The sequence below is a fragment of the Podarcis erhardii genome, assembly GCF_964252035.2.
Source record: "Podarcis erhardii genome assembly, chromosome: 1".
NCBI lineage: Eukaryota > Metazoa > Chordata > Lepidosauria > Squamata > Lacertidae > Podarcis > Podarcis erhardii.
This window is the reverse complement of record NC_138497.1, coordinates 108,742,687-109,031,044: the sequence shown is the minus strand read 5'-3', so window position 1 is coordinate 109,031,044 and position 288,358 is coordinate 108,742,687. Positions and strand designations below refer to the sequence as shown.

General features: G+C 41.6%; 1 protein-coding gene and 3 long non-coding RNA genes across 7 annotated transcripts; 2 read left to right on the top strand and 2 right to left on the bottom strand.

Annotated features, from left to right (window-relative positions):
• Positions 1 to 19,796: 19,796 nt before the first annotated feature.
• LOC309348901 lies at positions 19,797 to 29,081 on the top strand. The gene is made up of 3 exons (XR_014159583.1): positions 19,797 to 19,964; positions 26,658 to 26,723; positions 29,026 to 29,081. It is a non-coding gene; the product is annotated as an uncharacterized lncRNA (long non-coding RNA).
• A 48,691-nt stretch (positions 29,082 to 77,772) lies between these two features.
• Positions 77,773 to 82,210, bottom strand: LOC309348941. The gene is made up of 3 exons (XR_014159592.1): positions 82,059 to 82,210; positions 79,267 to 79,329; positions 77,773 to 78,036 (listed from the first exon to the last, which is right to left on the bottom strand). It is a non-coding gene; the product is annotated as an uncharacterized lncRNA (long non-coding RNA).
• A 55-nt stretch (positions 82,211 to 82,265) lies between these two features.
• On the bottom strand, positions 82,266 to 94,373 carry LOC309348895. The gene is made up of 3 exons (XR_014159582.1): positions 94,270 to 94,373; positions 89,595 to 89,653; positions 82,266 to 82,599 (listed from the first exon to the last, which is right to left on the bottom strand). It is a non-coding gene; the product is annotated as an uncharacterized lncRNA (long non-coding RNA).
• A 66,044-nt stretch (positions 94,374 to 160,417) lies between these two features.
• On the top strand, positions 160,418 to 286,485 carry RBMS1 (RNA binding motif single stranded interacting protein 1). 4 transcript variants are annotated; one of them, XM_081872734.1, is made up of 14 exons: positions 160,418 to 160,893; positions 236,046 to 236,221; positions 251,038 to 251,096; positions 254,720 to 254,811; positions 263,773 to 263,930; positions 265,465 to 265,544; positions 272,967 to 273,073; positions 274,585 to 274,634; positions 274,715 to 274,808; positions 277,222 to 277,266; positions 280,333 to 280,443; positions 281,864 to 281,944; positions 282,249 to 282,333; positions 283,835 to 286,485. In XM_081872734.1, the coding sequence occupies exons 1-13, from the start codon at positions 160,819 to 160,821 to the stop codon at positions 282,324 to 282,326; spliced, it is 1,206 nt and encodes a 401-aa protein (XP_081728860.1). In that variant the 5' UTR covers positions 160,418 to 160,818; the 3' UTR covers positions 282,327 to 282,333; positions 283,835 to 286,485. The 4 variants fall into 4 exon arrangements, with proteins under 4 accessions (XP_081728860.1, XP_081728859.1, XP_081728858.1 ...); XM_081872733.1 differs by having other exon boundaries at positions 272,967 to 273,082; XM_081872732.1 differs by lacking the exon at positions 160,418 to 160,893 and adding an exon at positions 208,503 to 208,973.
• Positions 286,486 to 288,358: the final 1,873 nt, after the last annotated feature.

Genomic DNA, 288,358 nt, shown 5'->3' with positions numbered 1-288,358 from the left:
CAATCTAATTTATGAGGAGGGGAAGGGATCTGGGTGCAATCTGCACTGCGCCTGCAGATTCAAACAATAGCTTTGATCATGCATCCATCATTTGTACTTCTCTAGATAACGCGACGGAAGGCAAAATCCAGACTTCAGAGAAGATGTGTGAGGAATTCAGAAATTCTTATTTTTTAAAAAAATGTAATTTAAAAACATACAACATATGGTTTTCATTGCTTTCACTCATCTGGCATTTGCCATAGTCTGTTTATAATCTCTTCAGATTCATCATGCTAGGTTTTTCTGCAGCCCTAAAACTATCAGAGGCATGATCTACCATGAAGCTGTCCTTCACAAGTCCCACTGAAGGGAATAAGAGTGATACTCTCTGCTAATAAGCTGGTTGTCAGGAATCATGATTCCTCCAAATTGCGCAAAGCCTGCCTAACATCACCTGATTACTTTGGAAGGTTGTGACAGTCCCTAAGAAAACTAGAAATTTATCAGGCAACTTTTGAGCTCTACATATGTACAAATTCAATGGGGAGCCCTCTCCATGGGTTAGTATTCTTGGTTCGGGTCCTACCTTCCGGAGCAGGAGAAAACAAGCTTGCTTCATTTCCCATGTGACAACCCTTTAGATATTTGATAGCCACCTCTTTTCCTGGCTAAACCTAACTCCCTCAACCGTTCATCATAGGGCTTGGTTTTCAGATCCTTGATTGGTTTCTCCTCCACTGCACGCATTGCTGGACTCCAACTTCAGTTAAGCCCCTCTCCCCCACAAACACACTGTGATTTTTTTCATGGATTTCAACATGTAGAAAAATATTTTTAAAATGGAAAGGTTCTCCCCAATTCAGCCTGGTACAAAGACAAGGCCATCCATTATTCCCTTGCTACAAATCATGTGAACAAATGACAACAAGCCGCTAAGGTTCATTCTTGTAGCCTTCTGGCATCTCAGTCTCCTAATACTGAATCTGAAGTCTCCTTCTATAATAACCTCTTAAAGCTGCTTCATATTGGCTGCAGTTCATAAAAAGACAGGTGGTAACCCTCAAAAATAATAATAATAGAAGCAAATATTTGTTTACTTTTTTAAAAAAATGCCACTATTTCATACACAGTTTAAAGGGAGTTTCTTCTTAAGGATGAAAATGCATGTTTCTTAAGTTAGCTATATCTGTCTTGATCTTGATCTGTCTACCTACCTACTTGTTTAGCTGCCTATCCATCTATTTATCTATGAGAGAGAAGAAACAGCACCTGGTATCTCTTGGGAACAAATCAATAGCTTCTAATGCTTTCAGAGTAATTCTGTACAGGAGTATCTCCCAACTCCCTGGAAGAAAGGTGTTCTGTAAACAAGGACACTGCAGAATTATTTTCATCTCTGCCTTTTGAGGTGGTGGTAGCTCTCTTGGTGGTGGGGTATGGGTGGGAAGAGAGCCCGACTCTGGTAACATTTTGATCAGAAAAATAAGGCAGATGGACAGGATTTAAAGCACCATCAAGGTTTATAAAACCAAAGTAACTATCTGCATGACCATGGACTTAATTTCTTGTAGGGCATTCTCTTTCTCACCCTGTTTTTACTGATGGTTGCAGAAGTAATTTGGAAACGCATCTTTCTTTATACAAAGTATTGATTCCCCAGAGGAATAGTTTCATATATCCTTGTTCTTCTAAGGTCATTCGTTCTGGTTTTTTTTAATGGTTTTAGAATTTTATGGTTTTCTAGTTTTATGATTTTATAGAATGCGCTGCCTCAATATTTCTTATGAGCTGACGGTTTATAAATAGTCCCGTAAAATAAAATAAGATGTTAGAGATCTGGGTTGGAATTTTTGCTGCCCCCCACATGCACAAAGAATACTAATTTTGATATTAACTTTGGGGCATGAAGTCAAGTGTAAACAATGTGTGGGGTTTTTTTAAAGAAAAAGAAAAGCTGTATCAGAAGCAGAGAATTTAGAACAAAGAAGAGGCAGGGATGCTTTACCTATTCCTTGGCTGCTATTTCTGCACGCCAGATTGCCCCCTCCAGCTGCTTACCCCCACAAGCTTCCAAAAGGGCCGTAGCTCAGAAGTGGAGCATTATTATTATTATTATTATTATTATTATTATTATTATTATTTCGCATACAGAAGGTCTCAAGTTCAATCCCCAGCATCTCCAGGTAGGGCTGTGAGAGACCCTTGCTGGTAACCCTGGAGAGCTGCTGGCAGTCAGTGCAGATGATTCAGATCAGAGCTAGATAGACCAATGGTCTGATTCAGTAAACAGCAGTTTCCTACATTCCTACAAGTATGTTGCAGTCTCTGCTCCTCCAAAGCAGCTTTTCATTTTTAAAAAGTGAGATTAGGACCCAGCTACATGCATTTGCACATAACATGTCATTATTCCCCCTTAGTATATGTAGCATTGTGTTTTTAAAATCTTAGCAAATGACACTGTTTAGCTCCTTTACCTAAACTTTGGAAATGTGAACGGATTCCCTCTTCAGTTTCAGACACAATTATGTTCAGAAAAACAAATAAGATGTTCTTCCAGCATGCCCGTGAACATGGCAGCTTTAGATGTAGCAGGATCTGTTATGTGATTTTTCTCATCTATTTCTCTCCAGTCCATAAATGTACTTGACCTCTCTATTTTACTTACCAGATGGCAGCGGCAACTACTTTTTGCCTACTTTTTTCTAAATTCATGCATCTCAAACTGCTTTTTTGGTGATCTTGTGGCCCCAGCTAGTAATTTATCATCATTGAACAGATTTACAGAATTTACATGGAAAATGCTCTTTTCCACTCCCGCTCCAAAACAAATGGAAATATTTTCTTCTGCTAAAACTGACTCCCACACCTTATGGTGATGATTCTCCAGTCTCCATATAACAATTCTATAGCAGTGGAGTTTTAAGCGGAATCAATAATCTTATGCCACAACTTACTTTGACTGTCAAAAATTTGTCGAACTCTATACTATTTGCTTCCTGCCCGATGCTGACCTGGTCCTTAACAAACCTTGAATTTGGAATGCAGAGAGAGCTCTCTCTTTTGTTGACCAGGTTCTTCCTCCTATGCAGAAATGAGTCTTGGTCTGAGGGATGGTAATAAAGGACTGATGGATGGGATGGTTTTCCCCAATTTGGCAAGAGAGAGGGAGAAAGAGCACAGTTGGATTAAATGCCCCACCTCCCCAAAGCATTCAGTACCGTCAGTGCTGGTGGCAGAATCCATCAGTTAAGTGCTTAGGTATGCCTATATAGCCAAGTACCCCACAAAAAGATAAGTTAATGTTTATAGTCCAAGAGTCAATCAAAATCCTTGTTCAAATGTCTATGTCATTTCACATTATAGAATTTATGAAATGTCTGCTGTGCCTTAAGCTACACAGTTTTACCTTTGAATGAATGTGGACGTGCTTGGATTACCTTATTGATTTATGTTAGTTTCTTTTGAGTTTTTAAACCTTGATGAAGGAATGTGGAACTTAGTTGTACAGAAACTAAGCAATAGTAAATACAATTTTGTGGAAACACAGAAATATACCTGAAGGAGCTTCACCACCCCCATCGTTCTGCCAGGACACTGAGGTCCAGCTCCAAGGGCCTTCTGGCGGTTCCCTCGCTGTGAGAAGCCAAGTTACAGGGAACCAGGCAGAGGGCCTTCTCGGTAGTGGCACCCACCCTGTGGAACACCCTCCCACCAGATGTCAAAGAGAAAAACAACTACCAGACTTTTAGAAGACATCTGAAGGCAGCCCTGTTTAGGGAAGCTTTTAATGTTTGACAGACTATTGTATTTTAATATTTTGTTGGAAGCTGCCCAGAGTGGCTGGGGAAACCCAGCCAGATGGTTGAGGTATAAATAATAAATTTATTATTATTATTATTATTATTATTATTATTATTATTATTAACCAGAGATAAAGTTTTATTACGGTGTTTATATGAATTTTAAAATTTGTGGAGGTGTTTCTCCCCCCACTCTTCTTTTTTTTTTGTAAATCAAGTCCTCCTCCTAAAACAAGAGGAAAGCTTTTCATCAACTCAATTCAGGATTTGTTGGCTTGAATGTAGCATAATCAGCAGCAACATCTCTGAACATCCCCCCCCCCAGCAAACACAATTTTGAAATGGCCAGTGGAATAAATTTGTCTTAACCTATTTCTTTAAAGAGTCCAAGGGAGAAGGCAGCAGCCTTCCCTAACTTAGGACCTTTTAGTTCTGTTGTTTTGGACTTGTGGCCCAAAGCATTCAGAGGTCACAATATGATCTGTGGTTTCATGCTGTTCAAGCTGGCTGCAAGCGCAATTAGTGATTTTTAACTTGGTTGTGTTCAGATCCCAACTACCAAATTCAAGGCCCATTCTGCAACGATCTTTCAAAGACCGAACCAAGGCAGATGCAGAGTATGTGTGTATGTGTGTGTGTTGGGGTTTTGGCAGCTGAAGCTTCTTGGAAAAAGGACAGATTGTGGAACCCTTTGTTTTTGTGTCTGCCTTGTCAGACATACTGATCCCCTCCATCCTTGGTTTAGGTCAGCACACATTTAACACCAGCTGTGATGTGCTGGATGAAACGCTGCAGTAAGATGCAGCTCATGGAATAGATATATATCTCAAGATGTTCACCTGTGCTCTAAAAACAACAACGATAACAACAACAACAACTCGCCATCGAAATTTTAATTCCCAAGGTAGAAATTCATAGGGAGCAGGTCCATTCCTGTAAAGATCTAGAAAATCAGAACATACATTAAATCACAATTAAAGCACATTGCTTCCCCCAAGGAATCCTGGGAACTGTAGTTTACCCTTCACAGAGCTACACCCTTAACAGACTACAGTCCCCAGCATACTTTAGGGGTGGTGGTCTTAATTTGTGCTGTAATTGCATGGTGTGGATATGAAGCAGGGGCAGCTGCTGTAGGCAAAACACCCTGCCGCTGCCCCTCAACAGCAACACCCCACAGATCCGGGCCTGCTCCCTTCACCTGCCACCATGCCTTCGTCATTGTTGGTTCCAGCACTGCAACTGCACCCTCACGTGTGGCTGCACCTGTGCTGCCACCACGATGCAGTAAAGGTGTAGCACTAGCTGTGAGGATGTAGCGTTAGTGGCGAGGGCCGGGTGCTGTGGTGGCAGTGGCATGGGTGAAGCTGTGGTAAGGCTGGCAGAGGTTCAACAGTGAGTGGATCTGCTGCCTGAGGCAAGTTTCTTCACCCTGCTCCATGAAAGCACCAGACTTGAAGTTTGAAGAGTTAGGGCAGAATGAGGTAGCTGCCACATACAGCTGGTTTTGAGTGTCATGAAAGGGCATGCTAGTTATTTAAATTGTTATTATTGTATTTTTACTGCTGTGGTGGGTAGGGCGAGAAAGAGCTTGTGGGGTTTTCTGCTTCAGGCACTACAATAATTTGAGGACTTGGTGGCAGCAGCGATGGCGGTGGTGATTTGCTGCTGTGCTTTAGGCAGCAAACAACCTTAGATCAGCCCCGTTAGGAGATCAGATAACCAGGTCCCAGATAAATAAAGGTCTCATGTTGACTGGCCCTTTGATCAATCATGAATCGGGGGCAAATTCATTTTGCTGGTACTCACAAGCATCCTTAGCTGTATTTTCAAAAGGCACACCTCTGCATGTAAATTATGTCTTCACTTCCTGCCTAGGACAGGATGGAACCCAAAGAAAGAGCAAAAAGGAAATCTGAACGCTAACATTGAGTAGGCAGGCTTTTATACCACAGGTCAGCAGTCTAACATTTTCTGTTTTATAGCCCCCTGTCTTGACCATGCTATGCTCCAAACTGAGTTGCTATGTGCCTTTCCATGAAAAGAGCATCAACACATTTTCAGCTTTAATGATCTCTACTTTAGATTGTGAAAGTGATAGCATCAAACAGCTCTCATGCTTTCACACTTAAGTTGCAATATGGGTCAAACTGAGTTTGTGTGCCGCAAACTGATGCTGAAGTGCCACAGAGTGTTTGCCGCACGCTTCTTCCATGTGTTTTCTTCCATTCATTTTAATGAGTGGTGCTGACCTGGTTGTGGTCTCTCGCCAGGAGAAATAAGTCTATTGAATTTTGCCCTGACACTGAGCAAGACTGTGTCAACATCACACTGTTTGATTGAAGTACTTCAGTGCTTCTTTTAGCATGAACTCTTCATGGTCCATTTATGAAATACTTTCCCCTTGCTTCTCTGAGTTGATCAGATGACAGATTCTGCAGAACAAAGAACTGTCCACCTTATGTGAGGTGAATCAAACATCAGCACTGCCTGTGGAATTGCTGCATAATAATATGCAAATGATGCCTTGGCCCACTGTGTGTTAAATATTTTAAACAGCTGAAGATGTTCTAAGATCAAGAAAAGTCGTCTATTCCTTTAAGGCGACAATTTTTTTTTTGTTGAACAGGTCTGATAAAGTTCAGTAAAATGTGTGTGTGAGAGAGAAAGGTCCTTTCAGGGTGTTTTATAGCTGATATACACCATAGGAGATACAATCTGAAAGGGCAGGTCTCCATCTATAACTAGAAATGATAAAATTCAGCAGCTGGAAGCATTCACTCATGGTAAGGTCAAAGTCCATTTGTAGCCCCAATTCTTTGGAAATATAGATGTGATCACAAACCCTTGGATGACATTGGGATTGATTTTTTCAGAGCGGCATTTACTATTGGATGGAGGACCAGTACAAGACCTGCACACTTCATTTTACACAAGGGAAAGCCATACTTTGTTATTTCTACAACTTCTATCACACTTTATCTGACTGGCAGCCAGAACAAATGAAGGAGGGTGGAGGGGAAACAAACCAAATAGAGAGAGGTCAAAAATGTAAAATGTGCAGAAGGGAAAACGTGAAAATGCCAAACATTTTGGATAATGGAACAACTTAATATAGGAAGTTGTGAGGTCTGCTCTGGAGGAAATTTGATAAGCATCTGCCAGAGGATATTTAAGTGTTGCAAATCTTGCCAGTGTGCACAGACTTGGATGGGATTGTTTTTGAAGTTCTTTTGAATGCTGTGATTTTAGCAGATCAGAATATGTGAGCTGCGTTCTGTAAAGCAATTCTTCTTGCTTAAGATCGGCAGGAAGACACTTGTCCTGGATGCTGTCTCTGGATGATATCCAACGTTTGTCAGTAACTTAAGTTCATTGATTTTAACAGGTCTACTATGAGTATCATTTAGTTAGCTATTACCCTTGGACACAGATGGCGCTGTGGTCTAAACCACTGAGGGCTTGCTGATCGGAAAGTCGGCAGTTTGAATCCCCGCGATGGGGTGAGCTCCCGTTGCTTGGTCCCAGCTCCTGCCAACCTAGCAGTTTGAAAGCACGTCAAAGTGCAAGTAGATAAATAGGTACCACTCCGGCATGAAGGTAAACGGTGTTTCCGTTTACTGCTCTGGTTCACCAGAAGCGGCTTAGTCATGCTGGTCACATGACCCAGAAGCTGTCTGTGGACAAACGCCGGTTCCCTCGGCCAGTAAAGTGAGATGAGCGCTGTAACCCCAGAGTTGTCCGTGACATTCTTGCAGGACTCAGAGTACGGTAGAACCATGGTGATGAAATCCTTTCCCCACTGGGCAACTATGGTAGTGTCTGCCAAGTTGCACCTTTGCTTTGCTTTGGTAGGCAGGTAAACACTAATTTTTTTCTGGCTTTCCCATTAGTATATTTCTATTTTGTTTATTTATTTATTTAAAAACATTTATCATCTGTTTAATGTTTGAAAAATCTCTAAGTGGTGAGATAAGTTAGATCTAATATAATTTGGGGATTCCGCCCCTTACTTTCTAGACAACAATGGTAGAACATTGCTAGTAGCTAGCAGATAATCCTTATCATCAAAGAACTCCTGAATCGGAAGCACCATCACACGTTCAAACATCTCACCTAGAAGTGAATGGTTTGGAACTGTTCAGAAAATTTCCAGAGAATGTTTATTCAGCAAAGATCTTATAGCAGCCAGTTTAAGGCTACATGGATGGATATCTCCTTCTAAGGAGGAACTTAACCACTCCTCCTATCACCCAGGCTGTTTTATGCATGAAACAAATGTTATGCACAGACTTAAGTTTTCTTAAGTCAGTTTATTTTAATGATGTTGAGTATATGTAACCGTCCGGTTTGAGTGAAGGCCTCCGTTGTACAGGGATACTGTGTGGGCCACACAGAACCCCTTGCAAGCCATATACAGCCCACCATTAGCCACCCTTGCTGTAGCAAGTCTCTTCAACTGAGGATTCCTGGGCTGGGTCTATATTGATCTTCTAAATGCTATTAAATATAGCATTCTATAATGTTTAATGACAGTTTCCCTCTGCCAGCGGCTCACAGTTCTGACATGCCCTCTGGTGTCAAATTTTAATAACACATTTTAACGTTATAAACCACGAGTGTAGATCCACCACTGGTCTGCTGGTACGGTGGCAAGCACCCTGGAGAGCTCAGGTTTGATATTCACAGTTGTTTCAGCAGCAGCCAACCTCAAAAAAGGCTTAAATAGTAGCTGCACCTCAAGCTGAGTATCTAGCTCTTGTCTTCTGTGAGCCAAGCCCCTGTAGAGGGTGAGTCCAATTCCAGGGTCGTGACAATAACTCAGTGTTAGATCATGGCCATAAGGCTCAAAGGAGACTCATATGAAGCTTTTAAGATAATGCCTGGAGAATCTCCTTGTCTGCAAATTCAGTTGAAATCAATGGAACTTAAATTAAGGCTCACTGAGGGTGAAAAGCTCTTTCCCTTAATCATCTGCACATACTGTATATCTCATAGTCATATGTGCCCAATGAAACACCCATGTACAACTTTGAAAGACCAGGCAGCTGAGGAATGTTAAGGTTTCTTGCTTGTAGCAAATGCAAACTGATTTTGACAGATCGATAATAAATTATAAGGACCCTTTCATTAAGTCCTTTTACAATTATTACACGGCTAGTCCTTTGAGCACCTCAGCAAGAACATGACAAAATATTAGCTTTTTTTCTATCCAAACTAATAACGGTTTGTAAGCTGCGACCCAAATAGCTCACAAAAAAAGAGAGTGAACTGTGCTGCAAAGGAAGATAGTAATTCCCCTCCCCCGCTCAATAAGGCTAAAAAACTGCTACGTACTTAACTTAATGCTTAATTAAGCCAGCCTTCATTCTAACACTGATATAACATTTACAGTAAGAAACACTAATTTAAATATTTCTTCTCATTAACCACGATACCCAGAGAGTTTTTCAAGATGCTTGACAAATATTATTAGCTACATAACTCCTTCCTCTCTGTGTGTTTGTGAAAGAGAAGGAAAAGATCAACACCTGAGGCAATTTCTGGCCATCATGATCCTAGCGGCAGAAATATCTCCACTCCCTACAAGAAGTGCTCCTCTTCAGGGTACCTTGAGCATAGAACAGGAATTGTTGTTGTTGTTCACCACAGGCCCTTCACCCTAACGTTTCAGGGCAGATCACAACAGTTCAACATACAACTTAAAAGCAGTTTAAAACAAATGTCAGTCATAAGAATAGGCTGGGTCCTAAAAAAGATACATCTTAAGTATCAAAAGCCAGGGCAAAGAGGTGCAGCTTCAACATATACCGTTCAGTGATTTAGTGCTGTTCAGGATTCTCCTGAGGATGCAAAGTATATCTTCCAATATTTCTTTCTTTTTCTCTTCAATTTTTTTATTCATTTTATAACACAAATACCTTCCAATATTTTTCTGATGAAAATAGGGACATCCTATTCAACAACAACAACAACAACAACAACAACAACAACAACAATAATAATAATAATAATAATAATAAATATTTAAATAAATAATATTTTGCAGCCACTCTGGGCAGCTTCCAACATATATAAAAACATAATCAAACCTTAAACTGTAGAAAAACTTCACTATGCCGGGCTGCCTTCAGATAGCTCGGGGGCTGGATAACTCCATACCTCCAACATTTCTCCAGTGAAAATAGGGAAGTCCTACCATACCCTCCAACATTAAAAAAACTTCCCTATACAGGGCTGCCTTCAGATGTCTTCTAAAGGTCGTATAGTTCTCTCTTTGGCTCGGGGGTCACATAGCTCCATACTCTCCAGCATTTATCAGATGAAAATAGGGACATCCTAAGGACATTCCGGGATCAAATTTGAAACTGGTATGACATGTGTAAATCTTGGACTGTCCCTGGAAAAGAGAGACACTTGAAGAGTTTGGGAAAGTTACACTGCCAGCCCGGATTCTGAGATTTGACTGGAGGGGTCCTGTTTGCTGTCTCACAAGGCAAGTCTTGCTTGTCATCTTGGGAAGTGAGATTGTGCCCTTGCTCTGACTTCCCTCCCCTTAGACATCTGGATGCTGACATCACTGTTGGGCTTCCACTGTCTGTAAAGACTTTTCTTTTCTCACAGGCCCTTGGAGGAACTAACTTTCACCGTCTGTCAAACTATAAAGCAGAGTTTTATGCTAATATCCTAACATAAAATGCAATGTGTTGATGATATAAATTGCTGCATAGATTATAAATACATAATCTATGCAGTAATTTATATAATCAATGTCTTTCATTCTTCATCAGTCTAAAAGCCCTGGTCTACAATAGGAGTCTTTCCCAGTGTTACCTGGAGATGTCAGGGATTGAATCTAGAGCCTTCTATATCCAAAGCATGAGCTCATACCCTTCCCATGTGGGTATGCAAGCACAGATTCTTAAGTGTACAAACTGGCAAGTCCCTGGTTCAAATCTCACCACAGTCAGCATAAAGCATAGGCGGTGGCCATTTTGCACAAGGGTTCCGTTTCTGTCCCACCCCCCACATCGGCAGAATGTTCATAAGCCCACTGGGCCTCACTCAGCCTCGCTCAGCCTTGTTCCACTTCATTCCACCCCCACTTCTCCCTCTTCTGGGTCCAAAAGGACCTGCACATCGGCAGTCGCATACAAATTTGCCATGCCTAAAATGGTTGTCGCCTGTAACTGTTTCTGTCATTGGAAAAGTGTTATACAAAAAAAGTATGAAAAACAATGGTATTCACTTTGAGAGATATGGATAATTATGCACCACTAATTGATTCGGAAATCTGTTTATCAACAGAAATCCGTAGCTGTAGCATTTTGTCCCAGTGGCATTAACAAAGGCTTGTCACCTGCATTCTTGTCGAGATTTGTCTCCAAATCATATATGTGTGTGTGTGTCTAAATTCCCACAACTAACACTTCTTAGAACTTGCAAGAACTTTTAGTATCTGAAAACAATTAGCCGTTCTAGCTGAAATTTTAGACACTTCTGGGTGATGGTGAGATATGCTGAAAACATCAACATTTCCTGTTTTCAGTTGCATCTTATGACAGACATTTTATATTGCGAAGAAACTGTTTAATTATGACTTGCACACCTGAAGATGTGGGTGGTTTGTTCACTTGAACAAGTGCAACTTATTCCTACAGGCATCACTTTAGCATCCTGGGCCCTTTGGCACTCTCAAGCCAACCATTTCCAAGTCTCCTTTTCCACACACCTTCAGCCAGTGGCCTTTGTGAACCTTCCCTTTGCCCTCTTTCCCTCAGTTCTATGCCTCTTTTGCCATCCCTCTGTCTGTCTGTCAGTTCTCTCTCTCTCCTTTACCCTTCTTTTGCCACTGCACTGCTACTTCTATCATTTCAGGACATTTTCATTCAGAAATTTTCCTGAATTTTGGTTCATGCCGTGTGTCTTTGTTGTTGGTTTTATTGCTGTTCTTCCCTTTCTGCATTTTACAGCTCTGTCTTTCCTTCTCCTTTTAAACAATGATGCTTTTCAGTGTAACCCTGTTCATGCCAAGTGTAAGTCTTGTTGAGTTCAGTGGGACTTACCGTACTCCCAGGTAAGTGGGCACAGAGGTCCAGCCTGAGTATTTAATTACCGTACATCTTGATTGCATTTTCATTGTGGCTTTTTATATATATAAATACATCTTTATTGGTTTAAAATACAGTCTTACAATAAAGGTAAGTACAACAAAGTTAAGCACAGAAAAGAAGAAAAAGAAAAAAGAAAAGAGGGGAAAAAAACTTATCCACATCATTTTCATTATGGTTTTAATCTCACTATGCATATGGCATTTCTGTTTCTTTGTTAACCGCCTTGAACATTTGGAAAGGTGGCATATAAATGTTTTAAATAATGAACAAACATATTTCATAAATACACCTTAGCTCACTACCCTGAAGGCCAACATGGCTACTCCAGCTTCCTTCATAGTCATGGAAGAGGTTTTTTTCCCAACTGTGACACAGAATCTGATTTTAATCTGGGGCTGTTTGTAATGTGCTGTATCTTTGCTCAAACATTTTAAGGTATGTTATCTGAGCTTTGTATATGTTTATCGATGCTCTAACAAGCTTTGCGACTGTGGTTTAGACCATGTGTAAGGAACATTTTGCCTTCCAAATGTTTCTGAACTACAACTCCCAGTGGTTGGGGATGATGGGAGTTGTAGTTCAGAAGTATGTGGAGGGCCAAACACTTGGTTTTGACTGTAGGGGTATGTACTCTTCTCCTACCAGGGGCAGTCTGAGGTGTTTTGGCACCTGGGGAGGGCATGTGAGGCTCTGCAAGGGGTTCCCCTCAAGGAGAAGCCCTTGCAAAGCCTTGCCCCCTTATCAGGTGGTAGTGGATGGAGATTTGGCAAAGGCTTCTCCACTCTGCCGTGCTGCCTTTGCCATGCCACCTACCTCTTCTGGTACCCTGGTGCCGATTTCTGGTGGGATCTCTTGAGAACACTCTGAAATTTCATGAGATCACTTGTGCTCCGTGAGATCTCATGAGATTGTGGTGAAAATCAGTGCTGATTCCAGCAATGCTTCTCCAGTGGTGGCAGAGGCAATGTGGCAGGCCTTGGGGACTTCTGCCGCCTGAGGTGACTGCCTCCCCATGCCTCATTGTTGTGCTGGCCCTGGTTCATACTGTGTTTCTTTTGAATGCTCATGGCTGTTAATGGAATTAATCAGCCTAAGGCTGAAGTCTTATGCAGGCTTTCTTTGGGAGTAATCCCTAATCAGCATGGAGAAAGAGATGTATGAAGATTGGGCTGCACAACATAATCCCCATTTTGTTCCAATTAACTCAATGTTTGAAAATGGGAGTACCGTATTTTTCGCTCTATAACACGCACCTGACCATAACACGCACATCGTTTTTAGAGGAGGAAAACAAGGGGAAAAACATTCTGAATGAAACAGTGGATGTATCATTTTTGTGCTTCATGCTGTGGCCACAGACATGTGATCTGATGGTGAATTTGGGGTGACCCAATGCAAAAATCCTGAGAATCCCTGTGGATCCATGCTTTGTAACCACGTTTTTGCACCATTGCAGCCCCAGGCAACAGTGGGTGCGTGATTTTTGGGGGGCAGGCTGTAGCCATGGACATGCTATGTGCTCTGATGGTGAATTTGGGCTGACCCAATGCAAAGATCCTGAGGATCCATGTGGATCCATGCTTTTTAACCACATTTTAAGTGGGGAGGGAAGGAAAAACACAGAACGGACAAGGAGCACGAGAGGGGTGTGCAGAGAAGCAGCTGGCTAAGAATGCAGGAGAGGGGTATAACGGGAGGGAGGAAAGGAAGGCAAAAGTTTTCCCTCACCTACCCACCCAAGCCAGCCAGCTCGCTCTCTCTTTCTCTCTCTCCCTCCTGCATGTTTTCAGCAGCACGGAGCACAGAGACGACACTCTGCTTTCCCCTCTGCTTGCCTGGAGGGGAGGGGCTTTCCCTGCTCTTTGTTCCGTTTGAGCAAACACAGCAAGGAAACAGAGGTGGGTGGGCAGTAAGACCCTGAGGCAGAATGCAGGAAAGCAGCTGCTTCCTCTTTTCAGGTTTCCCTTCTCCGAGATGCGCAATTTGATTTTTGCCTGATTTTTTTTGCCTCCCCTCGCGCCATTTGGCTCCAGGGACCACACATTTGCTCAATAACACGCACAGACATTTCCCCTTCCTTTTTAGGAGAAAAAATCTGCGTGTTATAGAAGGAAAAATACGGTATATCTTAGGCGTAGTCTGTATAGATCTATATATCGGCATATGAATATATAGCCTGCACTATTTGAGAGCATCAAGCTTCTTTTTTACTTTACAAAGTTCCTATTGTACATCACCAGATCTTAACCTATTACAGCATTTGTAAGAATGGATTCCAAATATCACTGAATTTGTCCATGGCAAGTCTGTGTTTATATGCAAGTTGTTCATATGGCAAGTTGTTGTGAGTTGGTATAAGTCTTCAATCCAATTGTAGAAGGGAGCCGCATTTTTATTTTTCTAATTCATCAGTATCAGTCTTTTTGCTGTGGTTAGGGCATGGAGAGTTCATTCATATTGTCCTTTTGTAAGGTTCTATGTGCTGGGTATATAATTCAAAGGGATATTTTGCTCTGTAAATGTAAGGTTGTTCCATACAGTTCTGTTGATAGTTTCAGTTACCTTCTGCCAAAAATCTTTCAATGTAGGACAATGAAAAAAACATATGTTTTAGAGAAGCATTATCCCTGCAGCTTCTCCAACCATTAGATACCTTAGATAGCCCTTTTTAAAACAAACATAATGGGTTCCAGTATATTATAAATATTATTTTTTGTTGTATGAGCCTCAATTGTATGAGCACATCAAACTCAATCAATTACTGGAGTGCTGAAAAGTTGGCAACGTATGAAAACTTCAGTCTAAGAATTTATACTTTAGATAAAGCAAGCTGTACACGCTGCGTATATTAAATAGATCAGCTTATCAGTATCAAAACAGCATGGAGGGTTATTCTTACCGACGACTAAATGTAAAACAAATAGCACAAGCATGGATGTTTCAATGGAAATGTAACTACCTCCTGCACTATCCAATGTCTATGTTTCCTGCTCTCAGGGTGGGAACACAAATCAGGGAAGAAAGGTGCGATAAAAAGAAGCGATCACGGAAGGGTTAAATCCCCCAAGTTTTTCTGATTAATTTCTTATCGCCTTAAGAGATTGTTAAATGTCAAAAAGTGGGTCCCCCCCTCCCAGCTATCAGTCTAAAACCGAACATACTGCGAGACATAAGGTAGCAGGTGCCTTGGCTCCAAACTATCATGTCTGTGGGCATTCTGTTATAACAGGTGCTCCAAAAATTTGAACAGATTTTAACGAGAGCTGTATGGGCTTTTTAATTAGCCTGGTTACTCAGCATGTGTAAGAAAGCACTAGGTATACGCTTAAAACATCACAGTGTCTTACAGCAAAAAAAAAAGAAGAAGAAAGAAATAAAGAAAGAAAGAAAAAGAAAGGAGTTGGGGGGGAGAGAAGGAAGGAGAAACCTCACATGCCCGGAATGATTTTCTTTTGAGCTGTCGAGGCTTCTATTCTGTTTTCTTTACATGATTGTGAGGAACCAAATCACCTCTTTACAAAGTAACCTTAGTGAAAAGAAACATCTCGCTTAGAGATTAAAAATGTGTGTGTGTGTGTGTTTAATGGATGGACATAACTCCACCAGTGGATTTACACACCCAACAGAACAATGGCATGGCAAACAATAGCAAATTCTGTTTCTGCCGTATTTTTTGAGCATTTGGGTGCTACGTTCCATTTCCGCATATCCATTTCTGCCCAAGAAGAGATTGTCACAATGCAAGGCAAGGAAGGGCTGAGAAAGATTTTGAGCTAGAAAGAAAAGGAGATGGTGGCTTTTCCCCTTTGGAATTAATGGTCCAGCAAAGGGGAAGAGGGATGCTTTTGCAAACTGAGAGCAAATTCCCTGCGGCACAAATCAAAATTAATATCAGAAACCAGTGTCTTTGCAGAACAAAGCAAGCCAGCCCTTTTATTTCCCCCTGCCCGTCTGTCTTTCCTTTTCTTTTAAAAAAGGCAGTATGGTTAAAATGTGTGACTTTGTTTCTATGAGAAAGCTGTGATCTTCTGAACTGATTATATTCTAGAGACATGTTATTTCCCTCTCTCTAATTTTCAGATTTTGCCTTGGTGTGTTTACTAGTGTTCACAGATATGTTACAACCATGTCACATAGAGTCTAATGTCATTTAGCCTGTCACTGGGGTGATTTCCTCTTTCAACCCTATAGTACCAGTGATTAATGATTTTTCACTTTTTGACTTTCTTTTAGATATATATCTATATAATGTGCCTGTTCTCGTGTTGCTGCACACCATCCTGATATTTGGTGAGAAGGCAGTATATAAATACTTTTATAAGTAGACGTCTGTTAATTTGTCAGATCAGTGCTTATGGGTTCTATATAAATATTTGCATAGTAGCTCAGGCTGTTGAAAGTGACTTGCAACATGCACACACCATACCAAAATCAACGGGTAAAGCTCAACGTTGCGTTCTTCCAATCATTCCGTCTGCACAAGGATTCCAGCTTGCCAGATAGAATACTACCCTTCCCCTTCTCCGCTGTGCACTCTTCTGGGGGTCCTCCCAACTCCCCCAGAGCCAGTATTGGGGCACAGGGGGTCAAAGAGAAGGGAGGAAGCCCTGTTGTGCAAGTGGAAGTCCTTGTGTAAGACTTCTGCTGGTATGGTTGTTAAGTGAATCCTGCCCTATAGGGCATCCTTCCATGCAATTTCCATTTTCACTTTTGGGTGCTATGACACCTTTAAATGTACTAACAGCAAATACCAGAAACACACACTTCAGATATGCATTTTCATGTTACGAGGAGCATTGAGAAGCAAGGATTTTTTGGCACAATCCTGTACATGTTTACACAGTTGTGTTCAAACAGGATTTGCTTCCAGGTGACTATATACCAAATTACCTGGGTCCTAGCCCCACTGAACTCCACAGGACTTACATCTGGGCAGACGTTAAACGATTACAATATAAGAGTGCCTCTCAAGCTTTCCTAAGTCTTACTACTTGTGCCTAACGGCCAAATTATGTGTTCGGAAAAATAAAGTAGAATGGCATCTTGGAACCAAACTGTTTCATACAAATGCAAATGTGAGGATGCAAAGTTTCTTTGACAGGAATTCTTTGCAGGTAGAATATGAGCATTTCATGAAGAGACTAGGTTTAGATCCCTTCTTCTGGAGGCCAGGATTAGACATGGTGGACATAGAGCTTCTGCAAAAAAATAAAAAAATAACACACACCCCCATCTGCCTCCTCTTCCTGTAATATTTAGGCATTCTTAGGGCTCCTCTGTACAACTAGTCTATTGAGCATTTACTCTGAGTTGCTTGCTCAGAGCTTATGCAAAGGTTAGGCTACAACCAGTCTTTACTGAGCATTTGTTCTGATTTGTTTGTGACGCTGTTGTACGACAACAAGCAGGCATTCTGACATGCTCCTGCAGTAATTATATGCCTTCCCTTCAATCCTTTCTTCACCCCCACACTTTTCAGTGCAGTTCCATGACACGTTCCAGGCTGCAAAAAATCTGGTATGTCCCGCTCCCCCCACCCGCCCCAAAGTGGATTCATTGAGCTAGGGAAATGGACTGCTTTCATACACATTAACTGCACAAACCTACATTTCCAGTACACACTTGACTCTGTCCTACAAAATATTGACAGTTTGACCTTCCTTTGTTTCCCCTGTGCTACCCATCCCTGCCAATGGCAGCCAGCCAGCCAATAATGTGCAGCAGTGAAAGGCATTGTGTGAAGACAGTAATAAGAGACATATAGTCAGGGCTCTTCTTCTAGAAAAAGAGGTGCTGGAGCTCGCCATGAACTTCTCCCTTCTTCTCTTAGATTGACAATGGGGTCCACTTGAGAAGTGCTGGACCTGGGAGTTTTTTACCAGGGGAAGGATTCAGTCTTCAGATTCCCCTATCCGCATTATGAAATAACAAGACCTAGTGCAGGGGTCAGCCAACACTGGGGACTCTGCAGATGTTGCTGGATTGCAACTCTCATTAGTCTCAGCCAACATGGCCAGTGGTCAGGGATGCTAGGCATTGTAGTCCATCTGGGAGGGTAACATACTGGCCACCTCTGTTATTGTGTAACTACTTGATTCCTCCCTGAAATATTTTGATGGAGTAATTCTGCTCTCCATTAGAACTCAAGTGTCTTTTAAAAAGTGTAAAGGGAGAAAGCTTAGAGGTCTAACAAGGCCAGATGCCATTGTAACTGCAAGGGGTTAGTATTTTGGGTTGAGAATATTTTGAGAAGAATAACACAACGATCCCAACTGAGCTCAATTTGGCTTACTTTTCAGTAAACATGCCAAGGACTAGGCTCCGCAATAACTATCCAATTTACACGCAGAGATATATTTCTTTCCACATTTTAAAATCAACTCTACGTATACAAAAATTGTATATAAAACCTTATGTGCATATGTCGAGATTCCATATCTGACCAAAAAATCTTTCAAGATAATCAGAATCAGAATATGTAAAGTGATGCTATTTTATGCCTGCTCTTCTTTATGCTTTATGATCTTATACATTTTGTAAGTCACTTGGATATCTTTTTCTGTGTGGCAATATAATGTAATCACCACCACCACCAAACTGTTTCTTTTAGGATCTCCTCTCTTGGAATTGCCTGCCTAATATTTGTCATTATTTCATGTCTTAGATGATGATGATGTGTGGCTAGCTGCTCACTTTATAAAGTCAGAAAGGACTAATTTATAAGATCTGCCTGAAAAATAAACTTTTAAGCAAGATGTTGCAATTGCAAGGCACACTTGAGAAACACAAATTGGGGAGCTAGGAGTTAAGTCACTAATTACAGTTTATTTATCTTCCTTATATTGAGTTTGGCAGTTCTGACTATCTTTTCACTGTACAGTGTTGGAGGTCAATTAGGATTCAGCTGATCCTGGAGTCAGTTGACAATGATATTTATAATTAGATGGAGGGAAAGTGAAGGAGCCGATGTTTTCTCTTTCTCTCCCTCATTAGGGCTGGTTGGCTCAGCCAGTTTTATTGCTAGCTTAAAGTCAAGGAAAAAGGTCATGTGATTGTTTCCTAAATGAACTGTTTTGCAAAGTGCTGTTGTCTTTTTTATGGATGTCTCCATCCTTCATAAAAAGTAACAGTTCTTATTTAAAAGGGGGGGGGAGGAAAACCCCACCATTCCTCATAGTTGACAGTTGAGATGGGTCATCTACACAAGGCTTTTGGCCACCAAGACTTAGGTAGAGATACTTTTAGGGAGGAGCCACACTGTAAATTTAGAGTGCATTTAAAGCACATGATGTCTCCCAAAGAATTCTGGGAACTGTGCTTTGTTCAGGACACTGGAAATTGTAGCACTGCAAGGGGAAAATACAGTTCCCAGGATCCTTTAGGTGAAGCTATGTGCTTTAAATGTGCATTGGATGTGCTTTAAATATAGGGTGTGGATCTGTCCCCTTTTAAAAGTACTCCTGTGTTTGTTTTTGAAACAATAAGGGCTGGGTTCCCCCGACCCCAGTTTGCCTAAATAAACCAGAACTTGCCTTGTGCATGAAAGCAGAATTTGCTTCTGGAAGATTCTCCTCAGAATTCTCCTATGCAAATTCGGATGAGAAATGTTCCCCAGATAATCTCTGCATATTCAACATGTTGCCCATTTTGTGTGCTCAGTATCCAAGTTTCAATAACCGATAGACACCCGCCTTTTGAAGACAGCCTGCTTCTTTTTTGTACTGCCTTGTTGCTGTTTCCACTGAATTGCCTAAAAAGGGAAATCTTTTAACATCCTAAAATCAAAAACCAATGGGGGGAGGCTTGGTGGGGGGAGAGTGCCTGTCTCTGCAATGTTGAGAGAGCTTGCATGAAGAAAGATATCTGGTATTTGATCAGCAGCATCTCATGTTACTTTTGTACAGGCTTGAAAGTTAAGGTTCGACTGCATTTGAAAACTAGCGTGCAGCAGGATTTTGTTTGGCGTCCAAGGCTGCAATCCTCCGTGGGGCTCTCCTTCCTTTCTCCTGAGCCCCAAGATCTTCTTGCAGTGTTGCTGCACCAGGGAGAGAAGAGATGCTGTGGCAAGGTGAGTCAAGGGGGGACGGACCAATTTTTGGTAGGCTTGTGGGACCTTCACAGAATGATAGCAGTAATAATAATAATAATAATTTTTTATTTATGCCCTGCCCTTCCCGGTTCAGAAAACCGGGCTCAGGGCGGCTAACAACAAATTTAAAACATTTAATTGTAGAAGCAGCATAAAATACAGTATAAAAACATGAATAACAATTAAATTCAAAGTTGAGAAATCAGTTTGGGGGAAATCCATCTAATAAGCATTAGATAGTCGCCAGGGCTAACTGGCTGAATTAGTCCTACTTGGGCTAGCAGAGAATTAGCTGTGGAGTCTCACTGTGGCCTGGGACACCTCAGAAGAACAGCCTCCCCCCACTCAGTAAAATAATTATTTTTAAATAAAAAAAAATGTCAAATTCTTGGGGTTGGGTGTGCAAAAACCTTTGGGCAGGGAGCAGATCTGGTCCATGGGCTGTTTGTTAGCTGCCCCTCCTGTACATAGTTGCTTGGGAGTAGGGAAGGAGGAGAAAGTCAATTCAATTTGCATTTAAAGGCGAACCCACCTAATTTGCACTTCTGAAACAATACACACATGAAAGACAGCCTCCCTTCAAAATGTGCATGTCTCTGAATTTTACTGCGCAGTTCTCCAGACAAGTACAGCAATCTGCATAAAAATGTGTATACAGGGGCAAAGTGTGCATAAGATGCATATTAGTGACATGTATCATCATCACCATCTTTTAAATTTATATCCCGCCCTTCCTTCTGAAGGGGCCCAGGGGCAGCAAAAACACAGAAGACAGAACAATTAAGACATCTAAAAACACTTCCAATACAGATGCAGACCGGGAAATATCTTTGCAAAAAAGGGTGCATTTGGAAAAATTGCATGCAAAGGTGTGAATATTAGGAGAAATTAGCACTGAAATGCTGGTGAATTTTGACAAGGACTTAAAAATGAAAAAAAAAAAATCACAAACGGATGTTGAAATCTAGAGGATGGAAGTTAATACTGGAAAAATGAGAAACAAAATGGATATGGCTAGATGCATCTTTCCCTACCTGAGATTCAATCCCATTGAATTCATTCAGGTTTTCTTCTAAATAGACATATAAAAGATTGCAGTGTAACAGGTTTTTGATGGAGAGCATGCAGAGGATGCCTGAAGGACAGCTTGACCTGGAGGAACACTATTAGTAGGCCCCCTATGCTACAGAATTCTGGCTGCCTGGCCTCAAGAAGTCGAGCATTGAGTGTCACGCATTGGTCCATGCCACTCTTCCAGCAGAGATTTGGCAGGCACTTTCGTTTATTTAGTTGTTCTTGTTTTATTTTTATTATATATTTTGTGTTTTTATATTGTGATTTTATCTTGGGAACTGCCCTGAGAACTGCAGGTATAGGGTGGTATACAATATTATTATTATTATTATTATTATTATTATTATTATTGCTATTATTTACTTTCAGACATCTCTTAAAGACTTTTTGGTGCAAACCTATGTAGTTGTTTAATTTTTGATTTGTCAGTCACCTGCCTATCTATATTATTTATTTATTTTATTTTTAAATAACATTTTATAGTCTGTATACGGTGGTATAGAAACACTTTTATGAATTAAAAAGGTAAAAAGATAATAAGGACATTTAGTATTTGTAAGCCACTTTGAGCTTCTTCATTCTTACGATCAATGGCATATCCATTTTGTAGAATGGTAATAATGATAATAATGATGATGATGATAAAGAGCTGAGAGATTCTACACCTGTCACAATCAAAACATGTCTAAAGCGCATGATAATTTTTGAGCTAAACAGTTCATTCTCACCATGTGAATTCATATCCAGATATCTGCATTCCAATTTACAAATCAGAGAATGTTGGCCAATTATTATTATTTTTCCATTTTTGTGTGCAAATCTTAATGACCTTGGTTTGGTTAGTTCAGTTTGCAATGTTATGATTTTGTAAAGTTAAAATGCCAGAGAACACCCTGCCGAACCTTAAACGGTTGCTTAACTATCCATTAAAAGCCTTCACTCAATTCTCTCCAACCAGAAGCCTATGGAAAGCTGGCAGGTAGGACCTGAGCACAAGAGGATTTACACATACACCAACATCCATACAAGGAGTGGAATCAGAAAAATAAAACAACAATACTTTGAAAGAGCAGAAGACACCAGCAGTGAACAGGGAAAAGGGGAGAAAAGCAAGGCATTCTTTTCTCTGACTCCCTCCCCTAGCATAGTGTGGGGACTCACATAAAGGAAACAACACGGTCCCTATTTATGGGAACAGGTCTACTCCAGATCAGTGCTGGAAAGTTAGCTGTAACTTGGGATAATAATAATAATAATAATAATAATAATAATAATAATAATAATAATAATTTATTTATACCCCGCCCATCTGTCTGGGTTTCCCCAGCCACTCTGGGTGGCTTCCAACAAAACACTAAAATACAATAACCTATTAAATAGAGACTGCAGTGGACTTGCCAATATTAAGGTGAACAGTGGCTTCCCTAGAAATTGTCTCTGGGTGCCCAGGGACTTTCAGTTCAGAACGGTGCTCTATAATAAATAATAAATTTTTATTTATACCCCGCCCTTCCTGGTTTAAAAACTGGGTTCAGGCAGCTAACAGCAAATATAAAACATTGATTAAAATGCAATTTAAAAACAGCATAAAATACAACATAAAATACAGCATCAATATCAATAAAATTCAAAAATTCGGAGGTCATTTGGGGAGGGGGGGACACAAACAAATAAACAAAAAACCCAGTCAATAGACATCAAATGATCAACTGGCCAAGTTGGTTCTACCAGGGCCAGCAAGGAGACCAGGGATGAATTTAAATGTGGGGTCCCAGAAAGGGTTTCTTTATAGAAGAGGAAAGGGGAAAGGAAATAGAGGATCAGGCTAATTCAAATTCAAGGCCAAGCGGAATAGCTCTGTCTTACAGGCTCTGTGGAAGGAGATAAAGTCCTGCCTTCTGAGACATGCTTAGCAGCACAATCTGCCCTTCCCGCTTTCACCTGCACTGTGGGACATTTTAAAAATATATAGGTTTATAAATTATTGTGGCCCTGTCTTCTCTTCTGGTCTGTTCTCAAACATCATGAGTATACTACTTTACAATAGACCCATTGTAAATACAACATGCGCACAGCTGCAGCAACACAGAGACAAGAAAGAACACATCTTTATAATAGTGCATATGTAGTTCAGGGACTGCCAAACTTTTTGGGCCTGTGAACGCATTGGCAATCTCAAGAATCTGTCATGGGTACCACACACTTCAACCCTAATTTGAGCAGGGAGAGGGGCCAGTGGGTACCAGGGAAGGTCTCTCTAGGTTCATATGCACCTGCAGGTATCACATTGGCCATCATAGTTTAACTATGAAATTTGTTGCCATTAAGATGTGGTGGTGGCCACAAACCTTCATAGCTTTCAACCTGCTGTTCATCCCAAGCTTTTGTCTTGCGAGGTCGTTTGGACAAAGAACCATAGCTTATGGATGGGAGAGCATCTATCGTGCATACAAAAGATCTCAAGTTTAGTCTCTAGGTAGGGCCAGAAAAGATTTTTGCTGGTCAGGATAGATGATACTGAGATGGGAGGATGAATGGTCTCAAAATGCAAGGCAGCTTCCTAGGTCCCAGATACTGAAAAATCACATCTCCGAATGCATAACACTGGTTTAAAATACTGAGGGGTTTTTTTTATTATTAAAAAACCCACAATTTTGGAGATGCTTTAATTTGCCGGCTTGTTGCTGGGCCTTTGGGACACAAACTGTAGCCATGATGCCAAGATTTTCTTTACAGCCAGGAGAACAAGATTTTTATTATTATTATTTTTAAAAAACAACTTCTTTTTTTGAAATGCCAAAGGCTCCTTCCTCCCCCCCCCCCGCTTTTTTTTTTTTTTACACCACTGAAAATGCGGAATCTATTGTAAAGATAAATTTCATACGATGTGTCAAAATACTGAAGCCAGAGCCAGTTGGCTGCTTTGGCTAGCATGACCAAATGCCAGCACAATGAAACCTCCTTGTCTAGGAAGACCTCATGCTGAATTAGAAGCTGTTGCTGCATTACAGAGCGAATTCGTCTTTCTTTTGTGTTGGCTTTGCCAATAGACAACACATTTTAGGAGACAATGGAAATTTTCCATCTTTCCTTCGTTCCCACTTTCTGATGAAGAAGCTTCTCACCTGAAGTGGACGGAATGGTCAAGAAAGGTGCCATTGCGGAGACATTTTATACATGACGCTGGTACGAAATGAAGGCTACGAAGAACAAAAGGAACGTAGAATGATCCCTCGGCCTGATGGTGTTTTATGTCACTCGAAGGTACTTGCTCAGCAGAAAGTGGTGATGGGGTTGTCATCCGCATATTGTGATGGATGATGCTCCAGCAAGAGTTTCTAAGAAAGCATTTCTGAAAGTGAATGCAACCTTTCGGTGAGCGTGGGAGCTGCAGGCCAGCATTTCTCAACCTGCCACCTTCCAGATGTTTGGGACTACAGTTCCCATTTTTGCTGGCCATTGGCCAGGCTGGTTAGCAAATTAGATGTAGTCAAAAACATATGGAGGGCAACCAGTTTCAGGAAGGCTGCTGTAGGCAACCACTGGGCAACTCCATCAGTGACAGCAACAGAACAAATGAGGCTGAAGGACCCGCCGTAACATTACAGCTGCAATCTCAAGTGCACTTAGCAGCAAATTAATAGTACTGAATTCAGTGGGACTTCCCCCTGTTTAAACATGCTAAAGGCTGGGACAGGGGACTTTCAGCCCTCTAGATGTTGTGGGACTGCAATGCCCATCATCCCTGACGTGGCTGGGACTGATGGGAGTCCACGCAGGATGGGAGGGCCACACAGGCTGTCTCCTAAGGTATTTCCATTATAACGTTGTCATCTGGATCCAGTGATCCTTTTTATGTATGGAAACAGCATTGCACATCCAGAGCTATCCTTAAGCCGGATCCCATCAATGATGGGAGCCAATGTGCTCATGCATTTGTTCACAACATCCATGTTGACATGGATGTGGACATTCATTGCCACTTCTAGAAAACACTCTACTATGGTATTTGTCCAAATGAAGCTGTCCAGAAACCAGCCTTGGGTCAAGGTGTCATCTAAAGAGAAGTTGTATGGGTGAGACTTTTGGATGAAAAGTCTTAGTATGTACGCAAGGGAGTTGCATCAGGCTTGGTGACTAACTGCTACATAGCACAGTTGCTCAGGTGAACTCAGTGAGGAACACAGGAACCTACTTATTTGTTTCATGGCATATACAAGCCACCTTGAGCATTTAAAATGGAAAAATTATGTATTATTTAAATAAAACAATAAATGAACTATAACAGCCTTGGCTATCTCTTGATCTACTGTATGCATTTTTCATTGATTTCTTTACGTTTTCCACCCTCAGAATCATCACCGAAATAAAATATCATATTTAACAATTCCCAAAATGACAGCAAGTATGCATCCATTTAAATAGATCTGAATCTTTTCCAGATTTGTCTTCCAAGCATCACTTAAGAAACTGTTTGTTCAGTTTCGTATGAGGAGCTGCCAAAATATGTAGTGCCAGATCTGGTCTCTCATTGCAAAATAAAAGTGTGGTCACTTAACAGTATATGCAAAGAAAATTTCTGTTTTGCAAAAAGTTTAAAATGTTGTTTTAGGGGTGGTTTTCTCCCCCCCTTTTTTTCTTTCAAAAGTAAATTGCTGTGTTGAGCTGCTAAGAACCAACTGGGTTTTGTTCAGCTTTTCACGGCTTACTGCAAATGTATTTAACTATGGTCCGGGGATTTACAGTCTCTAAGCTGATGCGCTGAGCTGTAGCTTACGCTCATAATGATTTTTGTGGCATAATAGGCTGTCAAAACAAATCTGCTTCTATATTTGTGTGTGTATGTGTGTGCTTGCATTTTCGTCCATCCCTTTCGTCCAGATTTTTGTCCATCCCTTATTAAAACAAGGATTTTATTTTTACCTATAAGGGTGTGTCGGTTTTAATGTGGACAATAGTCACCGACATCAAAGAAAAAGATTGGGAATCAAGATTCAGAAGTAATGATTATATGTGATTATTAGCAGTTTTGCACATTGTGCTCTGCGCATAATGTGTGGTGTAAGGCACAAAGAAATATTTCCTTCTTGAAATGTTAGGCACAATATAATCATGTTAAGAAGGGAGAAGAGCTTTCCGACCTCCCTACAGAAGCACACACCATATTATGCTGAATTAAAAGAGGAGTAAGGTACAAACAATTAAAATATGTTAGCTTCTTGGCACCCTATGAAAAGAGCTCTCAAATAAAGAACTTTAAAAAGCAGCCCAATCCAATGCCGGTTTAAGTGTGCCTAACCCTTTGAAATCAATAGATTTTGCACGCCTAATTCTGCATAGGAATGATTTGAAGAGACTCTAATCCCAGATCAAGGAGAATATGTTACTGAGGAGTCTAGAGGGACTTGGCTATTATTTTATTTTATTTTAATTAATATTCTTTGTGTATGCTTTGCCTTTTTGATTCAAAGGTCTACCACGTTTAATTACTTAAATTTATTGTGTTCTGAACGGCAAAGCAATCACAATGGACAGCAGTATAATACCAAACGCTGAATCCTATTCTCTCTCTCTCTCTCTCTGTTGAAAATATTTTAGAACAAGCTCTGCAGGAATGTTCAGCTATCATAGGTCAGATATAATGAAGAGGCAATGTAATCACAGGTAGGTACAAAAGGTACACAGAGCAAAAGAGTTGGGGGGAGGAATAGTTGATATTTTAGCAAATTACTTTATATATTTTAGCAAACTATTTTAGCAAATAGTTGATCATTTAGCAAAGAAAGGATTCACCTTGTGTGTTCTGTTGCTCTGTGACTTGTACTGGGCTCTGTCTGGAATTTTCTTATGTTCTAGGTATCTGACTTGATTCAAAATTTTAAGGAGTATAGAAGCTGTATTTATGAAGGGGCAACGTCCAGTTGTGTTTCATACCGGTTTATCAACTGGGTTCAGCTGTTGTATGAAGCAAATGGAGCTCACATAGAGAGACTTTGGACACACAGTATGATGACAGAGTGATCCAAAAGCACAACCACCTCCCATTTTGCTCTTCCTCTGCCATATCCCCATAGGCATTATTTTCACTGCCTCCACACCTAATACCCCATACTTAACTTTCAACCTTTGCCAAACAGATGCACTCTGTATAGCAGGAGGGCTACTCCCATTGAAAATATAACGCCGCCATCATAACTGAGCTCTAGTCTTAATTTTGCATATGATCTGTTTCTCAATATTGTTATTTCCACGAAGGGTGTAATTTCCAGATAATAAAACACGGCTCTCATTTCCACCCAATTGCTGCATGATTATTTTAATGCTAAAAATACACTTAGTGGGTACAGAGTGATAGGGACCATTACCCTCCACCCCCACAAACGTTGTGCTTATCACCCCATCTGCCACCCCAAATGCTAAGCCTTAGCAACATCACTGCTTTCCAGTGTGGTTTATTATTCAGGGTTTTTTTTTTGTTGTTGTTTGAGGAAAGGGAGTTAGAGGAAATACAGACATTTCGGGATTAAAGGAAGAGAGTGGAAAACGTAGACTGAGAATAAATGGCGCTGCCGTTCTGCCGAGGGCTTTGTGGTGGCTACAGCAGTTTCTCACTGTGCATTTGTGTGGGTCTCATGTGTCACATATATATATAGGGTATAAAAAGGTAAAGGGACCCCTGACCATTAGATCCAGTCATGGCCTACTCTGGGGTTGCGGCGCTCATCTCGCTTTATTGCCCGAGGGAGCCGGCGTACAGCTTCCGGGTCATGTGGCCAGTATGACTAAGCCGCTTCTGGCGAACCAGAGCAGCACACAGAAATGCCGTTTACCTTCCCACCGGAGCGGTACCTATTTATCTACTTGCACTTTGACGTGCTTTCGAACTGCTAGGTTGGCAGGAGCAGGGATCGAGCAATGGCAGCTCACCCTGTCGCGGGGATTCGAACCGCCGACCTTCTGATCGGCAAGTCCTAGGCTCTGTGGTTTAACCCACAGTGCCACCTGCATATCTAATGTGTCCTAAGAATAGTGAGTGATAGCCCAACATTAGTCATGCTTCGATCCATTGAAATCCGTGGATTTCAGTTACTTCTCCATTCGTTTCAATGGGTCGACTCTGAATTCACAGCCACACCAAAGTATTTAAGCACACTTTCCTCAAAGAAGCTTGGGAACTGTAGTTTACTCCTCACAGAGATCCGATTCAAAGCACCCTTTAACAAACTGCAGTTCCCAGGACACTTTGGTGAAGCTGTGTGTTTTAAATGCATAGTGTGGCTGGGACCTAGGTACAGTGGTACCTCGGGTTGCTTCAGGATAAGAACAAAAATCATGTTCCGGCAGCGCAGTGGCAGCAGGAGGCCCCATTAGCTAAAGCGTTGCTTCAGGTTAAGAACAGTTTCAGGTTAAGAACAGACCTCCGGAACGAATTAAGTACTTAACCCGAGGTACCACTGTATGATTATAATCTGAGAGCACCCAGAGAAGGAAGATGTGAACGTCAGTTCAAAGACACTTAAGATAGCTTTGTAGGCTAGGGACATAATGGCATAATAAAGCATGCTCCGAGGGGGGCAGGAACCCTATATATTTCAAAACTAAGAAATGGAAAATGTAGACTTGTCCTGCATTAAATTGTCATGGAATTTGAGCACTAGGATCTGATCCCAGTTTCGGAATTCCTTCTTGCTGCAGGAGAAGCAAGGCTGCTGGAAAAAAAATTCAGCTGCCGATAAATGCTAATGGAAGGATTAGTGGACTTTAAGTTTGCTTTGAAACAGTTACTGGTGATGTCTGCATGTGAGTATCTTGTTAAAATATTTTCATTTCTGTTACCACTGTGAGATCCTCCAGGACTGGCTCCCAGAGTTTTACTCACTGTATTACAGACTCTATATGTTAAACAAATTTAGATTTTTTTTCCAAAGACTTCATTATGATACAAACATACATTTTTTTTTTAAAGGACTTGTTTAGGAGGTGATGCACCCAAACTGGTTTGCTTTGTAATTACATGAAAGGCAGGACAAATCGTTTTTGTGTGTGTCTTATTTGGGTGTCTTATGAATAGAATATTGTGCAGTGTGAAGGAGATGAAGGTCAAAAGCCTGCTCAGCCATGAAACTCCCTGGGTAGTATTTGGAAAGGTTCTATCCACCTCACCTACTTCATAGTTAAGTTGTAATTGACTGGATAGAAACTATAAAAGATAATGCACATTCAAGATTTTGTAATTTCCTCCGCTTAAGAATATTTTCCCATGTCTACTCCCTGAAGCATCTCTAAGATATTTTGCAGTTTTTGTGCAGTCTTCAGCATGATCATTGTTGGTTTTAGTATTTTTATATTTTGATTAAAAGGAAATAAACGTTAGGTAAAATAAATGGAGAATTCCCTGCATGCCTAGATCTAAATTTGGAGCAAATGCCCTCAGGTGGGCGAGCCACACCAATGTTTTAAAATCACAAAACATGCAGCAAAGTAGAGGGTGGAAATACAGGGCTTTTAAAATATCTGCTTCTAGGTTGCTTCCAAAGTTCCCCACTCCCCTCAGCATAGAAAGAGACCACATGTTTGGTAAGCTAAAAATAGTTTACTTACAACCTTTTCAAAGGTCAGATTCATATGTTTTTCCATACAGTGGCAAGAAAAGACAGGCAGTTTAACTGAGTTTCAAAGTGGTAATAGCTTCTAAATTATTTGTAGAGAAACACAAAGATGGCTTGCTTAAGCCACGCATTCTAAGCTTAAAGCATCCAGTTTACACCTCATTACTGGTAGAATTCACTAGGTAGAAAAAGAGAATGGAGAGTTTGGTAACCCTTCCTCCCAAGGTATGGGTGTGTGACCTAGCTAAGTCTGGCAGGACAGCTTACTCTATTGTTTTAACTCATCGTGCATTAATTAGAGTTAAGCATGTTGGTAATATGAGGCTAGATATATCCCACAATCACAATCACAAGATAACTTCCCCTGCATTCAGGTTACTGATCAGAGTATGATGCTTCATTCACTGCTGACATGCAGGAACCACACAAAGAATTATATTGAGTTGTTACTTTGCCATATTAACTATCTCAGAATTAAGCACTGTCAAGCTCCAAAATAGTTTTGCAAAATAGGTTTTGAGAAGACGAATAAACAAATATGAATCCAGTTTAAATAACTCTTTGTTTAGAGTACTGAGGCAGGTTGCACACTGAAAAGGGACAGAAGATAAATTTGTTCAGTTAGCACTGTAAGGTGAACCTATATATCCTGCATTTCCCAAACCAAGATGTGAAGCAAAATGCAGCTGTCCTTCAAAAACGGCACTTTTTGATGCAGTCATCCAACCAAAAATGCACATATTGGGGGAAGTCGGTGAAATATATTGTATGTTAGTGAACATAAAGTACAGAAATTCATTATATTAGGGGAAATTGCTTGCAAGTAGACATGCAAAGAAACATATATTGGAAGTTAGCACAAAAATATGCACATATTTTCATGCAGGCTTTTAAACAAAATTGTAAATTGTTGTTGAAGTGGGGTAAAATGAACTGATCTCAGATCAGGAGTAGAATGCAGCCTATTGTTTTCACCAGGATTGAGTGTGGAACAAAACAGTATAACCCATTGCTCTCTAGCCACTGTGATAAACAGTAACTAGCCTTTTCTAGGTTGGAGCCATAGCTGAGTGGTAGATGACAGGCATGTCATCTTCTTCTGATACTACTTAGTCTATTTTGCTCATACTTTGTTGTGCAGAAAACCTACTACTGGTGGCTGCTGTCCAGTGCCATTTCCCCAATTTCCGCTTTGCCCACCAACAATACTTGTTGTCAGATGTGCGGCACTGTTTTAGACCAATGAGAAACTGAGGCAATGCAATGGTACCTGACCTTCAGTCCTCACCAAAAGTGGGAACACTGATGTCTGGTTTTTCACTTGGCATTTTGATAAACCATCACATTCCCAATACAAAAGGCAGTGTGTAATTAAGACTCCAGTCCTTTACACACTGACCTGGGAGTAAGTCCCACTGACTACAATGGGTCTTACTTCAGAGTACGGATAGAAGGAATTGTCTATTTCAGTTTTCCCAGTTTCTCCCTTTTGGCACCATAAATCCAGTTCTCCACATTTTGCAGCAATTTACATTAAAAAAAAAATACACATGAAAATTCACCAGCATTTTATTGTGTGAATTTCTTCTAATAAACACATTTTATATGGGGTTTTAACTGATGTGCAGATATTTTTCAATCAATTTCCCCATATAGAATGCATTTTGTGTGCTGTTTTCAGCAATGTCTTTATTTTTACGTACACATCCCTATAATATATGCATGTTTTTAAACAGTGTTTGATTGGAAAACCACATTGCAAAATTCAGAGATGTGTGAATTTCAAAGGATAGCTTTCAAAGGAAAGCATGAATTGGACAGTTTCAGCTTTAAACGCATACTGACTCAAATTTCTCCTCCACCCCTACTTCTGAGTTGACATGCATAGGTTTGTGTTGTTGGTGTTATTTGAATAACTCATCTTGTCTTTCATGATCTCTGATCCCCTTTTGTGTCTCTTTCCAGACGGTGCACAGGGCAGGTCATCCCACTCTTGCTACATGACAGAGAATAAATCTCACTCCCATTTCAGATATGCTGAGATAAGTAGAATGCAGAACCTGAAATGCTTAGCTCCCCCTTCCCCCCAAAAGATAAACAAACCAATAAGAGCTCAGTCGGAGAACATGCTTGGCCAATGAGGAACAGCTTGGAGGGAACATGGGGAACGACTTGGGATCATGACATTAGCCATAGCTGCCTGATGCCAGTCTCCATGGGAAGGCAAGGACCCTTCAGATTGGTCTAGATTTGGGGTGTTACTGCCTCAACACCTATACCGTAACAGTTAAAATTAAGAATTATGTAGACAAAGTATATGCATGTTGTGAAAAGAACAGCATCTTGACAATTAAAGAAATCGGGGGAACAGTGAAGGATGCCATGAAGGAAGCGCATATTTTGGCCCAACTTAAAGTAGGAGGAGAAGAAGAGGGTGGGGGAAAGAAAAACAGGCCCTTCTCAGCAGTGAAGCAGAGAGAAGTATTATCACATTGTCAAAGAATCTTTTGATCTTGGAAGGATGCAGCCTCCAGAACGTAACCATATTTGACTGAACCCCCAAAGAAATCTTTTGTTTTAATTGCTAATTTGCGAGATGGGAGAGTTGCATCTGCTGAAAACGGAGAGGGACCACACACGGGCCCATTTGTTACCTGGAAGACTTCATAGTGGCATTCCCAACTCAGTGGGAAGGCACTGGGACTCACACACCGTCTGCTGTCTAATTGTCTTTTGGCTCAATTTGGTGCATGCAAATAGGACTGGGCTGCAAAAGATGGTTCAGGAAACCCTAACAGGATATCAAATACCAGGCAGTGCAGAGCAGATGGTAAAATAATTTTCTAAAGCAATATTCAGGAAGTTTACAGTAGACTAAGGAATGGGAAAATAGCAGGTGGGTAAAAACAGAACTGTAACAGGTTATGAATTGTCAATTATAGAGAGAGCGGGAGACAGAGAGGAGTTGGGGGGATTGACTTTGATGACGAATGGGTAGGAAAAATCAACAGGAAGAAAGATGACAAGAGACACATAGCCACAGTCCAAGGTGACAACATTTATCAGGACAGATAGTAGTGCAGGATAGTTTTCAGTTGGAGTTGGGTTTGGTTGATAAATGCATGCTCATCACTTGATGACTGTCACATCAAGTAATGACTTATATGCGCAAACATCTCCTTTCAGAAATAGCACCACAGAGGGCACTTTAGTAACTCCTCACATCTCCTCGAACACAATTCTTTCCAATGGAACTGGAACTTACTAATCATCTTCTTGGATAAATGCCTCTTCAATTGCTCTTTAGCGCTCTCTGTTGTTTGCTCATTACATCCACACAAGCTCTGCTGTTAGTTTTAGATTTTAGATAATCAGCTGTATAATCAAGGGTAGAGAAAACCTGCCTTTGACACCTAAGATATATGTTTGCAGGCCCCATCCTATTCCCATGACTGTTATTTGTTTTATTAAAAGCAGTTTAATATAGACTTTAAAATGCTTGTAACCTGCTCTCAGACCTTATGGTGAAGGACAGGAAAGAAAACGAATTCATCATCATGTGGCACAGGCCTTACAGTGTCACCAACCTCATATAATTCAGCGTAAGGGCTGTTTCAAGTTGTTTGCCTTCCTCATAGAAATTGTCACAACTTTGATGGAAAAAAAGCATTGGGTTGAATCCATAGTCTAAAGCTGGGGGTGGATAAAACTCAGGGTACCCTGGTAAAGGGGCCCAAGATAGAGTTCTGTCTGAAAGCCTAGAGGGGCATGATGGGCCATAGAACACCCCTGAAAAATGTCCTGGTGGGATTTCCCCATTAGTTCTGTGTCAATGGGGGCGAGTGTGCCCTTTCGCCAGAATTGACCCTGATGGAAATATTAGCCAGCAATTGGGTTGACTGATTCAGGATACATACCGAATGCCTATGCCAAATCTGGCTTACATCTGTAATCAATAAAATTGTGACCATTTCGTTCCCATGCTGGGTGTCATGTATTTCTTACTGAATGCACACTGTTGATCAGGACACTTTTAATGTGTTGTGTTGTGTGGTTGTTGTTGTTGTGTTTCTGTATATTATGTTGGAAGATGTCCAGAGTGGCAGCCCAGTCAGATAGACAGGGTACAAAAAATATTACTCCTCCTCCTCCTCCTCTACTTCCTTTTCTCTCTCCCCTTTGTCGGTAACCACTGGTTAGCTGTGCTGTGGCCTACAATGGCTGTAGTGTTTGTGGTGAAACAAGAACATTCTTAAAGTGAGTTTAAGAGGAATATTGGCAAACTGGAAAGTTATCCAGAGAAAGGTAACTGGGGTGGTGAGGGTGGAAACCAAGTCCTAGAAGGAACAGTTGAAAGGTATGGGTGTATATTTAACTTGGAAAAGAGAAGGTTAACAGGAGACATGGCAGCTGCCTTCAAATATCTGAAGAGCTGTAATGCAGAAGATAGAGAAGACTTGTTCTCTTTTGCTTTGGAGGCAGTGCCAGATTTACGCACAAGGTAAGTTTAGGGGCTCAGATTTTGAGGAGTCTCCACGTAAAAGAGCTTATTAAGTTTCCAGTGTTTACACAATTGGCAAATAAAGGAAATGGGGTGAAGCTTATTCGAAAACAGACATTATTATGATATGGCAAAAATGCACTTAATGGTTGCACAATTATTTATTGCATTGTGTTTATAAATCTGTGCAGGAAAATTGATAACATAACTTTCATATATGCTAAGTAAGAAGTCAGTATATTTTTATTTAAATGTTTCATGTGCAAATAAGCTTATTGCAAGGTATACATTTTAATAGTTTCCTGTTGCCTATGTACCAGTACACATGTAAATATAACACTTCAGTTTTTTTCTATTTTCATTGCCTGTTCTGTTGGAACAATACACTTTTGGCAAGGAGGGGGCGAGGTGGGGGTGCAATCCTATGGGACCTCATAAGCTTTGACATAGTTTAGGGCCTCAGCATGTCTTAATCTGATCCTGTTCAGAGGGCAGGACTAGAACTAATGAGTGGAAATTACAAGGAAGCAGATTTTGGATAACATTACAGGACACTTCCTAACAGTAGGAGTGTTGTTGACAGTGGAACAGGCTGTCGTGGGAGGCAGCGAGTGTGTTGTCTTCTGCTGCTTATTTAGAAACTCGTGAAAAGCTGAGTTAAGGGTATTTCTGAAGAGGCTTGGGAACTGCACGGAGTAATAATTCACTTCTTTAGCCAGGCCACTACTCTGAGACAGCTGTCTTGGAGCTGAACTCCTCCTGCATCATTGCCATTTCTCTGAAAGGTCACACGTGCCAGATATTTAATAGGTGATGCATACATTACAGTGAGCTGGTGATACTTGAGCAGAAGCTGCACATCATCTGTCATGAATACTGTAGTTGCACGCTGCATTGTGGATCATCACTCAGCAGGGAGGGCGGGTTGACTCCATGACACTCAAGGTCCCTGCCAGTTCTAAAACCTTATATTGTAAATGCCGTTCAAAGCATAGTATGGAGTTTGTGAGAGTAACTACACGCATCTGCTGAAATTGGGCTAGCTGGCCCTAGTTGGAAGATGTTGCTGGGACTGGCGTCTGGCCCCTGCTTCCCTCTCTAGCCCTCTGCCTCTGGACTCCTCCCAAGCAGATGTAAACTATGGTGAGGAGGAGGGACCCCATTCACTGCTCAGCAGTGTGCAAGGCTCCTCATCATTTGGGTGTCGGTGGAAGAGGAGAGCTCACTGTAGAAGGGCTGGCAGCTGCTGTGAAAGTAAGGCATCGTCTGGCTCTTCTCTGTCAGAGTCTGCGCCCAAACTGAGACCCTTGGCCCTTAGCTGAGTGCTTGAACAGCTTCCTTCTTCTACCTCCCCATGTTCACTCAAGCCTCCTGCTTCTTCCACCTCCCAGCTGGTCCCCTCCTCAGATCTATCCTCAGTGTTCCACCACCACTGTCCTGGGGCTAAGTCTTCTTCCTCTGTGTCATCCCTGGGGAGGTCTTGGACTGGCGTCTCCCGACACTCTTCGTCATCCAGCCAGTCCCTGATACCCTGGGAAGTAGGTTATCCTATTTATCTCTCTCATGGATCATGCCCAATGCATCCCACATCTGTAATGACAAGTTAGATCAAATATCAAATAAATGAAACATAAATGCATGAGAAGTCACTACGAGGAAAGAACACATGCACCACACAGAGCTACAGTTCCTTGTGTTGTGGAACTGATCGTTAAATCGCTCTGTAAACTGTAACTCTGAGGGGAATGTAGGGGTCTCCAAACAATTTTCAGCACACTTAGCAAACTACAGCTCCCAGAATTCCTTAGGGGAAACCACGATTGTTTAAAGTGCTTTGAATGTATGGTGTGAATGTGGTCATTGTCTCCAACAGCCAGTTCTGGCAACTTGGCATATCATTTTCAGAACCCCTGTGACCCACTTTGAAGAATATTTCAGTGGGGCTTCCAAGATATGTAAGGAATTATATAAGTATGAGATACACTCAGTGTGAGAGCCAAATCTTTGGGTGGTTCGCTCACTACACGCTCCAGAATCCTTGGAATAATATCTGAATGCTACTGATTCACACAGTATGTAGCGTAATGTAATCAATACAAGATGCTGCATATAAATAAACTGTTTAGATTCTCGCACGTTTTAAGATTAGAGAGGGCATCTTTCCCAGCAGTATTCCCCCTCCCTCAGAGTTCACACCTTTTAAGGGGAAATGGTTGCAAAGTATTAATTTAAGCCAATAGTGAAAGCTTATGTTATTCGTTTTTTCAGTGATATACATAGTGCTCTTTTTGTATACTATTAACTATGGGCATATGTTTTTCATTTGACTATGCTACTTACACACTAGATTCTTTTCTCTTTTCTGACAAAAAAATGTAAGATATAACAGCTGCCGCAAAAATATTTTTAGATCACTGAAACTATTAACAAGAGCTGCATGAATCTGGTGGACAATGACAAATCTGATCAGTTTTCCACAGCCACAGTTTGGGAGATAGAGGGAAATCCCAAGAATGTATTGTTGTATCTTTGCAGCCAGTTACTAGTTTTTTCAGCTTCAGTGTCAAAACTCTTGGAATCTGTTTCTTGAAGGTATTGACTTTTGACAACCCTGCATTAATAAATTCAGATGCATTTGTGCTGAGAGAGGTCAGATTCCCATTGATGCCCTAGACTCTCATATGAACCTGGAAGAAGACACTATGATCATCGATAAAAGAAAGAGTCACTTTGAAGAAATGGCCAACTTCAGAAAGACGGTTGTGAAAGTGAAGAACTCATTTCTGCAACAATGGACATACTTCGGATTATTTTTCATGGGTGATGTGACAACTGCAGAGTAAGTGGCTTAAGGGTGTCAAACTGTTTGCTGGATTTGATTTATTATTCCTGTCCATATTCTGTTCTTCCTTGGAGAAACACAGGGAAGTGTGCAGAGGAGGTCCACATTTTATCCACACAACAACTTTATGGGATATGTTAGGCTAAGACAGGGATATGGAGCCTGTGGCCCTCCAGATATTGTTGGGCTCCAATTCTCATGAGGCCCAGCCCCTCTGGACATCGTTTTTATGGTGCATTCATGATGATGTGTGCTTATGGTGCTATCATGGCCATCTTGCATTTGATTCTGCTTGTTGCAGCAAAAAGATTTAAAGCAATCACACTGCCTCATTTTCAGTCAGTGCATATCCCACACCTTCCTGCTGAAATCTGGTAACTCTCTGTACCACAAATGTTCTTGTTTATTTTTGCTCCACTTTTGTTGTGCTGTAGCCCCTCCCAAAGGCAATTATGTGGCAACACTGGGGTAGCATTGCGGAACAGGCTAAAGCAGACTCAGTCCACCCGTAATGCATTCTAATTGTGTCAATAACACGTTGTAGAATACACCCACAATAAACACCAGTCTGGAGGGGCCCATATCACTGGTCAGGGGTGGTGAAGTTGTCGTCCAGCAACATCTAGAAGGCCAGATGTTCCCCATCCCTGGGTGAAGAGATAGACATGGTCTCAAGGTCTCCTAGTATTTTGTGATTGAGTGGGGATTCAAATAAAATACTCTGTTTTGAGTCACATCTACATGTGTAGCTACCACTCTGCCTCTCATTTGTGGACTTCGGTTAGGCCTTGACAATGCAGGTTTCTGAAAGAGGGGAGAAAGCCATTTTATATTGAAAGTATTATGTCATCGTTAATTGTTTGCTTGTACTTATCCTCATCTATCCTTCTGTTTTTGTCGGGAATTCTTCTCTTTTCCAAGTCCTGTATGAGAGTTCCTGGAGAGGGAAGAAATCAGATTGTGAAGTAACCTTCATAATCCTTTGCAGAACCAGCTCCTCCCCTTGCCCCTCCTCTCTCCCATGTTGGGATGAACTAATCTAATAATGTTCCACGTGTGGCAGAGTGTTCCATGGTTTACCTTCAGTTTTAAAAAACAAACAAACACCACCACCACAGCAACCTGTTTTTAGCCTTCTCCTTTCTTCTCTCCCACTCCACCTCCATCTCATGTGGGCCCATAATTTTTGCATTTTAATTTTCCCATGAAATAGGTTCCCCATTCATGGCATATTGAGATTTATGCACCTCCCGCGGGGAAGAGTTCTTTTTTTTTTTTAATTAAATTTTTATTGTTAAAATAATTCAACATTAATACACATACAAACATACATTTCATACAACATACCTACATACACATACAAACATACATTTCATACAACATACCTACATACCTACAGCATACCTACACTCAATCCCACAGATAATTCCCATCACCATCCACCACCCCTCACCCTTTGTGTTAGACTTCCAATCTACTCAATTGCAATTTCTTTCTACTTCTATTACTTTCTTTCACACACTTTTAACCTAATTTCATATTTCTTTTTCTATTACACATTGTTACACAGGGAAGAGTTCTACAGAGGTAAATTTGCAATAGAGTTCAGACTGCAGACTCTTGTTTCCTGTCTAAGGCCACTCGTTTGGGTGCTGGGGGGATGCCTTATCGTGCGCAACCAATGGATTGGGACCATTAGTTTTGGATTTTTAATGTCTGTGACACTTGGCATTCACATTTCTTACAGTATCAGAAGAGCCGAATTCTATGTTGTTTAACTGAACTTTTTAAAAAAGGTCTACTGTTGCCTGTTTTTCATTTTCTAGGTTGCATGCACCGTTCTGTTTGTCCTCTCTGCCTACATTGCTGCATTTCAAATGGTGCGCCTGAAGCGTTTCCTAATGAGCTGATTCACACTGAGTCAAACGCGCAAGAGTATAGTTGCTGCCTGTTTGGTGCAAAGCAAAGAGCTTTTGTGAAACTCATTAAGTCTCAATCATGCGAATCATTATTGAAAGGAAATGTTGGGCTAGCTCTCAGAGGTCTTTCTGTAACAACAGATCTCATTGTATTAATTTCCACGAAAGGAGAAGAATATCGAGAAGGTGCCCTTAATAGGAATAAATTAGTCGAGGTCCCTCTCCCAAGATCATGGGTAGACATAACCTGCTCCTGTTATAAGGCAATAAATCTCACAATCTCAAAACGATGGCAATTTCAGTAACAAAGTGAAATGCTAATATGCTCATTAAAAAGACCCTATGTGGTTGGAGTTTACAGCTGAAATAGCAAATATATTAATTGGGATCATCCTGTTCTTGCATTTCACTTGTATGCATCACTTTCAGCATATATGTTTATTTTTATTTTTCAGATAACAACTAGGAGTCTGGTTCAGCTTTTGCTACCTTCGGTTTCACACAGGGTTGATTTTATACCGCAGCTGTATTATTTAAGGCAGGGGTGGGGAACTCTTTTTGGTCCAAACACCACAGTTCCTTAGGAGCAACCTGCAATACAATGATGGGTAAGGACAGAGGATGTTAGTGGATGTGACTAGAAGCAAAAGCAAGTGGAGAAACAGATGCAACTCTTACCTTTCTTCAGCAGTCTACATCTAAGCTAGGCAAATGTCAGAAGTTTCGACACCCCCAACAACTTCTCTCCATCCTCTATCCAGAAGAGTCATTATCAAATTCAACGACACATTCCACATGCACAAGCACTCAAGGAGACCACAACGTAGGCCTGGCCATGGGGAACAGCCTGAGAAGGGCATGTGGCTTATGGAGATTTCTGAGGTCATGAAACACAGTGGTACCTCGGGTTACAGACGCTTCAGGTTACAGACTCCGCTAACCCAGAAATAGTACCTTGGGTTAAGAACTTTGCTTCAGGATGAGAACAGAAACCCTTTGGTGGCAGTGGGAGGCCCCATTAGCTAAAGTGGTGCCTCAGGTTAAGAACAGTTTCAGCTTAAGAACGGACCTCCAGAACGAATTAAGTTCTTAACCCGAGGTACCACTGTATAGAGATGGCTGGAGGGCTACATCCAGCTCCTTGGCCTGAGATCCCTCACCCCTAATTTAATTTTGTACAGTCTAATATTTGGCTAGTGTTGGACTAGACCTGGGGAGACCCAGGTTCAAATCTCCACTCAGCCATGGAAGCTCACTGGGTGACTTTCAGTCAGTCATGCTTTCTCAGCATAACAGGGTTGTTGTGAGGATAGAACAGGGAAGCTGTAGAACTCTGTGTAAGGGTATAAATGACATGAGTTAAATGCAGAAGGGAGATGTAGTTTGCCCATCTTTCCACTCCTTCACAGGTTTTCTCAATGGTATACCTGAGCTGGACCAGGGCCAAAGTCTGGGACCTCACAGCCTACACTCTCCCTCGAATGACTACCTGGAGATGGTTAGATGATGGAGGCAGTGATAGACAGGCCCAGTGTAAATCAAGGGTGACAAACCCATACCCTCCAATATTTCTCCAATGAAAATAGGGATGTCCTATTCTATTATTATTATTATTATTATTATTATTATTATTATTATTATTCCCTGCCGATCTGACTGGGTTGCCCCAGCCACTCTGGGCGGCTTCCAACATATATAAAAGCATAATAAAACATTAAATATTTAAAAACCTCCCTATACATCACTGCCTTCAGATGTCTTGTTGTATAGTTACTTATTTCTGTGGCTCGGGGGTAGCATAACTCCATACTCTCCAGCATTTCTCCAATGAAAATAGGGACATCCTAAGGAAAAGTGGGACATGCTGGAATCAAATCAGAAACTGGGATGGCCTCTGTAAATTTTGGGCTGTCTGTAAATAGGGACACTTGAAGGATCTGCAAACCTGTGCAGCCAGCCTTCTAGATGTTAATGAACTACATATCACACATTTAAAGCATCTTCCATACAAAGAATCAAAAGAACTGTCATTTCTCCCTCATAGTCAACACCCTCAATAAAATTCATTAGGTAGCAGGACACAAGCCCACAGTCTCAGTCTGCAATCCACTCTCCCAAAAGCCTGATTAAAAAGGTGCTATCTGCAAAATGGAAATAAGATTGCAGAACAACACTAACACTCCACTCACTTAATGGTATCCCCCCCTTTAAAATACTTTGCAGTATAAATTGCAAAAGTGTGTGTGTGTGTGTGTGTGTGTGTGTGTGTGTGTGTGTGTAAAACAGGAAGAAATTTGTACTGAAAAGCTGAAGAGTACAATAAGTGTCTTCCAATCCTGACTTCTTTTAAAATACCTGAGGTAAATTCAAAACTAATAATAAGAAATCTAGTGGCCTGTTTTCGTAGGATAAGAATTGGCACTAGGGGGCAGCCTTTAACTGATCTGCTAATTAGTGTAAAGCCTGTATCATCTGATTTCAATTAAAAATTGGCCCAGAAGGCAATTATACTCCCTGCACAGTTTCTAGGGAAAAATTTCTGCTTGTAGAAACTGTTGAATCAGCACATTCTCACAGTTGTAAGTACAAGAAGGAAAAGGTCTTGCATAACATTAGAATCTTAGCATGTACACACACAAAGGAGAAAAGAATATATCACTCGCCATAGCATGCTTCTATGCTGTAAAAACATAACACAGACATTTCCAAGGAACAGAAAAAGGTTTCAGGTTTCCTTTCAACTGAACTGCAGGGGGAGCGGAAATGGTGAACATGGTTTTGGTGTTGCTAATGAGAGAGTAGGGGACTTCAATAACCTAAAATTGCTATATAAATCATTGATGAAAATTAGTAACTGCTGAGCTGTGCATGTAAAATGTGTCTCATCACGTGATACAAATTCAATGCACTCTCCCCTGCAAGGGTGAGCCTCTTAGCCCAGATCAACTGCTACTTCAATATCTGTTTTCTCCCAACACCAACAGTAACTAGTGATGTTATCCCATAGCCAATCAGATCTGACAATTGTCAGACTTGGAGGTGGGGGGGCACAGTTAATTCAGCATGAGGGTAAGAGCGCAAGGCTAATCTGCCTGATGTAGATGGCTATCGAGTTGGGGTGGGCAACCAACTTTGATGGCTAGGTGGGACAACCCACCTGTCAATCACAATGGCATCAGGTGATTGATAGGTGAGTTGGGCCACCCACTTCCCAAGCACCCAACAGCCAGATGGTTGTCAGGCATGGAAACCATTGTGCAAAAGGTTTTTGATCAGTGCTTAGGAAGTGTCAAACACAGGGCTGGCAATGCTGTTTTCTGCAAGAATCAGCGGCATGACTGAGTTCTCCATGGGGCACTTGGTCACACAGCCAATCCAGCTGCTGCTGCTATTATTATTATTATTATTATTATTATTATTATTCCCTGCCCATCTGACTGGGTGGGTCTAGCTGTCTCACACCTGACATAACATAGGATCAAGTACAGTGGTACCTCGGGTTAAGAACTTAATTCATTCTGGAGGTCCGTTCTTAACCTGAAGCACCACTTTAGCTAATGGGGCCTCCTGCTGCTGCTGCGCCACCAGAGCACAATTTCTGTTCCCATCCTGAAGCAAAGTTCTTAACCTGAAGTACTATTTCTGGGTTAGCGGAGTCTGTAACCTGAAGCATATGTAACCTGAAGCGTATGTAACCCGAGGTACCACTGTATTGGACAAGTGGATGTGGTGTGGGGGAAACAGTATTGTGGGCCAAATTTGGCTCACAGGACAGAGCTTCTCTACCTCTACTGCAGAGGTTTTCAGCCCCTGGGAGTCCACAGCTCCCTTGACCAAATGTGTTCTTTCTGCAACACCCCTGTGGGGCTCAGGAGCCCAGTTATGTCGCCCCTTGCCTGCAGAGCCAGCAGCCCCTCAGCCCTTTTCAGACACCCTCCCTTGTGAAGTGCTCCTCAGCCTCCTCTCCTCTTCCCTCTCCTTGGGAGTCCTCTGGGCAGCCACAGCCGCTGCCCATGGTCTCTGAGTCCCCCCCCCATCCCAAAGAGAGGTGCCTCTTCACACTGCCCCACAGGGGCCTGGGAAGCACCCCATGGCCAGCCCCAGAGGTACCATTCACCTGGGGAGCTTGTAATCAGGGCAGCTGCAACAAACAGTTGTGCTGGGAGGCAGAGACGTGAGAGGGCATCAGAGGAGGGAAGGAAAGAGGGACAGAGGCCAGTGTTGCCCATGGCACCACTGACCATCATTCAAGGCAACCCAGGGTGCCATGGCACACTGGTTGAAAGCCACTGCCCTGCTGTATAGGAGCACTGCTGCTGTTGGTGGTGGTGGTGACTCAGCCACAATGGAGGTTCCAACCGTGGCCAGTGAGTGTAAAGTTACTGCAAGTGGAGCTGGTGGAAAGCCCTGAAACTGGGTTTTCCAAGGACAGAGTAGAACATCAGGGGATTTGGATTTGCTGCATCCAAGCCTCTATAAAGAACCTTGCTCTCAGGTCCTTCAGCTGTGCCAGCCTGGAAGTGGCCCAGTACAAGTCAGGATAAAGAACAGGCCATGCACCCTTATTCCCTGGGCAGCATGAGCTGGCAAATCTTGGGATATGTGATGGATCTGCTGTTCCACTCCAGTCTTCTCTGCCCCAGGATTGCTCCATATATCTGCCTCTATGGCAATGCTTTAAAAGCAGCCGTCAACCGGAGCAGTAAACTAACCTCAAAGAAGCCTTCTCTTTCATGCCATAAATGCTTGCTCTCCCAAATCTGGTGCAGTGTTGGTGTCGTTGTCAACAGACATTTCCATGATTATATGAAGGCAGATTCCAATCCCTCCCCACCTGCTGCTCTCCCCCTGTCAAGGTGTGCGTGTTTCTGTGTGAATGCGGGGGAGAGATCAACAGGAAGACGTTCTCTGTCGAAAATCAAAATAGCACTACCAACGCACAGCTTTCGGCACAAAATGAGGCCTAGTTCAGATGCTAAACAATTTTCAGGGGGGGAAGACGCCCACCCACTAGTCATTCCATGTCTAAAAACAGATGTCAATGTTTTGTTGGAATAACAATGCAAATAAAGATGCAGGCAAAAATATATCAAACTGGTCCCAAGCCATGAACCATGAGGATTCACAACTGACTCCGCAGTATTGTCATGTGTACGGAATATTATTAGCAAGCAGGTCTGCTTCCAGGAGTGATTCTTCAGATAACTCCAGTGACAGAAGCATTGGTCAACCTGGTGCACTCCACCTATGCTGGCTGGAGCTGATGGGACTGCAGAACTGAAAGAGAAGCAAACTTTGGGCCCATTTTCAGCCCAAGGCCCCACTGGGAAGTTGTACCCCTTGCCTCCCAAGAAGAACATCACAGTAAGCGGGAAAACCAGCTTAATTCCATCCATCAGGTGGAGAAGGAGCAGTTGTATGGAGTTTCCTTCTCCCTCCTTCCCAGAAAGAGCACTCTGCTCCTCTGACTCTTAGCTCCCTTGAGACTTCAGAATGGAAGGGAAGCATGCATTCATTAGCAACTGGGCTGAGGGGCCCTAGGTGAAGGTTTCCTTTATTTATGGATGCTCGGGTTGCGAACGTGATCCATGCAGGATGCACGTTCATAACCTGCAGCGTTCGCAATCTGCTGCGGTGTGTCTGTGCATGCGCGGGTTGCGATTCGGCGCTTCTGCGCATGCACAAAGCACGATTTAGTGTTTCTCCACATGCATGACCTCCAAAACCTGGAAGTAACCTGTTCCGGTAGTTCTGGGTTTCAGAGCGTCTGTAACCTGAAAAAAATGCAACCTGAAGTGTCTGTAACACGAGGTATATGGTTTGTGTTGTTGCTAGCTGCCTCAAGGATCATTGAACCGAAAGGCTGGGACGAAATCTTTGAAAAAAGCTAACAAGCTCCTTGCTACAAGACTTCCATGCAAGAACTTCCCCTGCAATCAAATTGCACATATTGGGTCATAGTCTGTGCATATTAAAAGCGGTGGTTTTGCCATGATTGTTGCAAATATTTCCACTGGAGATATCTGTAGAGCCGTGATCTGTCTCATATCGTGCCAGGTGAAGCTGTGGATAAGGTAAAATGTACCCCTGTCGCGGGGATTCGAACCGCCAACCTTCTGATCAGCAAGTCCTAGGCTCTGTGGTTTAACCCACAGCACCACCCGCGTCCCTGAGCAGTAAGTACTCTGTAACAAATCAAAGGCCCATTCTAGAAGCCTCATAGACTGCAACTGTTGTGTGTACTGGTTTGGGAAGTATTTTACATATGATATTAGCCACAATCTATGTCTATCTTGCCATTTCTTGTGGAACATGGTGTTTTGAAATGGTTTCCCCAAAACCAGTTTCAAGAAAAAGAGCGACCTAGCTGCATTTTCAGCCGGTAATATGTGTACATCAGGAATGTTAGGCTCCGTACACAACTCTAGATCAGGTGACTCACGACTAGTTCACACAACCCATTTAGTGATAATCCAGCAGCCGCATTGGGCGTGTTGCAAATGATAAATTACTCCTAATTCAACTCACATTTCAGAAGTTTGCTCATGTTGCTGAGTAACATGATTAGATCTAGGCACCTGCACTTTCTTGGTACTTAACATGGACTTCGAATCTACATATTTCTGGCTCTTTCTACTCATTTATTTAGAGGCAATTTCATTGTCATCTTCTTACATTGATTGCCTTGGCTTCATACATTTTCCTTGGTGGTTTGTTAGCCCCCATGCCAAAACCCAGCAACCCTTGGAGGCTGCACCATGGTGTCAAAATGGCAATTGGAAGCTTTTCATAGGGAAACCAAATCAGAGGTTACAGTAATTATTGCTGATGTGAAACTGCAGGTATGAAGATACACCGAAATTCAAAACTTACTTGCCTCAGTGCCTCGGTCTTGGACTGCAGCCCATGTGTGGGCTACAGTTCTTCAAGTCTATGGCTCCCAGTTTAATTTAAAACTTCGGAAGAATTCCTCTGGAATTTGAAACTGAATCTTAGACTGTCCCATCAGTTGCTATGGTGGGAGAAATTACCTGGTGGCTAGAGCAATGTCTCACCATGTACAATGGGTGGCTGATTAGTTTAGGAAATGATAAATGAATCAGAACAACCCAGATCACACCAGGTTAAGATATTGCTTTTTCCCCCCTATCAGAAGCAAAGGTGAGAAAATAAATAGACTTCTAGTAGCTTTACCACAAATTCAGTGCTTTATTTTCTCCTATGCTCCTTTCATCAAGCACAGGGATGCCTCAAGAGAATTCAACATGTTCATTTTCTAGAGAACCAGGGATATGATGCCTGATGTAGCTGGGCTTCCAATCAATTCAGCCATCAAGAATAAAAGGAAAAGGAAGAGAATTTTAAGCAGGCATCTCATTTTTATTCATTTCTGTTGCTGGGTCTGTTTAGCAGCTAACCTTAAAAAAACCAACAACAAAAAAACCCCAATGAAGATAATTGCCCAGAATTCTTTGGGTCATCCGATAAACCACTATCCAGTTTATCGATTTGCTGCCACACTGCAAAAAGTAATAAATAAATATATAGTTTTGTTTAGAGATCTAGGATCAGGGCTGGGGAGTTAAAGAAGAATACCAGGTTGTGGAGGAGGGGGGAAAGAAGAATTAGAAGGAAAATTGGAGTACCAAGAGCAGAGGTCCACACACTGTTGGAGTCCAGCTTCCATCAGCACCAGCAGGGATTCCCCCCCCCCCCCGGTGGAACACACCAGAACTGATTTCTGGCACCTCTCAGGTGAGAGCCATTGCCATTTTAAGAGAACAAGGGAAGTGTTCACGGTGAGTTCTAGCACCTCTTTTTCTAGAAAAGTAGCAATGAGCACCAGCAAATATGGTAAGTGGTTAGGGATGATGTGGAAGTTTGCAAATTGTTTTCACCTATCCACAGCTTCGGGACATGGGTGGTGCTGTGGGTTAAACCACAGAGCCTAGGACAGGGGTCTGCAACCTTTAAGACAAAAAGAGCCACTTGGACCCGTTTCCGAAGGAAAAAAAAAACTGGGAGCCGCAAAACTCGTCATTATAAAAATAACTTTTTTGTCACTTTTTTATTATTTCTTTGTTTGACCCCTCAGAATTACTCCTCCTCATAGAAATAAATGTTAAATTAACAAGTTACCTTTTTGTGTGTGTGTGTTCTTCACTCCCCTTCAAAACAGTGACCAGCGTACATGCCCCCTTTCAATGCAGTGACCAGCATACATGCCCCTTACAATGTAGCGGGCGGGCGGGAAGGTGACGTCGGGACAGTACATGACTAATGCACGCACCGCCCCATGCGACATCACAGCCAGTACAGCGCCCGCCACAGTGGGGAGTGTCGGGGCGCACAATGCGCCTCCTCCCCTCGCTAGTATCCGCCCCGGAGCTGCGGCAAAGGTGTAAAAGAGCCACATGCGGCTCCGGAGCCACGGGTTGCAGACCCCTGGCCTAGGACTTGCTGATCAGAAGGTCGGCGGTTCAAATCCCTGCAACGGGGTGAGCTCCCATTGCTCGGTCCCTGCTCCTGCCCACCTAGCAGTTCGAAAGCACCTCAAAGTTCAAGTAGATAAATAGGTACCGCTCCGGCGGGAAGGTAAATGGCATTTCCGTGCGCTGCTCTGGTTCGCCAGAAGTGGCTTAGTCATGCTGGCCACATGACCCGGAAGCTGTACCCGGAAGCTCCCCCGGCCAATAAAGAAAGATGAGCACCACAATCCCAGAGTCGGTCACAACTGGACCTAATGGTCAGGGGTCCCTTTACCTTTACTTACTGCTCAGTCTCCGGAAAATTTTACACATCACTTAAGAAGACAGGTGAACTAATGCCAGTGTACTGGAAGAAGCAAAGGTCACCAGTCTCAAAGCAATGATTCTTCAACACCAACTTGTTGGATTGGTCATGTTGTTTGGATGCCTGATTATTGTCTTCCAAAGCAACTACTGTATTCCAAACTTAAAAATGGAAAGCGTAATGCTGGTGGTCAACAAAAGAGGTTTAAAGACTCTCTAAAGGCAAATCTTTAAAAATGTATAAACACCAACAAATGGGAAACACTGGCCTGCGAGTGCTCCAGTTGGAGAACAGCCTTTATTAAAGGTGTCATGGCTTTGAAGACGCTCGAACTCAGGCCGAAAGGGAGAAACATGCTAAGAGGAAGGCATGCTTGGCAAACCCTCACCATGATCCACTCCCGCCTGGAAACCTATGTCCCCACTGTGGAAGGACGTGTGGATCCAGATTTGGCCTCCACAGTCACTTACGGACTCCCTGTTAAAACCATGTTTATGGAAGACAATCTTACTCAGCTATGAGTGATCACCAAAGAAGAAGAAGAACTTACTGCTTAGCAAATACGCAGCGTAACACCATAAGAAGTATCAGGCCACTGGCCTCCCTATTCCAGCATCCTGTTCTCACAAGGACCAACCAGATGTCTGTGGGAAACCTGCAAGGAGGACCTGGGTAGAACAGGTCTTCCTGTGGTTTCTTTGCATACTCTAAGCAGGAGTTGACAGAATCCACTGGTAGATCTCTGGATCCAGCTCCCAATGATTTTAAACAGGCAAAGCATACCGTATTTTTTTCCTCCATAAGACGCACCTGACCATAAGACGCACCTAGTTTTTAGAGGGGGAATGCAAGAATTTTTTTTTATTTAAAGGGAGTGCTGAGCAGAGCCTGTATGCATCCCAGGCTCTGCTCAGCGCTCCCTTTCACGAGCTGCGTGGAGCTGTGTGGTGCTTGCAGGCTTTTCCCCGAGGAGGGAGAAGGGCAGCCCATCACCTTGGTGAAAAGCACCCAAAAACTCTGCATGGCTCTTTAAAGGGAGCGCGGCTCTTGTGGGCTTTTCTGGGAGGTGGGGGAAGGGACAGAGTGCGGCTAAGCCAGAAGCTAGAACAGCGAGAGGGAGCACAGCGATCCCTCTCGCTGTTCTGGCTTCTGGGATAGCTGTGCAGCCTGCATTTGCTCCATAAGACTTACACACATTTCCCCTTACTTTTTAGGAGGGGGGGGGGAAAGTGTGTCTTATAGAGCGAAAAATATGGTAATAATAATCTCCCCCTCCACAGACACACATGAATTAAGATGCTAAAATGAAGAAAGCAAACCAGGAGGGGACTTTTGTGTGTGAAAGGACTGCAAGCTCAGTTCAGTTCTGGAAGTGAAAACAAATCCGCCAGCTCAGAATGTGCTCAGAGAAACACTGTAACCGTAGATCTTTTGCACCTGTCTCTGGGGTTCCAGTAGAGCTGACAAACCTGAAGCCTATCTACCTGTGCTGTAGGACACTTCATCTAAGGGCATAGGTACCAGCTCCCTGGGGCCCTGGGTGCCTGAGCACAAAATTGTGGGCACTCACAAATCTCGGTGATAGGGCCATGCACACTGCATGGCACCCACAGCCCTAGGCACCCACAGTCACAGGGCCAAGTTGGCACTCCTGTCTAAGAGTGAGTGGTTTAACCTTCCTTTCATAGATATCTTTTGGGTGAAAAAGCATGCTATCTAGATGAAGGGACAAGGAAATCTTGGAAATAGCTAGCTGCAAAAGTAGGCAAGAGAGGGTGAAGAAATGAAGGCAGGCACTGCTGAGGTGAGGCAGGCCGCAGAAGAAAGAAATAACCAGGAAGAGAAATCAACCATGGAAGACTTTCTTGTGCTAGGCCTCCAAACTCTGCTAAGATCAGACAAGCTTTAGTGATTGCATATACATTTTTATATTTTCCTACCAAATTATAAATCATACCTTTTGGGGAATAAAGTGATATGTTTTTCTTGCATTTGTTTACTTTTCTGTAAGCTCCTGAGATGGCTAACATGCTAGTTGTTAACCACACCATCTGCTCTAGTGAGTCTCCGCTAAACGAATCACTTCATACTCCCCCCCTCTCCCTTTCTAAGCAGCTTTTTCTGAACAATATGTTTGTGTCTATTACCCCCATCATTTGGCAGTGTAATATGAGATATTTTAATTCTCCTATTTTTCAATCTCCAAATATTTTTTTAAAAATATGTGTACACCATGGAAAAGCTGTGTCTATTGATTTCTCTAGCACTGCAAACAGTGGGGAAAATCTGTTCCTTTCTGCTGTCAAATTTCAACCATCTGATTATGCCGAAATGAGTTGTTTTCAATATGTTTCCTCTAAATGACCCTCTGCAAAAGGATTTGCGTCTCGCACAGAAGATGGCAGTGGTGCTCAACGCAGGAGACGGATCTGCCGCCTGGGCGGGAGGGGGGCGGGACAGGGGAGCATTATCGGCGGTTTGGATACTAATTGCAAGCAGCTACACCGTAAAGTCCTAATTCTGTTTCCATTTACACTGTTGCAGTTCCAGCTCTTTTGGTGCACTTGCAAGGAAATAAACGAAAACAGAAAACTCCCTCTCTTCTCCCTTTTCCACCCCCACCCCCCTTTTTGGAACAGGTTGACGTTTAATACAAATTGCCTTTAAATCTTATCCTGGAATGCAAGCCAAGCACTCTCGCGAGTCCAAAAGGTTATACTGTTTGTTGTGTTTATTCTTTGCATTCCTCGGTGCTCCCTTGCTTCAGCTGAAACCAGCAACACAAATACCGCAAGGGAGGTTGCTTCACAACAGGAGAGGAGCTCTGCCAAAACCCAGGCATGTTTGAAGCGCCCAAGAATCCAAGTGGATTATTGTTGGCTGTACACTTAGATAAGCTTGGATAAATAGCCTCGGATTCTACAGAGGGTTTTTTGGACCCAAAACATACTTTGACCCATTACAAAAAGAAAAAACCCTGAAAGAAGAGAAGAATGTGGGCTGGATGTACTGTGAGGGGTGGGGTGTGTGAGAACCGAGGTCTGAGAGAATCCTTACTCAGGCTCCAATTTCTGACTACTGATAAACTCCCTGGGTGGTCCTGCACAAGCCACAGGCTGGGTCTGCTCCCTAGCTTAGCTTGCTCACTGCACGGTTATCTCAGGTTGTTGGTTGCTTCCAGTGATCATATATCAGAATGGTATCTTTACAGGAAGACACCTAGAGGGTTTGTATGGTCCCTTGTAAGTGGATAGGGGGCATCTCCCTTCTAGTCCAGCATAGGACTGTGGAATGGAGGCAGGGGCCCATCACCCACCATGGTTCCGATCTAGCTAACCCTCCCTGCACATAACTGCGACTTGCACTGAAAGGGACAGTCCTTTTTTCAATTTTTTACTGAAAGCTTTCAACAAAAAAATGCAATAACAAAGAATAACGGAATACCAAAATAAGAAGAAAGGAAATTCAAGAAACAGAGAGACAGAAATGATAAAGAAAATAATAAAGAAAAAGAATGTATACAAAGGCTGTTCATCACATTTATATCTAATAATAATAATAATAATGCGATAAAACATCAAACATTAAGAACTTCCCTAAACAGGGCTGCCTTCAGATGTCTTCTAAAAGTCAGATAGTTGTTTATTTCCTTGTCATATGATGGGAGGGCGTTCCACAGGGTGGGCGCCACTACTGAGAAGGCCCTCTGCCTAGTTCCCTATAGCTTCACTTCTCGCTGTGAGGGAACCGCCAGAAGGCCCTCGGAGTATGGATATCTTTTATCCATACAAAGAAAAGTAGACCCTCCCAGCTCCCACCTGGAAGCCTGTTTTTTCACCCAGCCTCCCACCCTAGGAAACCCACCTTCTACCACCTTCCAGCTGTTACCTTCCTGAAAGGGACATTCCTGCTTACACCTGCCCTGTTGTCATCTAGCCTGAGTGTCCTGTTCCAGATTGGAGGACACCATGCCTACCATTTATGCTTTAATAAAATAAATGTTATCATGCAATTATTCCATTCTTTCTTGATTCCATTTCACCCACCTTTCTCTCATCCAGCCTCCTTCTCAGTGTAGCCAAGGGCTGCTTCATCCATGACATTTGTCCTGCATGGATGTATGAAAAAAATGTCAATAACCATGTGTGAAAATGGTGCACTAGTGTGTATTTTCCTGTGCTGTGCTGTGCTGGACAAAGAAGAAGAAACAACTGGGTAGGATTAGCATTTTGATGCCCCCTCACTGTGAGACTTCTCTAAGCAGCAATGGGGAGCCAGTGGCTCTCCACATGGGCTTCAACTCCCATAAGCCCTAGCCAGCATCCACACCTGATGCTTTGGTACCAAGCAGAATCACCAAGAATATCTGTCATGTCCCACAGCTGTATTAATTTCTCATGAGGGGCGAGGGAGGTATGGCGGTGGGGGCAGATGTTATAGGCGAAGGGGATCGAGATACGGATATGCTCGTACCCCTTCCAATCTGCGCCCCATCCCGAGAGACGAGGGTAGGGTGAGCAAGGATTACTCACCTCCTTCACTGGTGTTGTGCAATGCCAGGTCTATAGGCAACAAAACCGCCACCCTGCGAGATTTCTTTACCTCGCAGGGGGTCGACCTGGCTTGTGTGACGGAGACCTGGGTGCGCGAAGGGGTAACTGTTACCTTACGAGAGATGGCGCCCCCGGGTTTCTCTGTCCTCCACCAGTCACGGACTGTGGGCCGGGGGGGAGGGGTGGCATTATTAATCCGGGAAGATTGTTCTTTCAGGGCTCTACCATCGCCATCGATCTCCGGCATTGAATGTGTTGGCCTAGTGTGGGGCTCCGAGGAGAGCTTGGCTGTCTGGCTGGTGTACCGGCCACCTAGCGCACCAGCAGCCACCCTGTCAGGCCTGCTGGAGGCGGTGGCTGGCTGGGCCTTGGAGTTCCCTAACCTATTGGTATTGGGAGACTTCAACTTCCATGCTGATGCCGCTCCCTCCTCACAGGCTCTGGACCTGGTGTCTTCCATGGCGACACTAGGGCTCTCCCAGTTTGTTTCGGGCCCCACACATCAAGCAGGCCACACGCTGGATTTGATCTTTGGTGCCGGTATAGATGTGATCATGTCTCCTTCGATGAAGGTGCCATGGTCTGATCACTATGCTCTGAAAGCCAGGATTGACTTTCCACCCCCACCCTGCTTAGGTGGCGAGCCGATTTGGGCTCGCCCGCAGAGGCTGATGGACCCTGATAGATTCCATCAAGCCTTGCGGGACCTTGCTCCCCCTGGCGACTCATTGACTGAGCTTGTTGAGGGCTGGAATACCCAGCTCCTGGCAGCCATCGATGAGATCGCACCTAAGCGCCCTCTGCGACCCCGCAGAAACCGGGCTCCCTGGTTTACCAAGGAGCTTCGGAAAATGAAGCGGGACCTCAGACGGCTAGAGCGAGTATGGCGGGGTGCCCGTGACGGAGCCTCAAGAACATCTTATAGGGTTTTTATGAAAACCTATGAGATGGCTGTGAAGGCCGCTAAGAAGTCTTACTTCTCGGCCTCCATTGCATCCGCTAGCTCTCGCCCGGCGCTATTATTTAGTATAATTCGGTCTTTAATGTCCCTTGAAGGACAGCCAAATTTAAATAACAATCTGACACACAGCTGTGAGGCATTTGCGAGCTTTTTTGCGGAGAAGGTCCTGTTGCTCCGCCATGACCTCCCTGCCAATTTGGATACAATAAAGGAACTGGAGGCCCCTCGACTGTCCTCGGGTCCAGTATTGGACCATTTTGACCGGATATCTCCAGCCGATGTGGACAGACTCCTCCGAGCTGGAAAGCCCACCACCTGTCCTCTTGACCCGTGCCCGTCATGGCTGATTAGAGCGTGTCCAGACGAGGTGCGGGCCCCCCTGGGGGATATCATCAATTTGTCCCTTGGCACCGGGATATTCCCAGGGGAACTGAAGGAGGCAGTGGTGCGTCCGCTCTTAAAGAAAACATCATTAGATCCCTTAGATCTATCCAATTACCGCCCGGTCTCGAATCTTCCATTCCTGGGTAAGGTGATTGAGAGAGCGGTTGCTGAACAGCTTGGTAGGTTTCTGGATGAAACATCTGCTCTGGATCCATTCCAGTCCGGCTTCCGTGCTGGTCATGGGACCGAGACGGCTCTGGTCGCCCTAACAGATGATCTCCGTAGGCAGCTGGATCGAGGCGGGTCGGGGCTGCTGATTCTTCTAGATCTGTCAGCAGCCTTCGACATGGTCGATCACGAACTCCTGGACCACCGCCTTGCCGACGTGGGGATCCAGGGCACAGTCCTTCAATGGCTGCGCTCGTTTCTCTCTGGTCGGGGACAGAGGGTGGCGCTCGGGGGGGAATTGTCATCGCGCCACTCCTTGGTGTGTGGAGTGCCTCAGGGTGCGATTCTCTCCCCGATGCTTTTTAACATCTTTATGCGCCCCCTCGCCCAGCTTGTCCGAAGTTTTGGGCTGGGTTGCCATCAGTATGCCGATGACACCCAACTCTATCTGTTGATGGATGGCCATCCTGACTCGGCCCCCGATACACTGGCGAGATGTCTGGAAGCTGTGGCTGGATGGTTACGTGGGAGCCGGTTGAAGTTAAATCCTTCGAAGACAGAGGTCCTCTGGCTGGGGCGGGACGATATGGGATTGAGGGGGCAACTCCCATCTCTTGCGGGGGTGCAATTAGTGCCAGCACCGTCCGTTAAGAGTTTGGGTGTGATCTTTGATACCTCCCTCTCTATGGAGGCGCAGATTACAGCTATAACAAAGGCGGCATTTTTTCATCTCCGCCAAGCTAAGCAGTTGGCCCCTTATCTCTCTCGCCCTGACCTAGCCACTGTGATCCATGCGACGGTCACCTCCAGACTGGATTATTGTAACTCGCTCTACGTGGGGCTGCCCTTAAGACTGACCCAGAAACTCCAGCGGGTGCAGAATGCCGCGGTGAGACTCCTTATGGGGTCTTCGCTGTGAGATCACATTCATCCGGTACTATACCAGCTGCACTGGCTCCCGGTGGAGTACAGGATCAGGTTTAAGGTGCTGGTTTTAACCTTTAAAGCCCTATACGGCCTAGGACCCTCGTACCTATGGGACCGCCTCTCCTGGTATGCCCCACAGAGAAACCTACGGTCTGCAAATAATAACATCCTCAAGGTCCCAGGCCTCAGAGAGGTTAGGCTGGCCTCAACTAGAGCCAGGGCCTTCTCGGGTGCGGCTCTAATCTGGTGGAACGCTCTGTCACAAGAGACTAGGGCCCTGCAGGACCTGACATCCTTCCGCAGGGCCTGCAAGACAGAGTTGTTCCACCAGGCCTTTGGTCAGGGCGCAGCCTGACTCCCTCCTCTGGCAACCTGCTTAGAATCTTGCTTAATTAGTTGCCATTAATTTGATTTAATTGATTTTTATAATGAAATATTTTTAGAATGTGTGAATATCTGATTGTTTGATTGTTGATTGTTGTTAGCCGCCCTGAGCCCGGCTTCGGCTGGGGAGGGCGGGATATAAATAAAATTTATTATTATTATTATTATTATGAATACCTCTGACAAAAGACACCAAAAGAACGCATGAGAGAATCAACAGAGAATAAATATTCTTACAGATCCAAGGATGAAGATCAAGAGCCAAGCAGAGTCCAGGAAAAAGCCAGATTGACAGGCATCTGGGAAACCAGTGGCACCCATGTACGTCAAGGACAGCCAACCTGGTGTCCTCCAGATCTTGCTGGACTACAGCTCCCACCATCCCTGACCAATTGACTAACTGGCTGGGTCTGATGGGAATTGGAGTCCCACAACATTTCTCCCCAAAAAAATGTTTTATTGGTTTTCACAATATTATAAACAAACAAACAAACAAACAAACAAACAAACACATAAGACAAACAAACATAAATCATAGTCTTATTAAAAATTACACTTATTAACTTTGTTAAGTGACTTCCTTGCTTCCCCTTGGTTGAATTTCATTGCATACCCTTTTAACGGTTTTCCAAACCACAATTCTTATAAAATTTAACTTAAACATTAACATCCTTAAATCTTCACATTATGAAATTAAACATGTTAATTCATCACTTAACATAAATAAAATCCTAAGCCAATTAAGTATCTGCAAGCTGTTTTCAGTTAATTTAACTTAACATATTTAACTAAATAATCATTAAATTTAATCCACTTTTCCTGATACTCCTCCTCCTTCTGGTTGCGGACTCTTCCAGTTAGGTAGGCTAGCTCCGAAAAATCCATCATCTTCATCTGCCATTCTTCTGTCGTTGGTAATTCTTGGGTTTTCCACTTTTTAGCTAACAATATATAAGCAGCAGTTGTGGCATACAAAAATAATTTAACATCTTTCTTGGGCAATTCCAAACCTGTTATTCCAAGAAGAAAGGCCTCTGGTTTCTTTATAAATGTATATTTCAACATTTTTTTCAATTCATTATAAATCTTTTCCCAGAAGTCTTTCACCTTGGGACAGGTCCACCACATATGATAAAAGGTTCCTTCCTTTTCTTTACATTTCCAACGTAGATTGTCACAGTTATGATATATCTTTGCTAATTTTACAGGAGTCAAATACCATCTGTACATCATCTTCATTATATTTTCCTTTAACACAGTACATGCAGTGAACTTGACCCCTTTCTTCCACAATCTTTCCCAATCCTCAAACATTATATTATGTCCTACATCTCTTGCCCAATCTATCATCACAGATTTATCTTGTTCTTCTTTTGCATGCCACTCCAACAAAAACTTATACATTTTAGATAAATTTTTACCTTTAGTATCCAACAACTCCGTCTCCAACTTAGTTTTTTTTTAAATGTTGTGGAGTCCCACAACATTGGTTACTTATAATGGACATTGGCACGGATCTCCACAATACTGAACACATGGGTCCTGGTGGATACAAATTGGGCATCCAAGTCATGGGAGACCACTAACAGTAGGGTAGGTCTCCCACCCACTGAAAGTGACCAGACCTGGATATTATTTATTTATTCCATAAAACTTATATACCACTTGATTGTAGAAAACCCTGAAGTGGTTTACAAAGGGGACTAGGAAGTCCCATGAGGTGGATGAGTGGAAAAGATCTACAAGCATGAAGGACAAGGAGAAGCCATGGTAGGGAGGGTTTGATTTGAACTTAAACTTGTGTTTGAGGTCCATCACATTAGATATCCAGGATGCTTGAGAGTAGGTGGAGGGATCACAATCTGAAAAGTGTGGTTCTCTGAGTAAAAATAGGTAGGCAGTCCTCTTTGCTACATTTTATATTTCACCTGTACCTGCCCTTGTGTCACTCAACCTGGGGTGTGACATAGACAGCTGGCCCACTTCCCCAATGCTCATGGCATTCTTTAAGGTGTGTCGTATACCACCAAGCCCTTCAGGTATGACAGCGCAACATGACTTTTCTATTTTTCTGTGACCGATGTGAAAAGCATACACACACACACACACACACCCATTAATGCCATTAAACAGAACTAAGTATCTTGGCAGGATAAGAACTTAAGAGCGCACGCACTCACCACTGTCAATCACAAGGCACTTGGAGGAGCGATGGAAGAATCAGACTCAACATGAAAGTCACCATTCCTGCAAAGATACTTGGCTGTACCTGAAGCATCCACACCCCAGAATCAGCCCACACCTGAATGACAAACCCAGAATAATTGAACGCTAGTGGGACAAGTCCAAATGTCTGCAAGTATGAAGTCACTTGATGGAAAACTCCAAGTGAATAAATATAACTTCAGCTTAGTAGGAACAGTACTTTTGATGTAACAGAGGAAAGGACTCCCAGCATATTAAGCTACTTTCACAAGCAAAAATCAAAATAAATCAACAATGTCATTTTATCAGTACCTGATGTATTCTACTTTTAAAAACAACAACAACACCCAAAATTGCCTTCCTTTCTTCTGCTGAAGTTTCTTTGGACAGAGTACAATTAATCTCTCTTTCACATGTTCTACATGACTTAACCTTGTTGCCTATTTTAGAAACACGGTATGCTTCCAACAGCTGTGGCTGCTCTGTTAATAACAATAATGATGATGATAAGACATGTAATAAAGGCACTGGGTTTGGGTTTTTTAAAAAATCATGTGTGTTCATATCAGGTGCAGAAGCTTTGGATCAGTTTCAGTCTGTGTCTGGATACAAGAATACTGAGCTCAAGCTGGAAATTAGCGATCTAGCTAAGGCTGTGTATGCAGATTTTATTGTGGAATCAATGGGTAGTGAGGACTGTTTGTTCTATGTAGTCCAAAGAGAACCTAGACCTATTGCATATTTTTTGCTCCTGAGAAGCACTTCCTGGGAAACATGTTTCATCCTGAAAATAAAAACTCATTGAAGTTTCATCCTACATGACCCCACAGTGTGTCCATTTGAAAACAAATGTAGGTGATCCTGGAAATGGTGTGTGTGTGTGTGTGTGTGTGTGTGGGTGTGGGTGTTAGTTATCCACACCAACTCAAAGTTGTTGCGGGTGGGCAGATACCAAGCTCTGACTCACTACTTCCTTCTTCCTTTCCCTGGGGCATGTGCAGGGAGGACAAAGGGTGAGTGACATAATCAAGGGGAGGCATTTCAAATGTGCATCAAGCAACCACATTGTGGACAACAGGATCTAGAATCAATCCACATTGAAAGTAGCATGTTCAGGTTGAGCGTGAATAATTCTGAACTGAGAAAAACTACATTTTCATACTACCAATGGGTTAGTATGTGCACAACCTAAGTCTAGTTCTCAGCCTTCAACAGTAAAGGAATAGTTCTTGTGATACTGGTAGTCATACATTGTTCATAGAATAATAGAACTGAAGAGTTGGAAGGGACCATGAGGGACATCTAGTCCAATGTCCTGCAATACATGAATTTGTTGCCCAGCCTGGATGAGCTCCTTATACAGGACTGTTTAAGGGGTGGGGCTCCTGATTTAACTTGATTACACACCAGTATCCAATTACATATGAAGATGTGGTGATGGGATGGAGCCAGTGGGGATGGCTTTCCTCTCCTTTTATCATGATGGTTAACTGTGTGAGGGCAATCAATCAAATAGGGCTTCGGTCTGCCTGAGAATCCAAATTACCGTATATGTCTGAAAATAACCACCAGGATGTTCTAAACATCCTATCACATGATTGTTAATCACATGACTTGGGAATCCTATTAGGCATGAAAATTTTAAAGCACATTTTGCATTTATCCTGAAAACACTTCATAAAAGTCATGGTACGGTATTGTATTTGATTCAAAAGAAGAGAATATTTACACAATCACTGTGTAATATGACTTCAAGAGTTGGATTTCTGTTTGGTGTGTTCTTTTCTACTATTTTTTCTTTCCTATTTCCTGCCCATTTTCGCTGATAAGTGAGCTCTTGGGTTTATGGAGGGTTGGCGCAAGAGTTTATCAAGCAAGACAGAATCATGACAGACTTTCTGCTCTGTTCTCATGGCTGTATGCAGTCAGTTTACTCCGAAACTGTCTTTCCTTCCTCTTTACCACATTTTCCCCTCTTGGACTATGTGAAAATGTGTCTAAGCTTAGAACATCAGTTGAGAAATGTACTTGTTATAGCTCTAATGGAGATGTTTTGTGGAGGAAAGATTAATGACACCCATCCAAGCACTTTCATACTGTTGTATGCCAAGCCCACACAACAGAGTTATGTAGCTTTTTGCTCTTGTTTTAAAAAGTAAACATTGTGTAAACTTTGTGCATGAACCAACACAAAACACCTTTACATCTTAATGCAGGGGTGTGTGACTTTTCCTCCCCTAGCGTGCGGGCCACATTCCCTTTTCGGCAACCTTCCAGAGTCCACCTGCCCATGGTGGGTGGGGCTAAAGGCAGAAGTGGGCGGAGCAACCAATGTCAATTTGACCTTGGAACAGTAGGCGAGTTTCTAGACATGCTCCCACACCACTCTCTATCCTTCATCCAGGCAAGCAGGAGGCATTGCCAGGGTTCAAGGGCACATGACAGTCAGGCAAAAGCAACCAAGGAGAGTTCAAAGCAGGGCCAGGAAGCTAGACCTAAGGCTACGGGTTTAAATCAGAAAAGTTAAAAATATGCTTAAATATCTCCCTTTGAAATCAAGGCTACTATGACTGGATCACACTTTTTGTTTTCAGGACATAGTACATACAGGGGCACCTCGGGTTAAGAACTTAATTCGTTCTGGAGGTCTGTTCTTAACCTGAAACTGTTCTTAACCTGAGGTACCACTTTAGCTAATGGGGCCTCCCACTGCCGCCATGCAATTTCTGTTCTCATCCTGAAGCAAAGTTCTTAACCCGAGGTACTATTTCTGGATTAGTGGAGTCTGTTACCTGAAGCATCTGTAACCTGAGGCGTCTGTAACCCGAGGTACCACTGTAAACTCTAAACTACACGAGGAAATCTGGTAAAAAGAGATATATGGGTAGCATGTTCTTTTTCGCTGCAACCTGTTTATATGATCCCACCAGCGGCACAGCATGTTTTGCTGGCGCTCACCCACCACGCCAGCCCAGCCCTTGCCACTGCTGCCGCCAGAGCAACGCCAAGCCCACACTGGATGGTCGCACCTCACGAATTGGCTCAGGGAGGAGAGCATGAGAAGGACACAACCGTTATGCGCCCTTTAATCCCAGCCTTGCAAAGTGAGGGTGAGGCTGGGATCAAAGGGTGCATAACTGTTGCCAGCCTCACAAAGAGGCATGGGCATAGCCAGTATTTATTTTGTGGTGTTACAGGCTTTATGTTGGGGGGGGGCAGAATCAAGTTATCTGCAATGCAGTTGGTCAGTTAGTTAAGTATTTTTATTTATTTACCACCCCCACCCCCTGGCTACACGCATGAAAAGAGGCATGGGCTGGCAGGGTGGCAAGAGCAGTGCCTCCTCCTGGAAAAAATGTGCCTGGAACCATCACCCTGGCAGCTCCACACACCCCAAGCTACGCCCCTGCTTCCCACCATAAGTCAGACTGCTGGGTCCTGGCAACAGTGTTGTTCAAGCTCCCTGTTCCCACCGAGTTATGTCCCCCCTCCCCACCAGAAGATGCCAGAGTGACATCAGTACTTGGTTGTGTTCTTGCCAGTACTATTTTTCTAGAAAAAGAGGTGCTGGAACTCACCATGAACGCCTCCCTGGTTCTCTTAGAATGACAATGGCACTCACCTGAGAGGTGCCAGAACTGAAAAGAAAGCCCTGTTTTCTTACTCTGCTTTGTCTTCATGACTTCCCAAGATAACAATGTCCTAAAGCCAAAGCAAAGCAAAGGCAGGAGCAGAAGACAATGCTTCCTGCTCTCACTGGGATGTCTTCTGGGTAGGAAGTTTATATTATTTATATAAAAAAAATATTTAGATGTCACTAAATATTTATTTTAAAAAAACCACACAGAGCAATTTACAACAAGTGCGCATAAAAACCAAACAATAAAAATCACATTAAAAAGTTAAAACCAGACACCAATTAACCATTGGGAAAAGATGTACTCTTAACTGCCTGCAATAGCCTGGTGGAATAGAAACGTTTTCAGCAGGTGTTTGGAAGTTGGCACAGAAGGTGCTTGCTGAATCTCTGTTGGCAGAGCATTCCCTGGGACTGGGTCAATGGCACTAAAGGCTCGGTTTCTTCTTTTGTCGATTGAGTCTCATCAACTCAGAGAACGACTAATGATGTTCCTACGTATGATCTCAAATGTAAGGCTTCAGGCAGTCCCTGAACTTCCCTTGAAGAAACATGGTGTTCATCAGCAGTGGGAAGCCTGATTGCCACCACCAGCAAGTTCAGGTGCCTGCTGAAGACATGTGTGTTTAAGAAGGCTTTCCCTGAAGGCCAATTCTATATCTGATAAAATGGTTTCATTGTTTTTAGAGTTTGTATGGGTGGTTTTATTGTTTTAAGATTCATTGCATTGACTTTATCGTTCTTAGGGTTTGTGCTTCTGTGCTTTACTGTTTTCACAGAATGAATGCACAATAATAAGGCTGTCCAGAGGGCTCAATGGGACGACATGTGCTTTCTGGCTGTAGAGTTTATATGAGCTCTTTCACACATAAGGCTGAAAGTGGTTCTTGCTTAAGCTGGTTTGGCAGCAATGCCCATTTGCATGACACATGCCTCTCTTCTCCTTCCATAGACATCAGGTGTTAACATCAATAGCAGGAGTCTCTCAAAGGCGGCTTGAGAATAATGATCTGCATAGTTTTTTGAAGCACAAAGGTCCATGTTTTTTTATTAGCACTCTGCACATCACGGTTGCTGCAGAATATTAGTGGCTTCAAACAACATCATTTATGTTTCCTCCCTTTCCTTCTTAATCTTCTGCTGTAGTAATGAGCATATTTAAGACCCACGATAAGCCCATTAATTTTCCCTAGCACTGATAGATGGTGGGGTTTGTGGTTGTTTTTATTTTTTGGTTAAACTTCCAGAGGTTTCAGCCCCAAATGAAAGGAATTCAGGGATTGTTTCAGTTGGATTCCTTCTGGTTATTATTGTGAATGATTTGCTCACCCTTTGCAGGCATCCAGCTGTTATCCAGCTGCTCTGCTCCATAAGTAAAATGTTCTGGCTAGACTATTATTTTTGCACAAACTGAGGGCCACTTTTCATGCTACTTCCTGTTGGATGCACTTGTAAGATGGAAGCTGGGCTGCTGCCCCTGGGGGTTGGGATTAGCTGTGGCTCTCCTGGTAACTGATGATGGCGAAATTTGCCTTTTCTTTTGCAATATGCGAAGCAAGCCTGGACTGTGGTTTCATAACCATACCCTTCTACGGTATAGGTCCGCAATTCACAAGCTCTGGCCCAAATCAGTCTTTGCCAGGGATGCCATCTGACCTACCCAGCCCTGTAATTTTCCAATCCCAAAGAGAAAAGAGTGTGTATGAGCAGAATCTGACAACTAGACTTGATTGCAGGCCAGCTGGGAAGCAAGGATGAAGCCATGGCTCACTCCACTCACTTGCCATGCCTATACCTACATCTGATCCAAGACAAAATAACTTATTTCATTTGTACCTCCTTCTCAGTCCAACGAATGCACCAGCAAATAAGTGCTTATGATGGGATATACTATTTGCCTGCTGTGCCAGGGAAACATCAAGGGCCATAATTCAGACAGGTATGTCAACAGGAATGCAGGGCAAATTTACTTGGTTCATGTTTTCATGCAGATCTACCTATTTGCACTTGCTGCAGAAGGACACAAAGCAGAACACAACTTTTTTTAAAAAAAACATGCACTACTCCAACTTTTCTGATGCACCTTTCCAGACCAAAAAACAAAAAATTCATCATTGAAGGGAATGAGAAATGCCTATATTCGTTGAAAAAATGTAATAAAATGCATTATATGAAGAAGAATCACTTTTGAAAAACTATATATGAGGCAAAGTTGCATACAAAACTATTTAGAGAAATGTGCACCCAAAATTGCACATTTTCAGTTTTTTGTTGTTTTTGCAAACTGCTGTGGAAATGGGATGAACTGAATTAAACTTGGGGAAATGAGAAATGGAGAAAGCCTGAAATTAATAAGTTCATCCAGTTCTAGATTTCAGCAAAAATATTTAGTAGAGGGATGCAAAACCTCTGTCCCTCCCAGATGTTATTGGATTCTAATTCCCTTCAGCCCTAGCCAGCATTGGCAACTGTTGAAGATTAAAGAATCCAACAACAAATGGAGGGTCATAGGTACCTCATCCCTGATTAAGAAGCAGAGTCACCAACAGTTTCTTTGAGAAAATGTAAGACATGCCATTATCTGGTCACATTATTGCATCTCTTCTGTTTAACTTGTTGTTTTTAGAAGTGAAAACCTGAAACTCATTAGATGTTGATGATAAATTTGGATAGTATGGCATGCTTTGTTAGGCTGCCGGAGACATTTGCCCTGGAAAAAGTTGTGCAATTCATCTTCATTGACCTGTGGAAAGAGGAACTGGGAGATCTCTTTGCGGCAGATCTGTTTGATGCAATCCTCTTAAGATTGCACAATAATGACCTTTATATGTTCCTACTCAATTCACCAAAACTAGGAGAGAACGAAACATGGCAATCATATGATTCATGTCTACTCAGAAGTGCATTCTATTCGAGTTCAGTGGGACTTGGCTCCCAGAGTACATAGGATTTTTGCAGCCTCAGACCTTAGCAAAAACCACACCATCACAATCCCCACTTACACCAACTGGCCTTCAGAGAAAACAGCATTAATGGGCCCCAGCCCTTGCCTCTGGAAGCTCAAGACATACACACTGTTAGCAAGCAAAAGCCAGGCACATGCTGATACTGGTCAGTGACGCTGAAAATGGAAAATACTGTTTTTGTGCTTCTCCCTGAGCACAGGAAGTTCCAAGCAGACTTTACAGATCATTTTGTTTTATAGAAAGACCACTGGGGAGTTACAGATGTTTTTATAATCATTAGTTCATTTGCAAGTGAACAGATTGTTGAGCAGGTATTACAAGCATGCATACTCAAGCAAGGCAGGCAATATGAAAATTGTAACTGCACAGCCTTGGAAATGTACGAATTGGCTTTCTCTAGGAACCGTCTTAAGAACTACGAAAGCCAACTCCAAACTACTTCTGTTCCACAGCCTCCCGCCCTCCTGCTTAGACTCAGACAAAACTGGTTTTAGACGCTTTTCAAGCAAGTCAATGTGACCCACATTCCTGATAGCTGGAATGGCCAACTGCCCAGTACATTAAGCATACACCTGTGGTTCACCACTGAATATTGAGTTGTACAAAAAATCCCACCCCCAAAAAACCTCTCACAGAAACAGCCCATTCTATAGAACAGAAGATAACAGCTTTGGAGTTCTGAAAATTGCCCCCTAATTTTCATTGTTTGGGTAAGATCAAGCCAAGAGACAGATATCTGTGATGATAATATTATGCTATTATCAATTATAATAATAAAATCCCCACACTTTGAAGTGCTTTCTGTTATGTGTCTCCCCTCTCTGCCTGACAACATTTCCATACCAGGAAATAGCCTGATAACCCTGTTAAATTAAGTGGTATTTTCTCTTGCAGAGCATAATTAAAGTTGACTTCCTAAGTGTACATGTGCACTTCAGTTCTATCATATCATAATGCAGAGGAAATGGATTGTTTGGGAAAGAGGGGAAGTGTTTTCTGGCGTCTGCATATTATCGAGTGGTGAGATGGATCAGTCCTTGTTCATGCTCGAGTCTTCTGGCAGTAACAAGCCATATATATATATATATATATATTCCCCCCTTTGGGGTGCAGGGATTGCTTGATTTTCTCCTGGAGAACTTCCTTATGTGGAACAAAATCTCTCCCTAGAAATAGATGCTAGTACAACAAAAAATGAGAAATTAGGAATTGAAAAGGGGGCAGTGGCATGGGCCCCCTCCAGATGGATGTTTTGAAGCTGGTCTATTCCACAACATGCCCTTAACCCAATAATAGCGCATTGTCGGTGGATTTATTCTGCTTTGTTTTGTGCTGTGATGCTTTCACAATGCTGCCACATTTTTGTTGTTTGGAGCAGCTATATAGAGCAGCACAAGTGGACCAAAAACAAACCAGGGCATTTGTGGTATAAAACGTTAGGTGATCTCAGCAGGAAGTTACACGTTATGCATGGAATGGAAATGAAGCAGTGTGATGACTCCCAAAACATTTGCGGGCACAAAGCTTGTTGAAAGCAGGAACGTGTGTGGCCATCCCATGGAATCATAAGCACAAATCCACATGAATGCATATTTAAAAGAACATCTGGAAGGGCCCGTAAAAAATGCTGGAAAGCACTGAGAAGAGGCACAGCAGAATTTCTCTAAAATATTGGGGAACATTTATCTCACCTTCCTGAAACAGAGGAAAGACATCAATATCAGTCACCCCAACAACATGTAAAGCACATAACCAAATCATCTTGGGAATTGCAGTGTATTAAGAGTATTAAGAGTGCTAAGAGCTATAGCTCTGAGAGGGGTGAACTACAGTTCCCAGGATTCTTTGGAGGGAGAAATTGTGCTTTAAATCTATGATGTATGCACCAAAATTGTAAATTTATTACCTTGGGGAGTTTTGTTTTGCTTTTACTCTTCTTTGCCTGCCCTCTGTTCTCCTTGCACTCATAAAATGTCTGAAGGAGAAAAAACTCAGGTTTTTCTTTGTGTGTGTGTGTTTTGTTTTGAGTGAAACCACATTTATGCCCCACAGTAACATTTCATCCTCCTGACTCACGGGGGCGGAGGGGGTGGGGGTGGGGGAGAAATTACACATTCAGTCCAATGCCCAGCAAACCTTATATTTAAAATTGTATTGCTACATAATTATCCTGTTTACAATGCCCTTTGCATCTTTTCTCACAGAGGGGGGGGGGGGAATTAGATTTGGATTCCAATCTTCACATCAACGCCAGAAAGCTTTGGCAAAGAGATGGCCTCTGCATACTTAGGGATATTTCACGGAGAAAAGAAATGTGGTTGTAATTAGGGATAGGCAGAAGTGCTCTGACTCCATCTGAGCAAAGGAAAGCCAATCACTCCTGGCTTCAAGAGGAATGACCGGGTGAGCTGAAGTGGATAAACATAATGTAGGTTAGAATCATTAAAAGGGATAAGTCAGGGCCTCTTGACTCCTCCTTCAGGCTCTCCAGGCTTTTGTAACCTAGTCTTGACTAAGAAAAGAATATCACTTGCGTCCCCTGACATTCAGTGCAGTACACATTAGTGGCTTCAAACACAGCAAAAATGTTTCCCGCCCCCTGTATTTCAAGTCACATTTTACGTTGCTATGCACACCTTTACCTGACTGCCCTATTCTAAAATGATAGAATGTCCCTAGTTTCACACAGAATGTTGGAAGGGATGCAATTTATTTCCGCGTGCATTATTATATTTGTTTTCCCCATGCCTGCAACCCAGCAACACCTATTCAGTAAAGCCATCACCTACACCCACTGTCTTCTGCACATGTGCAATGGATGTCTCAAATGTATACATCTTAGCTTCACCACAGCATAAGTGACTGTATAGGTTGGAGCAGGGGTGCCCAAACTTTTTTCAAAGAGGGCCAGATTTGATGACGTGAACATGCATGAGGGCTGACCAAGGTTGTTGACCTTTTTTAGGATTAAAGTTGTTGAGCTTTTTTAGGATTTTACCCCAGGAGATGGACTGCCACAGGGGCCAGTTTAAATTGACTAGCAGGCCAGATTAGGCCCCCGAAACGGACTTTGGACATGCCTGGGTTGGAGCCTTCACCACTTCCCTTTCATGTCTCCTCACACCCCCATCCATAACTCTTCTCTTCTGTCCCTGATCCACTCCTCATGTGTGCAAGCAGCTGAATTTTCAATATATTTGGGTCTGGTGTAGCATATACTCTCCTTCCTGAATCATCAGTTCAAATCCCTTTTCATGCTTTCCTGGAATTGACTCTCCTTCTCTTCTCTTCTCTTTGCTTTGGTTTCCTGCCATTTTCCATACCAGCTGCAGGTTACTTTTTTTACATTTCGGGTGTTCCATCTTTCTGCCCTTTATTATGAGAGAGAGGTAGCCTGCACATAGAGCTTTCCTCACCACCAACCACCAGCTGGTTGTTGGGCACTTGGGAAGCTTTTTTGCCCATGCAGTTTGACTTCAAACTGCACAGGCAAAAAAAGAGGTTTGCATGATGTCATTGTGACGTCAGTTGATTGACAGGTGGGCAGTCCAGCCAACCTGTAAAACGTAGCCCGTGAGTGTGTCTGGATCCAGTTCCTCACCCCTGGTATATATGATGCTGACACTGGAGTGCCTTCAACATTTATCTCCATTCCGGGATGCACCAGCAGACATTACTGATTTTATTACATTTCAAAGAGTGCAATGTTCAGGGTACCAACTAGAAGCACAGAAAGGTCCATCTTGCATGTATGTGACAATTATTTGAGAGCAGTTCTGTTGCCTAAAACAAGTAACCAAAGAAGATAATAGGTGCAAAAGGGCTGATTGACAAAATCAGCATGTTTTAAGCTAGAATGTGCTGATGGCAAGGGGTACATGCAGGCCAGCCTTTCACACAGGGAAACTAACTGGCCCCAGATGGGGAGTGTATTTTAGCTTGACACACACTGGCCAATAAACTATACAGTTTGTGCCTCTTATTTATTTTCTTTGGACCTTGATGAAAAAGCAACTGTAAAAATGCTCTTTAAATACTCTGCTTCCTACTCACGCACCCTTCCCCACCGAATCCAGTTTTGCATTTCGTTTGGACCTTGCTGTGATTTCTGCTTCTCCCATGCCGAAACTTGAAATCCTGTTTGTTTATTTGCTAGATTTTTCTACCAGCATTTAGCAAATGGCTTGTTTCCATCTTGGGGAAGGGCACCACCCCGTAATGTGTGTGGGAGGTCCAGCAGAAATAGAGATAGTTAAAATACTTTGTTTTAAAACCTAAAAAAGAATATAAGCCATTCAGCATGCATCCTGCTCACAAATGCTCAGTCCTGAAGCCTTCCAAATCTAGCCGAAATCCTTATACCCAAAAGTCCTAAAGAATTTTCACTAGCTCCCAGTATGTTTCTGAGCACAATTGAAAGTGTTGTGGCTGACTTTTAAAACCCTAAACGGCCTCAGCCCAGTATACCTGAAGGAGCACTTCTACCCTCATCGCTCAGGCTGGATACCGAGGTCCTTCTCTGAGGGTCTTCTGCTGTTTCCCTCACTGTGAGAAGCCAAGTTACAGGGAACCAGGCAGAGAGGGCCTTCTCGTTAGTGGCACCCGCCCTGTGGAACACCCTTCCTTCAGATGTCAAGGAGATAAAGAACTACACAAATTTTAGAAGACATCTGAAGGCAGCCCTGTATCAGGAAGTTTTTAATGCTTGATGTTTTACTATGTTATTTGATATTTAAATATGCTATAAGCTGCCCAGAGTGATTGGGGGAACTCAGCCAGATGGGCAGAGTATTATTATTATTATTATTATTATTATTATTATTATTATTATTATTATTCCTATTGACCTGTGAAAGGCTGCAAGCTCCACTGAAAACAGGAATACTAAGTAGACACACCTTGAATTGTTCTGTAAGAGCAGAATCAAATAATAATACACAACTATTTCTACTGGCCCCTTCATGGATCACTGCCTTCCATGGCGAAGGGGCTTGAATAACTCAGAGAAGCTATGAGCTATGCTGTGCAGGGCCACTCAAGACGGACAGGTCATAGTGGAGAGTTTTGACCAAATGTGATCCACCTGGAGCAGGAACCGGCAAGCTACTCCAGTATCCCTGCCAAGAAAACTCCATGGACAAAGACAGACATATAAAAGTTATGACGCTGGAAGATGAGCCCCTCAGGTCAGAAGGCATCCAACATGCTACTGAGGAAGAGCGGAGGACAAGTACAAGTAGAGCTGATGAAGCAGCTGAGCCAAAGCCGAAAGGTTGCTCAGTTGCGGATATGCCTGGAAGCGAAAGGAAATCCAATGCTGTAAATAAAATTTTTGCATAGGAACCTGGAATGTAAGAACCATGAACCTTGTTAAGTTGGATGTGGTCAAAAATGAGATGGCAAGGACAGTGTTCTCGAAGCTACCAGCATGAGTTTGACCAAACTGCAGGAGGCAGTGGAAGACAGGAGTGCCTGGCGTGCTCTGGTCCATGGGGTCATGAAGAGTCGGACACGACTAAATGACTAAACAACAACAACAACAAAATTTCTACTGGCATTTTACTTTTAGAACTAATTCTTTGAATCTGCTAATAACAGCTTTACTCTTCAGCTAAGGTCAGCAGATGCACACAACGAAAGGGCTTCTGCACCTTTAAGGAGCAGCGTAGTTAGCTGCTTGGGTGCCTGGTACGGGGGCATGTACTGCAGCCAGGGTGGGGCGATCCGTGCCCATGGGGTAGGGTGATTCACCCATGGGGGTGGGGCAAGCCTCTCCGAGACTCAGAGACTCTTCACCACCTCCCCCTCATCTGTAGGGAGGCTGAGCGAGAGGCAGTAGGCAGACGCAAGTCCCATGCTGCTGTCACTCCCATTCCTCCCCCCCCGAAAAACCTCATTTTGTCACACACCCCTCAGTGATGACACCCAGGGCGGACTGAACCCTCTACACCCCCCTTCCTTCGCCACTGCCTTTAAGAGTTGTAGAGACAAGTGAATTTCAGAAGGTGCAACTTGCCATGCCAAGACACACCTGCTTTATTATGAACAAAACGTAATTGAAACTAATAAGATTTTGGAATGCGGAACTAAAGAAAACAATCAAACCATCAAATCTAGCACATGGGGGCCACTTTATCTAAATTATATTATTCGGTATTTGAATGAATGCTATTAATAATTGTATTATAAATTGGTATTGTTATAGTGAGGCTATTATTAGACTGTAATTGAAAACTAATAAAAAATTATTATTAAAAAAAAAGACAAATAAGTATGGGGCTCCAAGACCAACTTTAGATATGTGTGTGTTTGTGTGCCTCTTCCTTGAGCATTTCATTTGTATTGTTTTAAAATCTATCTTAAAATTTATTGGGGGTTTTTTGTATTTTTTTTTCAACCTACGATTGTAAATCGCATCGAGACTTTCATGAAAGGAGATACGTAAATTAATAAAATAAATAAATAAACAATGTTAGAAACGGTAATAATGACAAAAAAAACTAGGGTGACAATTTAGAGGAATATTTCCAAAGGAACTGAACTTTTCTAAACAGAGAAGTTCTTGGTTCCAGGCGGGTATGTCTCTCAGTGGTAGGTTGCTGTCTTGTTTGTATTCAGATCTGGAGGGACTTCAGGCTTTTGCATGGCCAAGAGCTCCTTAGTCTAGGTATGTCTCCATGTCAACAGAAGGTGGTGACTACCGGTAGTCTTGCCAACAGACCCTGTCCTCAATTGCCTGCACTTGCTGGCTAACATTGCAGAGAAAAATGAAAAGGGGAACCTGAGTCTCCTGTTTTAATTGTTGTGCTGTTTTAATGGGAATATTTTATATTGTGGACTTTAATTATGGATGCTTATATTTTGATGCTGGTGTTTAACTGGTTTTATACTGCTTAGAAGCCTGTTTTGGCATTAAGTGGTATTTGAATGAATAATACTTAGATTAATTTTATAATGAAATTATTTTAGAATGTTGTAGTATTTTATTGTTGTTAGCCGCTCTGAGCCCGGCTTTGGCTGGGGAGGGCGGGATATAAATACAATTTATTTATTTATTTATTTATTTTTTATTATTATTATTATTATTATTATTATTATTATTATTATTATTATCATCTCAGTGTAATTCTGGGTGTTGCTAGTCTTTCCCTAAACCATGGGGATGTCTTTTGTGTTTTCTTATACCCTGTCTCATGAAGCTAGAAATCTATGTCTTGATTCATAAACAAGAGCAGCAGTTTGCTCACGGTCTCTTTATCATTCTTGGCTTAGAAGGAAGGAGAGAAAGACCTCCTTGCCTGGAAATTATGACTTGCTGAAAGGCTGGAGATGTGATTGGTTGGCTTTGATTGGTTGGATTGATTGGTTGTTTTAACTGGCATAAGTAAGGTGGTGTCGGAAGAAGAGGCTATTGCATTGCAGGTTGGTTGGGCTATTAATCTAAAAGTGAACGAGTTAAGGTGTCTCAGGAGGGGATTCAGAGGAAACCTGTGTGGTTGATGTTAAACATGTAGTTGTGCTTTAGCCGTCTATTATTATTATTTTACTAGTACTGTTGAAAAGAGTATTTTTGCTTTAAGATCTTTTTGTGCCAATGACCTTTACCACAATTCCTCTCCTCTCCCAAAACGAGTGAACTCTGTTGGAGAGGTAACAAAAAAATGGAATAGTTTGAACTGTGTGGTTAACCCCCATTGTAGAATGTGGTTTTGTCTTTGTTTTTTTTAAAGAGAGATACATGTGCGAAAGCATCTAGATTGACGGATTTACTGCATACAGATTTGTGGTCCAGATTGCTTCAAATGCGTCTTGTAACATTGAGAAGTTTCCCAGTCTTCTTGCACCCGAAGGCTACTTGTTCAACTAACAGGACAGCTCACATGACTGACTGTGACTAATAAGCATCCCATCCAGACTTGGGCCCCAATGCAGCTTTGAAGTGCACTCAGCCCGAACTGAGATTGCAGACAAGAAGCCCCATGTTATTTTGTCTGGGGAAGAAAGAGTTTGGGATTTTTGGAGCCAGAAGAGAAATGGGACCTTTCAGGACATAAAGTTTAATAGGCTGCCGCTGTCAATGTTCTCTGAAGCTTGCATCTCGGTTCCTACTGTGCATGCTAATTTATGTTCTTCATATAAAAACAAAAGCAGCTTCTCAGCATTAGAGACAAAGGTGGGGAGGAAAACGATGCTCAGTTGGTGTAAACTTCTGGGGCTGTCTTGAATTCCAGATAATTCAGAAAACCATTGGCCTTGGGGTAGCCATGTGTGATTCCTGTCAATGGGCAGCCATTTGTGTGCAGCCAGCATAGGCACCAACTCCTAGAGGCCCAGCTTTTTGGCTCCTTCAATCTTCTCTGTAAGTTGGTGCCTCTGGCAGCCAGCCACCTCCAGGATCAAGAGCAAACTGTGTACACCATCACATTATGGGTTTTTTAACCCTGCATATGGCAGCAGCTCCAAGTTGGCCATGCCCAGTGAGGAGCCTAACATGCCCAGCCATTTCCAGCAGGTGGATCTTGGCAAGACTGCTTTAAATGGGTTTTGCAATACAGTGGTACCTCAGGTTAAGTACTTAATTCGTTCCGGCGCTCCATTCTTAACCTGAAACTGTTCTTAACCTGAAGCACCACTTTAGCTAATGGGGCCTCCTGCTGCCGCCACACCGCCGGAGCCTGATTTCTGTTCTTATCCTGAAGCAAAGTTCTTAACCTGAAGCACTATTTCTGGGTTAGTGGAGTGTGTAACCTGAAGCATATGTAATCCGAGATACCACTGTACATCATGGATCTTGGCAAGACAAATCGCCTCATTTTTACACGTATATACATAATTAAAGTTCCTGGACATTCTGCAATGGATTGTTCCTTAAATCTGTAACTTGCGATGTTCTACTAGAAATGTTGGCTTTTCACTGACCATTTAACTAGCCATGACGGGCTATGTGCAATGAAATCAAATTTCTTCTTGTTGCACAGCCTGTGACAGTTCCAAAGAAAAGTGAGGCTGCAGCTCGCATGATTGGGAAAATATATAAAATTTAATCATATTACCCAAATAGAGTTCCTTTGACAAATCAGAAGCCCATCTCCTGGCTGGTCTAACTGAAAGGTACGTTCAGATGCCACATTTCTTGTGCATTAACTCATCTGTGAAAAAATCGCATTTCGATCCATTGACGCCTTGCGTTTATTCATGGTATGTCTTTAAATGTTCTTTTAATCTGTTGGTGATATTATGCTATAGTGGTTCACCACAAAGGATGTTACACCCACACAGAAATTCCTTCAGTGCAAGCCAGATTCCTGTGGGATCATATGGAAGAGAGAAGCAAGCCACATAATTCTGGCAAATCTGTTCACTTCCCTGTGATTCTCTGAAGGACTGGCTCATTTGCTTGAGCTGCCTGGTAGTTATGTACAAAACATAGCCCTTATCTAGCAGGTGATAAGGTGTGACAAACCTTGTTCACTCCTGTCCTTTTTAAACTATATTCTGGCATGATTTTGTTATCTGAACTTGCTGCTTGGAGTGGAAACTCTTGCTTTGTTATTGGTGGGTGGAAAAGATGGCTTTGTAGGCCCTGTTATTCTAACAGATAGAGGCCTTTTATCTACCTGTTGATATATTCTCTTCAGGGGCAGGGAAGAAATTCAATTCTGTTCACATTTAAAGGTGAAAACACCTAACTTGCACTTGCTAAAACAAACATGAGAACTGAAACACAACCTTCAAAATTTACACTTCTTTTAATGCTGAAAGACAGTTGTCAAGCCAAGCAATGTGTACAAAATTGCCTATGCTATTTTGAAATTTACGGCATGTAATGCCTTAAGAGAGAATATTATGAAAATGATCCATAGGTGGTACATGACCCCAGTCAAGCTAGCAAAAATCTATCACTTGCCTGATAATAAATGTTGGAAATGTAAAGAAACGGAAGGAACTTTCTTCCACCTTTGGTGGGCCTGCCCAAGGATTAAGGCTTTCTGGGAAATGATCTATAATGAACTGAAAAAGGTTTTCAAATACACTTTCCTAAAGAAACCAGAGGCATTTCTCCTGGGCATGGTCGGCCAATTGGTGCCAAAGAAGGATAGAACCTTTTTTATGTATGCTACTGCAGCAGCAAGAATACTCATCGCAAAACACTGGAAGACACAAGATCTACCCACTCTGGAAGAATGGCAGATGCAAGTAATAGACTATATGGAACTGGCAGAAATGACCGTCAGAATCCGAGATCAAGGAGAAGAGTTGGTGGAAGAAGATTGGAAGAAGTTTAAAGTTTATCTACAAAAACATTGTAAAATTTATGAGTGCTAAGGACATTGTAAATGAAATGATGGGGTTCTAGTGATTAAGATAAGTAAGAGTATAAAGGGAAGGATAAAGGATGAAAACGAATATGAATGAGCTTGCTGGAAAATTTTTTTAAAGTGGAATACAAGAAGGGAAGGCGGGAGGAAGTAAGGAAAATAAGGTTTTGAAAGCTATTAAAATGAAAAAGAGTTTTCTTTTTACTTCTTTATTACTATGTTGAATTTTTTTTTATATGTTTCTTCTTTTTTCTCTTTATGATCCTCTGTTTGTGTTTGTATTTCTGATGTTTGTCGTTTGTTGTTTCTGAGTTTTTTCTGTGGATTGTTAATCTTTTGTAAAACTTAATAAATATCTTTTAAAAAAAACAAAATTGCCTATGCTAGGGGAAAGTGTACAAAAGTATATATATTTGCAAAAGCAGCATAAAACTGCATATTTTAATGGAAAAATTGCTTAGGCAAAAAAAAAATGCATATAGAAATGTGGATATTAGCAGAAATTTACACTAAAATGCTGATTATTTTTATGAAGACATTTAAAAAACATACATTTCAAACTGATGTAGAAAATGTGGACTTAAGAGTAGAAAAATGAGAAACTAGAATAAATGGAAATTCACCCATCCCTTGATGTCTTCAAATAAAGTTTGACCAAAGTAATGGGTGAACACTCTCTACAACTGCATGAAATGAACAGGATATATCAAAGCACCATAAAAATGCATAAATAAAAACTATGTGAGGGATTATTTTTAACAAAATATTTTCTCTATAGCTGGTTCTATGATACTAACAGTTGTTAAACTGTAATCCTCAACAGTTTATGGGCAGTACCATCATTCCATTGACTTCAGAATTGCTCCTCTAGAGCATTAGCCGTAAAACAGCAGTTGAAAAATGAAACAACAACCTTATAAGGTCAGGCTAAATAGCACAGATCTGGTGTAGCAGCAGCTGGTATCTTACATACTGGCCATTTTCAATTCTTCTCTGTATTTAGAAAACATTCTCGGTGAGAGGTTAGATGTCCATTAATATTCCTATCTTCAGTATCCAGTTCTCCATGGATGCTGTTTAGCAGCTGAGTCATTGTTTTAGCTATGCTTAGTAGGGATCTGCCAGCTAAGGGAACAGACCTGAGTGGAATTTGCTGCCAAGGAGTGTGGTGGAGTCTCCTTCTTTGGAGGTCTTTAAGCAGAGGCTTGACAACCATATGTCAGGAGTGCTCTGATGGTGTTTCCTGCTTGGCAGGGGGTTGGACTCGATGGCCCTTGTGGTCTCTTCCAACTCTATGATTCTATGATTCTATGACCCCAAAGCATGAGAAGTGGACAAAAGGAGTGGTGGTCTTTGCTCAGGCAGGGGATATAATGTGATTTTGCCATCAATTGCCATCTAGCTTACAAACACACCTAATACTCCTTTTGATAGCAATGGGTCTTCCCACAAAAATAATCTTTTAACCAGAAAAAAAAAAAAAATCCTGAGTGGGACATATTGTGGCAACCTTTAACTTTGACGAGACAATATGTTTCCAACTAGAAGGTAATAAAGAACTGTTATAATCTTATGTAAAAAATAGTTGTGGTTAGTTTCAAGAAAGATTGAGAGACATTTATTTCTGGAAACAATTAAAGGCTAATCGAAGTTTATCTTTTATAGTAATGACTTGCCACCCGAGTGTCTCCTGGGAATTTTATTTCTTTCCCTGATGCTGTCCCCACCCCTCAGTATTGGTTATCTAATGGTGTGGGTCATGCCTTGCTATTTTCTGCCTCTCGCAAATGAAGCTTATATGATTCTTATTGGGGACTGAAATAATGTTCCTGAGACCATTCTTCTGTGTTTATTTAAACTCCTTCCTTGTTCTGTGCTCCCTTTTTCTTGTGTCATTTCCTCCAACATGAAAAAAAAAATGTTACCTATGGATGTAACAATGGTCACAGTCATAATATGTTATGAAACTATTCTGCCAATACTGGGCTCACCCTTCAGAGGTATCTCTCATAGTTGTGGTTCCTTATCCATTCTCCACCCATTTTGCTGCACCTAATCTCACTCCTGCCAATGTCACTGTCATAACCTTCCTCTAATGCAGGCATGGCTAAACTTGGCCCTCCAGATGTTTTGAGACTACAACTCCCATCATTCCTAGCTAACAGGACCAGTGGTCAGGGATGATGGGAATTGTAGTCCCAAAACATCTGGAGGGCCAGGTTTGGCCATGCATGCCCTAATGGAACCCATATTTGCACGTATACCACTAGTTTTTTCCTTGTTTTCTGTTTTCCTTGTTACTACTGACCAGAGTGCCAAGGCCTGTTGTTGTTGTTGTCCAGACTTTTGCAGGATGAGATTCCATTAAGAGGACTCCAACACTCCACTTAAAATTGCTTTGTTCCCTCACATCTCTTGCGCAGCATGAATACATCTCTAGTCATCAGTTATTAGTCATCTAAATGTCTTAGGACTCCACTCTGGATTTGTGTAGGCGATAGGGTTTACTCCTTAGCCTTTTCTTCTCCCAAAGATGTCCCAAAAGGCAGTGGATTAAGAAAATTAGTTTGAGGCAAATGTGTATCCATAAACTGATAAAAGGGACGTGGGTGGCACTGTGGTCTAAACAACTGAGCCTCTTGGGCTTGCCGATTGGAAGGTCGGCAGTTTGAATCCGCACGACAGGATGAGCTCCCGTTGCTCTGTCCCAGCTCTTGCCAACCAAGCAGTTTGAAAGCACACCAGTGTGAGTAGATAAATAGGTACCACTGCAGCGGGAAGGTAAACAATGTCTCCATGTGCTCTGGTTTCCATCACAGTGTTCCACTGCACCAGAAGCAGTTTAGTCATGCTGGCCACATGACCCGGAAAGCTGTCTGTGGACAAACGCCGGCTCCCTCAGCCTGAAGCGAGATGAGTGCCACAACCCCATAGTCACCTTTGACTGGACTTAACCATCCAGGGGTCCTTTACCTATACCTATTACCTATAAACTGATGAGAGCATCAAGCACCATTTCTTCCTGGTGACCACTGCATCACCTGACCTGCTCATCCTGTTTCTCACTTCCCAGTCACTTGGCTCCTTCCTGGATCCTACTGCTCATCATTCAGCCATGGCAGCTTGGAAGTGCAGCTTGCCCTGGCTCCAGAACTCTTGGCCTTCATTGTGGCAGGGTACATTCTTTCCCTGTATTATACACATGCCCCTAAGCGATGCAGAATGGATGCTCAAGTCAAAGGTTTATGAAAGGTTTGTAAGAGTTTAGAGCCAGCCTTTTTCTTTTCTTTTTTCTTTTTACATCCCACATCACGATATAATTTTGGCAAAAAGAGAGATTGGCTTGGGAAATGTGGTCATGGATATGGGCCCTGGCTTGTTGCTATAGCTCGTATTTCACCTCCTTGAAACCGTGTTTGGCTTGGTAGAGAAGATTGAAAAACACTGTCCTTTAGTATAGATGCTTCATTACACACTAGACGACCAGTTACAAAGTAAAACAAAACAAAACACATGCTACTCAGAGATGATTTCCTCACCTGCAGACCAGTATTTTATTGATGCAACGAGAATTCAAAATTGCACCAGTCTAAAGGACACTGGATTACAGTATTGTATTCCTCTTGGTTTCCTGACTGCTATTAAATCAATGTAGGCAATAAAATAAGAACCTCGCCTGTAAATTCTTTTCTCTGACAGTTCTGGGACTGATTAAATATTTGCATGGTTCAATTGCAGCCATGTACGATCAGATTCAAGGTCCAGGAATGCACTGAAATGCAACTCAACACTCTCGGATGCTGAATTTTCTTTATTCATTTGCATGTAAAAAAGAGAAGGAACATTAAATAAACACCTTGGAGATACCTGAGCAGATACACAATCAGCCCTGTATGACCAGATTCAAGCATAATTCTTTTCCTTTTCTTTTAAAAAGCCAAATGTATTCCAACAGAATCTTTCTCCATATCACCACACACATTATTTATACTAATTAAAACATTAAAATGAAAAGCATTTGTTGTTTGCGCAAGGGGGGTCATGTTAATTAATGCTGTAACATGCATGAATTATCATTCTTTTTCAAATAAAAAGGAATAAAACAGGGTCTTCAATGACAATAGCAGATATAGGTTAGCAGAATTATTAAGTAAAGTGTTCATTATTCAATCATACATGAAGCTGAGCCCTGGCACTGTAACTGAGCTCTTGTGAACCCCTCTTATAATAAACCTTGCATAAATTTGTTTAGAGTTTAAAGGCAGAACTTTGCTGCCATATTCATTGAGGAAAAATAGAATAATTCTTATTGAGCTAAACTGAGGGTTGATACAACCCTCTGTCCTGACAGTTATCTCTACATTTGTGGTCCATCTGCACTATACATTTAATGCAGCATCATACCACTTCAAACACCCATGGCTTCCCTCAAAGAATCCTGGCAACTGCAGTTTGTTAAGGGCACTGAGAGTTGTTTGGAGGACTCATTCCCTTCACAAAATCACAATTCCCATAATTCTCTGGTAAGAGGAATTTTCTCTGTGAGGGGAATAGGCGGTCTCCTAACAACCCTCAGCACACTTAACAGACTGCAGTTACCAGGATACTTTGAGGGAAGCCAAGGCTGTTTGAAGTGCTTCAAATACTGCTTCAAATGTACAGTGCTGAATGGGCATTTTTTGTGTGAAGATCGTATCAACACAAAACTTTAGACAATTTCCAGTCACCCATTCTAAGCCTCTAGTTTTAAGTTTTCCACTGGGGGAAATCTGATGATATCAGTCTACTAGCAGAACAGACGTAATTGGTGAAATGGATTTCCCCGTTCTGCTTGCCGCTATTATGTGTACCCCGGGTATGCTCCAGAGGGTTAGGGCATACAAGCAAAACACATTTTGGGGGAGATTGCAAGGGGGAGGAGATAATGGGTAAGTTCCTTTGGGACTTGCTTCCTAGTAAGCATGTTTAGGATTTCAGTCATAGAGACACTCATAGGCATGAGTATCTTTTATAAACTTTGTCATAACTGTAACAACTACCTTTTCCTGTGAATGATTTTACACTTCCTTTCAAAGGGCTACCCTTTAGTTCAGGACAAAAATCTGATGACAAAACAAGTTTGGTTGCATTGATGCATTAAGGTTCGGAAAATGTACACACCACAATGAAAGTCACAAAATTTGTTTTCATTCTGCCCTCAGTAACCAGCATGGTAGCTTGAATGGTATCATAGCTACTGCCCTGGAAAATCTGCTGAAGGGCAGCATAGAAATAAATCAATAAATAAGTGAACAAATTTTGTGAAAGATCAGGTGCTGAAAACACCACCAAGTAAAAAAGCTTCATAATCAAGCTTTGCTGTTTAGTGTATGTATGTAGGACGAGACACCCCATTTCCCTCAGTGACAAAGGGCACACACAAGATGAAAGGGAAGACAAGACAGGCATAAAAGAACTAATGAATTGTTTTATACCTTCCACTACATTGTTACAGACTTTTATTTCCCTTCAGCTTTAGCCATGCCTATGTTTTGACCACACTGGTCAGATGATAAGGATTAATTTGCTGTGACCTATTTGTTTTTAACCTTCATCTGACCTCTATGCTTTTCCATCCCCTTCTCTTACACTCTTGGTCATCCATGCAGTGAGGCCAAGAATAATTTCAAAGCAAAGCTCTCCCTTATACTTAATTTTATGACACAAGCCTTTAGATCCTATGAAACTTTGCCCCTCAAAAGAGAGCCAATATTATGCTTCAAAGGATGTGCAAAACATATTGCATAAGGTATGTGCAATACATTTGGTTATTCTGGCCAGGATCCTAGGATTCTCCAGGGCTCATGCTGTTATTACGTATACAGCATGTCAATAATAATAAAACCAGAGGTCCCTGCACAATGCTGCTCCTTTGAAGCAAAGGAGCAGCAACTCTCACACACAGGATCTGAGCCTGTGAGAAACAAATTCAGGGGGTAGGACAAGGAAGGAGGAGAGGCCTGGCACTGGTGGGAAGAAAGAGACTTGGCAAGAAAGGTGTCCCCTACCTTCTCATGCAAAGATGCTGCTGCCTGCCAGGTGTCTCATTTTCACAGTTATTCAGCCTTCTTGCCTCTCCTTCCTGCCTGATGCTTCACCTTCTGACAGCCCAGGATGGCTCTGGACTGTTCAACCTGACCTGTAGTAATCTGAGGCTGTCTCCACCGGACTGGAAGAAACCCAGATCCCTCCTAATAGGCTCATGTTGGCCTAGAATCTGGGCTTTGACTGATTCTGGGACACAACCCTAGTCTCCAGTTCACAAAACCCAAGAAGATAAGTCTGGATGTAAAGTATCTTAAGTTTTGCTTTTGGTTAATCAAGTCTTTGATATGTTCACATGTACATATACATAGATCTCTCTCGTTCTCACAGTACCTACTTTCAATGTATTTTCCATGTTCCTTTGGCCACCTCACCTGCCCCATGTTCATTATTCCATCTTATCTAAGCAAACAGATGCAGTGGTGCCCAAATAGCAGAGCACCTGATAAGAACTAGTCCCACACTGTAAAACTTCTCTGTGAAGGAACAGAACTTTCCTATTAACACACCTTTGCTTAAAAGGATATTCTGTCTGCGAAAGAGAGCCTGGTTTTGATTCCCTTTTGACTCTTGTTAAAATGGGTCTGTCTTATTAGTTTGGCATCACCTAATTCACACCCACTTAGTCACCCTTCATTCCTTTCTAATCCCGCCAAATTTGACTTCCTTCTTCAGTGCCACTCCTCAAGGAGCCCAACTATGCAGCAGGAAAGTAACAAACATAGAGAGATGTGTACAGTAATAATGCATTCTGGCAGTAGGACAGTAGGCTCAGCAACTTGCTTACAAGAGGCTAATAAACGTATGAAAACCCTAAACCCAGTTTATCAATGGTAAAAGGTAAAGGGACCCCTGACTGTTAGGTCCAGTCACGGACGACTCTGGGGTTGCGGTGCCCATCTCTCTTTACTGGCCGAGGGAGCCAACGTACAGCTTCCAGGTCATGTGGCCAGCATGACTAAGCCACTTCTGGCAAACCAGAGCAGCGCACGGAAACACTGTTTACCTTCCTGCTGGAGCGGTACCTATTTATCTACTTGCACTTTGATGTGCTTTCATAATAAATAAATAAATAAATAAGATGATAGATAGATAGATAGATGATAGATAGATAGATAGATGATAGATAGATAGATGATAGGTAGATAGATAGATAATTTGTATCCAACACTTCTGTTTCGCTCATGCAACAGACATCTGCCCATGCAATGAAATTTCTCCCTCGTCTTCTCTCTGCTACAGTCTCCTGTGTACCCACAAAATCTGCTCCAGAGGATTAGAGGACCCTCTGGAGTAGATTTGAGGGGTGCATGAGGAGAAGAGCGGAGAGGGAAGTTAGATTGTGCAAGCAGGACACTGCTCATGCAGCATTAGATACAATTTCTTCTTGTTGTTTCATATACTTATCTACTGCTTAAACCTAAAGCAGTATCTAACATGCAGTCCTGAGCAGGAAAGGCTAAAAGCTTCATCTTCTTCCACTGCTAGGGACAAGGCTTTGCTTTTAAATAAGGTCTGAGAAAGTGATCTGAGGCCCACCTCAGGCTTGCATTCTTTAAAGCTCAAGTAATTAATCTGGGACCATTCTCCCTGAGGTAACAAATTAGCACTTCTGGTTACACTCTAGTGCCATTTAGAATCAAACTTCACCCTCAGGCTTGGGGTGTGGATGTCTGTAATCTACTTGTGACATTGTTTAATCACCCCAATTAGAAGTTCAAAAGAGCGGCTAAAGGAATTGCCTTACCCTAAACAGTTTACTTAGAAGATCCAGTTCGCTGTGCTCAACTGGATCTCTTCACGGGTCAGTTTTGATTGCAGCCTCTGCATGTCAATAGTTTAATTACCAAGTGCTAATGAATGCTGGTTTGTCTCTTTTTAATAAATAAAACTCCAAACTGCCCTGCCAAGGCACTGAACAATATTACAAATGAGCCGGAAAAATAGGCACGGGTTTAAAAATAATTATCTAAATCACAGTAAGAATGATATAATAAAGCACTAGCCAAGGAGGTATCATGTGATATTTGCAAGCTAAAAGTTGTAAAATATTAAAAATTACACAGATAGATAGATTGTTTTAGTGCTGTAGGGTAGATATGCTGGAGAGCCTATCCAAGGAGAATGTGTCTTAATTACAGTGCTACCCCCTAAAAGTCAGATTATTTCTTCTTGAAGGTGCAGATTATTTCTTCTTGAAGGCGACTCCCTCCTGCAGACCTTAGGTACTGGACAGCTTTGCATGGGAGAAAACAGGCTCATCCACATCGAGCCCAAGCATCTAAAAGCTTGAAAAGTAACAATTAGCAACTTGTACTGAACCAAAAGCAAACTGCAAAATCGAGCAGGTGAGCAAGAGTTGGCTCAATATTCTGTTTGTGTCAGACTCCCATCAAAAGCTAGCTGAAGCTTCCTGTTTTCAAGGGCTGTCTTGCATTTCATATATTGCACTGGTCTATGCAAGGGGTTACATGAATAACTATGACCAGATCTCTCTTAGAGACAGAAAAGTGTATTCAGTTTCTCAGGTGTGACTGATTAAAAGCATTAAAAGCATTCCTGGGCAGAGCTGCAACTGGGCATCTGGGAAGAAAGCCAGAAGGCCATGAAGCCCTATGAAGAAGTTTTATTTTAATAATAATAACAACTTTCTTTTTTCCTGGGCAAGAGAGATGCCAGAAGTGCTAGCATGTTTTTAGATGCTTTTTATAAAACAAATGACTGCATGTTGTTAAAATTAAGTGGGCTTTAATTATAATTATAACACCCTACTCAAACTTTCAGACCAAAGATACACTATGGGTGAAGATGTGTGGTTCTTTCACCCAGTGTTTTGGGTTTTTTAAAATGCAAAGCAGCCACAGGTGGCTTAATGTTGAACAAAAAGCTGGTGAGAGAGAACAAATGTTTTACCTGGGCAGTCCAGAGGATGGCAAAATGAGAACAGTCCTTTTCAGTTGTGGCTACTTGGGGAATGCTCTCCCCAGGGAGACTTGCCTGGCCTCATCTTTAAGCACCAGGAAAAAACATTCTTTTTTAATCCAGCCTTTGGCTTTTCATTGTCTACCCTTTTTGCACAGGTGGGATGTTTTGATCTAGGTTTTTTGTCTTTTAGATTGTTTTTTAATGCCGGTTTTAATATATGTATGCATTTGTTTGCTTGCTTTAAATGTTGTAAGTCACTTTATTCAAGAATGTATAACTTGCTGCTAAAATGGAATACACAGGATGAAACGGTTAAAACAGCTATGATAAAATGGGCACAGGACATAGGGTACAACATTATGTTTGCTGACTGGGAAAAGCTATGGACAACAGGTCTGAGATTTACCGCATGTAATGCTTTGAAAGAAAATATTATGAAAATGATATACAGGTGGTACATGACCCCAGTCAAGCTTGCAAAGATATACCATTTGCCTGATAATAAATGTTGGAAGTGTAAAGAAGCTGAAGGAACATTCTTTCACCTCTGGTGGTCCTGTCCTAGAGTGAAGGCTTTCTGGGAAATGATATATAATGAGCTGAAAAAGGTATTTAAGTATACCTTCCCTAAGAAACCAGAGGCCTTCCTTTTGGGCATTGTTGACCAGAGTGTGCAAAAGAAGGACCGAACTTTTTTTATGTATGCCACAACAGCAGCAAGGATACTCATCGCTAAAGGCTGGAAAACTCAAGATTTGCCCACATTGGAAGAATGGCAGAGGCAACTGATGGACTATATGGAACTGGCAGAGATGACTGGCAGAATCCGAGACCTGGGAGAAGAATTGGTGGAGGAGGATTGGAAGAAATTTAAGGACTATTTACAAAAACACTGTAAATTGTACGAATGTTAAGAAAGATGTAAGATCTGTAATAATATGGCTCCAACAAATTAGTAACAAAGAATATAAATTTAAACGTGACTGAAAGAAAATACAAATTTTGGATAAATAATATGTTAGAATTAAGTTCTTAAAAAAAAGAGTGATTTAAATTCTAAGATTTGAGATTTAATACTGGATAATTACATGATATAAACTGAATTAAGTAAATAATTTGCTAGAAAAATTTATGTGCTCAGAATGCAGGAACAAGAGATGTGAGGAAGTCCAAAGATGAGAATGAAATGTGGTTATTGAAAAAGAAAAAAAATAAATAAATGTTGTAAGTCACTTTGAGCTGTCATGGCAAAAAAAATTGACTGATATATTTAATTAACAACAACAACAACAACAACAATAGCAACCACAGTCCTTTCTTTGGTGCTATTTGCTCATTCAAAATTACCTGAAGCTGCTTTTCTCTTTGAGAGAGTAAAGAGAGTGTAGGGATCCTTTGCCTTTTCTGCCAGAGGTGGAAACACAGCTGGGGGCAGGGGCGAGTGTACACATGGGTGGCAAGGGAAAAAAACCATCCTTTTCCTCCTGCTGATCCCCTGTTCAACCTGAAGTCATGTGTCATGAGTGATTTTTTTAAAAAGCAACAACCATGAAAACAACAACATAATATTGCGTAATACAGTCGTACCTTGGAAGTCAAATGGAATCAGTTTCGGAAGTCTGTTCAACTTCCAAAATGTTCAGAAACAAATCGCAGCTTCCGAATGGCTGCAGGAAGCTCCTGCAGCCAATTGGAAGCTGTGGAAGCCCCATTGGACGTTCAGCTTCCAAAAATAGTTCACAAACCAGAACAGTCACTTCTGAGTTTGCAGCATTCGAGAGCCAAAACTTTCAAGAACTAAACTGTTCAAAAAAAGATACGACTGTGCTGAATTTGGTCTATAGGTAGTCATTTTGGACCTCTTTTTTTTTTTTACTACAAACGTTTTTTACTACATTTTTTTTTTTTACTACAAACAAATGCAGTTGTATATGTTCTGAATTTTAGAGTCCATTGTGATTTTAAAAAGTGTCATCTGCAGTAATAATCTGTATAGATTAAGGCCACACTATTTACATATGCAAATAGTGACACATCTTTTTGTGTCTTTTGGAAAGTGTGTTAGGGAAGAAATGAAGGAACAACCCCTTGCTCTTAAAAACCGCATGCTCTCAGCACATCTTCAGATGTAAATCATGTGTTGCACTGAGCCAGGGAAAGTCCACTGAAAGGCATTGCATCCATAGTCACAACCTGTTTAATTGGAATTTGTGAGAACAAAATTATTCTGGAAATAATATACAGAAACACACACACACACAACCAGTCAAAGCTGTGGCCATGAATAATCTGAACAATCTGCAAGGGCTTCCGGTCTGTGGCTAATGGGATGTTTCACCAAGGCTTTGTCACCATGGCAAATACTTTATAATACATAAACATGTGCCGGGCTGAAAATCCACCCACTCTTGCTGAAAGATGGCCAGGTTTTGTAAATCTGCATTCCAGCTACCCTGCTGACTTTTGAGATAAGCCCTTTCAATCAACATTCCATGTGTTTAAGAAAAATGCGTGAAAAGTACAGTTTAGAAGAACATGCATGCTTTTTTTATTTTTACAGCTTAAGTTTTCATGTTTTCATGGGAGAACCTGGTTTTTAAACACACACACACACACACACACACACACACACACTTCTCCAATGGTTCTGTATTTTCTCCTTTGTTTTTTCCTAGGGACAAGCTGGCAACACTTTGCCAAGTTTCTAGTTTCTGATTTTTAGCTTTGGCAGGTGTTATATGAATACTCCAGTTTTAATGAGATTTTATTGAGGTTTCTGACTGTTCCTTTATGGATACGTTTAGAAGACCAGGTACTTCAATGAAACCCACCCCCTCCCTGCTATATTAGCAGGGCTGCAGAACTATTTTTAAAGTCCATTTTATGATGTATCGCTTTAAAAGGGATCAAATGCGTGCAAAATTTTAAATTACAAGTAAAAGAATTGACAGAACGAAAGTAGACTCCTGTCCCACCTAGCCATTTAAGGACTGGGTTGCATGAATGACATCTCTAGCTTTGAATGACATTTGGATGTTTGATGCTGGGGGTGGGGGACCCGGTGGTGGAATGAAAGAATTCTGTATAAGGGAAACATCACAGAGCTTTTGAAGACAAAAAGTGGCTCGCTGTCACCTCTAGGAATCAGTATCTTGCAGTCTTGTGGAATGTGAGAGGTTTTTATAGTCCATTAACAAGTGGAGTGTCACAGCTTCCCCACCCCTGATAAAGTTAGTATCCTAACTCAGACCTACAGCTGTGGGAGCACTCATAAACCAATGGCAAACCAACAACGCTCCCCAATGTTATTTCCCATAGACAAAGCCAGAAATGTGGGTTTCAGTTTCAAGTTCTGTTAGAAATTTGAGTCACTAGGATCTGTGGATGCTCGGTGCCTTTTAACAGTTTCCTGGGTTTTTACTGCCAGCAGACTGGTTAATCTTTATAAAAAGTGTGTCACGCTGCTGACTTTGCCAGCATGAGAGAGGAATGCGCTATGATGTTGTTGCCTGGGATATCTAATGATGCATCAAACTTGTCAGACATGCCATCAGCTGTAAACAAAAAAACAAAAACCCAGACTGGGAAGCACAAGAGAAATTCCTAGACCTACAAAGACACATGGGAGAGAAGGGGTGTCCAGAGGCACAAGCTCTGGAGAAAATCCCATTAACCCAGTTTCTCAGACCCATAACCCAATAGTGCCAGAACAAAAATGGCTGCCATGGGCAACAAAACAAGAGGTGCCAGTACTTCACCCCTTTCAACATTTCTCTGATGAAAATAGGGACATCCTATTCCATCCCCTCCAAAATTTCTCTGGTGAAAATAGGGAAAGCAGCACTATTGGGGAAAGCAGCACATTCTGGGATGAAATCAGAAGCCAGGACGTACTTTGTAATTTTGGGTCTGTCCCTGGAAAATCAGGACACTTGGAGGGTATGGTACTCCATACCAGTAAATTACTATCACTCACAAAAAGCCCTGCCCATAACTGTTTTCTGGAACATATTGAAATATTTCTGTTCATTAAAATGCACTAACTGTGAGAATAGCCATTCTACATTAAAAGCCTGACCAAGTCAAATGCTTAGCCTTTCAGGAAGTTTGCTGCCCTTTGTTCTTGGAATGCTTAGCTTTATATTTTCAAAGGCATGTCCAATATGCATTCATCTGTGTTCTTCTAATAACATGTTGGAAGAGCAGGCTGGCCCTACTATTAGGTAGAGTGAGGCATCAGATGGGGGGGGGGGTGAGCGAGTGGCAGGGAGATGTTGGATGACAACACTCTTTTGTGCTGCCTAGAATACCCTAAACACCCATAGCTCACCTGCTTCCCTCAGGTGTGATGGGGGATATTGACCCATTGCCAGTTGAAATATGATTCAGCAGCCAGTTCAGTCAGCTTTTATACATGGACTGAAGAGGACCACCATCTTGTCACTGGCCTCAGCCAGCTACATTTATTGAGCCTGTGAAAGAGAACGAGTCACCAAAAATAAAACCTATTACAGTGGTACCTCGGGTTAAGTACTTAATTCGTTCTGGAGGTCTGTACTTAACCTGAAACTGTTCTTAACCCGAAGCACCACTTTAGCTAATGGGGTCTCCTGCTGCTGCCGCACTGCCGGAGCAAGATTTCTGATCTCATCCTGAAGCAAAGTTCTTAACCTGAAGCACTATTTCTGGGTTAGCGGAGTCTGTAACCTGAAGCGTATGTAATCTGAAGCGTATGTAACCTGAGGTATCACTGTACATAATGTAGAAGAGTATGCAGTAGGGAGTGGGCCTGGACCTACATAACTACATCCACTTTGACCAGTTAGTCTATTTCTGCAATTCTACACACACTTGCAATGGAGTTCAGAGCTATTTACTTCCAACAGGCTTACAAGTGTATTGCACCAGGTCTTGCTGAACTGAAAAGGGTCTCTGGAGCATATTTCAGAAAGATACTGCCCACTTGCCTTGTTGTGGGGAGCAATCTTTTATTTCCAGTAACAGGAGGATGATAGCAATGGCACAGACAGTGCAAATAAGCCAGGAAGAAAAGTGTTTTGCTCAAATGTTTTAGGAGACAAAGCCTCTCATTTGGGGAAAGTCCTCAGTACATTGGTTTTGCTCACCCATGTGGTCAGATTGCTATACAGTGGTACCTCGGGTTAAGTACTTAATTCATTCTGGAGGTCCGTTCTTAACCTGAAACTGTTCTTAACCTGAAGCACCACTTTAGCTAATGGGGCCTCCTGCTGCCGCCGCACCGCCAGAGCACGATTTCTGTTCTCATCCTGAAGCAAAGTTCTTAACTCGAGGTACTATTTCTGGGTTAGCGGAGTCTGTAACCTGAAGCGTATGTAACCTGAAGCGTATGTAACCCGAGGTACCACTGTAACTGGGTTTGAAAGAATTTCCTCCCTCTCTTGAATCTTATAAGCTGTCAGCTAGGAACAAAGTTTCCTGCAATGCATCAAGGATCATGGAAATCAACTCTCTATTTTTCTTTTGTTTTAAAAATGGGCTCCACAGTCTTTAGAGGTCAATAGAATCTGAAACATATCACAAAATCGGTCCTTTCTGTTTAAGAAGATACATACACCAGATGGCACCCGCACAATTTACTGTTCTGCTTTGGCCAAAAAAATCCCTGCATTGAAATTCCTAATGATAAATGGCCTTTGGGAGCAAGAGAGACTCAAAACTAGGCCATTCTGAGTCATATTTTATAGACCTTTACTATGAATTTGAACTTAGGAAGCACAAATACCAGTGCAGTGTGTGTTGTCTGCCTGCAATTATAAATTGGATTGTTGGGTGATAGGGACAAATTTCCCCCACTAAAGAAAGCTTATGGGAAATTAACATTTCCTTTGCAGCACAGCGGTTTCTTCTAAGAACAAATTATTAGTGTACAACAGGAAGCAAGTTACTCTTGCCTAGAACATTTAGGCCATCTCGAATATTTAAATCAATTTGACCACTGCATTGAAATATTCATTTCCTAATGGTGTAGTGCATGAAATCTGAGGGCTACTCGTGTTTTCCAATAAATGGAAAGCATGCTAAAAGCTTTCATACAAAGAACATCTGGTGATATAAGTTACCCCCCTCTAATACTAATTTTAACAGCTCCCAAATGTGGGTAGAAATACTACTTTTTATACTTTGTTTAAAGTTCATTTCCTGTCCCTAGGATATTTATTGACCCTCTAATGCCGGCCATTTCCACTTTCCACTTTTCCTGTGAGTCTTATACTCGTTTTCATTGACTTCATTCCATTCTTGACCTCTTTTCCCCTCAAGAAAATTAAACACAGCCCAAGACATGTTGGACACCAATTAGTTTTACAGCTCTTCTTACCTCCCCTCCGACTGCATTCTTTAGTTCATTGAATCCACCCATAATGTTACGCTTCAAACCTGCAGAGACAGGGAGGGAAATATAACCACACTGCAAAACGCAGATAATTAAAAAGGCTTTTGGGTAGCAGAAACAAAATTCTGATTGAAAGGGAGGTGCGGAGGGAAGGCTGGAATCAAAGCCGTGAGGTAAAGTTGTTTACGTTTTCCTTTCTTTAAAAAATGCACACTAAAGGGGAAAAAAAGTAGTGTCTAACAAGAAGCAATATTAAACCCATCGATACAAAAACAAAGCAAAACAAACAAATGAACCTTGATCTCTCAACTTTTATATTTGTAGGGAAATAAATGTTTGTACTATTCACTTTTACAGTCATAAATTCTTATCATATGCTAGTCCAGGGGTAGCCAATGTGCTGCCCCACAGATGATGTTGGGCTCATAGAATCATAGAGTTGAAAGGGACACTAAGTGTCATCTAGTCCAACCCTCTGCAAGGCAGAAATCTCAACTAAAGCATCCATGACAGATGGGCATCCAACCTCTGCTTAAAAGCTTCCAGTGAATGAGAATCCACAGGTTCCCAAGGGAGACCATTCCACAGTCAAACAGCTCTTACTGTCAGAAAGTTCTTCCTGATGTTTAGTCAGAATTTCCTTTCTTGTAACTTGAAACCATTGCTTCGAGTCCTGCCATCCAGAGCAGGAAAAAAACAACTTGTTCCCTCTTCCACGTGACAGCCTTTAATATATTTGAAGATGGCTATCATATCCTCTCAGTCTCCTCTTTTCCAGGCTCAACATACCCAGCTCCTTCAACCATTCCTCATAAAACTTAGTTTCCAGACACTTGATCATCTTAGTTGCCCTCCTCTGCACACATTCCAGCTTGTCAACATCCTTCTTAAATTATAGTGCTCTGAACAGTATTCCAGGTGCGATCTGTTTTTTTTTTATATATATATATAATTTTTATTGATTTTCCAATTTTATCAACACAACACTAAACAATACATACAACAACAGACACACACACACACACACACACACACACACACACACACACACAAAACATAAATCCTACTTTCTTAACCTCCTTTTCGTAAGCCTCTTTTCTCGGACTTCCCCATACCTTCCCCTTTTTGCATCCTAGTTTCACAATTTTTCAGCAACTCTTTTAGCCAATTAAAATTTAAACTTATTCTCCTTTTCAATATTACATTAAGTCAAAAAGAATAAATATAGCTGTAATTATACATCTTCCTTTCCCTTCACACTTTAACAGTCCTCGATTTTATAGCGATTTTTAAGATATACTTTAAACTTCTTCCAATCTTCCTCCACAGTTTCTTTCTCCTGGTCGCGGATTCTGCCAGTCATTTCTGCCAGTCCCATATAGTCGATCACTTTCGCCTGCCATTCTTCCAGCGTGGGTAGCTCTTGTGTCTTCCAATACTTTGCTAGTAGAATCCTTGCTGCCGTTGTGGCATACATAAAAAAGATCTTGTCCCTCCTTGGCACCAGTTGGCCCACCATACCCAAAAGAAATGCCTCTGGTTTCTTATGAAAAGTACATTTAAGTACTTTCTTAATTTCATTATAAATCATTTCCCAGAAAGCTTTAATCTTCGGGCAGGTCCACCAAAGGTGAAAGAAGGTACCTTCAGTCTCATTACATTTCCAGCATTTATTATTGGGCAAATGATAAATCTTAGCAAGCTTGACTGGGGTCATGTACCACCTATAAATCATTTTCATAATGTTTTCTCTTAAGGCATTACAGGCCGTAAATTTTATATCTGTGGTCCACAACTGTTCCCAGTCAGCAAACATAATGTCATGTCCTAGGTCCTGTGCCCATCTGACCATTGCTGATTTAACAGTTTCATCAATTGTATTCCACTTCAACAGCAAGTTATACATCTTTGATAGATTCTTAGTATTGGATTCTAACAATTCAGTTTCTAATTTCGATTTTTCCACCTGGAACCCAATTTTCCTGTCTTGTTTATATTCCAGGTGCGATCTGACCAAGGCAAAAGAGTGTGGTATTATTACTTCCCTTGACCGTGACACTATACTTATGTTGATGCAGCATCTTTATGCTGCTGCATCACATGTTGACTCATGTTAAGCTTCTGTTCTACCAAGACCCCTAGAACTTTTCACATGTACTATTGGAAAGTCAGGTGTCCCCCAATTTATATTTGAGCAGCTGGTTCTTCCTGCCTAAGTGCAGAACCTTACATTTGTCCCTATTGAAATTCATTTTATTAGTTTGGGCCCAGTTCTCCAAGCTGTTAAGGTCATTTTGAATCCTGATTCTGTCTTCTGCAGCATTAGCTCCCCCTCCCAGTTTGCTGTCACCTGCAAATTTGACGAGCATCCCCTCAATTCCTTCATCCATTTCCTTCATCCACAACTCCCATCAGCCCCAACCAGCATGACTACAGTAATGGTCAGGGATAGGGATGAGAGAGAAATGTGATTCAATTTGCATTCACAGCTGAGCTTGCAAAATTTGTACTTTCCAGAACAATATACAAATCAAAACATAGCCATCCTTCAAAATTTGCACTGTGTACAAAAATGCAGATATCAAAATTATTATGATATAGATTGGGAGAGGGAGAATTTTTGCTATATTCTAGTGCAAACCTAAAGCAAAGCAGCGATAGTGTTCTTCCTGATTCACCCAACAGTATCAGCATACTCCTTCTGAATGCTGGAAGTACAAATGTTTACCAGTACGAATTAATGTTTACAGATTACTTAGCTACTGCAGTTAGAGCCAGAATTTCTAAAAACCAGCCATTAGACAACATGCAAAACTAGGCAGGTTTATTGTGACAGAGCTTCCATTTAAATCAATGGAGCTATCTTCCAAATAAATGTGCTTAGGATTGATTACTCAGTGCTTACTGATGACTCGGCATTCACATAGTTTCATTTGGAGGTGAACTGAAAGCAAAACAGCTTGAAAAATCTTAGTCTAATGCTAAGTGTTCCTTGAATTCTGGTCAGTGCTCTTTTCCATTAATCCAGGAACAGGGATTAACAGCTGTGGTCCTCCAGATGGTGTTAGATTTCCTATTGATTGCAGCCAGAATTGATATCCGAGATATTGATGTAGACTAAATGTCTTTGAGGACCATATTCTCTCCAAGCAATGCTGGTTAGAGAAACTAAGGACAGGAAGTTGAGCACAAAAGTGTCAAATTTAGATTTTATAATCTCCAAATGGAGAAATATTTATCCCTTAGTTCACATGAATTTAGAAACTGGATCTTCAACCATGACGTCAACCAAGACAGAGCATCCATTATCACTGCCAATTATTCTATTTGGTACCCTCAAATTAAGGACACCATTTAAGGCCTCACTACCTCGAGACACTGAATTTTCCACTATTACTGTATTTTTTGCTCTATAAGACTCACATTTTCCCTCCTAAAAAGTAAGGGGAAATGTGTGTGCATCTTATGGAGCGAATGCAGGCTGTGCAGCTACCCCAGAAGCCAGAACAGCAAGAGGGATTGCTGCTTTCACGGCGCAGTGATCCCTCTTGCTGTTCTGGCTTCTGAGATTCAGAATATTTTTTTTCTTGTTTTCCTCCTCCAAAAACTAGCTGCGTCTTGTGGTCTGGTGTGTCTTATGGAGCGAAAAATACAGCACATAGATGCCCTCAGCATACTTATATGAGAGATGCCTACTATAGGAGAGATGTTCATATGGCACAAAAATGCATTTATGGATGTCATCAGGTAGAGAACATCATGCAGTATTTGTTGATTTGCCCTTTATATACCATGTCCAGAAATATATATATATATCTCCTATCTTTTATTGGCCTTCTCAGATCAATTCCCCCCAGGAAGTGATAGTTGAACTGATACCCAATAAAATTAAACATCTGGTAGCCAAATTTGTTCTGGCAGCTAAGAAAGTTTGCTGCAGTTAGGTTAATGCATTGCAACTTTAAATTGTTATGCCGTAAATTTTTATGTTGTAGACTTTTATGCTGTAGAACTTTATAGACTAATGCTGTGTGATTTTAGAGGAATGCCTTAGTTTTCCCCTCTGCTGTTCATTGTTAAGTCCTTTGGCTATACAGTGGTGCCTCGCAAGACGAAATTAATCCGTTCCGTGAGGCTCTTCGTATAGCAGTTTTTTCGTCTTGCGAAGCAAGCCCATTGACAGCTTAGCGGATTAGCGCTATTAGCGGTTTAGCGGCTTTTAGCGGATCAGCTGATAAGTGGCTTAGCGGCTTAGGAAAAGGGGGAAAAAGGAAAAAAAACCCGCAGGAACTCACAAGACATCTTGTCTTGCGAAGCAAGCCCATAGGGAAATTCGTTTTGCGAAGCGCCTCCAAAACAGAAAACCCTTTCATCTAGCGGGTTTTCCGTCTTGCGAGGCGTTCGTCTTGCGGGGCACCACTGTATACAGTAAACTGAATTGAAATTGAAATTGGTGTTAAATTCCAATTCCCATCAGTTCTAGCCCACATGGTCAATGATCAGGGATGAAGGGAGCTGAGTCCAGCAACATCTGGAGTGCCACTGATTTCTCATTACTGCATCGATCCATCTCCTTCCTTTCCTTCAGGTCAAAACACGGATGTTCACAGTTAATCTTAAACAGATGAACTGTATTTTTAGTATGATAAATGGAACTTGCCAAAAGTTCTCAAATGGTGGTCCAGTGGGACGTGATCCAGGTGAATTATTCAGATAGCTATGATGGATGTCAGCATTCTAAATTAAGAGGCTTTCGTTAAATCCTGTATTGTGAATCAGAAGGAGAATGACAAAAAAATATTAGTGTGTGAGGAAGGATATTGTTGGGTGAAGACATTTCCCCCACTAAAGCTTTAAAAAAATGTTTGCCTATGGCAGTATTCAAAGAATATAAACACCTTTCATTCATGCTTAGTCCCCTAAGGGGGAGGTTATTGTTTTGCTGTTTTATTTTACTTATTTACTTGTTTTTATCCTGTATTTTATTCTGTGAACCGCCCTGAGTTCTTATGATGAAGTGTGGTATATAAATCTAATCTAATCTAATCTAATCTAATCTAAATAAATAAATAAGCAAGCCACTGTAACAATTTGGGGAAGAAGAAGACAGTCAGTGCAATTTGGAAAGAATGAGTTACAATTCAAGAAAAAGATTGGTCCAATGACACGAAGCAAGGTGGAATCATTTAATCATTACACTTTAATGGTCGAAATTTGTAAGGGAAAGGGACTGACAATTGTGCACAGAGGCTCACGAATATGCCATTTAAAAGGAGCAATTGTATTTATTATATGTAGAAATTGCTCACTTCAGGATATGCACACACTTCTAACCACACGAGTCTAATGAATTTATATGTGCAGGTTAATAAGAAGCCACCTGCTGTATGCAGTAGAGTGAATAACAGCAAATGAGGTTAGTGGGACACTCATTGAGCCTAAAATTCTGGTTCAGAATAGCATCTAAGGAGTTGAAGCATGCAAAAGTTTGTAGCGTGTCTTGTATGAGGGAGAGGTTTAGAGGAAATGGGGGTGGGGTGTGCCATAATCAGCAGGCTGTAGTGGTTCCCACTAGCAACACTTTGGATGTCCTATACTCTTCTATAACAAGGAATTTGGAGATCACCTTTGGAACACAAGGGTGAGCACCTTCTTAGATTTCCAAGCGAGTCTCTCCCCAGTGTCATGTTGAAGCCAACAGGATAGGCTGGACAGTCTTTAGAGATGTTAGCAGAGAAAGAGGGTCCCAGTTGCCTGATGAGCAGTTTGACCTTCCTTTAAATGAGCTAGAGACTGGAGTGCAACCCTTGCCTCTACCTCTCTATGCTTTTTACTCAGCAGGACCATCACTGACCATTGGTGATCTTGAGTGGTGACACCAGGACAGGGCTTGGGGGAAGAAGTCCAGGACCCCACTTAGCAGAATGAGCAGGACAGCTCCCAAAACACAGCAGGGCTAGCTTTGTATCTTGGAAGTAAGTGAGGCCATGCATATTGCCATCCACAAAACACCCCCATAAGACCATGAAGTCTAGTACTCTAGAATTCCCCCCACCCACCCATACACACTTCTTTTCTGAAAACCTTGGGGAGTAACATTCATTCATTCATTCATTCATTCTGCTACATTTCTCTTCTACTTTTTCCTCCAAGGAGCATAAGGTGATGGGTGTGGTTCTCCTTCTCCTCGTTTATCCACATAACAAACTTGACTGGCCCAAGGTGACAGCAGTGGAAATTAATGAACCTAAGTTAGTCAGGTCCACAATTTTCAGTGCATCTAACTGTGCTGGTCCCAGGGGGTTACCATGCGGCGTGGTCCGAGTCCAGTCCGAGGTAGAGGGTGTGGTATGGAGGCTGTCCATCAAGGCTGAAGCGGGGTCCAAGGCAAGGAGTCGGGTGTGGTCAGGAACTCTGGCAGAAGAGCAGGACAGGGTGCCAGCAGGAACAGGATACCAACAATGTTGCTCCCGCAACCTGGGACTGGGCTGGCTGGCTTTTTTCTGCCCCTAGGCATAGGGCGGTCCCGGTCTACAGGTGACTCACCTCTCCTGGCCTGGAGGCGAGCACTCCTCCTGCGAGAACTTAGTTCCCTCCGCCTCTCTGCCCTGAGCCTCTGCAGCTCAGGAGCGCCTGGAGGTGTGCTGGACCCGGGGGAAAGGTACCGTGAGCGTAGTCTGAGTCCACACGAAGAGGAGCGAGGTCCGAGGCAGAGAGCCGGGCGGGGAACAGGAACGCTGGAACAGGAGGCCGAGCAGGGAACAGGAACACCGGATGGTCAGGAACAGGAGGCAGAGCAGGGAACAGGAGCACCGGATGGTCAGGAACAGGAGGCCAAGCAGGGATCAGGAACACAGGAAGGTCCAAAGCCAACAACGACGTTGCTCCCGCAACCTGGGACCGGGCTGACTGGGCTTTTATCCTCTTCTAAGGCCAGGGGCGGTCCCGGCCCCCAGGAGCCCCGCCTCCTCTGGCCTTAAGGCGAGCACTCCTCCTGGGAGCAACCAGTTCCCTTCGCCTCTCTGCCCTAAGCCTCTGCAGATCAGGAGAGGCCGAAGGGTTACTGGGCCCTGGAGGAGGCTCACCTGTAGCCACTGAGTCCTCAAGCCCCTCTGGGGCCTGAAGGGTTTCACCTGGGGCCAGCTCCTGGTGCTCTGCCACAGGTGCAGGCTCTTCAGCATCTAGGCCTTGCCCCAGTTCAGCCGGCCCTGGAGGCGGGGACTCCTGTGCAGGCTGGGATTCCTCTGGTTCATCCTCTGAATCGGAACCCCAGGCCATCACAGGAGGGTTACTGGACCCAGAGGCAACCTCACCTTCCCCTGATGGGGCTGAGAGTGGAGCACCTGCAGGCAATGGGTCCTTGATCACCTCTGGAGCCAGAGCAGACTCAGCTGGTGTCTGCTCCTGAGGATCCGGCACAGGTGAGGGCCCTTCAGGTTCAAGCCCCAGCCCTGGCTCAGCTGGTCCTGGAGGCAGGGACTCCTGTGCAGGCTTGGATTCCTCAGGTTCAGCCTCTGAATCCGATTCCCAGGCCATCACACTAACGTTAGATACAGCTCTCTGAAGTGATCAGCCAGTGCCTTAGGGCCAAATTCCATATAGAACATAATAGTTTAACGGTAGGAGATTTGCCCAGCTAAGAAAATCAGATCCATACTCTACTACAGCCTTCACCAACCTGGTGCCCTCCAGATGTTTCAGACTATACCTCCTGTTGTGCTGGCTGATGGGAGTTGTAGTCCAAGACATCCAGAAGGCACCCAGTTTGTGAAGTCTGCCCTACTGGGCAGTTCTGCATAGGATATGATGGAGTTCGGATAGGATATGATGAATGTGCATGCCCCATTAAAATGTTAAGTCTGTGCCCATCTTTCTTTTAGCCTGTTTCCCAAATAGTCTCAGTGACCCCAGCGACCCCAGATTCTGTCATCACTTGTCATCTTGGCAGGATCTCATTCGAATGCCTCAAGAGCTTGTACTGCTGAGTGACCTTCTGTACTAGCAAGTCTATTTCTTCCCGCTCTTGGCTACTCTGGAACTTGCCAGTGTCTCAAGACTGTCACACAAATAACTGAGAAGAAAACTTTAGGGAAACGTTGGACGTAATCTCCTAGGACAGCGCACGCCTGTTCAAGAAGCAGGATTTGTGATGTGAGGGGATTCAGCGTATTGTGGATTTTTGTGTGTGTGCGTGTGAAAAGCATATTTTCCATTAAAGGACACAGGTTTACGCTCATGGTTTTAACACCCAGCTCTTCAAAGTGCATGTGGAAAAAATGGGGGTTTCTATAAAAGTAATTTACAGACTGAAGCATTTAGTAGCTAATTCGGCTAAAGTTTAATGTGGAGAACCAGAATGCTGGGCCTCCCAGGGTTGTCAAGGGCAACCATACATATTTTTGATATGAGGAAAGCCTGAGGAAAGTTGAGGGTGGTGATTGATTTGGAGGAGGAGGAGGGTGGGAAATCAGATGTCGCAAGAAAAGATAATATTGATGCTTTGGTTTTCTCTCAGAATTCAGAAATATTATATTCACCTCTGGAGTCATGATTCCAGTGTGGTTTACAAATGGTTGTGGGAAAACATGATAGAGCATTCCATATTTTTTTTAGCTGCATAATGCTTCTTAATTTCTTTTTTGTGAGAACATTTTTTTAAAAAAATTCTGGGTGGAATTAATCCTTTAATTTACTCTTCATAATCCATCTTCCTAGTCACTTACACAGAACACAGCGACAATTCCACTTGTACAGTGAATTCATGTTCAACATATCTCTGTATACAAATAATAATAATAATTTATTATTTATACCCCGCCCATCTGGCTGGCCTTCCCCAGCCACTCTGGGCGGCTTCCAACAAAATATTAAAATACAGTAATGCATCAAACATTAAAAGCTTCCCTAAACAGGGCTGCCTTCAGATGTCTTCTAAAAGTCTGGTAGTTGTTGTTCTCTTTGACATCTGTTGGGAGGGTGTTCCACAGGGCGGGTGCCACTACTGAGAAGGCCCTCTGCCTGGTTCCCTGTAACTTGGCTTCTTGCAGTATGGGAACTGCCAGAAGGCTCTTGGCGCTGGACCTCAGTGTCCGGGTAGAACGATGGGGGTGGAGACGCTCCTTCAGATACCAAACCATGGTTATACTTTGTATGTGTATGACTTCCTGCAAGGTCATACACTTTTGGCAGTGTCCTAATTGGAGATCCAGTTGAAATGCAATAATCTAAATATATTTTACACTGTAATCCCTCAGGGCAGAGGCCTGTTCTCTTATACTCTGCACGTGCCCCACACATACTGGTGATGTTAAAGATAACAACAAGCAGGACTTGCAACAGAGTGTTGCCATGTGGGGTGCTACTGCTGGGGGTTCCAACTACTCAGTTCCCCTCTTTGTTCTGTTCCCCATGTCAGGAAGCTGACCATCTTTCCAGCCCAATGGGCATACTTGGTCTTTCATTTGATTGTTTTGGGGTTTCCCCCCCAACTCAGTCTTCCATCTTTTCCTTTTTTGGGGAGGTGCTTCTACAGTGCTTGGGGCTCCTTCAACCTTGCTGATGCTTCCCTCTTGTGCATGCGTGGAGACATTTCAGCTACATTAGGACTGGTATTTAGAGAACTGATTTTCCAGTTAGAATTCATGATAAAATCGGTGTTATTGTAATATTGGCCTATCATGTGCTCTGCAAAACTCAAGACACTGAACAACTGGGCATGTGTATTTCAACCTCATTCACAGGACCAAGTTCCACATGAATCTTCATAGTGAGATAATTGGGGCAGGTCTGTACAAGAAACCAAATATCATGTGAAACCATTCTTTTTAAATAAAGAGATACCTCACAAACCTTTAGGGCTAATCCACACTTTCACTTGTCTTTCACCTAGAAAGTGGTTTTCTGCTTGACCCTCTGGGCATGGATCCGAGCGGTTTCCCCCTTGCCCTGCTCCTTTCCCAGGGAAAAATTACTTTTTAGTGCTAAATCAGAACAAATGTCAATCAGGAGAATACCTGAATTGCCCTTTGCTCAGATTGAGCACTAAAGAGCAGTTTCCCGGGGGGGGGGAGCAGCAGGACAAGAGGATATGTGGATAAGCTCTTGGTCTCAACACTAGGTGTGCGCGCACTGTAAACAATCAATCAAAATGAAAATAAGGAGTTACCTTTTGCAAGGCAAAGGGAGACATTTATGGAACGCACGTTTAGTGGTTTAGTTGTGCACACACAGAGAATTGTATTAAGTCCTATGCAATCAACCAAATCAAGGGATGATGTGAAAGGAAGGCTGTATGAAGGGCTGATTACAAATGTTCCAAATAAACAAAGCAAACAAAGTAAAGCTCAATGTATACCAGCAATTTCAAATGTGGGTGCATGTAAAATATATAAACATGCATTTCATCAACGCCTCCTTTCTCCGTCTAAAGAGCCCATCATAATGTTCAATACAGGTGCTTACAAAAGAGCAGGGAATAGTAAGAAGATGAGTGGGGTGAGGCACATAAAAACTCATCACTATTATGATAGAAAAATGATTCATAAACTAAGGCAAGCCTGCATAATTTGTGGTCTGCCAAACTGAATGCAGCTTGCTAGGCTTGTTCACCAGATGGGACATTTCCTGGTCTTGCTCTGGAAAACAATGCATGTGAGCTGGATCCCACTAAGTCAGAACTTCCCTCCCTCTCCTCCACTCCCTGCACCACCACCACCACCCCATGCTACCTCAAAATTTGCTCAAGGAGGTTGGGGAAAACCCAGAGCAGATTTGAAAGGTAGGTTCAAGGTGCAGACAGAAGTTGTCCCACTTGCTTGGTGACTTAGTTGGATACAACCCTGGGTGGATGTGTATTATACATCTGATAAACCACGGTTCATACCTGCTGGGCTTCATTGAGCTTGATGGGTCAATGTTGTGTGGGCCTGAGGTGTTGTGTGGGCCTGAGGTGGGGCCATAATCTAATGACATACATTATTTTGACAACTAACTTAGATGGCTTTAAAACAGGATTCATGACTGATGACCAGTGGTTGTGATAACTGAATGAAACCTTCATGTCCATAAACCATATACCTCAGTCAATGCTAGGTTGACTTCAGATAGATACAGTGGTACCTCAGTTTTCAAATGCCTCCATAGTCAAACTTTTCAGAACTCGAATGTTGAAAGCCCAGAAGTAAATGCCTCGGTTTTCAAACATGCCTCAGAAGCCAAACAGGAAACGCAGCTTCCATTTTGAGTTTTCCGTATTGAGGCTTCCGTTTTAAGGCTTCCGCTTTCAATTTTCGGTTTTGGAACGTTTTGAAACTCAAATGGACTTCTGGAACAGATTATGTTCGAAAACCAAGGTACCACTGTAGTAGAAACCATTATGGCATTAATGGCAAACGAAGTCCTCGAAAAACAAATGTGCTTTCAGCAAACAACAAAACTGCATTAACACCAACATTGCACTAGCATAGATGCTTGGCTTAGTTCAGTGGGGAAGTGGTAATACAGAAAGGGTGCCACTACTGAAAAGGCCCTAACCAAACCTCTGCAGGTTGAGACATGATCAGGAAGGTCTCATCCAATTACCTTAACTTATGACTGATCAGGTTTGTATGCAGAAAGACTATCCTCTCTGTAAGCCAATTCCATGCTGTTTAGAATTGCATGTGCCAAATCCCAAACCTTAAACCTAGCTCAATAGTATAGTGGCAGTTAGTGCTACTCATTTTGGGATGTGTATAATGAGCATGGCAGGATTCTTCACTCAGCACTTTAGCTGCTGCATATTGCTATAGCTGCACTATTGCCTCTGGGTTGGTCACTGTTGGTCACAGGAAGCTCCAATTCCCACCAGCCCCAGTGGCCAGGGATGATGCAAACTTCAGTCCAATTTGCTCTGTGTTATCAGCTTAAGGAAAGCAGTGAATAGCCATTAATAGTCATGAAAATAAGCATGAGAAATGTGGTGGCAGGTGGGTACAGTAATCACAGCATATTTGCTGCAAAAGCCAATAATTCAACGTAAATGAAAAGTCTTTAAATCCTCCAAACCTGAATTATCATACTGTGTAGAAAAATCACTCTATGGTGACTGAGCGCCATTAGCTAATAAAGATCAAAACACGCAGCACAGTGATACAATTTTTCAAGGAGGAAAAAGGGATGTATTTGTGACTGGAGTAATGAAACATTTATTTCTTGGATGCCCTATGACTCCTCTTTTATTTGGATGTGAACAGACAACCAGGCTGGCTTTATCTGTGTGTTTTTAAATCGAAAGAACTTGCAGTAAATGAATGGCAATTGGGTGGGTGGATGGAAAACCAGCCCATCATTTCCTATGCTGTTTCTTTCCCCTAAGATGTGGTTGCAGAAATCTCTTTTGAATTATATTTCACTCTCTAGATGACTCAGGGCCTTGGTTTGAAATGGTTGGTGCCAGATTTTGTGTACTTTGCATTCCACACTGGCATGTATTGAATATTCAGGAAGTCTTCCAACAGCCTGCAGCCTGGTGCATTCATTAACCACAAGTTCAGGAACCAGATGGCCACTCCCTGACTGCCCTGGAGTCTTGTAGAAATGAACATCTGGAGAGAGGAAAGGAAACTGCACTTGATAGCCCTACCCCTGGCCTCCAGTGCTGATCAGCCTACCTGTGTGCCCCAATGCATGCATACTCCAAATGCTGCAATCTTTTTCTTCCCCTCCAGGACACAGACCATACATTTATGGTCAATGCATCCTGGATTTCAATGCATGGGGCTAGGGCTGGAGACAGGTGACACAGCTGACTGCTTGAGATGCTGGGCTTGGCAGGAGACTGAGCATGGGTGACTCAACAATCCACTCAACAGCTAAAATACATCATACAAAACTGTTCAACTTGTAAAGCTGGAAATGCTGGCCTGTATGCAGTGCTGGATTTATGTATAGGCTAAGTAGGCTGTAGCCTTGAGCCTCTAAATCTAGGGGGCCTCACTAGCGTGCCCTCTCCCTAGTGCCACAGTCTCCCCTCTCCCAAAATTGCAAACCCAAGACTTCATGCAAGGGCAAGGCAACGCAGGCCCAGCAACTATGAGACTCAGGGCTAGCCTGAAAATGATGTATAGATGGTACATTACACCTGTGAAATTAGCTAAAATGTATGAGACAAATAATAAATGTTGGAAATGTAAAGAAAAAGAAGGAACATTTTACCATATGTGATGGGAATGTAAGAAAGTAAAAAACTTCTGGGAAATTATATATAATGAGATGAAAAAGATTTTGAAATATACATTTTTTAAAAAACCAGAAGCATTTTTACTTGGTATTATAGGTGAGGACATCAATAGACAAAATGTTAAATTGTTTTTATATGCAACAACAGCGGCAAGAGTATTGTTAGCTCAGAAATGGAAGCAAGAAGGAATTATGACGAAAGAAGAATGGCAGATAAAATTAATGGACTATTAATGGAAGTATTTGAAACCTGCGGAACCAGAGATTTATAGAAGATTGGAAGAAATATACGAACTATTTGAAGAGCAATTATAATCAACAAATTACGCTAGTAGGACTACAAGAAGTTTTGTAAGGAGAAATATATGAAATATTGCACAGTAGAGAAAGAATAGAGAAATTACTTATGAGTTTAAATGTAATAGTGAAAGTAAGAAATGTAAATTAAGTGAATAGATTGAATTTTTTTCAGATGTGATTGATGGAAGTCAAAAAATTGTATAAGACATAAAAGTATGTTTTGTTGAAAATGATACGTTAAAAAACTAATAAAAAATAATATATATATATATATATAAAAGAGAGACTTAGGGCTAGCCAGGGGGGCCCAATTTGAAGAAGTGGGGCCCAACTTGAATTTTTTTGGTAGGGTCTCCACAGTCACTTACGGACTCACTAAGACCATGTTTATGGAAGACAATCTTGGCTATGGAGTGATTGCCAAAGAAGAAGAAAAGAAGAGGCTGTTTAGCCGCACACAGCCTCCTAAGGAGAAAACATTGTGGGCAGTGCCTGGCAGCAGGCTGGTAAATTATGTGTCAAGGGGTGTGAACCGTGCAAGGCAACGTCATCATGGTTGTGGTCAGTGGCGTAGCGTGGGTTGTCAGCACCCGGGGCAAGGCAAGTAATTTGCGCCCCCTAACCCATGGATTTGCGCCCCCTAACCCGTGGATTTGCGCCCCCTAACCCTAACCCCCAGATGTTGCGCCCGGTGCGGCCGGCCCCCCTGCACCCCCCACGCTACGCCACTGGTTGTGGTAGTTGTCGATTCGCTTCCTCTGCCTGGCAAATGTGTCTCATCAATGTGCATCATCGTGGGTGGTAAGTAATGGCAGAACTTTGAAGGGTGCTATGGGAGTGGCTGTCAGTGCTGCTATGTCCTGACAGCTGTTGCTGTCTGCATTTGGAGTACAACTCTATTACACTGGTGTAAACCCTGGTGCAGCAGAAACCCAGAATAGCAGCAAATAAAATCTGCTCATACGTCAGCGACTGATAAGACTTGTCAACCAGTTCTTCCAAAGTTTTCCTAAATTATAAAGCTCCAAAATACAGGCCAAAAGAGAGCAGGTCTGGGAAGAGTGAGGCATACAGTGGGCACCACCAGTGAAAAGGCCCTGCTCCGTGTAACTCCTGCTCTGTCATTTGAAAGGGTGCCCACTTGCCCTCCTTCTTGACATGGAATGCTTTTTGTTGGAGGTCCAATATAAAGACCATAAGAAGGGAGAGCAGGGACCTTGAAGTTCCCAATAGCTGTTAATCAAGCAAGCAAGCAAGCAAGCAAAAATACATACACACAGGTCACCTTTGTCACAGTTAGGATGCCTATGACATGGCCAGGCCTGTGCCCAATCTTGTTTTTGTACTATCTTGTTTGTTCTCAGTAACCAAAATTATATTATCAACATATACAAGCAGAAACCTTTTCCTTTATTTGCAAGGAATCATACAAAACAAAGCGGCACTAATAAAGAAAAGTTCCAGGGTGGCAACAGAAAGCAAACTAAAAATGCTTTTGCAGCTAATTTCCTTCCCAAAGAGTTAAATGATAACTCATCAGTTGCAAATGGAAACAAAATATCTGTGAAAGGAAGAGGAGCAGGTTTGCTCAAGTGTGTTGCAGGTAGAAATACTGTTTTTAATGAAGTGAGAACAGTAGTTTACTTGCTTGAATTAACAAATAAGAAAGTTTTGAGAATTTACATACTAGATTAAAATTGATTAATTTATTGAGAAGCATAGCTGTCAACGTTTCCCTTTTTAAAAGGGAAATTCCCTTATTCTGAATAGGATTCGTCACAAAAAAAAGGAAAAAGTTGACAGCTATGTTGAGAAGGGTATAGTAAGAAAAACATTGGGGCCTAATTTTAATAGTAGAGTGCCTGGTATCTGGTGGGTAATCTCCTTTATTTCCACACTGTGGCTGCAGACCTGTCAGGAGAGCAATGAGATTCAGGTGAGGGTCAGATGCCTTGTAAATCCCAGCAGGTATATAACAGGCCTGCATCCTGGGAGCAGAAAATCCACCACTGGGAAAAGGCTTCAAATGCCACTCCCCTCCAATTCAGTCTTCCACTTTAGATGGCATCCTTCATCTCCACTTCTGAATTTTGTATATATTTTTAATGCCAGGGACAAATATAAAACATGCCTGGAAAATGGCAGAAAAGACTTCCATCTTGTTAGGTTTAGATGGTTACATGGTCTTTATTCTTATTCTGGATAAATTGTATAATCTGCACATATTTGAATCACTACAGTAGTTTTGTTAGTGGTTCTCTTTTTTTAGGTTTGAACACTATAATATTGTGCAACATGCTCAGCTAGGAGCTTTCTACTCCTTTGAAAGCTGGGCCCTGGAAGCTTATTTCCCATCAGCCTAGCCAGCATTTCCCTAATTTGCATCAATCAGTGATGGAAGTTGTAGCCCAAAACATCTGGAGGGCACCAGGCTGAGGAAAAGTTACACATTTGAAGATATCAAAAATCACAGCCTGGCTAATACCTTTATTATGACCAACCAAAATAACTTTTTGCCATTTTGGCTGGTTCTAATAAAGGTATTGCCCTTACTTACGTACTCAAGGATAATTCTTTTTGAAGCACACCTGTGAAGGGTAATAACATCCACAAAAATACAAATGAATATAGATGTTTTTAAACCTAAAATAGGGGACACTATTAAAGGCTTAGCTGAGCACATATTTCTCAGCCTTACTGTGATGAACCTGGATCCCATCTCCTTTTGTCATCTTATTTTTCCACAATGGAATGCCAGGATTTAGGCAAGTCACTACCTCCATTCCAATTAGTGCTAATAGGATTTACCTGTGCTGTGTAAATCCACCAATCTTCTATCAATAAAGCCTATTGTAATGACACACTCCAGTGATCCGCAACTATACTTCTAGGAGTGCTTGAGGCAATGCAGTGACATTTGATTTTAGGAACAGAGGATCCAAAGGATATTTTTGTGTGTGTGTGTCAGTTGCACCAATTAGAATCCTTTCTTTTAAAAAACACATATCTTATTCTCAAGTTACCAATACCTTTTTCAGTACACACAAACACACACACGGTTTCCCATATCATATCTTAACATTATCAATATATTTTCTCATTCTCTTCCAAGTACTTTTCCACTAAGAATTGCAGAAAGATGAAATAAAGGCACTGCTCTGGTTTCTAAGCAACCCAGTTGTCCAGGATCATGAAGAAGACTAAGACATGTCCTGGCGACTGATGAGCATTCAGACCCACCCACTCCCATATAAATAGCAATATATAAACTACATTTCTTATGTTTAGCCTCCACAAATGTATAGTATGATATCATCTCATAAAAAACAGTTCTTGAAATAGTTTCCCCCAGCATGAAAAGTTTTCTTTCACCTTCAAAAGGAACTTCTATTGTCTAGTTCTGTTTTGAAACCCACAGCAACAAAAGCCTTTTTGAGGGAGCTTTTCAGGCAGACATCAGTCAGAAAATATCATAAAGACAAATCTAGGCATTTTGGAACTTCCACTGGTCTAAAGATACCAGCTTTTGAAATATCTAAATCCAAGTCATTTCACCTAAGCGTAAAATGAAACTGCTAGGCAGAGTAAAAATTATCCTCTAAAACTGGAACTTCTGCATTCATAGCATGTGCTCTGCCACTGAGCATCTTTAAATGTGAGGAGGTGGAAATGACAGGTATTTATAAGTTATGGAAGATGTATAATATTCTCCCTTTATTGTAATATCAGAGCTTGCAGGGGGTTAGCGAGTGAAACTGACTGGCAGTAGAATTGGAAGCAAATTTATTTATTTTACTTAAATATTTATAGACTGCTTTTCTACATAAAATATCACAATCCTTTTTAAATAGTGCCAGGTTAACTTATGGGGTCCACTACCACAATATGTAGTGACTGGCTACTAACTTAAACTGTGTTGCTTTAAATTATAATTATTCTGTTTCTTCAAATTGTAAGCCTAACACTGCACTTATTTCAGTATACAGTCTTGATGTATTTCACAATGCTGTGCTTCTAAGTTATTTCACAAAGTTCTGAGTAGCTTTTAAGGTTAGGCCTCACCTTTGACCTTATGAGTTCAAAAACATAACACAAATAGACTAATAATAATAATAATAATAATAATAAAAGCTTTTATATCCCCGTTTGTCCTCTCAAATTCTGATAAGGTATGCAAGCCTTAATATAAACGCTTGAACTCAGGAATGGGGTGGTCATTTTGTTTCCATTTAGAATTAACCATGATCTACTTTCTTTCTTTCTTTTAGGTTCATGAAAGAGTAGAGGTCTATCCAAAAAAAATCCTGCATGATGGATCTACCAGTGGCCATTGGCCATGGCAAGATGGAACCTCTATGTTCAAAAGCCTTTTAACAGCAGGGTCTGTTGTCTTCATTGGAAACAGGATTCTGGACTAGACAGCTCTGTCAATCTAATGTGGCCCAATTCTTCCTTTGTTCTTATTAGCATTCAAAAGGGAAATTGGTCCTCTACCCAAGTCTTCACGTGATTATAAATAGCAGCTAATGATTTCATTTCATGGATTTGAGATGAAAGAGGTTCACTGCCCTAATTACACAAAGGATGTTGGGGGGAAAGTCATCCCTCATAAACTTTTCATCTAAAATGAAGACCCCCATTGGCTATACAAGTCATGCGACAACAAAAGGTAAGCAAAGCACAAGGTGATTGGTCTTCAGAATCCCCCACAAGAAGCAGAAACTTCAGCTCCAGTTACTATGGTTGCAGTCCACAAATCACTTTCTCGTTGGGATTATTCCTGAGTGAGTGGTTTGTGGACTAAAGCCTATGTAAAGTTTCTGTCTTTTAGAAACCATTTAAAGACTTAGGTCAAGTGACTTGTGGCTTAATCTTTTAATTCTATTGCTTGATAAGATTCTTTGTAGGTTCATTGAACAAGGAATGCAGACTTTTTCTTGTTCCCCTAAAAGGAGTTACCCACTGGAACAACTGGAAAATGAGCTGTACTTATAAGAAGGGGACTTGAACCAATGTGTTTCAATAGCAAGTTTTCTGGGTTTCCATGCTTCCATTCATGACCTTTTGAACAGAATGCAGACAATACATGTAGAATGGAAGCCTGCAGGAGGTCTAAAATGCTTCTTGTGATTTCAGCCCTGAATGATCATGGCTTTATTTTGATTTCCTCCACCCCAATATATTCATGTGTGCTCTCCTCTTGCAAAAGCTTCCTGTTTCCCTGTTTGAACAGTTAGCACTATCCTGTCTCTTCTTCTAGTCTCCCTGCCTTGTTTCTGCTGATTTCCATCTTTTCGTTTTGTCTTGAGGAAGATTATACCATTCTTTCCCATACAAAACCCCTTTGATCCCTTTGCTCCTCATTTTTGATGTTGTTGTTAATGCTCTTTTTTCTTTAATTCTTTCATCTCTTTTAGTTATCATCAACCTCTGTGTCATCTGGCGCATTGGCTTCCTAATTTAAGAATGCTGCTATCCCACTATCGTTGGGGGGGACGGGACTCTTCACTACTTCACTTGCTACAGTTGCTATCAACTATTGTCCTTCAAACATCAGGTGAAGTTGCAACTCTTTGCCCAGATCTTTGGGTAGGGTGAGGTGGTGTTATTTATTTATTTCTCTATCAACAACCTTTCACATGTGTCTCAAGGTAATTGACTAAGGTGAAACAACTAAAATTACTGTATTTTTTTGCTCTGTAAGACTCACTTTTTCCCTCCTAAAAAGTAAGGGGAAATGTGTGTGCGTCTTATGAAGCGAATGCAGGCTGTGCAGCTATCCCAGAAGCCAGAACAGCAAGAGGGATTGCTGCTTTCACTGCGCAGCGATCCCACTTGCTGTTCTGGCTTCTGAGATTCAGAATATTATTTTTCTTGTTTTCCTCCTCCAAAAACTAGGTGCGTCTTGTGGTCTGGTGCGTTTTATAGAGCAAAAAATACAGTAGTTTTAAAAACAGCGGGTGGTATCAAATGCACTTGTTCCTTTAGTTCTTGCACAGTGGAAGTTAAAAGGTGCAAAAGGAGACAAAGGATGATAGTTTTGTTGTGCAAGCATAAGAGTTTGTGTTAATGCAACATTAACATCCTTAGTGCCACATTGGGTGCAAGCCCTTGCAAGAACAACTGCTATTGGATGGGCAAAACTGGATGCCACAAGACCCTTTATTATTTTCATTGCAAGAGACTAATGTTTCTATCCTCCTGAAACTTCCCAGTGTACTTCACCTTGCCAACCATCAATATCATTATTCAGTTTTGAAACATGGTCCCACCATTTCTTTCATGTTTCTGTTGGAGGATCTGTCTTGTTCTTCTACCATAGGGAAGGAAAGGCTGTAGACCTGCAGATATTCTTCTGTTCTCACTAATGTTTCTTCCTGATTATCTGATATTTATTTTTCACCATATGAATCTCAATATGGCCAAGACAGAATTCTGGTAATTCTATCTGTCATTGTCCCAACTGCCTGTTTCTCTCTGTTGATGATGTCTCATTCACCTATCTTTTGTATTTCTCAATCTTAGAGTTTCTTTTCATACCACTCTTCTTTTTAAATCTTTTATCTTTTTTCTTGTACAACTAACTGTGCAATCCTATCTTTGTCTACTCAGAAGTAAGTCCTCTTGAGTTATATAGGACTTAAAAGGTAAAAAAAGATAAAGGGACCCCTGACCATTAGGTCCAGTTGTGACCGACTCTGGGGTTGCGGCGCTCATCTCGCTTTATTGGCTGAGGGAGCCGGCGTACAGCTTCCGGGTCATGTGGCCAGCATGACTAAGCCGCTTCTGGCGAACCAAAGCAGTGCACGGAAATGGCGTTTACCTTCCCAGCAGAGCGGTACCTATTTATCTACTTGCACTTTGACGTGCTTTCGAACTGCTAGGTTGGCAGGAGCAGGAGCAGGGACTGAGGAATGGGAGCTCACCCCGTTGCAGGGATTCAAACCGCCGACCTTCTGATCGGCAAGTCCTAGGCTCTGTGGTTTAACCCACAGCGCCACTGCCTGGCAAATGATTGGGAGTTTTGGGAGTAATATTTTAAACATGCATTCATCTGTTTTTGATGGTTCTGAATCCTAAATGGGAAAAAAATCATTTTGCCAAATGCCTTTCTGCACTGTGAGATGGACTGCCATCTTTTACTTGTTTTGTAAAACATGGTCTCTTTGCTATGGCTATGGCTATGGCTATGGCTATGGCTATGGCTATGGCTATGGCTATGGCTATGGCTATGGCTATTGCTATTGCTATGGTGTCAACACTTCAAATGTGCTGTGTAAGTGATGACACACTAATAGTAAAAGTAGTAATAGCTATAATCATCATCATCACCACCATCATCATTATTAATAAGACACACTTCCCATACAAAGCTACAATGAAATATTAGGTGTTATAAAATCCTAGGAACATTTCAGATCTCTCCAGTCTCTCCCTCACCCCATGCAGTTATTACACTGTCAGCTCCACCTTAACTCTTCACTACATTGAATTTTGGGGGGTCATAGTCTTAATGGAGAATTTCTCAGGCCAATCCAAAGCAATGCTTACTATAAAGAACAATGGCTAGGGAAACCCACAAACTGCATCAGCTTCTCTAATTGCATCTGACAGCTTACTGCCCTTGAGGCTGATGGAACTCTGCAGCTTAGAGGAACTGTGGATCACAGCCAAAGTGCTACGTTCTGGAGCTTCTTAAATACAAAAGCATGTAGAGGAAAATGTCAGGTCCCCCTCCCCCCAATGTTCTTCAGGCACATCTTGGTTAACAAAGCAGGTTTCTCACGTATTTCCAGTGAACAGCTGAAATACTGCCTGTAAAATAGCTATATGAGAAGGTCCAAGTGGCTAGGAATTTTCAGCCACAGAAGAAACTCAAGACACTTGTTTCATGCCTGAGCACTAAACACTGCCTCTGTGTAGTCATCAAACAGTGATTCCAGTTATAATGCATACTCCAGCATGCAAGAGAAAGTCATATTCCATCTTGCTGACACACTATGCTTCAGCCGATGGTGTTGCAAGTTGTTTCTTCACTGAAGCTGAACTAAGAAATGTCTGGATGTATTTGGAAGATTATCCTATTACTGTTCCTTGGCAGTGCCTACAAGGGCAATTGTTAGCAACAAATAACTAAGGACCATAATCTTCCATTAGCAAATAAATAACCAAAGCCCTTAAGCCCCCATCATAATGTATTGAAACAAGGTACAGATCAGCACATTGGTAAATAGCTTAAGGTTTACTATAACTCAGTTGCTCAAGGGAATCGGAGGAGATCTAGCAGTAGACTGGAAGCTAATTCTTTGGCAATGGGGGAGCAGATGTTTAAGACTAATTGGGTGACTGTCTTTCTGTGTAATAGGAGTAGGCAGTGTGTCACCCTTCAGATGTGTTGGACTCCATCACACTTGCCCATTGGCCATGCTGGCAGGGGCTGATGGGAGTTGTAGTCCAACATCTGCAGGGTGCCACAGTGGCTACTCCTGTAATAGGGTATCATTGTCGGATTCCAACTCCCATCAGGCCAAACCAGCATGGGGTGATAGAATTGGTACTCAAAACATCTAAAGGGGACTAGGTTGGAGACGGTTAGTCTACAGCACTGCACTTATAGGACATTCGTCTTCCGCTGCTTAAGTCTTGCTAGTTGCAATTGTTCTCCAAAATTCCTGACAACCCATGCAATCTTTAAAAGTAATGTGATACCAGGAACATACTCTCCTCCCCCCCTTTTAGTAATTTATATACATCAAATCACTTGGCCTAGTGACATTCATGAAACATGATCACAACATGACTCTAACTCTGTTACCCCTATTGTTTATAGTCACTTTCTTTGGAGAAACCCATTAGCTTAGAAAGGATTGCTTTAAAAAAACACACCAGTGGAAGCAATACAAGCCTTACTGATTATTACATTCAACAGTCAATCCATCCAAATTCATTCCATCCAACATGGGCTATTTACTGAACATTTATTCTCAATTGTTTGCAAGGACATTATATGTTATTGCATCAAGCAATTGTTATTTCAAACTTTTGAGTGCCTTTCCCTGCCACTTTCCTTATCACAAAAATGTCCTGTGTGCAGGGGGGTGGGATCAGTTTAATTGCACAACTTGAATTTGCCAGACTGTGATTGAATACCATCCAAAAAAAAGTGGCAGTCTGGAAGTGCCTAAGAAGGAATATCATGGCTGCAAAGGCTTGGATCCCTAATAAGAAATCAAGATAGGTTACGGTTGCCTGGTGCCAGAGCCATAAAATCATAGAGAATCAAGTAGTCCAAGCTCTGCAATGCAGCAATCTCAACTAGATTATACATGACAGATGACCATCCAACCTCTGCTTGAAAACCTCCAAGGAAGGAGAGTCCACAACCTCCCTAGGGAGTCCATTCCACTGTTGAACAGCTCTTACTGTCAGAAAGTTCTTCCTGTTGTTAAGTCAGAGTCTCCTTTCTTGTAATTGAATCCCTTGGTTCAGATCCTATCGTCCAGAGCAGGAGAAACAAACGTGCTCAATCCTCCATGTGACACCCTTTAGATATCTGAAGATGGTTATCACATCTCCTCTCAGTCTCATCTTTCCCAGGTTAAACATACCCAATTCCCTCAACCGTTCCTCATAAGGCTTAGTTTCCAGACCCTTGATCATCTTGCTGGCCCTCCTCTTCTAACGTTGCAACTTGATGCTTTTAACTTTATGCCTGGAAAATACTTTGTCAGTCCTGGAATAGAAAAAAAGGTGTTGGGTAAAGCATCAGCTAATATCAGGAAACCTTCTTACTGGGCAAGTCAGAATTATTTGTGTATTTATCATGATTGTTAAATATATTTCTATTTCCATCTGTTTTCCATCACAGAACTCAAGAGACTGTAGATGAAGCTCCTGGGTAGTTTCCCATCCAGGCAATAGCCAATCTCAGACCTGCTTAGCTTCCACAAGGTGGCTGCATCATGCACCCTCAGACCATGATTCTGAGTTGGCTCCTGGAAGGGTTGCATAGAAGATGCAATTTAACTTACTCAGCTTTTTATATCACACTGAAGAAATGTTGGGAAAGTGGTCAGACATCACCTTCCATACATCTTGTAAAGTATATGAAATCCCTCTCATTGTGTGGATCTTGCATCAGTATTTCAGTTCTAGTATACAATCTTTCAAACAAGAAGAAAATCACTAATATTTCAGGGGTTATTAAGGGGTGAGTTAGAGCAGTTCCAGGTAGTTGCTATTTGGGGGTAGGATTCAATCAAGTACAGGCAAATTCAGGTTGCGCAATTACGTTTGATTGGGAAATATTGTGCGACAAGCCTGCTTTTCCAAAAGTCTGGACTATTTGTGGTAAGTAAAATGATGAGGAAATGCACTGGAAAGTATGGGATAACTCCTGGTTTGATGCAATGTCATGTAGCCTTTCCAGAAACAAATCAGAATGAATGGTTATTAAACAGCCAATGTCATCTAATCTCCATGCAAACACATTGGGACGAATGTTCAATAAAGAGGTTGCCTGGAAGCTCCTTTAGAGTAGAATCAAAATGTTCCTTGCATATGTGAAGAAAACCCTGAAGAACAATGTGAATTCAGGAGTTTCTGGCTATCACTGTTCAAAGCTGAATTCTGCCTGATATTCTGCCTTTTAAAAAATCACTCAGATTCTCATTCTTGGTCACCAGGTGTTTCTAAAATAAGTATATAAATAAAGTTGGTTTTTTTTAGTTAGTTTTATTGCGGCAAAAGCCAGCAACACAGAACACCACAAGATCAAACAAAAGGAAATCAACAACAGCATCAAAAAATTACACAAGGGAACTTCGCAGTGTGCCATTCAACAAAAGAGATTTACGCTTCCTGATTGCTAAAGTGCAAAATTTGGCCACCTCATATGATATTGAGCTTGAGGAATCTTCCAGAAGGTATTTTCGTAGAATTTCGGGGGAGGATTCCAAATAATGTTGTAGGGGTATAAATTTTGATAAAAGCGGCAAAATAAATTGAACTCGTTCTTCACTATAGAATTCGCAAAATAGAAGGATGTGAGTGACAGATTCTACCTTATTAGACATACAGGGGCAGAGACGCGCATGCATTGGTACCCGCGTAAGTTTGCCGTACGGCACTGCTGAGGGCATTGTCTCAAAGCGGGCTCTGGAGAAAGCCCATCTATAAGCTTCGTTAGTGATGTTAGTTAAGTAAGGGGCAGCTGCAAAATTTGGCCAAGCTTTTAAACATCTATACGTCTCCGGCAGTATGGCGTCTTCTTGTTGTAATTCGACATCGTAAAGTCTCTGAATGATAATTATTTTTGCCTTGTTCAGAGTTCCAATAAGAAGATTTTCAGGGTTTAGGCCAATTTGTTTGATCTTGTTAGTTATTTGCATAAGCCAAGGGGGATAGGGAACTGCGGCCAGGAAGTAAGGTAACAGTCCCTTAGGATTGTAATGGATTTTCAGCCAGAGGGATATTGCTTGCTCCCAGACTTTTAATTCCACTCTGGATAGTCCTGCCTCTTGCCTTAAGACTGCATTAGGTGTACACTTTGGGGTAGCAAATAATGATCTTAAGAATTTAAGAATTATAAATAAAATGGAAGTAGCATGGAATTAACACAAATAAAAATGTTTAGGTGACAAAGCAGCCATGTCTACAACAGTGGTGAGTGAAGGGTTGTGTGAAAGGGTGTAGTAGTGCAGCAATCAGTGAGGCAAAGTACTACTACTTATTTCACAGCATTGATGCTTATGATGGTGATGGTGATGTCATCGTCATCTCCTGGGGCCACATTTGCCAGTCCTTGTCACACCCCATAAATAAGATTTTATCAGAAACTGCACCAAGTATGCTAAGCAGAGGAAGGCGTCGGTTACACGAAGATGCATGGCCAAGGATTAAACTGCCACTTCAATTTGGGGAAAATAACCTCTAAAACCTTTTAGTATAACCAACGAAAATGCCATAAAACAGTGAGCAAGCTTTGGGGTCCACAAGGTCAGATATTAAACAAAGCATGAAGTCAAGGGGTGGGGGTGGGGGTCTAAGAATTAAATAAATAAATAAATAAAATGTTGAGGGGTGGAGTGCATGAAAATAGCTGGCTTTGCTTTGAATCGATAAGTTTCATTTTACTATACACTCTTAGAAGGAGTATGGATTTGGAGCTGTGAGGAAGAGTGCCTGTGGTTCAGAATCTATTTCTATGTCATTGCTTGTGTGTAGAGATTTAGACAAGCACAGTCACACTGAGAGAGTTTGGCGTGAAACTTCATTGAAATTAGGTCCTGGCCCAACTCCATTCAGGAACTGGATTCTGTTTTTCATTTGTTCAAAGTTCTTTATCTTCTGGAAATTTGCACTCATATTAATGTCAGTAATTATGGTCCTCCTGCTATTTATTTTGTTGTAGTATCCAAGCTGTGATGAACTCTATCCAGTCAGCCATTAAATCAAAAAGCATGTCTCCTCATAATGGTCTGAAATTGGTGAAATATTGTCTGGCGACAAGGTCACATTACTTAATTTTGGGAGACAAGAATTCAGCATTTGGAAAAGGCAGTTAATGCTAAGTAGAGGCTAATGAGAAAACCGCTGGTGTATTATGTCTTTGTATTTTAGTTCTTTGAGAGGATTTCATGTCATAATTATGGGTCAGCAGAAAGGAAATTGCCATCTCTGTGACAGAACTTGCTTTTGAATTTTAATGCTGAGGTGATCTGTAGCTTTGTGAATTACCCCAAAGAGGAAAATATAGGATCTTGTAACCACTTCTAAACATAAACCTCGTTCGTGAGGTTTCACTGAAATAAGTCACAGGATTGCCTCATAATTGGTGCTCACCTCGCATGGAGTTTTCAGGGGTTTCTGTCAAATGCTCAAGGAAGGAATGTTTTATAGGAATGTTTGGGAAAGTCCAAATGGAAAAAGGGTGGCTCCCCTCTTACCCCTCCATCTACACCAGGGGTCAGCAAACTTTTTCAGCAAGGGGCCGGTCCACTGTCCCTCAGACCTTGTGGGGGGCCAGACTATCTTTTGAAAAAGAAAATATGAACGAATTCCTATGCCCCACAAATAACTCAGAGATGCATTTTAAATAAAAGCACACATTCTACTCATGTAAAAACACCAGGCAGGCCCACAAATAACCCAGAGATGCATTTTAAATAAAAGGACACATTCTACTCATGTAAAAACACACTGATTCCCAGACTGTCTGCGGGCCGGATTTGGAAGGCGATTGGACCGGATCCGGCCCCTGGACCTTAGTTTGCCTACCCATGATCTACACATTCTCCACTTTCCTCAAACAACCAAAAGTCTTAGCTTGGGGAAAAGGATAACAAGGATAACAGTAAGGAGAACTACACGAGAGAGACTTACCCCCTTACATCTCCCTGTTTTTTGCCTGAGGAAGGTGAATGGACTGGCAGAAGAGCACCCAAGCACTCTCTGGAAGGAACCCAAACCATGGTGTCGGGAGCCTTATAGGAAACTAATGAGGGAACAGAATCTGTTGGAGTGTGAACCGTCCATCTTGTGCTCAGCATGTCTACAACTGTAAACAAAACTATATAGCACAGGAACTGCACCACTCTCTGGTGACCTTCATTCCAGGGAAACTAAATCCAAGGTATGTGCTGGGACTCCTAAAATCTCTCGCTACTCTGAGGTTGGGGTGCGCATATCCATACAATTTATTCTTGAATAGAGCCAAGAACAGGCTGCAAAGCTTCTCTTGAAGCCCAACACCTCAATCTCTTCCCCCTCCCCTGCCAAACACCCAAATCTTTTGAATCAAATGTGTCCTTTTCCAAAACAAAAAACACTATCAAAATAAGTCAATGCCTCGTTTTGATAAAATTTTGAATAAAGGAAACATTGCCCATAGCCAATTTTTCCACAATTATGTTTTCTGTATGAAACATGTGATTTCTTTTAGACCCTTTAATATGTTGTGGTTCTTCCACCACAGATCTGTAATGGCAACCAGTCCCAGATAGAAGAGACACTGTGTGACTGTCAAGAGTCTAGCCTGATGCCAAAACATTTTACCTATTAGCATGCACAAAGCTTATTAAAGTCAAGGAGTACTTGGCATCCCTTGAGTATCTTCCCAGTGGCTGCTTTCTTGAAAGTGTCTTATCCTTACAGTACAGTAGCTGCATTTTAGGAAGCAACAATGCAGGTCTTTTTGTTTCTTTTTGAGAATTTTCCCAGGCGTCTTTCGACACCTTCCAAATTTTCTGGTGAAAACAATAAATTACGTTTGTCTTCCTTTTTCAATTAAAGGCACTGTAGCTTCTTCAGCTGGAACTTTTTTGTGTACATTTCCTACACACCTGTACTCGTTTTCTGAAAATGTTGATTTGAAGTTAAATGGTGGGTTCATAACCTACTTTTTGCGTGGCTTCTGTTTTGATTGTTGTCTCTTTGTAATATGACAGAGAGAGAAAGAGAAGAGGAAGAAGGTTTTGTAGATCTTTTTGACAGCACCTGCAAGGCTGGATCAGCTGCAGGCATGCCATTGATGCTTCGACTAAAACAAAGATGGGAGTTTATGACCTTCCAGATGTTGTTGGGATTCCCATCAATCCCAGACAGGGATGATGGGCGTTGGAGTCCAACAATATTGAGAAGCCCAGAGGTCCTGAGCTAAAGGGGAGAATTGACACAGATGTTTTTATATGCAGGGTCACACCTGGCTGAGAAGCCAGGCTCCTCCCTCCATCAACTGTCATGTGGCAGTAGCAGCCATTACACTGAGATATAGCAGTGCAAGGAACACAAAGGATGTGGGGCCACCCCATCAGCACAACTGTGAGACCTGCAATGGCTGGAATAGTGTGAGCTTGCTTTCTGTTACAAGTGTATGAGCATACACTTGTACTGAGCACACCCCCATGTATGAGCATTGTCAGGAGCTCATCCTACGCTCGAATGCCCCTCATTCCTGATCCAGGAAGGCTCCTGCTTCTGCAAACTTACCTCTTTATCAGGATCAGAGCTGTCAGGTGCACAGTAGGGCTGGCCCTATCATTAGGCAGAGTGAGATGACTGCCTCAGGTGGTAGAAGCTGTGGGGCAGCAGCCCAAGGGCTGACTCTTCTATTGGAGGACACAGTGTGTGAGCTATGCGGCCAGTCCTGCTTCCCCACAACTAGCCTGCTCCCCTCAGTAGGTGACCATATCCCATTGTGAGTATTAGATTATTATTCAGTGGCCAGCCCATCCTGGAATGGAATGGCAGGGGCAGCATGTTATCTTTCCTCCCAGGCAGCAAAATGTATTTGGCTAGCCCTAGTACAGTCATACCTTGGGTTGAAGTGGCTTCAGGTTGAGCGCTTTCGGGTTGTGCTCCGCAGCGGCCCGGAAGTAACGGAATGCATTACTTCCGGGTTTCGCTGCTTGTGCATGTGCAGAGGCTCAAAATGATGTCATGCGCATGCGTGGAAGCGGTAAATCATGACCCACGCAGACGCGGGTTGTGTTTACTTCAGGATGCGAACAGGCCTCCGGAACGGATCCCGTTCGTATCCAGAGGTACTACTGTACACTGAATTTCAATCTTGGAGATCATCCATTTCTTCCTATCTGTTCTCTGTCACCCAAAATCATCCAATGAATGTGTGGAGTCACTAGAATACTCTGTACCATATTTTTCTTCTTTCTTTCTTTCTTTCTTTCTTTCTTTCTTTCTTTCTTTCTTTTTATCGGAATAAGGTAACTTTAACTCTTTTTTTAATTGGTGGCCCAGTAAACCTTCCTCCTGGCCCCAAGTAGGCTTTCTGATAAGTAGAGGTTATCTCGCACTGATGTCATTTTTGTCTGGGACTGCAGATGTTTAAGGTATGCATGCATGTACATACACTAAAGTTATCCCAGCTTAGCTTCTCTCTTTTGGGAAAAAAAAATTTGGCAAAAGAGTGCTGCAGGCTTCTAGTGGCTGCGGCTGTGGAATTTCCTGCCAAATCAACACCATTTTAAGAAAGGCAAGCTTCAGAACAAAGCTGTTTGGTTTAACTTCGGGCTCTTATTTCAAAGAGTTGGTTTTGCATACGACATTTGCATCTGCAGGAACAATTATTTGGAATTTAAAAACAATGGTGGGCTGGTGGCTGTCAGTTCTCCCCCCCCCCCTTTCAGTGATTTAAACAAAATGATTTTTAATTCTGATTGTGTTGGAGGAAGTACAAAGCCTCGTTGCACATGCCAGCGAACCCTTGGCTTTCTCATGAGCCTTTGTTAGGCTCTGGGTGTTGGTAACGTAAACAGACTGCTGTAGGTCTTTTCTGATGAAGGAGCAGTCAGATGACACTCTTCTGAATGCTGAATGGGAACCCCCTTGGAAAGCGCTTCTAAAGCCCTCCGTATCATTTTACTGTGACCCGAGAAACAGGAATGAACTGGCTAAATAAACAAGTAGTAAATTTAGCCTATCTTTAGCTGCAGGCAAAATGTTATGCGGTCCTTTCTATCTTTTCACTACTCTAGTAATAATTAGGACTCTTCTACTTAAATATGTTTCCTTACTTTAAGGAAAGCTTGACCTTATATTTTAAAGACTAGCCAAGAAAGGGATTTTAAGACAAATGGAAATGCATCTTCAATAACTTCTGGAGTGTGTATGCTGAGTGCGGGAAGCTAACTAAATTGTATTGAGGAAAACCAGTGGGCTTGTGGTAATGGAAAATAAAGAAGTTTAGCAACACTGTTACTTTCACTCCAAATACTGTTCAGGAGACAACTCTGACATCCAAGACATAGTGTCATACATACAGAACCTTGTACCTTTTGTGTGCATGTCTGTCTGTTTGTTTTTTGTTTTAATGTTTTGTCTGTAAACTTCCAAGGTCAAACGTTTTGGCTAAAATTTATTAACTGCAGAAAGAAAAATGAAAACCCTGCAGTGCTCTGTAGTTATGCCTTAGCAACACACTATATTCTCATTGAGAGGTTCAGCAGGCAGCAGCGACATAAGTCACTAAGATGCTCATTTATTTATCATGCACAGAGAGAGAGAGAGAGAGAGATGAAATGCATCATCACAAAAAGGAGGGTGCAGATTTTCAAATCATTTGCGTATTCTGATTTGCATGTATATATGCCAGTTTAGAAATATTTACCATAATTCAAATAGAAATACAGCACATCATAGACTGTAACCCAGTTTCTCTGGAAAGTACTACTATACTGACCTGAAAACTGCTATTCTCCAACAAAGCAATCTCAAAGGGATGCTCCAACATAAACTATTAAACTAAGAAAGAATTATTTTTATTTATTTTAAGTATTTCTAGGCCACTTTTCCAGGCAATACTCAACCAAAGCATTATACAACTACATAAAACACAGCAAAAGCCAACTAAAAACCTGACTTTTTTGGGGGGGGGGAACACACACCAGTAAAAGATAATAAAAATTAGCCTCATTCCTTCCACAAACATTAGTCCCAGAAGATCAATTGGAAAAGAAAGGCCTTTAAGGCCCCCGCAGCAGGGTGGCACATCAAAGGTTCACTGGGAGTGGGTTCCAAAGCTGTGGAGCCACCATGGAAATGGCCCTCTCCCTTGTGGCCGCCAACCCCTTTGATCTAGTGGGTGGACACATCAAGAAAACCTCTGCTAAAGATCTCAGTGTGCAGGGGAGATGATCCAGGTGCAGGTGACTCAATAAATAGTTTGGGTCCAAACCACTGAGAGCAGGGGTGGCCCTCCAGGTGTTGCTGAACCTTGCAAAGATTGGGATAGCACATGAAAGAGGAAGACCTTTCTAAGAGCCTTGGGCAGCATCCAGTGCTCCCATTCTACAAGTGCAAGGGATATACGTTAGCAGAACTAAACTCCCTTCCTCTCCTCTTCCTTGTAGCCCTCACTGCCCTTAAAGACAGCTTGGAAACTTCAGCTGGTTTGGAATATGGCCACCAGAGTGCCCCAACCTCCTCCCCAAGACACTGGAGGCTGAGTATCACAGAATCCAGGAGATTGCAGGTGTCTAAGGTGCAGGCTGAATTGGCTTCTCCAGATAGGGCTGCACTCCTGCCTGCCAGGCTACCAGTCTTCCCCTGTCAGTGGCAAATTCGGGAGCATTGCCAGACTGTGTCTTTAAGGGGAAATGTTACCTCATCCAGTACCAGCTGTAAACCTCCTTCCAAAGCCAGGAATCTCCCAATGCATGGTGTGATGGCTTGTGAATGCTCTCCGCAAGAAATGCCTCTGCTCACTCAGAGATACATATATACAGTCTTTATTTTACATATGTACAAGCAGCACGTTACAATCATGCATCCGAATCCTCCGGCTCAGATTCTGGGAGTGCCTTATGCCCACCCCTTCTCCAACAGAAAAGGCGTGGAATTTTCATGTGATGTCTCTGTCCCCTCCTCTTTAACCCTCTCCTTTCCTTCTCCAGCAGATGGAACAGGCATTGTTTCACTGTCTGTGCCAGAACTTCCTGTGCGGTGTTGAGGCTCTGGTCCAACATCTGTGAGCTGTCCTTCCTCCTGGCTTTCCCTTCTTTCCTCCACCGCCACTTCCTGCCCCCCTTCCTCTGCCTGTCTCTGCTCCTCCCCTTCATTCTCTGGCAATACCATGACACATGGTACCTCCATCTTGGCTGAGTTTCAGTTCAGTTTGTCCACTTTCATTTGAATAGGGACAATGATTTCCTGTCCCACTAATGAGAATTGTCAGTTATGGCAGTGGCAAATGGTCAGTCACTTTGCTTATGACCTTTGTTCCTTCGTTCTTATATGTAGAATTTATACCCTACCCTTCATATTATACATTATAGAGACTTAATGGATAAGGCTTCATGCATCCAATGAAATTCAGTGAAGTCCACAAACAACTTATGCCACAATAAAGCTTTTAGTATTTTTAAGAAGTGTGAGGGAAGCATTGCAAACTATTCTGGAACAAAACCAAAAAGCCCTCCATTGTGATGAAAGCAGAGGCATAAGATTATTAGGTTATAAATACCACATGGAGAGGGACTATGAAATCAAGCAAATCTTGCTTAACTCTGAACTGCCGCATGAGGGAATAAAAAGAACAGAGGAAAAATATCTAGTGCTCTGATCTGAATAACAGCGACACATGCAGATGACTCAGCTACCATAAAATGAGTTCTCTTGCCCTGAGGTAGCTTGGTCATCCTTATGCTGCCAAGTTGCACTGAGAATCTTACCAAAATATCTGATACAGATAGTTGGCAAAATGTGTGGCAAAGTAGTTGGCTGCAACAGATGTTCTGGGTGTGCCCCTCACAACAGTGAGGTGCTTAGCATGTAGGATGAGCCTCATGCAGTGCCGGATTTATGTATAGGCTAAGTAAGCTGAAGCCTAGGGCCTCTAAATATAGGGGGCCTTGCTAGCCTGCCCATTCCCAGCAGGCAACCTCCCCTCTCCCAAAATTGCAAACCAAGACTTCATGCGAGGGCAGAGCAACTTCTAAAATCTAGGGGGCCTCGCCAGCTTGCCCACTCCCCAGTTCCGCAGTCTCCCCTCTCCCAAAATTGCAAACCCAAGACTTCATGCAAGGGCAGGGCAACTCAGGCCCAGCAACTATGAGACTCAGGGCTAGCCGGTGGGGCCCAATTTGAAGCAGTGGGGTGCAACTTGTTTTTTTTTTTGTTTTTTTTTTTGTTTTTTTTTTGTAGGGCCCCAGTTGACAGCCAAAGTCTGCAAAATCTTATAGATATAAATAAAATCCATGTAGATTTCCCTGGTGCAGGGGCCCCCTTAGGGGCCCACAGGGCCCAATTTGGCCCAATTGCTCCAATTGCCTTAAGGTCAGCCCTGATGAGACTGTGCAGGGATTGGCCTGACAAGCCCTGTACCTTCTAGGTCCCTGGTGTCACCATTTAGAGTACAGACTCAATGACTCGTTATGGAAATAAAGGAAATCAGTTTTCTCACCTCTTCCCCCCCCCCCCAAACCCTGAGACAATGAGCCCAGCCACCTTTTATTCACAGTTGCATAAGCACTACACTACAGGATGGCCATAATCTTGTATGTTCAACCGCTGACATACACACGCAATATGTAGCAATGGAGATTTATGTTACTGCTTTATGAATGAACACTGTATTTTATTAATGTACTCTGTATTTTGTGAATTACCTAAGAGCCACCAATAGGGAGCTCTAGAATCTGACAGCTAACCAATTGGGTACTACCAAACAGTGACCCCAATTGCTGAAAGCAGGTAACCAGCAGGAAAAGCTTCAGCTCAGCCTTTGCACTGTTGACTGAACACCCCCTGCTGTGCAGATAATGGAGAAAACTCTTAAATTGTATCCCTTCTGGCATCCTGGCCAACTCTATTATGCTGGTGTAAACCCTGGTGCATCAGGAGCCCAGAATAGCTGCAAATAAAATCTGGTCATACACCAGCGACTTGTCAACCAGTTCTTTCAAAATCTTCTTAAATTATAAAGCTCCAAAATGCAGGCCAAAAAAGAGCAGGTCTGGGAAGAGTGAGGCATACAATGGGCAGCACCAGTGAAAAGGCCCTGCTCCGTGTAGCTCCTGCCCTGTCATTTGATAGGGTGCTCACTTGCCCTGTTCAGGGAAGTTTTTAATCTGTGATATTTTAGTGTATTTCTGGTTTTTATGGAAGCCGCCCAGAAACCCAGCCAGATGGGCGGGGTACAAATAATAAATTATTATTATTATTATTATTATTATTATTATTATTGACATGGAATGCTCTCTACTGGAGTCTCCAGGTCTAATATAAAAACAATAAGAAGGGAGAGCAGGGACCTTGAAGCTCCCAACAGCTGTTAATCAAGGAAGCAAGCACACAGGTCACCTGGCCAGGCCTGGACCCAATCTTGTTTTTGTACAATCTTGTTTGTCCTCAGCAACCAAAATTATATTATCAACATATACAAGCAGAAAAGTTGTTTTCCTTCATTTGCAAGGAATCGTACAAAATAAAGTGGCACTAATAAATAAAAGTTCCAGGGTGCCAGCAGAAAGCAAACTAAAAATGCTTTTGCAGTTCATCAGAACTATCCAGCAATATCAAGTTATAGGAAAACTGGTGCTATTAACAGTAACCCTTCTAGTTCGTTAATTGATTTGGCAACTTCCATGCACATGACCTCTGATGCTAATTCCCCCCAAAGAGTTAAATGATAACTCATCAGAGGCAGCTAGAGTTGCAAATGGAAACAAAATATCTGTGAAAGGAAGAAGAGCAGGTTTGCTCAAGCATGTTGCAGGTAGAAATACTGTTTGTAATGAAGTGAGAGCAGTAGTTGCTTGAATTAACAAATAAGAAAGTTTTGAGAATTTGCATGCTAGATTAAAATCGATTAATTCATTGAGAAGGGGATTGTAAGAAAAACACTGGGGCCTAATTTGAATAATAGAGTGCCTGGTATCTGGTGGGCAATCTCCTCCTTTATTTCTACACTGTGGCTCCAGACCAAATCACCTGTCAGGAGAGCTATGAGATTCAGGTGGGATCAGATGCCTTGTCAATCCTAGCACGTATATAACAGGAAGACCTGGCCTGCCCAGGCCTTAAAATAATGTTATTTTAAGAAAAACATTACAACTTCATTTTCCTAAGAAATAATGCTTATTCCACAGAATGTTTACAAAGTTCAGCTATTGCAAAAGTTTTTCAGTGTTAATTTTATGCATTTTTTAAAAATCACCATGGTATTTAACAATAACATATTATGTTCTTTAGAGGAGAAATTGTGAATTGCAGAATTTTAAATATAACACTCTTCCATTTTCTTCTAGTCATGAGGGTGGGGGATGGGGAGGGGCCTCACAAGTGGAGTAGCCTAGGGCCTCTCTTCAACTAAATCTGGCCCTGGCCTCCTGCGCGCTCTCAACCATTTCCAGTGTGGCTAGGAGTGGGTTTCAGTCAACTATGTTTGGTTTCAAAGAATCATATGCAACCAAGAATCTTGGTATGAACCAATCAATGGTTAACTGCTAAACAAGTGCATTTTTAACCTTGGGTTATGATGAGACTGGTTTGTTTAACTACTGCTTGTTTAAAGCAGAATTTCTAGTTTACACCTAATGCTGAATTGAGATTTGCACATAATGCTAAACTAAGGCTCTTCAAAACTGTATGGAAAACCACAGTTTAGCATTACATGAGCTCCAGCCTGCTGATGTGTCAGCCCACTGGTGGTATGTCAGTCACTTGGTCTTCAAGAAAATTGAACTTGCTTCCATTTTTTTCTTTTTTTAATTAGGCAATATTTTCTAAAGGTTTGCAAACTGATTGTGTTGACAAGGAGTCCCATTCATGTTCCTCAGAGCAAATTAATCATGTCTCTTCCATCAGCCCCTTTCTCTCTTCTGCTAGTAGCTATTACACCAGCCTGCCTGTGTCTGCTTTCCCAGAGACATGGAGCAAAAAGTCAATGCTGTGGAGCCCAATTACCAGTCTAATTAAGCTTTTGCAGCACTTCACCGAAAGCAGTTATTTCTGTCCCAGGACATTTGGTCAGATTGCTCCATACTTGTCTTTTAAAAATTCAGTGTTGGGGTGGGAAGATGGAAGAGGACTCTTCACCAATGTACTCTTAGGTAAAACACCATCAATTAAAAGGTCCCAGGAAGAATAATTTCCAACTTTTCTCAGTAATGAGTTGTCTGGAACAAAGTGAAATTTGGTGTGTGTGCATACAATTAGTACATTTCAGAAAGGCAGCTTTAAGTATACATACTTTGCTGTGGCTCTGAAGTACTCTCTTATCTTCCTCATAGTTTCTTTTTAAGTATTTACTTCCTGGTTTTTCTTTCTTATTTCCATCTGAAAACAAAAAATGAGAAACTATTGTGGAACACAGTTCAGTCAGAAGGACATAGGACATGCCATGCATGATAAAAGTGACACATTCTTGAAACAACACCCAATATTTTCTTTCAAACTATTGTGTCTTATTCCTTAGTTCTTTGTTGTTGTTTTTAACTGAAGCTTTCCCACATCAAAACTATTTCAGCCATAGTAGCCTGAGATACAAAATGACCATTGGCCAAAAAGACTGCCCAATAGCTCATACTCATCTGTAGGTAATTACTAGTCTCTCCTTTAACTTTATTCTTGCTGCATGGAGTTAAATTAGAAAATGCTTTAAATAATCACTGGACCATATTATTACTGGGGTGGGGGGAAGGAAAGAAGAGTTTCCACCCCCCTCCTCTGAACTAGAAACTCCAACCTTCTGGAAAGACTCAGAAGATGACAGCCTTTTGAATTCAACACAGCTTCCTATAATTAAAGCAAAACTTCAAGTTATCACAGAGATAATCCAGAATGTGAAGAAAACAAACTAGCAGGTAGACTTTTTGAAGGCATATTTTAAAATAATCTTGGCCCAGAATAGTTTAAAGGAAAAAAACATCTCCTACCCTCAGAAATCTGTCACCCTTTAGTGATTGATCTTCACATGTAACATTCAGTGGGTGTACACAGTAACTGAGCTGCACAAATAAACAAGCATACCTGCTTTCACACAAGCACATGCACATGTGTAGAGACAGCTTGTACCTTTGTTCAGTGTGACATGTGAACAAGCCTTTGTGAATAGTATTTGGGGGCTTATTTCTCTAGTCAAGAAATAAAGTCAGCAGAGAACAGTGCACTGCTGCTTTTTCTCTCCACCTCCTCCTCTTCTCTGTAGGGTCTCCCAAACTTCCAGAGCTGATTTTGAGGGCATGCAGAGGAGAGAAAAGTTCTGCTCCACTAGAGCGTTGGAGACTGTCTTGTGCCCCTCGTGATGTGTAGATGCAGAGCTTTATTTCAGCCAGAATTTGTCGGAACTCAGTTCTGGCACCTTTCAGATGGGCACCATTCCCATTGTAAGAGAACAATGGAGATGTTCATGGTGAGTTCTGGCACCTCTTTTTTCCAGGAAAATAGCACTGTGTAGATGGACCCTTGGAAATGCCTTCCTGTTTTATGTTCTGTCACAGTCTTTATGACCAGCCACTTGCCCTTCCTTAAATATACTATCTATACACCAATTCCATGCCTTAAGGGTCTGTAGGCAAATAAATGTTCTTAGCAATCATGGAATGCCCTTCCCTCAAGACCTCTCCAAAAGTCTAAGCCTGCCTGGACATTTTTGAACCGCACCTTAAGGCTTTATTCTTTGAGATTGCTTTTCATGGTGAGGTTGCTCGGCATGTATAAGCTAATCTTAAATCAATACAATATTTTAGCATTCTAATGAGTGTTCTATATTTTGGTTTTATTGGATCAGAAAGTTACTGTTGCGTAGGCATAGCAAATCCTTCAGATAATCTTTCCCCGTGCTGTTCTTTTCAAAGTATATTGATTCCCTAAATGGATCCCTAAACCATCATTAACTTGTTCAGGCAAGCAATGTAACGTTTGTGGACATTTTTCTGGACTAAAACCCAACATAGAGCAGAGGAACACAAGTCCAGAAGAACTCTCAAAGGAGAAGAGAAACCTAAAGAAGCTTGTCTTTCACTAAGGGCAATGAATATGTTCTATGACCATTTCAAGGGGTTATGGAAATGTCAGAAGAGCTCTGCTGGATCAGACTAAAGACCTATCTAGTCCAGCATTCTGTTCTTACAGTGGCTATCCAGATATCTTTTGGAAGTCCACAAGGGAGCCTATGGAATAGCTCAGTCAGCAGAGCATGAGACTCTCAATCTCAAGGTGACCCCATATGACCCTCGTGGTCCCTTCCAGCTCTGCAATTCTATGGTTCTAAGAATATAAGGGCAATAACCCTTTCCCACTCTGGTTCCCCAGCCACTGGAATTCAGAGACAAGGTGTGTCTGATACTAGAGGTGATAGAGCCAGTCATGACTAGCAGCCATTGATAGCCTTATCCTTCATGAATTTGTCTAGTCTCTTTTTTAAGTTGCTCCAAATTGATCACTTTCACTACATCTTACTGTTGTGAATTCAGTAATTTAACTATGCACTACACGGAGAAGTACTTCACTCATTCCTGAATCTTCCAATATTCCGCTTCATTGGATGACCCCAAGTCCTAGTATTATGAGAGAAGTATCACTTTCTTTGGTTGTCCTTTTTAGCACCTTTTCCAGCTCTACAATACCCTTCTTGGAAGTGATTTGAGTTACAACCACTCCACCCACCACCCACCAGTCTTGAATTCGAAACTTGTCAGGCCAAAATACTGCTTTGGGGGGCATCTTTAATTCTTTCCTATTTTCTTTCCTGTCATTGTTTTCTTTCCTTCAAACTACCGCCTTCTGATCCCAACATTTATTCATTTGTTTTTGAATGAATGAATGAATGAATGCTTGTCATCAAGGCAGAAACAACAACCTTGCAATATCTCTAGTTAAATGGCATGCTGGACTTTCTATCACAAACCCAGAATATTTAAGGTAGGAAAGAGAGCCAATGTTTAAAGTTTAATTCTATGCTGATATTAAGAAAGAGATTTAAAAGGCCAAATATGTCTCGAAATATCAGTATGGCAGTACCCAGGGCATATGTGTGTGTGTGTGTGTCTGTGCGCACACGTTTTAAGTATCCAGAGAGAAATGTTTACTTTAGCTGAAGGTGAATTTACAGTCAGCATTTTTATGGATTAAATATCATTTGAAAAGAACAGTAGGGGAAAAGGTTATTTTAAGGATTTTCTATTTAAACTAAATAAAATATTTATGCAGGCAGTCTTCTGCATAGAACACAGAGGCGAGTATTCATGGAGGGCTCCTGTCTGTTTCTCTAAGCTGAGTAATATAGCAGGTATAGAGATGATGCATAGGCTGATGCATAAGAGCTCTCTCTCTCCCCATCTGTGTATTCAGGTCCAGTCCCACACTTTATGTGGAAGATAGGTTTGCCACTTGGCGCACTACATGTCCCCTCTGCTCCCAAAAGACCCTGCAATACCAGGTGGCAAACTTCCAGGACATAAACAGGACACATGGTGATATGTCCTGAGTAACTGACAGCAGGAGCAGGCAGCAAACTAATTTGCTGCATGAAGTGCTAATTGGTCTTCAGTTATATAATGGATGGGCAGCGTGGTGTGGGTGGTGAAATGACTAGAGTCTTGGACCAGGGTTCAAATCCCCACCCAGGAAAAAACGGGGAAGGAAGGAAAGAGAGAAGGAAAGAAACTAGAGGTGCTGCTAAACATTGTGAGCCCAACATGTTCTGGAAAAATTTCTTAGCAACAGTTCTGACACACCAGGGATACTGCTGTAACAACCACAACAGGATTTTGTGGTGGTGCTACCTTAGTTCTTTGTCTGGTTTTCATATCCCTAAGGACCTTGGGCTAGACACTTTCTCTCAGTCTAACCTACCTCACAGTGCTGTTGTCAGAGCAAAAGGAGGTGGAGAAATGCCTTGTGGATAATTTTGAGTGAAAGGTGGGATAGAAATGTTTCCATATTCCCAAAAGTGAAAATCTGGATAAAGTTGTTGACCTTTTCAGTTCAGAGGAGGGCGGAAGGTGAAGTTTTGAGCTTTTGGGGGGAGGGCGAAGTCTTTGGGTTTCGCTGATTTGGTGAAAATCTGCCCAGACACCATTTTGACATTCCGATTCCTGAACGGAAAACTCGGACGTATGGCAGCCCTAAGTGGCTCTACATGCAGACATGCAGAATTAGGTTGTTATTGGCCTGTAACAAATTTACTGTTATAAAGTTAGCATGGGGTGTCCAAAATACCAGGGAGAGAGAAGGGGGCAAGGAGTGGAAGCAAGGTTGGGAATCCCCAAAAACTTTCCTGTCTATCAGAAACTTAGTCTTAGCAAATGTCAGGAGAATAAAGAGCTTGGTGCTTAAGCTAGGAGTGCATAACCAGCACGTGTGCTCCCATTTCCACCCTATGAAACTCTAGGCATTCAGAATGGCAAGTGCTGATAAGGGGAGCAATTTCTGTTGAATAAATGACAACTGCACAGCCAGTTTCTTCATGTTCAGCTATCCATCCTCCTAGAATTTCTGCAGCCTGGGTGAAAAAAGTGGTTCTATATGGGCTCTGTTAATTCTAGAGAAGCCAAAGCTCAAAGTCTGTTGATTCTGTCTTGGAATTAGCACCATCCATGCAGGTTGAAGTCCACGCCCTCCCCCACTATTTCTTTTCAATTTCTTTCAGTGGAAGTTTTTTAAAATGATGTAGTAAGCATAGACACTCTAATGCTTTCTATTTACAATAGTCCCTATTGGTGGTCTCTCCCAGGTAAACTACTGTCCCTATTTTGCATTTGGTAGAGGGGTGTTGTTGTTGTTTGGGTTCCCTTTTAGAAATGTGTGTGGATGTAAACTAGAGTAAGGCTAGCCTGAGCTTCCTTCCAAAACATCTTATCCAGATAAATGTGGCTGAATGTGCTCATTGCAGCTATTCCAGATCCACTGCAAGATTAAACACTCTATTAAACATTCATAATGAATTGTTATGGTCAGGTTCCCAAGACACCAGCTTCAGAGGTCAGCCCCAGGCACACCGTCGCAAGGAAATGTGCATAACACATGTTGAAAACCTACCTACAGCAACAGCCCTATTCACTTAGTGGTTTGGATACAAATGAACACAAGGAGAGGGTGCTTAGGGTCATGCCCACTGGTCTGCATACCAATTCCAGCACATTCTTGAGATTTTTTTTAGCAAAAAAGGGGATGTTTTGAGCTATTTTTAAGGTAAATCGCCAGAAAAGACACTGCCAATATGGGTTACCATACGTCTGGGTTTCCCCAGACATTTTTAGCGATATCTTGCCCAGACACTTCCAACTGCAGTATTCTGGCTAAGTCCAGGAAATTCTGGATTTATGACAACCCTAGTTTTACATCTACATGTATACACCCAAATGTGGAGATATGTCATCTGAACCCCAGAAAATGGATAGTAAATGCTATGAAAATGCACTATTAAATATATTGCTTTGGAACTCGCTCACTATTATGGTTTAGTGGTTAAAGAGATGGACTAGGACCTTGGAGGCCAGGTTCAAACCCCAATCAGCCATGAATCCAGTGAATCTGCTGATGTTTTTCAGCCTAATCCACCTCACATGGTTTAAAGCAAATGTCTTTCCCCAAAGTATCATGGGAACTAGTTTGACCCTCAGAGAACTACAGTGCCCCGTACCCCTAACAAACTACAGCCCTCATGTGCTTTAAATGGATGGGGTGTGTGTGACCCTAGCCTTGAGTAAAGTGAAGAATGTGGAAGTAAGATTGAAGTACCAGTCTTCTTCACTGCTATTTTTCTAGAAAAAGAGGTGCCGGAAGTCACCATGAATGCCTCCCATGTTCTCTTACAATGGCACTGTCAGGTGGTGAGGTGGTTGCTCATGAGTAACCAGGCAGGACTCCGACCTGTCTTTAACAGGTTTTTATTTGTTCAAACTATTTACAGTGCAGAACCAGAAAGTTCATGTCCGTCTCAGTCACTTGCAGATTCCAGGAGTGGCCTCTTCTGGTTCTCCTCCCAGCGTAAGAACTTAGACACCCCAAATCTCCGCCTCCCCTCCTTACGTTTCACCCCTCTGCGTAAACTAGGCGACAGAAACGGCTTGCCTGTTTCCTGGCCGGCTGGGCTAGGTGAGGCACTTGGGCTCTCAGTAGCATCTTCAAGCCCTCCCCTCGCTCGGCTTTCCCCTTCCCCCTCTGCTCCACTGGAGGCGTGGCTTCCCCCACCATTGGACGAGGAGCTGCTCCTTAGAAGCATGGGAGGCTCTCTGTATTCCCCTGCCTCCCACCCCTGTTCCGATGGCAATCCCCTGACAAGCGCCCACCTGAGAGGTGCCGGAACTGAGTTCTAGCAAGTTCCAATTGGGAAAAAAAGTCCTGGTCTTGTTGGCTTTTGTACATGAAACAGAGGGAGTTGCAATCTTGTCCTTTGCTTTAGGCTGCAAAACCTTTTGGGTTGGGCCTGAAAGGAATATAAGGGGCAAGTGCTGAAATATAGGCTTCACTAGCAACTCTGGTTTTCATCTTGGAATACAATCTCTCTTGGTGCTTCATATTTACCCAGGGCCTTGGAGACATGTTCCCTCTCTCGAAAGGGAGGGGAAATTTTCAACCTATGACATAGCCCAGAGCAGGTCACATTTTCCTTGTGTGGGGGTTATTGTTTCTTTTTTGAAAAAAAATCTTTTGACAACTGAACTTTGCAAGGAACTCAAGACAGAAAAGAATACTATGCTTTCCTGGGCCGCAAGATAAAACAAGGTTCTGCTGTTTAACAAACTTAAAAATAAATAAAAATGGCTTTAATGATTAGGAAATGGTTGTTGTTGTTGTTGTTTTAAAAATGGAAGCAAATCTGCAGTTATGTATGACGTTGGTTTTTCCCCATTTTGGTAGCTTATACAAAAAACAAATGGTTAGAAAATAAAGAAAAGTCACAGAAGCAAGACATTCACAATCCATGCATTCTTGACCTTCTGGCTCGATTATTACAACTCATTTTATCTGACAAAAAGCCACATGCCATGAAAAGCTTCCAGCTAGTACAAAGTGCAGCCGCTCCTCTCGTTAGCAAAATATGTCATCAATTCTGCCTCTCCCCCCAACAAGCACATTCCCCACACAGCTACTTTGTGCTGGCTCTGTCTCAATTAGTTCTGATGATCTCTTGCTCTTGCTTGCTTGAGCAAATGCCTGAAGACCCTTAACAATTGTAGGGTGATACTTTTGCTGCTGTACTAGCAGGTCCAAGAGATTTGCCTGACCCCTAGATCCATATGCTTCTGGAGCTTGGGAATGGCAAGGAAGGAAGGCACTCCTGGGCCAGATGGAGACAACTGAGATGGTCCAGGAGACATGTTTCCTGCAGAGCCCAGGAAGCCTTAGTCCAAGTACAATGTAGATCTTTAGGGAGCAATAGAAAACACAGAGAAGCACAATATGGTTTTATGATCAATGATTTTTATCACTAACAGGTACTTATAATGAGTGCTACCAGAATCTTCCATATTTGGGCATGATTTAGTTGTCCACCCACCTTTTCCCCATTCAGATGAGACCAGAGTACAGAGATAGCTGCATATGCCCCTTGGTTAAAAATAAATAAATCCCACTCTAGAAAACAAAAGCATATGGTCTGGCAACTGGAAATTCTCAGCACACAATTTTTAATGTGGTTTGCTTGTGCGGATTTCTTGGTGCGGCTATAGGAATCCAAAATAAGCTTCATTAATGTGTGATCCAAAAATTCCAGATTCCCCCCCCCAAAAAAAAAACTGATGTAAAAGTTTTATGCTACATTTGTGCTGTTTCGTGCTGCAAACCCCACATTTTGCCCCCCCTCGCAAACTGAATAATTGATACTCAAACTGGGGTCACAAGTAAAAAGCCAAAAACCTTTGAACGTGATGTGCCCCATCTTAATGTTTAATGTTTTTATATGTGTTGGAAGCTGCCCAGAATGGCTGGGGGGGGGCAACCCAATCAGATGGGTAGCATAACATTATCATTATGGAATGGGAGGTCCCTATTTTCATCAGAGAAATGTTGGAGGGTATGTAAACTGATAATCTCAAAGCACATCTGGATGCTATGCAGCAATCCATCGTTATGAAGTAATTGTATTCTACGCAAGCGAGTAAACATCTCTTGTTAAAATGAGGGAGGTAAGCATATGGAGGACTGCTGTTTGCCAACCTGACCTGTTTGAAATGTGACATGTACATTTAACAGGGTGCAGGTTTGGGGTGGGGTTTTTTTTTGTTTTTTTAATCAAGCCGACAATCAGAAAATCCATGGTATCTTTGATGTCTGTGATATACAACAGAAGAAATGAGAACAAAATACATGCCAAAATGTTATCGGATTTAAAGCATAACTTACCGTCCCTTGTGAATAGCTAAAAAGAACGTGGTTCAATGTGAGGTCATTGTGGAACACAGACTGTAAGTGGAATACATAACAGCTCCAAAGGCAGCAGAAGGAGACTTTATTCTGGAATGGTGAACATTGTTGCCAGAGTAACAGAAACCTTGTGTGTTTTCACAAGGAAATGAATCACTTGTTTCTGTTGGCCAAAACTCTGTTTTCTTTTCATTTCATATTTGAGCTGCCTAATATATTCTGAAAGAGCCTCAGCTTTCCAGTCTCCTGACTAAGACAACTTGTTTAATTAAATGCTCAGCAGAAGGTTTGCATAGTAATAACAAAGAAGAACCAAATAAAAGCACGAGTAATTTTTTTTAAGCACCCTTAAATGTCTCTTAGTATACACTTACTTTAATCGCTAGAATGTTTTATAATGATGAGGCATGATTCCGCCAAAGTTAATCACTTTCAAATGGCACCATTTTCAAGGGTTGGGGAAAAGATTTAAGCTTATGCTTAATTTTTGCATTCACTTAAAAGCACTTTAATGATTCTCATATTTATGATTTTAGTATGCAATCTTAATTTCTGGTTTCTATCCTCCTTAAATTACAGTAAGTTAAATATGTTTTTGTCTGATTTTTGTATCATCTCCGTCATGAAAGTAAGATTATACTCCCTAGCAAATAGCTACTAAAGTAATCTGAGAGGTATCATTGGCTTCAAAAATACATTTCGCTTGTTACAAAAGCATTTTTTAATATTCCCTTCCCTGGTACATTTGTGAGTGAAAAAACTGTGGCCCATCACCACTTTTCATTTTTTTATCTGTTTAGTTTAATTTAGACAGTTTTTCCTCACTTTATATTCAAAAGAATCTCAAAGCGATGTGAAAATAGAAAAAAAATACAATAAGAAATATTAATAATCAAATAAAAATCTATTAAAAGTAACATTCTACTATTCAAAATAACATGGTACTATTCAATCAGTAGCACACAGAGCTATCAATAGCCTTCGATACAAAATCCCAGTTACTTTCTACAGGAAAGACAGCTTACCAGATAAAAACTGTACTCTTAAGATAAATTATTTGTATGCTGGCATGATAATAAGAACAGTTTGCTTATTTGTTTCTTCTCTATGAAATGCCAGAAGAGAGGGAAATAGAACACAGATTATTTTTATTTTTAAATAATAATAATAATAATAATAATAATAATAATAATAATAATAATTTATTTCTACCGATATTTAAAAGCAATAGAAACAAAGAACCCATTTAAAATCAAGCTCAACTCAGCCCTACAGAAGTACAATTTTTAAAAAGCTTCACAGAAGAAAAAAACTTTTTACTTACTTGTGTATAGCATATAAGCAGATCCTTCAAGTGTCCCTATTTCCCAGGGAGAGTCCCAGATTTAGAGAAGTCTTCCCAATTTCTGATTTGATCCTGGAATGTCCCACGTTTCCTTAGGACATCCCTATTTTCATCAGAGAAATGTTGGAAGGTAGGGAGTTGGAAAGTATCGAGCAACCCCTGAGCCAAGGAGATAAATAACTATACAACCTTTAGAAGACATCTGAAGGCAGTGTATAAGGATGGGTGTGTATAAGGATGGAGCTATTCGTCTTCAAGGGGCAGAGAGTTTCATAAGGAGGATGCCTCAATTGTACAATATTCCTCTAGTGTAGAGGCCACAGTAGCAGAGCCAGCACAAGACATCCTGTCACTTGAAGCAGAACAGCAAATGGTGCTGAATGACATCAAGGTGCACAGAGACCAAGATTGGCCACTGGTAGTAGCTCAGTGACAAAGCAGTAGCCTTGCATGCAGAAAGTATTGAGTTTATTCCCCAGACTCAACAGGTAGGGATGGAACTGCCGCTGTCTGAAACCCTCGGTAGGCACTGCATGCGCTGCATCATGTGATTGATTCTGCGGGGCGGGGCTTACCTGGGTCCCCACAACATTTTACTCGAGTTGGCACCCCTGCCCAGGGGGAAAGCAGTGGGTCAAATGGAGGTGTGGATGCGATATATTTTTATGTCTCTGTTCTGTGTTCCAAATTAGTTGGCACTTGAGGCAGGAAATCCCACAGCCGCTCCTCCTCCTCCTCCCTTGTAGCAAAGATACAGTCAGAATAAATAACTGAGCAATTTGTTGCCCTTTCACGACACCCAAAATCAGCTGAAGTGGCTGCCGCACTCTACCTAATGGCAGGACCGGCTCTGTGCAGGAGGCATGTAAACAAGGCATGAAATCAACAAGCCTTGCCTGCCGTGTGCCCCAGCATCTATTAATCAGAAGTTGCCTGCTTCTAAACATGAGGTTTGGGAGCTGCGGGGTATATTTATGACCTGTAGGCTTATATAAGCCTTCAGCGATAATTAATGATAACTTGGATTAAATGAAATCAAGGGCATATTAATTAAACTAATAGGGTCCTGTTCCCGAGGGTCAAACAGATTTATTGTAACACCCCTGGCCCCCATCCAACTCAAATTAGTCATGACCAAGGCTGGAATTCTATGCATAATTCCCTGAGACTTCCGCATGGAACACAGAGGGACTTGATCAGAAATACCTAACCTCACAATGCTTCAAGTTAGCTGAATCAGGGCCTCTCTTCTTGTTGAGCAGGGCACAGGACAGCCTAATAGCTGAGAGGTTTTATGGCTGGATGTTTAAAGAACAACACTCAAAGCAGGGAGGTGAATTTGTTTGCAGAGACCATCTTCCAGGCTGAAAGTCAGCTTAACTGACTGTACAGATAATCGTTTAGTGCAGCATTTGCCAACCTGGTGCCCCCCACCAGATGTTTTGGACTACAACATTGGGACAGAGGAGATATGATAGTGATCTTCCAAAATCTGAAGGACTGTCATATAGAAGAGGGGAAAAGCATCAGGAAGAACTTTCTGACAGTAAGAGCTGTTAGATCATGGGTAGGCAAGCTAAGGCCCCGGGGGCCGGATCCAGCCCAATCGCCTTCTAAATCCAGCCCACGGACGGTCCAGGAATCAGCATGTTTTTACATGAGTAGAATGTGTCCTTTTATTTAAGATGCATCTCTGGGTTATTTGTGGGGCATAGGAATTCGTTCATTCTCCCCCCCCCCCATATAGTCCGGGCCCCCCACAAGGTCTGAGGGACAGTGGACTGGCCCCCTGCTGAAAAAGTTTGCTGACCCCTGTGTTAGACAATGGAATGGTTTCCCTTGGGAGGTTGTGGACTTTCCTTTCTTGGAGGTTGTTAAACAGAGGTTAGATGGCCGTCTGTCACAGATGGCTCAGCTGTGATTACTGCCTTGCAGGGGACAGGTCTGGATGTCCCTTGGGGTCCCTTCCAACTCTATGATTCTATGACTCTATCATTCCCATCAGCTCAAGACAGCAGAGACTCTGTTTAGACATAATGAAGCGAAAGACTGGATTTCCTTCCAGCCTTATTCTCTCTGTGTGTGTGTGTCTCTTTGTCTCTCCTACTCATTTGATAGAACCTGATTTAGAGTTGAAGGCACAGCTCCATTAAAAGTTCTGGAGCAAGAAAGTTTTCTGCATTGTACTAAATCAGAAGTATGAATTCGTTGATTGCCAGGTGTTTCCTTCAGCTGGGAAACTTAGGCTAGCTGGTTCAGCAGGCAGGTGAAGGAGTTGTCTTTCTTTAGGCTAGAAAAAAGTGAGTGTCTTTCTTCCATTTATAATCTCACAGGGTTACTGTTGTAGGAGTGCAATGTCATGCAAGGCAATTTTAGTACAGTGGTACCTTGGTTTAAGAACAGTCCGTTTTAAGAACGATTTGGTTTACAAACTCTGCAAAACCAGAAATAGTGTCTTGGTTTGAGAACTTTACCTTGGTCTAAGAATGGAATCCAAATGGTGGAAGGGCACAGGCGGTGGGAGGCCTCATTAGGGAACATGTGCCTCGGTTTAAGAACAGTTTTGGTTTAAGAACAGACTTTTGGAACGGATTAAGTTCGTAAACCGAGGTACTAACACGTCTAAGTGGAGATGCTGACGGTAAATTACGATGGGCAGCAATTTAGAGCACGATCCTGTATGTCTCTACTCAGCATTAAGTCCCAACATGTTTCGACTCCCCCAGATAAATGTGGGTAGGACTGCAGCTTTCTGTGTCAAGAGCACTTCATCCTTGGACACTTATATTGCCATAAATGATAACAAAAATATCCTGCGGTCCATACTTAAAAGAAGGGTGTTGCTAGCTATTTCTCCACCATACTTCATACCATATTGGATGATGTATTAGGATATCCTTCTCCAACCTACTGTCCTCTAGATGTTTTAGACTCCAGATGATTTTGCACTGCAGCTGTGCCAGCTGGGGTATGGATGTAGTCCATAATGTCTGGAGGGCTTTGGGTTGGAGAAGACTATACCAGGAGTGCAAATGTGTCTCATTTGAAGATTAGTTTCACATATTGGCTGAATGTCTTATACCAGGGGCAGGGACCCACATGTGTGTGATTTGTTAACAAATCAGAGAACCCAAGGGCTGCATTCAGCAGTGGACAACTTATTGGGGGCCACATGTCAGTGGTGGGCAGGGCCAGAGTCAAACATGGGCAGAGCAACGGATGCGACACCAACTTTTGTACAGTAGACTACATTCTAGCCACACACACTAATAGGTTTCTGTACAGACAGCCCCACACTTAACACTCCATCCTCTGTCCAAGCAAGCAAGAGGCATTATTACAGCTCAAGCACACATTACAGCCAAGCAGAAGCATTCCAGGAGAGTGCGGAGCAGGAGCGGTGAGAGGTGTGTTCTGGAGAGACTTCCAAGAGACAGAGAGGCCTGATGTTGCCCACTTCCACCTTCCTTATACACCCACATAAGAAGAGCCCTGGTGGATCAGGCCAGTGGTCTATGTAGTGCAGTATCCTGTTCTCACAATAGCCAAGCAGATGCTTGTGGGAAGCACGCAAGCAGGACATGAATGCAACAGCACTCTGCCCACCTGCGATTCCCAGCGACTGGTATTCAGAGGCCTATGGCCTCTGACAGTGGAGTTAGAGCCTAGCCATCATGGCTACTAGCCCCTGACAGTCTTGTCCTCCATGCCTGTAGCTGAGGGATGTGTCAAGGAGGAGGACATTTCTAAAAATGACCCTGGCTCCCAATCCAACAACACACAGCCTCTGCACTGCTCACTACTGAACAAGGGAGAGGCTTTGCTCCAAATTGGCAGTGCAGGATCAGTCTCACCTCCTGACACAAGTCTGATGAGCTAAGACACCTGAATTTCCCTCGGGACCCAAAAAACTGAGAATTTTTTGCTCCTAGCCTACTAATGAGAACAATTATTGTAAATAAATTCCACGACATTGCTATAAATGAGGAACTGCCAGCATTTAATAGGTATGGGTGCATATTTTACTCTCTGAAATTGTACACTGCGGGAATTTAAAATGCAGTTCATTGCAGCAGCAACAAAAATACACACATATACAAAACTATTACAGGACTTTATAGATATCTGTTAATCAACTGTCAAAGGATATACTTCTAGGATATGATATACTCCCACATCCTTGTGGACAAATCTAGAGCCATCTGAAGTATTCTCAGGCAAACATTAATTCACTCAGGAGTAGTCTACTGTGCCTACACATTTCATCAAATCCTGTCACACAAAAAAGATAGATAGATGGTAAATAGATAGTTTGCCCCATCACAGTGAGTGCAGAGGCAATGTGAAGCTTCAGTTTTCCAGAATCAGGATTATTGTGGTTGTTTCACACCTCTATTGGAGGTTTTCCATGCTGGCTTACCATGAAACTCCTGCAAAGTCAGGAAGAAGTTGTCCATTGTCTCTGGCTATGTGGTTCAGCATTGTACTACTGTCCTGCTGTGACCAGTGAGAAATCTAATGAAACAGAGGAATGGTAGTGCTGGGATTAGTTGTGTACATGGCAGGAGGCTATATGATTGTTCCCCCATGTACTCTATACACTGTGTTTAACGTCACGTGCCCCAGAATTGTGAACAATGTATTAATACAACAAAATATACAATAAAAATGCAATAAATCTATCATTGTAACAATCTCAGTCAGCAGAATCACAAAATATCTGAATACAGGTAGGTAGCCGTGTTGGTCTGCCATAGTCGAAACAAAATAAGAAAAATTCCTTCCAGTAGCACCTTAGAGACCAACTAAGTTTGTTATTGGTATGAGCTTCCGTGTGTATCTGAAGAAGTGTGCATGCACATGAAAGCTCATACCAATAACAAACTTAGTTGGTCTCTAAGGTGCTACTGGAAGGAATTTTTTTTATTTTGTTTAAAATATCTGAAAGTAGCCTATTTACACTATGAACCAGCCAACATATAGCAGTAGAATACCCTAGGGCTGTCTTTCACTCAACACAAGCACTATGGGTTAAGCTTCTACACTGGTTACTGTATCATGGCATTCAGCAACTTGAGTTACCCACAGGAAGGACTTGGGCATAGCTAATTTAAAATGCCTTCAGATGGGGCATTCTGCTAGCGTAGCTGTCATACCATACCTTTAAAGCACCCTACCAAGAAGGAGCAGGTATATAGCCCGGGGGTACTTCTGGGTCCATCACTGTCGCTTGATGGTCAAGTGGCCTTTGGTAACGTTTGTTTTCAGGGACACATTCACTGTAACAGTGGAAGGTATCCATAGATAATAACTGCAGCTGGGATAGTTTCCAGCCCTGGTAACTGTTTAGCCCACCAATGCGTTCAGAAGTTGAACAGGGTGAGTTGCTTGCCACCATTCTTCCTTTTAAAAAAACAGACAGACAATTGTTTCATTATAGTCAAAGAATGACGGAGCATTAGAGTTGCCATTCAGCTTCAGCACTCCTAAGGTGGCCAATCAGATGCCCTGGAAGATCAAAAGCAAGGTAATGATTGTAATAGCTTTCCTCTGTTGTTTGTCTCCCGCACCTGTCAACCTGCCTGGGAACACAGAGGATCTGTTTTTCTCTGTGAGAGCTGATAGCCTCCTTGTTTCCTTGTTGCATTTTTGCACAACTCTATCCATGAGCAACTAGAACACATTTCGGCTTGCTTCTCAGGTAGCTAGTAGCTCTAGTCCTTCAGCTGACATGCATATAAGTTCGTTCACATGATCAGTCAGAAGACAGCTTTTCGGTTCATTGAATTCTGTTGGATGAGTGGGGACCCACTGAACTGAAACTATGTTTGAAGTAGCCACTCACCAGCTGGCTGCATGAAACGTTTCCATACCGCAGTTTGCATGCTGCACATTCCTTACAGTGGTTGGGGCAGGGATGCCCACTCTCCATGCGACCAGGACTTCAGGGGTGGGGAAGGCTTGTGAAGGCTTGTGTAGACGACATTCAGTCTTATGGGAATGTTGAGGATAGTAGGAGAGGATATATTGATTATATTATCCTTCCTCACTCACGCTAGTGAGCTAGTAGCAGAGCACATTCCCTGTACATAGCAGGAAGCTAGATGATAGATTCGTTAGAACCATTTGAGTTGAGCAATCCAGTCTGGCTTCTCCAGATTGGATTGTTCCTGCTAAATCCCCTTTTGTTCCCTCTTAAAAACAATAATGACACAACAGTCTTCTTTTAAAAGTAGTGATAAGGTTTACTTACATTCAGTTCACAGTATGATCCTGAAGGCAGGCTTTAGCTTTTAGTTACAGTTACAGAGAAAGGTGTGGGTTCATCCTCTTGTGAGGGATGAGCCCATGTGCGGCTGGCTGAGAGCCAGCACACAGCAAAAGTCATCAAGATGGAACAAGACGAAACAGCGAAAGGGAAAAGGTGAAGATGGCTGCATGACCAGCCCTTTCATAGGGTCTGTCAGGGTCACACCCATCTACCTGGTCACACGCAGGGGAAGGATTTTCCAGACCAGATTTGACAGGAAGTCCTCCTGGCTGGAGCAACATCCCCCTGTGTGTCCACTCTGGGCAAACAGGAAATGTTGTATTTGACTGCTTTTGTGATATTACATCCCACAAGTCTGACCCTCTTTATAAACCCTCTTTATTGTTTCCTAGCAGGCTCTGCCTCAACTTCTGGGCTTCCTTTGCTCCTGTGTAACCAGATTTACATGCCCACAGGCAGGGCCTTTTTTCAGAACTCAGTTCTGGCACCTTTCAGGTGGGCACCATTGCCACTCTAAGAGAAGGAGGGAGGTGTTCATGGTGAGTTTTGGCACCTCTTTTTCTAGAAAGACAGCACTGCACCAGGATACATTCCAATGGGGATAGAACTCTCTGCCATGTTTCTCTCTGTGTCCCTGTTTCATGGAACTATGAAACCTCTGTGTTCTCATCATGTTTTCATATTTTCTGCACCCAAGGCTGGTATGCCAAGTTGAGTGAATAGTAATGCAATCTAGAATATACATAACAACAGGAAAGCTGCAAAGATGTCAAAAAATGATAGAATGAGGTGGGGGGGTCTTTGAAGGGCTGTAGCTCAGTAGGTAGAGTGCTTGCTTTGCATATAAATGACTCCAGGTTCAATCCCTGGTGTCTCTTGGTAAAACTGGGAAATATCCTTTCTGAAACTCTACAGAGCTATTGCAACTCAGTGTCAACAGTACTGAATTAGGTGGACTGGTGGTGTGACCTGGTAGGGAAGCTTGCTAGGAGGCTAAAAACTGCATATAAAAAAGTATCTTGACACTTTTCCTGAGAAAAGTGAATATCATTTCTTTTTCCCTGGGAATAGTGATTAATATTTATTTTTCCCAAGGAAAAGTGTACTGTATATCTTGGAGAAAACATGCCCTTAAAAACACAATGTGCAATCATTCATGAAAAATTAACAGTATTCTTCTAATATGTAAATTTGGAAGGGGGGGAACCCCAAAAATTAGAGTGTCTGTTTTCTGATCCAGGTGTGGCATTTCCACAGTTGCAAATAAACATATTTTTGACAACCACTGTCCAGTCCCTAGTGATATCTGGAAACAAGCTGAACACTGCAAAGAAACTGTCACTTATTTAAAGTTGATTAAGATCTCTATTTAGGTTTGTTATTTTGCTCTAAGCAGGAAACATGGTCTAGTGGCATAGTATGGACCAAACCCCATCACCACCTTGAAATGGCTGAGCACTGCACTGATGTATTCGGCAGCCTGCACGTTCTGGAACTATGTGTAGTTTATTTGTTGCATGAAAATGCAGGAAGGAAAACATTTGGGGCAATTGCATCTGTTTCATGTAGTGACTCAGAGCTTCTTTCTTTCTCCCTGCCCCCTCACTCTAGCATATTTATCATCCACACTTCCATCTTTAACAGACAGATGCATCCCAATCTTAATAAAAAATAATGGAGAAATGTTGCAGTGCTCCGATATGACTTGGGTTTCATCACCTTGTGTTGGGAAACGAATGTGAGGACATCCCTGGGAGTTTGGATTAGGATCCCTGCAGAATATGGATGACTTCTATCTAGCTATGTGCTCTGTGACAAGAGAAACAAGCCAAGAACATAGGGACCACCTGACATTTCAGCTAGGAAATAAGAGAGTATAGACGAAAGGGAGGGTGATCATAGCAGTCTAGCTTGGGTTTTTGCTAGACATTTGATAGAATTCTACAAATGCTATCTTGATATTCTTCTCATATTCAGTGTGACATGATCTGTCTTACCAGCAGCAAGTGTCGTCTGTCTGTCATTCTTGACTGTGCTCTGCAAGGTTCCAGAATTACACCACCGATTTACATTCATAAGGTGTCATTCAAAGTGCATAGTCTGTTGGCAATATTTATGTTGCAACTCATTCAAAGTTGTTAATTAGCCTTCTAAAGAATAGATGTCCCGATTCCTTTCTAGCATTCAGCAGCTTCATCCTGGACTGCCATCCCTGTGTGAATTCAGGGCAGCTAATGTTTAGTTTGAAGCTAAAGGGGATATTCTGTTTAGCTGTTGTGTCTTATGGTGTCTGGTATTAATATGTCCTTTATTAAATATTCTGTTGTTTTAAATTCTGTTGTAAACCAGAGATTTGCTAAATATAAGTAGCATACAAATTGTCCACATAAATAAATGAAAAACTGCAGGTTGCTCAAGTCTTTCCTTAATACCTTTATCTATATAGATATAGATATATATATTTAAAAATCTGCCCTCCTAATGAGTTGCAGGTGCCACACACTTTTGCATTCCCTAAAGCACATTACTGTTTCGGAGATGTGTGGTAGAGCAGTTGGCACTCCATAAATTATAAAGTGTTAATTATATTCATGCCCTTGAAACAAGAAGAAAATCCTCTGTTAACAGCAGATTTCTTCCAAAATGTGGTAATGAGATGTGTTACACCTCTTGAGGAGAAACCTGCACGGTCGACTTTCTGCTTCAAGCTTAAAGATCTATTTTTGACTCAAATCTCCATGGTCAGAATTGACAGTGACTATTTTACTAGCCGAACAAACAAATGTTTATTATCTATCAAATAAAGCCACTTGGAGGAGGATCAGAGCCCAACAGCTAAAGTAGAAACAGGAAGAGAAACACTTATTTGCAGATGCTGGCTGGGTTCTTGTTTTTCAAACAAATTTCCAATTAGGATCAGAAAATGAGCCAATGTACACATGGCTGGGCAACGTATTCTTGTGTTTTTATCATCATATTGTTGCTGTTATTTATTATGTCAATCACTCACTTCAATAAAATGTATTAAAGCAACTTGACAATATGAAATACAACACATAAAAGCAATTTAAAGCCAGAAAAATGTAAAATAAAATAAAATGAACAATTGAGATAAAGCTGGGAAATGGTGAATGGTCCAAGGTTACCTACCAGTTTACACAGCTTAGTGGCAAGGATGGCACCAGGTTTGAATGGAGCCCACAGAATCATGCCCTTTGGTGGGCTTCATCCTGTAGCCAGGATTGTAGGTGGCTTCCAGGCCTAGTTGCCCAGTGCGTCCTGCCTCCCCACCCTTTGGAAGGCATCATTGCAATCCAGAATACCCTAATTGATATCTTACACTCAACACATTCCTACTGGAATCACTGTACACATTCCTACATTCGTACTGGAATCACTGTATGTAAATGACCATATGATAACATGCCTTTCTTGAATGGCTTTAAAAGGAGGTTGGACAAATTCATAGAGAAAAGAGCTATCAATGGGTAGTTGCCTGGTGGCTATGTACTTCCTCCAGTGACTGAAGCAGTATGACTCTGGGTTATTCTTATGCCTAGGTGGGTAATAGTATTCTCAATGACTTACGATGCTTCTTAATTTTGATGAGCTCTTTTAGGGCACTATTTAGATCAAATAACCTTCATCACACAGTGTCAGGGACTGGGCAGAGGAGGAATGGTGGAGGCCGCCTCCCCAGCCTGACCCTTCCAGAGAAGAAGACAGTTCAGAATTACAACAGGAGTTTGAGGGAGGTCACAGCTTAGAGGCAGATGAGGGGGAAAGCTGGGAAATAATGGGAGAGGAGGAAGAGGAAGCATCAGGAGGGCAACAGCTGATGGGCAGTGTCTTTAGAAAGCATTCCAGACCCACCCCCTCTCCCAGAACCCGGTGAGCCTTGAAAGTAGTAGAGCAAAGGTCTCAGAAGCAAAGGGCCCTCAGTGCCACCCGTAGGGGAGAAGGTGACGAATGAGGAAGTGGGAGAAAAGGGAGGGGAGAGTCTCTTGGGGCAACACCATTATTCCAAGAGGCTGCATTCCCAAGACCGTCTCTGTGAATATTGAATAAAAAGCAGGTGGTACAGACTTTTCCTTGTCTTATCTGTTCCTGGCAACCTGCCATGGGGGTTGGTTCCTCTGCTGCCTGACACACAGTTACAACTTCATAGTCAAACAAGGTTAATCGACAGCAGAAACTTAAGGAGATAACTCAACTTCCCTTTTGCTGTCAACCCACCATCTCAGAAGATTTCATGTGATGCATTTCTTGATGCAAGTGATTAATGAAGCACTCAGAGAGTATTCATAAATGGTTGTTCCACCAACCCAGGCAGAATTAGTGTGGAGGATGAGGGGATATGATCACACCCCTCATCCTTCAGACTGCACTAAGGAGAATAAGTCCCTCACTCAGTTTAACATTGTTCACTTTTAGGCAGACTGGAAAGAGTGCTAGGAGGTAAATGTAAAGCTGATCAGTGGTAGAAATAACATTAGCTATGGTGAGAACCAAAGATTGTGAGCAGAACTCTCCAGTAACCAGAATTCTTTCTGGCAGCTAACAATGGTTTTCAAGTGTGTGGAGTCCATTTAACAAAACCATTGTTATCATGTGCCAGCTGCAGTTATGCTGTTATTTATACACTGGAGTTGTGAAATCAGCTGTCCCTGAACAGCTACCATGGACAGAGCTTTATTATAATGTGAACTGAGTAGTTGCTATGGAAGTAAAATGGTCTGTGATCATTGCCACCTCAGCTGATGATGTGTGATGAACTGGTTCTGAAAGTATTGTAGAGCTGGCACAAATCCCCTTCCTTCTGGAGCAGATTGCCAAGGATGCCCTAGGACTTTTATACAATGAAATTGTATTCCAAATAGTCTCTTTAACTAAGCCTGCCCTTCACACCTGTCATAGTGGGCACCTTGGAATTAATTCTACCATGCATCATGGCATACCTGAGAATAATCTCTCCAATGTACCACCACACCTCCTGTTGCTGCTTTCTAGTACAGCCCATTACTGCATGATGAATGCATTTACATTTTATTCTCGAGTGTGCAAGCTAAATAGTAAAACAACAAAATGACACTGCATGCTTTGTTTTGCAAAATATATAAAAAACATGGTGATAATGGCACACGACAATGGCTTAGTGTGCTTCTCTTCCACCTACCTTCCTAGCATCCTTCACTGATCTTTTGTATGCTTCAATTTGTGCCACATAAAGCATGCATATCACATTCACAGAAGGGTAAATACTGTATTCAGAATAACTTTTAAGCAAGTTGAAAAATGAAACACACTTTTGCTGCAAGTAGCAGGTCAGTTCAACAGCAACCCAGATAGATGATGATAGATAGATAGATGATAGATAGATATAGATAGATAGATAGATAGATAGATAGATAGATATGGATAGATGATAGATGATAGAAGATAGATAGATAGAGATAGATAATCATCCTGCTTAATTTGGTAGCACCTGATCCATTCAGATTAATTTGTCTAACATTGATCCTAACTTTCACATTCCATTGGTTTCACCATGAAAGTTAAGCACATGTTTAAACCTTTCCCACTGAAATCAATGGGCCTTTGATTGGCTTGTGTCCAAAGTGTTTAAGCTGTACAGCTATTTATGGACAATGAAAGGGCTTTTCCTACAGCATTATGTTGCCACTCTTGGTGGTCCTCTTCAGGTGTTCTGGTCATGAAGGGACAGCATGGGAAGAAAAGTGCCATGGGGCCATCCATGCCTTTTAGATCATAGTCCTTAATCTTGTGGATTAAAAGGCTCCCCACTGCAGACATGGGGAAGCCAACAAGAGCAGCCCAATGAGAGGAGTGTGGCCCCAAAGTCCTTTCTACTTGTGTCGTCCATTCATGGTTGTAGTGCCTGAAGAGAGCTTGTGTATTTTATATAACCACGTACCCTGTATATATTTCACTGCCACGGTGATTAATTGTTTCAGATGCACACAGGTTGGGTGGGATCAAGGTATTCAGAAAGCACATATTGTCATGCAGAATGGTTGTGGGCAGAGCCCTGCAGATGCATGCAGGTGAACAGGAAGGAAACAGCAAATACAATTCTCTGGCATGCTTAATAGATAAAGACATTAGCATAGTGGAGCAATATTAACATACTGTGACTCACTATTTACTGAGCATCCATCAGTGCTGATTCCAAGCACTAGTAGTGTACACGGGATACGGGCAGAGGGTGGTGGAATGTGCTAATGAGGAGGCCTGTTAATAGTTTCTCAAGATAATATTAATAACTTCCCTTGGGATGCTCAGTAGCTTGGGTTATAGAAACAAGGAAAAAAATCACATATTGGCAGAAGCACCTATCAAATGTGGAAATGTTTTCATCAGTTGTTGCCGGTTGCCAAATAAACATGGCACCACTGAAAGATTGTCCATTTTTCAATTTTGCATTGTATGTATTCAGCTAAATCTGAACATATGCATGTGTAAGAATAATAAAAGGGTGGATTCAGTTGCAAAATATCCGAATGTATGCCTATGACCATTCACATTACAGCAATGACACATAGATTCACTTAAAAAGAACATATGCAATGCTAAAATAGTTGTGTATACATTAACTCTGTTACACTCTGTAAGATAGGAGGAGGTTCATACTTAGAACTTTAAATATCTGGCAGCAAAATCCCATACTCTTCTGTTTGATGGCACTCAAACCTCTGTTGAAGACCGCACTACGTACTGAATATAAATTATACAAGCCATAATCCAGAATGTGATGGAGGAGGACAACCATGTTTAGTACAGACACTGTAGGGTTTAAAGTGATTCATGAATGAAACAAGTAATAACAGTGGTGGTAATTATGATAGTAACAAAGACAATAACAATAGTTAATTGCATTCATACAGGAGCCATGCAAAGTACTACGTTGGTTCTAATAATGCTTTCACACCTTTTCAACTGAGTGCTCATGGAATTAGTTGCTCTAGTGGTGAAAATAAAGCTATGGTGTCCATGGGGATGTGAGGCGTGATGCTGGAATGTCTGTGGTCAGGCTAGAGCAGTACTTTAAGACACACAACTGAGGATGCAGACTCACATGTCTGTTATTTACTATTTGTGGACAAAAAGATTTGTGCTCCATTACAAAATGTGGCACCTCAAAAGCCATTTAAGAAAAGCTTGAAAGACTGGTGCACACTGGTACAACAACATATAAGCCAACAACTGGATAATTGCAGTGGCAACTATGCCTGTCATGTAATGTTAAGCATTTGGGGATGGGTTTTTTTTTAGTGTTGGTTAATAAATACTTAACTCATATAACTGACATAATTCACCTATCACTTTCAACTGTTCAAAGCACTTCACAACAGTAAAGAAAAGTGAATTAGTGTTATTATTATCACATTGCAGATGAGGATCTGAGGCTGAGAGAGAACAGTGGCTTTCTACTCAGCAGTAGGACTCCTGTTTCGCATACAGAAGGTCCCAGGTTCAAAGTCTGGCATCTCAAGGTAGGTATCCTGTCTGAAACCCTGGAGAGCAGCTACCAATCACTCTAGACAATCCTGAGGTAGATGGACCAATGGTTTTACTCGGTATAAGGCAGCTTCATATATTCCTAACTCTAGAATGAGAGGCTATATTCCTATAAGAGGATCCTCTTCTTCCTGGCTCTCACATAGTTCCTGATTCAGACAGGCACCTTCCCCCATATAGAGCTACCTGATCACAAAGATCTTCAGAGAAGGTCCTGTTAGATGTACCATGACCTTCAGAACTCCATCATGCAGCAACACAGAAAGCGGCCTTCTCTGTGGTGGTGCCTACTCTGGAATGATCTCACTTCTACAATATGGCTGGCACCCATATGCTTCAGTAACATATCTTTTTGTACCATCATTTCCCAACTGTTGATATTGTGATATTGTGTCTTAAAACTATGCTGATGTTGAACATAGGTAGCAATTGTTCAGAAAAGCAGCTCTTAAATATGTTAAATAAATAAATAAATAAATATCTAACTCCGGATAGTCAAAGTAACAAAACAAACAAAAAAACCTTGTTAGGAATTTAATATTTGATTCTCAGGTTTTTTTTGTCAACCATTATTTAAACTCTCTTGATAGCTTCCCTTAAGCAGTATGTGATAATTTCACCATGCATTTTTGTTTTGTTTTCCCTAAAAGCCTAGAAGTCAATCAGCAGCAATCTTACAGGTAGAAAAAGATTATTGTGCCTGGGAAACAGGTTTGCATCATTTCCTTGTAGAAATAACTCATTCAATAGCCTAGAGGATAACAATTGCATTATTGTGCATATGAAATATGTAGGTGAGACTATAAAATAGTGCATTGTTTGTTGTCTTAGTTGTGTTATCAGCTCCACTTTGTTTTAAATGTACTTACTGTTTTTACTTGCAACAGAATACAAGCTGGGTTAGGTATTCCACATTGCTGGTTTGCCTTCAAGATAGGCCTGTTATGGAAATATGCTTGAGAAACCCTTTGCTGACAAGCTAGAGACTGAGAGACAGTTTGCGCAAAATAATAATCTAAAACACACACACGCACTGCAAAACATCCATTTATATTTGAATCTTCTTGGAGGCCACTAAATTTTATTTGCTTACTTGACTTTTTGTACATGACATTTCCTAGGAATTAGAAGCACACTTAAAAAGATGAAAAACAAAACATTTTTGAGCCCTATGACAAAATCAGGAAGTGCTAAAAATATTTTCTGACAGGTTTGCAATGTTCCCAGCGTCAAAGCCAACCAATGGAGCAACCCTAAAAGTTAAATTAAAAACAGCATTGATGACGACAACAAATGTTGTTTCCAGTAAGGTATATTTGTGAAAAAATGATTATTGAGAACTTGAAACTTCTGGTCTTTCTAATTTTATATTCAAAATATTAACAATATAGGGCAGATTTTGTGGCATACTGTGTTCTGTGAAAAATGCATTCATTGAATCATTTAAGCAGCGATGGTGAACCTTTGAGGGCCCAAGTGCCATGTTTACTATTGGCAAGCCTCTGAAGGCTGCGTTCCAGCAGTGGGCATAACCAGACTGAAAGCCGCAACAGACAAAATTACATTCATTACTAGGATTGACAGAAAACTTGTAGTTAAAATCTGAACTATGGAGATTCAGGGGGGAAATCATAACATTGTTGTTGTTATTGTTTAGTCGTTTAGTTGTGTCTGACTCTTCGTGACCCCATGGACCAGAGCATGCCAGGCACTCCTGTCTTCCACTGCCTCCCGCAGTTTGGTCAAACTCATGCTGGTAGCTTCGAGAACACTGTCCAACCATCACGTCCTCTGTCATCCCCTTCTCCTTGTGCCCTCCGTCTTTCCCAACATCAGGGTCTTTTCCAGGGAGTCTTCTCTTTTCATGAGGTGGCCAAAGTATTGGAGCCTCAGCTTCACGATCTGTCCTTCCAGTGAGCACTCAGGGCTGATTTCCTTCAGAATGGAGAGGTTTGATCTTCTTGCAGTCCATGGGACTCTCAAGAGTCTCTTGAGAGACTCTTAAGCAGGAATCGGCAAGCCACTCCAGTATCCCTGCCAAGAAAACTCCATGGGCAAAGACAACAGGCATATAAAATCATAGCATAAGGATCCACAAGGGGGTGGGGAGTCAAAGGAGATATTTTGTTTGTATTTTGTATTTGTTTTTATGCCTCACAGAGCTACAGTTCCCAGCACTCTTAACAAGTTCAGTCACCACGATTCTTTCAGGATGTGGTATGTGGTCTCTCTGTTCTGTGTGTGACACTGCCTAGTGTGCGTATGTAAGAGTCTCTCTTTCTCTCTCTCTCTCTCTCTCTCTCTCTCACACACACACACACACATGCAGATATAGTCATTCACAACATGAAGATAAACATAATTTCCCCCACTGTCTGTCTCCAGCCCCCAAATCATCAGATCAGCCTCCATCCTTTTGTCACATTTTGTATCCCAAGGCCCACAATCCCTCATGGGCAGCCTTCCAGAGGGCCGCAAACCAGTGGTGGGCTTAGCCAGATGCAAAAGTGGGCAGAGTAATGGTTGTGAATCTTACCTTTGTACAATCAGGCACATTCCAGCCATGCAGAGGTTTCTTTGCACACACGCACACAGGCCAATTTGAATAAAATATGGGGGGGGGGGCAGGTAAGCCTCGCCTCGCATAATCCATCACATGACTCGGTGCATGCACACAATTTGAATGGCAATGCGCATTAACTTGGGGGCCCTTGTCCCCCTCAAATATTTTATTGGAAGGGCAGAAGCCCTCTCAGCCCCTAGGAGTTGACTTCTGTGCAGGCACACATATCACACCTCTCTCCCTACTCCTTCCAGGCAAGCAGGTGGCCTGATCACAGCTGAAGGGCTCATTCAAGCCAGACAAAAGCATACACTGCCTAAGGCAGCCGCCTCACTCTGCCTAATGACAGGGCCTGGCCTGGTAATAAGAACCATGAGAATAAACATTCATTGTTGTGAATAGGCCTGAGTGGTCTTCTAATGTGCTTCTTCGAAAAGGAAAGCTGAGATTCTTACAATGGAGCAAAAGCCGTCAGAACTCCTGCATTTGAGAAAAGCATGAGGCACTCTAAGTGCAGAACAGTGTGGTGTTCTTAGAGTAGTCTTTGCTCTCTTGCAAGTTCTGCTATGGGAAAGACTTTCCGGCTCTGGTCTGTACTCATTAGAGCAGCTGTGTAGTCTGGCTCTCCCCTGGGCACTCAGTTGGGAGGAGAAAACTCTACTTACATTTTCCCACTTGGATCTGAAGTGAGCATTGGTGGGTTTCCCCTCCCCCTGCGCTGACTCCACTTTACTGATTTGGGATTTGAACAAATACAGTGTTTGTTATTTTTGATTTGGTCGCAAGCATGGGTGAGGTAGGGTGGAACTATTCAGCATTTAATATGCTGGCTGTCTGATCAAATTTTAAAGAGTATTCAGTCGAAAATCTGTTAGCTAGGGCTCCTTATGACATGCTAGGAAAACTATTTCACAGCCTGGTTGACTTTTTAAGAATAAAAAATGCAGTCTTATATTTCTGAAATAGTATCTGAAATGCTTCTAATCTGTTAAGGGTGTGGTCCTTGCAACACAATGTGTGTGCTTGTAGGTTTGGAATAATGTGTACAATGTTTACATATTTGTGGACCTGCAAGAGGAAGATCTAGGTCCAACCTCCTGCCATCCAGATGTTCTGGAATACTCCAGCTGTCACACATCTCATTTTGGCTGCAATGCTGTACACAGGCAGCTGAAATCCTATGGACATCTGTGGAATTTAAATATGTGCTAACATTGCAAGCTCCGGCTTCTCTTATAGTATCTTCCTCCCCCCCCCCTTCCTGTTACTGTTTAATATAAATTTCATGTATTATCTCATTATCTCATTGGTTTAAAGAGACAAATGTAAGACCAACTCATTCAAGAAGATTTATTTTGGTCCGTGGGGGGGGGGGAATGGAATTATCTTAGGAGCAAATAGAAAAAGTAACAAAAGACACAAGACCAAACAATAACAGAAGATATGTTGTATGGGTGAATGTGGGAGGAAATTCATTGTTCAATACAGCGGTGAGGCATTGTTACTATTTTGTTATCGCAGAGAGATAAAAAAGGAAACAGATCAGCCTTTGCCACATTTAATTAGCACATGGGTATTGGTGTGATTCTAATCTGTTTTCCTTTTAATTAGTATAATTGTAAAGCATAAGAGAGGCTTTCCATATATGTAGAAACTGGCTACAATCTAGCTTTGTGTTCTAAGTACAAACTGAGCTTTGTGTTCTAAGTACTTCAGATACCAGGGATGGAATACATGCTCCTCCAAAACTGTTACTTTTATTTATGTGTACAACTGTTAATGGCATATCCAAAACAATGCATTTTGCTCACAGCTGCACACATTAAAAGCTAATGCATGTTTGCACTCTTGGTATTAACTTGAAAGGATTGGTCTTGAGCCTTCTGTGTTGTTGATGCCTATCAAGATCCCTTCCCTGGTCACTCACCTCCAACTCAGACCTGATCAGTATATATGTAAAGTTTGATTTTTTTATTTTGAAACCCATGTTCTCAACTTAGCATTTACTAACATTGAACCACTTCTGCCATTTTAATACCCATTTCTGAAGCCAAGGACAGCTGGACTGGAGCCCCAGACACTTCAACTCAACGCCATGTGGCTTAAGTTATTCCATTGCTTTCAAAGGACACCAGGTTAAGATCTTCTGCACTTACGCCCATTGAAATGAGTTGGCCCAAGTGCACTTAACTCTGCATTTGGATTGTGGCCCAAATATTTATGGCCAGGATCCAAAGAACTACTTTAGTCACACCCAAGAGTTTAGGTATGCACATTGGGATTATTTTACAACCTTTTTTGTTTGCACATTAGACACTCATGGTATATCATAAACTCCTTTTTCAAGCTCTCTTCAGTTCAAAAGCAAATTGCTGCATGGTATGGGCCAACTGCTGTTTGAGGAAAACAGTCACAAAGTTCCCTTTGGGTCATGGAACAAGATATTTAGTTCTTTGGATCCTCGTCCACATATTTCCAAATGATCAAATATAGAATCTAAGATAAGGGCTGGGGAAATATTTTGTGTATCTACATTCTGCCGCTGACTTGGTTCACATGTCACATCAGACCATAGTTTAAATTATGGTTTCATGTGAATGAGCAGTAGGCTGATCTGCACTGCTCAAAAGACTGAACTTCACTCCTCCCCTGCTCTGTTCTTCAGCACACTGAGGTTTCGGGGGTAACCAGAGGCTGTCTTACCATTGCTTGCTTACCTTCTGCCCAACCTGGTAAACTAAGGTTTGTCAAAGGCAAACAAACCATAAGCACTGGTTCACAAGTAATGGTAAGTAATGGTAAACTAAGTTTGCCCTCATTTGCCCAGCACCTGTACCTCCTCACTCCTCCTTGGACAATGGAAAGACCTGCAATCCTGGAGGAAAACAAGTTTTGCTATGTGCCAAAGAGGGTTACAACAGTCCCCTTTAAACCAACTTGTCATTTTTAACCATAGTCCTTGATTAACATTTGTAAATGGCTGTTGAAGTTACCAAGATTTATTTTAAACTGCACATTCACTGGGAAAAATAATTAACCATCTTTTCACTTGGCAGGTGTTTTGATTGTGTAATAGACAGGTGTTGATTATACTAATATGAATTGTAAGATCTGTTTCTTAGTGCAATTGTATGTCCCGCAAGAAAATGTTCTCTATTTTCATGACCCCTGTGTAAACTGAATGCTTGCCACGTCATATTGGGTTGGATTTTAATTTTTTTAAATAAAGATGAAAGGCACGATCCATCTAAAGTTGTGCTTTTATGTCCTGTTAACTTAAATTCAAGAGATTTACTTGGATGATAAACTATCCCATTGAAATCTGTAGGATTTAAAAGTGTTTAACTTTGGATGGATTGTGCCCTTTCTTATACAAAACAGACCCATGTTTCATGAAATTATACAAGTGACCTTGACAGCATGCAATCTCTTTAGGAGACAAAACTCCCATCCAATTTGACAGCATGGACCATTTGAGCTGCGAATGATTCTAACATTAGATTTGATGTTCTAGCTATCCAAGAGGTCTGTAGAGATCTGAATATCAAGCAGTTCAAGAAAGGAGGCACTATGGGCAGATGCCCATAGTTTCGATCTGATAGAAATGCCCTACACTCACATAATCTTGGAAGGTAACAAAACTGGTATCCATTGCAGTTCTCTAAACATGATTTTAATCAATTGGGACCTGCAACAAAATGTTATATTGCAAAATTATCCTGTTCAGGGTTCCCCCCCCCCAGCCAATCATTCATTCTTTCTCCTCCCCCACCCCTTTTCCCAGTTCCCCCCTCCTCAATACTCAGTCCTCATTGAGCTACTTTTTAATAAACATATATTCTCCCTTCTTAGCGTTTTATCCCCTAATGACTTTTTCTGCCTTTGCAAAACTGTGGCTTCCCACAGAGCCTGCTGATACCACCCTCTGGTGTGTGGATGGTGCTGTTAAGGCTACATGAGGATCCACACTTGGATGATGAGTTTGCTATTAAGATGTAAGATTAGTATTGCAGCAAAGGATGTTTTCATCCACAGAAACAATTCCCAGAATCCACAAATTCTCTTGGGACCAAAATCAGATCCATGTTCTGCCAGTCTACTGCCTTCAGTTTTGTTTTTAAGGCCATAAGTGATAGGAGAAATAAGTTTGAAACAAAGAAAGAAAGAAAAAACCCTAGCCTTCTCTTTTACACAGGGGACTACTTCCAGTGGAAGGGGAAATGGCAAGGAATGATGCTGTGCTATCAGTCAAATATTTATATAGGCAGGGGATAGACTGTCACCCTCATTTTCCCCCCAGCTGTCCTGCTTGGTAGGTTGAAAAACAAAGCAAGGAGTGGGGAGAGTCAAAGATGCCTGGGAAAGAAAGACAAACACTAGCACAACAGAAGAACAGACAACTGGCTGTGGCTTTGCTAAATAAGGAAAAGAAGCATGAATTTTCAAATGCCTGAATTGCAGAGCATAACAATCATTCCTTTCTGGGGGTAGGTGTGTTAGCTGTTGCAGCCTGGAAAAGAAAATATGAAGACTCTTGTAGCACCTTGAAGACTAACAAATTTATTACAGCATAATGTTCTGTGGATCTGAGTTTCCTTCAAATGAAATGGCAGGTACCGGTATATGTATTCATTGGTGTAGACTCCACCGCAGAGGAAAAATAATTGTAAAAGGTAGTGTTTGGTGGCAATGAAATGGGGGGAAAGCATAACTCTTCGTTTCTTGCTTAACTGTTTCTTGAGGAAGCAGTAGAGATCCCATCATTAACATGGATTACTTTATAAGGCCTTGTCAGGAAGAGGAAAACATCACTGTTAAGGGAAGGGAAGACAGTGTTCCGGTGACACTATAAAATGGATTGATAAGGACATTTTTGTCTGGCTTCAAGTTTACAATGACTACAACATTGCAGATTTAGACAGTGCACACATTACTGTTAACACTGGCTCCCACTGCTGGTGTTTGAAGCCGAGTACGCGTGATGTTAGCCACAACCCATTTGTATCTTGTAGATTCCTAAGAAATACTGCTGATTGATGTTTCCCCTCAAACCAGCTTCCATCCAATTTGAAAACAAAAGATGCAGTTAAGGTGGGGTGTGTACATTTAAAGCAGCTGTGTAAAAGATGCTTTCACTGAATAGGGGTTTGGGGATGCAAACTCTGGCCCTCCAGATGTTTGGGACTAACAGGACCAGTGGTCAGGGATGATGGGAATTGTAGTCCCAAACATCTGGAGCACTGGAGTTTGCCTATGCCTGCCCTATTGCAAGCATAGAGAAACAGGTGATGTGAATCAGGTGAAAACATCCCTGACTCTCCCTGGTGGATACAGCAGCATAAAAATGTGTCTTGAAATGCAATAAGACACTTCACCCTCTCTCACTCTCTCACACATATACATACACATGCACAAAGCACCTTACTATGTTTTAAGCCAGTGATGTGTACATAGCCTACAATTCAGCTGAAATTATATTAAGTGGTAAAAGGGATTGTGTTTGGTTTTGACTACCTAACATTGAATTTTGGCAGGTTTTACAGGAAGCATATCTGCTTTATTATATTCAATACTATAACATTTTCTTCTTCAGAAAGAGAGAAAGATATTCTGACCTTGCAAAGTCTAACCCTTTCTAATTCTAAACATGCTTCATGCCCTCCACATATTTCTCCATGAAGTTCCATGGAACCCGTTCAGACATAGCACTGTACATCTGCTGACCTTTGTAAATGCCAGCCATAGAGACATGCTGTTCTAATGCTGTGAGTGTGAAGATCATGGTGAGGATGTGGGGGATGGATCATTGTTGCTACTTAACAAGAATCCTTAATAAAGCACATCTGAATACATGAGTGAAAGCATTCTGCATACACTACTATACTACATTTCACCAGGAGAAAACTGGTTGGTATTATACATTGATTATAGCAGAAATCAAACAAAATTTACAGATGGCCCATAGAAGTAAAAGACCTGGAAATCAACCATTAAAACTGTACATACATACATTGCTGCACAAGCAAAGGAACCCATCTTTTCAATTACCGGTATATGCTTGCTTCTGCTTATCAACAAAAACAAAGTTGCTGTTTGTCTAATTAGTAATCAATAGCATAAACTAGCCATAAACTTATTTTCCTCATAAATATGAAAAATAAACAAGCAGTGAGCTAAATCAGGTATTCCACCCCCATATAATACAACCACAAAACTTCAAATTAAATACAATATTTAAGTGTCCTGCCAAAACTGCAGAGGGCAGCTGCTGAAGACATAAACCTGGCCAGTTATCCAAGCTCTGATATCATTGCATTTGAGCTACTGAAAAGTGTTGTACGTACATGGGGCTGCCTTGAGTGAGTGGACATTATATATAGTACAAAAGGCATCGGAGAACATATTGAGAATGTATCTCATCAGTCTTAAAACAGCTGATTTTGACATTCACATTACAGTCCTATAACATCCTTACTCAGCAGCAATCTCATTGAGTTCAGTATGTCTTTCTTCCATGAAAAGGGATATAGGACTGCAGCCTCAAAATTTATAAGACTTGGAGTGAGACCTAAATTTCTTATGGGAGCCTTTATTCAATATGAGCATCCCACATAAGATTTTCCTCAAACGTCTCTTTCTGAGTTTCACTATTCTCTGAGACCAGGCAGGTTGTGATCAGAGAGGGTCTTTCCAGTGGTGGCACCTCACTGTGAAATTTTCTTCTCGGGGAGTTTTGCCTAGTGTCAAGTCATGTTTTGTTTGCATAAGCATTTGCACTCACCTCTGAACACTGGAAACAGAAGCCCTCATTTTTCAGTTGCATTTATTACTATTGCTATTATTATTTGTTGTGTTTATATACTGCCCTCCATCTGAAGATTTCCTTCCTGCATTTTAATGCTTTGTTATGTATATGATGTATTTCATAGAATCACAGAGTTGGAAGGGAGCCTGAGGAGCATCCAGTCCAACCCCCTGCAATGCAGGAACATGCAGCTGTCCCTTACAGGGATCAAACCTGCAACCTTGGCTTTATCAGCACCATGTTCTAACTATGTTTCCATATATATCGTTGAACACCACCTCAAGGGTTGAAGTTGATCACAACTTAGAAATGTTGTTAATAGCAGTAATAAATATGAAGCACATTCTAAATCATCATATTTGTAATTTTTCTCCAAAGACTCCAGATTCTGTACATCGAAGTTAAGATGTAATGGGAGCTTGTTCTCATGTAAGTGTGCATAGGACTGCAGCCTAAATGTGCCTGCATTTCCCTGCCTCTTTAGTTGTGGTACCAAAAATGTTGATGATGTGTCAGTCCAGGCTTCTCTGTTGTTGAGAAGAAGAACGCTATTAAATCCTATGTTAATTTTTAAGACGACCCAGAAACATTTGTTTCTATGCTGTGTGACATACTTCATTATGAATTGCTCTTTCCTTTACTCTTTCCAAGTGACAACTGCTGTTACTATAAGAGGTGATTATTAGGTGAAGAGGGTCAACCCTGAAACAAGGAATTGCACAGAGAAGCTAACTCAGCATGAGTTCTGGAAGCCAGAAATGGGAAGAACTGGAAAACTGAATGGGAGAAACAAGCTGCCAAGAGTCAAGGACAGAATTATGAACAACCTCTGCTCCTATCATGCTTGTACTTCTTTTACTGCATTTTATATATATACAGTACTTAATGGTACAATGTCAGATGTAGTCTAGATAGACACAAATGTATCCAGGAGCAACTTAAATGAGGGTAGAAAGTCAACTATGTTACAGAATGGAGACTATGACACCCTTCAATTCCTCCAGAATTTCGCTTGGGAAATGAGCTGCAAGAATGAGCATTATATAACCCACCGAAACGGGCTTTTTTGGGGGGAGGGGGTTTCCCTCCTGCTCTGTGATGCCTTTTTTGATAATGTACAGTCGAGGCACCCCTGTGTGTGTGTTCCTGAAAAACCAAACAAAATAAACTTTCAAAAAAACAGTCAAGTGGCCCCTAGCAGCGCAGGGAACGTGCTCTGCAAGGAACAATGCGAGGCTCGTTCAATTCTCCAAAAATGGCCCGGGGAGGCAGCTGAGCATCTACAGCGAGCAGCCAGGAATCCCAGGAGGCAGGTGCTCCGTTCCTCTCCTCTCTCTCCTTTCTTTGAGTTCTCGCTTTCCAACGTCCAGCAGCCGGAGAGCACCGGGCGCCAACGCTGCCGTGCCCCTTTGAAGCAACCCTGAGTGGGTCGGCTCCCGCCGCTTGCTGGCCCGGCTGCCTCTCGGAGCTCCCCTCACGACGACCGTCTGGACGTTACTCCGGAGCGCTCGCCGCGCGCGCTTCCCCCAAGTCAGTAGCACTGGAAGCCCGTCCCACCCTCGGCGGGATTAAGCGCCGCCCACCTTGCCCTCCCCGCGCGCCTCTCTTCTCCTCGCCTCGCCTCTTCCACCCCCACCCTCGCTCTCTTTCACCCCGGCCCTTTCCTTTCCACCCCTTGGCATTGCCACACAGCGGGCACGACACCCTCGGCTTTCCAGTCAGCGACACACACACACACACACACACACACACACACACACACCCCACTTCCCGCGCCCGCGCGCAGGACTCTTCCCAACCGGCCGGGCGCTGGTGGTGGTAGCGCCGTCTGTTCCCTGGTCGTGCCTGGGCTGCTGAGGCGAGCGAGCGAGAGAGAGAGAGAGAGAGAGAGAGAGAGAGGCGACTCCCGGCCCTCGCGCGCGCGCGCGCCCTCCCCCTCGCGCATACACACGCGCGCGCGAGAGAGAGAGAGTGTGTGAGGGAGAAGAAGAGAGCGCTCTGGTGTCGTCCTCGGTGCCCTCTGCAGCCTCTTTCTTGCCGCCGCCGCCGCCGCTGACGCCTTTCAGGACAGCAGGAGGAGGAAGGTCTGGGCTCAGCCGAGGAAGGAGGAGCCCCGCAGCTACCGCCGCCAGGAAGAAAGAAGCCGAGCCGGGGACATTTGGAGGGAGAGCGGGAGAGCGCGCGCGCAAGGGAGAGCGAGAGAGCGAGCCTCTCCCCCCCCCCTCCCGCGCCTTCCTTTCTCCGTCTCCTTCTCTTTCCTCTCTCTCCCCCCCCCCTTCCCCTCCCCCTGTCAAGTGCCCTCCCTCATCCCTGCGCTGCGGGCTCCCTTATTCCAGCTTCATGGGCAAAGTGTGGAAACAGCAGATGTACCCCCAGTACACCACCTACTACTACCCCCAGTATCTGCAGGCTAAGGTACGGTACTGCCGCCGGGCTGCTCTCCCTCTCTCCTCCGCCGCCGCCTTCTTCTTCTTCTTCTTTTTTTTCCCTTGCCAGGGAAGGGCACAGGGGGGCGGCAGGGCAGGGCTGGGCTGCAGTTTTGCAGGCTTGCTAACTATAGCCGGGAGGGAGGGAGGGAGGGAGGGGTGCTCTGGGGGAAGGGGGAGGGGGAAGGCTCTTGGGGATGGCATCAGGTTACAGTCACACACACACATACACACACACATACAGGAAAGAGCCTGCAGCCCCTTTCCTGGCTCTGCCTCTCCTCTGCTCCCTCTCAGGATACTGTATATATATATATTTGCGTGTGTTTGGGAGAGAGAGAAAGAAATGAGTGTCAGGCTTTCCCCTCTGAAGCTGGCTGGGTCACTGAACTGCAAGAGCTGCCTCTCTGTGCCCATCTCTTGCCTTGCTGCCATCTCCCAGGCTTCCCTCCTTTCTCATGTCTATCAGCCACTCTTGACCCTTCTCCTCCTCTGTTTTCTCCTTGTCTTCAGCTGTCTTCTCTCTCCCCTCCTCTTCACCCCTCCCCTTTTCCTCACGCTGCCTTCCTTCATCCAGAGAACATTCCTTCTTCTTTTCTTTTTCTTTTTCTTTTCTTTTCTGCCTCCTTCTGAGATGTTTCCTCAGCTGACAACGCTCTTTTCTCCCCTTCCACAATGCTAAATAGAGATCAGTGCGGAGATGGGCATTTCGCTGCCCCTGGGCTTTGGGGCTTCCCTTGGGGATTTAAGTGAAGCCTTCCCCATTTCCGCTCCTTCCATCTCTGTTCTGTGCAGTAACAAAATGGGATCAAGTTTAGCCAGCCCTCATCCACATTCTGTTGCCTTTCCCCCTTGTTATAAGTGCATTGTAACTTGCAACTTACCTTAAAGATACTTTCAAGTCTGGAAACAGCTGGATTGCAACAGAAAACCCTTTTTAAAATGACGGTGATGGTGTGCATTTGAAAGTTTGCTTTCAGAAATTTAAAATGTTAGCCAGACTGTTAAAAATGAAATCAGTTGCCAGTAGCTGTGGTTTACATTTTAATGAAGCTCAGATTTAACTCTCATTTATCTCTCATCACTGGATGATGAGAGTCAGAGGAATCTCTTTCAGTGAAAGTACAGCACTCGAAGCTAGTTTGATTGCAGATGGATTTGTTGTTTGCTGTTTTGTTTTGTTTTTCTGTTCAAGTGCATTTGACATCTCTTGTTATGCTCATGTCTGTGACTATGGATGCCTGTGGAATCCCTAAGGCCAGTCGGTACATCATGCTGCAAACTGGCAAATTCAGGGCTGGTTGCATCAACTGTCTGGAATATTTGGCATCCCAAATGTTCTCCAGCTACTAGCATTGCACACAATACACAAATTGTATCATATGTGAACTTTGACAATCATTATACAGTAATGGTTTTCTAGCTAACGGACCATCCAAAATGCAACCGTCCAAAATGTGATGAATGTGAAAATTCAGTTGTGAACATTGACAGTCTCAGACAAATTGTCTTAAAACTTACATATAGGCAGGTGAATGTTGACAATCACTGAAATAGGACTGTTAGCACCTACTAATTGTGTGTGTGTGTCTATTTACATATGTTCTCAGACATTCATTAAATTAATCTGAGACTGCTAGTGTTCACATGGGTATCCCCAAAGTCCCCAAATCTTAGCATTTATACAAACTAGAAGAGTTCACATGCTAGTTATTGTAATAGTATCTTGCTTCTCTTAGAGGGAAGCCACATAAGCCTGTAAATTATAAAATGGAGCAGTGACCAGGCTGTGGCTAGTAGGCAGGAGTGCTGAGCCTATGATAAGAGGGAATGGGAAGGAACTCACACTTCTCCTAGCAGCTATATTGGGAACCCTTGGCCTCCTGCTTTGAGAAACATGGATCTCTGAACTCTCTCTGCCTTGGTGTCTTTGGCAGCAGCAGTTTGAGCTTGGCAAATTCTTATCTGTTAGCAATCACATTATTTCACATCAAGTTGCAACAGTTTAGCTGCATTTCATAAAAAGTAACCTCAAGTTGTTGTTGTTGTCTTACTAAATGTATCAGCACTTTTGGATATTTTGAATTGAAACCATAGTAGGCATTGGAATATGGTTGGTGCTTAGAAGCTCTGTGTCGACTCAGGTTTAAGCCAACACATGCATATGAGACAACAGAATCATTTATTACCAAGTGTTATGGTTTATGACTGAAGTGCACCCTTCATTATTTCAGTAATGCAAAGTAGAAGCCTAAAGGGTTTGGTGTGTTTTTCTTTTCTGTTTTACTTTTCTGCACATAACAATATGAATAATAAATGAATGAGCTCAGGTAGGGAAAGCACACTTTTGCACGGGAATATTTGCCTGAGCTATTTTTGTATGTTATTAATAATAGAGAAACAAAGCACACAATATTTTAATATAGCTAATGCAGTACCTCTTGCCTTTTTGCCCTGTAAATAATTGAAGGGAGAGATAAACTGTAATAAGCTTGCACTTGTAATTAGGATATCATCTAGAGAAAAGCCTCAAGGACCATCTTCTGAAAGTATGCTTCCTGTATAAAGCATTTAATATTGATTTATTCTATAGTCAGTGACTTCTTCAAAACATGTATTGCAGTTACTCCTATGAAATTATGGTCTGAAATCACATTAGTCTTTGTTTCATAAGGGAAGCTCACACGTCAATTTGACCTATATATATGAACTGCTAGATTTGATGATTATATCCAAATTTCCTGATTTAGTGACATCCTGCTCTTTGTTTTCTTTTTTCTTTTTTTCTTTTTTAAGGGGAGAGGGAGAAAATAAAAACAAATTATAGATGGTTCCAATTGAAAAAGGGCAGACAGCTACTTTGTATAATTCAGTGGAATAAGTAAGCAATTTCTTGTCTCTACATAAATCTTGCCTGGACATGTGGGCAAATTGTTTCCATACACAAAAGCTCATTTGCCCTGTAATTTAGCTTAAAAGCGCACACTCACCCAAATAGGTTTAAATACTCCAGTAGTTCAAGTGGCTTCAGGTTTTGTTACACGGCAGCAATAGAAGTGCTCCACAGGTTTTATATAGCACATTTAGAAATAATGTGATATAATAGGATTTTTCTTTAAAGCAGATTTAAATAAAAATTACACAGCCATCAAAAGAAGTGAATTGACAAGCTACTGGAATTAGTTTAAAGATCCCCGTCTTTAAGCTAGCAAAAATATTCATTATAAACCAAAACAAAAAACAAAAAAAAAACCCCAACCCAAATGGGGTTGTAAGGTCAAATATCCCTATATGATATTTTAATGACTGTAAATGAATTCATCAGATTCAAAATGCATGAAGCAATTTAAACGACCCAATCTTCATTTTTAATGTGTTCATTGCAGTTAGTCATGAAACATTCTCATTATTTCTGCAATATAGTCATACGATGAAAGCACAGAGTAGTGTAAGTAGCTGTGATTCCATCTCTTTTCCCTACACATTTAGATGGTAAATTTTGTGGATCAAGGACACAATGACTCTTCTCAAAATAGAAAGAGCTATCATGTATAGAATAGATTTTGAATAAGAATTCTCCTCTGTCTGTTGCTATAAATAGAGACAATTTATTTTGTAATAAGTTTTTGGGTAGATTTCATAGGTGATCATTCAGCCGAAGTTAAACTCTTTTAAGTACTACATATTTCCAGGGGAAAACACTTATATCTGTATCACTGTATTACTTAGCTTTGGCTGGACCCTGCCCATACTATTTATATTCCTGCAGAATAAATGGTCTGGTTTTACAATGGAGACATGATTAGCAGGTGATAACTGCAACATTAAGGCTGTGTCCACATTCATATAAAACAGACGCCATTTTAACATGCTTATTTGCACAGCTGACCTGCTCTACTAAGCAAAAGTTGTAATACAATGCAAGTGCAGAAATATTAATGATGAATACTATAGGTTCTCCTTGCATTTTGTTGAATTCAGAACTTCATGACAGTGGCTAAACCATCTGGAATGCAGGCAAATACAATAGCTTTTTACCTAGTCGTAATAAAGTATTGACCATGTTTCTTAATATAGCCTCTCCTGGGTGAAAGTATTACAAAATGTTGCCATGTGGTTTATGAAACTTTAATTTTGCCCTTATCTCCAGATCATGAATGGTACATAAACAAACTCTACTAGTTATGCTATAACATTTTGCTTTGAGAACACTTTAAATATAGTTGTTTATTCCTGTTAATACTGTGAAGTACCTGATACTTGGAATAAGGAGGCACATTCAAACACAGTAACTTAAATACCAACACTCTTCTTCTTTAGTGTGCTTGCTTGCTGGTATAATAAACTTCGGAACAGCAGGACTGAATTTTGTTCTGGAATTCCTATAAGAATGCTCTTGTATCATTTGTATGATATGTGGAAAATTTGTGAGTTTAAGTACTTAACCTGAGGTACCACTGTATACCAGAATGAATAACAGTGGTTGACCAACCTTTGTATATCGACAGCCTAAGCTGTACTCTATACAGTGGCCTGAAAAAAATAAGTGAATGAAACAAATAAATAAATAAACCAAATCCTCTTGTGGGACCATGCAATCTTGGTTGATGGTCTGTCCACCAAGAGAATGGTATTCAACCTGTTCTGGAAGGGGTTGCTGTCTTCCTAAAACACCAGGTTCACAGTTTTCAAGGACTTTCAAATCCCATTGAATAAGTGAATAAATCATATGCTCTACCTCCATTTAACGCATGTATATTTAGTTGTTTAACACTGATGAAACTAATAGGCCTGAAAACAGAAGTCTGCTTTCTTAAAATGTTCTCCAAAACACTTCCTAAAATCTGAGACGTTTTCAAAGTGTCAGCATATGCAACAAAATATCTACTAGGTTATCATCTATCATTTCCATAGCAAACTGGCTTTGCTTATCCACAGTTCCCATAGTAGCATGATATCCACTTTTCCATGATAAGAACTGCAAAAACCTAATTAGTGTCATGCAACAAGGGAATTCACAGACACACATTGATGGCAGTGTTCTCCAATGGCTCACTGTGTAAAGCACAGAGTTAGAAAGCAGCAGGTGGAAGGGAGGAATTGCCCCACTTTTCATTTGCATACCTGCATATCTTTCTATACTATGCTTCAATATTGGTTTCAAGGCAACTTTAGAAATACAACGATAAATGATGCAGGATAAAAAAAAAGTAGAGAGAGCAATTTCTAAGGTTAAGCAACATTTTGAACAAGGTGCTTCCTGTGAGTTAACAATGTTTAGGGAGCTGGTGTGTGCAAAAAGGTGTATATATTTCAACTTATGTGTAGAATCCCACTTCTACCTTATTCTTTAAAAGGGTAAGAAAACTGGCTTAGGATAAATGCCCTTTTTTTAAAAAAAAGGTTCCTTTTTGTTATTTTCTGTCTCTAAATTTATTTATTAATTCTGTTAAAGAGAATTTAAACTCTGGACTCCAATTGCAGCCACAACACTCAGGGTGATTTACAACACCATAAAAACATTCTGAAGATGTAGTTCTAGTGGTCCTCCCCACCCGCCCTTAGCTTAATAACAAAACAAAATTGTGAAACAAAGGTGTTGTGCGAATGCAGCTTTTTTTAAGTTGGCTGTTGCATACTGTAAAATGAATATAGGATATAAAATATACCCTGCCTTTGGCCAGCCGAAACATAAAACTTGAGCTTCCCACACAACTGTCAGATTTGAAGTAACTAGACTGCTAAGTTTTAGCCAAACTCTTTGGTTCTGGGAAGTGTTAGAATGATAGGATTTCACAACAATGATGCCTAGTTCAGCACAACTTATCTGCATGGTATCTGTTTTCTCCTGTAGGGTGAATCAAACTTTAAGGCTAATCATGGTTTATTGTGAACGAGCAGCTTGCTAGTGCACACTGCTAAATCGCTCCCACTTTGCTTATAACATTTGCGCTAGTGGAGGAGCAAAGCCAGAAGACTTAGCTTCCCATTATATCTAAACCAGGAAGAGTGATATGTTGCTCTCTAGCAAGCCATGATCAGTAGCTGACCTTAAGTCATGGTTTGTTGTTGGCTAGCTGGTCATATGTGAATATTATTTGGTGATTCCAAACAAATGTTGATTGTTATATCATATTAGTATGCAAAATCCATGTATCATTTTTTCTTAAGTCATTTTGGGGGGAAATTAAGAACTGCTAGGACATATTTATCTAATGATATATAAACAAAAAATGTCAATACAGGCCCAGATACAAGAGCCAGAAAACATATACATTGTAAGAGATTCAAGAAATTTATCATCCAGGACTGAATGGTTGAAAACAGCACTTCACCATTGTTTCTCCAGAAACTTGGAATAAATCGAAAAGATGCAGCTAAAGGAGCCAACAGCAACCTACACTACTGCAAACTCTTAAAACGGTCACATTTTTAACTTGACATAGGCCATATTCACACCATACATCTGATACTACTTTAAACAGTGAATGTTTCCCCGAAAGAACTTTAGTAATGACTGTTTTAACCATTGTCCTTCATAGACTTAATACTGTCCCCCCAAAGTAAATATTCTTCCTCATGGATAGAAATATTGTCTCCTCATTGAAAAAAATTAAAATGCTGTAAAAGGCAAACCCCACTGGTAATATTACTCTGTTGCCGTGCAGGGAAACTTACACATTTTCCTCACACATAGCATTTGTAGTGTGTAGGCATTTGAATTTGAAGAATGACATGAGGAATAGATTACTGACCCCTTCAGTACCACAGAACAAATCCTGATAGAAATGTCAGGAGAGCTGACCATGGATCTTGTGTGTCTTTTCTAGTTTGGTCCCCTAATATATCTTTTGTTATTCCTGTGATAAGTTTGAGAAAACAGGCATTGATTGTTCTTGGGTTATTCTTTTATTTTAAATGAGACATTCAGTTCTATGTGAGCTCTCTTGATTTCATGTTGTTTTGGAGCTGCTCTATCCTCTATCATACGTCTTATGGAGCTGTGAAGAGTGTTGTATCCATGATCTGAACCTGCATGTACAGCTTTTTTGCTCCCTCTGGATGAGTTTCCTCTCCATGGTATGATGACTACACACTGGGGACCTTACTGCAGCCTACCCCAAACTTGTTCCCCTCAATATGTTTTGGACTACAATTCCCATCAGTCCCAGCTAGTGATCATTTCAAAGCAACCACACAGAGATCAGGCTTGAGTACAACTAGCCTGCACACCAGTTCCATCCATCTTCTCACGCAGTTTCTATAATTCTGTCAATTATTATTATTATTATTATTATTATTATTATTATTGGGAGGGCGTTCCACAGGGACTAAATGATAGCCAGTGCAGTCAGACCAGGATAAGTGTAATATGTTCAAACCATCTTGCTCCAGTGAACAACCTGGCCATTGAATTCTGCACGAGGTAAAGTTTCTGAACCATCTTCAGAGGCCAAGAGGTTATGTATAACTTATTGCAGTAATCTAACCTTGAGGTTATCAGAGCATAGACAACAGTAGTTAGGCTATTCCTGTCCAGATAGGGTGCATAGCTAGGCCACCAGCTGAAGCTGATGGAAGGCACTCCAGGCCACTGAGGCCACGTGAACTTTGAGTGACAGCAAAGGATCCAGTAGTACTCCCAAGCTATGAACCTGCTCCTTCAGAGGAAGTGTAACTGCATCAAGAGCAAGTGAACTCCCACCCATCCAGTCTAGGGAACCATCCACTAATAGTGTCTCAGTCTTATCTGGATTGAGTTTCAGTTTGTTGGCTCTCATCCAATCCATCACTGAGGGAAGACACTGGTCCAGCACTTCCACTGCCTCACCTGCAAATGTAAAGGAGAAATAGAGCTGAGTGTCATCAGCATGCTGCTGACCACGTAATCCAGACCACTGGATAACCCCACCCAGCGGTTTCATGTAGATGTTAAACAACATAGGGGATAGGATTGAGCCCTGTGGAACCCCACATTGGAGGTTCCATGGAGCTGAAAAGCATTCCTGAAATATACTCAGAGTCGCAAAGTGATTTCATGCTCTTTATTCAGCTCATAGTGGTGAGGAGGAATGAATGAATGTCCCCTCAAAGTATCTGCTTTATATACATTATTTACACAATGGGCTGCACATGATTGGCTAATTCCAGGATTCTACTGTAGGCCAATCAGGTTGTGGATTCACTTCTATCTGGAGCATGATTGGGTGGTTCCTGCTAACCAATCATACTGCTGCATTGTTCTAGGACCAATCAGACTGCTGCATTCTGAATCCTATTGTTCTAGGACCAATCAGACTGCTGCCTTTTGGAGCCTATTGTTCTAGGACCAATCAGACTGCTGCAGTTTGGATCCTATTCAACTCAGTACATAACACCCCTCCCCTCTAAGTTCCAGTCCTGCCCGGAAGGTCGCATTCATAGTCCTCAAGGTACGCCGGTGGCCTACGTGTGCGTTGCGGCCTGGGGTGTTCCCTGGTCCGGGGTTCAGGTTCTGGCTCGTGTTCCAAGGATGGGGCTGTTTGGTCTGGCGCAACCGGCTCGCTCAGTCGTGGTTCTGGTTCCGGTGTCCTTTCGGCCTCGCGGGTCCTCTCTGTATTTACTGATTCTGCCTCTCCTGCTTGCCCCTGCTGCTCTATGGGCCTCACTGCCCCACTGTTCCCTTGGGACTCCTCTGACCTGTCCTCCTCCTCCTGGTTTTCTCCCGGGAATCGTCGCCGTATCTGGTCGCAGTGGCGGCGCCAGCATTGCCCCCCATCTGTTAGCACCTCGTACGACACGGGGCCCGTGACCCTGGTGACTGTGGCAGGTACCCATGCAGGGCCTGCCCCAAAATTCTTTGCGTACACTGGGTCCTGGGCCTCGAAGGTCCGGGGGTTCCTGCCTTCCCCCACCACTACCTCATCCTGAGCTCTATCGGGGTGAAGGCGGTCCAATCTGATTGCAAGGCGCCGACCCATTAGTAGTTCAGCGGGGCTCCGGCCAGTCGTTGAGCTGGGGGTGCTGTGCTGTGCTAGAAGGAATGTGGCAAGGCGGTACTCCCAATCCCCTTGCGTCATGCGGCGAAGGGTGTCCTTGGTGGTCCGCACCATGCGTTCTGCTTGGCCATTGGTGGCAGGGTGGAATGGCGCCGAACGGATGTGGCGGATGGCGTTCTGCACTGTGAAGGTTTGAAATTCTCCTGATGTAAATGCAGTCCCGTTGTCTGAGACGAGAGTGTCAGGGAGCCCGTGGGTTGCAAACAGCCTGCGTAGTACCCGGATGGCTGCGGACGTAGAAGTGGACGGTACCAGTGCGACTTCCAGCCATTTGGTGTAGGAGTCCACCACTATGAAGAATGTTTTCCCCTGAAAGGGGCCAGCGAAGTCCACATGCAGGCGTGACCATGGTGCTCGGGCGGACTCCCAGGACTGGACTGGGGCCCTTGGGGGATCTGGGCGGGATTCCTGGCAGGCCTGGCAGTGTTTGACCCAGGCCTCTATCTCTCCGTCGATCCCCGGCCACCACACATAACTCCTGGCAAGGGCCTTCATTCTTACTACCCCTGGGTGTGTCTCGTGTAGGGCTGTGAGGACCCTTTTGCGGAGGGGCTGGGGAACAACGACCCTGCTTCCCCATAACAGGCACCCCTTGTGGGCTGACAGTTCATGTTTGCGGGTTGTGTAGCCGGCGAATTCTGGCCCGGGGCTGCGGCTGGGCCATCCCCTCCACACCCAGTCCAGGACCCGGGAGATGACCCTATCTTTCTTGGAATGGTGTGCAACTTCTTGTGCCTGAATGGGGCGGTCAGGAAGCAGCTCCAGGCTCATAACCTCTTGTGCAGGTGCTGGGTCGGGGCCTGTTTCCGGTAGTGGTAGCCTGCTGAGGGCGTCTGCATGGCCCATCGCCTTTCCAGGGCGGTGAATCAGTGCATACTGGTAGCTGGCAAGGAAAATTGACCACCTGAGGACGCGAGGAGACAGCACTTGGGGGGTCTGCTTTTCGGGGGCAAACAAGCCAAGCAACGGCTTGTGGTCAGTCACCACGGTGAAGGGCCGCCCGTACAAGAAATCATGGAATTTTTTTACTCCCTTCACGATTGCCAGACCCTCCTTGTCGATTTGCGAGTAGTTCCGCTCGGTTTCGTTGAGTGTCTGGGAAAAGTATGCTACCGGTACCTCTCTTCCATCCGGGAGTTGGTGTCCCAGGACAGCGCCGATGCCATAGGGCGAGGCGTCGCATGCTAGCACCACCGGCAGCCTCTCGTCGAAGTGTGCCAAGACCGAGTTTGAGACAAGCAAGTCCTTGACTGCCTGGAATGCGGCCTCCTGGCGCTGGCCCCACACCCAAGGGGCCCGCTTGTCCAGGAGTCTGTGTAGGGGCTCCGCTACCGCCGCCTTGTGGGGAAGGAAGGAATGGTAAAAGTTCAATAATCCCAAGAAGGCCTGAAGTTCAGTCTTGTTCTTGGGCGCTGGGGCATCACAAATGGCCCGTACCTTGTCCCCAGTCGGGTGAACCCCTTCTGCATCCACCATAAATCCCAGAAAGTCCACTTGAGGCACTCCTAGTAGACATTTTTTCCCGCTTCACCTTGAGACCCGCCATCTGGAAACGGTGCAGAACAGTGCGGAGGCGGTCCTCAAACTCCTCTGGTGTGGGCCCGGCAATCAACACATCATCAAAGAAGGGGGTGACACCAGGAATCCCTTTAAGGAGAGAGTCCATTAGATTCTGGAATATGCCTGGTGCCACGCTGACCCCGAATTGCAGCCGCTTTACCCTGAACGCTCCTCTGTGCGTCACAATCGTCTGTGCCTCTGCTGTGGCCTCATCTACTGGCAGCTGTTGATATGCTTGGGCCAAGTCCAGCTTGCCAAAAATTTTCGACCCAGCCAGGGTGGCAAGGACATGGCTGACCACTGGCACTGGGTATGCATGGGCCATGAGGGCCTTGTTTATGGTACATTTGTAGTCTGCGCAGATGCGGACCGAACCATTAGGCTTGACGGGTGTGACGATTGGGGTTTCCCAGGGGGCATTAGGCACCGGCTCCAGCACTCCTTGCTCCACGAGTCGGTCCAATTCCTCGTCTATACGGGGTTTCAGGGTGAATGGGACCCGGCGGGCCTTGAGCCTGACTGGTCGTACTGCGGGGTCAAGCTGTAGAGCAATGGGGGGGCCCGTATACTGTCCCAATTTCCCATCGAAAACCCCCGGAAACTCCTTGCATATGGCGTCCACGTCCACTTGTAAGCTCATGTGGTTCACCCCGGTGATGGCTAGTCCCAGTGGTCCAAACCATGCCAACCCCAGTAAGCTAATGTAGGGGCCCTTGACCACAAGCAAGTCCAGTTGCCGCGTCCGCCCTCGGTATTGCACCCTGAAGGTCCCCACCCCCATTGTGGGGACCTTACGTTTCTGGAAGTCCCGGAGGGTGAATGGGGCCGGCCTGAGTTTGGGACCCCCAGTAGGACACAGTTTCCTTAAGGTCCTTGCCGAGATTATGGATAGAGTTGAACCCGTGTCAAGCTCCATGCGGCATGGGGCCCCCTCTATCTGTACCTCTACATAAATTTTCTCTACGTTGGGGTGGGGCAACTGGTATACCTGGAAGTCTGTGAGCTCCGTCGAGTTGCCTTGGTGCGTTGGGCCCCGGGACCTGGGGCTCTTGGATTGGTCATCTGATGCCTGGCTTCGGGTGGGCCGAGCCCGACACACCCGGGCGATGTGTCCCAATTTTCTGCACTGCCTGCACTCTGCGTTGCGGAAACGGCAGGTCCTCCTCTCGTGACTTTCTCCACAGCTTGCGCAGTTCCCTCCTTCTCGTCGAGGCAGCTGTGGTATGTGGGCTGCTTGAGTGCGCTGCTGTACTCGGTGCACCTCCTCCCTGTCGGATCCCGAGTCGTTGGTGAGGTCTTCGTGGTGGACCCTCGGTTGGGACGGCTGGCTCAGCCGTGCCTCTTGCGTCGACCTCTCAGCAGCTTCCGTTGCCAGGGCCTCCTCCAGAGCGACCTGGAACGTTAGGTTCTTCTTAGCGTAGAGGCGTCGTTGCAGCTTCTCATCCTTCAGGCCACCGACGAGGCGGTCACGAAGCATGTTCTCCAGCTCTGAGAAGTTGCAGAACCGGGCAGCTTGGCGGAGAGAGGTCACAAACCCAGTTATGGTTTCCCCAGGGGCTTGCCGCTTTGCGTAGAAGGCATTTCGACGAGCCACCACTGAGGGCTGTGGCGAAAAGTGCCCCTTCAGCTGTTCCATTATTATTTTGTATGGAACAGTAGCGACGTCTTCAGGCGCAAGGAGAGCCCAGGCGATTTCAAATGTCTCCTCTCCGCAGACGCTGAAGAATATTGCCCTCTTCTTGGCGTCTTCTTCATCGGTGACCCCTTTGGCTTCTAGGAGGAAGGTGAAACGGGAGGCGTACGCTTCCCAGTCTCCAGATGCTGGGTTGAATGGCGAGAAGCTGCTGTCAGTTGCCATTCTGAGTTCCTTGTGTCCCGGAGCTGAAGCCTGGATACACGGTGCGAGGCAGCGGTGCGGCAGGTGGCGGTGCTGCGGTGCTGTGTGTGGCAGTCAGCTCAGCGGGATCCCACCTTCGTCGCCAGTGAAATATACTCAGAGTCGCAAAGTGATTTCATGCTCTTTATTCAGCTCATAGTGGTGAGGAGGAATGAATGAATGTCCCCTCAAAGTATCTGCTTTATATACATTATTTACACAATGGGCTGCACATGATTGGCTAATTCCAGGATTCTACTGTAGGCCAATCAGGTTGTGGATTCACTTCTATCTGGAGCATGATTGGGTGGTTCCTGCTAACCAATCATACTGCTGCATTGTTCTAGGACCAATCAGACTGCTGCATTCTGAATCCTATTGTTCTAGGACCAATCAGACTGCTGCCTTTTGGAGCCTATTGTTCTAGGACCAATCAGACTGCTGCAGTTTGGATCCTATTCAACTCAGTACATAACAATTCCCCAAGCAACACCCTCTGGGAATGGCCATCCAAGTAGGACTGGAACCACTGCAAAGCAGTGCCACCCACCCCTAGTTCAGACAGTTGATCCAGAAGGATAGCATGGTCAATGGTATCGAAAGCCACTGAGAGGTCAAGGAGAATTAACGGGGGCATGTTTCCCTTGTTTCTCTCTCAACAGAGGTCATTATACAGGGCAACCAAAGCAGTTTCTGTGCCAAAACCCTGATTGAAATGGATCCAGAAAATCAGTTTCTTCGAAGAGTAACTGGATCTGGTCTGCAGCCACTCTCTTCAGAACTTTGCTCAGGAAAGGGGAATTAGCAACTGGCTGGTAGTTAGTTAGGTTTTCCGAATCTAGTGAAGGTTTCTTAAGGAGTGGTTTTACCACTGCCTCCTTCAAACAGGAAAGAGCCACCCCCTCTCATAAAGAGTAACTGATCACCTCCGTGGTTAAATAGTGGTTAAATAGACTAACTTATGAACCTGGAATTCCCCAGGTTGAATCTCATCTCTGCCATGAACTTATTAGGTGATCTTGGGCAAGCCTAAGCATCTCCCTAAGCATCCATTTCCCCACCTGCAATATGGGAGTTGCTGTTGACCTCCATTGTAAGGATTACAACTAGATAATGCATGTGAAGTGCTCTGAGCCTGGGTTTGTCTACATGTGAACCTACACTTCATAGAACTACATCTTCCTTCAGGGCATATGATTAGACCTTGTTGGCTGTAGGCCTTTGGCCTGAGAAAGATGTGAATGGCTGTCAGCATAAAAATATTAATACTTGTATAACACTTTCAAGTGGCACCGCATGCACTCACTTGGGTTATAGATGTTTCTGCAGCACTCAAGGAAACTACATGACCAGAACATAATCATAATTCAGGAAGAGCAAACAAGAAAATGAACACCTGCTTCTTTGGAAGGCTGGAAGACAATGACTGCAATGCATACTTGATATGGGAATCAGGAATGACTGCAGGGAGGGACACAGAAATGAACAAATACCAGTATACAAGTATAGCTGGACACAAATCTTTGTGACAGTGGAAGAGAATCTCAGTTTTACCTTTCAAAAAGATGTTTTGGTTAGCTAGAAGACCAGCCGAATTTCTGTGTTTTGAAACCTCTTATTCTTCCAAAGGTGGGTGAAATGTGCACAGACACAGGGACCTTTCAGAGGTTTCGTAGATAGAGTGAACCATTCCAGATGTGCTATGAGAATTTGTCCATATGTGGAGAGCAGTCTCTATCAAATTCTTTGCTCAGAATTGATGGTTTCATTTCTATTTATTTCCTGTAGTTTATATTTAGGATTTCCTTGTTTGTTTCTGCTACCTCAGGACGTGAAGGCACAAGAGTCAAAATGCTACAGAAATATTCTTAAAATGTAGGTCTTTTTAAAAGGTGGGGAAAGGTTTGGAAGTAACTCACTTTGTCTGTTTTAACAAATCTATCTATGACAACATGTCATTGTCGTGCTACAATGTACTACAGTTTGCCAGCTATAAGATGTGCCTCTTATGGAAGAACTGTCTGTTGTTGTGAGGTCTTGATGTCTTACTTTCTAAAATTTAGTAATTTTTTTGCATATAAGAAGCACTGTTAAACAAATAAAAAAAGATAGGTTAACAACAATTTAATGACCTCCTAATTTCAAAAATGAGGTGATATACAATGGGGTGGTATCCAATTGAATTTTTGCACTAGTACAAGGATTAACACTAGCTCAAGGATATTTTACACACACACACACACACCCCTTTCCTGCCTCTATGTGCACCCCACACAACCCCCCAAATTGGTTCTGGAGGGTAGATGAGAAATCCCAGAACAAATTGAGAGTGTGTGTGGAGGACTGAGGTGGTAGATTGTTCCATTGCATCAGGAAAAATCCTTGCACTGATGGAACAATCTGCTTAGGGCTACACTGAGTAACCACAGTTCCCATTTATGGTATATATTGACTTTGTGAACTTTTTTCTTCTATTATCCTCTCAATTTTTGTTGGGTTGTCTTGTAGTGTTTTAGCAAATATTGTGAGCTGCCTTGAAGGTTTTTAAATGGTTTTATTACTTTAAATCAGGAACACGCCATCCTCTAAATGTAGAGAAAAAGTAAGCTCCATGCAACTGAACAGGACTTGGGATGGTTAGGATCGTGCTATAAGGCTGGAAGCCTATGTTCTGAGTATGTTGGCTAGATAGCTGTATGTATGGATCTTAATGTTACATCACCATTAGCAGGCTGCAAGCACAGCAGGAGCACTAAATTGATATGGCCATTGGTTACTATTCTAGAATTATATTTTTATTTTTCTGTTTTTTTATCTGTCTCTCATCTATCTATCTATCATCTATCTATCCAAGAGATTTCTGGCCCTCTAGAAATTTTCTATGGGAAATTTTCCAGGGCTTCGTTTTCGTGTAGAACATTCTTTTCGTTTCATAAATTCATTAGTTGCTATGAATCAATGCCAACCGCAAGTACAGTAATACACAAATTTGGCAAAGTTTTCAGCTTTGTTTTCTAAATACAAGTAAAATAAACCTGCTGAATTAGATCACTCTGTAGGCTGTGGACTCTAATCTAGAGTCTGGGGCCTATTTCATCTCACCACAGAATATACTTGCTCTGTCTGCTGCATAGTGTCTTGAGAAGTACTTCATGCCTAAATATAAGGGTAGAGGGAGACATGCTCCTTCAGCTACTTAGGTCTCATGTTGTTTTGGGCTTTCTAAGTCAATAGCAGTACCTTCAATGCAGTCAAGACATTTATAGGCACCCAACGGTGTTATACGATCCCAGCTACTGCCCCAGGCAACATCCTCACAGCTGAATTTTACATTAATTTCAGCATCCTTACAATTTTCAAAAGCAGCCTAAAGTGTATTACAGTAATACCGAGAGCAGATAACCTAGTAAACCAAGACCTACTGCTCTGGTAATCTCTGTTTAGGAAGGCCATAGCTGGTGACTCAACCACACCTGGACAAAGGTAACCTGTGCCACTGAAGCCACTTGAGCCTCCAGTGACAGAGTTGAATCAAGGAGTACCACCAGAATATGTACGTGTTCTTTCAGGGGGAGTGTGTCACCATCCAGAACAGGCAGCATACCTGACAATCACTCACCTACATGTCTTCCCTCTAGAGTTTCATATTTAGTTTACTAGCCTTCATTCAGCCCATCCCTCCCTCTAAGTACTAGTTTAGCACCTGTAAAACAGGGACCTTTTCTGTTTTAGAACCAATGCTGTTTTTAAAAGATCTATGAAAATCAAGGATAACACAACAAAATAAGGATAACTATTACTGTATCTACAGGACTGACTGTTCCAATATTGCTCCTAATTTCTTATAGCAGTGCAGATCAAAAAGGGTCCCAAGCTTGCCACAGTTTTTAAAAAATGCTCTTTTCATGCCCCTACAGTACTGTATACCTAATCTTCATAGGTGGGAGTGGGACTATGAGTCTCCTTTGTGTGGTTCTAATGCACAATGGAACAACTCATCTGCCAGCGACCTTCCACACAGTCTTTGAAGCATACAGCCTTAAAGTATGCTGCTGCTGCTGCTGTTTTTATTGTTTAGTAAGAACAAATTTGGTTTATACTTGCCAAATAGGTCTGTCACTATCTAGTGCTGGAGTTTGTCACCTGATTCTGCCAAGGTGAAGTGTCTCCTTGCCCCAGAGAGAAAGAAAGAAAGAAAGAAAGAAAGAAAGAAAGAAAGAAAGAAAGAAAGAAAGAAAGAAGCATCATAGCTAGTGCACACAAAGGCAACATTCCATCTGTGTCTGTCATGTCTTCTGTTTAAAAACAAGGAAGCTGAAGCAGGGTTTAAAATAATAAATAAATGAAACTTCGGAAGCGTGGCACAGAATGAAAAACCTGTATTTAGGGATATTTTAAACTTAAATAATGGAAAACACAATTTAGTGAATATGTAAATGAAAACAAAAACAGAAGGGTTCTAAAAGTGTACTAATATTGCTCCTCTATAACTATATATTGGGTGGGAATGCAATCCCAAGGAGCTAGGGATCATACCTTTCTAGTTTGATTAAACAGATGATCAGTAAACAGTTACCTAGCACAGCAACAGTATGTTTCTGGAAGTTAAATTAACTCCATTAAATACTTTTCATACAATTTTGAAAGTGCAGCACTGGTCATCCACCCTCCATATACAGTGGTGCCTCAGGTTACATACGCTTCAGGTTACAGACGCTTCAGGTTACAGACTCTACTAACCCAGAAATATTACCTCGGGTTAAGAACTTTGCTTCAGGATGAGAACAGAAATCGTGCAGTGGCGGTCGAGCAACAGCAGGAGGCCCCATTAATTAAAGTGGTTCTTCGGGTTAAGAACAGTTTCAGGTTAAGAACAGATCTCCAGAACAAATTAAGTTCTTAACCCGAGGTACCACTGTATTCAGTTTCCAACTTGATACAATACATTTGCAAAAAGACAAGAGGGAACAAATATCTCAGCTAAGGTGTCATAATAGTAACTCGCATTTTTGGCTCCATTTGTGCAATTCACAATATGTACAATATCCGTAATATGCACAATATTCACACTTGCTGCCACAAGGGAATGGCAGTAGGTCAGTGGGTAGATCAGCTGCTTTCATGAAGAAGTTCTCAGGTTCAGTCTCTAGCATCTCTAGCTGGGATAGACCCTGGAGAGCCACTGCTGGGCATTTCTGACAATACTAGACCAGATGGTCTGACACAGTATGAGGCAGCATCCTATGATTTTAAGTGGACAGGGCTATGTAAAAGTTATACTTTTGCAGCACGTTAGTTTGCACTGAGATGTTTAAGGAGTGTCTCCACCCCCAACATTCAGTCCAGACACTGAGGTCCAGCGCCGAGGGCCTCCTGGCAGTTCCCTCCCTGCAAGAAGTGAGGTTACAGGGAACCAGGCAGAGGGCCTTCTCAGTGGTGGAGCCCACCCTGTGGAACGCCCTCCGATCAGATGTCAGGGAAATAAACAACTATCTGACTTTTAGAAGACACCTGAAGGCAGCCCTGTTTAGGGAAGTTTTTAATGTTTGATGGTTTATTGTGCTTTTAATTCTGTTGGGAGCCATCCAGAGTGGCTGGGGAAACTCAGCCAGATGGATGGGGTATAAATAATAAATTGTTGTTGTTAGATGGTGGTTCCTTTCTGAGTAAGAAAATATCCAAGAAATATATTCTGTTACTGATTTTCGTGGTCTCGGTGCATCCCATTGAAAGCAGTGCAGCTACTGATAGTTTGTATCTACAGTAAGGTATGCATTCTGAGGTGCATTGGGGTGCAGAACTGTAGGCCTGCAGTTCCTGATCCAATAAGCGACTTGCAAGAATAAATCTGGGTCCACATTTTGTGGAAGTTCATGGAATGTCTTGGGGGCTTCAGCACCTCGTGTTGTGATTCAGTGAAGCTTGTAAAAACATGTTTTATTTGATTACCATTCTTACGTTTTTCTCTAAGAAAGAGACATCTTAGTTTTCAGAAGGTGTTTCATGCTGCCGGTGCATGACAGGAAAAGTATGCTCTCGTTGCAAAAATATATTGATTCATTTTCTTTCATTTATACCCTGTATTACTTCCATTATGGACCCCTCTTTTCTCATTAGTAGTCCTGTATTGGAATTCCACTTGTATTATTTGGGTCCTTTTTACTTCAGTGGGCAGGAATTCTTTGTGAATCAGAGCTCCCTCAGATAGCATTCTGAACTTTGAAAGAGTTTTTGAACTGAGTGTGCTGGGTCAACCCCATTGTTGCACTACATATGGCTTCTTCAACTTCTTAGTTATTTCTCCCTGTGGATCACACCTGCCTGGAGCTCTAAACTTTCCTAAAAAGACCAGCCAGTGATCTTCATAACCTATTCCAGAAGGACTGTCCTCTGATAGCCCTTCAGATAGAGGGTTGTCCTCTGTAAAGTAGGTTGAGCAAATGGAAATGGCAAGGAGCATATCAGTGGGGCACCACCACCAATGTATGTGAATAATCAAAGGTACAATATTAGCCACATATGAACAATATTGAGCATAATTTCTTTGAAAGGACAGAATTCATCATGATGCTAAGAAGCACACATATTTCATCAATGAAGCACGTCATAAGAATGGAATGTGTCTCATGACGAACATGTTACAGGGAATTCAAATCAAACGATGCAGTGGGAATGATTTAAACAGTCCTTTTCAAGGAAACATATTGCACTATGTGAATAATGAATGCTCTCTAGTTCTTTCTTCTGAAAGTCATATACTTAATGGGAAGCTTAGGTTGCAAGGATGAGTGAAATGACTAAGTACATGGCATGATTAATATGTAGTGTTACAATTTTAGTTGTACTGCCAGTAAAAAGGATGCCTTTAAAGTAAACTTCTTTCAGGAAGAAAATGAATCCTTCTCATTTTTAATTTCCATTAGCATTCACCCATCAGCTTGGAAAGACATTGTATCAATTATTTGCTATGAGATCAGCAAATCTAATATATCAATTTAACCGATAACAGGGGGTTACTGACAAGAAGAATTCTATTACTAGTCCATCTTGTTTGTTGTCTTGGTAGACCAGATTCATGCATAGAAAGTTTTTGACAGATAGCTTAACCTACTATTGTTTTTATCAAGTGGACTACAAGTCAAATCTCAAAATATGACAGAGTGCCACTGCCAAGCATACTATTTAGCCCCTTCCTTCCCATGCTTTGGAGTGATTTTGCCTATTGAGCCAATGGGCAGACAGCACAAAGGATTCAGGCAGGAGTGCAGGCCTGGGTTTCTAGGTCCACAGACTCTCTAGCACCTGTCCAGGTATGACACAGACCCTTAACATTTGGGATACAAGGGTTACATATTGGCCAATGATCATAGCTGTCAACTTACAGATTTGAAAATAAGGGACCAGCAGCCTTGAAAATAAGGGACCAACAGCCAAAATAAGGGACCGGCAGCCTCACCTGTTCCAGGCACTCCAGCCTTCCTGTCCTCCTGCAGTCTGGTCAAACTCATGCTGGTAGCTTCGAGAACACTGTCCAACCAACTTTGTAACCAGAGGTTCAACTGAATAGAATCTGAATCACATGCACCACAAGGCCTATGCAGCCTCAACTTAAGATGGCTCCTCAGCCTGGCTTTGCACTGCAAAGTTTGCAGCAGCACGTGCAACAAAATGGCGTCCAGCATTCAAAAAACCCCTCAGCTTGCATTAACTAGCCACACACAAGGCATGCAAGCTCCACCCCCCAGTCGTTCTTAGACTTCTTATTGGGTGAGCAACACAGCCAAGCAACACAGTTGGAGCCTCCCTCCTCCCTGGCCGGCAGGGAGGGAGGGAGAGGAGCTGCTTCCTTTGAAATTTAAGGGACATCATTTAAGGGACATTTAAGGGACATCCATCAATAAGGGACAGCAGCGGGACATGGTGCTGGAATAAGGGACTGTCCCTTCAAATAAGGGACACTTGACAGTTATGCCAATGATGATGCTTCTCCAGCTGATAGGATTTCCTGAGAGCCGAACCAGACCATCAATGTTGGATGCCCATAATAGCTTATTTTTCTCCCACTCTCATGGTGGCTTTCTACAGATGGAAAACTGGTCCTGTGAAAAGTTTGCTCTAAAGCTGCAGTTTTGCCCAGTGCAACTCTACCCATGTCTTAAAGGCTTGCAGTGGCACACAAGGCAGAACAAAATTACCGAAGGAAGACTCTGTGAACCTAAAAGCACATGTATATGCCCTGCAGTTCAAAAGGTTTATAGATATTCCTAGATAAATTATAACATGGGACAGAGAATTATCAATTGTAAATGTTTTTGATACTGATACATTAAGCATATGATAACGGGGTTATGAACATTGTGCCTTTTGTCAAATTGATAGTTCTTACCAATGTTGCATAAATCATTCATCTAATGGCACACTTAAAGGAATGGTGGATGAACGCCAACAGGACTGGTCTCGAAGCACAACATGGAATGTTGAAAGTCAGCTGGAAAAAGAAAACAAAAAAACTGGGGTGAGGAAGACAAGTGAATTGGCTTGCCTGAGTCTCTGTATCCCTGGTGAAGACTACAGGGCTGGAACCCGGAACAGAAACACTCCTGTTTAGAGGTGATGGTACATTATAGCAATATTTCACTGCAAATACCATTTGTTATAAACAAGTCTTGCTTTCATTTAATCATTAATATATATATAATCAGTTATCTTTTTTGAGGTAGTCAAAATGGACATAACTGCTCTTTGGTGAATGGTTCTGACTCTTTGGCAATGGACTTCTTGAATCAGACAGAAATAATGCATGAGTTGTTCACTGAAAGAGGGGGGAAAGAATAATATGTCAAAACCAGAGACTGGGTGCCAATGAAAATTTTGACTTTCGCAATTTTGGTTTTAAAAGAAGATACTGCACTGCAAAATCTAAGATGGGCAAACATTTTTTGACCTGGTTGGGAACAACTTTTTACCAGATGGATGCTTTCTCTTGTTGTTTCTTTATAAATTGCCAGTCAACCACACAACTCTAAAACATTTAATTGTGAGAATAGCTGCAAATCATACCATGCAGTTCCTTTTTGTTTTTCCTTGTACCTTTCAGAGCCTGAGATGGTCTGTCTTTGTAACTGAAAACCTCCATATAAATTGGATTATTTCAATCAAGACATCATGTAAAAAGTTGAAAGATGAGAGATTGGTTTCTTATTTATATTAAAATGCCCTGTGATTGGCATTTGTAACATGCAATCGTTAGACGCAGGAGAAAGTAAAGTCTGGTTTATTCTGGCTATAGATAGTAGATATTTTGGGGTACTAACTGCGCTAGATGATGATGATTATTATTATTATTATTATTTTCTGTAGTTAATAGAGCAACTATACAATGGAAATTTGAACTATATAAATCACATTCTTTGAACAGTAAATTGTCTTTGTTATTTCTGCACTATACTCTTTGTCCCATAACACCGTAACTATAAGCCACTGTAGTTAATAGTGATAATATTCAAATGTGGGTGAACACTAGTCAAAAACACGGCAAACAAACACATTGAGAAAGAACTGCACATTTTTTACTGCAGTAGAAATGTGCACAAAATGATTGCAAAATATGCATGTTCACCTTTAATCTATTGCTTGTTGTCATATATTACCATACAAATGAATATTTTGGGGGAGTAAAAAGGCAGGCAATGCCAAGTTAACTGATGAGTGCTTCTGTATTGTTATTATTATTTTTAAAAATATGCCAGTACATGAGCTTCGCATGAGGCTGGAGCTGTAAATGGCAGGTTTTAATCATGTCCATGGAAAGGTCAGTCAAAGGCATAAAGTCACAATCTGCAATCCAGAGTAAGAGAAATGTAAATGCTAAAGAAGAAGTAACTGTCACTTTTGGTTAGGCATATAAAGGCATGAGTTCCATTATTGTGCTGATCCTGGCAAATCTTATACAATGTTTACAATAAGGTTTTGGAGAGTTGCCTAGCACTGGAGAATACACAATTAAACAACATAGTTCCATGACTCTCTCGTGTCAGCACACTGCTAAAAGACCTCCATTGTACTCATATGATAGCCGTTCTTGGAACTTTTCACATAAACAGGAGCAGAAAGCAGTAATCTGTAACTGTTTCCTATGCTTCCTGAGTACACAGAGAATAAAGTTTTAGACATGATGGAACAGAAGCTAGAAATCAAGTAATGCAGAATAATGCAACACTATGCACAATACTATGAAATACTAATGGATTTATTCACCAGGCTTGTGGATGTATGGTTGCATTTGTTAGCTGGTCTATAGGTCTGCAGGCAATGCTCATCTACTACATATATTGCAAAATTAATGCTTTATTCTTTTGCTCCACCCCACTAGACCTTATCAAGTATAATTAAATGTTCAGCATATTTTTCCTTTATTCCCAAGAGTTCCTCAGTAATATAAAATACAGGACTATTGGGGCAAAGTATTAATGTTCTATTCAAGATGCTTTAATTAAGTTCTTTTCCAGCAGTGTTGACAGCTGACAGTCCTATTGATATCTATTTTGTGAAGTGTCAGATTTCCTATACAAACCCCCAGAAGTAGAGTTGTAAATCAAACCAGGATATGAGAATATTAAGTCTTAGGCATATTAGCCACTGGCTGTTTATAAAGAGGAAATGGCAGATTCTGCACAAAAATGAATGGTGAGGTTATACCCTATAATTCTTCTTCCTCATTTCTGTGAGATTGAATTGATTTTAATGGAGAATGCATGTGCTGGTGACAGAACTATGACTTTTAAATTGAATTATATAAGCAATTCAGAATATTGAGAATTAAATTCTCATGGTTTGCGAGCTTTTCTAAAGGGCTGAACTGAGATTCAATATGTTCCCCAAAAAACAAATATATAGCCTGTGAACCAGAGAAGAATCAATTATAAACAAAATTCATTAATTAATATTATGGCCTGTTTGGCCCTAGAGATCAAAATGAGAATTATTAATTAATTAATTTCAAATAATTACCTATTTCCCCAGTTAATGCACTAGGATGTGCTAGAGCCACATTACATATTTATTTATTTATTTATTTATTCATTTATTCATTTATTCATTTATTATTAAATTTATATCCCAAAGGAGCCCAAGGCAGCAAACAAGAATCGATAAAACAATAACAACATCTCAAACTCAATTCCTGTACAGATGCAGACTGAGAAATATCTCTATTTAAAACTCTTGTTGGATAGAACTGAAGTACCAAGAGAAACCAACATACAGATGAACAATGGCAGGAATTTGGAAAATAAAACTACTTACTACTGGCAATTCCTCTACATGCTTAATATTCTAAAATGATAATACTCCAAGAAAGTGTAACTATTACCACCTTTCATTTTTCTTAATGAAGTCTCTCACCAGAAGTCTTTTATTTAAGAGACTTACAGCACAACATTCCTATTCAGGCCCGCTCAGAACTAATTCCCACTGAGTTCAAAGATACTGACTTCCGGATAAGTGTGTTTAGGATTGCATCCTAAATGACACTCACTGGTATCTGCACAGCAGCACTCCTTTGCATTATTATCCTTCACCCTGTGTAGATAAGAAGCTGCCTTGTTTCTGTAATTAATCCCTATTAGCAAACATAGGAGTGGAACCTGTTGAGGGCTGCAACTCAGGAAAAGAGAAACCAGGCTGAAGAACGAGTTACAAAAGTTAGGGAAATGTTTTGTTGTGTCTTAGTTAATAGATTGGACATGACTAGACAGAATGATTCATTTGAGGGGGCAGAACCATAATAACTTTAAACAATGCTTGTTTTAATTAATGTGCCCAAACCTTTCTTAGTGGAAGACTAAGTTTATCTGAGAGACAGTGTGTAGTGTGTATCAGAGTACAATACAGTGGGAAAGAACATCTTTCTCAGCTTGCAAGGAGCTCTTTTTGTTATCTGCCTATTCCCCTCCTCTCTGAATTTACTCCATCAAGCCAAGAAGTCAGAAACTACATAATGTTGCTGCAGCTGAAAATGTATAATGAACACTAGTCTAATGATCACTATCTAGTCTTTGAGCACCCAATATTAAGAATCAGGTGGGAAGATTTAAAAAATGCCTGGACTTTTAATTGTAATTCATTTCTTACTTGCTCTCAGCTTTAGGTATGTTGTCTTTTATTCTTCTATTTTACTGATGTTTTGTGGGTTGTGGTTTTTTAAAAAATTGTTCTTATTGCTGTGTTGCAAGCTTTTGGTTGCAAATTTTTAACATGAAAGTGGGATGTAATAAGATATATACGTTTGTGAGAGAGAGTGTGTATCCATGTCCAACATACTACACCAAGGAAGAAAATCATTAAAGCAAGGATAGAAGAGTTGGGTTGCACAAAAATAATATGGATTCTTAAGGATGCACAAAAAAGTAAAATACAGAGAGGGAGGGAGGGAGGGAGACTTAAATTGTTCTTAGCCTACAGTAAAATGAATGAAAACCTCAGTTCTATCACAAAAAATGTTTTTCTTTGTATGTGTCTGTTAACATGAAAGTAAGTCTAACCAGATTCAGAGTAATTTATTTCCAGTGAATGAAACCGAGAGCAGTTTCCCATATTTTAAATAAGAGGCAAAATCTTGTGAACAACCTGAGTATTATTTATGTACTTCTTAAGTTGGTGAAGATGATAACCGCAACTGTGCACTTAAATCTGCTATTGTAAATGTGGATGGGGACTCAGTTTCTTGTTCTTAGTAAATGTTTCTAATATAGTGGGGAAATTGTCAGAAGATTTTGAAAATGCAAAGAAACAGATAGCAACTCTTCTTCTCCATCATCCTTTATCCTTCTCAGCAAAGGCGGATCTAGGGGAGTGCAATCAGTTTGGTTGTACCGGGCGCTAAGCTTCTGGGGCACTGCAGCGGGTGCTGCAGCAATGATGCCCAATGGAAGGCGAGAGGCAGGGGCCGCCAGATTCTGGCATCACACAGGGTGCCACAGAAATTTGAGATGCCAAGATCCACCACTCTTCTAGGTTAAAAACACAAAGAATGTGTTTTGACTCAAAGAGTGTCAAGATATAATGCATATCTATCTATCTATCTATCTATTTATCTATCTAGTTACAGATAGGTAGCCGTGTTGGTCTGCCATAGTCAAAACAAAATAAAAAAATTCCTTCCAGTAGCACCTTAAAGACCAACTAAGTTAGTTCTTGGTATGAGCTTTCGTGTGCATGCACACTTCTTCAGATACACTGATATCTATCTAATTAGATAGATATCACAGATATCTATCTTATCACCTTTCATCAAAGATTATAAGGAGTACAGAACCTGTAGCTCTCCAGATAATGGACATACTGACTCCCACCTGCCCCCTACCAGCATGCCCAGTGGTCAGAGATGATGGTAGTAGTAGTAGTAGTAGTTGTTGTTGTTTTATAAACTGCTTTGAGAGTTTTAAAAATAATCAAGTGATGTATCAATTTAAATGAATGAATGTCCAACAAGAGGGACAGGCTTCCCAACTCTGGAATATATCATTTGCCTGCTGTTGTTTATCTTTCCAGTACTGAATCAGATTCCACAGGTCCCAAAGCCGTATATTTTGACGGGCAGCATTTCTCCAAGGTCTCTCCTAGCCTGGCAAATCTCAGAACCCATAAAGTGGAGATGCTACAGATTAAACCCAGGACGTTGTGCATACAGATTGTGTTTCTCTGCCATTATGGCCTGTGGGCAAAGGAGGGTCATTTGCTTTTTGGCAGGAGAAACAAGTAAGTGATATTTAGTCTGACATGGATCTGCTCTATACAGAAACAAGACATAATTGAAAATCCACACCAGAAGCATTTGTAAATTTCTTTTTGGGTTTAACGGAAATGAAGCCTAGAATGCTGAGCTTCATATCTGCAGTTACTATTTAGAAAGGCTATGGCAGACTCTGTAACTGTGTGAGAGGGTACACAGTGGGGCACAGTGCCAAAGGAATGGTTCCTTTCCTCCTACACTCAAGGTACTACTTGCCAACATTTCCTGCAACAGTGCATTTTTCAGAAGCTTTGCAAACACAAACAAAAATTAAAATTAAAATTAAAAAAACAACAACACTGCAAAATAGATCTTAGCAGCAAGATTAGAGTTGATTTAATTTAACTTTTAATACATTTGCTAGCAATTGAAAAGACAGACATTTTTAACAATAAAGAAAAATAGCAGTAGAAGTTGTACAGTTTGACATATTTATGTATTTATTATATTATTTTTAGATCCAACTGTTCATTTTAACAGGTGCACAAGGTGACTAACACCATAAAACATGCACAATGCTATTAAACCAATTCTTAAAGCAACCACAATTTAAAAAAAAAAAAAAACCTCAGATCAGCAGCACTAATCAACCAACAGACCATATTGTTAATGGAACTTTTCAGACGTTATCACCAAGTCAACCCCATTGTCTTCCAGTTTAGTGTACACCCGCATTCCCGCCCACTCCTTTATGTTACTATGAATAACACAAAAAGTGTAGTACCCATAATAGCCAAAGTAATGCCTTGAGGGGTAAACCTAAACTTTTTATTTACTTAATAAGAACTTAACAAAAACATGCATCCTCCACTCTTACTCTGTTAAATAAGAGCACTCTTTGGCCAAGTTCAGATGTCATCCTGGCTGAGGAACAGGAAGCATAACTGGACAGTTTTCCCAACGGAGGGAAGTAGAAAGAAGATTCTCTCAAAGATTAGTATTGGGACAAACATGAGCTTTTAAACTTGTTCATAAATGATCTAAGAGGAGAGCAGTGAGGTAGCCAAGTTTATTTAGGATGCCAAATTCCCCAAGATTGTTAAGACAAAAAAAAAAAAAAAAGGAGTGTGGGGATCTCCCAAAAAATCCCTGAAACCTGGACAAATAAGCAGGAAAATGGCAAATGTGCTTCAGTGTAAGCAAATGCAAAAGTATGCACACTGGGGCAGCCCTCCCCATTAACATATACATTGGTACCTCGGGTTACAGACGCTTCAGGTTGCAGACTCTGCTAACCCAGAAATAGTACCTTGGGTTAAGAACTTTGCTTCAGGATGAGAACAGAAATTGTGCGGTGGTGGTGGCAGTGGGAGGCCCCATTAGTTAAAGTGGTACCTCAGGTTAAGAACAGTTTCAGGTTAAGAACGGACCTCCAGTACGAATTAAGTTCTTAACACGAGGTACCACTGTACATTAATGGGGTCTGAACCTTGGGACTGTAGTAGATAGCTCCATGAAGATGTAAACCCCACGAGTGGCAGCTGTAAAAAGCCAGATTCAATGCTATGGATCATCAGGAAAGGGATTGAAAATAACACTGCCAAAAGCCCAATGCCATTATACAAATATATGGTGCATCAACACTTGAAATACTGTGCACAGTTTGGATCACCACATCTCAAAATGATTTTTGTAGAACTGGAAAAGTTTCATAAAAGGATAACCAAAATGTTTAAGGAAGTGAAGCAAGTCCACTATGAGAAAAGGTAACAACTATTGGGGATTCCTAGGAGGGTTTTGGGGGGGAGGCACATAATGGGGGACATGGTATAATTGAATAAGTTCGTGCATGATGTGGAGAAAGTTGGCAAAAATGTTCTCCCTTTTTTATAATGCTAGTATTCAGGACCATCCAATGTTGTAAGATTTGGACAGACAAAAGGAAGTACTTCGCACAGCTAAGCAGGTTGTAGTAACGGCCACCATCTTGGATGGCTCTAAGTGAGAATTAGCAGATTTGTGGAGGATAGGTGTATCAATGGCTACTAGCTGTGATGGCTTTGTTCTGCCTCTAGTCTCTGTCTACCTGCTGCTGGAATCGTAGGTGGGAAGAGTGCTGCTGCACTCAAGCCATGCTTGAGACTTCCCGTAGGTATCTGGATGGCTTCTGTAAGAACAAGATGCTTAACTAGATAGACCTTTGGAATCATGGGATAATGTATGTGCCCCTTAATATTTTCTACCATGGGAGTTACCCTGTTTTCCAAAAGTACAATGTATTACCCTGTTTTCCAAAATGTATATTGTATTTTCCAAAATGTATATTGTATTTTCCAAAATGTATATTGTATTGAATACAATGTATTGTATTCCTGCAGCATGTAAATTGAGTGCTGGCACTGGTTTTGCAGGAGAATAAAGAGAAGGAAAATGTTTCTCTATGTGCCTTGGATGGCACGCAATGTGGTGCTGCTGGCTGCTTCTAATTTTACTATTTTTGTCCATAGAAGTGCTCTTGCAAGTGACCACTGTGATCAAAATAGTAACACTGAGCTTACACTTGACCCTTTAAAAAACCATGGAAAAGGTTGGCATTCCCTGAAACTATAAGCATTTCCATCAGTTTATTAAACCCTTAACACCATTTAACTTACCTGCCTAACAATACTTAGAAAGTAGAAATTGCTCCTGACTTCTTGGTTCTTGTAATCGTTACAAGAGCAGGGTTGTGTTCCAACTTTTCCTGTGGTGCCTCTGCCTACTCTAAAGGGAAGAGTGATTTCCTCTCTTTGGAGCACAGCACTTTTGTGGTAACTCCACCTAGTTTAAGGGGATGAAATGGGTGGGGATTTAGAATAACAGAATCACAGAATTGTCAAGTTGAAAGGTACCAAGGGTCATCTAGTCCTACCCCCATCCAAACTCTGCTTAAAAATCTCCAAGGAAGGAGACTCCACCACCTCTTGTGGGAGTTTGTTTTGCTGTCAAACAGCTCTTACTTTCAGAAAGTTCTTCCTGATGTTTAGTTGGAAATCTCATTTCTTGTAACTTGAACCCATTGGATGCCTACTGTCACAGTCTTTAGGCGACTTATAATAAAATGTTAAGAACAACCCATTATAGTGCAATAAGAACAGCACAACAAAATAAATGACTAAATACCTTCCTCTCCTCCAGTACCAGAGGAGAAATCACCATCTGTTTATAGGAGAGAAACCCCAATATAACCATCCTGGTGGCTTTAAAAATGAAAATTCAAGAATTATTTAAATCATTGCATTAATAAACCATGTCACCTGAATGGTACACAATTCTAAAATGACAAAATACAAATGCAGCACACCACAGCCTTCTCGTGACCCTTTCCATAGTACCCAACATTGCTGTTTTTTGGTTGGTAATGCACACAGTTTGGCTTGCTTGTTAAAAGTGGTATGGCATTTTGTGATGTTACTGTTTTCATCATATGAGTTATTGGCAAAGGCCCTCCACAAACAAAATGGTTACATCAGAAATGGCTTGTAAGGGCTGATCCCTCATTGCCCTTCCTTAGAGAACAAATGCTTTAAGCTCATTTCTCATGTTGAGAAATTGCATAGGAGGGAGAAAACTCTGCATATCCTAACCAAGGGCAGGCATACTTCAGGCTTCTGGCATCTACTTACTTTCTGCTAGAACCCTGAAATCCACGAAACACAGGAGCCAGGTGCAAAATGATACACTTAGAATTTTAAAAAATCCTGAGCCCAGGGATTTGTTTGTAGTTCACGTTCCTTTCAAACAAAAAAACCCCACTTCTGGACCCCACCCTGCTTCCTTTCAGGAGCATAATTTGGTGGGGGGAACATTTTGTTGCCATTGTTCAACAACTGGGAGCTACAAATCCTTGCTAATCGACTTCCAATCACCAACCAATCTACCTGTAAATCCTGGTCTACCTTCTGTTGACCTCTCCTTAATATATTGAGGGGGTTGTGGGAGGAAAGAGGAAAGGGAAGTCCCATTGTGCAAGTGGAAATCTGTTGTGCAAGCAAGCTGACTTAGAGGAATGGTGGTACCATGAGATTATTTATTCGCATTGAGAACCAACATAGCACAGTCACAGTGGATGGATTTTTGGGCTTCGACTGGTTGAAATCCCTACTCTGCCATGAAGCTCAGTGGGTAGTTGTGGGGAGCTGACAATCTCTCAGCCTAGCCTGCTTGTCTGGAGAAAGAGAGAATGATATGTATTCCTTGATAGAAACAGCAAGACACAAAACTGATGAATAAATACATTTATCTAAATCTTTGTTTTTTATACTATTTATATGTAGTACACATGCTCATGTACTCTTTATATACTCTGCCTAAAAGAGGCAAGTATGGGGAAACTTTCTTCACTATAGTGGCTGTCTGTCACCATATGAATTTGTTGAAGGGGTCAGGTGGTATTTTTCTAAGGTTGCAATCTGTGAGTCCTCCACACTTTGCTATTGACCAAGATGGAGGTTGAAGGGGCTGTTCCCCACCCCCACCCCTGGACAAGGAATCCCAAACCAGCACCACCAGCACCCACTACCTCCACCTCCTTGGAACTATCCAGCAGCTAGAATAACTGTATTGCCTTCTGACTTGCTGGCATTTTCCTTGGCTGTGTCTGTCCATGCCTTTCATTGTATATAAACCAAGAGCTTTGTACAGTATGCATTGGTTCCCCTTGTTCAGCAGCAGCACTGACTCTTACAGGGGTGGGATGTCTTAGAATCTTTCATAGGGCAAACAAACAGAACAGAACGAGCCAGGTTCAAGGTCGTTGTATTAATGGACAAAGCCCTGAACAACTTGGGTCTAGGGTACCCCAGGGAGTGCCTGAACCCTTCTAACCCAGCTTGATCACTGAGATCATCTGTAGCAACGTCATTCCTCTTTTGACGATGATAATACAGTAAATGGAGCCTTTAGTGGCATGGACCCAGTATTGTGGAATATTTTGCCAATGGAAATTCAGCAAGTGCCTCCTGTTTCAACTTTCAAATGCTAGCTGAAAGTTTTTCTATTCTGCCAGACCTATGCAGACCATTAAGAATACCTATTTCTGCAGTAGTTAGCTGATTTCTTATTTTACTTTTCTTATGTGGTTTTTACTATAAGGTTTTATGTATTGCTGTAATAAACCTCTCTGATTTTTTTTTATGAATAGGATTATATACATATTTTAAATAAATAAATAAATAAATGTTTGTTTGTTTTTTGGTTTAAGGAAGCATGATCAAATAGAAACAAATCACAACAAGTGAGGCACAGAAATGTACAATGTATGCTGTGTTGGTGTGTCATTTGATAAGAGGTGCTCATAAACATTTTAATCATACACTTTATGGCCTTTTGCCCAAAGTCAATATTTTAATTACTAAGATAGCTGTGTGCCATGTTTGAAGCAAATCTTTGGCTAACAAAGTTTTTGTTTAACTTCCTCCACTCGAAAAGAAAGGAAAAGAAAAGAAAAGAAAAGAAGCAAAACAACCACTGGGATTGCAGCAGTGTGGCAATTTTGTTTCCAGCAGCTCAAAATGCATGCATTGAAAACAGGGTGATAAGGCACATCAAGCTTTTTATATCATGGAGGTACCGGTATATATGATGCTGCATTAACTAATGCATGGACCTTCTCCTCCCCCTTTTTTTGAGGTGGAAAGCAAGGTTTCCACAAAGCCTTGTGTTTTACCACTTAAACACCCCATCAAAACCTTTCTATGCTGCCATGCTCATGCAGGCAATAAAGAAAGCACATTTCCTTAGTTGGTCTGCGATGTTAACATTTTTACGTGGTTTTTATTGCATATATATTGTTGCTGTAAACTACTCTGATTTTTTTATGATGATATGGCAATATATAAATAAGTGAATTAAATATAGTTTTTAGTGTCCAGTAGAATCATTGACGGCCTGTGAATTGTAATGTATTTGACAGCTGGGTGAGTCTGGCACAGGGGTCAGCAAACCTTTTCAGTAGGGGGCCTGTCCACTGTCCCTCAGACCTTGTGGGGGGCCGGACTATATTTTGGAAGAAGAAAAAAAGAACGAATTCCTATGCCCCACAAATAACCCAGAGATGCATTTTAAATAAAAGCACACATTCTACTCATGTAAAAACATGCTGATTCCTGGACCATCTGTGGGCTGTATTGAGAAGGCGATTGGGCCAGATCCGGCCCCCAGGCCTTAGTTTGCCTACCCATTGTCTGGCACAATGCCTGTATGTGGGAGGTTAATTAGGAGAACACTGATCTTCAGTGGACCCATTCCTATATGCAGGGTTGGTTTTTGCGAACAGTACTGGGGCCTTCTTGTTGCCCCCTGGCAACTATGCTGTGGGATTCCATGGGGTACCATGGTAAGGCTGTTTAACCAGTAATTTGTTGTTGGGTGTGGTAATTGGGAGACCTGGACAAAGTGTTGTCAGTAAGCTACGGACACCCAACTCTGCTTCTCTGAGGCAAGTGAATTAAGGGTGGTTGTGGAAACCCAGATTTTCAGATTCTCATTTTTCCAGTCCTAAATTCCCAGCACAAGAGGGTTTCTAGGAAGATAAAGTGCAAGACTGGCCTTACTGTGCAGTAAGGTGAACTGCTCACCTTGGGCATTGGATTCTAAAGAGGATACTGCTTCCTTGTATCCAGTCAGTATACCTTTAAAATAAAAATAAAAACCAGCCCTGGTTGGGTGGTGCAGAGGGACTATTACAAAAATATAGGCCAGCAGAAATGACTAGATGTCACACAGACTTAAAATATGTATCTGTGTAGCATTAGAACAAGAATATGAGATTATTTTAATTGTTTCAATGAAACAACCAGAGTGTTGGGTCCTGTCCCCCCACATACTCAACAGTTAAAACAGAGTGTGTGTCTCTTGTGGTCTCAGTTACATCCTGTGTTAGTAATTGGCAGCCTTTCCTCTCTGAAGGTCCCAGTCTTTGCCAGGGTGCATTTGTACACACATGCAAGAGAACACAGAATGGTGTTGTTTTTTAAGGGTAGAAGTGTGATATTCCGTACTAGAATATGAGACAAAGCAATAAATATATCTATATAATCTATATAGATATCGATATCTGGCCAGCTAATCCAGGTGAGGGTAGCGGATGGGTCTCTGGCTGGTTGAGCAGACAAGACCAATAGTGGGTCCAACGGTCAAGAAGGTGGTTTCTGCACATACCACAGTGGGAAGTGTGGGGCAGATGGGGCTCATCAACTTGGGAAGCTTGCCCATCTAGGAGAAGGAAAACTGTGGTTCTAAACCTCCAATGCCTTGTGGGATATATTTGGGAGAAGAAAAGGCTAAGGAGTAAACCCTACACAAATCCAGAGTGGAGTCCTTAAGACAGTTGAGTGGCACCTTGTACGCTTCTTTCCGGCATCTCCTACAGCCAAGCTGCTGCCAAACATTGCTCGGCTCTCTGAGCGAGGTCAAGAGGGGGTCTTGTCATCTGGGCAGCTCAGGACCTCCATACACACTGCCCAGGCTCGCTCCACTTCGGTGCTGGTGATGCAGCAGCTTGACTTCACCCCCAGAGGTGCACTCCATTGTCTCTCAAGACAGATGGATGCCAACAACAGCATATAAAGGTAAAGGTAAAGGGACCCCTGACCATTAGGTCCGGTTGTGACCAACTCTGGGGTTGCAGCGTTCATCTCGCTTTATTGGCCGATGGAGCTGGCGTACAGCTTCCGGGTCATGTGGCCAGCATGATTAAGCCGCTTCTGGCGAACCAGAGCAGCGCACCTTCCTGCCAGAGCGGTACCTATTTATCTACTTGCACTTTGACGTGCTTTCAAACTGCTAGGTTGGCAGGAGCAGGGAATGAGCAACGGGAGCTCACCCCATCACGGGGATTCCAACCACCGACCTTCTGATCGGCAAGTCCTAGGCTCTGTGGTTTAACCCACAGTGCCACCTATGTCCCACAACAGCATATATCTCCCCATTATTTTGGAACTCTTTGGAGTTAGAAAACAACATGAAAATAGCTGGTGCAGAACATTTTTTAAAAAACCTTTTATGGTATTTGTATTATTTGTTTGGAAAGGTAATGAATTTTCTGCAGCCCTCAGAAGAATGGGGTTCTAAGGTTCTTTTAGAAATATATTATTATTCTCTCTGTTAGTACATGTGCTGGTGCGTGTATGTTTCACAGAAGCAAGCATCGGCTGCTTGTGAAACATTTTCGGCCTATATTTATTGACAATGACAAACCCTTTTACAGCTGTATTCAATCTGGACTAAAATCATTTCCTGGAAAGAGTGAAATTCAACTTAGTATGCAAACTTCTTTGGAATACAGTATAATACTGTAGAGTAGGGGAGCCTGATTATGAAAATGAACACGTGCACCCTGCTGAGGTAATTTCTTATAAACAGTTCACTGTGGAAATACTTCATGTCACCATTTTTAGAGCTAAGGATTCATACGTTTTAAATATGCTTCCCATTTTTTCTTCAATCTACACCCAGACATGCACTTTTTAAAATAAAAAAACCTTTTAAAAACAAGTTGTTTTTTGGTGTATTCAATGAAGGCATTGAAACACCAACATTCCAAACTCAAGCTCCAATCCTAAGCATGTTGACTAAGGAGTAAGCCTAACTGAATCCAGTGGGGTAAACATGCATAGGATTGCTCTGGCGCTGTATTAAAAAATCATGCTGCATCTCCAGCCAGCTACAGATTTTAGCTTGATTTTTGTGGTGTGCATGGTGGGGTGATTTTTTTTTTAAGTAGTCCATCTGTCATAAGTAAGTAGTTTGCAATAATAGTTTACAGATTTAAGGCATAATCCTATAATGAATATCTGCTGGTGGAGAACCTATAGCTTTTGCTGGAAGCTCCACTATGCTAGCGGAAGAATGGATGCACCATTAAAAATAAGCTTGCAGAAAATGTGGGGACAGATATGATGAACCAGTAAAGATATGCTGGTGGATTGCCTGAAATGGTTCAGTTATGAGTGGGACCAAACTCAAGGGAGTAAGCCCCATTGGTCCCAATGAGACTTAATTATCAGTATTAGGATTGCATTGTAAAACTAATACATTTACTAGCTGTAACATAAAAGGATTTAGTGCTTTTTTGCAAGAAAAATAAAAGAAATAACTAAAGATTAACATTTATTTGGTATTGATAGTTTTTATGGGGTTTTTTTGTGGTACACTGCTTTGAGTTTTGTTGCATACAAGTAATATATACCTTTTGTTAAGTAAATAAATTAAGAGAATTAAAAAATGACTATGGGACTGGTCTTGCTGAAAAGTGAAACAGGTGTAAAAATACTGCTTACTCCCCAAGACTCATAGAAAAGGAACATCTACACCGAAAAATAATTTATAATCTAGCCTGTTGCTTAATGGCTCCTCTGTCACCATTGTTTTATTAATATGCTCTTTAGAATGTGCTTTAATCCTTGACAGATATAGGGGGCAATTCATATTCCACTGCTGCAGTGCAACCTCCATTTATTTTGCTGAGGCTTGAATAGAACTGCAACAAACAGGGTTGTAAAGCAACAGTTATTGATGTCTGGTAAGTTGCATCAGTACTCAGTGCCCTTTAAGATCCACCGTGGTGGGGGGCGGGATAAAAACTACTGAATTTGCTCAAAAACTAGTCCATATTATTTATATTGTGAATTTATGAAATATACCAGAAGCTGAAAATAATAAACACACTTACCTATGAGTTAAGATGCATTAAAATGCAATTGAATTAAGCCCATATATGATTCTGGAACTGAGGTTTACAGAACACGAGAAAGCAGTTTTGTGTTCCTCAAGTAACAATTCTTCAAGTTTTGCTTTTATCTTAAACAATAAACTCAGAAAGATTAGGGCCAGCAGAGCCATTTTAACCCTCAATCCATTGCAATGGAGGGATTAGGATGCTCTGAAGACTCCCTTCTGAAAGCAGGGTGTTGATGGTGCCATTCATAATATCACCTCTAGTGACAGCCAGTGTAAACCTCTGCCTCACTATAAAATGGAAAAAGACTCATCCTGATCCTTGCTCACTGGCCCCACTCTTGCACCTTATAACACCAGCCTGACCCACATAAATTGAATTACTTTAGTTCATAAAAAATTCACTTCAGTTTCTTTGGGCAGGATTCACCTAACGAACTCCATCAGCGGAAGGGCTTCCACTTGCACAACAAGGCTTTCCCCCTCTCCTCCCCCTGCTTGTTCTGTCTGGCCAACTGATAGGCTTGTGCAGACAGAGCATTGAACATAGCACAATATTGAATTCCACTCTATGTATATGACTGCTTTTTATTATTAAAGGCACAACAGTAAGACCAAAAAAATAGTTGTGAGACTTAAGGAAGCTTCTTTTTCCCATCTGCTCATTGGAATTGTTTCTTAGGGGTCTTGAAAACCACAAGTAGATTATTCTCTATTCATTGAACAAGCTGGCATTTCTTGGATTCAAAATTATTTTTCACTTTAGCTTCATAAAACTCGGCTGACATGATACAACATGATTCTTATGCATTCTGTTCCCTCTGTAGTACAATCTACAGCAGCAAGATGTAGCTGCTTGGAATAAACTGTATAAGAAGTAGATATTATCGTCATCTACTTATAGAAAGTAAAACGAGAATTCTGATTCAACCCTTACTGATTCAACTTATTTTAACCCAAGCTTTAGCCTGGATAATAATAGGAATAGATGTTCCAGTTTTGTTAATCTCGCTACCTTAAAAGCAACAGTGGCTCAGTGCAGGGGGGAAATGCCAAACCTATGGTTTGGCAACCCAAACTACTCTACAGTTTGAGTTTCAAGGCCAGGCATAGGCAAACTCTGCCCTCCAGATGTTTTGGGACTACAACTCCCATCATCCCTGACCCCTGATCCTCTTAGCTAGGGATGATGGGAATTGTAGTCCCAAAACATCCGGGGGTCCGAGTTTGCCTATGCCTGTTCTAGGCATACAAGATTGTATCCAATGAAGTGGTCCTATTCATACAAGCACTTCAACTTGTGCAGTGGAACCTCCATTCTCTTCTAGGCTTCTCCCAGCAGGGCAGAAAGGATTTGCGTGAACTGATTCCCTCAATGCCCTTAATAATGATGTGTCTTCATAGACTCCATGGAAGGGAGAAAACTATACCAAGGCAAATGTAATTTGTCACCCATTCTGTAGGCATGCCAGAGGAATGGGAGAGCTTTGCATCTTGCAGAGTCACAGCCTATCTTGGCACATGTAATCATGGGTCTTCTTCACCTGTCTGATGTCAGGGCAGCAAATGGCTCCCAACCCTCCTACCAAAGCAAGCTGTAGAAAACTCAAGGCTCACCAAATTATTCTGGGACCAGGGAAAAAAACCCATGCACTTCTACTCTTCCCTAGCAATAAAAATGCAATAAGAAATAAAATTAAATAGCATTTTGTTGCTGTTTCATGGTATCCCAAATCTGTTGCCTAAGGCAGCTTGACTCATTCTGCCTAATAGAAGGACCAGGCCTAAACAGCACCTTGCAATACATGGTTTTTAAGTTGGCAAAGTTTAGACATAATGCCAAACCATGATTTGATGTTACATCTGGATGCAGCCAGAGCACAGTGGTACCTCAGATTACAAACACTTCGGGTTACAGACTCCGCTAACCCGGAAGTAGTACCTCGGGTTAAGAACTTTACCTCAGAATGATAACAGAAATCACATGCCGGCGGCACAGTGGCAGCAGGAGGCCCCATTAGCTAAAGCGGTATCTCAGGTTAAGAACGGTTTCAGGTTAAGAATGGACCTCCAGAACGAATTAAGTTCGTAACCAGAGGTACCACTGTATCTCAAAGCAGTATGAGAGTACATTTAAAAACGTTGAAAAGAGAATACTCAGAAAGATTGTTTGTTAAAAGTACTTACACCTCTATTGAAATAAAACACTCAATACATATTTATTTTGTTAAATACCTACCCTGAGAGTCTGTCTAGTAAATTTTTGTCACCTCTCTGGATATTAATAGAAGATTATTATGATTAGTCTATAATTAATGCAATGTTAATGATAGATGTGTATCCATGATGATGTGCCAAATTATAACAAAACTGAATGGGTGCAAACCTACTGAGGTATTCCTTTTGCTGCCTTTTGTTATTTGTTTCTTTATTTTAAACATTGTTGCACTGTCTTGTTCAGAGCACGGATTGCTTACATGTATAAATAAAACACAAAACCTAAATAAACTCATTCTAATAAAACTGAATACAGCAGTTGAAAAAGATTTCATGGACTGGCACAATGCTAAAATCCAAAGTTGGAGAGCCAAATACAGTTGCAGAAAAATGCCCCTACGTTTTTGTTCCAATACAGTGGGACCTCGCAAGACGAATGCCTCGTAAGACGAAAAACTCGCAAGACAAAAGAATTTTTTGTTTTTTGAGTTGCTTCGCAAGACGAATTTCCCTATGGGCTTGCTTTGCAAGACGAAAACATCTTGCAAGTTTGTTTCCTTTTTCTTAAAACCGTTAATACCCAGGGTGCATTCAGGGGGTGCAGTTGCGACTTGACTTCGAGGAGCAACTTATAGCACGCGGTGTGGTAGCCTTTTTTGAGGTTTTTGAAGACTTTGGTGATTTTTGAAGCTTTTCCAAAATCTGTGCTTCGCAAGACGAAAAATTCGCAAGGCGAAAAAACTCGCAGAACGAATTAATTTCGTCTTGCAAGGTACCACTGTAGCATTATGTGGCTGCCCTCTGGAGTGTCTTTGCTTTCAGATAGTGAACGTTTTATTGGTTTTAGGAGCCATCTGGAAACATTATTGCCACTGTAAAAAGTACCATTAATTAATATTGATAGAACCGCTGTTTTTAACATAACTTGTAGTTTTTGTGCACAATCATGCAATTTTTAAATTTGCATAATGGTGATACAAATTACAATCACAGAGAGTAACAGATCTGTATCAATAAGTTGGGTTTGTTTGTTTTTTTCATTTCAAGTGTTAGCCCTTCAGTGATGTTCTTTACACAAAGAATCTCAAAATTTGTTTTTACTCCTACTTCTTGCTAGCTATTATCAAGCATCAATGCTCATATCACGCACCCCTTTCTTCACATTTTTTTTTTTGGGGGGGGTCTGTCTGAAAGCTTAGTCTACATTAGGCATTATACAAGGTAAGCACTGGGATCCCAATCCCATGTTTCTCTTGTAATTCTGAGTGTGTAAAACGTTTACAGAGAACTGAGAGTAAAACACTTACTGTAAACCTTTCCCTGCAGTGCTCTCCCTACCCAAGATGGGACCCAAAACTAAAAGCTAGTGGTTGCCAATTGATTGTCTTCGCAAGTGCTCCACTAAGGACAATCTTAGTCCCACTATTTCAGCAAATGTGACACTGGAAACAGGCATTTGCTGAGATCAGATCAGGTTAGGACATTAAGGTTTATAAACTTTCTGCCCTCTTTACTTTCAGCTTTCTTGGACATATGAAACTAATTATAATTATCTTGGATTTCTGCTTATCCCCCAAGAAAGAAGGGCATTTTTGCTGGCCAGGTTTAATTCAGACCCATCAAACCTCCTTTGGGGTAGGTTCTTGGGAATGGTGGAAGGAGAAAGAATTTGCCCATGTGAAGACCACCTGCTGGAAACTCTTACTCATGTGGTTCTTAAATGTAAACTATATGCTGTTCTCCACCAGCAGTTTCTAGATCAACTCTGCATCCCCAAATGGATACCAGAGTTGGAGGTCATACATTTTCTATTACTGGGGAATGATCAGGAGCTCACCAAGTTTGTGGTTAAAGATCTTTATTTGTTTTTTTGTCGCAGAAACACATTGCAGATGTAGTAGTAAGAACAGCTCAACTACCCTTTCACTTTCACTTTACAATAGAGCAAAATGTCATCATGGACCATAGTGTTGCCAAATGAATAATAAATATAGGCAAAATCCACATGATGGGATTGCTTTGCTGCAGTAGCTGTATATGACAGGTTGATCTCTAAGCCATGTATTCTTATGTTTAGAGAAGCAACTTTGGTAGAATTCATTTGAGCACACATTTGTGAAATCTTGTTGTCAGCTGTCTTTAAAGGTGATTAGTCGTATTGTTTACAGGCTGACCCTTTAACAGAAGAAATCAAGTTCAGCCTTCATGGCATTTAATCATGGCTCAGCATCCTCTGAGGCTAAACTTTGGACCTCTTGGAAGCTTGAAGGTTCCCAGACCTTCTCTGAGTTACTAACAACAGCTGTATCTCCTATGACTGTTTTAGCAAACTCTTCAGCATACCTTTTGCGGCCCTTTCAGATCTGCGTACTATACACAAGTCTTCCATGCTAGGCTTCTCATCTTTAGGAGAATGGTAGGGAAACCGCAGGCGTGTCGTCCTTTTATATTCCTGCTGGGATTGACAAGGCATCTGACCCTCACCTGAATCTCATAGCTCTCCTGTAGCTGCCTGTGATTAATTATTATTAACTCTTGGAGGAAATAAGTAGCATCACATGTCATGTGCATGGAAGTTGCCAAACCAATTAACCAACTAGAAGGATTACTGTTAATAGCGCCAGTTTTCCTATAATTTGATATTGCTGGATAGTTTTGATGAAATGCAAAAGCATTTTTAGTTTGCTTTCTGTTGCCACCCTGGAACTTTTCTTTATTAGTGCCACTTTGTTTTATATGATTCCTTGCAAATGAAGGGAAACAACTTTTCTGCTTGTATATGTTGATAATATAATTTTGTTTACTGTGGACAAACAAGGTTGTATAAAAACAAGACTGGGTGCAGGCCTGGCCAGGACATAGGCATCCTGACTGTGACAAAGGTGACCTGTGTGCTTGCTTGCTTGATTAACAGCTGTTGGGAACTTCAAGGTCCCTGCTCTCCCTTCTTATGGTCTTTGTACTGGACCTGGAGATTCCAACAGAGAGCATTCCATGTCAAGAAGGAGGGCAAGTGGGCACTCTATCAAATGACAAGGCAAGAGTTACACAGAGCAGGGCCTTTTCACTGGTGGTGCCCATTGTATGCCTCACTCTTCCCAGACCTCGTCTCTTTTGGCCTGTATTTTGGAGCTTTATAATTTAGGAAGATTTTGGAAGAACTGGTTGACAAGTCTTATCAGTCGCTGACATATGAGCAGACTTTATTTGCTGCTATTCTGTGCTTCTGGTGCACCAGGGTTTACACCAGCAGGATGTCAGAAGGGATACAATTTACAAGCTTTCTCCATTATCTGCCCAGCAGGGGGTGTTCAGTCAACAGTGCAAAGGCTGAGCTGCAGCATTCCCTGCTGGTTACCTGCTTTCAACAATAGGGATCGCTGTTTGGTAGTACCCAATTGGTTAGCTGTCAGATTCTAGAGCTCCCTATTGGTGGCTTTTAGGTAATTCACAAAATACAGAGTCAATTCATAAAACACAGTGTTCATTCATAAAGCAGTAACATAAATCTCCATTGCTACATATTGGGTGTATATTTCAGTGGTTGAACGTACAAGTTTATGGCCATGCTGTAGTGTAGTGCTTATGCAACTGTGAATAAAAGGTGGCTGGGCTCATTGTCTCAGGGTTTGGGGAGGGGGAAGAGGTGAGAAAACTGATTTCCTTTATTTCCATAACAAGTCCTTGAGTCTGTACTCTGAATGGTGACACCAGGGACCTGGAAGGTGCAGGGCTTGTCAGTCCAATCCCTGCACAGTCTCATCAGGGCTGACCTTAAGGCAATTGGAGCAATTGGGCCAAATTGGGCCCCGTAGGCCACTCCTAAGGGGGCCCCTGCACCAGGGCAATCTACATGGATTTTATTTATATCTATAAGATTTTGCAGACTTTGGCTGTCAACTGGGGCCACTGCTTCAAATTGGGCCCCACTGGCTAGCCCTGAGTCTCATAGTTGCTGGGCCTTAGTTTCCCTGCCCTCGCATGAAGTCTTGGGTTTGCAATTTTGGGAGAGGGGAGACTGTCTACTGGGGAGTGGGAGGGCTGCCGAGGCCACCTAGATTTAGAGGCCCTAGGCTTCAGCCTACTTAGCCTATACATAAATCCGGCACTGCTAGTATGGGGTAGTTCCGGAATAGTTACACTATCAAAGAGGAAGTAGCACAGTTTGTGAGTGGGATGGAATGAGAGACTTTTCATTACAAATGGAAACAACACTACTACTCACCTTTAAAACTGCCACACATCACACCCATATTATGGAACTATTCCAGGGTGATTGGTCTACTCGAGAGACCTTGAGCACAGAAATATTGTCAGGCTGGCGGGGGAGAAAGAGAAAGGCATTTGGCAGGTGTAAATAAGAAGAGAGGAAACTGGTCACAGTTGTCAACTCTTTACCTGATTACTAACATTTGCCAAACAAGTGCAATTTTGTTGATATCGAGGAAGAATTTCTTTGTGCATTAAAATAAGGACAATTTTTGCTGATGAGGGAGCATAGGAAAAAAATTTGCAGCTTAAAAAAAAGGCAAAACCTTTGTATTAGAAATACGAATGAGGATGTATGTAGAACATGGAACAGAATGTCTGTGTATGAAGCATAACCTACACAGACCTGCTGCACTACAAATTTCAGTCAGTTTGGAAATAATGTGAGCATATATTTTGACTAGCATGTGAACCCCAAAGAAGCCTGGGAGTGGCACTTTTGAGGTCAATATCAATTCAAAGAGCTGCAAGTTTAAATAAACCGTGATAGCTGAGTCTGCAGTGCAGATGTGTAGCTTAATTTGCAACACAGATATGCCTGCAGAATTGGTAGCATGTCAAGCAATGGAGCAGTTGTTCTATTTATTACATAATATGGGACTATTCCTGGCTTCCAGTTTTCTCACTAGAGTCATAATGGCTTCTGTAGCTAGGAATGTTTATGCCCTGCTTAGACTGGTTTGGCAGCTACAGCTGTTCCTGGATCAAGACTGCTTGGCCTTAGCTGCCGATGTTCTCATGAGCTCCCACTTGGACTACTGCAGTGCACTCTGTGTGGGACTCCCCTTGAAGTGGTCTGGAGTCTGCAGCTCGTGCAGAATGTGACTGCTAGGTTGGTAAGAGGGGAAGTCTGATAGGGCCATGTACCATGAAAGCTGCCAATGAGTTACTGGGCCCAATACTAGCATAAAGGTAAAGGGTAAAGGGACCCCTGACCATTAGGTCCAGTCGTGGCCGACTCTGGGGTTGCGGCACTCATCTCACTTTATTGGCCGAGGGAGCCGGCGTACAGCTTCTGGGTCATGTGGCCAGCATGATGAAGCTGCTTCTGGCGAACCAGAACAGCTCACGGAAACGCCGTTTACCTTCCCACCGGAGCAGTACCTATTTATCTACTTGCACGTTGACGTGCTTTCAAACTGCTAGGTTGGCAGGAGCAGGGACCGAGCAATGGGAGCTCACCCCATGGCAGGGATTTGAATCTCTGACCTTCTGATCGGCAAGTCCTAGGCTCTGTAGTTTAACCCACAGCACCACCCATGTCCCATAATACTAGCATACAAAGCCCTAAAAGACTTGGGACCCAAGTACCTAAAAGATTGCCTTCCTCAGTATCACATATTGATATTTATTATCCTGGTACAGTACCCATATTCCTCTTTCCTCTATGGAGGAAGGGCAGTGTACAAACCGAATGAATGAAAAAAATAAAATAAATTATTCCAAGTTGTTGAACCAACTTGTTCAGTAGGTATAAGGCTCTGCAGCATGTCTAGGCCAATGGTTGGCTAGTGGAGTGTTGGCTATCAGTGAAAGTTTAGTTGCCAAATAGTCTTAAGAAGTGTCCTACAGAACTTTTAACAGAAGTTTTAACAGAACTTGATTTGCAGGCATCCTTTTTAATGGTGTGGAGATAAAATGATTTGTCTTGCTTGCAACAAACCATGAGCTGTAGCTGCATTTTTCCAAATTCTAAGCTGTACTCATAAGAATAGCAAAAAGCAGCAAAATGTGTTTCTTTACTTTTTTGTATTCATTTCAAATATGTATATACTGCCTCTGATTCACATCATATTAAGGTAACATACAACAAAATAATTCAGGGCTAAAAAACAATTATACAGTGGTACCTCGGCTTACATACGCTTCAGGTTACAGACTCCGCTAACCCAGAAATAGTACTTCTGGTTAAGAACTTTGCTTCAGGATGAGAGCAGAAATCGTGCTTTGGCGGTGCGGCAGCAGCAAGAGGCCCCATTAGCTAAAGTGGTGCTTCAGGTTAAGAACAGTTTCAGGTTAAGAACAGACCTCCGGAATAAATTAAGTACTTAACCCGAGGTACCACTGTAAGTGATTCAACACAGAATACAAACAATTCATGAAAAACAATGTATCACAATTCACAGTAACCAAGAATCGTTGAACTAGTGTCAGGTCACAAATTGTACCATACTATAAATAAGCCACAATTAATAATCTTAGAAAGCTTTTTTTAAATAATAATAAAAATCACACACTTCAAGCCTAGAGCTATGCAATTTACAAAATGAGGTAAGAGTGCTGGCAGCATGTGGGATTAGGAACCAAACACCACTTTCAATTTAAATCATCTTGTAACATCATCCTACCAAATATTAGATTAGTAAAGGTTACCCTAATGTTCCAAATTACTTTTAGATATTATGCAGGTTCACTCTTTATGAGGACTTCCTCACTGTGGCCTCATCCCATCTTTCTCTTTCCCTTATTTCAGTGATGAGGAAAAAGGTGTATAAAACTAAGGCTAAGTGCCGTGCTAATGTGCCAGCATTGCTTGACTTGCCAGTACAGTCATACCTCGGGTTACAGCCGCCTCAGGTTGCGTTTTTTGGGGTTACACACCCGCCAAAACCCGGAAGTACCAGAACGGGTTACTTCCGGGTTTTGGCAGCCGCACATACGCAGAAGCGCTAAATCGCACTTTGCGCATGTGCACTGAATCGCAACCCGTGCATGCGCAGATGCGCCACTGCAGGTTGTGAACACTGCAGGTTGCAAACATGCATCCTGCACGGATCACGTTCGCAACCCGAGCGTCCACTGTATAGTAAAAGAAACCATGTCATGATGCAACACTGCGTAGAGCTGTGCAGCAAAACTCTGTTTCCTTTTCTGTCTCACTGGAAATGCATCTATTTGCTCAGGTCATCTGTATGTGATACTATAATAAAATTAAGGTGTGGAGACTTTTCCCATAAGGGCATATAGTCATTGTTTAGAAGCAAGCAGATGATGCGCTACATTATCATTCAAAGGTCAAGTTTAATTTTAGAACAGAAGTGTAAATTCCATATTTAGGAGTTCTTCATTTATTTGCTGTTTAGTTGTGGCATGTTTTCAGTTGCACAGATAGCAAGTTAAACAGGAGCCAGTGCTTGTGACTCTTCATTGTTAACGGTAACTGGCAAATGAGTGGACAGTTCCCAAGTTGTCAAAACCTGGAGTTTCCATAATTGCTCAGTTGTGTAATATATGGGGTAGTGGTGAATGAGGAAAACCTAGGTTCCCCCCCTACCCAAGATGGGCATAAATTGGGCAGCTCATCTAAGTATTAGCGTGGTACTCTTGTGCACACTTAAAATGTGGAGTAAATACCATTTAACACAGTGTCTTACATCCAAGTAAACACGTATAGGGCCAGGTGGTAAAAATGCAGTTTTTATTCTTGTAAAGCCAACATGCTTTAAAAAACTGGCTTGTTTCCTCCTACATTCCCAGGCTAGAAAGACTTTTTGGCCGCAGGGTTACCATGTTGAAACAAAGTAATGTTCCTGTGTAACATTGAAGTCTAGACTTTGCAGCCATAGTCAATCAGTGCCCCCAGAGAAAAGAAAAGAAACAAGGTTGCAACCTATTGTCCTCTTACTCTGCAGAATCTTATTCACGTTTGTGGTTGTCTGCAATCTAACCATCCAATTTTGTAGCCATTACGAACGTACAACCCATACTACTGTTGATGTTTTTTGTTGGGAGTTACTTTTAGAGGGAAGATACAAGTAGATTTTTAAGCTTCCTACTCCCAAATTAAGATTCCAGAATATCTCTCATTTTCGTTGTTCATTCAACAAATCAAATCCACAGCGAAGCAACTTAAGGGGACATAAAAACCAGTGCGTCTACTTTACAGATATTCGTCGTTTTATTGGGCTGACTGTTGTTGGCCGCCTGACTGCTATTGGGCGGGCCGCTCCGTATACGAAAATTAGGTCATTTTAAAAAGTTGATCTCGTAGTTAATAAGAACGCAGTTACTTGAAGAGCGGGGTTTGGCGCTTTAATAGCAGTTTCAGAATCTCTGTATGCGCCTGTGTCGGGGATCATATTACTGGAGATCACAAGGCTTTGGCACAAGCTTTGGAGTCCTCTGTCAAGTTTTTACGCACGCACATTCTTTCCTCTGCCACTAGGCTGGCTTGCAGTCTCCCCGGGGACATTGGGGTAGGGAGGTGGGGTGGAGAGAGGCGCGTTTTAGTTTCGTCCCTTGATGTGGCACGAGTCGAAAAGTTCGTGCCAAACTCTGCAGTGAGTGGAGCGCGAATTAATTCTCTGGCTTCTGAGCCTGTTGGTAAAAGTAGCTTTCTCCCTGTGACCTAAAGTGTTTGGGAAGACGGGAAGCGTCCTGGCTGCGCCTTCGTGAAGGCTGGGCCCTTTCCAAGCCATCTGCAAGAAGCTGGAGTCGGCCACTGACAACTGGGCCTCTCCTTGAACACAGAAAGTAAAATGGTGCGCGGTTTTCCGCGCCCACTACGGGGCTCGTAGGCGAAAACGCAACGCGAGAGGCTTGGGAGGGCGCAATCCCTTGGCAGTTTCTCTCGTTTCCCTCTCAAACAGACCCGCAGACATTTCGCGCTTTCCCCATGAGATTTACGGCGGGGAAGAGCGCGAGTCCTTTGGCCAAATGTGGGTTTCTTTGTTCTCCAAGGTAGACGAAGGTGTCGCTGGGGGGCTCTCTGGGTTCCCCTTCCCACACACTCGCTCGATCCCTTCTCCCCCGCCCGCCACCGGGCCGGCACGTAGAGAGCAGCGCTGCTGCCGCTGGTGCGCGCAAAGAGGCGAGGGGCGGCCGAGCGCGCCGACTGACTGGCTGCCCCGAGGAATGCGCGGTATGCGGGAGGCAGAACCAACCATTCGGCGGGACGGGCAGGGGGGAAGGGAGCGGCCGACGCCTCCTGCCGGCGCAGAACCCCGCGCGCTCGGGGGAGCAGCCCGCCCCTCGGGGGACAAAGGCAAGCGGCGCCGAGTGCCCAAGACTTCACTGTCGCCGCTGCAGCTTGGAGGCGTGGAGGCGGCGCGGTGCCTGCCCTGGGCTGTTCCTTCCCCCCCACCTCCTCCCTCCTCTTCGGTTGCGCGCTCTCAGCCTCTGTGTGTGTGTGTGTGTGTGTGTGTGTGTGTGTGTGTGTGTGTGTTTCTCTCTCCCTCTCTGGGCGGTGGTTGAGGCCGAGAGTAGGTGCAGAAGTCGCCGCCGCGGATCGTAGTAGATCGATCAATGAAGTGACTTTTATGGCTGGCAGGCTGGGCTGATTGTCTGCGTCCAGCCTGGCTTTGCAGCCGCCAGGGATCCGGGGAGAGGGGAAGGAGGACGCGCAGCAGCGGCAGCGGCGTTGCATGAGAGACTCAGCCAAGGGAGAAGAAGAGGGTGGAGGCGGCGGCGGTGGCGGCGGCGGCGGCAGAGGCGTCGAGCCAGCCAGCGGCAGCAGAAGAGGAGCCCAGTCCCAGCAGCCGGCGAGGGAGAGGCACTTCCCCGCGGCCGCCTCCCTGAATCGCGCGCCGGCCAAGTTGCCTCCAAAGTTGCTTCCCGGGCGGAGGGGAGGCTCGCTGTTTGGCTGGGCGATGATTTTCCCCAACAGCAGCAGCAGCAGCAGCAGCTCTGCGGGCGGCGGCAGGACTCCTTATAGAAAGCAGGTAAACGGGGGTGGGGGTGGGGAATCGCGTTATAATATTTGTGGGTGGGTATGGCAGGGGGAGAGGCGGAGGAGGTCTCGGGGAAGGGAAGAGGGGTGGGGACTTGGAGGCGTCGGGGCTTGCTCTTGCGGAGGAAGCGTCTTCGGGCCACCCCACCCCCACCGCCCGGGGGGAGGGGGGGCTATAGACAAGAAGTCTGTGTCTCTTTTAAGTTTATGTCACGTGCGATCTTCCTTAACCTCCTCTCTCCTTCCCACCCCACCCCTGGAGAATTAAGAAAGGACATCTTTTGCCTCGTCGTAATTGGGTTGAGCAGGAGGTGCCAGATTGGGCAACTTTCCTAGGTGGTACAACCACTGCAGCCCAGGGGGACCTCCCTAACAGGCTCCGAGCAACAAGTTAGGGGGTTTTTCCCCCTCTTTGGCTCCCGCCCCCTCTTTTTTCTTTTTTTCCTTTTGGCTTTCTAGAGCCTGCGACAACATGATTTGGAAATCGAAACTTTGAGACCGACCGTTTCCGTTTTTACTGAAACAGCCAAGTAGGAGGACTTCACTTATATCCTTAAATTAAAATAAAAAGCCACCCCCAAAGTAGTGCGGTCGCGGGTCTTGATGGCCCGTACTTGTGGGAAATATCCCCCCAGGTAAAAGAACAAAAACAAAATACATTTGGGATAAGACACCCTTTTAGAATAATAATAATAATAATAATAATAATAATAATAATAATAATAATAATAATAATAATATGTAAGGAAAAAACATGTGTAATTGCTCCCATTGCCATTCTTTAATCTTAAGGAATAATGTTTAAAACGTGTTAAGGGGTAACTAGATGCAAAATTCTTATGGATTTGTTTCCCGCCCACTTCCTTCTCCATCCTGTCTCAGACTGTAGGAAAATTGGATTCTAATAAATAGGATGAATCTGCCTCAGTCTGACATGCTGATTTAATTATGCCGAAAAAGGACATCGTAGTAGGCAGAGTTTGTACAATTGTTGTTGCACCAATAACCTGCTTTTAAAAATAAGATGGCAGTTGGAAATGCCTCCTTCAACAATCTTCTGAGTGCTACGTTGTTCATTATGAAGCAGTTGTGGTTCATTCATTTTTTACTTTGCTGCCTTCCACAAAGTTCTTTTGCTGTTGTGTGTTTCTTTGTTTGGGTATGCATGTATTGTGTGTGCGTGTTTGTGAATCCTCTTTTAGAGATGATCAGGAAGAAATTGTGTTAGAAAATAAGAACTCATGGTTTTCTTGTGGTGGGGAGTTGGGCCTGTTCTCAGTAGCTTAAAGGAAGTGAATCAGTGTCTGTGATGACTTCAGTGAGATTACACCAATGTAAGTGGTTAAATAAGTTAATTATTGTAACTTTACAGGCATGGGGGGTATTGTTTTGCTGATTCATTTTACTTATTTACAGGTTTTTGTCCTGTATTTTATTCTGCAAACCGCCCTGATACCTTACAATGAAGAGTGACATATAAATTTAATGAATAAAATAAATAAATAAAATAGCAAAATTGGCCTGTCTTTGACTTTATTGTAGGCAGAGAATAGTTACTGTACAATATATACGTCTGCCAAGGATTTCATGGAGTACTGATTTAATTTTTAAAGCCACCTCACCAATAGTTTTTGAGGATGTTGTGAATTTCATAAAGTACTTTGAACGATGAAAACCCTTTTTTTTTTTCATGTTTTACCAAATTTTAAAAGCCTTAATTTGTAAGTGTTGGTAAATTTCATTAGTTGGCATAGTTAGTGGATACTGTTGGTTAGCTGGTATCCTCTCACTTTTTAATAGAGAACTATTACTGTGTGGATGGTACAGTAAAGGATAGCATTATTCGGTCTGCAAATACTATGTAAACAAATACTTAGGGAGTGTTGGAGTCTGAAAAGCTAGTTAATTAAGCCAGGCACTTTTTGGAGTCTTGTGTGTTCATTGATTTGTCAGTGGCACCATGGGCTGTTGGTGATGAAAGGCGGGGTGGGGTGGGGGAGTGCAGAGGGCAAGCCTTTCACTTGGAAGGGGTGTATGTTTTGCATGCGGATGTGAGTCGGCCTGCTGGTCTGGAACACACTGATAAGATGCTCTTCTTTTCACAGTGCACTCCTTGAATTCAAAGAGCTAAAAGGGCTGACTGAATCAGAAAAACAAACAGACTTCTTTTTCAATGGGGAGCGGAAAAAACGAATGTGTGGTCATTATGTGGTCCTAAGACCCTGGGTACCAAAGATTCCTTTTATTGGTGTCAAGCCATTCTTTGGTGAAACACTTCCCACACAGGGAAGGCTGAGTGTGCCTGCATTCTTGCCTGCATAAGCTCCTGTTGATTTTAATTGGGGACAACTGTGGCTCCTCATCACTCAAAAGTGCTTTTCGTGATGTCTTTTTGGAGATGTCTTTATGAATCTAGGTGATAAAAAAGTGGTTGTCTGGTTTTTAATGTGCAGGTATTCTTATTTCACCCTAAAATTATCCTAATATTTTAAAATAGAAAATTTAACAACCCATGTTAAGCTTTTCAGTGCAGGTTACACACACACACACAACACACCCGCTCCAGTATGTTTCCCAGTTTTTTCATTAAGTTAGAAAAATCCAATAAAATTCAATACATTATTCTCACATTATATCCCTTTTTAAATAACTATAAGTCATAATAGAGCATAAATGTGCCTTTTCATGAAGCATATATCATAAGAACACATATGCTTTTGTTGTTGATCAGACAAAATAATAGAGTTAAAACAAAACAAAAACAAAGCATATATGTTATTATGATATCGTACTACAAGATAATAAAGTCTGGGTTCCAAAATCTTTTGAACTATCATTGAGGCGCTCTTAGTATATGTCACAGGATAGTCCCATACATGTCTTCTTGAAATGAAGTTCCTTTCAGCTCAGAGGGCTTACTCCCACTGAAGAGGTAGAGAAGGATGGTCTGTCCTAGGTCCTAGAGCCTGGACAACCTTGGGACAATGCATAAGGCAAAGGGAAGACACTTTCTTGACAACTTTTGTAGAAAGAAATTGTGCATTAATTTCAAAACGTTGAAAAAATGTTCATGTGTCTTCCATATGCGCATGAGTGTATTGCTGCTTAAATAACCTGTTCACGTTACAGAAGAATATATAATTACAGTACTTTGAGTAAAGACCTGCTAGACTGCTTTCTGCTTCTCGTCTACATTAGTCATAGGAGCCAGTCAGCTAGATCTCTCTTTTTTCAGGTCAGAAAGAGATAGGTGGTGCCTAATCTTTTCCTGTATTCTACTGTTATGGTGAACAGTGAACACTGATCTCTGAAGTCATCTGTTTAAACAGGATTTTCCTGCATCGTGGTCAGAATGGAGCATGCTGAAGTCCTCTTTTGCTCAGGTCAGAATTACTTTGGAAACTGTGGCTAGGTAATACAGACTAATGGAACACAGCTGAAATGCGCATGTGTTCTTTTTCTAGAATATCCAGATACAAATCATAATCTTCCAAGCAAGAGCAGTGATGTCTTTAAAAGTTATTGATGCTTTACTTTAGACAATATTTAAAAGAGGCTACCTTGGAGCACTATCAAATTTTAACTCTTTTACCAAATACGTTTTTTGTCTTAACCGTTTCAGAAACCTGTTTATGCAGTCTGGTTTTTCCTCTTTGCTTTGTATAAATCAGAGACATTTCTTTGAGACTCCTGGGTATTGCTATATGAATAGAGAATTGGGGTGTTTTCACAGGTGATGCAAATTTAGCCTGGAATTTTGTTTCTTGTGAATCTTAGTGTGAGACAAGAGAGTGGCTTCTCAAATGCATTTCAATTGCAAATGTGAAAGCAAAAACTGATTTAAGCTTTCCTTAGGAAAGCATGGTTTGCTGTTGAAGTTCTGTATGCAGTTTGTGCCTCTGCAGTGCTGGTGGAGAAACTTGACTAGGGGAAGAAGTTGGTGTGTGTGTGTGTGTGTGTGTGTGTGTTGCCAGTGAGTACTGCTTGAAAATGAGTTGGTTGTAAGACAACCTGTTTTGTGAGGTGTTTAGCTCCCCTCCCCAACATCCACTTTTGCCAAGTAACAGTCATTCTTGTTGCATGTTGTTACATTTTTGATGACTGTAATGTTTATCTCACTAGCATAAGTAGATTTACATAGTTTGCTGCTTTCAAGCAGATTAACTGGGCGTAGCTGCATGTGAGGAATTTAACACTGATTCAGTGCTTGGCCTTGTTTAGTGGCTGACACACAAAACTCTTGATCCCAGGTCTGTTCACAATAGGATTTGTATTATGAATTTTAAATTTGGCTAAAACTGGCCTTTTTTTTTTTTTTTTGCTTAGAAGTGGTAAAAAGAAAAAAGCTACATGGCGATCCAAGTTTAAAATGCACGGTGTCTGATTCTCAACATTTTGATTTTAAAGTATAGCATCAAAGCATCATATCTGTTTGCCGTTGTAAAATTCCTTCTTCAATTTTTATATTTTTTTCTAATGCGGGTAGATAGTGACGGTATAGATATTTGAAAGGCGAAGCCTTATACAAGGGAGAGGAAAAAGCTTGGTGATGCATTTTAGTTCAGTAATTTGCAGGAAACTAAAAAGCACCCCCACCAGCACACTTTGATCCTAAAAACTCTTAATATATTTAGATTTTTATAGTTGCATTTGAACTTGGAAAAGCATGTGTATACAAATGCCTTCTGGATTAACATTTAGGCATCAGTCCACAATTAATTTACTCAGGAATAATCCTATTAAAAATGGGATTTGTGGAGTAAAAGATACTTCAGATATCAATTTTCTGCACACAGAGTAGTTCTAGGTACAGAATAATGTTTCTTATGGCTTGCAATAATTGCATACGCATGTGTTTCTGCATATGTACATGAAGTGCTTTGCACTTAAAGCTATGGCCTATTGTAGTTTCCAATGTGAGCATGAAGTGAAATTATTTATGTGTCATCATCTGTTTGCAATTCTTCTTTTCTTTTCTTTTCTTTTTAAATATAAAGTGTAACCTTCAGGATAGTTCTCCTAAAGCCCAGACTGGAGAAATAGATAGAAAAAATACATCTAAACATGAATCCTTTATAACTCACAGATATTGTACTTCTTGCAGCTCTAATGCTCTATCCTGAATTCTGATGTAGGTAATTTAGAATGTGGCATTCCTCTCCATTCTAAAGAACAGATCTAAACATATTATTGTTCTAAAAATTAACTGAATGAAGTTGCTTTAAATCAAGTCAGGCTGTTTTGTCCATCTATCCCATTATTGTCTTACTGGCAATGGGTTACTGGCAAATGACTTCAGTCAAAAGTCAGAAACAGAACGGTGCCAAAGGAAAATGTCAAGATGACTATTTTTGACTATTGTTTTGAAGTGTATCTGATATATCAGACATTTCTTTTTTATGTGGTAGAAGGTTCTATACCCTACTTTCTTTTCCCTTTTATATTCAGTGACGTATTAGGCAGAAGTACAAAATCATGATGTGGGGGAAAGTGGAGAGAGAGAAGTATTTCTCCTCCTCTCATTTCACTAGAATTTAGGGATCAGTCATTGAATTCCAGAGAAACAAAAGGAAAGTACTTTCTCACACAGTGCAAAGTTTATAGCTATGGAATGTACTTCCATGAGTTGGGGGAATGACCGCTTTCTGAGATGGTTTTAAAAGGAAATTAAACAAATTAACGGAGGACAAGGCTTTCAGTGGCCCTACTCAGGATGGCTAAATTATCTCCAGTTTTGGGGGTAGTATGCATCTGAATATCAGTTGCTAGCCACAGTGGGTAGGGGAATATTGCTGCACTCTGCTACTAAGCTGTAGATATACTTGAATTCCTTTATTTTCCGCCATGTACTGGTTTGTCTTATGGCTGATAATATAATTTCACCAGCCTCTCATATCATATCTTTAGTATAATTGCAGCAAAAAGTTACATTTTGAAAATACTTTTATCTGGGTGTACTGATTTCACTCCACTTATTCTCCACTTATTTTTGATTAATGGAAAAATGTGTTGCACGTTTTTAGTATACTGATATATTGATGAAACATAACAAGGAGTCCTGACCAATTAGTCACACACGTTATCATGGTTGATGAACATATTAAACTTGGTACTAAAATCCCACCAAACACACACAACAAATGATCCCTATCCCACCTGTAACATTTAAGCATGATGCATGTGGATCACAGTTGGTCTTCATGCCCATGACATACATTTCTGGCAACAGCATAAAATACATTAAAAGATTCAATAAATTCCTCTTTCTTTTGAACAGCTGGATGTGACAAAAGAGCTCTCCATCCTTGACAGGACAACTACTATTGGTCTAAAGTGTGCACACTTGCAGTACGTTATAGTGGTGGACCTATCTTGGTCCTTTTTTCAGTCACTGCTTGCTTTTCTACCCATTTTTAATGCATTGAGTTAGTAGCTCCCTTGCTTGAAATTCTTCCAATTCTTCAGGTAGATTGTAAATTGTCATTCTTTTCAGGAGATGCTCACATTTGTTTTCCTCTATGAGCATCTGTCAAAACATCTTTACTGTAGACTATTTCTGACACTACTTTATTCACACTTTATAAGGCATGAATCTTAACATGTGTGCAAATGTACTTAGAAAGATTGTTTTACTAGCAAACCATAAATTTGGCTGACCAGCTTCCATAGGCTTGCCAAACACAGCAGTGAAATACATATATCATCAAGTGCCCTCTCCTTGCATTTTTTAGGACAGGCGTTTGAAAGTGCATTGGGAGGAGAAAACGGAATAATGTTGGCTTTCATTTTTAGTGGTTTGAAATCGATATCTTAAAACCAAGCAAGGTGACCTAATGTACATTGCAACAATGTGACTACTAATGGATGGAACTGAATCCTGCTGAGTTCTGTAGCACTTACTTCTAGACAAGCAAGTTTAGGATTGCAGCCTAAATCACCCTTGTACCTGCCTTAGAAGCATGTTAGCAAAACCTGCTGCTTAGCAGTGGCGTAGCGTGGGTTGTCAGCACCCGGAGCAAGGCAAGTAATTTGCGCCCCCTAACCCGTGGATTTGCGCCCCCTAACCCGTGGATTTGCCCTAACCCCAGATGTTGCGCCCGGTGCGGCCGGCCCCCCCTGCACCCCCCACGCTACGCCACTGCTGCTTAGTATTATTGTTATAGCTGGAATTGGATGACAAAAGCTGGTCATTTTTCTGTTTGTTTGGCATGCCATTATTTGAAACTCCCAAGATTTTAAAAATATGGAGATTAAGAGCTATATAGTTCTTAGAAAATACAGCATGCCTTCTTGTTCTTCCTCCCCTCCCCTTTCCCCAGTTACCAAGGGATCCTACAACTGTGCTGGTGGTATATCTTTATGGATGGTATATGCAGTTCCATGGCAAAGAAGATTGTAACTGGTGACAAAAGAGCAGTAACTGAGGCTGCTAGAAATGTGTAGAACTTCATACAAGTCAACTTGCCATGGCTCCCCGTCCGTGCCTCCTCCACGCCATTCACTTCATAAGACGCACAGACATTTCCCCTTACTTTTTAGGAGGAAAAAAGTTTGTTTTATGGAGTGACAAATACGGTAATTAGTTGTGCATGGTCCTAGCTTGGTAGGAGATCTCATGCATTGCATGTGGAAAGTCCCAGGCTCAATACCTGGTATTTCTAGGTAGCAGTTGATGGGCAAAATCCCTGCCTGAGACCTTGGCAAACTATTTTCAATCACAATAATACCGAGCTAGGTGGATAAATAGACTGCTCTTGTATGAAGCAAATCCCAATATATCTAAGAAGCAAGGATGTGTACCACAGTGTGAAATATAGCCATAGCTAACAACAGTCAGTAAAGTGTTCATGTATAGGAGGCCTCTGTCTTGCTCTCTCAAGCAGCTGTTTTCACTTTATGGAGGGAGATTCTCCAGAGAAAAAAAAATCTCAAAACAAAAGAATGTATTTCCAAATGAATTTCTCTCTCTCCAAAATAACGAATGTTTTCTCCTTAAGGAAATTTGCCTGGGGTTTTGCATTTGACTAAATTCAAAGAAGAGGTTGAAGCCATTGCCATAGGGGAAGGATAAGTTAGATGCTTGCATTGCAGTGTGGTAAATTTAGCTGCACCGTGCAGAACCATCTCAATTTGCAGTTTCCTGATGCAACAGGAAAGGGAAGGGATGTGCTGCAGACAGATGAGAGAAGTGGGTGGAGAACCATTTGTTAATTCAGCAGGGAGTGTAAGACCGGCACTGTCTATTAACTAGAATGCTGCAAGCCTAGTACAGGTTTAATTAGTGTTGTTCTACAGCTGCATTTATGCTTACGCTATCCTCTCCTCCTAAAATACCTACTCAGTCTTGTTCTGGTGAGATGTAGGAAAAGATAGCAAGGAGCCAGATTAAAATATATGCTTAAATTGCTTTAAGAGCAGCTGAACAATTTGGCAATTTTAGACAGTGCAAACTGTTCGTTGAGTCTGAGCTAGGTGTTAGCCAATTTTGACTTTATTCTGCTTCACATAAAAACTGTAACTTTAAAAAAACCAGTTTAACATGGAACATCAATATCCTAACAAGACGAAGACACAGCTAAAATACATAATGCCCTTAACATTTGCGGTATTTGGAAAGCCAGAAGGAGATAGTGTTCACATGTGCAGAGCAGTCATTGGTACACTCGTTCATTATGACTTAATTGAATCATTGCCAATATGCCAACAAAAGTTGCCATGCCATCAATAATAATTACTAACCTGTCTGCAAACACAAAATTCTGTTAGCAATTTTGTGGTGGATTTGAAGGCCTGTTTTGTTTGGGCAGGGTGGCAGGGAACTGTGTCTCCGTCCAGATTACAAAAGCTCCTTGAGTGCTACCTGATGAAAATCCTTTCTTGGTACTAGTTGACAGGCTAGTCTACTTGGTAACATAGAAGCTTCTCTTGTATAGTTACAATTTCACTCACAATGTATTATGCCTGACAATTGACGTCCTTCATTCTCCCCCTTTACAACACTGTCACTGTCCTTTAATGGTATGTTAAGAGCTCTGTTGGGTTGCAAAACAGAATTCAGGACAGTCCTGGACTATGATGTATTTACTACACATGTGAGGAAACCTTCAGCCTCCTGCCAGCGAAAACTTCTCTTCATTTTTTTTTTTAAATATAAATATTTATTAAAATTTTTTGAATACAAATGCACAAATAATAAACAACCTTACTTATATCATAACGTGGTTTCATCACTTCTTTGGACTCCCTCACGTCTCCCGCTCCCATTTACATCGTAAAAAGGTTTTTCCAAGCAAATTATCAACTTGTTTAGGATCTTATATCCACTCATTTAAATATAATCTAGCAATTCTCCAAAAAAATTATGTTTTCTTTAATCTCACTTATCATCAAATTCAAATCTAATTTAGTGGTGGCCAATTTTTTATAATCTAGCATCCTTCTTAACATTCAACCAAATTGCAATGTTTTTGTAAATACGTCTTAAATTTCTTCCAGTCTTCCTCAATCCTCTCTTCTCCCAGGTCTCGGATTCTGCCAGTCATCTCGGCCAGTTGCATATAGTCCATCAGCTGCATCTGCCACTCTTCCAGTGTGGGTAGATCTTGAGTTTTCCAGTTTTTAGCGATGAGTATCCTTGCTGCCGTTGTTGCATACATAAAAAATGTTCGGTCCTTCTTTAGCACCTTCTGGCCGACAATACCCAGAAGGAAGGCCTCTGGTTTCTTAGTGAAGGTATACTTAAATACCTTTTTCAGCTCATTATATATCATTTCCCAGAAGGCCTTCACCTTAGGGCATGTCCACCAGAGGTGAAAGAATGTTCCTTCACTTTCTTTACATTTCCAACATTTATTATCCGACGAATGGTATATTTTGGCAAGTTTAACTGGGGTCATGTACCATCTATATATCATTTTCATTACATTTTCCTTCAGAGCATTACATGCGGTGAAGTTCAGCCCAGTGGTCCACAACCTTTCCCAGTCCTCAAACATAATGTTATGCCCAATGTCCTGTGCCCACTTTATCATAGCCGATTTAACCATTTCGTCTTGTGTATTCCATTTTAACAGCAAGTTATACATTCTAGATAGTACCTTAGTCTTTGGTTCTAACAATTCTGTTTCTAACTTCGATTTCTCCACCTGGAACCCTAACTTTTTGTCGTTTTTAAAGACTTATTTAATCTGAGCGTAATGTAACCAGTCTCGCACTTTATCCTTCATTTTCTCCAAACTCTGCAATTTCCAATTGTCTCCATCTTTTTCTAATATTTCCCAATATTTTGGCCATTTGGCCTCCATATTGGGTCTTTTTCGGGCCTTAGCTTCCAGAGGCGAAAGCCACCTCGGAGTCTTGTTTTCCAATAAGTCTTTGTATTTTGTCCAGATATTAAATACTGCTTTCCTAACAATATGGTTCTTAAAGGCCTTATTGATCTTAACCTTGTCGTACCATAAGTATGCATGCCAACCAAAAGCATTGTTAAAACCTTCCAAATCCAGTACGTCAGTGTCTTCGAGAAGTAGCCAGTCTTTTAGCCAGCAGAAAGCTGCGGCTTCATAGTACAACTTTAAGTCTGGCAGGGCAAAGCCCCCTCTTTCTTTCGCGTCAGTTAATATCTTAAACTTAATTCTGGGCTTTTTGCCCTGCCAGACAAATTTAGAAATATCTTTCTGCCACTTCCGGAAGCACTCTGTCTTGTCCACAATCTGTAATGTTTGAAACAAAAATAACATTTTTGGCAATACATTCATCTTAATAGCAGCAATTCGGCCTAACAAAGAAAGCTTCAATTTTGTCCAACTGTCCAAGTCTCTCTTAATTTCAGTCCAACATTTTTCATAATTATCCTTAAATAGACTCAGATTTTTTGCTGTTATATTCACCCCTAGGTATTTTACTTTTTTAACCACAGTTAGTTCTGTTTCCCTCTGAAACCGTTCTGACTCTGTGTCTGTCAAATTTTTCCCCAGCACCTTAGTTTTCTGTTTGTTTAATTTAAATCCCGCTACCTGACCAAAGTCTTGTATCAGTTGCAATACTCTTTTCATACTAGATTCCGGCTCCTGCAAAGTCAAAACTAGGTCATCTGCAAAGGCTTTAAGTTTATATTGTTTCGCTCCGACCTGGATCCCTTCCACCAACCGGTCCCCTCTGATCATATTCAAGAGCACCTCCAGAACCGAAATAAATAGCAGAGGGGAAATCAGGCAGCCTTGTCGTGTTCCTTTTTCAAAGTTAGGAGGTACTGGACAAGGTAACATAAGATGTTCCACTTCATTCAGCCTTGAAATCAAATTGAAGACTAATTCATTAATTCTTGACTTCTAGAGCTTCCTTCTCAGTCTTTTCTTTAATTTTCTCTTTTTCTTCTAGTTTTTCCTCTTTCTGCAACAGTGACATGATCTCTGCGACTTGGTTAGTAGAAATATCAATATCTTCTTTGTTGATGAGTTCTACCACCTTGGAAACATCATCTATGTCAATCTTTCCATCTTTATTTTCATCTAGTGCTTGGGCAAGCCTGTTTAGTTTGCTTTCTGGTATCTTCTGAATCTGTTTCATCACATTGATAAGCTCATTGATACTGATGATATTCTCCCCAATGGGAGGGCTAGCACTACTGTCCAGCTGTCCATCCACCACTTTTTGTTCTGTCTCTAACTCCGTGATAATTTTGTCAATCTGTCCAATCATTCAGTTCACTCTTTTAGTCAATCACTTGCTTGCTTTAGACTCTTCAACTATTTCTTCTTCTCCCTCTCTTCTCTTCAGACTGAGGTCTGAAAGTGGTGTGTTTTTGTTCAGGAAATTTGCAGCATGAAGTATGTGTTTTCCAAGACGAGTTAAACTCTCCCCAATGCACATCCTTTATGCTTAGCAGGTGATAATATGGCATATATAACTGATTTCCATGGCCCCTGATTCTTGCAATGACCTGTTATTGCTTATATTACTATCTTTTAGCCTGTCAAAAAAGACCTGTAGCAGGAATGGTGAACCTTTGCCTTCTAGACGTTGGTGGGCAATAACTCCCATTATCCCTCACCATTGACCATGCTGAGTGGTGCTGATTAGAGTTGGAGTCTGACAACTTCTGGGAGTCCACATATAGTTGTTGAGGTGCTTTAATGGAAAACATGGTGCAATTACATAATTAGATTTGCAACTCTTGATGGACGTACGTAGTTGTGTTGTTACTGGAAGATGGGTAAGAGCAGCAGGTATGGTAACTTCTGCAATGGTGATAGGGCACTAATTCATTCTTTGGAAGACTATAAGTATACCCTTTGATTAGGTGACAAAGCTGTCCTTGTACATTTATAATACATTGGCTAATCAATGTTGGAGTAGCTAAATATTCTAATGAAGGTTGAGGTAGCCTAGAAACTGCACTTATTGAAAGGATTTATGAGGCTGACTTGGTTTCAATTCTAGAATTTCTGGTTTTCTTTATTTGCATCAGATGATGTAAAGCTTCAAACCACAACTGACCACAGTTTTGAGGCAAGTGTTGGGATCATGTGGATTGTCTGACACACCAGCTTCTTGCTGAATATTTGTATCTAGAGCTTGTTTTGTGCTTCTGGCTGCTTATCCCTGAGCAACTAGGTCCCCTGTGTGGCTTGGCCAAAGTATGAACCCAGCCACTTCAGAGTAATTGCTTCCTTGTACCTAGTTAATTGAGGGACAAGTTGATCTCACTGAGATTTGCTTCTGGTCTGTTTGTATTACATATATATTATATTAGAATTTCTTGTTCATTGTAGCAAGTGCTTCTGTTTGTTTGTTTGATTGATTGATTGATTGATTGATCAAAATCTTTTAAATTTTGTTTTTAGTCTGCGTTGCTAAAGAGCAGTGTGAAATAAGAATGATAAACTGCCAAAGGTAAAAGAACCAAAGTTACACTACCCATCTTCATTAGTAATCATTGTCCTCTAATCCTTTTCACGGGTATTCTAAAACTTTTTGGTAGAGAAGTTCCAAGTAAATTAACACTGAATACATTTTTGCTGAATATGCCTCCTTTTACTAAATATTGATTGAAAAATCTGTTGGCCATTAATGAAGGTCATATTGCCTAAGAGTTTTGGCACATGTATTTTTAACTGGATGTGTATATTGGATCGAATCCACAGGTTCTGGTCCTCCAGGGGGGAAGAACCTATTCCAAAGCCTCTGGAGGTAACCTGCTGAGGGGCCAGAGGACAAATAAACCACTACCCATTTCTTGAAGCTTATTTCTAATGTTTCATGATAAGGATATGCTTGCTTCTGAACAAGTCGCAATATCTAAATAAGTTACTTTCCCTCCTACCCATTGTTTCTTTCATAAATTCCTTAACATATATTGGTGAAGTTGTAGATGGTGCCAAAGCCTGTAGATGGTGCCTACAGTTTAATGATATTTGGCTTTATCCCAATGTTCTCTCAGGTAGTACTGCACTGTCGGGAGAGAGACAGGGAAAGTGTGTCCTTGTTAATTCTCCTCAACCTCTCACTGGCTTTTGATGCCATCATCCATGGTTTCCTTCTGGAGCGGTTGTTGATGAGTTAGGGGTGGGTGGCACCAAATTGCAGTGGTGATGCTTGGGTGGTGCTTTTCGGTTTCGTGGGGCCTTCAGTGTGGGGTTCCTCAGGGAATGATTTTATCCCCTATACTGTTTAACATCTACATGAAACCACTGAGTGGGGTTGTCTTGCTTCAGTAATGGACTAGATGAGAGCTGGTGAACTGAAGATAAATCCAGATAAGATTGAGTCAGTCAGTCAGTTAGTCAGTAGTTCCCTAGACTGCATGGATGGGAGGATGCCTGTTATTGATGGGGTTGCAGTCCCTCTGAAGGACCAGGTACACAGCTGTACCTGGCTGGTGGCCCAGCTGGTAGCCCAACTGTGCCGGGATGCAAAGGGGGGGGCTCCCAGGCAAGGGCAGCTTCAGAGCAGCAAGGGGGGGTGACAAGGCACACACGCGATGAATAAAGCGCCCCGCTAAGAGCGCTCGCCACCACGTTAACGTTACCGCTGCCGGATTCCCGGGTTCCCTTGAGTTTACTCACGCGCTTTGCCCTGGCAAACTTTAGGGGCCCGATCCGCTGTGCGCGCCGTCCCGCAGTGGCAGGGGAGAGTATCCCACGAAGAATCCGGAGGCGTAGTCGGGCTTGCAGCGGCAAAACAAATGTTGGAAGCCGGCTGGATGATTAGGAACTAACGCGGTAGCGTGCTCAGTTCCTCCCGGTGGTCTGCTGCGCTTCCGCCAAACAGCTGATCGCAGTTGCGCGCTCCGTTCCTCCCGCTAGTCAGCTGTTCCGCCGAAGCGCGCTCAGCTGCAAGCGCTTCCAATTCAGCTCTAAATAATGTACGGAGGATTCAGCTTTTCCAGGAACGACCAGTGCTCGCTGCAGTGAAGCTCCACGTGGAAGGTAAAAGCGACTTCAACGAAGAGGGGATCAGCTGTAGAAAACCGCTCAGCTGCTGGGGTGAGGGGAAAAGAGGGCGGTCCCTGGGCGTGCCTGGCCTTAAATAGCCCAGGCCGCGCCTCCCCTCGCCCGCCGATTGGCGGGCTGGGTTGCAGGCACGCCCAGGGATTCCCCAGTTCTCGCGGGGGCGGGAGGAAGCCCCCGCGAGTGTGGGAGGTCCTGCCCGCAATACCCTCTCCTCTGCAGGCACGGAAAGGGCTTTATTGATGGGGTTGCAGTCCCTCTGAAGGACCAGGTACACAGCTGTACCTGGCTGGTGGCCCAGCTGGTAGCCCAGCTGTGCCGATATCTAGAGAGGGAGAGCCTAACCTATGTTGTCTATGCTTTAGTAACCACTAGGTTAGATTACTGCAATGTGTTATACATGGGGCTGCCTCTGGAGATGGTTCAGAAACTTTATCTGGTGCAGAATTCACCAGCCAGGTTGCTCACTGGGGCAAGATGGTTTAAGCATAGAATGCCAACTATGGGCTGACTGCACTGGCTGCCAATTATTTTTCAGACCCAATTCAAAGTGCTGATTTTGACCTACAAAGCCATGAACAACTCAGGACCACAATACTTCAAGGACCACCTCTTCTCATATGCACCTTTCCAGTCCCTGTGATCATCATCTGAGACCCTTCTTTGTGTAGAGGTCCAGAAAGCACCACCGACATGAGAGCGGGCCTTTCTTGCAGTGGATTCCCACTTGTGGAATGCTCTCCCCAGGGATGCTTGCTGGTGCTTTCATTACATATCTTTGGGTGCCAGGCTAAAACATTCCTCTTCTCCCAGGCTTTAGGCTAATTTAACAATCTATAGCCTTTAAAACTATGTGGTGGGGGGGTATTGTTTTTGTTTGTTATTATGCTATATATTTTTTGTGCTTCTATATTGTAAACCAGGGAAGTGGGTGGCGCTGAGGGTAAAACCTCAGTGCCTAGGACTTGCCGATCACATGGTTGGCGGTTCGAATCCCCGCGGCGGGGTGCGCTCCCGTCGTTTGGTCCCAGCGCCTGCCAACCTAGCAGTTCGAAAGCACCCCGGGTGCAAGTAGATAAATAGGGACAGCTTACCAGCGGCAAGGTAAATGGTGTTCCGTGTGCTGCGCTGGCTCGCCAGATGCAGCTTGTCAGAGTGAGATGAGCGCACAACCCTAGAGTCTGGCAAGACTGGCCCATACGGGCAGGGGTACCTTTACCTTTATATTGTAAACCGCTCTGTGATCTTTGCGTGATGGGCAGTATAGAAATTTAATAAAAAGTAAAATAAAATACAGTTTTATTAATTTGTGATAAATACCTACTACAAACAAAGGATAAGTATACGCACAGTGATACAGCAAGCTGAAGCAGTATGCCGTGCTTTGGAGATGGCAGATGCAAAGACTTCTGTGATTACAGGGACACTCTGGTTGCTACATCATTTCCCCCCCCCCCAATACATCTGGGAATCACATTTGCATCCGTGTGCAGTTCACAGATGTATACAAGACTTGTTTGGTGCTAATAAGATCACAACATCCCCATCTGCTTCTACTCAGCTGATTGCTTAGTGTGTTTTTGCTTCAGGTAGTGCATTTTCAAATCACATGCACAAGGTCTCTGAACCAAAGTAACTATTCTGTAACTTCCCAAGTGTGTTTCTTGAAATTTGAATACTAAATAATTTATTGAAGTGAATGATAAATTTCAAGCAATCTGTGCTCATATGCAGGACATGTTGAGGTATAGTCACCTAAACAATGTCTTCAGAACAGTTAAGAAGCATTTCTGAAAACTGGATAATAATGGGAACAATTACCAAATAGTGGCTGACATAACAAAATTTGGGGTAAATTTTCAACTAACGTGGCTCAGGTTGTCACTAATATTTGGCAAGGTTCTTCTAATGTTATGGTGCATTCCATCAATGACTTATTCTCTCACGAAACCCATTCATTAAAAAAGGAGCTGGTGCATGGTGATGCTGTTTGGAATGGTATCTTTGTGCAGAATTTGAAGCTTTGCAGAGAGCCAGTGTGGTGTAGTAGTTAAGAGCAGTAGTCTCGTAATCTGGGGAACCGGGTTCGCGTCTCGGCTCCTCCACATGCAGCTGCTGGGTGACCTTGGGCCAGTCACACTTCTCTGAAGTCTCTCAGCCCCACTCACCTCACAGAGTGTTTGTTGTGGGGGAGGAAGGGAAAGGAGAATGTTAGCCACTTTGAGACTCCTTAAAGGGAGTGAAAGGCGGGATATCAAATCCAAACTCCTCCTCCTCCTCCTCCTCCTCCTCCTCTTCTTCTTCTTCTTCTTCTTCTTCTTCTTCTTCTTCTTTGTGGTTCATGATTTCAGAGGCAAGAGGAATTGTTGCAATGCCTTTTTGGAAAAAAAGACATCACCAAGGGAGGAGAGTTTAAAAAATTTGGAATTTTTAGTTAGCACCCAAAAACAAAATAAAAGTCAGACCTAAAAATAATAGTACCACATCCAGTCATATCACATTTTAGAAGCTACACGATTTCATTTAAGAAATTTATAGTACAGTATTTGTAAGTAGAGCAAAAATTCCAAGCTATGCAAACCCTTTTGAGCAACCAGCTTTCCCAGAAAAACAGTACACTGCCAGTGAAATGATGGATAATTTTTTGTAATACATGACTAACATAACTATTAAAGCCTTTATTTAAGATACATCTGCCAGAAAGTGTTGGAGACATCTCTATGACATGTTGTCTACAATATTTCATGTTCTTTGTGTTTGACTCTGGATCCAAGATTTAAATGTAAATGGAACAAAATATAATGCTCCACCATCTCTTAAGAGAATGGAAGTTGGAAAAAAGTATTTTAGCATTTAGTGTGCATCAGGAAGACATGTTGAAATTGACAAAAATTTGGTTCAGGCACTCTGCTGTAGAACCGATGACAGTTTTACTAAAGTTAAAATCTTGTTACAGCTGCCTAATGTGAAATTCAGCACAAATATTTACCATTCCCTGATAGTTCTGAGTAACTGAGTAATTTTTCTTTCAGAAAAATGGCAAAAGCATAATAGCCTTTTCTGTGCCCATCAGGAAGAGGCAAAGGTTCCATGTTCAGTACAAACAAACATGATTGATTCAGAGTATCTTATCTGTGAAGTTTGTGTTGGAATTGTCTGTGAAAGAATTCACATAGCATGAGCCACACTGTACAAGTCATTAGTGGGAAAGCTGTATGACAACTACAAATAGTCCTGCATTAGTGTACTTTTTTTTTAGTACATTTTCTATGAATGACTGGCCTCCTCAAACTACATGTACATCCTGTTATTCTTCTCTTTCCTCTTAAAATGGCCATTATGAAGCAAAAATTGTGTGCCAAGGATATCTATTATAAGATGCATCTGCTTCTTTGGCAAACCCAGCCTATAGTATTGGTGGTGCTGGGATTGTTGCTAGGTTGTTTTGTCACAGGATTAGACCACAGATGGATTTTCTGGCTAACACAGGATCTGGCTTGTTTCTGTTTTGTTCATGCTTGGAGGTGGGAAAATAATTTTGTGACTATACAGGGATGAAATTGCACCTATGCACAAAACCTTTGCCAGCCTATTTGTTCCTATAACTTCCTCAGTGACGCATTACTATAACTTGTTAAATTGTATTAATTGTTTTGATGAATTTGTTGTTGTTTGCTTTATGCTGTTTTTGATATTACAGTGGTTGCAATGTTTGTTTTTTAATGCTATTGTGAGCCGCTTTGAGCTCAACGTAGCTCAGTTGGCAGAGCATGCAATATTCAAATCCAGAGTCATGGGTTCAAGCCCCATGTTGGACAAAAAGGCTCCTGCATTGCAGGGGATTGGACAAGATGACTCTTGTGGTCCCTTCCAACTCTACAATATTGTTGTTAATATGCAGTATCTGAAGGACCACCTAGCTCTATAGAGCTTGCTTGATTATTAAGATCTGAATCCAAGGCCCCCCTGGAAGTGTTGCCACCTGCAAAAATGGCAACCACCCTGGTTGTGCCATCCCCAGGGACCCTCAGGTGGCACCAAATTTGGTGGTGCAGTAAGCACTATTTAGGGCATATTTATTTTCTCCTTTAATGAATACTTTTATTTCTGCTACAGATAGGTAGCCGTGTTGGTCTGCCATAGTCAAAACAAAACAAATTCCTTCCAGTAGCACCTTAAAGACCAACTAAGTCAGTTCTTGGTATGAGCTTTCGTGTGCATCTGAAGAAGTGTGCATCTGAAGAAGTGTGCATGCACACGAAAGCTCATACCAAGAACTGACTTAGTTGGTCTTTAAGGTGCTACTGGAAGGAATTTGTTTTATTTCTGCTGTTTGTCTTGTGTTGTGGCTGCTTTCCTTCTGGTTTTTAATCTGCTGTTTTTATTGTTGGCAGTAGTTTTTAAATGGTATTTGATGTTAGCATTTTAAGAGTGTTTTTATTTGTGTTTTGCTAGCCATCTTACAGGGAAATCCTAACCATATCTTTTCAGAAACATATCTACTTAATTCAGTGGGACATACTCCCAGGTAATTGGAGATAGAATTGCAGCCTTAGACTCAAACTCTTTAAATAAACCGTCAAGGCTGGCAAATGTCCCTTCTATGAACAGAAGAGGTTGAGATCCAGTAGCAGTTCCCAGGGGAAGAAGACAAGAGAGGCCATTCACCCCCCCACACACACACCATACCCCCCTGCAGTCCTGTACACCATCTCTCACTCTGTTCCTAAGAGTTGCTCAACCCTCTGGATAATAAGGTTTTACAGGGTACTGCAAGAGGACTCATTGAAAATCTTCTGCCCCATCCTCCTCCAGCAGCATTCCACAAGCAAAGTTCTACTCATCAGGAACTCTGTATCCAAGCCATACAATTCCTTTGAAATTTTGAAAATTCTGTTTTACTATTAGGTACCATGTTCATCTCTTCCTGGTTTTCCCTTCATAATTATGAGCCATAGTTAACAGCATGGCACGCAAACCTCCCCTTTCTTGGAGACCATTGAATTTGCAACACCTGCCAAGTAGAGAGTGCTTCAAATTGCTCCCAGTAGCAGTGGGAATTCTACAAGTAGACTGTAGTCCACAAAAGCTTCTGCCATAATAAATCCATTAGTCTTTAAGATATAACAAGGCTGAAGCAGACTAATGTGACTACTATGCTCTCTAGAAGCTGGTCAATTAGAATATTTGGTGATGTGTACCTGTTTTGTTTTGTTTTGTTTTTTTAAAAAAACTTTGCTAATTTTATCTGGTGGTGGTGTTTTATATTATTTTATGTACACAGCTTAGTTTTTTTAATTAAATGGTTTACACCTTTTTTTCTAAATGAGCCAAATACAAATAAAATAAATTCTAATAATTTGAAGCTGTGCTAGGTGACAGCTTAATAAAGCATGGACTGTGAGGTACAGGGGGCAACTGAATTGGAATCCTATAAATCACGAGTGGCTTTCAACTCACAACACAGGGATTTTCTCCACTCTGCACTCACATATGAGGCTGCTGCTACAGGGAGAGGAGACATGAGCCTATGGAAATCAGGAAAAGAACATGAAAAAACTTGGACAAATAAATAAAACACAGGAGTGCTTTCTGCTCACACAGGTTCCTCTTAGTTCCATACTAGTGAGTATCTAATGTGGTAGTCTGTCCTTGGACAATGAGGGTGCTTGGCATATCTCATAGAATCATAGAATCATAGAGTTGGAAGAGACCACAAGGGCCATCGAGTCCACCCCCCCTGCCAAGCAGGAAACACCATCAGAGCACTCCTGACATATGGTTGTCAAGCCTCTGCTTAAAGACCTCCAAAGAAGGAGACTCCACCACACTCCTTGGCAGCAAATTCCACTGTCGAACAGCTCTTACTGTCAGGAAGTTCTTCCTAATGTTTAGGTGGAATCTTCTTTCTTGTAGTTTGGAACCATTGCTCCGTGTCCGCTTCTCTGGAGCAGCAGAAAACAACCTTTCTCCCTCCTCTATGTGACATCCTTTTATATATTTGAACATGGCTATCATATCACCCCTTAACCTCCTCTTCTCCAGGCTAAACATGCCCAGCTCCCTTAGCCGTTCCTCATAAGGCATCGTTTCCAGGCCTTTGACCATTTTGGTTGCCCTCCTCTGGACACGTTCCAGTTTGTCCTTCTTGAACTGTGGTGCCCAGAACTGGACACAGTACTCTAGGTGAGGTCTGACCAGAGCAGAATACAGTGGCACTATTACTTCCCTTGATCTAGATGCAATACTCCTATTGATGCAGCCCAGAATTGCATTGGCTTTTTTAGCTGCCGCGTCACACTGTTGGCTCATGTCAAGTTTGTGGTCAACCAAGACTCCTAGATCCTTTTCACATGTACTGCTCTCAAGCCAGGTGTCACCCATCTTGTATCTGTGGTTAAGGATTTAGTTGGTTTATCTTTAAACGTGTTAAACCTTTCATCCCTAATGTAAACACTGCCTCATAAGTAGACGCTAAAGGGGAGTGCTGCTGCTGCTCCTCCTCTATTTTTAAAACAAACCAACAACCCCAAAACATTTTTTTAAAAAAACAACACTTGAAATCTGCATCAGAACAATTGGATAAAAAGTTACTAGAGTAAAGTTGTTACTACTTCTTTCAGTTATTAAAAATGCTTTCTAGCAGGAAGTAGTTACTGTGAATTGTAGTGGTTAGAGCGCAGGATGAAGTGTGGGGCAACCCAAGCTTAAGGTCTCACTATGCCATGAAGCTTTTGAAAAACCACACCTCTGCTGTCCACGTGTTAACTCAAGCTATATTTGAAAACCCTTCGTTTCATACCAAACAACGTAAACTGATGAAGTGACCTGGCAGCATTTAAGTGAAGGGCAATTACTACTTCAGACCTTTGTTCTCAAATTCAGAGGCATTTTGGACGTGCAGACACTCACACTAATTTAGGTATCTTGGGCAAAACACTTCATCTCATCTTATATTTTAAAACTACACCTGCTGGTCTTTGTACGTCAAGACACTGGCTTCATGAAAGGCACGGCAGTTAAGTGGATTAAAGCTGATACTTCACGTTTAATTCCTTGTCGCAAGCTGAATGCCAATGGCAAGATTGTTCAGATCATCCAAATATTCAGCTAGTACTTCATTCTGAGACGATTTCCTCATAGTGCAGACTCTCCTTCAACCAAATCATATATTAGATTACTTGGGTACTGAAAACAATCTCCTTACCAAAGTTAAGAAAATACAATTAGCCTTTATATTCAGCTTATTAAATGTAATAAACTAGCATTTGCTTTGGAGAATGGTAGATTACTATCTGTCCATGCTAGTATGCAACATTTCAGATTTAATTCCCTAGTAAGGGGCAGGAGCCATAAATCATTGGCTAATTAACTTGGCTAACTTAGTGAATCTATTACATCTGGACATCTAACATTGCCTTCTTTCTTTTTGGAAGAAGGTGGCCTCACTCTAGTGACAAGTTAAGTCTGGCGCATCCTCCTAACATCTATTGCAGGTTAGGTATACAGAGCATAATTGTGTCTGAGGTCTTAGCTTTACTACAAATGTGTGATGGTTTTCTTACATTTTTAACTGCTGTGGCTTTAAAACCCTGGAAATGAATGGCATACTGTGAAGCATGCTGAGAATATTGTTAGACCTCTAGACCACAGTTCAGGGTACAGAGTGGCAATCTTGTGCACCCTATGTAGGAAGCAGTGCTAGAAACTAGCCAGGCACCAGGCACATTTTGTGACTGGCATAGGTCCAATTGCAATCATGTGGCAATCCCTGGATGCCAAGTTTCCCCTTGGGAAAGCAAAAATTCACTTAGAGAAGGATCTGAAATATTTACCTTGAAACTTGAATTTCTTTTGTTCTGGATTGTTTTATTTTCTGTTTTAATGTGTTCTAAAGATTTGCTCTTTAAAGTATAAAGCAGTACAGAAATGAAAATAAATAATAATAATAGTAATAGTAATAGTAGTTTCAATCCCCAAAAAACCCCCCAACAACCTGTGCCTAGACATTTCATTGTGGCGACCATAACCCTAGGCTTAAGGTGCCATTTGGCGATTAAATTATTTATCTGAGTTTCTAACACTGGTAGGAAGTTGGCTTCATTTAGACCAATGACACTTACTTCCAAGCAAGTTATGCATAGGATAGCACTGTAAAACCTCTAAGCAAATAAGCATAGGATCGCATTGCATGTCTTGTACAGGAAGACGCATCCTTAAGACAGGCTGCTTCTGTTTAAAGGCCAAACTAGGGCAGTCCTGTGTGTTTAAACATAACATGGTCCTCCTCAATAGTTTAAAAGGGGGCATGTGTCTTAAGCAAAAGGGTTGTCCAGATTAGGAGAGCTGAACCATCCCCCTCCTGAGGTTTATGTCACTGCAGCTTGGCTGTCTTGATAATTTTTCTCTCAACCAGGATCACTTTTGGCATCTGATTCCCTGCTAGGAGAAAAATGAAGGGAGCTGAGCCACTGCATTGTTGAAGAAGGGTGTGTCCTCCCTGGGTACATGGCTCTAAAATCCATCACCCATTCCACAACAGGATCAGGCAATCTTTGCTGTGGGTCGTGCTACTTCTGATAGAATCTGTTGGAGGCTGCACCATGGTGGTGGGCAGAGTCAAAATCTGTTTCTCTCTTCTGTCATCCCCCTCCCCCCTTTTTCCTCAATGACCTGCATAAAATAAGGTTCGAGGGCAATGGGTTACCTACGCTTTGCAGGAGGGCAGGTCTGTGTTTAAATAATAATAATAATAATAATAATAATAATAATAATAATAATAATAATTTATTTTTACCCCGCCCATCTGGCTGAGTCTCCCCAGCCACTCTGGGCGGCTCCCAATCAAGTGTTAAAAACAATAGGGCATTAAATATTAAAAATTTCCCTAAACAGGGCTGCCTTCAGATGTCTTTTAAAGATAGGATAGCTGCTTATTTCCTTCACATCTGAAGGGAGGGCGTTCCACAGGGCGGCCGTCACTACTGAGAAGGCCCTCTGTCTGGTTCCCTGTAACCTCACTTCTCGCAATGAGGAAACCACCAGAAGGCCCTCGGCGCTGGATCTATACAGCTGCCTCACTATCTGCTTTGGCCCCTAATTGCAGCAATGCCCCTATGTAAAAGGAGAAGCTTTCTTTTTCTCATCAGAAGCTAGAGGGTTGTATCTTGATTTCATGAAGGCTTTTGACAAAATCCCTCATATTGCAGGGAAGCCAGTAAAATGTGTACTGGACAAGATAACTGTTAGGCAGAAGGAGCTGCATTGGTCCCAACCCAGCAGTGCACAGAGGGGAAAATGAGCTGCATTTGCCCCAGTGTCATGCAGCTTGTTCTTCTATGTGCTGGACACTGATGGTGGAGCGAGTCCCTCTACCAGCAGTGCCCAGCAGTGGTTAGCGGACTCTTGCTGCAGTACCAAGAGGCTGCTGCACCATGCAGATGACTCCTTTTCCTTGATTATGCAGTTCACCAATATTAACTAGGCGCTTTCCACAAAGTGGGACTTGGGATAATATAGGATAATATTGAGAGAGTCTTCCCACTCCTGCCCTATTGTGTGTCCTAATGCTCCCATCCTGAAAATTATTGCACATGTTATTTGGATAAGGGTCTTCCGCAAATCGGCCTCACTAGTGTTGAAACAGGACTCAGATTTACTTTGCGTATCTCTTTGTAGATGATTTTTTGGAACAAAATTCTTTCATCTTAATGAAACCGTGTTATGACATTCCAACCACCATCCCATGGCTACAAATATTTCTTGAGATATTTAAAAATGAAATGTATGGCTGACTGCTGTGCTGTGGAAAGGTGGGGAGATGTGTCTGCAGTATTAGAAATTTCCATGCCCACTTCAACAATTGAGTAGGGCTGTATGCCAGCTCCCTCGGCCAGTAAAGCGCCGCAACCCCAGAGTCGTCCGTGACTGGACCTAATGGTCAGGGGTCCCTTTACCTTTTTACAGTAGAAACTGGTTCTAATTTCTTATTCTTCATCCCAATTACTTGGGTTCAATTATCAAAGTAATTGGCTTTCAGCTGCTATTTGTACAGTATATGCCATAGAAATGTCCATAGGATGCTTTAGCTTTAGGTGCATATATCAGTGTTTCCCAAATTTTAAGTAGCCATGGGAGAAATTCAGCATAGCAGTTACAACAATCATTCTGTCAGCACACACTTTTCAGCTTGCCAGATGGAATGATCCCCCATTCCAACATACACTTCTCTGAGAGTTCTCCCAAGCCATTTTTTTTTGGGGGGTGGGGGCGTCTTGGGTACAAGTTGAGGAAACCAGGGGAAGCCCCATTGCACTAATGGAAGCCCTTGTGCAGGCTTCCACCAGTGGAGCTATTCTGCCCATAGTGTCAATAAGCATTTAATTGAGTTGAAATATGTCATTTTTAACACAATTTATAGTCTCCTCTCTTAGGGCAAAGCACTAAGCCACTAGGTCTTTTCAGGCTTCAGACAGTACCTAAACATTGTTTAAAACAGTACTTATGAACAATGTGTTTGGTACCCTTGGAATTAAGACTTTCAGTTTTTCCATTGCCAAACTTTCATGCTTTGTCTGTGCAGCTGGCTTAGACTTCCAAGCACAAGTGTTTTTGAAAATCTCAAGTCTAGGGCACAGTCCAACTCAAGTCCAACTCTTGGTTTCATTCATTTAAGTCAGAGTGATTTATGCATCTTCTTTACTCTTTCCTTTGAGCTTAAAACTGCTTAATTTTGGTTGGAACATTTGGCTCGTCCTCTAAACGTTTTCCCTCATTTGGTAATAGAAATATTTGCTGTAGAAATAGTGGTTGCCCTTAATATGCTGAGTGGTTTATATATACATTCTTTGTTTCAACATTAAAAATCCAAGTTAATTTTATAACTAGGAACACATGCAGAAAATATGACCTAATTTGATGCCTGCTCTTCTTGTCTGTGGGTGTGAAGATCATTCACATTCATATTGCATTGTAATTTTATTCAACTGTTTAAAATATACGTATCCTAAAAAGAGCATGAAAGCAAACATCACAGGGACTATTAAAAAGTTGGCTAATAATATAATTGTGTAGTTCTGCTTATATACATCACAACAGAATATTAGAAATATGACACTATGAAAACTGTAACTATATAGTTAAGGTCCAGTACAGCCTCTGACCTGATTTTATGCATTTAACATCGTATTTGCGTTTGGGGGAGGAAAGTCATTCTAGTATTACTCAAACCCAGACCTTGAGGACATGGGTGGTAACAGTCAGAAACAAGGGAATCAGTTCTTATATCGGGGTTTTCACTGCTACCAGCTAATATATTTGTTAACAGAGAGATTGTTCTTTCTGGCTTTGCTGCTGGGATGATTATTCTGACCAGAGAAAACATAGAAGAAGCATATTACTAACTTTGAAGCTTAAACCTATTTGGAGTAAACAGATTATGAGGTCCAGAATCCAACAGAAGAAAACAACATAGACATATGCTAACCAGCTTACCCCATAACTTTGGCTAGCAGTTGCTAAGAATTTTCTCCATATACAGGAGGCAGGGCAGATTACCCTTGCAAAAGCCATGCTGGTTTTGCTTCAGCAAGACTTGTTATTCTATACCAGGGGATAGCAAACCAAGGCCTGGGGGCCGGATGCGGCCCAGTCGCTTTCTCAATCTGGCCTGCGGACGGTCCGGGAATCAGCATGTTTTTACATGAGTAGAATGTATCCTTTTACTTAAAATGCATCTCTGGGTTATTTGTGGGGCATAGGAATTCGTTCCCCCCCCCCAAAAAAATAGTCTGCCCACCTCCAAGGTCTGAGGGACAGTGGACCAGCCCCCTGCTGAAAAAGTTTGCTGACCCCTGTTCTCTATGGTTGGTAATCCAGTACACTTATAATAATGGATGCCATAAATGTACATAGTTCAATGCAACAGAACTAAAAATGTCAACTCTTGCTTCAAGGAGCTTACAGCTAGATCTTGATGGGTGAGTGAGGAAGCTGCAGAGCAGTAACAAAAAGGAGAAGTAAATTAATAAAGAATAATTGTTGTAAATTCAGTTATGTACATATTTTCAATGAGGACTAAGCCATTCAGTGTGTTTGAACTTAAATAATACATCACCAAGCATGTACATTGCCTCTACCTGAAAAAATTCTTCTCCCTTCCCCCTGCACAAAGGAGTGGATAACTTTCCATGATATGACATAGTGCAGTATGTTTAGGGTAGACACAAGCTGTAGATATAGTGAGCTCATGCTGATTTGACAGCCTTATTTTAAGTTGGAGGCTTTAGCCTGGTCAAAGAGAGACATGCTGATGACAAGAAGTTTATGTTCTCTACATCTTCAGTTGTGCTTGTCTGTTTAAAGAGAAACATTCTACCTTGTACTATATGCCATCCTGTGAAAGGGCAATATGATGTATTTGCACCATAATACGTGTGTCGTCTCCTTGCATGCTTTGAGTGACTTGCTCTGTAGGCTTCCAAGGTGCCGTGGAAGCAGGGATATTTGTATCACGGAGTAATAGCATCAAAACTTTTCCCAGGATGAATCAAGGTGCTGTGCAGTTCATACTGTATGTCCTAAATGAGCTCCTCTGTTCTTGCTTTATTTTTCAGCAGCCCATCGTGCCTGCCCATCCAATGGCTCCTCCTAGCCCCATCATCACCAGCAGCAATAGCAACAACAGCAGCAGCAGCAACTCAGGATGGGATCAATTAAGCAAAACAAATCTTTATATCCGAGGTCTGCCACCAAACACCACTGACCAGGACTTAGTAAAACTATGCCAACCGTAAGTATACATTTTGAAAATTGAGGGATATGTTGCTAAAGTGAGAAGGTGCTTTAAGTAATTTTGTGCAGGGCATGCAAACAACCCCTAAATAAATAAATAAATGAACGAATAAATACTGAAGCGTAGTAAGTCAAAATGGTTGAAGTTGCCCATATGCATCACCTGTATGCTGTACAGCAACTTCTGTTATGGAGCTGTTCACTTGCAAAAACCTCTTCCTCGTATATAAATATAAATATAAGGCTGTTGTTTGCAAACTTTAAGAGGGATGCTGTTAGCTTTGCAGAAATCATTTGAATAAAAACTAGTAAAATATTTGTGCTGTTCTTTTTTAGGATATTGTGCCTCATATGCAAGAATGTATATTCTCCTTATTGGAGGAATGTCTTTTACACCTCATACTACAGTGCTGTACGAAAAAAAGTTTGACTAAATCCAATTACGTTCTTTCGTATAAGCACAAAAGCTTGTGAACTTGGAAGCATAACAACTATAAGAGAACCTACATATTATAGCACTATATGTTCAAGTTCTTGGATGGGCATTTGTGGAGCAGTGCTAGTGGCTGTTTACCTTCCACTCACAGTTATTTGGATCCAACCCTTTACGTTTATCACTGAATCAAGTGGCAACTGTGTAGATAGAACAGGCCCAGATTTCTCTAACAAAAGATATCCAGATAGGTGCATGAGGCTTGGGTCACTGCAGGCAACATATGTGGGTCTATGAAAGCTAACTTTTTTCAACATGGTCCTGAGCAACTAGAAGCAAATGGTTCAAGAAGATAAAAACTAGCTGGCCTTTGCCAAGTTGTCACTGTATTAATTTTATGGATTGTGGAAAGTTAAGCACAAGCCAAGTTCTTCCCACTAAATTTCTCTTTGGACAATGTTGTTCCCTGCCTTATTAATGTGCTTTTAGCAGCAATAACATACAAAGTGGTTTGATACCACAGCACCCTGTACTTGGCAAGAGGGGCAAAGTGATACAAATCTTTCCAGTTTGACTTTAAAAATTACACCTAAACTGTTCATTTGTATTTCTGTTCTGGATTCTTCTTCCGGTTTCAGAAGGAGCTTTTGCTATATTTGTGTCGCTCTTAGTTCTGTTTCCATTTGTTTCTGCCCCTTCTTGCTTCGTCCACTGCATTCATCTCGGTTTTGGCATAGTGCTACTGGCAGTGATAAACTTGAACATGTTTGTATTCTGATGATTATTTTCTTCTTTTGGGAAGAACTTCTTTTGGGAAGTTGCTTGAGAGAGCTCTTATCTAATTACAGGCATGCTGTGTTTTTTACCTCCTTATTTGTAGCAGTAAAGTTATAATGTTTGCATTCTTTTTTGTGCTGCTTTGGGTGCTTTTTTAACAGATTAATGTGGGGAAAGTACTTTTGCTGGGGAGACCATTTCTTGTTGCCAGTCTGTTTCCTCTTTGGGTATCTTCTATTCCTCACCTCTATTCATCTGTTCTTTCTAACGGGTGTACAGCTTGTGCTTTTCCTGCCAGATTGGAACAGACTTCTGTATAGTGTATGTCAAACACTCGCTTGGGAGAGCAGGTGTTTTCAGATGGCATTAGTGGAGCTCTCGCTGTAAGTGGGGAGACAGGACTCTGTTCTCAATAGGTTGCCCTATTTTGAAACACAAATGTACCAGTGTTGTTTTGCTTTAGGACAGCCAAGTCCTCCTCCTGCTCTTTGAGAGACTACGGAATGATTTGAGGATTGTGCTCATTTGGACTTTTTGTTGAGGTGATTTGCAGCTAGTGTTTTGCATTTTCAAATTATCATACAAATGCTTCCCAGGGGGATGGATGGATGAGGTGAATACCTATATAAGTCCCATGGTTCAGAACTTAAGAACATGTTGTACTTTGATCCAAGGATAGGAATTCTTATGCATAGCACTTTTTTGTGATGATGGCCTTTTCTTGGCTGGCCCCCATTCATTCTATAGTTGGGTGTCATAGAATAGAGATGGTGATGTTGAACTTCAGCTCTCATCATCCCTGACAATCCTTGCTGGGGCTGATGGGAGTTGGAGTCCAACATTATCTGGAGGGCCACAGGTTCACCACCATAGAGCAAAACCGTTTGTGGTAAGAACACCAGACTGCTGCTAAAACCTGATGTCCTCTGTTATCTTTACAACCCCACACTGTAAGAAGCAGTGTAACTTACCAGTATGCCTGTGTCAGGAGTCCATTGGTTGGAGATACTCCAAAAGAAAACTTTTTTTTTTTGCACATTTCTCTTTTTTTAGTATTAAGTGGTGTTCTGTTCTTAAGTGGCCCTCCTGATGCTGAAACATGGTTGACATATCTAGCTTTGAATATTCTATTCAAAATCTATTTGATTTGATTCTTTTTAAAAATCCTGGCAAGCATATATAATAAAAAAATCAGAAACAAAGTTCTTGCTCAAGTTCTTCCTCTTCCTATAATGTTGCTGTTATGGCTGCCACACATAGACATTAAACTGAACTGCAATTAGAAAAGCAGCTGTTCTTATGATAATAAAATTAGTGATATAATTACGGCTGCAGATCACAGTCCTCTTCCAGAATTGATGTAATAATGGACCACGGTCTCTTAAAGACTAGCTTAGTGATACATGAACCAAAGAGACTGTAAATCTTTTGGAATTATGCCTTTATAACCCTACTTGAACTTCAGAAAGATGCACATTTAGCCTTAGAAAGTTGAACACTTTAGCACCAAGGAAGCAAAACTCTTTTTTTGTAGGCAGGTAGTTCCAGCATAATCCAAGAGGTAGCTGAGTTGATGGCTTTATGTGCAAAACATTTAGATGTAACAGTCCAGCAATAAGCTTTTCTGCTACACATGTAGCCTATTTTTTGTAAATTTGAGTAGCACCAATAAGCTTGCAGGTATTTCTACATCATTGTTTAATTAGATAGATTGTCTTCATTTCTGCTTGGGTAACTAAATTAGTAACCTTAGGTTTTCCTCATTTGCCTCCCAATTTCATGAATGCATAGTTCTGAGATAGTAGTTACTATGAAATGGTGTATCCTGAAAGAAGGTATTGTTGCTTGACTACCTAGAACCCTTATGAAGAGCACTTCTCATTGCCATTGTTACAGGTCTCTCTTGCCGTCTATAATACAAGTAAGAGGCTTAGTTGGTGGTGATGCCAAAGAGGGCCTTATCCATAGTAATTTCCAGATTATGAAACACATTGCCCTTGATTATGGTTTGGCTCCTACTATGGCAGTGAAAACTGGTTTGTATCAGCAGGCTTATATGCCCAGCTGGTGTTTGTCAATGTACTTTGCTTTCCCATTTCTTCTTTGGAATATTATACATGCTGCATTGCTTCTTACCTGCTTATCATTATTACATTCAAGTAGTTTAGCTCTAAGATGATTTTGGCCACTCATAAGAGCTGAAAAAGTGGCATGTAAAAAGTTAAAGTAAGCAAAATTAAGATAAACACTTGAATATTTGTTACAAACTTAGCCATAAGTATGGGAAACCAGCAAAGCAGGTTTTAAAATGTATGCCAAAAACAATGGCAGCTTGGCTTGGTACCACTGTTTTTTTCATTTGATATGAGGAAAGACGCATGTAGCAAGATTTAAATGCTTTATTGGCAAGAAGAGCACAGAAGACCTGACTGACATATTCCTCCACTTTCTGTGTTATTTCCATTCTTGTGAACCCCATCAATAAGATCTTGTTCCTTCAAGTCATGACTGAGTATTTTGTGTAGAGGAGATCATGGTGCAGAGAATGTGCATTCCATTTGGGCTAACATGTTGCTAGTTTCAACTGAGTAAGTAACCCTAATCATAATCATCACCATTGCCAATCTTGCTACTGTTCTTAATGGATTGGTGTAGTAATCTTACAGTTAAGCCTCATAATGCTGCACCTTTAGTGGCATGGCACCCACCTCTTCTTACTCACGAAGTATGCACATGTCTCTGAACTGGCAAGATCCTCATTCTATCAGAAGAACACGGGGAAGAAAGTTTTCAGTGTTGAGTTTTATGCACAAATGCATTGTTTGTCCCCACTAGCACAGATATTTGCTTCAACATCATCTTCTCACTGCACCATGTCTCCCACTGGCTGTCCTTAAAAAAGGAGGACATGGATGCAGTTGGGAATTAAACTCTTTTTTCTCCTCCCTCCAAACAACAGCCACTGATGGGCAGGGCTGCAGATCTATGAATCTTCTCCTTGCTGGATCTTGGATTACTGAAGGGCCACAAAGAGATTGGTGTGCAGCAGTGAATCAGTCACACTTTCTTACTTTCTGGGTGGCAAAAAAAGATACTAGTTAGAAAGTGAGGTACCTCAGCTGATTAGCAGATCTGTGTGCACTTATCCTATTCTCTGGTCTGGGAAATGGGGATATAGAAAGATCCTTCCCTTTGTGCCTAATGCATTGTTGTTGTTTAGTTGTTTAGTCTAATCCGACTCTTCATGACCCCATGGACCAGAGCACGCCAGGCACTCCTCTCTTTCACTGCCTCCCGCAGTTTGGTCAGACTCATGTTTGTAGCTTCAAGAACAGTGTCCAACCATCTTGGCCTCTGTTGTCCCCTTCTCCTTGTGCCCTCCATCTTCCCCAACATCAGGGTCTTTTCCAGGGAGTCTTCTCTTCTCATGAGGTGGCCAAAGTTCTGGAGCCTCAGCTTCACGATCTGTCCTTCCAGTGAGCACTCAGGGCTGATTTCCTTAAGAATGGATAGGTTTGATCTTCTTGCAGTCCATGGGACTCTCAAGAGTCTCCTCCAGCACAAGAAATAATAAAATCTTTCTGCATTAATATCTGAACATGTTACCTGGCATACTCTTTGCAATTCATTAACATGCCTTGTGCATCAAAAGGAAAAAGTGCACACTGCTATGTTGTAGGAACATAGGAAGAAGCTGCCTTACAGAAAATGTATCTAACTACCTTATACTACTAGAGCCATCTAGCTCAGTGTTGTCTACAGCAACAGGCAGCTGCTCTGCAGCATTTGAGACAGGAGTTTTCCACAGTCCCATCTAGAGATGCCAAAGATTGAATCTGGGATTTGCTGCTAAGCCACACTCTTTAAGTAATGCATGTTTGCATCATTTTATTTTTTAAAAAATATCCTACACAGCAGGAGTAGCCCACATGGCACTTTCCAGATGTTGTTGGACTGCAGCTCTCATCAGGTGATCGGGGATAATGGGACCCAAGAGCATAATGGCTATGCTTGCTGAACAAAGATGCTAAGCAATGTTGTAGGAATGAGACTCCGCTATTTGATGGCCTTTCAAAATTAACTATTTCAGAAACCTAACCATTGATTAAGCCTTTAGAGGAAGGATTTATTTAAATTATTCCAGTACTTTTAATTTTATCATTCTTATTAAGCATCTTTAATGCCTTCAGTTTAATAATAACAATAATTCCTCCCCCTCCCCCCAATTTAATGACAGCTCTTTCTAATTCTGGAATCAGAGGAGGAAATGCTGATCTTTTTTAATTCAAATAACCCAAGGAATGAATTCCTTTGTGGTGTAAATTGTTACCACTTGGCAAGGATCCTGTTTTGATCTTGATTAATGTATTTAAATATAGTCTTATTCAGTGTTGCAGCTAATATTGAAGTGCTTGCTTTGAAGTCTTGGCTGAGTGATTATACTGGGCAGTAAGATTCAAGAGAGAAGCAACCTCTTGTTGTTCTCTCCTCTGAAATTACCGTGGCCTTTTCCCAGTAGGGTGCTCCTAACTGGGCTTAGCCATTAAGCTTGTTTGTTTGTTGCTTCATTTGATATGTTATGGTTAGGCATCAACCCCAGAAGTCCCTGGATAAAACAACTTCAGGGATCACTCCAATTCTCAGAAAGGTAATGCTTCCTATTAGGCCTGGTGGGAGAAGGGAAGGCGAAGCAGCAGATAGTCTTAAATGGATATGGTGTTAGACCTGGGGTGACCAACCTGGGAGGACTCACCTCTGAGATGAGGAAGCCAAGATAAGTATAAAGCCAGCTGGGAGCACAATAGCTTTTTGCTCTGAAGATAAACATATTCCTCCCCTCTATCATCAGGGAGTTGGGGTTGGCAGGTACATTAAACCTGGCTTGTTTCTGAGGCCACGCTTACTGTTCAGTTCAGTACAAAATAAAAAAATTCCTTCCAGTAGCACCTTAAAGACCAACTGAGTTAGTTCTAGGTATGAGCTTTCGTGTGCATGCACACTTCTTCAGATACACTGAAACAGTATTAGTGGAGGCTTGGGAATTCCCCTTGCAGAAGGGAAGCACGCTCCACACATCAGGGTGGGAAACTGACCCTCCATATAATTTTTGGATTGCAATTCCCATCATCCTTGACCATTACCTGTGCAGAGTAGGATTGATGGGAGTTGGAGGTCCAACAATATCTGGAGGGCCATAGGCTCCCCACACCTGCTATATACATATTAATATATATTTGTAACCTTTGGTTATCTTGTCCTGGTGATCTACTGTTCTTTACTTTTTAATACCTTTGAAGGGGCAGCCAGAATACTGGGATTCTAATAACTTAGCCTTTTAAGAGGGGGGAATGACATACAGTGGTACCTTGGGTTACAGACGCTTCAGGTTACTGATGCTTCAGATTACAGACTCCGCTAACCCAGAAATAGTACCTCGGGTTAAGAGCTTTGCTTCAGGATGAGAACAGAAATTGCATGGCAGCAGCGGGAGACCCCATCAGCTAAAGTGGTACCTCAGGTTAAGAACAGTTTCAGGTTAAGAACGGACCTCCAGAACAAATTAAGTTCTTAACCCGAGGTACCACTGTACTTTAAAAGGATACTCACCTAGGTGTGTTCAGGCACTTCAGTGTTCTCCCTCGTGGTTTCCCTCATGTTTTATGCTAGCCTTAGTTTCTCCTGTTGAATCAGAGGCACTCTCCAAGTTTGAAGAAGGACCGTAAGTCTGTGATAAAACAACCACTTGCAGAAGTCTCCATGATCAATCCCTGGCATCTCTAAGGTAGGGCTAGGAATGTCCCCTAGAGAGCCAGTCCCAACCAGTGTAGACTGTACTGACCTAGATGGACTCAATGGTTTGACTGGGTATAAGGCAGCTTCCCATGTTGCTCCAACCAGTCTGCTGCACAGCATGGGGGGGGGGGGAGGTGCTACTAGAAAGAAAGTCAGAGCTTGGCTTAGTAGTTATTGTTACTTCATTGGAATATGTGTAAATAATGTTACAGTCAACTCATTAGTGTGCAGTTAGATTTTAAGAGAGAAAATGAAGCTATGAAAAAAGAATTACAACTTTGATTTTTAGATACTGTATCTTTTCTATTTGCTCAATTTGTATTGTGTGTATAATGTTAGTGTGATCAGTTTTGAAGGTGGAATATTTTCCTATGGAAAACTACAGTAATGGAAAACTTTCCACCCCATATAATGGATTTCAGACCACTGTTTAGGAGGGTAATTGACTTAATTTACAATGGTTAAGTAGAAGAGCATAGGAATATAAGGGCATCAATTACTCTTCTGTCCCAATTAAACCTATTCATGTTCTTTCTTGTATGTTTCAAGACCAATAGTAATGAGAGGTAGAAGAATAGCATGTGTGTTGCTCTTAGATGAGATGATCCCAGTCTCCTAAACATGGTTAGACAAAAAGAACATTGCACCATCACCAGGCCAAAGTAATCAAATTTTGAGCTTAGTGATTGCTATACTTTCCTCTTGCTAAATCACAAAAAGCAAACTATGAATTTTGCTTGTATGAATGCCACATTAATTTTTCACAATTCACTGTTCAGTGTAATTGGCCCTCTTTAGGTGTCTGTCTATACTATTGACCTTGCTATGCCTATTCATTACCAGAGATCCTTGGTCAGTAAAGGGTCGTCTGCAAGCTTGGATCTTATTTATTTTGTTGGATGGATTTTTCATTTGTTTGTGTTCTGCACATTACTGTGAAACACAGTAAATTCATGATTAGCTTAACCTTTTGGCCTCACTTTATAAAGAAAACAAAATTATTTCTGTTCTCACAGGAAGTGTGTGTGCTTGTTCTTGGTGTATACATGGCAATATTCCCATGGCTTGTGGCATCCCACAGTTGGACAGAGGTCTTTCCTATCACCTGTTACCTGAGCCTTACAACCAGTGCTATTTTTCTAGAAAAAGAGGTGTCAGAACTCACCATGAACGTCTCTCTTGTTCTCTTATAATGGCAATGATGCCCACCTGAGAGGTGCCAGAACTCAGTTCTGGCGAGTTCCCTGCTTATAACTCTAAATGCTGGGGATTTAACTTGGGATGCTCTTCTTGTAGAGCATGCACTGTGCCACTGAGCCATAGTTGCTCCCACTTTGTGATCTGTTTGAGTGTTGCAGAACAGAGCCAGTTACTATTTTCCTTCTACTCATAGTCCTTTGGGGATCCAAATGACTAGAGCATGGTGTCGTATCACATGTTTTCATGGAAGACAATATTCTTAAAATAATTAAAGGATGCTTTGATCTGTCTTGCCAGGCTCTGTCTTCTGTCTGGTGGAAACTTTCACATTGAAACTTCTGTAACTAAAACTGTTGCTTTCCTCTCTGTAAACCAGTAACAGATCTTATAGTCATGATTAGGAAATGCACTTTGATGTGTTTATTCAAAATGTCCTAGAGATGACACAGCCATAATACACTTAATTCCCTATTCTTCTATTAGTATACCAAAATGCACTCCCCATATTGAAACAACTAAGTTTAATTTTGACCAAAAATATCCCTGTTCAAGGCTAAAATAATGTGTGGGTTACTGCATTTCCGGTTGGATTTTGGACTACACAGGCTGGTACCCAGTCTCTACAAACAGGAGGAAAGAAACATTTCCTGACTTCTAAAGCATTTCCCTCCTTTCCTCTTGTTTGCATAGCCTTCATTTCATTTCCTGTGCCAAAATTATTGCACAGCTGAACTTTTCCATAGCAAGCTTTGCATACACAAGACAATTTAAATGTCATGGGCTGGATCCAAAGATGGGTTAGCAAAAGAAATCTGGCACTGACACAAATTGTTATGAAACAACCAGCAAAAGGCATTGGCTGCATTCACACATCACAGTAAGCCTTAAACCATGATTGGTAAGCCAAATTTTGTTCTTTGATCAAGGTTTGTTTAAATTTAGACATACTGCTAAGCCAGACTTTGTTTCCTCTGCAAGCTAATAGGAAGGACCAAAGTGGATACAATTTACTTATATGCACTACTTCATGGTGTATGACTTCCCATGATGTGCAAACATGGCCATTGGGTGACACAGTGCAAGAGAATTCATTCTTCTACCTTATAAATCTTAATATGGCTGATTTTGGGTTTTTTGTTGTGTATTTTGTGTTTTTGTGTTGTGAACCGCTCTGTGGTTTTCGGATGAAGGGCTGTATACACATTTAATAACTGAATTAAATTATTAGTATGCATAAGTACTTCATAGAAAACAACCATGAACTTTAATTTTCTTTGAAACCATGAAGCATAAAGTTAGATTTACCTGGTCCCTGAAGGGTCAAGCTTCATAGTAACACAGAAGCACAATTTAAAACATTTTTTTTAAAGGATATAATTATTTTTATGTTGTGAAAATAATTGGGCCCTCTTCAAGTCTTTGAACAAAGTCATCTCACAGGTACATGCAAGCATATGTCAAAACACTCCAGAATAAAATTCTACTTTGCTTTTGAAGTTCTACTAAGGCTGCTGGCCACCAGGTGATGTGGACATTCCTATCACAGTGGGATGCACATCTCGCTGTATCCCTTCCCTCCAGCACTACAGAGCCTTTTGGGAAAACACATGCAGGGTCATGCTTTGACACTGATGTCAGTACTTTGAATGAGACTGAACTTCTGTCTTTGCTTCTGCTCCTCCTCTCATGCTTCCAGAATGCTTTGTCCACTTTCCCTAAAGGAATAGCATCCCCATTATCTATAGTTATAGGCCTAGTCCATTTCTCTGTCCTAAATTATCCATCTTTGGGAAAATGGCATCTTTGTCATTTATACACATATATACACATACTTCATAACAATGAATTGGCACTCGCATTGGAATGCCATTTGCTCAGTGCTATCCATAATCTTATCATTAATTCGTAAAATTCTATCCTTATCTTCTCCTCTGATTGTTTGTTGCAAGCCTTCTTTCCTGTGCACCTCTTTGGTTAATTTATCCATTGCAGCCCAGTATTAACATGTTTCGATAACCATTCCCGAATTGTGGTTGATTGGGAATGTTTCCAATGTCTTGCCCATAATTGTCTTAACAGAAATCAATGAGTTTCGTGAACAGTTTCATAGGGCTTGGTAAATCTGTCTTTGTCACATTAAATGATATCAGTAGGATATGAACCAAATGTGAGAGATGTTATCTTGAGATATGACGCAGTATTTGTTGCTCGTACACCTGAGCCTGTTGGCATCCCCATCAGATATGAAGATGATCTGCTCCAGATGCCTTATATTCTAGCATTTGAATTGAATGATTGAGGATAGCCTATTAAGTTGCACTGGTGTTCTAAGAACCACTGAAGCAACAGTTTATACTGTATTTGCAGACTTAATGGCATTGTCTTAATAGAATGAAATATGAGGAGCCATGTTTGTTCCGTAATGGGAATCCCAAGATCCCATTCTCTTTGAATTAATGCTGATTTTGATTAAGAGTACCAATTAACAGTGAAATAAGTCCTATTATATTCGGTGTGGTTTATTCCCACATAAGAGTGCACAGAGTCTGACTCTCCTCTGACTTTTCCTGAAGGGAGAGGACATACTTATGAAAGGTCATTGACACTGGTGAAGGTAATTGAGAATGACAGACTTACAAAATGTAGTTTGAAAGTGAATAGAATAAATTGAACACTGCATAAACAAAATAGGGTGAGTTCTGTCCATTTTAGCACATGCGGCTGATAGCAAAAAAGCAAAGAGTGAGAGTTGAGTCTTTAGAGTTGCTTACATTTCTTATGTGTTCCTTGAAATACTATGTGCAACAGGCCAGCTTCTGCATGTGCTGCAGTGGTTAGAGTTTGTTGTTTTGTAGCTCAGATGAAATTCTTGCTTGAGCTATCAAGCTCACTGGGTGGCCTTGGATAAATTGCAGTGACTCAACCTACTTGCCTTATAGGGTAGTTGCTGTGGTTAACAAGAGAGAACCCCAACTACATCACATGGAACTTCTTAGAGGAAAGGTGGGGTGATAATATGCCATAGTATTCCAGCCACATGCTACTTACACCTGACTTGACAAAATGTTTCCCTTGGAGGATTTGAGCATGAGTTATTGAAGTCTGCATTTGTTGTTCTTGTGTAGATACTTCCATTGTAAAAGGAATAGGGCAGGGATGTGGCTTCCCATTCACTTTTTTTTTCAAGTGAAGAGAAACTGGTTTAACTTGTATTTCTTGTGTGATGAACACATTCCAAGACACTATGCTTATTAAAGTATTTAATTTAAAGTAAAGTACCTTGAGTGATGTTACTTAAAAGTGATCTGGACTTGAACAGAGCAGAAAGAGTTGCTTATGCTGCTGTTCTATTGTGTTACATGAAGTAGAAAGTTTACTTAAATATACAGCCTTCCCTTCCCCTTTTTTATTGAAAGGGTTGTAGAATGTGAAACAATCCATAAAGATTTATAGAGGAAAAAATATATAATTATGAAGCTCAAGAAGAGGTGTGAAAATGTTAGCTATAGGGGAATAAATGAAAGAACAGATAGAGAATGCGTATGTAATAAATCCTTATTTACATTATATATGTACACACACTAGGGCTGTGTGATAAATTGCCATATTGTCGAATACCGGTATTGAAATAACATTGTGATAAGTGTTTTGACAAGGCAATATACCTGTGAACAAAAGGTGGAGACTTGACAGCTTCCCAGGGGGTAGCTCAGCTGAACAGATACTTTACAGATAATTTGCAGATAATTTGCAGGCCTCCTTTCTCCTGCTTTGTTTGCGCTCTCCCTCCTCCCTTCCTAACTGGAAGTGGGGCTTCCGCAGCTTCTGATTGGCTGCAGAAGCCGCAATTTGGTTTTCAAACATTTTGGAAGTTGAATAGACTTCTGGAACGGATTCCATTTGACTTCCAAGGTAATACTGTAATCATCGTTGACTGTTAAGGATCCACACCACCGTAAAATATTTCATGATGATGATTTTATTTTATTTTTTGTATTTGTATAAAGCTGCTTCAAGACTGAATGTGCCCAGTTAAATAAAAGTATTGCTGTGATGATTTGGAATGTGGTTTGTATAATAATCTTTAATAGACGTAGATCATTTTGTTTTCCTTCCAACTTATTTTTAAAAAACTAACTGAAGAGAAAGGTGGGATGTAATCATGCTTGTTTATGGTAGCAGGGAACTCATGAAAAATACTAGAGGTTGGAAGAAATTCCAAGTGTCTAGGAGTAGGAAAACAAAATGCATGGATTTTCTGCTCTTCTCAAAACCAACACATTCTGTGCAGAGAAGATAGATAGTGATAGAATCTTCCAAAGAAATTGGCTATTAATTTTTTGAGAACATATGTACAACCATCTGTGAAAAAAAGATGCTGGCCATATATTTGATTTGATTTATTGTATAGGTTTGTAGGGTTTCAACAAAGCCATTTTTAAATATACTTAAAACATTACTTCTGAGCGACATTGAACAGTCAGATTCCTCTGGTCTGCACCAGTTCCAGGTCAGCCGCTAGGCACCAGCCATGGTTGGAGGCAGAAATGCTTCTGAAAATCGGTTGCTGGAAACCAAAGGGAGGGGGGAGAGTTCTCTCCTGCTCGAATCCTGCTTACTAGTTTCCAACATGCATCTGTTTGGTTGCTGTACAAACAGCATGCAGGACTAGATGGGCCATTGGCTTGATCCAGCAGAGCTTTTCTTATGTGAGATAATGTTAGCAGAAATGAGAGGCGGTAGCTGACGATGTAGACATGACATTACCAGTTGGTGACTTGAGCAGTGGTGGAGGGCAGATAGGTCACCATGGTGCAGGCACACAGCTGCTTATTGGCCAGCAGCATCCCATGTGGGCATGGAACTATGACATAATAAGTCCAGGTCCATGTGGGGTGCATTGAGATAGTCAGCAGCTGCTGCTGACCTGGCACCTCTTGCCTCCAGTCTCCCACCCTCCAAAAAGGGCACAATTTCCTCTTAGGAATGTATGCTGCTCCTTTGAAGAATTTTTTTTAAAAGCAAGAAGTATGTGTAAGTCCAAAAAGTGTTTCAGAATGATCCATCTCCTCTCTAGTTCATTCATCATCTCCAGATGTATATGCGCAAAATGGCGCCATGAACATGGGTTACAGTCGCCATAATGGAATGTCTAGGCGCCATTTTTGTTTGTTTTGGTTTTGCGGTGGACTTTATTATTATTGTTATTATTATTATTCATTTCATTTCATTTCATTTCATTTCATTTCATTTCATTTCATTTCTGTACTGCTTTATATTTTAAAGAACAAATCTCAAAGCAGTTTACAACACATTAAAACATGAAACAGAACAATCCAGAATAAAACCCTCTTTTTTAGGGCCATGAATGCTTTATGTCTGCTTGGCACTGTGGAGCCTGTGTGTTCCAATTATTATGTATTCCAAAATACAATAATTTGTTTTAATGTAGGGGGAAAATAAGGAATTTTTAATTGTAAATGTTGTATAAATGAACTTTACTTTTACTTTCAAAACATGATAATGTTATGACAAACCAAGTGGCTTTTGATCTGTAAATGGTGTTAAAAATGCATATTTTCCTATTTTCTCTAAGATTTCCATTCCTTCCCCCCCACAAACCAGGAAAAAAATGCCCCCCAGGTTTCAAAATTTCTATAAATTTTATACATCTGCACCTAGCATCTGAAAGGAAACTACCACCCCTGTATTACTGGCCTTCATCACCCTCGGAAAACTTGAAAGTGGGTATTATCCCACTAGATAAAATATTTTTTTAAAAAGTTTATTAGCTTATAGCCCTGAAAACACAGGTTTGTGTTGCAGGAATGCAATGGAGGAGTTCTTACTGTGAGTTCATATTTTTAGTCTGCATATTCCTTGATAAATAAATTTATCAGGAAACAAAGGACATTTTTATGCTGTGTTGTATTACTGTACCTTATTGCAGTGTACTATAAACCTAAAGTGCAGCTTTCATGCAACAGCCATATGAAACACATGTCTTAGAGCGCGTAAAACTCAGCAGGCTTCACTCTGATCAGAGCCCAGATCTAATTGATGGAACATAAGAAGGACTTTTCATTCTATCAAGTCGGACCATTTTTCCTTCTAGCTACATAATGTCTATACCAGGGGTAGACATTCCCTCCAAATGTTGTGGACCATACCATCTCTCTACTACTCTGAAGTATCAATTCTGAAAAATGGGAACAAAAAAATCCAAAATGAAATGCTTTGGAGTTCTACAGATAAAATTTAAGGACAAAGGATGGAATCCAACTGTTCTGGTCCACAAATGCAGTATTACATAATATAAAGGAGTTGAAGCATGCAGTTCCCCCACCTTCTGTTTAATAGAAAGTAGGCACAGTGGGTGCCACTATTGCTGGTCTGATGCAAAGCCCTGTTGTGTACTCAGGTCACTGCAGCCACGGGTAGGATTGGGTTGTTGGGCAGTACTTTTGTTTCCTTTTTGGAGGTTAAAGCAATTGAGTAAATGTATTTTCACAAGTGCAGGGTTGCACAGTAGTACTGCAGTTTCATTCTTAGTACTGGAATTTTGTAAGCATAACTTCTGCTTTCTTCCTTTTATGAAAAAAAAAATTTAGATATGGGAAAATTGTGTCTACGAAAGCTATTTTGGATAAAACGACAAACAAATGCAAAGGTATGTTCCTTGTTAATTCTTTTTCAATTTTTGATTTAATATCCTTTAAAATTTGCTTTAAACACACACACACACACAAATGGTCTTGCCATGCATTATTCTGGAGCATTTGTTCCCTAGTAGGTCTGGAATGTACCCAGCCCTACAAACAGGGTGCCAAAACTTCAGATGACTTCAGTCAAATTTAACATGCATGGCACTGTTTGCCATTTAGCCTCAGCTTCAAAGAAGAAAGGGAGGTTTGAAATGCTTCCACCCCCCCTTAGCCTGCCGAGATGAGAACTCTTTACAAAGGACCATTTGACGGCAGAAAGTATCTGAAAAGATTACATATTGTGTAAATTGGCTTTATTAATTAGAACGAAGTAGTGTTAAGCAGTTCTTAATTGCATGTTCCAATCCTCTAATTGTATTTGTGGTCTGTTTCTTTTTGAATATAATGGAGCGGGGGGGGGGGGAAGGGTTTCATTTTCACTGACATAATTATAGCTTGGGGGGGAAACAATAAACTTCTTTCTGAGACACCGGGTGCATTAATTTAGTTTGGTGACCTTCAGTGTAATTATGATTAGATCATTTCCTAACAGAATGAGTGGTGGGTGGAACGTAATGGCAAACACTGACATATCAGGTTGCAGCCCCTCTTTCCAAAAGGGGAGAAACACCACTCTTAAGCACAGGAAAGCATCTGCCAACGTAGCAAGGCTAATATTGACTCCCTCCGCGATTAGGGACAAAGTTGACAAGCAAGAACAAAGAAAGTGAAAGCTCATCATTAACCGAACCCAAACATTTTACTCAAAGGCTAGTGGTAAAAAGCCAGTTATTTCAGAACACATACAGAGGATTTTAATCTCAAAAGAGATTCTATTAATTGGATTTGTCCACATTATTTTCATGCTGATGCTAAACTTAATGCTCAGATGTATCCAGTGTTTGAAAACAGGAATTACTTAAACTGAATTAGGCTGCAGTCCTATACCCATTTGTGGGAGTGTCCCAGGGACTTCACCTGAATAAACATGTATAGGATTGCAGTGTTAGGATGACAAAGTACCTTTTCCGTGGTGGTCCCCAGCCTGTGGAATGACCTTCCCACCTACATACAGCAGGCAACTGTAGTGAGCTTCTACTTACTCAAGCATCCGCAGGCCTTTGATACTAGTCAAATGAGTCCTGCTTACTACAGTTGTCATATGTTATCCTTCTTCTTTATTGGATTGTTTTGTACTTAATTGCTGTGCAGCAACCCCTCATTTCATGTGAGGGGTCTCTTCCCAGGAGGTTTTGGGGACCATCCAGAACAGTGTGGAAGATGAGTGCAGAAGGAAGGTAGAAGCTGCACAAGCCGTCTCTCTTCTCTTTCATTAACAAAGGCATATGCTAGAACAAAGACTCTTCTGCGAATGGAAAGACTCCATTTGCAGAAGGCCACTACAGTCGTACCTTGGAAGTCGGACGGAATCTGTTCCGGAAGTCCGTTCAACTTCCAAAAACCAAAGCACAGGTTCTGAGTGGCTGTAGGAAGCTCCTGCAGCGAATCGGAAGCCACAGAGGCCCTGTTGGACGTTCAACTTCTGAAAATAGTTCGCAAACAGGAACAGTCACTTCCTGGTTTGTGGCATTTGGGAGCCAAAATTTTCGAGAACTAAGCTGTTCGAAAACCAAGGTTACGACTGCAGTGGAAACAACATAGTGTCTTCATTTTTCTTAAGAAAGAGAATAAAACGTAATCTTACTTACAATATCTAAATATATTAAATATATATTATATCATATTTTATTTAGAATATATATATATATAATATTCTAAATATTGGGGGTATCCAATGAAGTATCTCTGTAAGCACAAGGACTTTGGACTGCACAGTGAAAATTCACCTCCCACTCTTATCCCTGTGCACTCCCTAAATCTGTTCTGGGACTTCCCGCAAAGCTCCAGAACAAAGTTGGGAATGTCACCCTAGGTGAAGATATGGAGGGAAAGTTCCATTGAACAAATGAAAATCTTTGCACTAATAGATCTACTTTGTTGGATACTATCTACTGTGATTTTTTTTAAAAAAATATCAAAGTAAAGCTTTGCATTTCTTTAAATGTCATATTCAAGGCATATAAAAAGGGCTTTGTTGACTTTCTCCCTTTTAATCAAAAACTTAATTTCAAACATTTCTGATAGTTGGGGAAATGCACTACAGTAAAAAGCAATACAATGCACAATAAAATCCAAATCCAAACACAATCTATATTCCAAATAAATTAAAACTTGCAACAACAAAGGCGAAAGTAAATAAAAAGGTACTCAGCAACTGAACTAGCATTGGCATATGCCTTATTGCTCAGGGAAGGTTATGTGTGCCACCACCAAAAAGACTGCTTAATCTCCTCTGTTTTACCACCATGACCATCATCAATAAAGAACATATAAGAAGATGCAAAACAGTCTCTTTGATTTAGTATATGGGTGCACTCCCAGTTGCCATCTAATCCTTGACTGGGTTTAATAAAGATTTCCAGATTCCCATCTAGGATGACTGCGATGAGAGTGTCCACCCAAGCAGACAGCATGCATTCCTCCTTTTAATTTAACTGCATGTAGTGAAAATCTGCTGGTCTGCACAAAGCACTAAAAACCATGAGCAAGCTTTAATGAGCTCAGACACATCCTCTTCTTCACATCTTCCTGCATGGCTGCATCTTCCTAATTTACTTTTAGTTTCAAAGAATATCCACTTCGTATTACACCCCAGTTTACAACAACCAATGATTAGTTGCTAAATAAGCCAACTTCAAACCATGGTTTATGAAGCTGGCTTGTTGTAACAGTCTGTTGCTTGTTTTAAACCAGGATTCTTGGTTCATGCATGTTGCTCACCCATAGTTCTTTCAAACTAGTCTTGGCCATGTGGGTGATGGGGAGCATGCAGACCCTACTCTTTGCTGAATCTCTCAGAAGCTTGCCAACATAAGCATTGAACCATGGCATGGTGCAAGTATGAACCAACCCAAGAATAGCATGGTTTTTTTAAAAAAAATATCTGGATAAGCAGATTGTTGTATTTAGTGATATTGCAGTCATATTTCAGTGCAGATAAGGGTTAGCAACAAATATGGGCTAAATACATTTGGCCATTCTCTTCATGATGAGATATCACCATTCATGGATGAATGTCCATTGTATATTGTATATTCAGTAGATGTACAAATAATGTGCATATACAATTTTTGTAAAAGGCTACAAGTGATAGCCTTATATATGGCACTGAACAAGGAATCATAGGCAGTAAATGGAGCATGTGCCAATAAAAAACCAAATCCAAACAAACGTCTCAGATATTTGTTTTTTGCAATATGAAATGTTTCAAACTAAGACAACATCTCTTTTCTAGTGAATTGTGCAGTAGTAACAGTTAAAGAAAAAAAGCCTTTTGGAAGCTCCGGAAAACAATGCAGAGTGTGCTTTCATAGACACTATTTCCTCATCCTCATTTTTCAGGGGATGGTTATGAGGATGAAATAAAACATGCATGTTATAAGCCATTGCCCTTAAGCTTTCAGATGAAATAGGAAGTGAACACTTCAGCTTTTCTTACCCAATAAATAAGTGATGTTTTAAATTCCAGGTTATGGTTTTGTAGACTTTGACAGTCCAGCCGCAGCTCAGAAAGCAGTATCCGCTCTGAAGGCCACTGGAGTACAAGCACAGATGGCAAAGGTAAGATAAATGCATTTGGATCATTTGGAGAGTAACCTCAGAAACCTGTGGCCTCCAGTTATTGTTGGACTTTTTAACTCCCATCATCCCTCACTGCTGACCATATTGGCTGGGGCTAAGAAAAGAGTTATAGTCCAGCAACACCTGGGGAGCCACATATTCTTCACCCCTGCTCTACACTCTGGTGATAGTGGATCCTTCCTGGCATGAAATCAATGCCCTCTCATCAATGCCTTCTCATAATGGACCTTCTCATGTGTACTTGAAGTCCTCCATCATTTAAAAAAACAAAACATGCTCATGGGGCAAGGTCTTAAACCATCACCTAGGATGACTTTTGACAGTACTACTCCTGGGGTAGTTAGATTTTGTTACCATAAATCTATAGCGATGACAATTTGTCACTTGAAGAGAAACTAAATACTTTACTCAGGAAGTAGTCACCACTTTTGGCTACCTTACAGAGCATGCCTGGAATCTTCCCCTCTAATTCCAGTCTCCAGCCATTAGTGTTGTTGATTGATGTAGCCAAAGCAGCACAACAACGCAGAGAAAGGAGGTTATCAGTAGAGGAGGGGAAACCCCAAGGTTTGCAACAACAAACCTTTAGGAAGAAAAGTAAGGGAAGATGAAATCTCCAAACAGCCCAATGAAGACAAAATGCTCAGCAGGTACCACTTGTAATACTAAGCTAACCATCAAGACAAAAATAATGTCACTACCAGGCACATATTCTCAGCAGCTTGTTATGACAATGAAACATGCATTGTTTCTTGTTTTCAAAAGATGGAACACAACAGTTTCCAACTCTGCTGTTTATGCTGCATTTATGTTTTGGGGGGGAAGTGCAGTTGTCCACATTAAGGCCTATTTACCCATCACCCTTCTTACTCCCCTTAAAAGAAAGGTATGTTGACTTGGTTATTCGCATAAAATTCAAGTTAATCAGGAACCAAAAGACCAAGCTCTACAGTATGACAACCAGTGTTCTGAGGTCATTTAGTACTCCAATATGAAGATGCTTGCGAATAAAACCAGTGAGTGGCAAATTCTTGTAAATAGTTGCAACTCCAGCCATCACATACTATGGCCTAGCACATGGAACTTGGACTAGAAAAATGGCTTGCTTTGGAGATGGAGGAAGCCAAATGTCAGGCATGGTTCACTCACTAAAAAATAAATTGTGGTATTTTTGTCAGGTTCTGCTGATCTAGAATCAGCCATTTCAGCCACCAAAAGAAACATAATCTGATAGAACTCAAGTCAGCCTGAGTAATGCTACAAATGTTGCTATTTTATAAAGGCCAAAGGTTGCCAACAGAATGCATATAAATTAGGAGAATGAGCACTCTTGTGGAAAGAACTGAACAGCGGGGGGCGGGAATAAACTTTCTTCAGAATCTGAACTTCATTAAATAGAAAGTCCCTGCCATTTCCTGGAAAATTTTGTATTGGTTATAGCAGCAAAACACTTAATTTTTCTAAAGCATATTCCCCTACTTACAATGGTAATTCAGTGCTTACCTCTCTGCATTAACGGCATATGAAATGAAAGAAGTAGAAAATGACTGAAGAGGGTGAATATTTGCAGAGTTAGAATAGAGCAGTTCAAATAGTCTTTATTTGTATGTCAAACTTTCATAAGACCAGCAAGTGGGAGCCATTGGTGTGGTCGTTGCCCTTGTTGTTATCCAACTACAAGTCAGTCAAAATATAATTACAACAAAAGAGATACATTAATGATAGGGATATAATGATAGGGATATAAAGGCAACAAAACTCTCTGGGATGTGTGGTCATCAGCTGCCAACACATTGTAATACCAAATCTATTCCAACAATACTGTTTACCTAAACAGAATATATATAATTTCTTAAGTGACTTGCAACATCCTGAAAAGTATGTACTTCTGTACTCTGGTGCACTAATATATTATAGACATACCCCACCTTTCCACAAGGTTAGTTAATTTTATTGTATTTACTATTTCCCATGTTTTGATCCTCCAGTCTTTTGCTGTCTGGGTCCTTATCTTTGTCCAGTTGTGACAGATTATAATACAGGCAGCTGTCAATAATGGGAACTATTGTAAACTATGAGTGATGCAGGTCTTCTGCACATACATACATTGCAATCATTCTTTAAAGTCTATCCTTCCAAGTTTGAAAACATAGTACTTTCTAAAATATTCAAGTGACTAAATAATGTGAGAGCCCCTCAGAATGATTAAATATGAAACAAATCTGGCACACCTTTCTTGTCCGTTCTGCTTCTTCTTGAGTAATGTATAAACCAGGGTGGCTTTTTTCAGCTTAGGCAATATTTTTCCAAATTCTCCACTGAGGAACAGTGGAGCTAATAACCTGAAATGTCCTTGGATTAGTTCCAGGACAGCAAAATGAAAACCATATGTCTATTACTTAATGCACATTTTATCACATGCATGCACACTTGCTCTTACTAGATGACTTTCTTGCATTATGGCTGTTCTGTGGGTCTCTGTGTTAATGGTGGTGTCATAATATTTAATATCTAGGCACGTGACAGGTGAGAGGAACACACAAAACAAAAACTGGAAATAGTGCACATTTGTCTCCAATGTTAATGAGCCCTCTTTGTGTGAATTTGGGTGGTGATGCTTTTAAAAGCAGCAATTTGTTCATGGTTATGCTCTTAAATTTCAAACAGAAGTTGGAAATACAAAAGGATAGAAATCTGAAAAGGCAACAGTGCTCTGAACTATGTGTATGTGCTGATGGGGTCCACTTATAAAACTCAAAAGGCAATGTGACTATAATTTCATCACCCTTATTACATATGATGAGTGATAAGCATCTAATTCCATAGTATTTGGAATGAGCAGAGTTTCAGTCAGCAAAGGGGAGAGAAAGGGAAATGTACTTCACATGTGAATAGCAGAGTTGGCTAACTAGAGATGTCATCCTGGTTCAGGCATGCAGAGACCACATTTTCTAGATTATATAGTGGCCTGGACCTAGTCTGATGGAGAGGATAAACCTGTGTATGGTTTGAACCATTGCAGACAGAAGCTTACAAGCTTCAATGTTCCTTTGCTTGCTTATTTTGAAAATCTCACACAGAAAGCTAACATGTCACAGAGAACACTAGCCTAGAACCTGTACATCTAGTTTGCTGTAGACTGAGCACTATGTTTACTAACCTGCATCAAGAAGGAAATGTAGTTTTAGCCCATAGGTAAGCTTAATTTTTTGTGTAATGCAAGGGACCGTTATTTACCGTTATGTTGGCTGGTTAAAGGGGTTAGCGCTATAAAGTTAGGCAGCTGACAACATTGTTATATAAATGAAAGGGTTCAGGAGATGACATCTTAATGTGTTTGCTCTTCCACAAAACATTTCCTATTTTTAATAAGGGCTATTGATGCTGTGCCTTGATATCTGGGTGTGTTGTGTAATCATCTTAAAATATATAGTATGTTTGCTTTTATAAATAAATTGCTTATGAGACCCTTAGCAGTTTCATTTATGGTTATTTTCTGTCCTCTTCTTATGTTGCTTTTGTCACCTGACGGACTAATCTTCTTACTCCCCTCTACCACCTTCTCACTCTTTGCAAAAGATACAGCTCTGAGCTGGGCTTCTAATGGCTTTCTGTAAACTCCCTTTAATCTTACTGCCACCCCACATACGATGTACCTGCATCCTTCCCATCTGTAATGTAGCCAAATAAGTGGCATGTGGTGCAATACAGTAATTTTATTAAAACAGAAATGTGATCACTTAGTGCACAGAAGGGTATGGTTTCTGTTATGTTTTATTCCCTCCCGTTTGTTACATATAAAGCAATGGTTAGGTAGTACTAATACTATTCTATTATGCCAACCCTTGCTACCACCACCCAAACACACTCTAAACACCTCCAGTTCTCATTCCAACTACCACCCAGTCTGAAACTCAACTTATTCTCTGAACAGGCTCACACCAGGGTTAAGGCTCCCTCTCAAACTCTTATTCAGTCACCACTCACTTCCAGCATTCCAAGAACTCTCTCCTTCTCCCAGCCTAACACATACCTTAATTTAAATACCATAATTACCTACACATTTACCTTAATTACTCTAATATCATGACATACACACACAATTATATTTACTTAAACACCAGAACATCACTGTAGACAGTAGAGTGAGATGTCTCTTACAACATACTTACTCTGGACCACTGCTTGGTCTCTTGGATTACGTGAACTCAAGTGTACCTCTTAAGTTGATTGTGTTAGTTTTCCTACTCCACCTAATTTCTATGAGCTCAATGCAATGTTAAAATGAGGTCTGAACACCTATACACGCCTACAGTATATGCCCATTGATTTAATTAATTAAGAGTTCCTCTTACAAAATGAAAAATATTTATTTTTATTTTTTCCCCATGAATGCTTTTGGCTTTTTGTGGTCCTTTCAGATAAGGTTAGTGGAATACACGTGGAGCTTCTAAAAGGTCTCATTGCATTGCTTTCTTAACAAAGCCCTGTACATCTTCATACAAAGGGTTGTCCTTTTATCCAAAAGGCACTTAGGAATGTCTCCATTCTCATGAATTGAAAAGAAACGCTGTTTCAGATTTGCTCAGCTATGTTCTTGTACCATAGTCTGGCGAAAAATAAAGGCCCCTTTCAGCCATGCTGCTTGTCTTGTTTGAATGCCACTATAATCAGGAAGTAGATACTGTCTTTTGTGTTCATACATAGATTTAAGATCAGTATGAATGGCACACCATTTTTCTGTTTCAGTGAAGCTTTCTAGTAGCAGTGCTGAAAGTTCCGTGATGGAATTGAATTGAGGAATCTTGTGCTAAGCTCTGTGAGGAGGAAGAAGAGGCTAGGGAGGCAGGCACAGACAACATTAGGGCCGGCTCCAGTGGGACTGTCCCCTCCCATCGGGCTAACTTTGCTTTAGTCCTTTAGTATCTTAAGCTCCCTTGGGTGCCCACACAGAAAGGCATATGTGAATGCAGTGAGTGAATGAATGAATGAATGAATGAATGAATGAATGAATGAATGAATGAATCAGGTACTAGATTGTGATTGTCAGCACTGAGTTGGAAGCTGAGGAATAATTTGGTCATAATTGCACTAATGTGCCGAAGACTACCATATTATTGTGGGTTGCTACACACGTTTCCTCCAGCAATACTTAGATCATTTGGGGGATGGGGGCGCAATCTTTCTTCAGGTGGCAATTTTTTGAAAGAGTTACATGAGCATCATTTCACTTCACTACCTATATATATCCCTTGCTGGGAAGCAAGTAACATACTGAACCATGATATACATGGCACTTTCTCCCCTGCCATTGCAATGTAATCAAGTTCTATGAACCAGAAAGGATTATTAATCATGCCTACTGAAAATGTTGCCATACAATGTTAACTTTGCTTCTGTTGGCATTTTTTATATTTGACTAGATAATGCAAGGTGTGTTTCTTGTTTTTGGTTTTTGGTTTTAATTCCCCCTTTCTCTAACTAGTTTAAAGCTGCAGTTCTATATCCACTTACTGGGAAGTGATCCCCATGGAACATAATGGATCTGTGTTCCCTGTCTCTCTCTCCAGCTTTCAAAGAGAGCTAGATAAATACATATGGTGGTCCCCATGTGTTGGGATATTGTTTTGGTGCTCCCAGCATACTGAGAGCTTCTACTAACATGGTCTTTTAAGGAAATCTGCAATAAGCCCCACTAATCTTCTGGAACTTCCTGGGGGGTCACAGCCTTTCTGCAGAGCAAAGAAAATGCAAAGCCGCTTGCAAGTATATTAAAACATAACAAAAGTTGTTAAAGCAACGGTTAATTTTTAAAATGTTAAGTGGGAGGAGGGGGACACGTATATGACAGCAGCCAGATTGGATCGGATCCAGCCTTGCTTACAGTAGACCTACTGAAATCAGTAAGTTAGTTGTGGCTAATATAAGACCCATCAATTTCAATTGCTTTATTCTAAGCATGACAATATATCAGCAGAAGCTATGAGAGGAGGCTACATAGCCACTGTTCCCAGACAGAGAATTACATAATGTAGACTCCATGATAACTAGAAAAAAAGGCCCAGCTTTATATTACAACTTGGCTCTACAAATTTGGGAACATGAATGAAGGATTCAGCCACAGACCTCAAAGGCCATGGAGGTATATCCACAGTGGCTGCAATTCATCCATAAAAATTTCTACAACATATGAATTTTGTTGCAATTATGATGTTTTCTGCCTCTGCTGATCTTTTCCCCTATTTTGTGCACCTATTGCACAATATAGGCAACACGAGGCACCATTCCAAACTAAATAAATACAACCATTTTTATTTTTTTTAAAGAGGCTTAGTATTTCAACTTGTTCAGGAGGGGGACTTCTAATTATAGAGATTGTGATTTCAAGGGTGAGCTCTGTGTTCTAAGCGGTCTTGGAGCACAATTATTTCAACTTCATGCTTCATGTACTTTTTAAAAGGAAAAACAGGATGTGCGTGAAGACGAAAACCATATGATTAAACAATTAACCGTGCTGTTAGCATTACAACAGCATTCATTGTAACAAAGTACCTTTAAATAGTTCCTTGAGATCAATGAACAAAAACAATAACCATGCTAATTTACTTTATTTTATTTTATTTTTAGAGAGAGGACCCTGATAATTAGCTGACTAATGTAGACTTGGGAGTTCTTTTTTACTGATGCATTTTTGTGGCTGTTCCAGACCAGAAATAAAGCCATATATGGATGCCTAGTTCAACCCATTTGCTGAATGGGTCAGAGCAGTAACTGACAGCACTGCAGCTGAAGCTTGAATAGTTTTACATTTAACTGTGGGTGCATCTTCAGTGATACACATGAGCACTGCTTCCATGGGAAGGCAGGCCAGCTAGGATCAAATCCCTTTTGCCAAAAGGGTCTTCCATACAGTCACATGTTTTCTGAATGGCTGTCTGTTAGCCGTGACCCTTTGCAATGGAAGAGAAAACAGATGTCTTATCATGCTGCCAAGTTGTTGGGGCTTTTTTCTCCCCCTTGCATGTTAGGAACAGTTCTACACACAGGGAGTTTTTGTTAATTAGTTTCAGATGATGACTGGGAGTTTTACACCATGCAGGACCTCCACTTACTACTCTTCTATCCAACACCCCACCCCCATCTGCCACTCCTGCCCTGCTCAAGTTGATGCTCACAGCTGGCTATCCCCATTTCTTAATAAATGCTGAACATAGCTTTATGCTTATTAGATACTTAATCCCTTGAGTGCCTAAGGAAGAATAACATGCATACATACAGAAGAACGCTAACTTAAAATCAGCCTTGTTTTGATATGCTTGAGGAGAAGCAAATAAGTGAATTCAGCAGACTCGAAAGCTTTTAGTTCTAAGTTACCTTTCCCTCCCTTTTCGTTAGCGGAAGCCCAACACAGGAGTTCTTCTTTTGCAAGGACCAGTTTACTTCTTGTATTTATTATTCAGTGTGGTGCGGTATTAAACATAACAATAATAAATGCAATAAAACAATGCAATCCCTTCAAAACAGAAACATAGCAGCACATTTTGATACGTAATCTCAAAAATCTTTACAGAAACAGTAACAGGACAACCGTATTATAAAATATCATAAAACATCCACCATGCAGTGTGGAGGGTGAAATAAAAGCTGGTATCAATCATCTGGGAATGCTTATCCCCCCCCAAAAAAATAGGTATTTAAAAGGTAACCAAGACAAACCACTGTTGGTGCCTTTTGTATTGCATAAAGTGGGTGCCATCATTGAGAAGCCCACTACTGTGTTGCTGCCTGATGTATTTTTTGGACAGGCCGAAAAGCATCCTCTACCTAAAAGCGTTGCTGTGTTATTCTTTCTTTCTTTTTACTAGATAGGACCTGCTACAGGGGACACATAGGCTTCCTGAATAATTTTGTATTGTATATTCAGTTTCATTGTCTCGCCTTTGAGAAGCATGTGCTTCTCGTGAGTCTTTGCTAAATGGATTCTCAGAGCCTGATCGTGCATGGAAGTTGCCCTCACTTTAAATTTGTTACTGCTTTGTATGAACGCCTTGGGGTGTTTGTACTATTCTGATGTCATCTGTTTATTCATAATCTGCATCTTTATATAATGTTAAGATAGAGTCAACGATTTCTTAGTCTTCCCTGTCAAAGAGAGAATGAGATAGTGTATATAAATATGGAAGGCTGCTTCAGGAGACAGAGCTCCTGATCATACATGCTCTATTTTATCTCAAGCTCATTCAAACAAGATAGTTAGAGCCAAATACTCCAGTGCAAACATACAGATTCCCTTTCTGTCTACAACTGTCCTCGCTAGCTTCAGGGGGTTGAATAGGAGTCCTGAGGTGGATTTCTAGAGGGGAAATTGGCAACAGAAAACCTACTTGCACATCAGAATATTTGAACCCGAGCCATGGTTTTTGACCAACTCTGAGCAAAGCCACTTTATTCTGCAGAACTTTTGAAATAGGCCTTGTGATCTGTTGTAGACTTTCATGTGAATCGTCTTAGCTAACTGATTAAAATTGGGACAGTTTTTTCAGGGATGCAGGTTCCAGCATGGCAAAAGCCCTTCCATTGTGCAGCAAATACATTCCTTTTTATCTATTTATTTTCCCATGAATGTAATTCTAGAGATGATAATGGCATATGTTGTCAGAAGAAGGAAGAGCTTATTCTGTGAATGGTAGTAACGATGAATAGATGTAATCATATATTTTGGCCACAGCTGTTTCTCTAGTTTCATTGAGCTCCTAGGGAAGTCTTGCGAGACTGCTATTCAGTGACTTCAAAATTACACATTTAGCTTTGACTGCTGTTGGTACCACTTTATTGTGGAGACTTTCACAGCAAAGTAAGTCTCATGGGTACAATTTTATGTTCAAAATTTCCAATATTCTTCTGAAAAGTAATATTATTATTTTTATTGCTTTTTTTCAGCAACAAGAGCAGGATCCAACTAATCTATATATTTCCAATTTGCCACTTTCAATGGATGAACAAGAGCTGGAGAATATGCTGAAACCTTTTGGGCAAGTTATCTCTACAAGAATACTTCGTGATTCCAATGGCACAAGTCGTGGGGTTGGCTTTGCAAGGTACGATGGTAGCTGTCTTTTATATCGCTTCATGAATAGCATCTTCAGAACAATTATAGTTAAAGTAAAATGAAGGTGCTTAGCAATGGAAAACAGTAGAAACTCAAAACAAAGATGGTAGGACTGTTCATTTAACCAAAATATTAGCGGGTCAAATAATATTCAAGAATGCAGGGCATGCACCTATTAGTACTGTAACAGAGAATTGTGCAAATGTCAAATATTAGCATTAACAGCTTATTATTAATGTACCAGCCATAAAAGGCAAAAGTGTATGTTTAAAGGTGGGTGTGGTTAAAGAACATAAGATGTTATACTCTAAATCAGCATGGCAGCTGGGGCTGATGGGAATTATAGTCCAAAACTGCTGAAGGGCACCAGGTTTGGAAAGGCTGGTCTTAGAGGAATGGTTGTGGGGCCTCGACTTTTGAAGAAAAAAGGGTTTTCACACCACATTTGCTTTAAGGTGCAATTTGAATTTTATTGCTCTCTTGCAGTTAAAAGATGGGACACGACTGACACAAGGGCAATATTGACTTATTAGACAATATTAAACTGAAATCAAACAAGTTGTTAGTTGCCTTCTATTCCAATCCTTAATATTGCTGCCTTATTCTTTGCATGTTTTTAATTGGCTTAGTTATTTTAAGTGTTCTTACACAATGAGTACTCAGAAATAATTACCCAGTATTGCCATATCCATACAAAGGTAATATACAAAGTTGAATTCGATTAGTAATTACACACAAGAAACCTGTTAAACTAAATAAGGAAAACTGTGTTCATACCCAAGACAAGTTGACTTTCCTTTTTAGATAGTTCCAATGTGCAATGAGAAAAACACTGCAATTTGAATGTTTACTTTCAGTCTTTAATAGTGGAACGATGATTGGGGGGAAGCATAAATCTTACCCCAAATTTATTTTTTCAAAACACACAGTTAAAGCATCCTTCTCACACACACACAAAAATGTGCAAGCACTGCATAGAGCTTGTAGAAGGAGCCGGGGAGAGACAGTGAGATAGACAGATATGGACACAGACATAATTCCAAACCTTAGGAAGCTTCTTTATAATGAGTCAGATCACTGGTCCATCCATCTCAATATTGACCAATAGCATCTCTCAAGGAGATTTTCCAGCCATAAATTCTGGGAAGTGAACCAGGAACACACTACATTCAAAGCATGCGTTATACCACTGAACTATGGCCTCTTCCCCTGGTTTGGCACTACAGGATTTATCTTGGGTTCATCTACTAAGATTCACTGCCTCCCTTTTTGTCAGAAAATTGCAGTTGGCCCACTTTGCATGTGCTGACAAATAATGGCCAGCAAACCATGAGAAAAGACATCACAGTGCACAAAGGGATGAAGGGAGTGCACAAGTCATGTTTATCCACATACTGCCCAAGCCTTGTTTTGTCATTACGACAGGACTGGGCTGGAGGCTTTGTCATTGTGACCTAATAAGAAAGCAAAACATGTGCAAATCAATATTACACGGTTATCTATTTTTTTTGTCTTTTACACAGGATGGAATCGACAGAAAAATGTGAAGCAGTAATTGCTCATTTTAATGGGAAATTTATTAAAACACCCCCAGGAGTTTCAGGTAGGTCTAAGTATTCTTCTGAAAATGTTACAATCTAATGATTCCTGTAACTAGATTATGCAAGTGGCACCTGCATAACACCACCTCTAAAAGGAGTGTGAACAGCACTACAATAACCCTGTTACATACTGTCTCGAGCACTGAAGAAGGACACTCTGTACTGTTCAGGCCCTTGGGGGGCCGAGGAAGAAATTTCAGGAATGCAGAAGCATTTCTTCTTTCTTACCTTTCCCTTGAGTCCTTCCCCTGTGGGCTAGTGGGCTTGTAGACCCAATACGAATTCACACACCTTTACTTGAACATCCAAATCATCATTCCCAGAATGCATTCATGAGGGCACATGCAACTTGTGAACTGAGCAAGTGAGCATAGTTGGTAGTATTTCTGTAATCACAGCCACATTTTCTTTACATTATAGAGGTTTGCATATAATAGGAGAAGCACTTAGAATACTGTAACTCTGACAAGGGAAGGTAGCTCTCTGAATTTGTATTACACAGCCCCAGTCCTGAGTATGGGCAGAGAGATTAAGGGTGCTGTTGACTCCAGTGATCCAACTACTGTGTTTGTAGTCAAGCATTATGCCATTTTCTGGAAAACCATGTGAGTCTGGACACTGAAGACCCTGAATATAGGCCATTGCTACTCTGAGTATTGTAGCATTCTGCTGCTTTACAAGGATTGCTCTGAAGCTTCGGGCACAGGTCCTCCCAACAGCTGTAAATAGTTCTAGATAAGGTGTGCAGGGAGAGGAACAAATAAGGCTTCTATTTTTAATTAGTCCCCTTTTTCCTGTGGCTTTGCAAGCTTGTTCAATAGCGCTGAAGGTGAATGAACCTCGATGAGAAAACCTGATACCCAAATACCAAATGAAGATGATAATTTTAGATCCCCCTCTTCCTGTCTAAATTAACTTGCGCCTTTCTAGTGCAAAAAAATTAGCAAGGAAACAAAAAAGGTCCATGAGGTGTTCTCCTAATGCAGCTTAATTTATTCATTTGCTGCTGTGAGACTCCCAACCCATCTTATGATGGAAAGCTGTCAGCTCATGATAATTGATTGCACTTCTTACTATGGGCTCTTTTGAAGCCAAGAGTTGACACCCTTTTACTATCAGCCTCTGCCAGGGAGTAGCAGATTATTGCTTGATAGGACTAAATTAATATGACCAGAAAGACAGAAGACAATAACAGAGTGAGAGAGGAAATTTACTATACAATAAATAGTGCTTTTCTTTGACTTTCTGGGGGATAGTAAAATGGTATCCTATAAGAAAGAATAGACATAGTAGCATGCACGGCAGAATTCAGGTGAAGAAAGAAATCAAAGGTAGGGTATTCATATTTATTAATTTTTCTTACATTTATATCCTGTCTTTGTTTCATCATGGAGCCCAAGGCTTCATACATGTGATTCCCTGGTGATTGTTCATCCAGGCAATGGCCATCCTCAGACCGGCTGAACTTCAGCAAGGTCGTGACCTCATGTACCTTCAGACTATATATCCCATGCTTTGGTTCTCTCTCCCTCTCCCCCTCCCCTCTGATGTGGGTGGTAGCCACACATTCTTCAAAATGGGGTTTCAATGTAGAATTTCCCAGGATGCCCCCAGTGCAAAAAAAGAGAAAGATAATATACTTCCTTTTCCCATGTTACTGCAAACACCTGTTGTTTAGGTAACTGGGCTGACTTAGCAACCAGCCACTTTTGAGCAGCCTGACTCTGACCAGCAGACAGTGGTACCTCAGGTTACATATGCTTCAGGTCACATACGCTTCAGGTTACAGACTCCACTAACCCAGAAATAGTGCTTCAGGTTAAGAACTTTGCTTCAGGATGAGAACAGAAATTGTGCTCCGGCAGCGTGGCGGCAGCGGGAGGCCCCATTAGCTAAAGTGGTGCTTCAGGTTAAGAACAGTTTCAGGTTAAGAACGGACCTCCGGAACGAATTAAGTACTTAACCCGAGGTACCACTATACACAGTTTGATGGGACAAGGTAAATTAACCTTTGCTGTGCCATACTCCTACCATTACTAAGAAACTCTCAGTTCTCATGTTACAGGAACTAACCTTTAACAGACTCTGCTGCCTTTAGAGGCCATTAGGGTGGAGCTATACAAATAGCAGCAAACTTAGTGACAAATCTGGGTTGAGGTTAGTATCACCATTCGGAGGGACATGGCTAATGCTTCAAAGCACTGAAGGTACCGAGGATTGAACCTGGGACTTCCCTGCAGGCAAAGCAAATGCTCTACCACTGAACTATAGCACTTTCCCAGATGTTATAGAATTTGCAGCATAATTTTGAGTGGTTGGTTATTTGTGGTTGACGTAGCTCTTGCAGGTGATCCCACATGGAGGCCTACGGGATCTCCCCTGACCACCACATAATGTATGCTACCCAGCATGAGCATCTTCTCAGAGCAGGTTGTCAAAGCCATTTTCCACTACACCACATTCCTTTCCTCATAATTACATGTGCCTTCAGCTGACCTTGTTATGTTACGGGAGTCCTATGTGTGTCTTCAGCCATCTGTCTCATTTGACCTTCACTTTGTTTCTTGGCTTTGTGAGAGAGGCAGGCATTGCTTCACTCCCAAGTTCAGGAGACGCACCATTAGCAAAGCTCTTCCCAGGTAAAGGGCAAGGAATAATCTGCAGCATGAGAATGTTTGCAACGCCAAGTTTCACAGAAACTAGGGTAAATTGGCAAATTTCAGTTGGATGGGGGAAATGTCGTAATGGACGGAGAATCCAGAAGATGGCAATGGAATAGGTGTGGGAGGAGGAGGAACATCTGTTTAAGAAAAGCATGCTGTCATAGTGCAGCTTAGCTAAAATAACGAGAGTTTGGAACTGAAAATGGAATAGCTAAATAGTTTTATAAGAAAGGAGGTCGGGCCTCCTGGATAGTGTGAAGCAGGTCAGGAAATTCTTGTGCAAACAGACTCAAGGAGACTAGACCAGCTGGTAAAAAAATACACTCATACTTAGTTTTAGTAGGGTTTTCTTTGTAAATTTGTATGTGGAAACACTATGTTAAAACTTCAGAGCGCACAAACAGATCGACTCTGAAGATTACACTTCCTGCCATAGTTTCAGGCACAGCCTGTGGTAGCAACAAGGTAACATTAAAGCAGCCTTCCACTACCTGATGCTCTCCGGATGTTTTGGATTACATCCTGTTTCTTTCAGAGGCCAACCAGATGCCTAAGGGAAGTCTGCAAGCATTGGAGCCCAACAGCTCTCTCCTGCAATTCTTCCCCCATCAGTCATCACTCACCACCAGATCAGACATCATCCATGTATATGTGGAGCTAGGATATTTTTGCCTCAATCTTTTCCCTCCAACTTGACTAGCAGCCATTGCATTATCCTTCATTAGCTCATGGTAGCAAATTCCATAAGTTTTAACTGTGTGCTGTGTGAAGAAGCGCTTCATTTTTTCCATCTTGAATATCCCAACAGTCATCTTCATTAGATGACTCAGGGGCCTAATACTGTATGAGTGGGAGAAAAACGTAGCTCGTACCTGATTTCTCCATAGCGTACATGATTTTTTAAATGCCTGTATCATTTCCCACTTTACTCACTCCCCTGCCTCTTCCAAAAAAGATATTGTAACTTTTCCTCATAGTGGGACTAGCCCAGTTGCAGCCATTTTGGTTTTCCGTTTTCTGCACTTTTTCCAGCTCTACAGTATCCTTTCTGATCCAAATTGTACACCGTATTTCAGGTGAAGTTATACCATAGATTTGAATAAAGGCATTACAATAGTGGCAAATTTTATTTTTCGATGCCTTTCAAATGATCCCTAACATAGAATTAGCATTTTTCATAATTGCAACACTGGTTTGACATTTTCATTGAACAATTAATTCATCACAATCAATGTTAGAAATGTGATTAACAAATATAATAAATAATAACAACCTCATCCCTGTCCTGATCATTCACCACCATCCCATACCCCCATCAATGTGGGGTTAGTAAATTTTTTGCTTCAGTGCTCACCTTCTTGCACTTACCTATCTTGAATCGCATTTGCCATTTTAATGCCCATTCACTCAGTTTAGACATTCACTTTTGGAACCGCTTGCAATCCCTTTTTTTGCAATCTCTTTCTGGTTTTAACCACCCTGAATAATTCTCTGTCATATGCAGACTTGTCTGCCTCACTTCTTATGTGGATCATTTATGAACAAGTGTGAAGGAACTGCTCCTAATACAGGTCCTTGTGGGGAAATTCCTTCCACTGTGAGAAAAGTCAATCCATAAAGGGCTTGTCCTCTTATCCTGTGACTGCTAATTTTACTCAGGCACATTTAGTGGGAAACATCATCAAATATTTGTTTGAAAGCCCAAGTGTACATTGCTGATTCAAACAGCACATAAGAATGTGAGTTACCATTTTAAGTGCAACTCACAATGCTGTCAAAACCACAGCAGGAGGGGAATTGTCACAACACCTTGGAACATTCAAGCTGATTGTTCGATTCTGTGCCACCCATCCATGATCTGAGTTTTGTTTTTAATCCTTCTGACATACACAATTCTAACATGGGTTGTATATTTCGTGAAGCAGCACATTTCTGTAGGCATCTTTGTCTGTCTAGGATATTACCTAACTGTAGATTTGTGAGGAACGAAATTATTAGCAAAAAGTGTGAGAAGCCATGACTACAACAGCATTTCCACTCAGTGATTAGGGATAACAAGGAAAAAGAGAGAAGGACTCTTATTTCAGCCAGATGCAGGTGGTGCATTTAGGTAATGGGGTATGACTGAGACAAGCATTGCCACTCCTGAAATTGTCCTGTGTTAAACTTCAAAAACAGAACAAGAACTATAATGAAGGACATGAGCGCTTGACTTGGAGCTTGGAAACTGGGTTATTGCATTTTACCAGCTTGCTTAATAAACTCAATTCTTCAGCCTGGGTTTCATGTCTGTAAAATAGGAATAATACTTGCATGGGTTACCTGCATATGTTATCAGATTAAGTAAAAGCCACCTGCTAGCTCATCATGCAATATGATACTTGTATAGAACAAGACAGAAAACGCTGAAAGTCACCTTTCTGGCTTGCGCAGTGGAAAGAGTTAAAAAAGCACTCAAACTGGAAAGAGTTAAAAAAGCACTCAACCCTTTTGCAGCATCTTTGTATCTATGCCCTTAACCATTAGTTGCATGGTTGTCAAAAGTAATTTACTCTCTCAGAGAACCCTTTTCTGTAGAAATCTGTGGTACTGGAACAATACGTAAGTAAAGAGATGCTGTTGAAACACTCAAAGGGTGTTTTCATTTAACGAAAGGACCAGACATGGAAACCATAGAAATGAATTCAAGTGGCTTCTGCTCATAACTTGCCACTTTTTCTTTTGAATGCAGAGCTCAGAGTTAGCCTTCCAAGATTCTGCTGGCTTTGGAAGCATGCCAGAACATATATTGTGTGTCCTGAGAGCAATTTATAGTGTCCTCATTTAAAATTTTATATAAGTAATCCAACCAGAGCACCTACGTAAATAATGTTCAGTGAATACCTGTATCTAACTAGTTTCTTTCATGTGTTGCATAAGTAGCACAATAAACATGTACCTTTTTTTGATGGCCATTTTGTGCCAATCCTAGGTCTTCCCACACAGGTTTAAATGTCGTTTAAGTCATTTAAGTGACTGACCTCAGCCCTAAAGCTGTTTGTTTGGAAGTAAACCCCATTGGTTTCATTAGGGCCATTGCACACATGCACCTCAATCACTTAAGTGCATGAGTGAATAAGCCAAAGTAGACTTAATACCAGAGGCAAAGAAAACTACTTTTGTCTCAGATACAGTATTTTTGGATGAAGTTGAGTTGGACTAGCTGCTAGCAATGAAGTGACAGAGCACGTAGGTGTGACTTCGTATATAGCACATCTGTAACCAGAAACTTACAATGAGGGAAGAATTCTCTGTAAACCAGGGGTTGGCAAACTACGTCTCTGGGCCAGATCAGGCCCACCTGGCCATTTAAGAACCCACCACCCGCCGCAAAGCCGAGACTCTCGGCGATCGCAGGAGGAGGAAGAGGCCAAGCAGTGGCTCTGGCACTCAAACGCCGTGCTTGGTTTACCTCAGTGGCTTTTGCTTGCTTACTTACCCCGATATCATTAATATTGTTATTAGTATTTGTATTGTTTTGTGCCCCCAGAAGCTGAGTGCGCGTGGGGAGTTAGATGGTGGAAGGACAAAAATCCTCTTTCCTCTCTTTCTCTCTGCTTTCCCACTAGCCTTTCCCCTCTTGTTCTCCCTCTAAGTCAGGCCATTGGGGAAATAGTAGTAGTAATAATAATAATCTTCCTCCCATCGCCATCGCCGCCACCGCCCTAGTACTCCTGTGGGCCAGAGACCAGAGTGGATGAGCTCACTCTGCCTACCCACCTCACGAAAAGCGGTGGCGGTGGCAGCTCTTTCTCTAGGCAGGGAGGAAGCCTGTTTCATGCCACCGCTGCCAACCCTTCAGCAAATGAGGCAGGTGGCAAACCGGGAAGGTGGCTAGGGCTGGGGGGGGGAGGACTACTTGCCCCCCTTGCCTCTTCTTCCAGCTCCATCCCCCTGGTGCTGCTTCCCCAGAGCCGCCATCTCTCCTTCACCTCAGCTGTTCTCTGCATATTGAACTTGCTTCCCTTTTCTCTGTGGGGCGATTGTGGGACTGTGTGTGTGTATGTTTTGGGGGGGTGGCAGGAGGATGAGCAGCATGGTAGTGGGTGAGCTTGTCTGTTGAGGAGCCTTCCCCACCCTGCTTTAATGCACACTATTTTATTTTATTACACCTGCCCTTCCCCCACCCCATTCTTCCCAGTGTGCATAGGAATTCATTCATTATTAATTTTTTCAAAATATAGTCCAGCCCCCCACAAGGTCCAAGGGACAGTAGACCAGCCCCCTGCTGAAAAAGTTTGCTGACCCCTAGTGTAAAGCATTTGTCAGATTATTTTTTTGATCATAACATTAAAACAGATTCCACACTGCAGACCCTTCCTTCAGTCTAGAGCTCATTGTGCTCTGATGCATCTGTGGAGCTCCTAAAGAAATCAGGCTTTCCAAATTACATCAATTAATGCAGCAGCTCTATGTATCCATCCTTTTTCAGCTATGGCCCTTTGTTGAAATAATGAAGAAATGTCACATGTAGGTGTGTTGAAGTGCTTGTATCTACTAAAACATAGCAAATCTTTGCAATCAGGATGTTTGGGAATGCATGAACACACTGGGCACTAAGCATGTATCTGAATGTTATGGCTTCCAAGCAAAATAATTTGGGGAAAACCTACTATGTAACATCTTTTCACAAGTGACAACTTTTGAAATGCACTTTATTTTGATATCACAAAGGTTATTATGTAGACTATTCCTAAATGGTTTGTTTTGTTGTTGTTTTAGCTCCTGCAGAACCTTTGTTGTGCAAGTTTGCAGATGGAGGACAAAAAAAGAGACAGAATCAGAACAAATATATACAGAATGGAAGAGCGTGGCACCGAGAAGGCGAGGTGAGACTTGTAAGTCCTCCTCTCAACCTTTAGTTAGTGTGTGTGTGTGTGTGTGTGTGTGTGTGTCTATGGATGTGCATTAAAAAAATAATAGTCACAAAGAGATGTGATGCCTTGTTGTCCTCCTGCATTGTTCAATGGAATATTACAATCCTTCATTCCGCTTCGTTACTTGACATATTTAAATGCACTGTTTAAAATATTGGGCCATATTCAACCAACTTATTGTGTTAGCGGAAACCAGTGCTAGGGTTCCCATGAGTGCAATGGGAATTCCCGCCAGCAGTACTTCTCCCCCTACACACCCTCCCTGAATCTGTTCTTGAGGGACTGGAAAACTACCAGAACAGTGCACTATAGGAAGGGAGGGGAGATTATTCCATGAACACACACATTTCTATCTCCTTACTCCTATGTTGAGTACAACCCATTGTAATTATATGAATGCAACCCATTGTAAATATGTTATATGAATGTATTTTCTTTTGCTGCGTGTGTGTTTAAGGCTGACTTTTCTTAAATAATACATAGTAGCTCACAAACAAACTCAATAAAAACACTAGCAAAGTCAGTAGAGAAATAGTCAACTATCTATAACCAAATCAGCATGATATAATTAATCAGGGGAAATCCAGGGAAGCAGAAAATCATCTGCTTTAGAAAAGCAAGATTCACTGACCCAATAGTCTTTATTTTTAAAGCCAGCTTTTAACCAGGTGTCTGAAGGCAAATAACACTGGAGCCAGTTGGGCGTCCCAATAAAATGGCTGCAAATACTGCCCCACTGCTAGTACATCACTCTAGAACAGCCTTTCTCAACCTGTGGGTCCCCAGATGTTGTTGAACTACAACTCCCATCACCCCTACCTAGCAAGGCTAGAGCTCGGGGGTGATGGGAGTTGTAGTCCAACAACATCTGGGGACCCACAGGTTGACAACCACTGCTCTAGAACTTACTGCACATAATTTAACATCTCAGCTGTGTTCCTGCACACTGTTTCACATGCATGTAAGCTGGGCCTTTTTGAGTTTTCATCAAGGCAGCTCTTACCAACAGATTCTCAAAAGAGATGGTACTTTCTTTATTTAAGGTATTTATAAGCCGCTTAATTACAAAAGTTTCTTAGTGGTGCACATAAAAATAATAAAAAATATACAGTGGATACACACATGGGTCCAACGGTACTTTGGTGTATAATTGCAGAGCGGCCATTGCAACGTAATAGAAGCAAAACTGTCCTGGTGTTGTAGGGAATGAGGAAGCCCTTGTGTATTCAGAAGCTCCATGTCCTTGCAAGAAGCTTCTGGATTGGGTCCATAATCTTTTAATGCATAAGGGAGATCCAAAACAGGTTACTTACTGCGTATCACTTGTGCCAACAAAATTTCACAAAACATAAGGCAGTACTGGCAACTTTGACTATTTCAGACAGATGGGCTAGTGCTAATGTTTTGGTTTGGAGTGGTAGCCAATCTTTTCATTGAGTATATGTTTTATCCCTTCCCTAAAGGCTGGAATGACACTTACGTATGATCCAACTACAGCTGCTTTACAAAATGGGTATGTACAATCAGACAATAAATATAAGTTATTCCATGGTACCCTTTTAAAGGTATTAATAAAGGTGTTTGTGCTTTTAGATTTTATCATTCGCCATACAGTATTGCAACAAACAGAATGATCACTCAGACGTCTATCACACCATATATTGCTTCTCCAGTTTCTGCATACCAGGTCTGTATTTCAAGATGGAAGGATAAGCTATTAAAATACTTGGTAGGAATTTGTGTAGAGCTCACATGAAGGCTTTGTGGAATGCAATACCTTACCATTTTTGTCATTCTATGTATAAAACAGCCGGAGACAGAAAGGGAAACACAAGAAACTTGCTTTTGAAGTATTCTTGGTTTCCTGTAGAACAGAAATCAGTGTGTGGAGTATGATGAAATAGAAGCTTGACTGCTTAATTTTACTGCTAAGGCAGATGTCATTGTGTTTTTTTCAGTGAGGAGATGAGTAATGGCAAGACAAGCTTCTGTGAAAGAGAGCTTGCTTACCACTTTCAAACATATCCTGCAAGTGCACAGTAAACTCCCCCCAAAACCTGGTTCAGGTCAGCAGTTTTAAATACACACTGCCTGGATGTGCAGGGACACTCTGAAGAGCTAAAGCGAAAGATCTCAGCCAGTCTCAATGGGGAGAGATGGATGGTTGCAAGGAAGCAAATGTCCTGCTGTTTGCTTTCCTTTGACTCAGCTCAGTAACCCAAACATAGAGGATTTGGCAATGAAGAGGGAGAGAGAGCTTGTGTTCATTCCCTGGTGCCAAGACAAGTTGCTACAGTGGCTCAGAGTCGATGAGGGTGATGAGCAAGCTCCCCTTCTAGCCCCAAACTCTTCACAGGCGGTTTCTGTGGAGGTCTGACCCTACATCCCATGTGTTCTCAGGACACTTTACCAGCCTCTCCAGGATTTATAGGCCACCAGATTAGGAGAAATGGGTGGGAAGTGGTAAGGGGAATCCTGCTACTCCATTTACTCTCAACCTCTCTTGAGTCCCTTTGTGAGTCTCTTTCTTTCTCTTTCTAAAGACACTGAGCATGGGAAAGAGGCATGGTTTGGGAAGTGGGGTTGAACTGCTGTGGGTGAAGGTTGTACATGCACACTTCCCCTCATGCTTCCAGGAAATATCTCTGGTAGCAAAGGTCAAAGTTGTGTGTGTTAACACTTGGCCCATTAGAAGAGGAAACTGTTCTGGTTTCAGGGAAGAGAGCTTTGTTCAGCCAACACAAGATCCTGCGGCTCTCCTCAGGGTTAGGATAGGCTGAATGCTGGGCTGGTCACAAGGAGAACAGTAAACCCCCCTGCCCTCACTGGAGCTTCCATACAGAGAAGGGACTCTGGGGACATCTGCGCCACATCTCATTTGGGTATGTTAGCCACTTCCCCAGAATCCTCCTGCCTGCAAGTTCCCAAAAGCAACCGAAAAGGAGGGCTCAAGAGAGCATGCAGTGAAAAGTGATGGGTGAGATCAAAGAACAGAGCCTCCATCCCTCTGCCTCTCCACTTCTCCACTAACCTCCCCAGAGCTAGGTACAGGAGGGAGTGGTAGAAGGATGCATCACAACTCTCCTCTTACTTCAGGTCCTCAGTTTGATTTTTTTAAAAAAGGCAAATGTTACTTACACTTGTTTTCCAGTCAGTCTCTAAACCTACCAAACTGCCAACTCAGTATGTTGTTCTAATTCTAATCAGTACTTATTGGAAAAGGAAAGCAGCATTTAAGCACTCTTGTTTAGTTATCCAAACAAAGAAGGATCTAGGGCTGTAGTTGTATGTTGTGGAATAGCTTCTTCTCCATTACCCCGCCTCCCAATTTCCAGCTGTTCCTTATCAGACCTAAGGAACAATTTCCCCTAGTTTCTTGAATCTCTACTTTCACAACTAGCTGTTACTTTTACAGAAGATTTCCCCCTCCCTTCAAAAATAAAAGCAGAATGGCTGCTGAGCATATTTATGAGAATCTTCTGCAGTTAACCTGCCATCGCAGTTGGGCATTCTACCAGGGCTCAAGCCATCTCTGATAATGCAAATCTCAGTCAGTTGGAGAGAGAGGAAACAGATGTTACCACTTAGCGGAACCACTCCCTCTCCATGCTCTCTGAGAAAAGCACACAGAGAAGATCACATCCTGTACTCTGGCTGTCTTTGTGATGTTGGAATAGGATTGTCAGTGTTCGGCTTGCTGCATGCTGAGTAAAAGTGAATATTGAACTGATCATACTTTTCATTCCAGTTCTTACTAAGAGTGAACTTGAGGAACTGGAGATTTCTCTCTTTACTCTCTGTGCCATACTACCACCATCTCAGATCCTCAGAGCTTCTGTTGAAATTGTCTGTAAATAATAATTTTTTTGAGGGGGGTGCACTTAATAAGTTTTAAAAGAGAAAGGAGAAGGCTGTGATTTAATTCAGGCTTTTTTCATTCTTGTGCTTCAAAAAGGGTTATTGTGATTCTTGTAGGCAGCAATGAAGGCCACAACAATGAGTTAAGATGAAAGCATGATGCTTTGAAATGTGTGTAATATATACATTAAAGTTGTGAAGATTGTTTTCTTAACAAAACAAAACCTTTTCATTATCTACAGAGCCCTTCATGGATGCAGCCTCAACCATATATAATGCAGCATCCTGTAAGTTTGCATACTTTCGCCTATGTCAGCTTAGGATCAATATTCTTATTTGTTCCTCATTTTCATTAGTTATTTCTTTCTCTGGTGGGCTCTATTTCTTAATGCCCACACTAAATAATATCCAACTGGTATGGCTTTCTGCAGCCCAATAATAGATAGCCTAGCCTTATGCCAATTCTTCCTAGCGTGAACAGTAGAATCTTGATGGGTGGCTATTGAATTGATTCTGGCAACATCCAATGGAATGAAGTAATAACTGGGAGTAGTAGAGGGGGGGAGGGAAAGCTGTGCAATGGGGGCCAGGAACCCGTGGCTCTGCAGATATTGTGGATGACAACTTCCATCATTTCTGACCATTGGCTGTGTTGGTTGGGGCTCATGGAAGTTAGAAGTCAAATTTTGATTAAAAGACAGAGGTAAGGAAGAGGTTAATGTAAACAAAAAAACTGCTTGGTCCTTCTAGTATTGTCTACACTGACTAGCAATGGCTCTCCAGGTCAGGGTCTCTCCCAGTCCTACCTGGAGATCCAACCTTGGACTTCTTGCATGTAAAGCAATTGCTCTACTAGTAAGTTACAGCCCTTCCCCAGGTAAAAGAGCCAAGGTAATTAAGAGTTTCTTGTTGAAGAAGCATATGCATGCACCTGTAGAGAGCAGGGAAGGAACAAAGCTCCATTAACATACAAATATCACACAGACTATACATGCCTCTTAATCTCCTACATTGTACTACTGCATGGCAGATGCAAAAGAGAACCGTATTCATACAGCAATGACAATACACATAAAGGTTTCTTGTGTTAATGTATGCAGTGTCACGGCTTGCAAACAATAGCACTTTAGAATCTAGCATAGACGAAGTATTGGTGTTGATCTCCGTACAGCTATCAAAATCCGAATCATCTTTGATTATGCCTTTTCTACATATGAAAGCAAATGCAATTGTCTTGGACACTTAGATTCTCTTGATACTTCCTATTAGGATAATTAGAATAGCTGGATTCGTTTCTCACAAGTGCAATGATAGCACTTAACAAATGTTCCAAAATAATAAACAATATGAAAATCGAAAGCAAAGCAGTTAAAGATAAGGCACTGAGACTGCTGGGCTATTATGCTGCATCATGTAAGCCCCCGAAAGATGTATAGTTCTGGCACACAAAAGCTCCCTGTCTGTGGTCTCTAAAGGTTAGAGTTTGACTTTTTCTATGTGCACATTTTTGACACTGAATTTAATTTAAAGAACCTTGCAACCTATGGGGCAGTGATACCCCCCCCCCATATTTGTGGAACACAGTGCTTGTGTTTTAATTCCTTACCCCAGTACAGTCCGCAGTTCTCAAATGACTTGGTCAGAAAAAAATCCTATAGGCAGAACATAAAGAGTCCTGCCAGATTAGACCAAAGGTCCATCTAGTTCAGCACCTTGCTTCTCACACTGGCCAGCCAGATTCTTCAGGAAAGCACATAGGCAGGAAGGACATGGAGGTCATAGTTCTTCATTCCCTTACTCTTGGAGAGCTGCTCCAGATTAAGGTGGTTGGGGGGTACTTTAAGTTGGGTACTTAAAGAAAAGCAAGTTTAAGCCATGGATAACAAATCACCATGCATGTTTTGGGTTGCCTGCAGTCTGTCACTGTCTGCTGAATTTTTCACAAGGTAATATGCCGACAGAGGTGTGACTGCAACTGATTTTCTCAATACCAGTTAAAATCCATGCCCATACTTGGAACGTAGTAGGCTGAATCCAGCATTACAAAAGTAGGGGACAGGCTTTCCTGCTCCTTACCTACTGCAGAACACACTCAACACATCAACCACCTGCAAACCGCTCCTGAGTGTCAGAGGAGCCACACTGAATACTTGGAATGTGTCAGGAGAATTTGCTGGTAATTAGGCAAAGCAGCTTGTGCAGTCAGATATCTGCTTCGGTGAAACTGGGCAGAGCCCATATTCTTCTGTACAGTGCCCAGTATAACATTAATCTCCTTTAAAGTCCTAGCTGGGAATAACTTTAATAGCTGATTCCAAAATTTCTCCAGTTTAATATAAAAGAAAACTTTGTTAGCATTGCATTCCAAACACATAGTCTTAACGCAAAACCTTTTGGAGTATGTTGAACCCCTCAAACTGAACTCAAATTCTTTTATGGGATATCAGGAAATCCTGGAGGAAGGAAAATGGAGGTGAGGGTTGGTGAAATAGTAGGTTCATAATCGGGGGTAGTGGGTGGGAAGAAACAACAAAAATACCTAAGGGAAATATTAGGCACCTAATAAAATCACTGGAAGGGGTTCAATGTATTTCAGTACCCTAATAGTGTTATTTTCCCCTGGAAGAATGTTATAAATAAATAAAAACCAGTGTTGTTTGTTTGCATCATGAGAGTGTTAAGATAAAGCCAACTTGGAGCAGAATTAATCCCCTAGGATAAAATTTTGTTCTCTGGCCCAACAGACCCATGCAATGCTTTATAACAAGTGTTTGTCTTGAGATATAAACAAGCAGGGAAGTGAGAATATTTCAAGGACTGCGGGGAGGGGGGGGAATCCCAATGAGATGCAACTGCAAAACATGGAATTTTATATAGGATAATGAAGTTCCTGATGATAGATTGGATCCCAATTAGCTTTGCTAGTTTTGTTTTTTCACATTCATTTCAGTAGGGGAACCCCTGATAACTAGAATCTCTAGGCATTGAGAGGGTTAGACTGACATCACTGTAAGACGTTATCCCATGAATGAACTGTAGTTTCATAAGGGAGCTGCAGTTCAGAGTAGAATTTTTTCTGCTACAAATCACATGGGTTCTTGGCGAAAAACACAAACTAGAGTGACTCATAGGTGCAGGATTTCATGTATACCCTCAAGTCTTTTCTGACCCATAGATGGATCTTACTATTACTATATTTGTCACATAACCATGTTTTGCTATCAATGAAGTGTTTCCATTGCATGCACCTTTACAAAAGAAAAATTGAACATGTGTCAGTAAAATGTAAACCAACAGAAGCTGTGTACAACTTTACTGCTTTAATCTGAAACAATTTCCCCCCACTCTTACAGGGTACTGTATTAACTCCTTCCATGGACCACACCATGTCACTGCAGCCTGCATCAATGATAAGTCCACTGACACAGCAGATGAGTCACCTTTCATTGGGCAGTACTGGAACAGTACGTGGCAATTCTAATAATAATAATAACACCCAGAAAAAACTGACATTTACTATATATTCTGCTCGTAGGAAAGACATTTAGAGTATTCCATCTGTCACATTTTGTTTTCACTGACCAGTAATTGCATGTGCATTATAAATCCATTTTCTATTGCAATGCATCCAGTGGCGTAGCGTGGGTTGTCAGCACCCGGGGCAAGGCAAGTAATTTGCGCCCCCTAACCTGTGGATTTGCGCCCCCTAACCCGTGGATTTGCCCTAACCCCAGATGTTGCGCCCGGTGCGGCCGGCCCCCCCTGCACCCCCCACGCTACGCCACTGAATGCATCTTAGTCACTTGGGGAAATTTTACTTTTAATATTAAAGAAGTAAAACTTGGCTACTATTGACAGCTTTGAGCAGTGTAAGGCTGAATCTTACCGATCTTCCTTTATCAATCAGAAAAGAGGGGATGTGGGGCTTGGACGAGGTTCTCCACCAAAATGTGTGATCTGAACTGTCAATGCTGATAACACTACTGTGGATGTATGTTTTTGGATCACAGCATAAATCATCCTGTCATCTCCTTGTCCCTAGGCTGGAGATAAGAATTGGCATTGCCAAATGGACCCTCTGTCCTAAAGGAAGATGTATTGCCAGTGTCTTTAGAAATATCACTCTTAGCAGCAATTTTGAGAAGACCCAATTCCTTTTCTTCTTACATCCTAAAGCAAAAACAAAAACCAATGCTGTTGGGCTTTCTATGTGTTTTGAATTATTTGGGTGGTATCCAAAGACACGCTAATGCATGTGGAGGGCATGCATCATTGAAGGGCTGCATTATGTTGCTGGAATGCTGCAAAAGAAAGGTGAAATTCAAAGATGGTCTTTTCTGTGCAACCTCATGTAAAGGAAGTGTTGTGCAACCTGTTTATTAGACCACACTTTTGAAAGCATTTGTGGAACACTACCTAGTGGCTTAGGGACGTGGGTGGTGCTGTGGGTTAAACCACAGAACCTAGGACTTGCCGATCAGAAGGTCAGCGGTTCGAATCCCCATGACGGGGTGAGCTCCCGTTGCTCAGTCCCTGCTCCTTACAACCTAGCAGTTCAAAAGCACGTCAAAGTGCAAGTAGATAAATAGGTACTGCTCTGGCGGGAAGGTAAACGGCGTTTCCGTGTGCTGCGCTGGTTCGCCAGAAGTGGTTTAGTCATGCTGGCCATATGACCCGGAAGCTCTATGCCGGCTCTCTCGGCCAATAAAGCAAGATGAGCGCCGCAACCCCAGAGTCAGTCACGACTGGACCTAATGGTCAAGGGTCCCTTTACCTTTACTAGTGGCTTATCTCCCATCCTTTCACATTTGTTTTGGGTCGAACCATCTGTTGTGTGTATTAGTTTCATTTAGCTGAATACATTAATCTCTTTTTCCTTTGCAGTACATGCCTGCCACAACAGCTATGCAAGGAGCCTACATACCCCAGTACACACATGTTCAGACAGCAGCTGTTCCAGTTGAGGTAGTTTTTCTTTTTAATTAATGGGAGAGTCTTTTAGTTAAAATCCATCATTTACATCGTACATAATGTTTCAATAAATGTAACTTGCTGAAATGACATCAGTGCTGCAATAAGCAAAAGATGTCATTGGTACGAATCCTGTATCTGCCACCCCACCCCCCCGAGTGCTCTTCAGGAAGGGATATAAACTATGGAAGATGCACAGGCAGTCAATGATAAACCTCAAGACAAATTTACCCTTTGTAATATCACAGCTAATAATTAGATGCTGTGTGTCTCCTACTTATAATTTCTTTTCTTACAGGAAGCCAGTGGTCAACAGCAAGTTACAGTAGAGACGTCCAATGATCATTCGCCATATACTTATCAGCAAAACAAGTAATTGTGAGGTAAAGTTGCTTTCATGTTTCTTTGAAAAAATTAATTGGAGGGAAAATACTCTTCATGTAGTATATTCAGACACTTCCAACCATTTTCTGGAGCCTTTTTGATGTTCACTTAATAATGCAACAAATTGAGAAGCTGCATGCATGTTCCATAGATGCCGTACACTTGGTACATTGAACATCTTCAGAATATCTGTGACTTACCAAAGTTGGCTTGTATGAACTATCAGTTTCTCAAACGTATTATAAAAGTGACTTAACAACTCCAGATAATGTGATTTACCAAGTTCTCTGATTATGGTTGTTGCAGCGAATTGTTTAGTGCACTGAGCTACTGGATCTATAATTTTCATTGGACCATTGACCCATCCCCATATACATTAAATCATTTTTTACAATAAGCTTTTAAGATAAAGGCACCACCTAAATATCATACATTTGTTATTCAAATAATAATTTTTTTACTTGTACCCTACCCATCTGACTGGATTGTCCCAGCCACTCTGGGCGGATTCATTGCTTCATACATGAGATACTTCATTGCTAATTGAAGATGGCAGCAATATTTTAACGAGTTAGTGGCAAAGAGAAGCACAATCCTATAGGAAAGTCTGCGCCTGTGAATAGGAGGACAACAAAGTAGGTGCCAGGCAGATCTCTCTAGGGAGGCCAGAGAGCACCACCACAGAGAAGGCTGCTGACCTTGCCTCACAAGGCAAGAGAACCTGCAGAGCATCTCATCTGTAGCTACAGGCCCGCACATATGGAAGCAAGTGGCCCTTCAAGTATCCTCATCCTAAGTCACAAAGGACTTTTAAAGGTCAAAATCAGTTCTTTGAATTGGACCTGGAAATGGATGGGTACCACTGCAACTGGCGTGGTGATGATGGGCATGATCCTAATGGTGGGCATGATCCTAATGCCCAGTGTCACTTAGTTATCTCTCAACTGCAATCTGAACTAACATCAATATTCAGTGTATCTTCAATACATTTGAGTGTTGACCCTGAGGAACTTGAGTCTTTTTGAAAACCTTATCTTATTGTAACTTGGTCATGAATCTGCCCCACAACAACATCCTCTGCCCTGCACATGAGGCCTATTTGAAGGATCCAGCCTGCATTTGTGATTGTAAGTTGTTTTTAAAAGCTTGTGATGTGTTTTAAATTGTTGTAAGGCACCCTGAAATCTTAGGGTGAAGTGGAGTTTATAAATTAAGTGGATGATATTGATGTGGAAAAGGATGTCTCCTTCCTCTATGCTCAGATCAGTATAGCTTCTCCATTCTATATGCTTAATGCAGTCCCAGGAACCAGAAGTACAAACCCTTTGGCAAAAGTAACCACATGCAGAAATCTGCCTTTACATACACAGGCACAAAGAATATGTAGTTATCTGCTTTTTTCTATTTCTAGACTTGCATAGTCAGGTCACACAGGCTATAAATACTATGAATCAGAAGAGTATAACTGAATTCTACTTTTTCTTTTTCTATCCCTTTCAGAAATGTGTTGTTGACTTCGCCTGGAGAAGGATGCAAAGGCTGAAACAATCATGGATTTTACTGATCAATTGTGCTTTAGAAATTATTGACAGTTTTGCACAGGTTCTTGAAAACGTTATTTATAATGAAATCAACTGAAACTATTTTTGCTATAAGTTCTATAAGGTGCATAAAGAAAAAGAAAAAAAATCCTTAAATTCATCCTAGTAGCTGTTTCCCTCCCCCTCCCCCCTTGAACAGGTTTATTTTAGTAAGAAATTTTTTATCAAGTATTAACGACGCAAAAAAATAAAATAAAATAAAATAAAGGTAAATAATTAAATAAATGGGGGGGGATCTGTCCATGCACAGATTGCAATGGAGACATGTTCATGTGCATGACAGAATCAGTCTCTTGGTTTGTTTTTGTTTTTGTTTTACCGTATTAAGATTTCGTTTTTGTTTTTTGAAGTTTAAACTAGTAAAAACATCCATGCCGATGTTCTGTGCTTGCCGTGTGAGTGTCGCTATAGTGCAGTGTTGCAGTTGTAGGGTCTATTTTCATAGCTTTCTCTCTCTCTCTCTTTTTCTTTTAAGGTAGTGTGAAGTGTCTTATCCTTTTTCTATCAATTCCAATTTGCCTTAACTCTTTTAATGCTGTAGCTGTTTCAGTACGTAGTCCAAACTAATGGTGTAGAATGCTTTTGACCAAATGAGCTGGTCTATTATGCCTTGTAAAACAGCAGGATAGGGCTTTTAACAGGTAGTCGATTAAAATTGCTGAAAAATTTGGCTTTTTAAAAATGTGTAGTAGGTGTTTTTAATGATTTTGTTTCCCCTCACATAATAATGTAAGGTTGTGAAATGCAAGATTGGGGGGTAGGGAAATGTTTTGTGTGAAACACATTTTCTGACTGGGGAAATTTTAATAGGATAAATTGTTTGTAAGGCCTTATGCCAATTAGTTTTCCTCTGCTAGTTAGGAACTCTGCTGTATGATGCAATGTAAAAAAAAAAAAATCTTTTTGCCTTTTTCCAGAAGATAATTGATGTTCTAGTTTTAGGGTGGGGGAGTTTTGGGGATGGGGAATCCACAGAATGTTTCTGTCCTTCCTTTCTAGTAATGAATAGTGCTTTAGAATGATGCTGTGCAGAGAAAATAGCAAATAGAAGCGTTTGCTTTTACAGCAAAGGCAAAAGCTAAAAGACTTTTTTAAAAACATAAGCTGAGATGTAAGTAGAAAACATACTAGATTGGGTACTAGCTCTCTATATTAGGTAAATAAAGACTTGGCACTTTTTAAAGGTAACTTTACCAAAGAACAAAGAGCCAGTAACCAATAATTCTGATTTTGTCTCAGCAGTTATGTCTTCTGTACTCTTTTAATTTTGTTGCCGGACCAGTTTGCGGTTAGAAGAATGTGCCTTTTTTTGTACATTTGCATTTAGGTTTTATAATTTTTAATTGATGTATGGACACAAACAAACAAACAAAAAGCATGAAGGAAGACTTGGATCCAAGCAGTGCCACACTTTACATCATCACTACAAGTGTTAAGTGTAAAGAAGAAGAAGAAGAAAATACAATTTTGAAACTATGAAATTCCTGATTTAACAAATACACTGTTATTTGTACTTTTTACATATTAGATGATAAAACTCACTGCTATTAAAGCTCATTTTATTATGATCGCATGTGTATTAAATCAAACGGTAAATTAAGTTGTCTTCCAAAACTGTGTACTTGTCTGGTCAGCTGTGTATGATCAGTTATCTACCTCAAGGCTTATTTCCTTTTGTAATGGGACAGGTTGCTGGCCCTCCCTGTTACCACAGACCAAATCATCCTAGCTCAGGAGCTAGGCCTAAGCAATTCTTTCTTTTCACTTTTTTTTTTTTTTTAGTTTTTAAATTTTATGTGAGTATTCAAGTACAGATGTCAGTGACATTTCATAGTTTCAAAAGTCAATGCTGCTCTGAGAAGTGTAGATTCTAGTAAATTACATAGTCATAAGAAATGTGTTTGTTTCTTTTTCTTTTTGTTCTTTTGTGTGTTTTTTTAAAAAAAAAGTTTAAAAAGTTGTGGTATTATTGGTTCTATGCTCCCTGGAATTGACTGCTTTGTCGAAGTTCAGACTTCTTGCAACTCATTCCCTATAGCTGGTGTATTTCCAGATGTGGGGGCAGGCAGATATTTGCTACTTGATGTTTTATTTCAATTAGCTAAGCATTAGGGTTAGAAGGAGGGAATAGATGCTGCTAGAAAAGTCTGAACTAAGTGCCATACTCATTATCTGGGTAAGATTTGCAAAATGTAACCTCTGTACATAAAGAAATAATCAGTTACTTAAACATCACATAGTAGACAGCCATTAAATTATAAAAAAAATAATTTATGAAGAAAGACCTTTTGTACAGATTGAAAAAAAAAGATTTTCATAGAGATATCTATATGATCAAGAGAGTTAATTTTTTATTTTTGTTTTACTAGTGCCACAAACTTGCCAGTGGTAACTTATTTGTCCGGTTCAAGATACTCTGTCATTTTGTTTCCTAGGACTTGTTGTTAAATGCCAAAAGACATTTTTGAACTGTAAATTTGATTAGATCATTAGTTTTTTTCTGTTTTGTTTCTTTTGAAAACTTTTGAATAAAAAAGATCAAAATATAAACTTTGTATGTGTGTTTTTTAACAGTGGGTGGAAACAAGCAGCTGAACTTTATAATTGAAAAAAATGGGGGGGGGGCTAAGAAAAAATATTACTTCTTTCTCAGGTGAATTTACGTAGGCTTTATTGAAATGAATAGTAACTTTCTCAAACTGTAATATATTATTCTCAAGGAAGAAATGCTACATAATGTAACTAACATAAACGACCAGCTGCCATAAATGAAACAAAGAGCATTTGTCTCTTCAGTGTCCTTCCATTCCAGACCCAGCAATTTTTTGGAATATATGGTATCAATAAGCCTCTCACATAATTCTAACCTCATCTAAAATAGTGGCAGTGTTTCCTCTTTATCTTACAATAGTAAAAAGCACATCAAAGGATGTTGGCCAAATATGTAGGAGGAGTTCTTTCAACTTTAGCTCACTTGGCAAGCCTCTACTCTGGGTGGTACCTTCAGAGAACTTGTTGCTTGCACCAGGACATATGATCCCTTGTATATAGGAAGGCCCAAGAAAGGGCACTCTCTGTGGCAGTCCCTTAGCTGTCAGATCAGATCCGATCAGAGCACAAATTCAGTCAGGCTTGCTTTGGGAAAGTGTGTGAGGGAAGTTATCTAGTGACCTGAAGCGAGCCCTGGCGAATTGCCTGTGCCACCTATAAGAACTGGCTTGACAGGACAGTTGCTCCCTGTCAGTAGATAACCCTTCCACAGAAGCATCTTGCCATTAAAAGATTTTATCTCCCTGCTTGGCCTATAATGGGATCTGACTAAGACAATTGGATGATGGGGAGTAGGAAATTCATGGGCACGGGTTTTGGATGCATTTAGATCTCTGTATATTCTTTTATTTACTTTTTAAGCCTGTTAAATTCATCAGTGGGTCAGGGCAGGAAAGATTAACGTACTGCTTCTGCGGAACTCAGCTTCTTGTCCATTTTTCATTCTATCAGCCACAGGGTGAGTTAAAACCTTTTCATTCCATGAGAATCAAGATTCTCCCCAAGGACTCATTTGAGACATTCCACAATGTCTTAAGAGCCAGTGTGGTGTAGTGGTTAGGAGCAGCAGACTCTTAATCTGGTGAACCGGGTTCGCATCTCCGCTCCTCCACATGCAGCTACTGGGTGACCTTGGGCTAGTCTCTCAGCCCCACTCACCTCACAGAGTGTCTGTTGTGGGGGAGGAAGTGAAAGGAGATTGTGAGCTGCTTTGAGACTCCTTAGGGTAGCGATAAAGCCAGATATCAAATCCAAACTCAACTCTTCTTCTCTTCTTAATGCCACCAAGACAAAAAGATGAGTGCCTTGAAATGATACAAGGTGGTACCGCCTGGATGAATGGACCAAAGGAGTATATCACACACTTTTTCACACTTTCTTCAACAGACAGATTAGGGATACCCAACTTTAGGGTATCTAAAGGGGGGCACATTTCGAAACTCTTGTGGGCACCCATTTCAAAGAAGAAGAACTGGAAATGCCCCGAACCTTTTCTCAGTTCCCTTCTTTCACCAAGAGGCAAAATGTCTATTTCTCTCCAGGATAAATAAAACATGTTTGGGGGACTTTCCAGCTTAAAAAAAAAAAAATAGGAGGAAAAAACCCTCCATGCTTTTTTTAAAAAAATGGAAGGGTAGGAGGACTTGGTGGGCACCAAGAGGATGTTTAGGATGTCAATGTGTTCATAGGTGCCATGTTGGAGCCTTAGAATTAGATACTTGTCCATTGTACATCTCCTAGTAGATGCCCATAATATGTTACAGTAAAGCGTTTGTCTGCAAATGTATAGCAGACACGTTTCTGAGATCATTGGCCAAGAATGGATCCTTGCCCACATACTGTATGCAGTGGCCCCCTGTATCCCCTCTGTTCA

What these genes read in the sequence shown, in the direction of transcription:
- RBMS1 (XM_081872731.1), top strand. Translation starts at nt 208,677, where the DNA reads ATGAGAGACTCAGCCAAGGGAGAAGAAGAGGGTGGAGGCGGCGGCGGT. An exon ending in TTAGTAAAACTATGCCAACC is followed by an intron (nt 236,222 to 251,037) that starts GTAAGTATACAT and finishes AAAAAAATTTAG; the next exon opens with ATATGGGAAAATTGTGTCTA. An exon ending in GAGAAGGCGAGGTGAGACTT is followed by an intron (nt 273,083 to 274,584) that starts GTAAGTCCTCCT and finishes CCTTCCCTAAAG; the next exon opens with GCTGGAATGACACTTACGTA.